We start from the raw sequence: 249,017 nt of genomic DNA, 5'->3' as shown, positions 1-249,017 counted from the left end.
ACCAACCTTGCAAGATCAGAGCCGGTGTCCCAGCTTTCATCTTGGCTGCAACACAATTGCGCCCCGTAACCCTTAATCTCTTGTTTATGACAGACTACACAATTATACACATGGTAAAATCGTATACGTATATGATCCACCGCTCCATGGATGGCTTTCCTGTCGTCTTAGTTGAAAACAAATGCACATGGCCAGGAGGAGGGTTAGCAAAACAGTGGGAAAGCGACTGGACTTGCAGTCCAACATGTACATGTTTTATACACTGTAGACCCTACAGTGTATAAAACATGTACGATATCTTGACTTATACCACCATATTTTAGACCTCAAACATTTAGAAACAGAAATATTTGTATAAGTGCAGTTTAAAAAAAAGTAGGCTATATGTAGGCCAAATGCAGCACAAAAAATATTTCAAAACAGTTCTGGTTTTGGCAGTCAAATGCATTTATTCCCCAGTCCCCTTTTTGTTTTGTTGATTGATAATGTTGGAGGTCTGTCTTTTAAAGAAATACTTGATCATATATTGGATAAGATGGGAAGAAATGAATATCTACATATCAAAGAACACCACTGGAAAGTAGCAACAAGAGTTCGAATGTAATATTGATGAGATTCAAGAATATATGTGCAACAAGATATAGAGTAAACATCAAAATATTGTTGGTACCTATATGCAGTTATTTTGAAGTAGAGAGGCATCAAAGTGATGAAAAGGTAAAATCTAACACATCCACATTATTCCCTCCTTCAAAGGGAGCAGCAGAAAAAGCCATTGGTTTAGCTGAGCTCCTGATCCTATGATACAGTATAGCCTACACCTGTCAGTTTGTGTCAGGCTGCAGTTTGTGTGTTCACTCAGCAGATGGCGCACAAACTAAGAGCCAAACGCTATTACAAAAAGCTCAAACACTGCTGAGTTCAATTATTCACCAAACCATGTAAAGATGTTAACCTTTCAAGAGCAGAGCTGACCTCCAAATCCAGTCATAGATTATTGATCTTGTATCTGGATGTCTGAATCTAAATAGATATCAATAATTGTAGAGATCTAGGCTATGATCATTAGCATGACTACAGTGATTTCATATGAGATATGGAGGAGGAGAACAGTTGTGTGGGTGTTGTGTAGCCTTTCCTGCACTTATAATCAGCAGATCAGTGGGGTGAACTGATTGCAGAAAAATGTGCTTCTTCATTTGATGTGATGATGATGTTGTCTTAATGAGCAACATTTGAAGTTGGTCTTGAGGAGAGCGTGTGCCAAATGTCATAAAGGTAAATGGGAGAAAGGAGACAGTAAGGGCCTGTAAATGTAGGAAATGATTGCCATAAAAATCTTGGCCATCCTTAGTAGACATCAACATGGTTACAAACACTCAGAGCTGCTGCTGCTGCTGCTGCTGCTGGTGGTTTGCAAAGGTGGAGCTTCGCGGCTTACTCATGGCAACCACGACAGCTCTCAATCCAGCCCTGCAGACAAGCATTTTTTAAATGCATGGTAATGACATCAGTTTATGCCCACGTTGGTGCCTGCATGCATAGTAATGACATTTGGTCTTTGCATGTCTGCTTGTATGTGTAAATGGCCATGAATGTATTTGAGAATGAGGATACAATTTTTTCCTTCACAGTTCACTGCACATGTGAATTGCCTGTGGGGAAAAGTGATGAGAGCAAAATGAGCGAATCAAAAAAAACGAAAAAAAAGGAAGCACCTCCACTCAAAGGAAATGTGAGGTCCTCTAAGGTCTTAGGCAGTGAAATAAAAAAAAGTTGCTTAACGCAACTTAGTGTGAAACGCTTCTTCAAATTTTGCATAAAAGCATAACATTTTCTCATTTACAAATTAATTAACTTGCTCTAATAGTTTTAATAAATGCAACAAAAAAGTAGATCATATCAGTGGAGCAATTCTGTTTCACCCACCCCTTGTTACAAGAAATTTCTTCCAATAGCCTAGGCAATTTTTTTTTTTTTTTTTGAAAGAGCAAGCTTCAAAAACTGTGGATATACTGTGTGGGATCATCCCTCGCTTCAAATTGTTTAATTTCTCTTTTAAGAAAAATATGAAAATGAAACTAAATGGCTTTGTGCACATCAGCATGGTCTGTTGTGTTGTCAGTTATGACCAGGGACACATAAATCACAGACGGGGGGTAAGGACATGTGGAAAGGGCATTTGAAAAGCACTGGTGCGATCAGATGGAAGGGAAATCTAAAGACAAATGACAGAGGCACTGGAGGACAAACCAGCCCTGGAGCTGAGGCAGCTGGGTCTGAAATACCGACTGGAGAGGCTGTCGGGGCTGTGTGGGAGCACATTGATTGATTGAGTCTGGCAACTATTGATCAGCTATCAGCTCTATCTGCGAGGGAAAGTGTTAAGATTCAGGCATGGCTTGTTTAATGTATTAGTTCCCCAATGTGAGTGTAAAGGGATTGGCCCCTAAATCAGAGAGGCACTGAAAACCCAGATAGCCTGCCGGGGCCATTGTTTACTTGATGTTATGACAGTTTGATGTGTAATACCTTTTAAAGATGCTGTTTACACAACACAAAGAGAACACACAAGGTTAAAAATCCCACGCTGATACCTTTACCTGTACCTCAGTCAGTGTCATTGTGCTGAGTCATGCAGGTTCGTCATATGTGCAGAGGCTTCACTCCACCATCTGACCCTAATTTTCAAGAGTTGTGCATTCGTGATGGTGATTTTTATACCAGTCCTGCTATCTCTTCCTGTAATTGTTGACTTATTAAATAAGATGAGCATTTTTATTTCATGACAAATTTTTGTTTCCAAAACATTTACAGTGTATACTTGGCATATACTGCATGCTGTTTCCTTCTACAGTGCGACAAAACCAGACTGTAGGGAACAAACAAGAAACACCTGAGCTCAGGTTGATCTGTTTTTAAAAACTGGAGGACGTGAGTATTGTGGACCGCATTTACTAAAAATGAGTTGAATCCATGTCAAGTGATAAAAAAAATTGTTTATTGTTTGGTTTGAGTCCTGCTGTGAAAACTGTGTGAAGAGTTTTGAGCAAGAGAAAAACAAGTGGCTGCTATCAGACAGGAAAAAACTGAAAAATATTATTTGAAAGCAGTGTTCATTTTATTCCTGTTCCATAATGATCCCAATAATGTAAAGTGTCCTCCAGTGGTCCTGGTCTGCAGCTTCACAACTACTGTGTTTTAACCCAACTTCACAGTGGAAATGTACGTCTGTGTTGGTGTTTTGTTGTTGTTACTCTTGTACTTTTGTGTGTGATGACTGAAAATGAAGTAAAATCAAATCCACGGTCATAACCACATCATCTGATTTGGAATGTAATTATACTGTGGATACTGTAACTTTATCAGGACGGTGGCTCTGAAGCAAATCCATCAGGCTTTGCTCTGAATGAAATTGGATTGACTGATTGATTCATGTATGTCAAGTGAAGGGCAAACAGACGGTCACAAAGAAACCACAGAGAGTGAGTGCGGGTCAGGGGAGGGGAGTCGCAGATATATGGATGAAGCATGGCCCCCTGATGGGGGAAGGAGCGTATTGAATCAGACAGAGACAAATGGAGTGTGAGCGACAGAGAGAAAGATATTCAGACATATGCCTGCTGACCTCAACCCTTTCTTTTTTTTCTCCAACTGATCAATACAGGGAAATGGGCGTTATGTGTGTTTGGGTGTGTGTGTGTGCTTGTTTTGGAGGGAGGATCTGTCTGTGTCGCTCCTAATAATGATCAGAAACACACTGACATTACCTCAGCCCTGTCTGACTCCTCCCTGGCTGTCCAACCTTTGCACATGCCTCTATTTAATTCTGGACCCTGTAATCTTATAACAGACTGAGAGGTCGGGAGCACTCAGACTGTCCTCGTCTCTGTATGAGCCGGGTGAGGAAAATGGGATATAAAACATAAAACATAACGGCTGCACAAATGACAGGCCATGCACATAATGCGCATATGAAATGTGTTTGTGCAAATATTTGCTTTGTGTTTCATCTGGCAGACTGGGTTGTATTCTATCACAATATAATTAATAACACAATAAAAATGAACAATTGCTTATCAGGAGATTTTTCTCTAATTGCCAGACTCTCTCTCCCACTTATTCGCTTTGAAAAAACAATACACAGAAAACACTGGCTGACAGAGAAAAGACACCAGTATTTCCTGAAGACAAATGCCTGCTATACCGTGTATTACTCTGAGCAGCACACTGTCACAGTTGAGAATTATAATCAGCTAAAATGTGTTATATTCCACCCAGGTTTCACCCCCTGTCATCCTTATTATTGGTTCCCCCTGCCGCTTAAGACCGACAAAATTTCCATGCACATCTTCAGCCAATTAGGAAGAAGCTTCAACTTGCCATTATTCAAATCCAATGTGTATAATGACTGGATCAACCCATCATTCAATTATCCAGAGTTTTTGACATGAAAGACTGAAAGTGAAGATGCTAGCTCTGCAGGTATACAAAAAAGAGAGAAATGTGTTAGATCAAGACAAGGGACACAACAACAGAAGGCACTGTCAGACAAAGCAGCACCCAGGCTTTTACCGTGGAGATTCGCCTGTGAAGTCAGAAAACATGCAGGCAAGGATTAAATGCTTTGGCTCATAGGGAGTGTGCAGAGGTTGAAGGTACCTCTTCCCATCCCATCTCTCATCCAATCTCTGGCCTGTAATCACTGTAAAAGTCTCAAAAGGCCTCTCCCTGACTGTAACTGATGGCTATAACAATGTAAGAGGTAGAGAAAAAATAATATTTTGATGGAATAGCTGAAGCTGATGAGAATATGAGTCTTGTAGGTATTCACTCTTCAACTAACTGAAATGTTGATAAACAAGATGAAAAGTCAGGGACTAAACACACGCAGCATCAATGTGTGCAACACATTTCTTTGCAATCTATCCAATAATTACTGTCCAATAATTGTCAATCAAAGCCACAAATGTAATTAACATGACAGAGCTGCAGGAAAAGTCAGAGATCACTCAAGTTAGACAGAATCAATGTCCAAGGCCCATGAATATAAACACATCAAATAGTTTTTAGACCCATTTAACTTTGGAGCAGATGTATCATCATTGGGACAGATCCAATTTATTTTATCACTTATACCCTAACGTGTTAAAAACAAAGCCTATTTTCTAGGCCTTTTCTCAAAAACTGCATATCCATAATAAAAGGAGTATATCTCTGCAACCACAAGGTCTATTTAAACATTTAAATTTCTGTATATGTGTTACTGGTGAAGAGTAAATGAAGATGGCACACTGAAAAAATTAAATAAAATTAATATTTGCCCCCCCAAAAATCATGTCCTTCAGAATGATGCTAATAAAGCTCAAAACCTCTATCAAATGATAGTACAATGTATGAACATTATCTCTGCAGTGGTTGAATCTGATAGTGAAGCAGTACAAAATTATTGAGATTTTACTACAAAATATTCAGGCGAGCTTTCCAAAATGTCAGTTTTTGGCACAGCTTGGAACCACCTGCCACCATAAACCATTGTTTAATCTTTATTTTCACACAATTTGCATATACTAAATGAAAAAGAATCAACCGGAACTAAATAACGCTCACAAGGGTTCCGCCGCTCCTAAAACCCGTCCGGACCAATTTAGATGTAACACCGGTCAAAGTTCAAACTGGAAACCAAACTTTTCACGGCAAAACAGCAAAGGTAAGAGGAAATTTACAACCAGGTTTTGGCCAAGCAGTGTCTGTGTTTGCTCGACTTTGCTCGTTGTTGGCTTCCTTTCTGCCGTGCTTCTGTGTAGCTTCTGTGTAAGTTAGCTTCTGTGTAGCTTCTGTGTTAGCCGCGGTTGCTATGTGTTGTTCCAATCTTTGTAGCCAGCTCTTTCATATGAGCTGTAGCTGATGTGTTGTGCATAATTATAGCCTAGGAGCCAGAAATGTGGCGACTGGGTCCACACAGAGCTGCTTCATGAAGTTTGCTGTTTAGTTGTTTATTTGAGTAGTGTTTGGGTCATATAAACATGGTTTTTAGACGTTGTGGGCCAGATTCTGCTGTTTAATTTGACATAGAATATGACGCAGTGGTGGCTCTGTGATTATTCTGCATGTCTTCAAGTCTCCCAAATGGGAACTATTGAGAGATAAGACATTCTCCATTATGCATTACCCCATATCTCATATTTTGTACATTTTCTCTGATACAAATAACAAAGACAAAAAACAAACAAACAAAAAGAAAACAGACAACAGACAAAAAAAATACAATCATGTAATTTAATATGTAATATATATAAGAGAGAGAGAGAGAGACATGCATAGGGTAGGCTATTGAGAGTGAGGAGTCACGTGCCTATGGTCGGCCATGATGGAAGGAGACGCTATCGGTTGCCAGGGGCAACACATCAGAACATCACAGAGACGGACTAAATTCTAGCTCTTTTTTGCGCCAACAGATCAACAAATTACTAGAAAGAATAAGGAGAAAGTAAATCACTGGAGCAGTTTTTAACACAGCTGTGATTTCCGGCATTGTAAAACAGTAAATTACGGAGTAGACGATTTTGTTTTGCCCATAGACTAGTAAGGCTTTTGCCACCGGAATCCTTCCATCATGGCGGAGAAGGGGGGCGGGGCTCTGACATGGATGTATTAGTAGGAGGGTACATATATGAAAAAAAACCACCTAACCCTAAAAAAATTCTAACAAAAGGTTTCTCAGCTGTTTTTTATAGTATTAGATGTCCTTAATAACATACTAAAAGTTTACCAAAATTTGACCACTAGAAAGGTGTTATTTTCAAGATGGCGTCCAAGATGGATAGGAAGCCTGAGGAGACACCACAGGTGAATAGGGTAAAATTTTTAACTAACAGATATCACCATGAAACTTCCCAAGTTTATCACTTACATTAAGACAAATATTTTTTGTATTACAAGTTTTGTCAAATTGTATGTTTAAATATGTAAATTAGGCAATATCTCATTAAATATGCGCTAATTTGCATATCCGAAATCTGAACAATGGGTAAAAGCCACTTTCAAAATTCTTGTTTTATTTTGTTGACATACTAGAGTCAGAAGTTTTTACAGAGGGGATTTTGGATATCTCTCTTTATCACTCTGTAAATGAGAAAATACTAGGCTATAGCCCTAAAAATTCAAATATCGTCGTGTTTTTAGGAGTAAAATGTTGTATAAGAGCCCGAAATCTCCACTTCAGCAGCACTTACAGACACCAAACCTTCCAGTTTGATCCCTTTCTATATTCTGAAGGTTTTTACAGAGGGGATTGTTGATATATCATTCATAGCCTGATTTATACAACATTTTACTCCTAAAAACACGACCAACTTGAATTTTTAGGGCTGGTGACAGTATTTTCTCATTTACAGAGTGATAAAGAGAGATATCCAAAATCCCCTCTGTAAAAACTTCTGACTCTAGTATGTCAACAAAATAAAACAAGAATTTTGAAAGTGGCTTTTATCCATTGTTCAGATTTCGGATATGCAAATTGGCACATATTTAATTAGATATTGCCTAATTTACATATTTAAACATACAATTTGACAAAACTTGTAATACAAAAAATATTTGTCTTAATGTAAGTGATAAACTTGGGAAGTTTCATGGTGATATCTGTTAGTTAAAAATTTTACCCTATTCACCTGTGGTGTCTCCTCAGGCTTCCTATCCATCTTGGACGCCATCTTGAAAATAACACCTTTCTAGTGGTCAAATTTTGGTAAACTTTTAGTATGTTATTAAGGACATCTAATACTATAAAAAACAACTGAGAAACCTTTTGTTAGAATTTTTTTAGGGTCAAGTCATATTTGTACCTGACTATAGGGCTCTGAGCTGTGACGACAACTCCTCACTCTCAATACAGTATAAATATATATATACTTTTTTTTTTTATTCTTTGAGTTGTATTATTTCTCGTAACATTCTTGCCAATAAAGCAAATTTGAATTGCATTCAGAGAGAGAGAGAGAGAGAGATGTTTGTTTGTTCATTTTTATTTATTGTCTGTATTGCATTAGCAACACTGTATTTTAATGGTCATGCTAATAAAGCGCTTTGAATTGAATTGAGAGAGAGAGAGGGTTAGCTGTTGAAAAATGAAAGCTCTTATTGATATCATATAATATTGTTATTGTTGTTTTTCCATTTCTTTATTTTATGAATTAGTATTAGTATTATTATCATCATTTAATATGAACTACATGTTGTTGTTGAGGGGAGCAGCCTTATTTCTTGGTTCTTTTTATGTTTGTTTTTATTTATTGTCTGTATTGCTGTTATTTGCTTTGGCAACACTGTATTTTAACCGTCATGCTAATAAAGCACTTTGAATTGAGAGATAGATAGATAGATAGATAGATAGATAGATAGATAGATAGATAGATAGATAGATAGATAGATAGATAGATAGATAGATAGATAGATGCAGTATCTTCACTGCTTTTTTCAAGTAGCCTACTTGTGGATTTGTGCCATCTTTCAAGTGTTTTATGTAGCCTATGTTATCAAGAACAACAAAATGAACAGAACTTTTTTTTTTTTTTTTTTTTTTTTACTGTAAAACGAAATAGGTGGGAGAAACCAGACTTCCTGGAGAAAACCCAATCGTGACACTGAATCCATTCATTTAGCACGAGAGCATCATGCTAGGAGGAGTTTTTCAGGTGGCAGGGGATGGAGGGTAAAGGGAGGAGGGTAGGGGTTAGAAAGTGTGAGGGGGAGTTGAGGGGAGGGAGAGAGATTTCATAGAGAGAGAGATATTTTGATAGAGAAAGAGAGAGGGAGATTTCATAGAGAGATAGTCGGTGGGATATCTTCTCAGCTTTTTTCCAAATACTTGTGGATTTGTGTCATCATTCATTCAGTTGTTGCTGATTAACATACATAGATTGATTAATTTATGTTTGTTATCAAGAACAACTAAATGAACAGACCAGATGTTTGTTTTTTTTTTAAAGCGAAATAGGTGGGAGAAACCAGACTTCCTGGAGAAAACCCAATCGTGACACTGAATCCATTCATTTAGTACGAGAGCATCATGCTAGGAGGAGTTGTTCAGGGGATGGAGGGTAAAGGGAGGAGGGTAGGGGTTAGAAAGTGGGAGGGGGAGTTGAGGTGAGGGGTTTCTATTCCTCTGACACTGTCATTTCTCTTCCTCTCCTCTGTCTCTCCTCTCTTTCTCTCCTCTCCCTCTTCTCGTTCTGTTTTCTCTCCTCTCTTGCTATTTTCTCTTGTTCTTTTCTTTCTTTCTTTTCCCTCTTCTCAATTTTCTTTCTCTCTTTTCTTTCTTCTATGTCTTGCTCTTCTCTTTCTCTCCTCTCCCTCTTCTCATTTTTCTCTCTCTCCTCCCTTTCTTTCTTCTCCTGCTTCTTCTGCTCCTTCAACTCCTCTTTGAGCCTCTTTTCCTCATCTTTCTTAATTTTTGCTTTCTCCTTATCGGTTTTGCAGGCCAGTTCCTGAAACTCTGTATTTTCAGTAGTCAGGCGCTGCATGTCCTCCTCCATTCGTCTGCTCCGTAACAACCAGTCTCTCTCCTTTTTTAGCCAGCTCTCCTCAATGTCGATTGTCTTTCTGTGCAGCTCCTCTTTCTTCATCGTCTCCTGTCGAAGTGTTTCCTGCAGGTCGTTGACTCTGGCCTCACATTTCTTAAACTTGGTCCTCATGTCCATCAGTTCCAGCCTGCACTTTTGCCTTATTCTCACCAGTTCACAGTTTTCAAGTATTAAACCAGAGATCTCTTTCATGTTGAGTTCAGTATTGTCCTGCAGAGCTCGGAGCTCATCTGCCATGTTCTTTTCCTTTGTAGTCGCCTGCTGCAGGGCGTTGGTTTTGGCCTTGCAGTCAGACTTGCATTTCTGCAACTTGGTCCTCATGTCCAGGAGTTCCAGCCTGCACTCCTCGTTCATCGTCACCAGTGCCATGTTTTCACTTCTAACACTGGAGATCTTTTTGTCTTTGTCCTTCATGATGAGTTCAATCTTCTCGTCGTAACTCTCCTTCAGAGCTTGGAGTTCAGCTGCAGCTTTCTCTTCCTTTGCTCTCATTTGGTCCACCCTCTTGGCAAAGAAGTTCTTCAGCTTTTTAATCGTTTTGTTTTTTTTCTCCAACTGATTGTTGGCCCGATGGATGCCCGCTCGGAAGTTAAGGAAATCGTTCTCGTAGCGGTGGAGTTTCACCATTGTTACATTGCTTACTCGTTTCATTTCCCGTTCATACCAAGTCTGCATCTTATTCTTTTCCTGCTCTTTGCTGAGCAGCTGTTCCTTCAGAGCAGCGTTTTCTTCCTTCAGAGCAGTGTTTTGTTCCTTCAGAGCAGCGTTTTCTTCCTTCAGAGCAGCGTTTTGATCAGACCACTCTTTTACAAAATTTGTGTCGAGAAAGGTTTTTTTGAGGAACAGCATTTGAGGGGCTTTGCCCATTTGCTGGTTCCCATTATTAGGATTTGCTTGTGCGGACATTTTTTCACTTTCTGCCAACTTTGCTTAGCACAGACTGTATAGCACGGTTGGAGAAGGAACACAAGATGTGAGTTATAAATTAATTACTCTATTGTATTACTCGTTATTAATAATCACTCGTAATATCTCGTAATTAACTAATTGCGATTGATCATTTGTAACTTAACAGAGAGGTCAGACTTTGTGCCGTTCACTGTGAATATCAAATGAGAAATGTGTCTCTGGAGTCAAGTGCTAGAGATCAAAGGAACTGTATGACATCACACAGGATGATGGAACATTCTGTATGACATCATGTGTGACATCACACAGGATGATGGAACATTCTGTATGACATCATGTGTGACATCACACAGACACATATGTGTGACATCAGAATGTGATGACATCATTGGAACCCAGTGATGGCTGCATCATGTGACTTTATATTTAAAAAAAAGAAAGAAAAAAAAAGCTCTTATTTTGAAATTTTTTATCTGAAGTTACAGACACATTCAGTTTTGAGATAAATCTATAAATCATAAAAAAAAGAGATACTGGAAACTTGCTAACAATTCAACTGCCTTGCTATGCCATGCTATCAATTCAATTCAATTCAATTCAATTCAAATTCGCTTTATTGGCATGACAGTTAAAAGAACTATGTTGCCAAAGCATTAGTAATCAATTAGCTATCATTCACGCCCACTTTCAGTAATTTGTAATTAATTTATTCTGTCGAAATTAACACAATACCATGTATTTTTCAAACAAGCAATGAAAAACAGTTTTTCCAAATATTTATGTCAATGGAGAAATAATTAAAAAAATCTGTTAATGCGTTCAAATACCTGGGTGTGATATTAGATCCCACTCTCACATTCAGAAGCCAAAAACCTAACATCAGGAATTCATAGTTGACGCCTCTAAAACTTTTTTCAATGCCATGATTTTATCTTATTATAATTATTGTATGTCATGTTGGTCTCAGGCAAGTACATCTGTCTTGAAACCCATCAAGTCACTCCACAAACAAGCCCTGTATCATCACTGTGAAATACTTAAAGGGATAGTTCAACATTTTGGGAAATTGCCATAATCCCTATAGTCATAGCAGTAGGTTCGTTACCTTTAATTGTCGGTGCAAGCTATTTTTAGAACGGCGGAGCAGAGCCACGAGCTGCTCAGAGCTATGCTATGGAGGCTAATGGGATTTCTTGGTTTTCCTCATCAAACTCATCAAATACACAATCCAGCAACCCTAAGACGCTCTGGTGGACAAGTTGTGACCTGCACATTCACCACGCTATGAGATAATAACGGAACGTTACGAGGTGGAGTTGTTTTCGGGGCAAATGCAGAGACTGCTCGCTGAAAACCTGCCCCTGTAGGCAACGCACATCTGCTGTTTGCATGAATTTACCTTGAAAACAACTCTGACTCGTAACATTCCCTTATTACGCTGTAAGTAACAACTGGAAGGTTCATTGTCTCTTTGAAATCATGCTCATACCCGTTTATCCAGTTGATTATATGTTTCCCACAAATGTATTTGTTGTTGCAAATTATTTGTATATAAACACAATTGATGGGTAACAAATTTTGATGCTGAGATGCCTATTGCCTACCACTGGCTGATTGATTTCCTGAGTTTTACTCCAGTTGTTCTCCCATTAAAACCTGCAAAGCTTAAAGGATGTGCTGAAGCCCACCAAACGCTAGAAGAACAGTATGTTACTATTTGCTGCTGTGTTGGTGTTAATTAGGCCAGATGAATCACATTTTGTATATCTTTATCTCGCTGCTGAGCACTGAACTTGAAAGGAGTTTCTTATCTTGCAAGTACACCAGCGTAGAAGCCAATCTTTGCTTCCAAAAGTAGTTTTGTGTGTATCATTAAAACCAGCCAATACATTTAAATTGGCTTCCAAATGTTTTTAGACATCCTTACTTTTCATTTAAACAGGCAGGGGCCAACCTTCAGAGTGAGACTAAATTAGCTTGAGGTCTTATTATGCTGTTGTTCGAAGTGCGCACTGACTCACCCTCTGGAAATCTGTGCGCCTGATAAAATCAGAGCCTCCTATCACCACCCTCGGCCCACTGCTGGATAAGGTTTGATATTCCTTCTCAATAACTCTTTGAGCCTAGTTTTACAAATCACTTCACCACAATTGTTACAGTTGAGCTGACGACAAACAGGAGTAGATCCTATTAGCCGCTTTTATACAGCCTCCTTCTTAATTCAGCCTCACCATTCATTTTTTACAACGTTGTTCAGCCTTTTAAACCAGCAGCACAGGTAATTCACAGAGTCATTTCAACAATGTACCATGCAGGCATTGGTTTCTGTTGTGTTACTTACGCCTCAGCATGCACATACTGGGACCCTCAATATGCCGGCTTTGTTTGGTTCAGCGTAAACAAACAGAGCCGGCGTAACATCTAAAAGGAGAGATCTCTGTTCAAAGGGGCTATTGATAGCTTTGTAGCCGGGCAGAGAAGATTGCAGGGCACATGATCGGTGAAGTCTGTGGTTTGATGATGTCCAGCAGCTGTTTGTGAGTTAGTGAGACATCTGTGACTTGCATCACCCGGTGGCTCTGGTATAGGCCCAGTTTAACCGAGCGTAAATTGCACTTGACCATTCAATGTCAAAGCACAGTTAACCAACAAAGACATCTGTCACGCTGAAACCCCCTATCACTTGTTAAGGTGCTGTACATCCCTCACCCCCTGTGGTCCTTGACAGGAAGCATCTGAGTGAAGGATGGTAGCTCAAACCATTGTTTTTTTGTGTAAATAATGACAATGATTAGATCAGTGTAATGGATATGTTCAGTCAGAAATGAAGTAACTGAACTATTAAAGTGATGTGTCAGGATCACCTGCCTTTGAGGATTTTGATCAGAATGGCTTTGTCAACAATATCAGAGCACTGCTCAAATCTCAATTGATTCGAACTGAACGCTCCACCGGATCTGCCTAGGACAGAAAATAACTCTCGATACAAAGATGAGTAGTCACTGCGAATTTGTCATAACAATTTCTTAGACTCAAAGACTGTTCATCTTAAGTGAGACTTTTGAGTTAAAGCTGGACCGTCATTTTAGATGACATCAAATAAAAAGCTTTTTAAAATGTGAAAGAGGGTAAAGTGTTGTTATTCATTTCTAATTGTAAGCTAATTGCAAAAATCGGTGACCTCTGTCAGACATCCATTAGAGTCTGTCTTTAATGATGAGAGGTGTTGTTTCCTCCACCTGATGTGAAAAGTCCAAAAACAAGAAAACAATTTGCTCTTCATTTAATGAGGCTATTATTCTTTTTGCTGCCTGATAAATGCCGACTGCCACCGTTGTTGTTGCCGCTTCTTTCATTGTTAAGTTTATGTTTGCCCAGTGAGGCTGTTTTGCATAAATGAGAAACCCTGACTTATGTGTTAGCACGAGACGGTGTGGCACACTTTGAATGCAACAAGACAGGTGTATGAGAAGGAACGTGTTTATATTTGAGTGTATAATGAGGAGGTGGAGGGGTTATGGGATGGTGTTAACAGCTGGGCTGACATGTAAATGTCTATCACAGGGAAGACACTGCTCGAAGACTGTGACTATAGAAATCAGCGGCTCTTTTACACTCACCCCATGTTTCCTTTTCCAGAATTAATGTGCAAGGGCGAAGCCAAAAGGAAGCATCCTAAATGGTACAATATATTCCCTGCACCTTAAGATTCAAGATAAGGAAATCATAAATCATGCAGCAATAGGCTACTAACAAAACAACAGGCGGCTACACTGAATACATGCTGCTATATATGATAATAGGCTGAATAATACATCCACCATTAGAGAAGACAAAGATCTACAGTCAGGCTAAGTAGCCTATTGGTAGGTGTATGAATTTTTTTTACCTGATAATGGGGAAAATGGTTGCAAATCTTTGCGAGAGGGACCTGAATGTGGCCAACATCCATTGAGCCATCCAGCTGCTATGACAACAAACTGGCATTTTTGGTGCTGCATATATAAATATATATATATATCTATATATATATATATGTTGGAGTTCATCAGCGAGAAACTGTTAAACTGAATATCAACTAACTTAAGTATAATAAGTACACTCATTTAGAGCCAAACCCATCCTGTCAGGGAGCCAGACTTTGTTTTTTTCAGCTCATAGCACACGTTTAATCACATTGTAGGGAGACATCCTTTCTACAAAATATTTATTTTTCCCCTCAGTGAGTTCAACAAAGGGAGGCATTTACAAAAAACACACATACAAAGGTAGTGGTAAGATAAAAAAGAGACAAAATGATGCTCTACTCTAAGAACTGCTAACCTCTGTCACATGCTAGTTTTGGGTATAAGTCCAAAAAACACTGAGAAAGTTGACATGAGCACTGTTTCCCCAGAAATCTTGACGGACTTCATAGAAGCTGCATGGTCCCTGCTTTGCTTTTTTATTATTATTTCTTTTTCCACACACAAACAGGCAAATGGCCAGATTATGCCATTTGTCCGCGCATGTTAACTGCTGGTTCGGTCCCTGTAACTGTAACAGCAGGAGGTTTTTACAGAAACACAAAGAACTCAAAGTATCCAAATTGCTCATATTCTGCCAGCATGCATTAAAGTGTTCCCTCATTGGTATTAGTTTTAATAAGTGACTCCCGTAGAATGCATTCACCATCCAAAACAACTGTGTCAGTGACACCCCACTGATCTAATTGTATAACAGCTAAGCTAAATTGGTTTACAAAATGTAATTTTATTCCAGTCTGGAGCACCACCTCAGTAATTTGAGCCACATCACGGTGATTACCAGCGCTTCGGAATAAATAGCACACTTCATACAGATGTTAGGTGAGTACCTACAGTGTATTTGTGCTGCAACAAATTCGCCTTTGAAAAATCTCTGCTTCGATCCACTCCTAGAGAAAATCTCTCACACCCACATGCAAAAATTATGCCTCAGTTTCTCTCCTACATTAAGTCATTAAAACAGAATCCAAGCTTAATGGTTGTAAATCAAGAAAAAAAAATCATATGGCCTCGGCTGCAAGTTAAAGCTGAGCACATGTCTGAGAATTACAGACTGTCTCGGAGACCTTGGAAGAGAGGAGAATAAGGAGGAGGAGGAGGCTGGTATAATATTACTGTAGGATCACTGTGCATTAATAAAATGTCTGAAAGCAAGAGACCCTGGTTGAGAACTGTTGGGGTATCACATGAATAAAGCAAAGTCATAAGCAGAAATTGAGAATACTGTAAGACCCTTAGAAATGAAAGCTGAGCTGCTAATAGGTCTCTTTCATCTGGGCAAGCGTGCAGTCTTTCTGATAAACCAACATCACATATAGTAATTAGAGCCCAGTTGATTTCAAGTCGGGGTTCAAGAGCATATACTTAAGAATCTCCAGCTAACAAGCTCAGCCATGTCTCTCGTGGACAGGATAAGATGTCAGGCCTCCGATATTCAGTCGTCTATTTGTTCACACACGTCCAGGCTGTTGCTGAGTGGTCAGACCTTCCAGTTACATTGTCATGATTGGTCCTCCTCTTCTCTGCCTGGTCCATTATAATTAGGTTCCTCCTGAGTACCGAGTGTTCTTCAACTCGTATGTCTCATGTATCTGTTTTAACAATAATTTCCAATGTAGCACAGAGGATATTTCTGAGACCTTGGACTGTTGTCTCTATTTCTACTGCAGAGCAATCTGACCTCTTACAGTCGATTTTATGATTATAAATGAACCAGCAGGAGAGCAGAAGATCTTTATGTGATACAGCTACAGCTACATATTTGATGTCCAGCATCGCTTCAACTTCTCCAAAAGAAAAACTCAGTACATTTGGGTTGACTACGTTGCTCAGAGAGTCACAAGTACATTTTGTTAAGAGGTTATGTTGCGTCCAGTCAATGCAGTCTTCTCCCCAGGACCTTAAGGGCTTGGACAAAGCATTCCTCCCGAAGTCCATGTAGTATCATATTGCATTTACCCAAGATGATCAGATCAGTTTATCAACTCTTCTCTGTAGAAATCCTGGGAAAAAAACATTATTAAACCATCTGCGTTCAAAACTAAGCAAACCCATCTGCTGTGAGACTCCTCAACAACTCCCATAGCCAACATCTCCACGATCTCTTCCGCTGCAATATCCCCCCTCCGCAGCCTCATTTCCAATAACGTATTTCTCCTATTTCATTCCCCTGGCCTTTTTTTTTTTTGCACTACACAGTGAGATTTACAGGGGACAGCTTTAAATTGTGCAGAAGTGTGGTAAGAAATAGATTAGCGCCCAACCTTCAGGCCACATTTATTTGAGTTGTGATCAAGGTGACCACCACAATAAGACACTTTTTCATCTGTGAGTACAAAAGGTGCAGCATAGATGGGGGAGTGTGCCGCCCCAAAGACCAAAAGAGACATACTGGCAGTGAAGCCTTCTTTGGTGGCCATGAGGCCCAGAGATGGGGTTTCTCCTCTAGCTGCACTGACCAAAGAATCACCTGTCTTAAGCCTTTCTTCTTAATGCAATCATGATACATATGTACTTGTTCACCTCTCTACCTCCAATTGTTGATCTTACAGATTTCCAATTGAGCCATCTTCGTCTCCAAGGTAACATCGAAATGAGAAAACCATAATCCTAGCTGAGGTTTCTATGACTCAAATTCAACATGCGCAGACTAAAAAAAGGATCAAAATCAATGCAGCACGAACTCTTCATTCGTCTCCTTTGCTCTTCTTTTTGGTGCTCACATTGGCTACATTGTAATTTGACTGCCGACAGGTCAGAGGGAGATGTGGGCATGTTTTGCTCGAGCAGAGATGAGTATAGCAGGATACAGAAGTCTTGATGATTTTAACGGCCGTTCCCCTTTAAAACCAGGCCAAATTGCTCATAAAGGAGGTGACACATGCTGATTGTAAATGTGTTTGTGCCTTTTATTTATTTAAGTAGGTTTTTATTTCAAACACACCTGGCCTGAGCTGGCACAGTAGAGATACTTTAAGTTGTTTTGCTCCCCCTTGACTTTTCATTCAGAGGTGGACAGAAACAGCAGGCGCAAACCTTATACATTTCAATCATCCGTGAAATTATTTAACTTGCATTGGGTGGACTCACAGCACCAGTATGTTGAGGAGGGGTCTAATTCAATCAATTTCGGTTCCTCTGCATGGAGAATTCAGCTGCCATTGCAAACTGTTCACAATGCTTTGCAACAGCAGTTACAATGTTGATCCGCAGTGATACTCATCAAATCTCTCACAGACTTACCACACTCCCACGGGCTTAGACGGTAAAAAAAAAAACAGGCAGCATATTTCATCAAATGTGTGACAGCAAAGAAATTCACATTTTCCGTGAATTAAAGTAAAACCGAGCACAACAAAACAGTGGCTGTAAAGTAAAACTGGACTTTCAATGTATTGTAACTCAAGTTTACAATTGGTTGAATGTTTTTTTTTAGCACCCACTTATTCCACGATTCAGATGCTGGGAATAAACTCGACTGCAGATACTGAATTCTCCCAATTCTACACAGTCAGTTTGCAATTATGTAGTGTTAACTTCTTGTGATGCACATTCGCAAAGAATAGCCTAATGTTTTTTCAGACACAGTAATTCAGACTGAAATTTCCAATGTCACAGAGACAAATGTGAGGATTTGGATTGAAGTTTTCTCTGAGTAATTCAACATAAGTCCTGCTTTTGTTCATCGGTGGCCTCAGTTCCCAACTAAATGCAGCGATGTAATGGTGTTTCGAGGTTTCAGGACACCATGGTGTCACAGTAGGTTGTGTTCACAAGTGGAACAGGGCACGCTCCATTGTTTTACTTGACGTTAATTTTTAAAGTCAGCCATTTTTCATTCTTTCCTTGCGATATTGACCTGAATACTCAATGACCCTGATTATGTAAAAAACCCTTCTACACTTGTGTTGTTCGGAAAGTTTCCTTGAGATATTATTATTCCAATAAAAAAAATGAGCAAAGAAGCCTTTTCTCTCATATACGTGAAAGATGAAATACAGGAATATGTAAAACATCTCTCATCAGATTGTTGGAAACGGTCAAAATCATTTTCTCTGACGGCATTTTTCAGACGTTTTGAGCCCATTATCTGTGGCAGCCATGATTCTTGGCCATTTGATTTTCTCTGTGCTCCTTCTCTGCAGCAAAGACGTCTGTAGAGGCTGTGAACTATTTTTTTTTCAGTCACAACTGAGTTTGACTGTGGCAACAGAACGCAAGCTTTGAGAAACTCCCGCAGGTTAAACTGACCTAGATGACCAACTCTAAAAGAAACACAGTAAACAGACTTGAAAACACTTATTAGCCTTGAAAAATGGCTAGGCTACAAACAACCCACAATCCAAACAGACCATCGTTTCACTGGTACTCTCTCTTTCTCTCGCATTGAAGAAGAATATCAGATGTTGTAAACGTGCAATTTTCTAGTCTTTGAATGTAAGACAACCAACACTTTTTCAAATCTAAAAATAAGTCTAATATTTGGGAAACCATTAAAGTGAACTGAAAATTCACTCCAGGCAGAGGCTGATTGCTCCATTTCATTTAAAGTGTTTGATGAAGTTGTTCATTTGGAGTTGGGCTCAGTTGGCCTAGTGGAGGCCTGGGCTGCATGTAAACACAAAGTCACAGAGGGAAGCAGCCTGTTGACTCCTCTCAGCTCCATCTTATGAGCTTAGCTGGTTCCAAGTGTCTGGCCTCAGGCTGTGGTCGGCCATGCTCCATCCCTGTGTTGCTAATCAAATGAAAACAACATGCAGGTCTAATTTTTTAGCACACTGACTTCTCAGGATAGAAAATTCCTGCCAATTTATCTCCGTGTGAGGTTATTTTCAGTTCAAGAAGTTCGACTGAGTTAGTAAAAGTCAGCCTCATTAGGTGAAATGACAAGTTGCAGTAATAACAAGATTATAAAACTTTTTATTGATCCCCTCTGAAGATGAATTTATAAAGCAATTCCACACATATCTCAGGTTCACATAATTTTTTTACGCAAAGTTATGGCACCATTACTTTCTATATTTTGACCAGAAAAAATATTCATGTGGCTGTGGCCATGGTTTATTTATACAAATGATCAGGAAGTACGTGTATTGAATAGACCCACTAGAAAATACCAATTACACTATATCAACATTCCCCAAAACAGAATTCGCCAGGCCAGTATGATGTTATTTGTTTAAGCCAGTGATTTTGGGTGCAAGATAAAATATACATTCCACTGACATATCGTCTGAGGCCAGTGTATAACGCTAGCGCACAGCACAGTCATGGAAGCACAATTGGTTTCCCTCAAACAACTGATGGACAATATTAAACCCAAGGGGGGAAGCTGAATATAAAAAAAAAACATATTTATGCATGAGTGAACTCCTCCGTGCCACAGCCATCTACTCTGTATCGTCGTCAGTGCCTGGAGATGTTTCTTTACCCTCCGTCTCCCCGCACCTTGTCATTACATTTATCCCTGTTCTCTGCTAAGTGCTAATACATTTACATTTTTAGTGCTGCTCAGTAATAAAAGAGGTGGAGTGAGTGGAGGCCTTTTACCTCTGCTAAAACAAACATCAATGAACTCCTCACACTGAGGATTCACTCCTCCTCCAAACTCCCCCCACCAGTCCACCCACCCACCCACCCACAGCTTGGCCGCTGCCCCACAGTGCAGGTCAACAGTGTTGCGGTTTGAGTCTCCTCAGTTGCACTCACAGTTCTCGCCCTCATTTCAAGGTTCACTCACAAGAGTCTGCCTCGCGCAGGAGGCTCCACATTAGTGTTGTGTCCAGTCTGGATTCTCTGTGAACACTGCCATCACTTTACAAATGTGGAGGAAAACATTTTTTATAACCATAAGTCATCAAATGAAGTCACAGGTTAAGCTCACAGGCACAAAATGGGAAAAGAGGGACGGTTTCTATCGTCTCAGTGGGCTGACATGCTAGTCTTTGGGTGGGGTCTAATTTTCAGATTACATATTATAAACAGTCTCAATCAAGAATCCACTCTGCTGCATTTAGGAAATCATGAACCTGGAGGCAGCCATCGGGATATCGTCTTCACGTCTTGTATTTTTCAGTTTAGATGAGCCAAATCCACAGTCTTCATCAAAGCTGGATTTCATAAGTAACGACAAACATGAGAAGTGGAAAAAAAAAAAAGCCATTTTAGCTGAGACAAAAAACATCACATAAGGAACAAAATAAATAAATAAAGAGAGCTGTGCAGGATTTGATTACTAAACAAACCACTGATAAAAATAGCAAAGCATTTTTCAAACACAGCCCAGTCGGTATCTAAGTAAATTATCTACACGCTTGTGCTGCATCTAATCTGATGCAACACTACAATACTGATCTCAGGTGAATGATCTTGAGAGGTATAACCAAGGCCAACCAGCCCTGATAAGATCTTCAACCTGACAACTAATGAATAAGGTCATAACAAGCTTACTTTAAGACAAGTGGTTATTGGATCGTTGAAATAGAACAATTCACAGCTTTACAAAGCCCTTTCCTTGGATAGCTGGTAGGGCACATCAATATAGTTGAGGCATTTGTAACAATGAGTTGATAAGACTACATACTGTGAATGATCAGTGAGCAGGAAATGAGTACCAAAAATGTCTGTTTGTCATCATTTCTTAATCTATTTAGATTTGACTGCTGTGCCTCCGGTGTGTGGAAGAGGAACTCTACCTGTACCTACGCTGAGTTTGACCTTTCCACAGTGGATACATTCTTTGTTTACATGTCACAAGGGAAAGAGCAGAAAAGAAAACATACAGAGGCCATTACTAAGGTGGTGAAGAAATGGTCAGCTGTGCATTTTCAACCGGGTAGGGGTGGGGTGGGGGGATACTACTGGCTGCTGCTTCCTGCAGTTAACTGTTCCCACACAGTTTCAGCTCCAGTAAATCACATACAGTACTTTCAGTGCACTGAACAGCCGGTAATTTGGAATGGGTGACCAGAAGAAGAAGGCACAGAGGGGTGCTTCAGAAGTGTCCATGCGAAGGGAAATTGTGCATCTATACAGTTTACCAATAACACTGAACAGGATCTGGCACAGTACATCATGTGTAACAGTAGTCTACATCTGGGATTCCTCCTTCTCTATAGCCACGGTTGGTACCATGTCCTGCGTTAGAAACATGGTTGGCACCTTTGTAGAGGCCGGTACCATTGGAGGGGAATATGGTATGAATGATGTAATCCTCTCGTAGCGGTTTAGGCTGCATTGGCTCGCAGGCCGCCATAGGCGTCATCTGGAACCCCGGCCCACGGATCTCCAAGATGGTATTATCCTTCTTGGTGCCTGACTCAATGTAGTCATCATAGGTTTTGCTCTTTCGAGAACTGTTGCGGGTGTAGTGATCTCGGGAACACAAATGCCCAGTCCTGTGTCCATACCAACAAAAGATGCCAAAAATTAGAGCCAAAGATACAATGGCAGTAGCCCCACCAATAATCCCTGCCAAGGGCAGTGTCGCCATTTGATGTGAATCTTCATTCTCCTCCTCCTCCAGTGGGCTGGGGTCTGATGTTTCAGCTTTTGCACACACCAGAGCATCATCAGACTCAGCGTCTCCAGAGATCGCCCCTTTGCTCTCTGAACTGGCAGGCAGGGGCACCATGCAGATGATGTAACTCGACCGTGGTTGCAGCGCGGTCAGCAGGTACTCTCTGCGGTCTCCGTGGACCAGCGTCTCTGTGATCGACCCCATGGCGTTCCCAGTGCCCAGTCGGAGCCAGCTCAGCCTGAAGGAGGAGCTAGGATGGGACACGCTCCAGGTTACACGGATGCTGTTGTGAGAGAGGGGCTTCACGTTGAGGGCCAGGCTCTTTCCCACACTACTGCTGCTAAGAGTGTAGTCTAATCCAGAGTCTGGAATCCCAAGTCCAGGTCGTTTGGAGCGAAGGGTGAAGAGAGAGCCCTGTGGAGGCGTGTGGGTGGTCGAGCTATCCATCCCACCTCCACCCATTTTGTCCCTGGTCCCTGCTGTCCTCACCAACTCACACTCCTCCATCTCGCTGGTCAGGTCTGTCAAAGCCAAATCTCGCACTCTGTCGGGTCCGTGGCAGGTGAGACCTCTGACAGTGATGGAGTTACCGCGGGCATGCAGCCAATCATACAACCAGCGCAGGTTACAGCCACAGTGCCAAGGATTACCTCGCACCAGCAGCTGTGCCAGGCTATCCAGGTCCTTGAACAATCCTCTTGGGAGAGTGGTCAAGTTGTTTCCCGACAGGTCCAGCCTCAAGAGCCTTCGCATGCCATCCAAGGACCCACGTGGCATGTGAGTGATAGCGTTGTCCTGTAGAGACAGGCGCTGCAGATGGGCACTGGGCAGGTTCACCGGTGGGGTCTGGAGGGAGTTACGGACTAGAGATAGCTCAGTCAAGTTGGACAGACGGGCAAACGTGTCATCGGCAATGCGCTGGTTAGCCAAAAGGTTCCCATCCAGGACGAGACATCTAAGTGAGGTGAGGCCTCGGAAGGCGTGGGTCGGGATGGTGGAGATTCGGTTGTCATCTAGACGGAGTTCTTCCAGCGAGGCAGGAAGTCCTGAGGGGATACTAGACAAGTGGTTGCGTGAAAGGAAGACCAGGCGCAACCGCGGGTTGTCAGCAAAGGCCTGATCCTCGATGCTGACAGTGGAAATAGAATTATCATCCAAGTGGAGCTTCTCTAACAAGGGCATCCGACCCAGCGCACTCCGAGGAATAGTGCGGATGTTGTTGTCCTGCAAATGCAGTTCACGCACAGATGGTGGCAGGTGCATGGGGAATTCATCCAGTTCATTATCATAGAGGTAGACCACACGCACTGCAAGATGGTGCTCCAAGGAGGTGGGCAAGCCCGGGTTGTTTATGTGGTTGTTCTGAAGGTAGAGGACGGATGCAGAAGGAGGCAGTGAAGGGATAGAGTTCAGGCCACGATCATTGCAGTAAATGAAGTCCTCATCGCACCTGCATACAGATGGGCATATCATGTCCCTGTCCCCAATGTACCCTTGTATCGTGGCTGCAGCAAAATGAAGCATGCCAGCGTGTAGTGTGAAGCAAAGAAAAAGGAGGAAGAGCCGAGCCCACAGTTTGGCCACTCTTGCAGGAGCCATTATGACGAACATAAGCACTGTCTCTCTTTTCCAGGTCTACGTTTAATCCTCAAATCCGCGATGTGAGCTGGAATCCTGCGACCTCCACCCTGAGAGAGAGAGAAAGAGAAATTACAGTCAGCACTGATGCACAAACGATTAGTTAATGGTGGCAGGTGTGAGACACCGAAGGTGATTTCAATGGAGTACACCAGGTATCAGCAATATTATAATCTAGGCACATGCTACAATTATCATATGAAGAGAACATAAAGAGGCATTTGGCACTCAATAGCACTGCAGTTTTTTCACAATTAATAATCATATCATCAGGGAGATGTGTGCACATGGATTCTTATCACAGCTTCTGACAACATTCTGCCATCTACTCTAAGCCAAAAAGACACAAAGATTAACGCACAGCCAGCCATAATTATGTTGAATTAACAACGGCAATCCAAGATTACAGACTGTTATAAAGCTAAAGTTTGGTGTGTACTGTTCTGAATGTTCAAAGCAGAGTGAATATTTGGTGTTAGGAAAAGCAAGTATGGAATTGACAAATCCAATCCTACATTAAAATTAAGCCTTGTGCACATGAAGTCTTGAGAATACTCTCCACTTCTAAATTATTTAAGAGATCTTGAGAGGCCCCATAACTCCATTAGGAGTTGCCAGCAGATGGCTGCATTAGCCAGACAGAACCGAAGATACTTTTCATTATCAAGAAGGAACAACATGTTTTAGCTCAGAGCCCATAGTCTTCAAGATCTAAATTCTCATCAGACAATCAGGATGGCACTGAGCACTATAAAACTTCATAAAAACTTCTCCACAAATCATGTCTTCTTCATTTAGTTACATCACAGAAATAAAGAACAATAAATTAGGAGAATAGAATCCGTAGCACAACGCAGATATTGTGACAACTAATTTACAATTTTATGCCACCACAACCGGGCTGTGGGCGTGTACGTGAGCTGTACTCACAGCTTGATTGGCATCATGAGATGCCAAAACAGTATGAATAGTATTGACTATAGGGGTTTGAAAAGTGGCAAATTACGACACTCTGTCAGTGACAACTTGAGCCCATCGTAGTCTTCAATAACCACTGCCATTAGTCAAACCATTAAGGCCCACACAGCAGCAAACATGGTCAGGCTGTAGTATTGATTTCCCCACAAATCCGAAGTGATCTGCCATAGCAAGTTGGCTCTCATGCAGATTACAGGATTCCCAGGAGTGTAAAGTTAGACGGCGCGATAATTAACCGAATGAATGGCAACTCTGCTGGGAGTTGACTTTGCTGAAAATATCATTTGCAAACATTAATCTGCGTGTACTTACTCATTAGCAAAATTCTGAACATTAGGACAACAAACTTCCCTGACATTTCACTTGTTTTTAACTCTAATTTAACACTCCAACAGTTGTTCAGCCACGGCTGGCCAGGAATCATTTGATGAAAAAGTAATTGCAAATAACAATTTGTCAATCCCAATGTTTTGAAAACACAAATGGAGGATAGCATTTATTCTCCACAGATGAGAGGAGGTTAATAATTCACCATAACATTAGGACTAAATGCAGTTTTGACTTTGGGTTGAACTAAACACATTTGTTCAATACGGATAGGATACTAACACTTAACACTTCAAACAATGTGTACATAAGAGCCCTTAAACATAAATATTCAATCCAAAATAAAACAGAGAGGAAGCACTGAAGGAGGTGACAAATGTATAAAACAATGTTTGTGGGGGCAAAATGGTATCACACATAGGAAAATGGATGTCTGTGGTCAAGGTTGGCTGATAGTAATATATATTTTGTCTGCAGAAGAATGTGCCTCATGGAGAAAAATGTAATTTTAAGGCATTGGAAAGTGTGAAAAAAACAAGTTCAGCCGTCCTCAGTGAAGAATAGAAACACATTTATAATAGCGTCACACTTTTTGGTACTTCAAAGCATTTTCTGTTTCACCCTCCTGTTCGACTCTGATGTTGGTCTGCACATTTATAATCCTGACAGTGCAGATTATTAAAGAAATCTATACATCAAATCTCTATCATTCATACTGACCCGACTGGGACTTCAAAGTATTAGCGTAAATTATGAATAAAGCCATGTCAGCAATTGCCATGCCCAGTTTTGTAAGGTAAAGCACTATACTTCACTGTACATTACTTTAGTTAAATATCATGCTCCTTCTTAGATTTCTCCAACTCAAAGCTTGGTTATCATGAAACTCAGCCAGATCAGACAAAGTAACATCTGTACATTGTGTCTGCTGCGCAAAATCTTCACATTCATCCAGTCTTTAGTAACTACAACTCACTATTCTCTTTTTTTCTTCTTCCACGTCAGTCCTGTAGACACACTGAAGTAGTGTCAGTGCACGTCAAGTGGAACCTGGAGAGTAAAATTATTTCTATAATTTAAAGAGCTCATATTGTGTCTTCAAGCAGTTTGATATTGATTCACTTTACGACGAAGGAGACTTACTGGATTCTACTGAAAGGGTTTTGTGTCTACATGTGTGTCTGTGTGTGTGTGTACATGAGTAGTGCTAAAGAATGAATGACTTTTGAATCCCATGAGCTTCAGCAGTGAGTCTCTCGAACACTGGAGTATTTGGGTCAGTCCTTTAAAAACAAGAGAGATGTGGTGTGAGATTGAAATGGTGCAGATAGCCAGAGGGATTAATGGAGCATATTGAGCTGTGATTCTCTGGATTAAGCAGGTGCTACAAAGAATGACAGAAAGACATTTCAGGATTTTTCTTTTTTGCCTCATGGTTGCTCATTTTTCTTGCTCTATTAGAGAATGACATAAAAGCACACGGCTGTTCTTTGTGGTATGTATGTGCGAATGTTTCTGCCTCGAAAGTACAGTGTGTTTGTCTACCCATGCACGATCAAATTGCAAACATTAACCCATATGTGGACAATCTATATGGCTACAGTCTACATTTCACTTATATGTAGAGAGAGGGGAGTAAACCAGGGATGTGGGGTAATGTGTAAGCCAGACAGCCCGCCGCCTCAGGCAGAGTACAGCACACACAACAACCCCCAATCTAATACTGGAACCCAAGACTGGATCGATTTACATAAAAAACTGCGAGGGAGTGAGAGTGAGAGTGACAGAAAGCAGCTTTGAGCAAGACCTTTGAATCCCCTCTCTCCATTAAGACCCCCACAGAGGGATAGGACAGAGAAATCTGGAAAACCGGATTTTGGATGACCGAAGGGGCCGCTGATGTATCAGGAAATCCATTTTACTGATAGCAGGGAAAGATAATAGTGGCCCACAGCTTATCTTACATGCCATGTCCATGGATCATATTTTAGATTTACAGATTGGACTTGTGGAAAGGATGACGCAAAACATGATGGTCATGGTGATGACAGAAGTAAATTGAGGGATCTGAGACAGAAGGCAATACAAGGCCAAGAAAGCAAGGCCTATGGATTTTGGATAATCATAAAGATTGTTGAGCCACAAAGAGGCTAAGTCTATGTCTTTGCAAAAAAATGTACGATAATCTTCAAGCTATTAAAACATAAAGCTATGAAATGGAATTTAATCCCCAAAAAGCATCAAATAAGGATCCAACATCCAATGGGGCATAGAAAAAAATGGCCAAACAAAAACCCAGAACATTTTCATTTTCTACAGTTTTCTTATTTCATAAATCTTTATTGTCACTTTATGTAAAATAAACAGACCCTTCAGTCATCATCATGAGTGATGTTCAAGTGGTCTGAATAAGGCCATCTACATATTTTCAAACCAAATGAGTTCTCACATTTGTAGTGCATAATAAAACATAATTATAATATTTTTTGTGATGTCTCAATACGGTACAGTGCTTGTAAAACACTTATCATGTTCTCTGCTTTGAAAACATGCTACAAAGGCAGAATGAATAACATGTTAACGACTATATAAGTAATGGATTTGGCTCCATACTAATTCCTTTTTTTGAAGAGTGACTGGATTTGCACTCAGCAGCTTCTCATCTCAGCTGTTGACACAAAGACCCCAAAAAATGTTACATGCGAAAACCATCACATACTATTTTATATGACATGATCATTTTATTTGAAACGATATGATTGAACTCCTACGAAAGGATAAATTCATATATTACAAAAAAAAATCAAATGTTACGCATCATACACGTGGAGTTGGATGTGGATCCATGACATTTAACTGAAAGTAGGCCATTTCAATATTCATATTCAGCTGTATGTTTATGACAGTGAACTTTAAGAGACTCAGCATGTGTGCATGCATCCAATATGCCGTATGATTATGAAAGAAATGGGATAATGAGAAGAAACAAAGAATACAATTCAAATACAGTAGAAACAGCAGCCACAGTTTATGATAAATGTTGTAGTAAAGTAATAGACATTGGACTATATGAAGTGTTTAACCTCCATCACAGAGGTTTTTGTTTGCTGGTGCAGCTCTCTGGACCCTGAAGTGATAGGATATATAGCTGATATATACAGGACAGTATAGGTTCTGTGTTGCCACTGGTCTGATTCCCTGTCCTCTCCCAGTGCAGCTGCTGCCGCCACAGAAATCTTTTGACTCTCTTTCTGAAGACAGCCAGATTACAGGTAAATCCTTTCAGCGTTAACAAAAGGGCCACAGCTCCTTGCAGCGCGATGCTTCTGCATTGTGTGCAAAAAGTGAGAACAAAGCTTACATGATGCTCACAGGGTTTTGAGAGGGTTACCTTCAAAATGTGCTCAAAACGCACATGCTAACCCTGATCAATAGTTTCCCAAAGGTATCACAGTGATAGACTGAGTTGTCTTTGCTTTGATATGTTTGCTGCTGAGTGTTTAATTATCATTGCTGATTCGCTGAATAATCTGAACAGTATTTACTTCTTAGCCACATTAGCAGCATGAAATAGGGAAGTTAATGTCATTATGTTATGTAATATGTCAACAACAGTCAGGTCATAATTTCAGTTTGTCCAGTGTATTGGTTGAATTCCCACCACCCGCAGCTGTAATTTGTGCATAATTGACAAAGCATGCTAACAAGCTTTACCTGCTTATCGTGTCACTGCGAACATGTCGGCATGTAGACATTAGTCTTTGTTTCAAGATGCATGTGTTGGCCTGGCTGCTGACTGTCTAACCTCAACAGTTAGATCACAGTGGTTAGAGAGTGACGGGTGATAGCCTGCACCCCTGAGAGTTTTCTGAACATGGTTGACAGTGATGGACATTTCACATTAAAATTAAATGTAACATTTTTTTTCTATTTGTGTGATTCTGTATGCATATACGTATGTCCTGACACCAGTTTCTGGCAGGCAACTATTATAGTGTTGGCATTATGGAAGCTACTGAACAAGCAAAGTTTTTGTTTTGTCTTGTTTCGTTTATTTCTAGGAAGCATATAGGGGAGAGCATTTAACACCATTGCCCTGAAGTAGCTTAAACCTCACAGAGCTGCTAACATTGCTGTGGACCTGTACGACCTGTAGGACCATGCGTTCAAATTCAATTTGTACATTGAAACTGATCTTTAAAAAAGCCATTCTTATATCAAATGACTCTAATAATCTGAGGCAAGCATTATCCGCCCTTTGTTTGCTAATTAATCAAAAACACAACTGAACAACATGCCTCTGGTTTTAAAGCAATTAAAGAAAAGGTCTTGATATTTAATGGGAGATTTGCTGTTCTGCCACAGTGGTGGATGATTCAGTGAGATAGCCCAAGCTTGGCAGACTGGCTGGTAAATAAACTTTAGATGTGTCAGTCTGTGTCAGCGGTCATAATACAGTCTTTGATCAACGCATAACCGGCTTCTGAAATCATGTGCGCTGCCTTTAACGGTGCTGTTTTTTCCAGTAATGTTGGTGTTACATAAAATAGAGGAAACAGTTTATTCCCAACAAGGGTCTAACTCGTGGGCTTTGAGAAAACACACTTGATCATTTTAAACAGGACTTAGAAAGGCAAATTTATCTTCTGCCTTTAAGTCAAGGAGTCAAGCTGTGGTTGTCACGCTTCAGCTAGAACTCTGATTGGATTTTTGTATTTGTGAGAAAAGGAGAGCAGGGGGTTGGTTAGCTTAATTGGTTAAATTTGAATTCAAGTCTGACAAGTTGCGATATAAATACGGGGCTGTGGGAGGCCAAAGCACAGGAGTTACACGACAACACGGTGCTTTCAGGGCAAAAATTAACCTCCACATCAAAGAATAAACAGAGGCAAAAACAAAAAGATAACATCAGAGGAAATCCTCTCTGTATCCCTGACACCTTTACAGGGCTGTCAGGTTATGTAGGGCAGCCATATTGTAGCCCCAACAGCTATAAACAAACCGAACCAGCATTAAAACCCTCGCCACTGCTAAAAAAAAAGTGGAAGAGGAGACACTAGTGCTTTTATGTGTGAGCTGTTCGCTGCTGCTGACCATCCCTGTCATGTAGTAAACACACAGCAATTTCTGCACATCAGCTGCAGCTCCTGTGGCCCTTTTATTTGTTTATTCAAATACATTACCATTTTCTGAAAGACGGTTATCACAGTGTTGACAATATAATCATAATCAACAATAAAGACATTTCCGAGCACCATCATGACGGTTATTTTTCTAGTTAAAGTGTAATATTATAAGGCTTTGCCACATACAGATTTTCAAAGCGAAGCTTGATTATATGTTAGAGAGCTAGACAGATAGAACCGACCACAACTGTGTCTCCTAGAAATTGCATTTATGCAACTGTTTTCCCAATTACACCACGGTGATGAATGTAATCGCTGGATTATGTTCGGAATAAATCTTTTTTTTGGTGGCTGAATGTTGTGCTAAATACATCAGATTTTCCAGGAGGTGATCGGGGCGGTTGGTGGACTGGTCCGGACAAAAACATAAAAAAAAAAAAAAAAAACTGTAACAATGCAAGGTGGATATTGTGCTGCAACATTAGCTATTTAATGATAAGGTTATACCGTCCTACTGACAATATTTTTGCAACTTGAAAAGCCATTTCCTTCAAAATGTATTTGCTATTGCAAATTCAATACATTTATGCATAATTTCAGTGATGTAAAATAGACAGCACCAATACAAGCTATGATTTAGTGACAATGGCATCAATATATACTGTCTTATTGTTGCGAGAGAACTCGAAGTTGATTTTTCATCTGTAACAGATACATTCCTAATATATTCAAGACAGTGGTATCAATATTTTTTTTCTTTTGCTATAATAAATTCAGTTTAAATTCACAGATAATGTTAATGTTTGCTGTAGCTCATATGAATATTCACACTGCCTATAATCTTGGCTGCTGTCCAGTTTGTCCTTGGCCATCACAACATCTCACGACAAAATTCATTATATTCACTAAGTCTACCTAAATAAAATGCGCAGGCAGGAAAATCAACATGTATTTTAATGTTTGTTGACTGTCCCTCGGATGTCGGTGCCATGATGTCAGCCTGACCGACTCTCACTCCTCTGTATCACTCATGTCCCCGTCAGAGACTTTGATCTCCATATTCCCATCTACATCCTCCACAACACAGTTTACACATTAAATCTGATGCTGTACTTTCAGAACATGTTTGTGCACGTCGTCACGCACACAGCCACCAGGACTCAATTTCAATCTGCTTTGATTTAACAAAAGCAGATCAGTGTTGCAGTCAGAGGAAACACATTTTTCTCCTCTCTCTCTCTCTCTGTCACCGTTTCTCCACTCATGCATGTGGCTTATGGGAACAATGAGGCGGCTGACGGAGACCTACTTTTCTTCTGCGTCCTCATCGTGCCTCCCTTTACAATCGTGTCGCCCTTTCACTTTTGCCTGGCCTGTCACCTGTTTGTGTTTCATCTACAAATATCAAATGCGTCTCGGTGTAAATCGTCCGTGTCAACAGGATTTCAAAATGTTTTCATCTTTCTTTTCTTTTTAAGCTATTTAATTTTTTTTCTCTGAATCGTTTTTCTCTTTTGCATTGAGTCTGTAGCAGCTTCTCTCTTTCTCCCTATATCACTGTCTCTTATGCACCCTGTGCTAATCCCATTTTAAACAGCCTTAACATAATCCAACAAGAAATCTTCATCAACACAAAAGAAATACTTTCCTTTCATTTGACTGATTGAGATGATCAGTGGTAGTAAATACCATCCAGTTAAAATCCACATAACATTTTGTCTAAGAGAAAATTACAGCAGCAATGCAATGTCAAAAATTAAATACGGAGCCACTACATGAATTTAGGAAATAGCTTCATTTGTGATTGAATAAGTAGCAGTCGGTTTAAAAGACACTAGTGTATTCATGCAATAATGAAGTATTATCCTGTTTTGGCGTTTATCTTTCACCATAAGAGAAATCGAAGTGGATAAATAGATACAGGCCGCCTCCGAGCCCAGAAAAGATCTTGTGCGGTGTACACTTGACTTTGACTCCTCAGTGTGTGTGGGATTGTGCAGCGTGAGATACCAGCTGTAGGAGTGTTTGCATCTTAAGCAAAAGTTGCTTTGAATCCCGAGACGCCTCACACAGTCATCCAAAACTCTTGGCTCTCTTATGACAACGTGGCCCCGCGCTCACCCCTGAAATCTGGTCAGGCTGGGTTCAAAACACAGGACATATTGTACTTTCCCTGACTTACCCTGAGGATAAATCTATGAAAATTATACACTCCGGTGTTATTTTTTCGAATGTAATCTCTCAGACAGAATCATGCCGTCATTTTTGGAAATGAAAAAAACAAGCCTTAGCAGTCATGTTGTGGTGAGATACAGTCCACCTCGAAGCACTGACCGATAGCAGCGAGTTAGTATATTTGTTAATGGGTGCTGCCTTTTAGAGCAACCTTTACTGATTGCTTTCTTTGGCCTGCTGCCCAATAGGAGAAAATGAGGGGGATAATCGAGCTTTATTGCTCACTGTTTAACCATTGATAAGTGTTAGTTTGTCTAATGGCTTCTTTTATTTCTTATTTAATTACTTCCACCGTTTGAAGAAGAGGTACAGTTAAGGTGGTCCTCTCACTTGGTTTCTATTTGCAGTGGCTTTAGGGCTTTACCTGTCGATGCTGAGGGGAACTAAACTAATACGCACATACACAGTTTTCGGCATTGCGTTTTGTGTATCTGGCTGAATTGAGTCTCTTTTAAATTAATGTGGAGTTAAAGCAGCTCTGGTCCAGGATTCATATTTATTACAATCAGTGTTGCCGGTAACGCTCTACTTAGTAACGCGTTACTGTAGTCGGACTACTTTTTTCAGTAACGAGTAGTCTAACGCAACTACTATTCCAAAACTGGTAGTCAGATTAAAGTTACTTTTCTAAAACACCGTGCGTTACTATTTCTGCATTTCGGGGGAACGTGGGTTAGGTTAGATCTATATTTAGGCCTAGGTCTACTATGCGGTTACACCCCGCCTTTCCGAAGCCCCGTCTTTCCGACAATAGACTTCCATTCATCGTAATAGCGGGGTTTTCTATTTTTTCTAAAGACCCTGCTACTCCGAAAAGGCCAGTGGGGGAAACCCCCAGTGCGCAGTGCGCATTGATCCTTTTTTCCTTTTTGGGGTCAAACGGATCATGTGCATAATTAACTGCAAAACAAGCAAATACTTCATATTAATGACATATAATGTTCATTATGCTTAGCCTGTCTGGCCTCTACCTGGTCTTTTTACTAAACTTAACCAACTCCTTTCTTCATTGCCTAAGCCCAACCAAAGCATCTCCCTCAGTCAGCTGTCAGCGCGAGCGGCGGCTGCAGCAGCCTCGCGCCCGTGTGGGCTCAAGCCGGCTTCAGCCGCGCTCGAGCGGAGCAGAGGGGTGGAGAAAAAGAAAAAAAGTGTATTTCTTTTACTGTGTCGGGGAGAAAGTGGGACAGATCTGCCCAGTCTCTGAGCAGCACGTTTCACAGACAAGCCACAAAGCAGAATGTAAACAACGTCACGCGGTTCAGCACCTTGGACAGCTGCGGGGGGGAGGAGGGGGTGTCGGAGTAGCGGTGTTTCGAAGTGGGGGTATTTCGGAACAGCGGGGTGTCGAAGTGGAGGTGTGTCGGAGTGGAGAGCTGTCCCCCTACTGTGCATTCTTTTTTTGTTGTTGTTGTTTCTACGACTTTACATAGGCCTAAGTGCCATTAGAGTATATTATTTTAATGTTATAAGTATTCATGTTAAATGGAATTCATTTTATTTCTGATTTTTTTTTTCCGGGGGGTGGGGGGGGTGGGGGGTGGGGTGGTATTAGGCCTATGTATTACGTAAGAGTTTTTAAAAAAATGTTTACGTTAAGTCAAGAAAGACTGTCTTCAATTTATTTTTCATTTAAAAAACAAGTAAGCCTATTTCAAGGACATGTTTGCAAATGTTGGTGTCAATAAAGAGAGTATTGGCAGAACTGGTAGTCATTGTCATGTTATAGGGCCGGGCCAGGTCGGCGGGGGATCTGCTGAAAGTAACTAAAAGTAATCTAATTTAGTTACTTTTAAAAGCAAGTAGTCAGTAACTTAACTAAGTTACTTTTTAAAGAAGTAGTCAGTAGTCAGTAGTCGGATTACTGTTTCAAAGTAACTGTGGCAACACTGATTACAATCACAGCGCTATAAGCTCTCATTTCTCAGACAAATAATTACTTACTGATCTTTGAAAAAGCCCAGAACAGCTGAGGATTGTCTGAGGGCCTAGGAAGTCTGAAAACTGTCTTCTGTCCATGTGGATGAAAATATATTTCTTTTAAAAGTTAGAAAAAGATTTCCAAGTTGTATTTCCTAATTACTTCCTTGCTCTTTTTGTAAAACATGAGCTAAATTTTAAAATGTTAATCTGCATGAAAATATGCTTGTATAAAATTTTGGATTTTTGGTCATGCAACAAATTCCTCTTAAATTGGACTGTGAAACAGAGACACAGCCGAAGGGAGAGGTTAACTTTTTTTTTTCCAGTATGCAGTGGGCAGAATAATATTCTTAATGTTTCGAAAATATTTACTTGTTGGATATGTGGATACTGAGATATGTATTGATAAGACATGGATCCATTAGCGCCAGGAGACACGAAGCACAGGTAAGCACCGTCTGCTAGCTATAACCTATCCTTTAAAGGTGGCTGACATTGTCACCAGTTTATCACAGGACTGACATAGAGAAACAAACACCCACTCACATTCACACCTAGAGGCTCCTTAGAGCAAATTAACCTAATGTGCTGTCTTTGGCCTCGGAGGAAGCTGGAGAGAGCCCAAGCAGGCGCAGGGAGAACATGCAAACTCCACACAGAGGTAAATACTTTGATTATACGTACTATAGTTTCATCACATGGTAAAGAATAGAAAAAATGTTTAAAAAAAACAAAAACTTCTCAAATATTTCTTATAAATTGACCAAATCAGGAGCTTACTTCTTGAAGTGGGGCTGACAGGGGAGGATGTCCTGCGGCACCATTGGTGCTACTCCTCCCCACAGTGTCTTTCTTCTTCAGTGTCTGCCGACGCTGTCCTCTCCGGCTCCTGTCGACACGTCGTCTGTAAACTATGAGGCCGTCTGCTGTGTTTTTTATTCTGCACTTGGATGTGGATTAGTTGTCACCTCTGGCTTCAGATTTATTTTCTGTGGAGAAACAAGAGAGAGGGACAAAATCGTGAGGGATCAAAGGCGACTGTCAGTGTCAATAAGATTCACCATTTCTGATGAAAGTGTAATGGTATTATAAGTGTTTCTGTATGACGGCCATGTGTGTAGCTGCTGTCACTGTTGTCATGTACATTTCTTAATCTAGTTTTGGTTAAAGGATTAAGTGATTTATCCCTCGTAGACCAAACTTTAATAACACTTTTTTCCCCCCCAAATAACGATGTCAGATGTGCATTTGCAATAACTTTGGCTTCATTTAGTTAAAAAACGACAGAATGACTGACTGAACTTTCCCTTTAAGTGGTTTTAACGCCAATTATGAAACTATAAAGTCTGTAAGCTTTTGAACCCTGCTACTTTCCTCTTGATTTTCCATCAAATCTAATGCAGTATTCCTTACCACCCAGTTGATGATTGCATCACTACGATTTTCATGAGGTTGTTAAAATCAAAGTGAGTTCAAAGCAAGTGTTCAAAACAAGTTATCAATCTTCACTAAAATGTTCAAACGTTCAAAAGTGAAAGTTTTCCACCAAAGCAACCGTAGTCAGAGTCTTTGCTGCCATCATCCCTTGTCCTCCTCCTCCTCCACCTCCCTCACACCTGCCCTCACAGGGTTTTGTCACATACTTGGAAAAGAAAATGATTAATGACATCTGAAGTTCCCAACCACCAACCACCTCTCTTGTTTCCCCAGATGAGGCTCTGCAGCTCTGCCAGCAGCAGCCCCCTCCGCCCAGATCTCGCTGTCTTTCCTTCCCCATGCATCAATGCTGATCAGGTCTCTTTCACACAGCTAACATCAACCGCTTTGTGACATGAGACAGCACGCCATCTTCCTTCAGTCACTTCAGCTTACTGCTCTTGTCACGAGTCCAAACCTCATCTGATCAGACATCCAAAAACTACAGAGCAGTATTGCTCCTTTAACATTTGTTTTTTCTTAAATTCTTGAGCGTGCCATCCCGAATAAGCTCTGCAAAAATCTTCAATCCAGAACAACCAAAATAGAAAGGTCAAGGTTGTCTTTTTTTTTAAGACCACGTTCCTGACAGCTCGTCTCAAAGTACTTGTCTTAATTATTGCAGGTTCATGCTAAATTAGGACTTAACAGCATTGATCATACACGTTCTGAGTAGAGGCAGAGGCCAAAATTTCTCTGGCTTTTCATATAATTACAAAATTTAAAAAAGAAAAAAATACTAAAGAACATAATATCTGCCATATATAGATTGTCAAAGTCTGGCACTGTGATCTCCCTAAAAATCCAGACGACTGCATCCCCCCCCCCTCCCCCCCATCCCACTGCCTTGCTGCCAAATTGGCGCCATTCAAAGTATGACAAATTAGTTATTAGCAGCTCCTGTTTGCAATGGGTGTATGGAAATCTATGACTGGGGTTCTTTGAGGCAAAACTTAACTATCATTTTTTTCCACAAAATAATGGATATTCACTTGATTCACTTTAAAGACAATTACAACTTCAGGATGTCTAAGATATTCTTATAAGAAATGTGACAATGTGGTGCATAAAGGTGCCTTATTGTATAAAGGTAGATGTGCAGTACATGTCTTCTTTGGTTATAAAGCAGATCTAGGGTCTATATTAATGCTAATACATTAGTATGAAAGTCAAAAGAGAAATACAGGCTGTATTGAGAAACTGAGCATTTACAGTAAATGAACCGTCAGGACTTCTGTGCAACACTAAGCCATTGTCCAAGACCAGTTCACGCACACCCATGTCCAACCTCGCAGGATTTGGTCTTGTTTCATTTAATTCATTGTTTGATTTCACAGGATTTGATTCCAGATTTACCTGATATCTTCTGTATTTTTATTTCGTCAGATAAAATAAACCTGTTTTCATTGGGGCTCCAGAGAGAAGTCTGAGAGAGAGGAAATACAAAACTAAACTGATGGTTTTTGGTTCCTAAAACTATAAATATATCTTGTTATGGATCAACACTTCAAATAAAACACAGGAAAGGTGTAAAATATGTGACCTTAAATGCACCTGGGTTGTTAAGCCAGGCAACTACACAAGCCAACCTGTTGTTTCCAGCACCTGCTCACCTTAAACAGTATCTCTGTGCAACTCCTTCACTGTGGTGAGAGGCATCACAGGCCGCACAGTTTGAAAACTGAAGCCCAGATACACCCAACATAGATGTCTAGCGTGAATAAAATGAAAGTTTGGAGTGAAGAAAATAATCCTCTCATTAAAGTGGAACTGAGACAAATACAACAGTTTTCAATGCTGACATGTCGGACACACAGCGGCTGTATGCCATCGGTTATATGGCTGAGTTATAATTAAACAATTTTCCGTGCCAGGTGTCAGAGCAGCATACTGAGTCAAATCAAAGTGACACAGACAATAAGAAAACCTGGTTAGTACCAGATAGAAGAGAAGGACTTCACAGCTGTTTCTATTTGTGACGGCCAGAAAAAGGGAGCAACAGTTTTATTATCACAATAACTGTCATAATTTGCCCTGGCTATGAGAGGAGCATCTCTAAGTTTATGACCACCAAACAAACACAGTGGCATATTGTTGGAAGACACAGCTACAGTGGTGATTGTGAAGCCAGATATACAAAACAGTCCAGCTAATTATATTGCATTTCCTAAAGTGCTAAAGTGTTTTGTTGAAATTAGAAGAAATCGCACAAAAAAAGGTGTGTTTTATGCTGTTTATTTTCTCTACTCTGTGAATGGGAGACTATTGCTGTTTAAAACGTTGCTGCCATTTAAAGGAGATATCAGTGAAATGTTTTTGTTAATATAAGTCCTAATTAGTCATATTTTCCGTCAGCAATCACTTACATAGAGTGTTTCGACCGGAACACGAGTCTCTCCGTCACTCTGCTCTGCTGTAACCCGAGGAGAAAACATTTCTTCTGGGATACAAGTGTTATCCAATGAGGAGAGAGAACGGCATGAAGGGCTGTGTGTGCAGCCAAGGGATGCGCGTGAATGTGGTGACGTAGCACGAGGACCAATTGATGCCTGACAAGGGCGGGGGCTGCTAACTCATGGTGCGTTCAAAGAAACTCGTACTTTGTGTTTTTCCTTCCTGTGAAGTCATACCAGTTCGATCTGGTACGAGTTCACGGGTCGGAAGTTACGAGTGGCCGTTATAGGGAACTTTCACAGACAACAGGATGGTAAAAACACGAGCTACGGGTTACCTGGAACGCTACCAAGTCGTAGTTGTGACTTGAAGCTGTAACTTACGGTTTCAAAAGCCTGCCTTGAACGCAGCATTAGCCGAAACGGCCGTGAAGCTGATATCTGCTTTAAGTCAAACGTTGTCATATCCAGCCGATGGTCAGTGCTTTTAGAAAATGAAACCTGGTGTTATAGGTTCACATCTTCCTCTCCAAGGACGTCCAACAGGGGCCAAACGGTCTTCCTTCTCTGAAACCGAGACTATTGGCTCTGTCACCACGTCCCATAATTCCTCCCATCATTGCCATGACACTTTTGACCTTTTGACTTCCGACCCTGATACACAGGTTCGGTTGCATATCTCCAATTTTCTAGTTGAAAATCTCCACTTGGGCTCCTGCCAAACACCTCCTGATTGACCTTGACAAGACTGAGCTGCTGTTCTCCTCTCAGAAATCCTGCATTTAACAAGAGCCGTCAATCACAATGACACCGGCGCAGTCGCTCTGGCCCAGACCGACGTTTAGTTTGATCTCTAGACAACCAACTGCTACAGCTGCTATTGCAGATTTGCTCCGTGTAAAATCTGCTGACTCAGACCCAGTTGCCTGTATAAACACTCTTTGTCTCCCATCTGGACTGCTGCAGCTCCGATCTGGCTGAGCGACCTGAAAGTAACTGCAGAGAGACACTCGTCAGACTAATACTTCAACGTTCATACTTTGGCTTGTTTCTCCATTACTTTAATAGGAATTTGGTAATGCACTGGCTGCAGGGTTGATTGTTTGGATGTACTGTCCTGATGTCATCATCAATATCACATCAGGCATCTAGTTAGGGTGCATGTCATGTACAGTAGGTGCAAAGCAATGAGTTCTTGGTTCAGTTCCCTCTTTGCTCCAAACTGTTACCTGTCCTCTATGTCTGTTTTCCTTTCCCTTTTATTCACGAACTCATTGGATAATTTGGATTATAAGGGGTAAAACAACTTAAAAAATAATTCAACATTTTAAATTCTGACTTGGAAATTTTGCACTACTTTTGTGTTTTGATGAAATGAGAAGATTAATAAAAACTCTCTGCCTCACACAGCAGCTGGATATAGTATCTTGACATAAGAGCTGCTAACAGGGGAAAACAACTAACCCGGCTAAATATACATTTAGTATCATCTTTGTAACTTTTAACCATGCTGAAACAAATACATAAATGGTGTATTTGTACTGTAAAGACAGGTGCAGATAATTAAATCACAAAAAAATCACCATGATGGCAGAAAGTGAAATGCAGAAAGAAAAGAAAAAAAGACAGTAGCCTATCTACATACTACTATTCAGTCTGCTGTAGTGGGCTATATGCACCAACCTCCTCCTTTACACATCACACTGTGTAAAAGTTCAAGGGAACGTGCTCAAAAACGACTCCTTTTCCGCCTTTTTCATGTTGAAGTGACTTTTCAAATGATAATTTCCATGAAATGTAAAGAAGAACTCAGTGAGAAATCCATCTTATTACAGTTACACTTCAACATAGAGTCATGATATGTCAATTTCAATTCTCAGGTTACTTTAGGAAAGAGAGCAAATAGGCATAAATATTGGATTATTTGTCTTTCTCTGGAAATCCAACATTTCCGACATCCATGTTGAGGTTCAGGCTCTGTTACATATCTCTGTTGCTTTTCATGAATCCATACGTTGCTGCTTCCGTGTGGGTACAGATAAAAGATTCAAATGAGTGTGTCAGTGTGTTTTAAATAGTTTATACCTTTCTGTGATTTAATAGTGATAGACAGCAGAGGTGCAGAACCTGAGGCTGAAATAATTTGACACACACACACACACACGCATACACGCCACTCTCACACACAGATACCCTGCTATGTGATCAGACTTTCAATGCAGCTGCACATAGTGTCTATTCACTGACAGGGCGGTGGCAGGGAGCAGCGTAGACTTGGATGACAAAGATGACAGATAATTGAGACAAAATGCGCTAAGTGAGATGATTTCACATGAGCGGTTAGCTCGGACCTATCTTTATCATTGTCCCAAAGTTGTTCTCGCTCTCTCCCATTCAGTGCTTTGCTATTTCACTTTTTCCTTTGAGGCCCATCTCAATGACAACTGAAAGAGCATTCTCTCTTCCCTCGTTAACTGAGGAGTGCATCAGTCCTAATAAGAAAGCTTTTACACGCTTAATTAAGAGACACTGTAATGCAGTATGTAATGCTCAATTTACTCTATCTCATTCTCCTCCTCGTCCTCTTTAATTTCATTCAGAATCAATCTGTCCAACTCTCTTTTTTTTCCCCCATTATGTGGACTTTTCTACATCAAAGCCCGCTTCTGTCCTTATAACTGTCCAATTTGCTCGTACCCGCTCCATTTTGAGTCTTTCCAATAGTTTCCTCTTCCGCTGTGCTCTCTAATCGGCCATTTCTTTTAATTCTCAGCCTTGATGTTGCTAATTCTGGGCAGGGGATGGTGAGACAAGGGAGAGGGTAGAAAAAAAGGGATATAGGAAAATAAATGAGCTGTTTGGGAGAGATATTAGGATGATAAAATGCTGGAAATAGAGGGCAGCATTCACCATAACACAAATACTGGCAGGGGCTGAGCTGCAACGACTTGCCAGGGAAACTAATTCAAACATGGAGGGAATATAGAGTGGAGTGGAAAAAGGAAGCTGGGAAAATAGAGTGGGATAGTGTTGAAGCGAAAGTGTATGAGTAAATAGATGACCCTCACTTTACAGACAAGGAAGGTAAAGAAGAGGAAGAGGTGTAACCGTCAGGAGAGAAAACAAACAGAGCGGACACTCAGGAGAGCGAGCGAGCTGAGGTTGCCGTTTTAAAGGTCCGCAGGTTTGAACATTAATTAAAAGTTATCCGTTGATGAATTGCCCTGTGATGAATTGTTTCCCTTACCATAAAAACTGTGTATCCCGGAGGGATAGAGGCAGGGCACTAAATCTGTCATCCATGTTTTTCATGCTCTTTGCTTTTGACAGTAATGAGCGAGGCCAGTATGATTGGCTGTTCAGCGGCTGATTAAAAGTAGTTTCCTCTAATACGAGGATTTACTTTGACATTTCCCACACAGGAAACCAAATGGCTTCATAACACTGATGAAAGTAATACAGTAATTATTTTCATTAGCATTTCATCTATCAGTTGTTGTTTTCATGAAGAAGTAAATCATTTCATCTTTAAAACATTTTCACCAAATGTGAAACTTCACAGGTTCCAGAGCCCAAAGTTAAAGGTCCCATGTTGTACTATTGGAAATGATATTTAGATTTCCATGGTATTTCTGATTATAGAGCAGGTCCAGGTCTTATATATTACTGTAATACTGTGAAAGTACTCAAACTGAACACACACACACACACATTCACACAAAGAGACTGACATTGCAAAATGTTTACTCAATCAAATATGTATTTGCCCATGTATGTGTCTTAAGTTTCATAAAATACAAGAAAATAAATGTCACGTTCAAATCTTTGTTTGTACGCAACGCAAGAACCATTGCTCCACCCTTTCTTTAATTCATGTTTCATTGTAAAGTGTTTAATTTAGCTCCTGAACTTATGGCTTGAACATGTTTCTCACAGCTCATCCAAGAGCTTTTGTGCCTTCTGGATGTTAGGATTGATTACAGATTGTTCTTATTAGCCAATCTCAGCTGTTACTTACAATTGAGTTCTTTTTTAAAAGGCCCTGATTTTATTATTTCACTTTGGGATACATTTTCACCTACAATGACAAAACTGTTAAAAATTAGATGACATTACCACTGAAATTTGAAGATAATATCTGCTAAATATGTCAGATGAAAGTGTTTTTAATGCTCTGACATTTGAAATGTTGTGAAACTGTGAATAGTTTCTGCTTCAGATTTGGCACTGTTATCTGAAGCTCTGCCTCTACCTGATGTTACTGTTATATGCAAAGATTTGCCTCCATTTCAGAGGGAGAACGAATGGTATTCCACTAAATTAATGCAAAAATAGATGGAAGCCAAAAAAAATGAATATATTTTCCATCCATTTTTATGATTCAGATTCAGATGCAGAAGAACATATGACTAACAGAACAGATGTTTATGCTGCACATCTGCTTTTTTGCTCCAGAACCAACAGTTAAGAACGAACATTCATTTCAAAATGAATAACAGATAGAAGCTGGCAGAAGTGATTCACTGCCAATCAAATGTGTGTGTGTGTGTTTTTGTTGTTGTAGTTTCTGTCAACAAATCAATTAATCAACTGTTCTTTGCTGCACTTCATAATGATGTCTTTGCTGGAGGAGACAGATCTCCAGAGAAGTCTATTTTCACAAACAAGCTTTGAACGCAACATGAATTTAAAGCTAAATCATACATTTACTGAAGTAACCAGCAATTTGATTGTATTCACAGCATTATGGCTCCCTCATGTAAAAGGCCTCCTGGTGCAAACATGCAATTTGCGAACACCTCGCCGCCATTCATCGTTTCAGATACACCTCGCCATCTGAGGTATATTTAGAAATGCACAAGGCGAGGCAAACGTGCATACTGAAAACGTGCAGACGCAAGCCGCATAGATGCTGTTATATGACGCAAAGTGGGAGACAAATTGCAGCGTTGCAGGCCGAAATGGTTCATGGCCTTGGCTGAGTCTGATAAATTCTGCCCGCTGAGCTCCACTAATCACTGCAGCCTGTCACAGACACGCCCCTCTTCCCCAGAGAGCCGACGATCACGCTCCTGATCTCAGGGCAGCCACTGGCTGACCCCACAAAACACACACTCACGGACACACCCATGCAGCCTGCACACATGCACACACGCACACACACACACACACACTTCATGCATGAATTCACTGATTGTCAAACGGATCACAATGATAATACAGTATGAGTTGCTCCACTCTTCTCCCTGGTAACAGAACAAAAGGATATCATTTTTTCTGCCCCATGTGTGTTTTTTTTACTCGTGTGAGGCCATAAACTGCCTACTACAGCACAAAAATTTCCATATCTATCAGTCTTAATTGTTTCTCTATTCCACCCCCATCACCCACATACACATAAACACACTCGGTGCACTCGTTTGTAAGCTGTATCAGTGTAATTGATGCAATGACTGGAAATAAACAGGCAATTTAAGTGCTGGACACCTCACTGCTCTCTCTCTTTCTCCTTCTCTCTCCACCCCCCTCTCTTTCCCACCTCTATGGTTCCTCTTTGTCCGCTCACACACACACACACACAGTCACACACACACAGTCAGAGTCACACATACATTGTGGACTATCTCACAATTGAACAAGGTGGAATAAGGGACAAGGTCAACATGCTGTGGAAAAAAAATGTGTGAGACAGAGAGGAAATTAGGCAGGATGAGAATAAAGGGGAACAGAGGGCAGGAAGAAAACAAAGACTCTTCTCCCAGATGAGTCATCTCTGGATAATCTGTTTAATGACAAATTTGCAGCCACATGAGAGAGAGCAAAAGACCATGGTATTGCCAACCACAGCTCCATTTTTAATCATTTTCTGTTTTTACAGCTTTGACCACTGTGTTTGCTCATTCATGTCGTTCAGGGGCCTACAGCTCGGAGGAAGTGCAGTTCATCGAGCAGCTTTCCGCCCTTCCAAAATGTTTCCTCTGAAAAGTCTTCCCCGTTTGCGTGATGGGTCGCCCTGGCTCGGCCACTCAGCCGAGCGGACAGTGTTCCAACCTCTCCTGCCTGCAGCGAGCTCTGAACAGAAAAGACAGAAATAGCGCAAGCTGATCCAGCCGGCCACGTCAATCTGACCAGGCTGCTGCACGCAGCAACAGACTTTAATCTCATGACCCTTCTGAAGATCCCCGACGTGCGAATTCACACTTTTTCCACCATATAAGTACACCGCATCTATATCCTGACCCTTTACAGCACTAATTATTGAGAGGCCACTTGTCAAAATGTCCGCTCACTTGTCTTAGTGTGTGTGACGGCATTAATGTGATCCCTCTTGGTCCTGTTAGCATCAGTTGGGAACAGTCATGCTGCATGAATATTAAAAGGTTGCAGCTAGTTGTGTATGCTACAGAGTTAATAATAAACGAGGTCTAATAATTTAATGGGTCTGCATGTTGACATATCCCATGGGCTGCCATACTGTCTGTACATGAGGTAATAGGAAAAGAGAGTGAGGCATAAAATGATACAGCAGGACTTGACAAATGGAGTGCAGCACAAACCAAGAACATAAAGAGAAGAGGAGGAACTACAAGTTTCCTTTTCTCTCTCTCTCTCTCTTGAGGCTTTGTCTGTCCTCATTAGAAAACGCCTCTCTCTGGAGTATCCTCGAGTGGCTCTGGGGACCCTCATCAACAAGAGACTCAACTAAAGAAAAATGGATAATAACAATATCTGACATCTGTTGTATAGCATATTGTTTTTTTTTGGGGAGGTTTGGTCATTGTTTGCTTCATGAGCACTTGGTTTTTGAGGAGGTCATTCTGCCGACTAGACAACACCAGTCGACAGCAGCGACACTGACTTGGTCTCTAGAGTTTTATATTGTCCCCCTGAGGCCGCCTGGCAGGTCAGCCAGGTTTTTATCCCTGTCATTACACCTGTTGTCCTCCATCACCATCATTAGGTTTCTGAGAGGATAAGAAACATCTCTCTCTTATGACCCTTGACCACTGCGCTGCTCGGCCATATTTTCACAACTGATGACATTTGCTCTCCTGGTGAGGAAAATATAGTTGTCATCCTTCAAACTGTATGTCCTTGACTCAGGACTTGACCTGTATCACACTGTTTTTTTTTTCTACAGAACTAAATACACATTGATACAGATTACTCACACATACATTCAGCAACACCATTTCCAAATTTAGCTTAAAATATAAACTACTGTAATAGTAAATATTATAGTACAGTGCACTGCTACACAGATTTTAAACCACTGTCTTTGTCATGTTTGTCTTGTTTTTACAATTAAAAGTCTAAATAGAAATTACTACAAAGTCACCCTGCTGAGTCCAAGAAAATATTCTTCACACAAAGCGATATCAGTGTTCTGGCAACCACGCCAATTTAAATCCAATATTCATTCTCTTTTTAGTTCTGTTTTTGGTCTGATATTTCCTGAGGGAAATATCTCACTCCTAAGCATTTAAATACCCCACCACCAGCTAGTCCTCTGTCTATCGCTGGGTGCTGAGCAGGTAGTGTGGTGCTCTCAGCTGCCTGCTGAGAACATTGAGGGAAACAACCAAACAAAACAATAAACTAAAAAAAACAATTAGAAAAGTGGGTTGTCAACAGACCACTCACTGTGGGATTGTCATGTTGTGACAGTTTTAAGACAAGAACCTATGTGAACTATTTTTTTTCTCAATAAAATACAGTGCCACAACTTCGGCACTTAAAGCAGATATCAGTGGAATGTTTTTGTTAATATAAGTCCTAAATAGTCCTATTTTCCGTCAGCAATCACTTACATGAAGTATTTCAGCCTAAACACGAGTCTCTCCGTCACTCTGCTCTGCTGTAACCCGAGGAGAAAATTTTCCTTGTGGGATACAAGTGTTATCCAATGAGGAGAGAGAACGGCATGAAGGGCTGTGTGTGCAGCCAAGGGATGCGCGTGAATGTGGTGACGTAGCACGAGGACCAATTGATGCCTGACAAGGGCGGGGGCTGCTAACTCATGGTGCGTTCAAAGAAACTCGTACTTTGTGTTTTTCCTTCCTGTGAAGTCATACCAGTTCGATCTGGTACGAGTTCACGGGTCGGAAGTTACGAGTGGCCGTTATAGGGAACTTTCACAGACAACAGGACGGTAAAAACACGAGCTACGGGTTACCTGGAACGCTACCAAGTCGTAGTTGTGACTTGAAGCTGTAACTTACGGTTTCAAAAGCCTGCCTTGAACGCAGCATTAGCCAAAACGGCCGTGAAGCTGATATCTGCTTTAATGTTTAAATGCTAGAATGCTAACATGCTAAAATAAGACAAAGAACTGGTAAATATTGCAGCTAAGTATCACCAGCATGTTGTCATTGTTAGCATGCCTTTATAATATAACTTTATTAATCCTTTGCAGGAAATGATTGTGTCATAACAGCTCCATAATAAAAATAAAGATAGGATAACTTAGAAGAATAAAATAACTTAGGCTAGCAATAATATGAAGGAAATAATAACAGAATCTGTATAAAATTATAAGGAGACATAAGACATAACTAGTGCAGGATGGACAGTTGTGCAATATGTACAAAGTGCAGGTGTGCAACTCTTTAATAATAATAATTTCTATTTATTTTAATTTTTTTTATTGGCATTCCGTTCAAAGCACTGCTGTGCCTGCCTACAGCTGTTAAAAGGGGCATAGTACTGTACTACTAGTACTACTATGGCTGTATAATTTCGATATTGTAATGCTATATGGGAAATTAATGGAAACCAGCAGCTGCCTCTATTTTCTCTCGTTTAAAAAAAGAAAGCGATATGGTCTTTATACTGGATAATAGAGACTCCTCTCATCTATTGCTTTGTCTCACTGCACTTCTATTCCTAATTTCCCTTCTCTTGATTCTCCCTGTTCCACTGAAATCGCACCTTTCTCTCTCGCCCTCTCTCTGACGTACATGCTCACTCTCCCTTGAAAGACTTCACTTCTTGATGGCAGCATTATCACTGCAACCTCCTGACAAACAAACCCCCACTCACGCAACAAAAGCACACAAGACGTGTGGTGTGCACACACACTGTACAAGCACACAAGACATACACACTGCGTAGGCTCTCTGCAGTACCTCTACCTCATTGACCACAGTATATTACTTCATTAGCTATATGGCAGATTTTACCATTCTAAGTGAGATTAGCTTCCTTTGTCTCCTCTTAGCCCCGGTGACGCTCCCCGCCATAAACCTCTCCAGTCACAAAGCCAATAACTTCAATGTCAAGAAATTTTATGTTTTCCTGGCATTTTTTAATATTTGCAATGCATTCCTTTATTCTCAGGAAGTGTGCACGCTGGAAATAATCCATGGCCATATGAATGATTGTGGCTCTGCCGCTGCAAACTGTGCCACAGTAAAAATACAAATGAAGGACTCGCAGAAGGGTCAAAAAGCTCCTGTTTTATAGTTTCAAAAAATACAGAAACCAGATACTTGTAGAACAAAAGAGCAATGCTGCAATTTTCTAAAAAGCTCATAAATTATAAAATGCATTGAAATGTGTTTGTATATTCAACTACTACTCTCTTCTGTAATATTAAACAAAGTATTAGCAATCAAACTGCTTAAGGCCGTTTCCATAAAGGGCAGTCATTTGTCTTTCTGCACACAGGAAAGTTAAAAAATTCAAGAGGCAGTCCGGGGCCACGGAGCTCCATTTTAAACCTTCCGAGAAATTTTCAGCGCAATTGATCATCACACTTGACTTCACAAACCACAAAGCCTAAAGTGTGGGGGACAGGGCTGCGCGACGGCAGGAGAAGGGGAGGAAATCAGAAACAGTAAACCTGTCCATCTGGGCCTCGTCCGTAGGGGCTGGTGGTTATTGCGCCCTGACAGGGATGTCCACACTGCGAGCGGCTGATGTGTCACTGTAATCTGACCTAGTGTGGGCGTTGCAACAGGCTCTGATTGCTCCGACGCCTTGGTCTTGTGCAGATACAAAGTTTAGAAGAGGCAGATTATTACAGTTTTTCTTCCTTTACCATAGCAATTTTCATAGCTGACTGCACAGAATGGGAGGCATCTATCTATCTATCTATCTATCTATCTATCTATCTATCTATCTATCTATCTATCTATCTATCTATCTATCTATCTATCTATCTATCTATCTATCTATCTATCTATCTATCTATCTATCTATCTATCTATCTATCTATCTATCTATCTATCTATCTATCTATCTATCTATCTTTGAACCAGGTAATGAAGGTCTGCTGGCTGCAGCTCTCCATACAGGATCTCAACCTGAACCTAACCATGATCATTCTTCCCTCTCCCCTTTACTGTAATTTTGGCCTTTTCAGAGTAAATGTCACTGCATATTACTGCCCGAGCGACTGGTTGCCGTCCACAAGAAAAGCACAACAACTGGCAATTCAGCAGGATTTACAGGTACAGCCTGGACTCACATCTCCGTTATTACATTATCCACCTTTTCTACTTTCGGTTGTTTAACTTAAAGCCTCCAAAAGCCTGAGATATTAAGTATCTCTCCATAAAATTAAATATTCACAATGAGTCACTTATCAAGAGTTCAACACTTGAAAACTCCAAAACTAATCTGCTTCAGGGCTCAGGGTCTGATTGTGGGTTTGATTGTGAGTGCCAGATTTAACTGGTATTACAGTTTTTCCTCAGTCGCTTTGGTGCATTTCTCACATCACTATTAACATTTGCACAACAATTAGTGCATTTCTCAAAACAATTAGTACAAACTGCAAAACCGAGTGGATAAGATGCAAAAGCGCGTCACTTGCTCAAAATGGATAGTTCATCCCACAAAAGCAAGTATTCATGTCAATGAAACTGTCAGTGTCATCACAATGAGAAGCCCTGACACCATTGTTTATGAACAAGATGGTCAAATGACATGTTTTCATTATGACAGTTTATTCTCTAAGTGTTTTCCAATGCAAAAAAGTCAGGTCTTGGTGACAACACCCGAAAATGCTCACGACAGCACTATACACTACTAGTACAGCCATGTGAAAACTACAAGTTACACATTACTGTATTTAGTGGAGTAACTGATACTGAATACATAAGTATCACATTTTTACTGCATATGCTCTTTGTAATTCTAATTTGTTCACAGCGTTGTGCAAAAGAAAAATACAGTCATTTATTTACAACAAACATAAGAAACACCCTTTGGGTAGAGCTGTGCACGACTGTAAACAATATTGCAGTAGCTACATATTGTAACTGAACCTACAGAGTACTGTAAATCATTCCTGCACATCCAGACGTTCCTGTCTGTCTGGCCACAAATTTTCATCTACATCACTCTGTCAATTATAACGATTGAAAGGGATCCTCGCCTTGCAACTCTCTAAACCTCATGGCACTGTTTGCAATCACCATTGCACAAATCTTGCCCCACTGTAAGCTTAATGTCTGACACAATGACAGTAGTGCAATGCAGATTGTTTAGTGCCGAATTACTGTCCAATACTATACATACCTGTTCTCCCTATGAAATGTTTGAATAATTGAATTCACAGTGGCTCTCCCAACATTTAAAATTAGTTTGACATAGTTTAACAACTAGTTCAACAATTTTGTATGTAATGACTCAAGCAATGAAATGAGGACTATTAGTTTTATAGGGAACGACTATTCAGCATTCATAAGTATAGTTCATTTTGACTGACATGACATGAACAAATGATAATGTTAAAAAACAGCAGAGAATTGTATGAGAGCAACTGATACCCAAAGATGTCCAAAAGCATTTGCAATTTGTTCAAAGGAGAAATTGTACACAATTGACTAAATGTTGTGGAGGTTGAACTAATGAGAATTTTCATTGTGATCGGAGAAATGCACCAAAGCAACTGAGAAAAACTGCAATAAAACAACACACCAACGTATAAAACAGTAGCTAAACCCTGATTGGTGCAGGGCACACAAGTATTTTTCTTACTGGCCCCTCCCAACTAACCCTACTCCATGCAGTAGGAAGAGAAAAACATCATGAATATAGGCTACTGTATAACAACCAAATCTGCCCTAAGTCGAAGTCAAACACAACATACTATAAACATGTACGTAGGATTCTGTAACAAAACGTATTTCTATTTTATGGCAAATAAAGCAGTGACATCTATTTGTCCTTTGAAACAGAGCTGAAATGAATGAAAGTGAGTGATTGTTCTGCAGGCATTTACTGCTGAAGCTTTAGAAAATGGCGAATGACTATAATCAGCTTCTCATCCATTTTTCATATTGATCATAGTTTGAAATCACACCAGTATGCAAATCACCTTGGCTGCTGACCAGCTGAGGGCTATTCACATTGGCCAAATAAATAGATTTCTGTTTGTGACAGTGATGCACAAATGTTCACTTTCTTTTTATACATCTTTGCCGTGTCTAGTTTTATTTTGGATTGATTCCATTCTGGTCTCCTCGCAGTATCGGGGCAGCGCCTCGCTCGTGAGCCATTTCACTGAGCTTTCTGTGACGGTTCGTGAATTATTCATTTAAACATGATTGACCGCGGGATTGAATTACGGGACTGATTGATCAGTGGGCTCGTAAAAAGGAGTCCCAATGACCACTGAAACCTAAGTGTGAGTTAAATGACTAGAGGGCGGAGCAGCAAACGTGCCACTAAACCAGTGCAGGATTGAAAAGCATCAGTCTTGGTTAAACACTGTTGCAATTTTTATTTTTGTCTGTATAAAGTCACATACTGTATGTGGTGCATTTAGCTCAGGGCTGGACTAATGGGAGATAAGAGCGGACAAATGGAAATGTGAGTGTACACTCTCAGTATTTCTAATACAATTAAATTAAAGCAATAGCACATTGTTTCATTGACGAACACATTAATTGTTGAGTCGGATAAAAATTCCAGCAAATGTGCATCACAGTCTTTAAATGACTTTGTTCGGCAATCGTTCCAAAACTCAAAGATACTCAGCAGACAGCAAAGAAACTAGAACATATTCACATTGAAGCTGGAACCTGTGAATTTCTCTATTTGAAAAATGGCTCAGCGATTTATCAGTCATCAGAATATGTGCATATTAATTTCATGGTGATCACCCAAATGATTAATTGAGAAATCATTGCAGAGGGAGGCCACTGCAAGAGCGGCGCTGTCTCTTTGTCATGTGCCACCAACCACCACCGATCTCTCTCTTTACGTGTCATAAAGCAGTTTATCAGATTTCCAGCAAAAAAAAAAAAAAAAACACAGCGACACGTGATCCTGTAAAAGGCTTCGAGGTGGCTGCCCCGTTTGTTTAGTTAATTAAACAAATGTCTCAGCTAATGGAAGAAATCAGTGTTACCCCGTGAACACAACTGCCGCAAATGGCAGGAACAACATTCACACAAATATACCAGATTTATATAGAAATGTCTGTGAACCTGCCTCGTGTTTCCAGGGGATTTTTGCCTCTCTCTCTCTTTCTCTCTCTTTCTCTCTCTCTGTCCTCCATCAAAGCAAAACAACAAATCTCTGTATCCCTGATTTTTCATTACTGCCTGTCTTGCTTTATCCCTCAAGGTTCAAGTCTGATCCTTGTGTTTTGTCTGTTTCTCTTTTTTTTTTGCTATTTATGCATGAAGTGCTGGACATGCCTTCCTTATGTACTAATCCCTGATTACACATAGATATTCAGTGTGTGTGTAGATATTTCCTCGTTCTTTCACTCTCTATGTATGTTCGATGTAATCTCGGTTCTTGTAATTTCCTCTTTGCAACCACTGACCTCTGCACCCTGTTAAATTGTTGTAAAATTCAGCAATCCAGCCTCAACAAAACACTAATCAGATCTTGGATTTTCAGTGCTGCTGCTCAGTCTGCATCAACGAGAGAACCTGACCCAAATGTCACTTCCCATTTAGGGTGAGGGAAAGAAGAAAAAAAAAGCTTGTCTGCCATTGGGGAATTTTTGAAAATGAAAAAAAAAAAAGGTTGGAATTATGAAAGAATAATCATGGTTACTGCTGCTCCTGTTTCATGCCTGCTCCTCCTGTTTTCAACACCACTTATCAGCCTGAAATTTCTCATATTCAAGACTCAAGGCTCAGCACCGGCTGTGCTGCATGCAGCGTGAAGCTGAATGTTTATATATGTCCGCGAGTCTTTTCTGCACAGGTGAGAGCGGGACACCACACGCTGTTTGTAAAATAAAAGGTGTTGTTTGCATATTGCAGAGTCATTACAGGATGTGTCTTCCTTTTGCTGTGTGCGGCAAAGCTGCTGAATTTAAAGGCAAACCACCCGGCACTTTTTTTTTTTAGGAGAAATAAAAAGGAAGGGGAGAAAAATTCACAAGAGCAACAAAGCAGACCTTAATTATTGCTCCAGCTGAGACAAGAAAGAAAATAACCAAGAAGCTTTAGAAGCAGTGAGTGGAAACATCTTCATAGGAATATGCTAAAATATGATTTCATAATATTTTCTGTTACTTTTTTTTTTTTAATCACCCCCAAATCTTTCTCCAGGTTCTGTCGTTTCAGTGGCTGATTTTAAGGCAGCTGTCTCCCGTCCGTCCCACTGGATTCTGACATACTGACATACTGTTGCATGTTTAGATGACCACAAAGGTCTGTGGGCAGCAGAGAAAGGGGGGTGAGGAGGGGGGGGGGGGGGGGGGGTGTAACATGTGCTGCATGTGTCTGAGCTATCAAAAAAAAAGAGAGAGCAAAAAAAAAAAAAAAAAAAAAAGAGCAGCCATAAGAGGTACAGAGCTACAGCACACATGAGTCAGTCACGTTCAAATGTGTATTCTCTCAAGTCAGTTGGCAAAAATCTGCACTTGGGTTGGCATGCCCAATGTACCCTACTGGCTGCCAGCTGTCACTCAGGAAGACAGAAAGATGGAGGATAGAGAATAAGAGGAGAGGAGGGGGGTAAAGGGAGTGGTGGTGGTGATGATGTGAGGACACGAGCCCCGAGGCTTTCTCTCTCTCTTGTTTCTCATTTGTCTCTCTGATGATAACAAAAAACATGGCAGCCTGAAAGAAGAGAGGTCGAAAAAAAAAACTAAGAGGAAAAGGGAGGAGAAAAGAGGAGAGAGTAGTGCTGAAGGAAAAGAGGGAGACAGTGATATGGGACCATTTTTCTTGCTGATGGAATAATTACCAAATATGCCACAACATAGTGATTCTGAATGCATTACTCCAAATGAGTGCAACCCATGACCCATTAACCATCTATGAAAATGTGGTGTTTTATGCATAGTTTGAATTGCCTTGTTTGCAGAGGAGTACAGGTTTACCCACAGCCTGTTGCAGTATTCATTACAGTACTCCTCAAACTAATTAGGACAGACCAGGGAAAAATAAAGCTTCTCTGTACAAAGACCAGCTCCTCATATGAGAAACAAAAGAGGCACATTTTGGCCTGAACAAAAAAAGAAAAACAACACACATCCTTTGGGCGTAGATTTTTTTTTTCCTCTAATAGGCACAGGTCCAGTTTATTATGCCAGCAATAAAAAAACAGACTCCAGAACATGATGAAAATACAAATTCATCAATATGAGTGAAAATGTGATGTCTAAGGCTTCTTCTCTGTGCCATGTTCGCCATGAAGTGCACCCCAGTGACGAACACAAGCTGTGGTATAGCAGGCTCATGAACAGGTAAATGGACTCATTGAGATTTTTAGAGCTGAGCTGTTCAGTTCCCATTACAAGTAGAATACAATTACTACTAAACAGCAAAAAAAAAAAAAAAAATGAACAGTCCATTTTTCGAGAAAAGCTTGTTTTCCACTCAGGTATGATGAATGGTGCCTGTTGTGAACCCCTAATGGAGCCCGCTGCACTAACAACCCACTGTAAAAAATCTGATGTCATGACTTTTCTCTATGACTTTGGGGCCATCAATCAACAGACTGTACAGTCAATGTGCAGCACAGAGAGAATTTCAGCTTAGTTACTCTTAAAAAAAAATGTGTCAAGAGCACGTGCACAGAGGCTTGGTTTTGAAAATACTGTACAGTATATCAGCACATGCCCTATGTTGGATTTGACGGGAAGTTACTTGATAGTCTTTGCTCATGCTGCAGAGGATTTACAGATTAATAGATTTCTTCAAGCCTTTCATGTTACATGACTGATCATGACACATGGAGATACAACTCGCTCATGTTCCACCTCATGGGAAACATTAATATTTATTCCTTTGGCCCATATATGTGGTTTTTACAGTAACTTCGTGGTGCTCTGAATCTTCTCTGGTTCTGACCATTCATATGTGTGTGTATTTTGTCAGTAAATGTCAGATACAGTTCGGTTCCTAATAAAACAAAACATACCACGAACACTGACTGTAGACTTTTCATAACACACACTGATTTCAGTGATTTACACAGAATACGGGATCAGTAAATCATTACAAGACACATTTAGTGACATCAGCTGGATTTAATCGCTTTACTGTTGCCAAATGTCAATACACTGGTTCCTCAGCAAGCTCCCTTCATTTCTCATTCAGAGCCTCATCATCATAAAGGTAAACCACCATTAACTGTGGCTGTTTTGCATTTTACATCTGAAAGCTCTCAGCTTCTTAAATGCCTCAGTTTTTAAAAGAAAAAGCACAAAATCATTAGTGCAAATAATAATTACCAACATATAAGCCTCACTTTAGGCCTGAAACTGCAGCAGGATCTGTTGGAGCAACAACATGAACAATACTGTACAAATCCACCGAACTTCACAACTAGGTTTAATAAAACAAACTCTAAAGTAGTATTTTAACGTGCAGTGGTTGAGTTACACGTTGTATAAAAAGAAGTTATGGGCTGCATGTTGTATTGGTATACAACTATTTGACCAAACCAGTGTTTTGTTTAGTATAAAAAACGTAAATAAAAAAGAGCGGACAGCAGAAAATCACCGTCACATGTAATAAAAACATATTTCCGGTGGGAAACTGTGTTCTGACAATAATGCTATAATAAAAGTTTGAATTTTTCATTATTGCACTCAAGATTATCAAGTTCAACATTGTATCTGTGTTCCCAGGGCCTCATACCAAAATGAAGGAGGAGCTGAGAACGGATGTAGTTTACTTTCCAGTCTCTCAACATCTCAATATAACATAACATTGCCTCTGGTAGAGTAACAGAGGCTCTTTTGAGACAGATGAATTTTGTGATTTTATTCCAGCTCAGTACGCTCTCACAGGCAGCTTCAAGCTATTGATGTCTGCTCTCGCAACTATTATTATTCAACATTCAATTTAGGGACTCAAGGATACCACTTTTAAAAGTAAAGCCAGATACTGAACAACAGCAAAGCAGATGACCTCCACATCCCCACACTGTTTTTTTTTATCTGCACAGAGCTTTCATGTGGACCAACTGGTCATTCTGCACGCACGTCCTTTGCACAACAGTTGTGGTATTTGCAACATTGAAGCCGCTTTCTGCTTTGTAAAGACTGACGCATCAAGAGGTTTGATTCCTGTCAAAATGGTAGAAACACAAAGTATTAAAAGAGACAAAAACTTAATGGGAGAAGCAGTTTCTTTAGCCTTCAACCACAGTAAAATGGTTATATCAGCATCATAGCTGATGTAATCAGGGAAATATATGCACTGCACACATACAGCAGGACTGAAGCATAGCAGGGGAGGGAGAGCAGCTCCTGCCTGGTCGTTTTCATGATATCATGAAATTGTCAATCTCTCATCTTTGCACCTGCACTGGCTGTGATTCAATTTCATAATGTGGGCTTAACCTGCACTTCTTCTTTTGCATATTTACAAAGGCTCATAACCTGATAGGCTGAGTTCTTATGTGCAGCAGAACTGGCTGTCATAGGCCACAAAACTGGTGGTTAGCACTTCCCAGGCATTTTTCAGATGTAGACCCACAGACTCTCTCACTCCTATCATGGCCCATGTGACTACTTAAAGAAAAAGAAGAAATGAACATTTCATTTTCATTCATCCATTACTTTTCGCTTCCTATTCTGATCAGTTAATCAGTGATCTTATGACAACAATCAACTATCCATATCAGACAATCATTAATAACTATCAACTACTGTAATCCATCACTGTTTCACAGTTTCAAGCCATTGTGACACCTGCAGTAGCCTATTTACATCCATTTAAAACAAATGATAATGTGTTTTTTTTCCCCACACAGCTCACAGCAGATGCAGAAATCCTCATTTTGCTCAGCTGCAGACTGAAAACACCTCCATGGATGCCTAATGTGAGTTATGCCATTCCAGTGCAGCCATCACCATCAGTCTTTGCACAAGACTGAAGAAACAGCCAAACCATCTGACTTCAAACAATCTGATCTCTTAAAACAGCTGGAAAAATCACATCAGCCGACGATTTGAGACAATAAAGAGGAATGAACTCGTGGCACTGAGTTTAGGGTGCTGTCCACTCTCAGATGTCGTACAACCCATCATGCCATTGCTGCGTGAGAATGTGGAGCCATGTATATCATCATTTTATTGCTCGTAATACCTTGACAAGCTTGGAGTTCCTGCTGTTCACGCTGACATCTTAATGAACTAATATCCTGTTTATCCATTCTGCCTTGAGTCAGTCAAATCAAATTAAGATGGACTTGGTGCGTGTGCGAGATACGTGACGAGACAGAATACACTGACGTGAAAGCTTTCGATTCAAAAGCTAAGATACAAAACTGCCTGGATTTACATCAGCGCTGATGAACAAATGAATTGTGTCACAGGTAGACTACGATAATTTATGGTCACAAGTCTTTTTTCATGCTCTGCTTGACTTCATCGCATTGTGATTCCTGGGAGCGACATGTGAAATGCAACATTTGAATGTCCATTTCATGCATAACAGCACCTAAAAGGAGTAATTTTCTTAGGTGGCTGTTAAATTACATGCTAGGTCGCAAAAATAGAGCCATGGAGGGGTGTCTTTAACTGCTGCGCATGATTGTGTTTAAGTAGCTGTTGTACAAAATTCTTTCTTATTTTTACTCAGTCTGCTATTATATGAATTACCTTTCACATAATTGATTCCCACAGTGAAGACCGCATACTGTGAAAAGTATTCATAACATTTTAATTGTTAATATAGATTCATTAGTGCATTATATTTCCCACTCATTTGCAATCAACATTACAACAATCAGCAGCAATTAGGGAACAATTGGAAATGTTTTCATGTCCATTTGTATTTTATTTGCCTTGGAAGGATTTCGGTCTGGAGAGCATGTGCTGATATCGCCACTCCCGCTCTGCCAAATAAATAGCACTCATAAAACTCCGGCGTCTGCTGCAGAGGATGGCAGGAAGTTTACAATAAATGTCTGGATAAATCCATGAAAGTCAGTGTTGCCAACTCCTCTCCATTGAAATACGCTAATAGCTGCTCAGAAAGTCACACAAAGAAGATGATGCAATAGCATAATTAACATGTAAATGAAGACAATAATTTATTTATTAATTTAATGGAGGAAGATGGATGTTGCGAGTGCGGCTTGGACTAAGACCGGCGCTGTGCTGTGGAGATGCAGTTGTTCCGTTCGCTGGAAGTAGAGACACAAATCCTGTCACAAGCTGCCCCTCTCTTGTCTCCCAGCCAGCTGACTAACACTGATCCAATGAACCTCAGTTTTGTCAGCAGTAGTTCAACGTGCTGTTTACCCTGCAAATGTACAACTAATTAATCTGTGGTCATGGCCAAAGATAGAGTCCGTCCAGCTCAGCACAGGCCTGTGGCAAGGGCACCGAGGGCCACACTGGTTCCAGAAAACCCTCCCTTTTCCCCCCCTCACCCTTCCTTCACCTCCTTTCTTCCCCTCCCCACCCTCCTTCCAACTAACGCTTTCGCCAAAGAAGAGAGGGACTGTGTTTCTGTTCCTGCTGCAAATAGCAAGTGGCTCTACTGTGGCCTTCATTAAAACAGTAAGAACATTGGATGTAAAAACGTGTTTTCCGCTATGTCTTCATATAGGATGAAAATATCCAAAAGCACCTATTTTGTATTGCACCAGATAAATGCAACTCTCTCTCCTCTCCTTGATGAAAAACAATCTCCTTTATACTCAACCTCTGAATACCTGCTCATAAATTTTCCATTTTGTTAGAGAGTAGGACTAATTGGTACTCATGCATTTCCTTAATCAGCATTGTTTACCACTATGGCCCTGAAAATAACACTATGGGGTTCTTGAGACGACTTACCTTGCAATTAACATTATGAGTCAATATTGACTGTAGGTGCTTTCCATCAAAATTAACCAGAACTTATTTTTAGGGGCTGATTTAATCCTGTTTCTCAGTCCACCTCCAGTCTGTTCTGACAGGTTTCCACTGCCCACCACAGACCAGGCAAACCATCAATTTTTCAGCTGTAATAGCAACAATGGGAAGGAAGGAAGGCTGTCATTCCTGTAATGACTGTGCTGTCATGAATATAATGGCTATGCTGTTATGTTTTATAGACAAGAAGTTCACATATTCCTCCTCGTGTGAGTTAGGAGTATACTAAAGGCAGCTAAGTTGGCTGCACTGGAACTGCATCATGTGGAAGCTGAGGCGTTACAGATCTGAGCTCTTAGTTTCTCTCCTGCCTGCCGGGTATGATTTCTGCATGAGAAAGTCGTGTTGATGCTATGTGATGTGTTGAAACTATAATCTGTCAAAGATCAGGACAAAATTTTATGAACATCAGTCAAATGTCAATAACATCAATAAGCCAAATGCCAGTGAGTAATATTAGCTCATATTCACAGCCAAGTGAAATGAGCACTAACGATTTGGGACTGCCTTCTCACTGGCAGCACCAGCCCCAGTGCCTGATCCGCTACAGGTTGCCAAGTAAGGCACACTTACAGCAAGCTGGTCATTATTGAATGTATGCCCTGAGGTGGAATTCAACATTGAATGACTCCCTATACATTATCCATCTTATTACATAGCTGCTTAAGAAATGCATTAATCACCTAACACAGTATACCGATTTTAAATGTTTTTTCCTCATTGCACTAAAGTGATTAACCAGGCCGCAAGGCTGCAGCCACAGAAACATTTGCAGCTAGCCTGCGTGGCTACAAGGCGAACGATCACAAACAAGCCCAGTAAGACCTCTGTTCAATCTCTGACAGGCAATAATAACATTTTAGAAAAACAAATTGTGTTCTCCAGATAAATGAAAAATAATCTAGTTTTTGCAGCATTTTCTAATACAGCCCAAAATAAGTAGGCCCCTACAGAACAAGTACACTGTGGTCCTGTCTACAAATGAATGAGTTCAACGGCCACACTATTCAATAACCATGTTAATGACCAGACATCTAATAGTGCTGGGAGAGGCTGAGCTGGTCATCCAATTGCAAATCTGAATTGCTTGCATCTCTATTGATGTATGATGAAACCATGCAAATCAATTCAGCAACACTCTGCGGCATCAGCATCACAGCTACAGAGCTACTGGAAGGATGTTGGGGTGAATTTCTTTATTCATTTATTTTTTGTTAAAGGTGAAGGTAAGTCAGAGGACTGATCCGATGTAATTAGGCCATTCACCATGACTGCCATCATTACCGCCAGAAGCAGGCCTCGGTGCCAGGGAGTCAGAGGGTAGCCCATCCAAGAATACCTCGTCCAACTTTCACAAGATGAATTGCCATCTGTTTGTCTACCGCCTGTGTGCCACGGGCTGCAGGTTAGATCAAGTTATTGCAGCAGGCATGTCTCAAGCCTCTGCAGCCCCTCACTCACCAGTCATCACTTTGCCGTTCTTCAACCTCTCAGGGCTTTTGCCGGAGGTTACTCGAGCCAGATCAACTTTCAGTCTGGCATTCAACACATGGGATTATTCAGTGAGCTGCACTGAGCCGAGTGTGGCTGGGTGAGGTTATGGACTTGGGTTGGTCGACATCATCTCCGAAAATGCCTCCATGATCTGACATAAGTGCTTGAATCGTGGTTTTGACGTTGCTCTGGCCAACACAAAACTGATGACATGATACACAACAAGATGCTGCAGAAGCATTCGCATCTGACTCATTCTGCTTATCGGTTGCATTATTTCCCTTTTTCTTTCTTTTTTTTTTTTTGGTCGAGATCAGATCAGCGAGTGCACAAAGCAGGCTGTGGACACTGGAGCTGCTCCCCTGCTAATGTGATCCTCTGCTTCACAATATATCCATTTTACATGCTTAGACTGTGGCATGTTACGTTCAGCTGTTTTACCAACTTAATGACAATTTAATGAGCATGCATGCTAGGAGTAATGTATGCAGTGATTCTGTCCACAAGTCTTTGTCAGATAAGTCAATAGGCAGCATGCAGTGGGGGAGGGGGTGGGGTTTGAGAGGCTGCAGGTTGTCCACAACTCACCTGACTAACTTGAGCCTACAATTTTCACTCACCCCCCTATACACCCAGCATGTAGGTTGATATTGCATGTATTTAAGCAGATACAGTCTGTTGCTTGAAAGCCTTTCTCTCTCTCAAATCATACTATTCCTCACCTACCTGTAACATAAACGTAGACCTGTCCCTGTTAATAACACAGTGCAAATATGTTGGGGATGTAATTCTGCTGCTTCAACGTGCTGTGTGCTCTTCTGGCATTATTACCTGGGCAAATCATTTCCTAATCCCTCTATCTATCTATCTTTTGTGTTGTGTCTTCTCCTTTGTTTGAATTTATATCCAGACCGGGCCTTCGAACCAGAGTCCACCAGCTTATATAACTGACTGCCAGCTATTCACTGAAACCCGCATCCTCAATCAAGTGGTTTGGCATTTGCACAGAGTCGATTGTATTGTTTCACGCAGACAGACCCAATTGTTTCTTGAACCGTGCCACACACACTAAAATAAATGTGTCAAATACTTGTTGGGCTTTAAAACGCTATTAGAAAAAACACTGATGTGACGATTTTTTTTGTAATTTTTTGCAGAAAAAGCACATTCTCGGGTGATGAAAAGCATATTTGTCAGTCCGTGCACATCAATCAAGGCTCACCTACCGGATGGTGCTTCGGATGCCACACTCTTTCTCTCGGCTGTGTCCCCTCAGATTTTGGCCGCCCTTTTCCCGTACCGGTCCTCCGCTGTCCTCCAGAACCAGGTGTGACCACAATCTCGCCTTGTTGTTATTCCCATATGTTGTCGCCAGTGCAATTACGAATGCTCCAGTAGATCAGTGACTGGATAGCCAGTGTGATCATGTGCTGCCAGCTCCTTTCTCTCTCTCTGTGTGTCTCCTCTCTGTAACTGCTCCCTCCGCCCGATTATCTCCCCGCTGCGGCACTGGCTACATGGTAATACGGAGACATAAAACGTGCCTGACTCGCTGGCGAACTTGTGCGCCTTATTATGGTAATTAGTCGCCGGACTGGTCCGTGCTTGTTCATCCGTGCACCTTTTGCAAAATATGCTGGCTTGGAGCTATATCCGCTATTTGCACTGAATAAATTGGCCCCCGAGACGACGAAACGAAACGAAACGTGTAGGTTTTTTTATTATTATTTTGGAGAAGAAGAAGGAGAAAAAAAAGAAAGAAAAAAAACCTCCAATCTGCCGGTTGAGGCTGAAGTATAGAGGAGCAGAGGAGAGAAAGACTGAGGCGTAAAGGATGGAGAGGATTAAAGCAGGAGGAGGAGAATGAGGAGGAGGCTGGAGCACATTTGTGAGAGCCTTTCCTCTATATGTCCTTTGGATAACAGCGAGCTATAAGGAGCATATTTCCCAAATGTCTCTCGATCCCTCTCTCTCTCTCTCTCTCTCTCTCTCTCTCTCTCTCTCTCTCTCTCTCTCTCTCTCTCCATATCTTTCACACAACTGTTCCCATTTTTTTGTATTCTTTTGTGAACTTGTCAGTCAGACCATCTATCTATCTATCTATCTATCTATCTATCTATCTATCTATCTATCTATCTATCTATCTATCTATCTATCTATCTATCTATCTATCTATCTATCTCCTGCCTTTACCACTGGCTGCCTGTACTGAAGCCCGCAATGAATAATATTACATTACCAAAAGTCTCGGTGCAGTTTCATTCTGAAAAACAAATTTCCCACAGATTTTGTTCTGGCTGGTCACAGTCAGCCCTCCTTCATCAGACTGATGGATGTTTTTTTTTGTTTTTAATTAGAGCGCCACTCAGCTCTGCGCAGCATGTTGGGCAGGTTATGATTCTGTCCCATCATGGCACTGTTAGTCCGAGGGCTGACAGAGAGTGTTTTCAAAGCGCTCCTCAAATTGGTTGGGCATCTGGTCCAGTCCCCAGAGTGATGTGGACCCCGGTTTGCAGTGGGAGGAATGGAGCCGTGTGAGGACTGAGTGTTGTGAATCCCACCGGTGGGGCTGAGATCAGACCAGCTGCTTGCATTTCAGTTGTGCATCAAAAACCAATATTTGCCAGCTTGAGAGTGTGGTATATTTCGATGTCGATGCTGATGAAAAGATGACCACTCTGACACGTCTTCTTTGTAGATGGTAAAAAATGGTTTATTACAAAAAAGATACAGTGTCAAAAAGCCGAATCTTCGAGAAGTCTCCGGGGCCAGATACGAGACCTCTGGGTCTTGGCCAAAAGTCCAGACCTTATATACTCTAAAACTCCACCTTCTCTAAACAGAAGGATGTAGGTGACCAAGATGGTCATAGACTAAAACAATAACTAACCTGTCCAAATTACCCTCTGGTATTTGCCATCCTTACCAAACAGTTAACCTTTAGGCTAACTTAAACATGGGTGAAACAAACCAAATACAGGTGTCCAGAAAAAGTGACCTAGCGTAAACATATAGTGTACAGTCTAAACAAAACCTTGTTTTATATTATAACAGTCATTTACCTTCAGGCAGGTAAAGGACACACCTGGAGATAAAAGACAATACTAAAGATAAGAGTAAAGAATTTGAGGTGGATTATATACTAAACACAAAAGTAACTCTCAGGGTAAATTACTTACAAATTAGGAGGTACAAAATACACTACATATTCCCCCCTTCGAGGCTACAAAGTCTCGACAATAAAAAGCAACTAATAACTTAAAAAATATAAAGATAACAAAATGACTAATGATGGAGTGTAGGAGCGAAAACCTGTCAGGCAGTTAACTCAAACCAAGACAGGAAATTCTCCTACGGCCCCAACTGCTCATGGCGACCACTTTACAGCACTCCAAACAAATTAAAGAATAATTCACAAAACTTTTACATAAAATAACTCAAGCAGATACATATAGATACCTCAGAAAAATAAAATCAAAACAATATCCAATTTCAGGCTGGTCAACCCATTGGACCCTCCATTGGATCTTTCCCTGCCTATCTTCAATATCCCTACATCGAAAAGAAAAGAAAACATCTGAGGTTCCAACATATCCACAAATCATCAAAAACATATCATAGACAGTGACAAATTTGACAACTTGAATACATGAATACATGAAATCACACTGTCCCACTGTCGGTTCACTGCAGCTCCTTCGCAGCGTCAACTCCTACTGTAGACATCTTATCAGTGTCCATGTTCAGGGTCCTTCAGTCCTTTCTCATTGTCCTTAATCAGGTATCTGTATCCCTTCAGCACCTCAGGATCCCTGTAGAACCGCTCTTACAGTAGTCTTCTTCCAATATCATTCTAAGTGGAAAGATGGAAAACACACACCAGTATCTTTTTGTGCCAAACAAATACAAATTAAAACATCAAAAACACATTCAGTTTAAATCAATTTTGCAATTTTATCCTTCCAATTTCATCCTTGCAATTTTGTCCACAAACTCTCATCCATTGTCTAAGAATATTCAATCTGGAAGTCCTCACCTGCATATGACTTCTCTAGACAAAAACTTAGCAAAAACCTTGCAAAAAGTTAACAAAAATTTGGCTAATTTGACTAACTTGGCAAGTGACTGAGCATTCAAATCCAAATCTATATCCATACAAATCCATACTCCTTCATATTATCCCCCCTTGCACATGGGCTAACCCATGTGCCAACCTAAGTACAGTTCCATATACTGTAGTTTAATCAGAAAAATACTAAATGTAACTTGTACATTCCTAAGGAGATGTTAAATTTTTACTCTACCCTTTCTAAATAGTGGACATCTTATTTTAATAATATGAATTGTGTCTGTTCATTCACAGAATTGACATTTCAGAAAATATTTCATATTCAAACAGAAAATACTCATATTTCACTAATGGTGAACTATAATTATTAATTCCATCCAAACACAACTGTTTTTGACTTCTTTTAAAAATTCACCCAGACCTCATACTAAGAACTCAAATAACCTAAAACCATACAACAGCAATGAAGTTTGGTTCCAACTGAAACAAATATTCTACTAAAACATAGGAATATGTGTATTCCAAAACATAAAAGAAAGACGTCATTTAAAAACTGCTATAGAATTATGATAACTAAAACCTCTTCTGCTGAAAATCTTTCCTTGTTCTTTTTCACTTGTCATTATCTTGTAAATGTTGGTCAAGCAAACATAAACAAACGCAACTTACTGAGTGTGAGAAACCGTTTTCACACTCTTGTTACATGCCCATATAATTATTTGGAATTTCAGCTATATTTCGTTTGAGTGGCAATGCTTTCTAGTGTCTGCAGAGATCATCTATACTGCACACACCACACCTCACGCTATCCCCTGATTAATGGGTGCTCGGACTCAAGAGATGCACACCAAAACAATAGACAGTTGAAATGTAAAAGTAGAACCGATTATCTGGTTTAAACACTAGTATGATTATAGAACACAAAATATTTCTTCCCATAAGTGCAATAGGTGTACAGTATGTTCTGATACAAACATAGGTATTTTGGTTTACTGATTTTTATAGCAAGCTCAATTGGTTTGGTCAGGGGAACCAGTTGTCTTATTCCCTCAAACCTGACTGTCCAAATAAATTTACCAGACATAGGGAGGTGTATAGCATCCTCTTGAATTTCCTCTGAAATTCCCTCTCAAATGTCCTCCTCTTCTGTTACATGCATAAGCCAAATGACCAACCAATCCACAGTTATAACACACATCTTGCATCCGCTGAAAATTTGGATTAAAGTTTCCTCTTCCTCTTCCTCTTCCTAAATTACCTCTACCACGTCCTCTCCAGAACTGTGGTGGAGCAGGTGGAAGCATTGGACGAAACTCCTGAAACTGAAACTGACCAGGGGAAAATTGTGTTTGAGGTTGATTCAGCTCAGATTGACTATGTGTAACCACTAGACAGATTTTATCAGATTTGTCCTCCTTCCTTGGTGATTCTTGGGAGGCTTCTTTCGATAACTTGTTCTTTTGCATTTGCAAGTCCTGTAATTGTTCCTGTAGTAATCTCCGGCCTTTTGGTGTGGTGTATTGATCCAAATATTTAAGGCATTGATCTATGCTTTTATCAATCCTACTTAAAGTTTGTCGTCTATCTTCTTCTTCCCTGGAAACAGGTTTTTTCTTGGCAAACCCTCTTGAAAATGGAGAACTCTCACTCACCAAATCTCCATTACTATCTCTATTCTCATTCTCATCTTTGCTTTCCCTTTCACTTTCTTCTCTTAAATCGCTCTTCCATTCTGTTCCACCTCTTCTTCTTTCTGCTCTAGCCAATAACCTTCTAACTACTGGATCATATCCTCCCACAGCTTTTTCCTCATCACTCTGATCTTCCTCCTCCTGACTAATTACTGAGAGCTGAGGACACATTTCCCTAAACTCCTCATCCTTCTCATAAGGTGGGGGTCTCTTTACTGGGACCACATGTGAGGGGAGTATATCAATCTCTGCCATCAACTTTTCTACTTTCTTAACATTCTTTTCTACTTCCTCTACAACTTTCTCTTGCTGCTCCTTATTAGCCTTTACCCATTCTTGACTCTCTTTTTCAAACAGCTGGAGCAGCTGAAGCTCCGTCTGTCTCTTCTGTTTACGCTTCTCTCCCTTTTTCCCTTTCTTCTCACCTGCCTTATATATGGATATAAGCACTTGCATTGTTTTGATTACATCTGGGTTAAAAGTCCCTACCACTGGCCATGGTTGGTCAATGTTAGACCAACGCTTATGCCATTTCTTTGACATTTCAGATATACCTTGAATTAAGGGATTATTCTTTTGGACGACTTCAACAGGAGTAACTACTTTTGGATTGTCTATTTTTGACATTATAATATTTTTCTCTAATTCAATTTAACTTAATTAACTTTATTCTGCTTTATTGTGATTTTTATTATATCTAATTAATTAATACTAATTGTATTTTAATTGTCACAGAGTTAATGAAAGACAGATGAATAAATTTGCCAACTTCAAAAATCAAAAGAGAGTTCTATAGATAAAAATTCAGAATGCCAAGTCCACACACAAAGTTCTTCAACTACAGAATCAATGTCCTAACTCAACACTAACCAATAGACCAAACACTAATATCCCATTAATTAAATGATCAGTCCGTTGCCAAATCTTCCTTCTAATTAATTACAACATACAACTTTGAGTTTTATGTATGTGAGCAAATTAATGCACTCTGTTAATCCAAACTACCAATCAAACTAGATGTGCAACCAAATGTATACACATTCATTTAAATGCAGGTATTCTATTACAAAGAGTTTGTGGAAAAATCAAACTGGCCTTATCACTGGATCCAGATGCATGCGCTGTCGTCTGCAAGCCTCAATCCTTGTGATGCAGACCAACTGTCCTCTGTCCACCTCTAGACACACTTCTTGAGCTCTGGTCTCCTCCTTGAACTCTCGCTCCGTGAAGGGAAGACAGACAAATAGTTCAGTGTTTTATAAAGTCACTAGATGCACAAAACACATTCCTACTGCAAGTCTTTCCTTCAAAAATTGTGTATTATAACTTCAGAACGTTATAATTTCATAAAAACTTTCTCACTTTAAATAAGTGTTTTCCCAAAATCAATCAGGCTTTATCAAAAATTCTCCACCACATAAAAAATTCCTTCTTCTGGGGCTCATAAATTTCTTTACAGATTTATTTTCCCAAAAGTCTCCAAGAAAGCTCATAAATTCTATATGTTATTAAAAGTCCTTTTCTGGCTCATTTAAACAAGATATCTCATCTTATAAATTCATATTAATGTATTTTCATCATTACTATTATTACTACTACTACTATTATTATTATTATTATTATTATTATTAATATTATTATTATAACCTTCTTATTCTCAAAATATTCAAAATTTTCACATATAAACTTAATGCATAAATAGACAAATAACTTTTCATACACTTCTACACACACACACACACACACACAAGGATCCCAATACAGAACATTCACACTTCCTTTTAAGTGCACAAAAATAGTTTCACTATTTCCTCGACGTCGCTCATTCTGAAATAGTTTTACTACTATTCTTTCAACTTTGTTCTCTACTACCTTACAAGTAGTATTTACCGGTATCTCTCTTTATTTTTAATCTAGGCCTAAAAAACTTTGACTACGTCAATCTAATGTCTATCTTACACAGGACTTTCAGAGACTTTTACTCTTCACCTAATCACATTATAGTTAAATTATACTTGGTTTAACCTTAGACATTCCTCATATAGTTTCACTATGTCCCCCCTTTTTGAATGGAACTATTCAAAATACGTCCGTCTTAAACAGGAAGAAGTCCTTACTTCTCCACAACTCATATTATAGTTAAACTATACATACAGACATATCTACTTAAAAAGATAACAAAAAATACCTAAAAGACATTTAGAAATTTAGGAGATGGCCAAATCATCAGCAAAACAAATTAAACCCACAAAGGTTCTTTAACGGTGCAACCTAGTTAACAGACAGCAGCTCCAAAAAGCAAACTAGCACAAGGATTAGTAGAAAACTCACCCTTAACTTGTGTGTAATCGAAGCAGGAGCTGAAGCCGGAAGGTCACAGCACGTCCGAAGTTCGTGACGCCAACTTGTGGTATATTTCGATGTCGATGCTGATGAAAAGATGACCACTCTGACACGTCTTCTTTGTAGATGGTAAAAAATGGTTTATTACAAAAAAGATACAGTGTCAAAAAGCCGAATCTTCGAGAAGTCTCCGGGGCCAGATACGAGACCTCTGGGTCTTGGCCAAAAGTCCAGACCTTATATACTCTAAAACTCCACCTTCTCTAAACAGAAGGATGTAGGTGACCAAGATGGTCATAGACTAAAACAATAACTAACCTGTCCAAATTACCCTCTGGTATTTGCCATCCTTACCAAACAGTTAACCTTTAGGCTAACTTAAACATGGGTGAAACAAACCAAATACAGGTGTCCAGAAAAAGTGACCTAGCGTAAACATATAGTGTACAGTCTAAACAAAACCTTGTTTTATATTATAACAGTCATTTACCTTCAGGCAGGTAAAGGACACACCTGGAGATAAAAGACAATACTAAAGATAAGAGTAAAGAATTTGAGGTGGATTATATACTAAACACAAAAGTAACTCTCAGGGTAAATTACTTACAAATTAGGAGGTACAAAATACACTACAAGAGCTCGTGATTAGGCGTGGCACGGCTCCAGCCTCTTTTCCCCTACCTACATGTGCACATGTCAGCGTACTGAATGTGCTGTTTCTACAGTTTTGATATTGTTTCAAGTCCCTCGATCATATTCTCTGAAAAGCCAGGTTTGAGATTTGCGTGGAAAAGCTACATTTTATACATGTACTGTAAGGCAAAACTGTATAAGCAATGATCAGTGAGTGGCTCCTGTGATTACAATGCAGAGCATCACCATATAGCATTAATGATTCAGCAGGACCTTGAAAAATGAAAAGTGCAGCGACTCATAGTTTTCTATGCCATCATGCACTCCTGTGCTTGCAGTGCATTTGATGTAATTTTGGGCACCTCAAATTTATGTCACTGTTTCTCTGAGCACAGTCATTGACTGTAAGATCAGAGAGTGCTGCAGCATGGCAGGAAGTACAGACGATAACCTTAGCCCAATATGAGGAAAGAGAGTAAGTGTGGCCCTCCTCACTGAGAGGTGATTGACAGAGAGGCAAGGAGGTCCGTTTGATGTGCTGCTTCAGTCTCCACCACTGATCTCGAGTGCATGGGAATGTGCAGCCTCATAACCCTAATCTGAACGAGGATGGCATTTAGAAAGTGCAGACCCCAGCCAAGACCAGTGCTGAACAACATACACCAGACTTCAGAGGAAGAAAATTAAAATTCAGAAATCGTAAATGATCCAGATCGGTCCCTAAAACTGAATGGCTTCCTCTCTGGTCTATGTCCCATCCCTCCATCAAGTTTGGTGCAAATAGGTTCAGTACTTTAGGTGTAATCCTTCTGACAAATGAACAGACACGGGGGTAAACAGAGGTAATGATGTGCTCTGTGGTGTCACCCAACTCCCACATCGTGCATTAACTTCATGACACGATTCCATAAAAATGTTGTGACAGGTGATTTTCAAATATTGGTTGGTGAGAAAAAAGGGGCTTGTTTGTAGATGTCAGTTGCTCATGAAAGGTGGGAGCCTCTGGCAAACTGTGACATTAGTGTTAAGCTGAATATGCACACACCTTAGACACTTCCTTTTATACAGCGCCATCATAGGAGACATCTGACATTACCGTGCGTGTGTGTGCAAGTCACCGATGGCTCCAATCACAGCTGGCCTCGGGCTGGCGGGTCCGGACGTTGACAGTCAGGGGCCTCTGTTGATTTCCTTTACAACAGCTATACGCAATCAAATGATAAGATGAGCTGAGCTTTATGTATTCTGCCCTTCATTTATTTGACTGAATGCTCGAGCTGCAAATTGAAACAGTGAGTGGACTATTACGCCAGATGTGTTGTATTGGCTAATGTCAACAGTCTTGTTTGAGTGCATGTCTCACTGTCAGCAATTGATGTGGGTGTAACAGAAGTGTGCGCATTTTCAAACATGTTAATTAAATTTGCCTGCTTCTCACAACACAAGCGAACTGTGATTTGTTATTTACGCAAAGACGGATGACGTCGCTCTCTCTGACGCCCGTATGTGTATCTGACTCTTGTAACCAGCTGTTAAGATCCTTTTGTGATTAAGTGGCTCTTAAAGCCCATTCGGTGAACTACTGTACTGCTGAATGTGATTCGCCATTAAAATGCCCATGCACTGCAACAACTACACAACAGGGCGACAGAGTGAGAGCTTGACTGTTATGTGATGTTGTTGAACATGTTTTTCTTTCAGTAGGAAATGCACCATGTGAAGAATCCATTAAGACTTTCTCAAGTACTGAGATGCAACTCCGGTGTTTGCCTTGTATCATTAAGGTGTAATGAACAACATAGTGATTGAGCTCATGATGTTCAAAGTCACCTTTCCCCCCCTAATCTGTAGGAGTGCCCAGCCAGCATCCAGGACTCAACGCTGGACTGAATCTAATATCTGACCCCCCCCTCCCCATGACACTTTGTTCATCTTCTCTGTCTCCCACTGCCACTGCTCTCCATCTATGCTGCATTTCCCTCCTTATCCTCCCTCTCCATGGCGTCTCAGTGGGAGTGGGAGTATAATTACGCAGTCAGACGGTGTTTACAGACGCAAAAGCGCCTTAATTTATTCCAACAGTTAGCAGTAATTCCCCACTTTAATTTATAGCTCCTCCACCCAGTGGGAAAAGGAGAGAAGCAAGATAGTGAGAACGAGGGTGGAGGGGAGGGGGAGAGGGAGGGAGCATATGGACTTTATATTACAGAATACAGTCATATACAACTTCTACATGTAAAAGCCATCACCGTTGGTTTTACTGCACATTGAAGTAGTTTCTTTCCAATCAGTGTTGGGTTTCATCTTGGCCTGTGATTGGAGGAATGGAAACAAAGAAATATGTTCGTGGCTGTATTACTTGTAACTGAAAACCTTTTGCAGCGTCACTGTTGAGCAATCATTACTGTATCTTCCTGGTCTGGAGCAGACAGCCAGCACTGACACTCATGTCACGTTAGGCTGTAAAGCACAAGAGTTTTCATTTAATCAACACTGTCATGGGCAGTAATTCAGGAGGAGCAGTGTGTTACACTTGTGAAGTGCTGCCTGTTTTGCGTGTGATATAATCACACAAACAGGGAATCTCTCCAAAAGTGCTTTCATTCCTCTGTTTTCCTAACTTATAAGCATCTTAAGCTGTGGACACTGATGAGAAAAATGGCATTTTACATTCATACTGCTGCCTCACAACAGCTACAGTGGTTCTTATTGACTTCTTTCAAACCATGCGAGGTAAGGTACAAAATCTTAATGACCGCACCAAAAGACTTATATCAAGGTACCTCGTATGAAAAACAGCTACTCACCTGTAGCATCTGGTGCGGAAACACGCCTCTACAGTACATTGCCGGCATGAAAGTGCAGTATTGACACAGCCGTTGACAGTAATTTGAAGCAGGAACTGATCAAAATGGAAAATAAAAGCGTGGTGAAATTTCAAAGACAGAAACGTTACAGAAAATCTTGTTGTGACATTGATTCTGCTTAAGGAAATTCCACATTGATAGAAGCACTAAATGCAGTGTCATCTTCCTGGACTGTATCCTCTGCTGCATGCTTCTCACTAACATCATCATCATCACGCAGGAAATAAATATTGATGAACCCAAACGCTTCTCCATTTTGGACAGTTCTGATTTACAGTTACTCTTTGAGCTTAAGTCCTAATACAGAAGGCAAATTGCATTTAGGGTAAAGCTAGATTGAGCTTTAAGTCCTGGACAGCCAACATTAGAGCTAAGAAAAAATAAGACCATTAGTAGGAGTGCAAGAGTCAAAACCACAGAGCCCTGACAATGAATGTAACAAATCTCTCTGTGTAGCTAGAATCATCATTTATAATGGAGAAACACTAATTAAAGAAACAAGGAATTTTGAGTGCAAGAGGGAGAAAGGAGATTTATTATGTACAGCAGAATGGGAGGAGGAGGAGGAGGAGGAGGGATGCTTCAGCAGAAAGAGGACTGTGGTGGAGGAGAGGACATGAAGATATTAGATTTAAGGTGAGAGTAGAGACTCCACCAATGATCGACCACTAATGAAGAGTTGATGCAGTGCTGGGAGAACAGAGCAAAAAAACCTGCATCAAAATAAACGAGTGCTCTTCAGCAAATATGTCGCATCTGTCAGAGTGAAAGTTGGCAAAGAGTTGACTCATCTGGCAAGTTTCTTTAGTGATTACTGTTGACTAAATGATATCGCTGGGTCGTCCTGATGAGCCAGAAGTCAGTGCTGCGTAGGATACCATGCCATGACTCTGTCCTGGTTTGAGGGTTATGTGTCATCTGTCTCTTCCAGGGACCAGGCAGAGGAGAACAAAATGTGTTCGTTTAACTTTGCAGCAATGAAAGATTTTTATAAAGAGATATAAGATCAATTTTGTGTGTGAAAATTATGTTTATGGACAGAATCCTACAGTCTGTAATAGCAATGTCTGCATCTTTGTGAGAGTTAAATTGCAGGTAAATTTTGTTAAAACATTTTAAATGCAAAACAATAATTAGGAACTGATTTGCAACAACCTCCATCTAACATCTCAAAACGATTTAAATCTACTGATCAAGCATCATCCTCCGCACAAACATGAACAGTGTGTGTGTGTGTGTGTGTGTGTGTGTGTGTGTGTGTGTGTGTGTGTGTCCTTTCCCTATCTTTCCCCTGCACCAGTTATCTTCATACAGTCTCTGAGGTCTGACTTTCATTGCAGCCAACGCTTTGACAACCTCCACATAACCACACGACTTCTGTCACCAAAATCCTTCTGCCCGTTTGAATGAATCATTGCAGATTTCAATTAAAAGTGCTATTTTTCACATGATTTAGAAATGAGACCTAATGGAACAAACACACAGCAGCAGCCATTACTTTCTCATTTCAGTGCAGAGTTTCTACCCCCGTGGTCGATTCAGCTCCAAATCTTCTGTTCATCTGATGAAGAATTACATGACATAAGTCAATGGCTCGACATGACACATTTTCAATTTCAGAGAAGACACAGTGGCGATTAAGCGGGGTCAGTCATGTGTCCGAGATTTAGATTCATGACGGCATAAGGCTAATTTTTGGATTCTGTGTTTCTTAAAACTTTTCGCAGCCTTTCACATAAACCTAGGAATCGGATTAAAAAAACAGGTATAAATCATTGCAGTAAATTTCAAAAGAAAAAAACCCCTCAAGACCCAATGTAAGTAGCTCATAAAACACAATCATGGAATAATTTGTGGATAATAAATTTAGCGTACTCTGTGAAACTTGCAGTAGTAGGCCGATTCAGAGCTGGTTTTACTATAAATGGCTCAAAGCCCTCTTCATCATTTGCATTTTTAGAATTGCTACAGTATAAAGATTAAAGTACTGAAGTTGCAATTTCCTTACCTGTCACATCATCCAATTTTAGAAAGTGTGATAAAAGTGAGGGAAGCATGTAACGTTCAAAGGACTCCTAATAACCGCTGGAAAATTCTCATTCAAGTGAAAGCAAATGGGTTTTGTGAGAACCATAACAATGTCAGCTTTCCATCCGTATCACCTTTCTATGGTGCCTCAGACTATAAACACAATCACACTTTCAGTCTCCCTCATCTGCACAGAACATTTCAGTGTCCCTTCTCCCTCTTACCCATTCATCTGGCTGCATTTGCTCTTAAGAGACACACAAAGTAAGCAATAGATGGGTAAAACCATGTCAATCAGCCATTCAAGTGGGAGGGAGAGAGTTATGTGGGAAAACAGATGCTGAAGGGGAAAAAAGGAGAGGAAGAGTTAAAATGTTCAATTTAGACTTTAATATTGCCTGTTTTCTCTCCATGCAATCAACAAACCATCTAAGCGCACTGCAAAGGGTAGTGATCCATTTCAAGATGATAAGAGCCATTTTGACTAGATGAACTGAGGCAGACCACTCAACTAAACCCAGAGCAGCTGTCAAATTCAAGTAAAGTGACATGAACTGCAACCTAATAAATCCTAACTGATCCGTATATTTTGTCTGTCCTTGTGGGCAATTTAATTATGTTTTTTAAAATTGATGTTGGTCTCATCTACTATGTGTGTCCTTGTTTCTCCCCCCCCCTGCTGCACTAAATACTCCTGGGATCTTCCTTCTTTCTGCTGGTGCTGCCGGGGGGGTTGGGAGGGGGTAGTTACTGTCACGCTGGACTTCAGATTGCGGTGGGAGCCAGCAATTCAGTTATTTTGCCAAACAGACCAGCAATTTCTCTCTCTCCCCCCAGGCACTCACCATGGCACAACCAAATATTTACGGAGGCACAAATTCTTAAATCCACTTTGCAGCCTTCATTTGTAGCTTGCAGAGGCAGATGTGAGGCTCTGAGCAGGTTGGCACAGCAGGCGAGCAGCTTACAAAGAAAATAAAAGGAAGAGTGACACGAGCTAGAAATTCAGTACCTGTTATAAATCTGAAGAATTTTTTTACATGGTTAAATCTCATGAAACGACTCAAATCACAGACATGCAACCGGAAATGATATGATCAAACAACAAGCATTATCTGTATCTCCAAAGACTGATTTGCATTCTTCCTTTGTGTCAGAGCTCCATTGTTTCCCAAAAGCTAATAAAACACATCAGGAGCCACATTATTGCTCTGGCTGACATGTTTCTTCATTAATATGAACATGGGCACTGTATTTGATCTTGATCCCACATACAGTACACTGCCCTATGGCTGTAAAATGTCACTCACAAGAGCTCCAAATGTGTATTAATCCACAGCTGAAAATAGTCCCTAAGGAGGGTTAATAGAATAGGGTTAAAAAGAAAAATAATTAAACCCTCTGTTGGAGTGGATTGGGCTTTGAAGAAAACTCAGAAAATTGATTTTGCTTTGTTTAAATGTGGTTTGACTGGGACAAAAATATAGAAAAGTGCCGGCCTCGTCCTTTAATAGACTGTAGAGGATGAGTAAAGCTCATCCACCACAACTGAAGACTCACTAAATTACTTATCAGAGATACCTTGTTGATGACTCCCAATTAATGATCTAATTTTCCACACCGCTGGACTGACTTACTGTGTCCCACAGCATAAGGGACAGAAATATTGGAGGCAGGGAAGGGAGACAAAATCACTAGATGCATATTGCTGATGGGCGTGGGAGGGGGTGAATTAGTATTATGGGGGAATCCTCTATCCTCACATATCACCAGCACAGCACCTCCCTCACACATATACAGTATAGTATGGCATGTATCATGGCCTGTCACTGCATTAATAGAAGAGACCAGTCGTACAACCACACATAATTATCTTTGCTCACACACATGAAGCCTTCAGACTTTTTGGTTTGTTAACTCACAGTTGCAGCGGAGCTTCTTTCATTTCAGAGGTAAAGTCGCTGCTTCCAGTTCCCACAACTTTATGTATTCATCTATCCAGCAGGAGCACATCTGGTGAGACCATTGATCTATTATTCGATTCAAGAATAAAAATGTATTCATTCAGATTTTATATTTTTTGATGAATATCTAATATTAACCAGTAACACCTGCCTTCATGCAAAGTGTGGGCTGCTTTTCTCTTTTGTATTATTCAAAACTGAATATGTGGAGAGTTATACCTGCAGTGCCAAACCTTTTGCAAAGAGCTTGCAATGAGCATCTGTTTGAGTTTTTGTCATTTCGTACATGCAATGATTAATGGATTTCAGCAGATCATTTAATCAGTAACAAACACAGATAATCTTTTTGAAACTCCTTTTTGGTCTAAAGTCCAGAGTCTGAAAAAAAAGCTTCACTAACCACATGTCACAGGAAAAGAAAAAAGCTCCTTTTTTAACTAAAGAGAATAGATCTAATTAAGGCACACAGGTGGAAACATCTACAATATCATATCCCACATGCCCTACGGGTGAAACAGTAACAGAGATCAGCATAACAGCCATGATTTGAACACATCCATTTATTTAATGAGATGTTATTCTCTGTCTTTTCTTTTGCGCAGCACATGGATTAGCTCATATTTCTAAGTTACAACGTGGCTCTGTTGCACTTTTCATCTTCTCTAAGCCTGTAGTTTACTGTCAATGCTGAACATCTCTCTGCCCTTTGCAGATGAATAAGAGGCAGCAGAGAAACATGCAGGTTATATTGATACAAATTAAGAAATGGTGTTTGACCGAAGTGATAACTGACCAGCAGGAAATAAATAGTGTAGGTGGTTAATGAGTCAACCTGGAAGAAACAGGAGGGAACATGTATGGCATGATGCTTTACTGTAAGTCAACAGGGAAAATTGGCCGGCGAAGATAGAAACGTCTGGCACCTTTGAAACTGCTTTATTTGAAGGAAGAGTTTCAGTGACAGCCCTCGCTCTCCCAGCAGCAGCCACAGGGGAGAGAAGCCGAGGGCAGCTATTGATCCGGTGATCTGCTCTGCATGTGGGCTGAGAGTCACGGGTGCAATACAGTCCTTTAATTCCACTAACCTACATAAAATGGTTTTATGGTAGAAGGAGGGAGAAAAAGCCTCCGAGTCTGCAAGGAGGTCAGAGCTGCATCCAGCTCCCTGGTGCAGTAAATGGCGTCACGCCAAGCTGCGAGATCGGCTCTGGATGTTGCTGCTGTTGATTTTCTGTCACACCTCTCTCATCTGTTCTGCCCAGTGCAACATCTGCCAGAACTTCAACAGGATCAAAGGGGTCAACAGGGACAGATGTTCCCCCCTTTTATACCTGAACGTTTACGGTAAATGACCTCTTGCAAAAATTGGTGACTTTGCTAACTGGACTTTTTTTTTAAATTAAATTGAAAATGACTTAATTTGAATCAGTGACATTGGCAATCATTCCCACAGCGATAAAGGATAAGGTTGTTGGCCAGTGATTTTCATGCTCTCAACAAAAGACCAAAATCACCAATGTCTAAAATTGATTTCTGACTTTTATTTTAAATACATTTATTTTCACTGAAGACACAAATTTTCAGAAACTGCTCATAAACAAATACTTTAATTTAAAAAAGCCAGCAATTTTCTAAAACAGTATTAACAGGCACTATGCAAACACAAGTAAATAGTGTATTCTGGGACGATTCAGCTGTGGATTAAAACACAGTTGACATCTTAAATGTATTTCAGTAGATTGAAAATAAATTGCAGTGCCCTGTTGACTATAATGAAACAGTGACCAGCCCGGCTTATTTGTGCGTTTTTACTCATTTATGGACAATAATTGAACAGGATGGCGCAGGAACAAGCTGTATCGGGTTGGGTTTTAATCTTTACAATAAGAAAAATACATCATCAGATATATTATGAATACATAACATTACTCATTTTACCTTTAACATATACTGAATAGCTACTACATATACACAATGGCCTCAACCCTCAAAGTGGGGAAGTTGACCTCACGTGAGGAGTGTGTGTCGGCTTGTGTGCTGGAACGATACATGAAAATAACTGTGAGGTCGTGCATGAGGAGGAGCGAAATTGATAATAGAGCTACCACAATACAGATTTATTTAGATCTATCCTTCCCTCCATTGTATTCATTATGCCTTACTGCTTGTGCACAAGGACAGGGATGCACTTCATGACTCCTTTAGTAGACTGTGCCAGTTGCAGCACATGCACGGCCCGTGAGTGTGTCGCCACTGCGAGGCTTGAATGATAGCTGTAGGCGCTCTGATAGCTGCTGTAAACTGTACACATCAGCTAAGAGCCATTTAGAGGCTGTTAATCAGAGCAGCACATAGTCCACAATACATTTGATTGTGTTTCCTCTGAAACGGTGGTTCTGTGTGTTGCGCCGGGGTCTTGTGTGTCCCTGTAAAATGCACTCATGCATTACAAGGGCTTGACCCAGATCACAGATAGACGTAATAATGCATGACAGGTTGTCCTTTTGAAAGCTCTGTGTCCTAAAAGGCAGACTGGCCACTTACAGCTTCCGTGTCTGATACCCTGATGGCAAAGGAAATGATCTGATATATATACTGTATATAAAAAACAACAACACTGAGTTTCACTTTATGTTATGTTATGAATAAATCATCATTGTATCAGAGTATCTATATATTCAGAATATATTTTTTATACTTGGGATCCCTGCTAGTTGGGGAGACTGAGAATGGTTGTGAAGTGGGTCAGTTGTAACACTTCCAGGAAAAGTTATCAATCACCTGCTTCATGCTGCACACTGAATTTATTACTTATTCCACGTGTGAGGAAGTAGCACCCTGTGGCAGACACAGACATGTTTAGACAGAAGAAACATTTTTTTTACTTTTTACATTTTCAGACACTGCCTGTTGTGTATTTAAACTCTACAGACCTAAATCATATTTATTGTGCGTCTGTGCAGATACCTTTCATGCAAATTTCATACTTTTTTTCCCACCATGATCTTTATATCATGATGTTATATTAAACTGCAGGATATGGCTGAATATCAACTGTAACATTTCCCCCTTTGTATTTGATATTAAACCATGAATTCTATGTTGTGTGAGATAACACATATACGTACATCATTTAATAGCAGACATGTGTAAGTAGGTTGTATTACATTTTTTATGTATTGGCTTCAAAGAGTTTCAAGATATAGATAATAATAATAAAAAAAATCAATATGAATAAAATAAGGTAAACTTGCATTAAGTTTGGCTGAACATGATGCACGTTTTAGGTGAGATTGGAAAATGTCCTAATATTTAACACTCACATGAAATGTACAAGACATGAGGCTTTGACTTTGAATATGTAAACTTAATATTCACAAAAAGCCCAACCAAGATCTCATTCCACGCACAAGAAGCTCTAAAAATACTCCTGGTACATGTTCACATACCAGGATGTCAACTTAAGAACAGTTTCCATGGCATCTGTGAGCACATCCCGATTATGTTTATTCATTATACATGGGGACGTGCGAGCGTGCCATTAAAGATGCATACAAACAGCTCATACCTTGGACCTTAAAGGCGCTCCTCTACAAACAAACAAAGATAATGATTTATTCAGGCCATCTCATGTTGTGAAACTGTACCACGAAATTCCTCGGCTTTGAGTTAGCCGGAGTTAATGAGGCTGAATTTATCCTCTGAGTGGTGTCATCTGAAGGACACACACTCAACATGTAGAGGAGGGAGGGAGGGGGGTGACAGTTCACCCTGTTTAAACATTTACTTTTTTTATTTCACATAACTCCATGTGACCTGGTGAAGTGTAATCCAGCAATTTGACTGCGCTGATGATCTGTAGTCAAGGATTTGGATTTTAATTTTTCATTTTGTGTAGTTATTACTGTGTCCAGCAGCGACAGCAAAGCCCTGCGGGGCGTTTGACACTGGAGGCTGCTCCCCGGCTTCTCCAGTGGTATTATATGGAGAGTGTGCTCAACAGAGAAAAATATTATTCTCATTTCAAGTCCATCTCTGTGAAAAATTACACCTGCCTATACTGTACATTACAAAGAGGTTTTGTAATTACATTCTGACAGTGCAAAGAGGCTCAGTAACATGAGTGCTTTGAACCGCAGACATATTATTGGGCTGTTCATCTCTGGAAGACTTGGTGCATGTAAACAAACCAAATCTACCCATGTTGGTGTCTAATGCAGCAGCTGGGTGTGCAGCACGTGCTGGTTAGTGTTCATCTCTCTCCATGATTCAGTCTGTTAACGTTTCTGGCTGTCTCCTCGAGCGTTTAACCTTGTCAGAGATAGGCTGGGATCCATTAAGATTTCCTGAAAGGGTTGAGCATTACGGGCTCATTTAGAATGACTTCCATTTTTAATAAACTGCTCACAGCCCTGCAGATCAGATACCGAGGAGGTGCACTTAACAATGCCGGAGAGATAGATATGCCTCATAATTTATCTTATGCAAAAGCTGAAGAAATCACAGCAGTGCACCCTGCATAATTTTTTACCCCTTTCCTTCCTGATCCTTCCTCCTCTTTGTGGAAGCTCTTTTCACGGCGCACGCTCATAGTTGTGTGACATATTCAACATATTTAAAAGCTGCCTCGTCATCTTTTCAGGTTTTCCCTGCTGAAGCTCCGGTGTGGATTTTCTTTTATGGGTGTTTACCTTTTTTTTTTAACAGACTTGGATTATTTGTTTGTACATGGCATCACTGCTGCCAACTGAATCTATAACGGTCTGAACAGCCTTGTTAAAGTGGATCACTGGCAGGGAAACTGTCCTGTGGATATTAACACTGACGATTTTACATTTTTACTGCACACTTAAAATTACAGTGGAATTTGTACCACTGCACAATCATGCCTAAAGACGGACGTGAGCAGAAAGGTAATGACATCAGCTGAGGCAGAAATGATGAGATGAGAATGGGGCGTACAGGGTTAACGGACAGAGAGGGGTGATGGGTGCCCGAGGGGAGGGTGAGGTTAATGGAATTGGAGGAGTAAAAAGTGTAGTGAAGGCTGTTTCAATGGTATGTGAATTGAAAATGCCTTTTTAGCTGCTGAATCAATACGCAGTTTCTTTGTTCTGAGGACCTGTTGGTTAGTGGAGGCTGTTTTACTCCAATGGTGAGAGAGTGTGGATCGGAGACAAATAGAAAGCAAAGACCTTTCCATCTCCAACATGTCTCTATTTACGCTCATAACACAAATCCCATCGTGTTAACATATTCATACGGTGTCTTAAGTTCACCCTTTTTCTATTCAGAAATCAAAATATGTCTGCGCCGTTGCTATCCAACCAGCATATTTCTTCAGCAAAAGAAATATTCTGCTATGCCTTTATCCTGCCTATATTTCTTAGATGACCTACATGATTAAGTGGGAGCAGCTCGGTGTGAGCCGCATGAGTCAGTTCTTTTAGATCTATTCACAGATGTTAGGTGTTGCAAAATTAAAGTTGCTTGTGTAAATGCCACTGAGTCAGAACAGGACGAAGGTACGAGGACAGGAGCAGACATGCAACACAAAGGATCATTCTTACTCATCCACCAGCACAAGGCGTTAGGCCGGTGGTGCACTTGGATGCTCATGGTGCAATTTCATAAAGTGCACCATTGCTTTCACCCACAACACAAAAAGAAAGAAGGATTCACAAATTAATTTACTTACCGCTGTTAATTTGGAAACTGTCATAGTGGCAGGTGGAAACCTTTTAACTGGTTATTCTTAATTTCTAACTCCAATTAAAGCTGTGGACTACGGGAATGTATTGACCCCAAGGTTAATGATGCCTCTTCAAACCAACAACAAGTCCAACTAAAAAAATAATGCAGCTCAAAACACTGTCCCTGACGTTTCCAGATCAACAGACAACAGCGACAGTAAACAAAGACTGCAGTGTTTCACATTTCATGTTTCTCCTTGCTTTGTTGTTAAGTCGTCCATTTCAATAAAAAAAAGAAAGAAAGAAAAGAGGATGGGTTTTTACTGAAAGGCTTATCCCAGCAAGTTGATATTGCACATGCATAAAGTTAGAGCTAAAATAAGAATCATCAGAGCTGGCAGATGCAGTATGCTGACTTTTAGCACAGCATAGATTTTTAAAAAAGCTTCAAAAGGGCTGGATCTACGGTTCCCACAATGCAACTCAATGGCATCTTGTCTAAGATGCTCCCTGCCTGTTAACGCTCTGACCAGGTTTTCTGTCTCAACATCAGGGTTATGTTTCAGGGTTATTCTGATCAGATCTCCCGCCCAAAGCTTCATTATCCAACTGGTCAGTAAACCAAGTAAACTGCACAGCCCCTTTAAACATCTACTTTTCCCGTGAACCTTATATTTTAATTTAATTTTTCTCACTGCACTGTTTGCTTCATATAGCAGGAGTCAGCATATTGTCTTGATACCACTTGTTTCCCCTTGGAGAACCAACTCAAATGCATTCTGCTTCCACTGAAGTGTTACTTAACAGACCTCAGCTCTATGTGGGATCTGCTATGAAAACTCATCAATAAGTGAATCCCTGCAGCGTGATGGTGCTCCCAGTAAATATTTCCCCCTTTTGTCTGCGCATGCTGCTGACTGGTGGAAGAGCACTCTGTTCTTGGGCCACATCCAGCCTTGTACCGATTGTAATTGATGATACTGAGCAAGTGTTCCTTCCAGATCTGTCTTTGTCATGCTCGATATATTACATTTATTCTGCGCAAATCATTCACCCTGGGACTGATTTGATTAATGACTCAATGACACATTATATTCATGTTACCCATCGGTTCTCGATTGCTCATTTTAGCCCTTGTGCTGTGGGTGCCAAGCACCCTACTGACCCCCGGTGGTGTGGGATTTATGGTGCAGCACTCAGGACCACGGACAGCGTCAGAGTTCATGAAGCTCATCGGCGAACTAATAGACCACTGTGGGTTCTTGATAGGCAACATTTTGTGACATACACCACATATTATCATGAGTCACATATTTTAATACTCTGTTAAATATTTCATTAAGCACTCTCATTAGTCAAACACTTAATGCACAGTTTTAACTTAAAGCTGCAGCTGCACAGAAGCTGCTAATCTCCCTGCTTGTTCTTTTAAAGCTGCAAGGTGTCAGACAACGAAGGGAATTAGCCCATTATAAAGAATTGTTGCTCAAAACAGTAAATAGATCACATCTCGAAGGACTTTATTTTTTAAAACATTTTGTTTGCTCGTTACCAGAGAGCTAACAACAGCTTTTATGGCACTTTCATAGGTGTCTGTGGAGCTGTTAATATGCTTGAGATGACATTTTAATCCTACCATCTAATCAATATTTAATTCTTTCCCAATCTAAACATAGTCTCAGTTTACCGGGCCAACGTTTTGTGTGATTTTTATGAGTAAACATTTGCTTCATCCTGCAGAGACAAAAGTCTTGCCCTTCAGAAAGTGCAGCTGTTTCTAAGCGAGGCGGTGCCAATAACGGCGGCCTCTGCTGCGGCACACAGTCTGTAGAATATGTGAAGCGAAGAGTTTGATTAGCCCAGAGGCTCAGCAGGGGATTCATCTGCTGCCAACAATCAATGAACAGCCTGCAAAGCATGCCAATCACTTTTATTGGTCTCGTCTTGCTCTTGTGTTGTCACATGGATCATCACCACCGCTTCAGCGTTACCTTTTGTGGCTGTTTTAGCTTTGGAAATGTCTGTCAATCCACTGTTTTGGTACAGATCAACAGATGTTGCATTGATTGCCATGAAATGTATGCACAGATATCCATGGCACCAGAGGATGAATCTCCCGACCAGGGCAGAAATTTAACCTTTTAAAAAAACACCATCCTACCTTTGCTCACCTTGTGTCAGCTGGGATTGGCTCTAGTTTCCTTATTAGTCAGTATAGAGCCAGTGGGACAGTGTGCCATTAAAGCTGGAGCTGCTTTAGGTGTATTTTTGATGGTGATCATTATCTAATCTTGACAAATTATACACCTTTAAAGAACCAAGTCTGCTGATTCAAAAAGAAGATTATAGCTGCTGCGCAGCAATGGGTCGGGTCCGGGCTACTTTTGGGCAAATTTAGGCAATTCTGAGCAACAAACAGGAGAATAGGAAGACAAGACAGTTGACCTTATAATGTCCATTTTGCATCAGTTGAGGATTGAACCCACAACCTCGGGAACCAAAGACCATTGTCTATCACACTGAGCTAATTGACAAGTGGCAGATCAACAGTGGCTTCACAAATTGAGTAAGCCATTCACTGTCGTGTAGGCAGATTTGAAACCACAGTAAAAAGAAAAATCAGTTTTTGAGGTAAAATAATGATATTTGTCAAACATCTACTATGAGTCTAAGATGTTAGGAGCCTTCGCGCATGGACCAGTCCAAGCTATTTGTTTTTTTTTTTAATTTAGAGGCTTGCTGTGATGCCACCATTAGGACAATTGTCTTGTGTTTCATATTGAGGTCAACTGACATTTTGATCTGTCATCATCACCATCACCCTTGCTGGGTCTCGAACTCACAACCTCTGACACCAAGAACCAGCTCCTAACTCGCTGAGCTAATTGGCTGGTAGTGAGACCTGCTGTGTAGCTTCATTTATCCACTCAGGGAGTCAGTGCCCGGGCAGCTGTTGTCAAGGCAGATTTCAGAAAGTCAGAAATTCTATTATCTAAACAAAAATCTGTTAATACATAAATTGCATTTAGACAGCAAAACAGCTTAAGGACACGTGACATTTTGATCCGTTATCATCATCATCATCACCCTTGCTGGGTCTCGAACTCACAATCTCTGACACCAAGAACCAGCTCCTAACTCACTGAGCTAATTGGCTGGTAGTGAGACCTGCTGTGTAGCTTCATTTATCCACTCAGGTGAGCCAGTGCCCGGGCAGCTGTTGTGATGAAATGGTCAAAATGTCAATAATTCAGTCATCTAAACAAAAATCTGATAATACATAAATTGCATCTTGACAGCATGGAAATGTTGGTGATTTGTTTTTAATGATAAGTGTTTTGCTTCATAAGAGAAAATCTGATGTTTATAAATTCCACTCTCACATTGACTGCAGTTGTTCCCATGAGAGCAGAATTCAAAATGTTCTCAAAAATTCAGTTTTTGAGTTAAAATTCTGATATTTGCCAAACTTCATCAACCATGACTCCAGAATATTGTCATTTTTTTTCACGAAGATTGAAAATGTATTTAGCAAGAATTTGATGGTATATGTTTACAGTAGTGTTTACAGTCAAACGTTTTCATGCACTGTAGGCTCAATTTTTGCTTAATCAAAAATCCGAGAAACAAGTTTTGTGGAGGACGGTCTGGAGATGCTCTGTAGCAAGTTTGGTGTCAATTGAGCAAAAATTGTGGGAGGAGATACATTTTAAAAGTTTTACAGTTATTGAAAAAAACAGAGTGATGGACTTCATAATTTGTAATAAGTTTAAGTGGACAAAAGTTTCAGCAGTATTGAGGCTACATTGTGGTGAAGTTTCAACACTGTAGCATCTACCGTTGGTTTGGTAGGAATTTTTAAAGTTTTTAAATTTAAACGCTTATTGTGCCCCCCCTAGGAGGGGGGGGCACATGTCCTTGGAGTTGAGTGAATCTGGCATGGGACTGAACCTTTGTGCAAAGTTTGGTGAGTTTTCGCCCATGGGAAGTATGACTTCCTTGGAAGAAGAAAGAAAGAAAGAAAGAAAGAAAGAAAGAAAGAAGAAGAAGAAGAATTCCTAGGAATACAATAGTGTCCTGTCAGCTGCGCTGCCCGGACCCTAAAAAGAAAAAAGTACAGTTCTGCTGGTTAAGTAAATCTTATGCTCATCCTGACTTTTAGGGTGTATATTCAAAGGAGATGAGCGCTATGACTGAAATCAAAAGGCTTGAATAACACAAACCTGTGTGTTGTGGTTATGTAAATGTCAGGCTTGTGCACAAAAAGCGGTGGGGGTGTCTGCAAAAGCAAAAGCCTGCATAAAACTGCAGCTAAATACAGCCACACAATGACGTTAGTGTGTTTCTGTTGCTGTACAATAACTTCAATATTCAGTTATTTATTTCATAGTATTTTTTATATTCTATTATGTAAGTATTGAACTAGACCCTCATAACAACAGCAAATCAGAAAACTACAACTATAATGAAAACAATGGTGTTAGTGTTTCATTTATCTTGAAAAACCGCTCACTTTACACTTTACATGAGAGAGGCTGTAATTTAGTGAGAAGGTGTAATTCAGTGTAATGAAGGTCTTGTATCATTAGGTGGACACTGTGTCCTTTTCTGTCCTGCCCTGTGTCGGCTTTGTCCTGTTCATTGTCTCCTGTGTTGATTTATGTCTGAAACATTTGTGACCTCATGATGCTCCTGATTGGAAAACGTAGTGAGTAAGAGTCTGTGGCGCAGTGGCACAGACATGTATCACAGACATGTGTCATGTAACACATCATTTAGCTTAGTACACTTCAAGAATCATTTAGTAATGCAATATTATACATTTTAGAAACAGCATCAATTTGGTTTCTGTTGAGCATGCTGGCATGTTAATATCTTCAACCAATGAGATCAGACAGGGGACGCCTGGCCTGACGCAGGAAAAGATGAAGCGACAGATCAAACAGGACACTAAGGACACTTGGGACAGTGGACAGGACACAGCAGCCACCTATTGGTACAAAAAACTCATTACACATGATGGGTTATTGTAGCTGCCTGGCAGTAATATGGAAACTGGGTTAGAAATAGTCAGCTCAGCTTTACTGTAGGAATAGATGGATGGTTTAACAGAGAAGCCATCAGTGTTCATAGAGGTTTGTCAACCCATCTTCCTGTTCCTACCACTTATCACATCTATAAAACAAGCAAATGTATCACTTTATAAAGGTTTATGGCTTCAAAACCTAATTTGATTACATACTTGGAGTAGGAGTTCTTTATGATCTGTTATGAAAACATACATTTGGAAAAGCTTTCATCAACCGGAATGATTATCAAACCTCCTGTATATTTTATTATGTTTGCATTTGGCACCAATTACTCACCATCAATATTAATGCATCTCAGTGCAGTCAGCACCGACAGTGTTCAAATTAATGAGATTATGGCCATTTCAACTTACAGTGCTCAAAAAGACAAGACAAGCACACATCTATTTAAAAGTAATGTTTATTTTGCACCATCGAAGAAAAATCTCGGTGCAAAAGATAAATTCCCAGTTACAACATCAGTGACAGTGCATCTCAGTAAAATAGTAATGCTCAACAAAAAGAAGAGAAAAAATATCATTTACTACATCAAAAGAATATCAACACCAACAAAAGCACAGTATAAGTAAAAATTCAATGTTCAAACACAAACAACCAGTTTACCTTAAAACAGACAAAGGCGGCAAATAACAAGAAAATAATACAGTCACTTGCAATAATGCTTCATCTGGTACAGAAACATCAGCACGACGTCCCCCACTGCCACTCACGCTCTCACACAACCACACACACACACACATACATACATACATACATACATATGGTGCTGGTACAAAACAGGAGCCAAATGATCATAATCCCATAACCACAGCATTAAAATCAATTACATGTAATAAATATCAGTAAAAGCACCTTTAAAGCTGAAATGTGTTTAATTGATCAACCGACTGTGCAACATGTAAAAAAAAAAAAAATTCAATAAAAACATAATCACATCTGGAGACTGATATACCATTAAAACAACTGTCAAATTTCAAATCAATACATACATTTTTTTTTTTTTTTTTTGCTCAAAATCAAAGATTTAAGGAATATTTACACAACAGACCTCGCAGGAAGTTCTTCAAAGAGCCTTTTTAAAGTCATGATTAAGTGTCTCATTTTGTGATATGATTTGAATTTCAAAGCCATACAATGTTTTAAAACCACTTTTGTAAAAAATAAAATAAAAAGGACCACTAATTGGTGACCTTTGCAGCCCAGGTAAAAAGAAGCTGAGCTTAATCAACAGGGGGAAAAAAATTCACTGTCGGGGTAGCCGCAAATGGCGCTGGTCTGATGGGCCCACAGAAAACTGTAATACCTTTGTAAGATTCTCTTGCCCGAGGCGGTTGTGCACTCAAGCCACCACGATAGATTTTACTCCAGTCTGTGTGCAAACACTCAAGCTGCACTCTGTCGCATAATAAAAAATCCTGGGTGACACTTCCTTAGTAAACCCAAGATACCAAAATATAGAAAAACATTCTTATAGTTCATCATCACAATAGATTAGCATGCTAGACATTTTCAGACCAGCACAATAATGCAAGTAATTTACAGCAAAGTATGACAAGAAGAATCGCGCTAGATGTCATGACCACCACTGTGTCTCCGTCGTATACAGGTGCTACTGTTGGACACTCGGTAAGAGTCCACTGTGACCACTTCAAGTCAAACTCTGATTGTTCATCGAGACATTTAACTCAGAGCCAAGAAACTAAACATGTGCTCTACACACTGGGATCTGTGGAGTTGGTAGTGTAATGGAGGTGCAACTGTTTTACAAAGACGACGCCCTCTGGACCAAAAATCAAATCTTTATCAAAATAAGATAACTTCCACTACATAATTATTCACTCTACACAATCTTTAAGGTTATACAGACCGCAAACCCTCCCCTCTGTGCTCAGTCCTTTCAGAAATTTGCTTTTTCTTTACTATTCGGTCATTTACATTCTCTGCAAATCGTGCAAACTGCTAGATATTTGCCCAACCCAAACAAATGAAAATTAACTCAACAGTTTTCACAAAACTGTTTTTTTTTAAGGGGACCAAGTGCCTTCATGGGGCACAACAGCACTTATGGCCAAACTTATGCAGTTTTATTTTTCTACCAATCATTACATATGTGGCAAAGTCTAAAATAATTAGGTACAATCAAAGAATTACATCTGCAAACTCCTGGAAGGACTGTATATTAACTTTGTGCAAATTTGTGTATAATCACAAAGGCTCATTTCATATATTCACTGCTTTGCTGTATATATGGCTTCTGCTCATTTATGGCTCTTTTTTCCCTTTATCCCTATGTAGCCAGGCACTGCTTTTACCCACAGTGAAAACAGGTAAATGTCTCATTTTTTAACTTTTAGTGTGAGAATACTGAATAAGTATAATTTTGTCTAAAGGCCACGGATTTGAGTAAATCTTAGAGATACCAAATCAGACCTCTACCGTCCTCTCTTCCATCCATTTAAGAAAAATACATGTTTGGTTTTTGGGGGAAATGTTTCACAATAACTGAAGGTGTTTAACTGTTTAAAAAAGGTGTAACTAAATGTTATATTGAATGAAAACTTAACACTAACCCAAAACCAGTCTTTTGGTCATCAGTATGTTATCTGAAGGTGAGTGACTGGAGGACTTCATGTTGCCAGTATTAGCACATACTGCTTCATTCCCCAGCTGCTCTCTCCCCTGCTGTTTAGGCTAGCTCTTCTTTGGGGCCACAGTTTGTTTTGGCTGTGCTTTGGATGCGGTTGCAGAGGCAGAGGCAGAGGAGGAGGTGGAAGAAGAGGAGGAGGAAGAAGATGAACTCCATCGGGTCTCTACTCCTGTGCTCGTCATTTTTAGCTTCCGCCGTTTTGCAAGAGGAGCGTTGTCAACACTTTTCAGAAAGAACCCCTCTCTCTTACCACGGTTGAAAGCCTGACAAGAGAGGAGAATGAGGACAGAAGATGTAAACACTTTAGAGACACGCATTCAATATGGATTTTTAGACATTTTTTTAAAATTCTACAGCGCTATTACCTTGTAGGTAGCATTAACATAGGTGCGAACAGTAGGTCCACTGGACTCCAGCACATCTGGAGTGCACAATGGAGTGGTGGACATGGATGCTCCACCCTGCAGCCAGCTGTTCTCTTTCAGATCAGAGAGTTTGAGACGGTTCTCTGGATCCACCGTCAGCAGGCCTTTTATCATAGACAGAGGACACAAACAAGAACAAAATGAGAGAGACACAGACAAAACAAAGTGACGCATTAGGAGGGGGTGAGGAAAAATATTTATCCAACAGCAAAAAGAAACCCTAAAAACACTATTAAAAACATTCTTTAAGCAGAGATTTTGACAAAGTTATACAGTCAATGAAAACTATATACCTTTAACCAGCTCTTTGGCATCCTCTGATACTCCTTTCCAGGCTTCCCCTTCCAATGAGAAATCACCCTCTTTTATCTTCTGCATGATGTCAGCAGCGTACGATGAGGTCATCCCACGTTGCTCACTCTGAAATGGCACCTGGCCCGACAGCATGGTGTACTAAGGGAGAACACACACAGATCATCTTCAGTTACTTCAGTTCATGTGACTGATGTGACAGAGAACCGACATGTTAAAGATCAAATTACCAGGATGACCCCGAGACTCCAGAGGTCACAGGCTTTGTCGTATCCTGCACTCTCAAAAAGTTCGGGTGCAGCGTACTGCAGGGTGAAGCAGGGAGTCTGCAGGGGGGCGCTGCCTGCAGGACACAGGCGGGCAAATCCAAAGTCTATTACTTTCAGCACCGAGTCCTCCCCCTCATCTGAAAACAGCACGTTCTGTAACGGTAAACAAAAAAAAATTGCTGATGTGTTATTTATAGTTAATAAACAGGGCTCCATTTTCCTGACACAGCACTGTCCATTGAATAACACTAGTAAACAAACTGCTACTACTAAACACTATCGATTGGTATGATTCTCAGCACATGTGGCAAAAAGGTGGGCGTGAAGGGCAAACGGGGTGAAATTAGTTGTTGGTATTTCGGTGACAAATTAGAAGACAAGAGCCGTTTCCATATCACTCATCCATCTTATGTTGATTCTCTCTGAACTTTAACTCAAGACTTGAGAAGAAATGTGCAGGCATTGTGGAATAATGTAGATAAGGAGTTTTTCATTCATATCAAACATTTTCATATATAGCATATCAGCAGTTTGTGGTTAAAACAGGCATCTCAGGAAAACACTGGGCAATTCTTAACACTATCTGTTATTAACAGCTGCTTGGTACAACATGAAAGCCTTCAGTTAATTATATCCCACAGCAATCTGAAGCCAGCAGGGTGTTTGAGTGACAACAGCAGTACAAGAGACATGTTACACTGTGTCTGCCATGTTTACCTCGACTAAAATCAAACTGCTCGATTCTCACTCTGTATTCAGCCACTTTAGGTGAGACGACCTATGACTGCAAATGGGCTGTTTTGACTGTTATTACTTTAATAGCGTCTGCTTCATAATTAAATACAAGGTTGAAATCTCATTTTCTATAATGTGACATTTAAACGTACCTTGGATTTACAAGTTTCGTTTTCAATTACAAAGAGTTATTTTGATTTTCAGTGTGGTGTGACACAGCAGAATTGTGACAGGAAAAATGTTGTTGTCTATTTGAATTGAGAAATTCTGTATTTTTCCGGGGATTATCCCCACCACTAACCTCTGGTTTGAGGTCTCTGTGCACGACCCCAGCCTCGTGCATGAAGCTGACAGCCGAGACCAGGCTCTGTAACAGCTGACTGGCCTCCGCCTCGCCGAAAAGTTTCTTCCTTTTGATCCTTTCGAGCAGCTCCCCGCCTCGTAGAAGCTCCATCACTAAATATGTGTGATACTGACAGAGTGGGAGAAGTGGGGAGACAAGGGTTTATGTGATGGATCTCTTGTTGATGCAGTTCAATATCTGGCCTGTTACTGTAATGTCAGTGCAGGTACGGTACATGTTCCTCCACTGTACCTGATCGGTATAGACTTCATGCAGCTTGACGATGTTGGGATGAGCCTCACACTGCCTTAAAGCAGCGATCTCCCTCTGACTGTTCGCCTCCATCCTAACACAGACAGAAGGAACACCAAAGGTCATTCTGTGACCTTGACCGTCAGATAGCACAGAGATACAGGACAGATATTTATTACCAACATGAGCTATTACCATGAAGCTTCAATCTTCACTCACCTGCGGCTCACAATCTTGACGGCATATTCGTGGCCAGTTTGCTTGTGTTTGCATTTCCTGCACACAGAGAAGCTCCCCTCACCTAGCGGGGGCCCGTGAAGACACAGCTCATAGTGATGGAAAAACTGTGATTCCTGAACAAAGAGGGGATGGAGTGATTCACAGGGAACTGTTAAGGAAGATGTGCTGAGTTCATTTTTGTTTTGGTTTTCTTTTGCGTTTGCCACGGCTAACAGAAACAGAACAGGGATCTGACTACATTCACCAATGTGTCATAAGCCAAAAAGTCAATATTGAAGTACCTGAGAAGTGTTTTCACATCCTTTAGATTTATATACAACATCTGTTTCACAATCTTGTCAAGGGGGCTTTTCAATATATGATATTATCAAAACGCCTTATATATTCATAATTATCTATTGTTGTTAACAATACACAACTACAAAGCCTGATTTCTATTCAACTGAGCTGTGTAAAATTGAAAACAATACTTTAGCTCCACTTTATGTTCAATCAATTTATGTCATTCAGTCTCAAGTGATAAATACCACCTTGAAAAACAGATCCAATCCTTTAATATATTTCTAAACAGATAGTATAATACTGTATATTGGCATAAGTGTGATAAATGCTGTATGTCCTTCTAGCTCTTCATACAACATATGAAAACAATTATGCTGTGAAATAAGATACCCCAAGATTGGTTGATAATCTAGGCTAAATCGACTAGTTTCTCTTCCTCTCTTCCTTCCTGTTGGCTGTGATAAAGAAACACAGCTCAGACATTTTGTGTTACAGTGGTTCTAGTGCAGTTGTTATGCAGCTCTCTGATGAAGTTAAGAACAGCTGATGCTCAAGCGAGGGTTACAAAAACATCATCAGAAGCCAAGATACACTGGTTGGAGAATGGAGACCCTTACCTCTAACATTGCACTGCGCTGGACAGAGGCCGAACCTGGTCGATCAGCACCAATCTGGGTCTCTACAAAATCTCCCATGACCGCGTTCTTGTTGAACAGAATTGAAGGAGCAATAAAAGAGTAACCCTAAAATACCAGAAGGAGAGATAAGATTACATTTTGAGCTTTCACTTTTGAGGGAGAGAGTGAAAAACTGACAATACAATTGTATCAACCTTAAAACTATTGTGTGAGTCATTATTTTTCAAACAAATCTACTTTATACAAATGTTTTTAAAAGGATGCTCACAGGTTATTTAGGAATAACTGTTTAAGGATGAGACAGGACCGACCTGGAACAAGCGATCAGTGCTCGGAGGTGTGCTTGCTGGAGAGTAGACAGGATCCATCCCAGTGAACTCCTCAGCAAAGTTTCCCGTATCCAGTTCACTCTTCAGCTCCGGTTTGAATGGACTTGCCACCTTCTTCTGTGCAAGGTCAGCCCAGTTCAGTCCCTGTTAGGACACAAAGCAGATGGCACTCATGGATGAATTAAAAAGAGATGACAAGGGAAGAGAGATGTCGGGGCAAAGCGCAGCCGAGGTTATGTCAGACCTTGAAGAAGGAATGTGCTTTGATGTCCTCTGCCCCTCTTGGTCCGGAGCCAAGTCTCTTGTGAGGATCTTTGACCAACAATTTCCTCAGCAGGTCCTGAGCAGTTGACCCAATCATTGAGGGGAAAGGTGGATCACAGCGCAAAATCCGTCTAAGTGAAGATTGGTGGAAGAGATGGAGAAGGCTTAAAGCTTTCAATCAGAATCGTCTTATTCATCATGACATGTGTCATTATTAAGTATAATTAAGTAAATGGTAACTACAACACAATTTAAGATTCAAATGTGCATTTTATGGAGATGGAGCCAGCACCACTCACTTTGACACTTCACTCTGGGAGTTCCTCTCTCCTTCCAAGGTAAAAGGAGACGCTCCTGTCAGCAGTTCAAACATTAGGATCCCAAGGCTCCACCAATCCACCGACTGAAGGGAGAGACAGGTTAAAAACATTACATGAAGGAAGGAGAACAAAATATTAATTTTAAAAATGTATACTGTCAGTGCAACTTGCGTTGTCTATTGTGATCCTGACAAATACTTCAAAAGGTCGCAACTTAAATGTTGATCTAATGCACAGTGATAAAAGAACATGTTACTTATTTACCCAAAGTTGAGACTTAAACAACTTTACAAAAGCTACAAGATCAAAAGCACATAATCTGAAGCATGTGTGACAAGTGTACTCAGGGCGTGTCAATGTTGTTTTTTTAATGTTATATGATGAGAACTATGAATGATCCCTTAGTTTGTAATAAAACTGTTTAGTTTCATAGTTTAAATTTAGTTGATGAAGAGAAAACATTTTGTGTTCTAGGTATAAGAAAGACTGGTTTCTCTGCAGGGATTCATACAAAGTCACATCCATGACAAAACATTATATAAACACACATGGCACAAAGAAACTCCAACCTTCTGGGGCCATATTATAATCTTCCACCTGACTGATCCCAACATCTAAGCGCAATTATGTACATAATGTGCATGTGTGCGCTCTGTGACACATATTGCTTTTGACAATACACCTTTAAGTACCAGTGAAATACCACACAACTGAGGTTTTTGTTGTCACTTTACACCGCCTCAAGATAGTAACGTGCCAACAGTGTGCCTGACCACACCTCAGACCAACACGCCCATGAGCACAGAGATAAGAACAAGTGTTGACGCCAGACAGGAAAATAAACACTGCATTGAACTGAAACTGCAAAGACACTTGTGCACTAAGTTTACAGACACTTAAAATCTTTACCAAGTGTTTTAACACCTGCTAAAGCACTGCTTGCTGCTTTACTTTCATATATGTACCTTGCCATGCCCCGACTTCCCCCTGATGATTTCAGGTGCCATGTATTCAATGGTCCCACAGAAAGAGTAGGTCCGTTCCTTCTGTATTCAGAAGAAAGGGGACATCATGTCAATTTGTAAAAAAACAAAAACAAAACTCAAATTAACAAAATATTGAGAGAAAATAACATTACACACATTCTCTGTGTCATTTTCCACATGCAGACACATTTCTATGCGTAGGTTATGGTTTTGTGTTCACATACCTCCTTTTCCAGAAACTCTTTGCTGAGCCCAAAATCTGTCAATACCACATGGCCTTCACTATCGAGAAGGATGTTTTCCAACTTGATGTCTCGGTACACAATCCCAAGCTGTGTGAAAACAAACACAATGAAATCGTACCTGTTACAGTCATGTGGACAGGGATGGACATGCGGCACAAACTAATTTTTTTTTTTCACAAAGAAAGAAGATAGAATTGAACCATTATCAGCTGGATAATACCAGTAATTGAATCGCTTTAGGTCTGTTCAGTTGTTCTAATAGCTAAACTTGTCAGAGAAAACAACGGCCCAGACAGCACAACACAACCTGAAGTACAAGCCTTAATTGCACTAACATCATGAAATGAGAATCTAACTCACAAAAGACAGTATTGCCTTGATGGCTATATTTGACGCCATCCAGAGGAACAACGCGTTAAGAGTCAACTTTATGGTTTTCAGCTTATTGGACAATTTGTGTGAGTGGTGATGTTTCCACAGGCAGCAAGAATCTCCTATTGTAAAGATTTGTTTTCATTACAATGTTGGATTGTCCATCTGTTCACATGCTGAAGGTCATAACTTGGACAGTTAGAGTGCTGCTAGTTAACCTCAGGAGTATATTAAACCAGGACTAACATTCAATAATATATATATAATATGACTCAAATGGGATAATAATGTTGTTCTGTGTTTGCTAAATTTGTGTAACGAGGCAACTGCTTTGAAACACATCAGCTATAACAACTTTCTAAATGTATTGTTCCGGTGCAGCGTCTCTGTAAGCTTCTTTTGTCTTCCTTCTCACCCCCCAGTGTCCAAAAAAAATCGATAAATGCAGCTTTAGGTTATAGAGCTGGAAGGAACAACACCCACCTTGTGTAGGTGCTCCAGAGCCAGGATTGTTTCCCCAATATAAATCCGCACCGCCTCCTCAGGAAAGTGATCCCGCTGGTACAAATGAGTGAACATCTCCCCACCGCTCACATAGTCTGCACTCACACACACACACACACACACAAATACACAGGGAGCTTGAATAGACATAATACAAAAATTACACAAACACACATATTGCACATAAGGCCAACAAACAGACAGAAGACAGTAATAGACAGAAACATAAAGAGAACATCTATTCAGCAATCCAAGACTGAAAAAAGACAGGTCTTCCTCATATTTGGCTCTGCTGCTCCACCACTCACCCAAGATGAGATGCAGTTTGCTCTGCGTCTGAAAGGCATAGTGGAGCGTGACCAGGAAGGGAGACTGGCGGATGTGCTCGAGCACCTGCCTCTCAGTGCGGGTATGTTCTGTTGTCTTTGCCTTTTGAACAATTGCTGCTTTTTTCAACACCTAAGGCAACAGCGGAAATGAATTAAAAACATACTACTTAGTTACAAAATTACTTACATTACAAGATTAAGTGAAATACTAGATTAGAACAGAACAATATGTATAACTGTATTGATAAGAGACAGCACATATTTCTCCTATTAAACTGAACTGTGATTTCCCTCATATGCTGTGCAATTATCAAAATGAGATCAAATTTGGATAAAAGCAAAATCTGTGAATCATTTCAAAGTATTTTCCAACTTGTATTTAAAACATCAGCTAGAGTTTTATATTTGTTAACAAGAAATTATCACATTTAGTTCAATACCTCAACTAACAGTCTCACCTTCATAGCATATAGTTGACCCACATCATGGCCGCTGTTCTTCCGGACCAAAAACACTTTTCCATAAGCTAAAGAAAGAGAAACAAATATATCCTCAAGTCATTCAATTTACTGTTATTTAGAAAGTTAAATAACTACTAACAAACTAAAAAGTAACACAATCAAATTATCCCTTAATTGGGTCCACTGCAAAACATCAGCACAGGGGGAACAGGTGTAAAAAATGATTTAAAGTGTCTGGTAATAAACTATATGCAAAAACATTCCTGTGCACAACTTATAATTAGGTGTTATTTGTTTGTTGATAGAGACATCCTCTTAAGCTCTCCCATAGGTATTTTGTATGGAAGAGATTTAATAAGGGCGAGGTCTACAGCATATGCTTTACCCAGTGAACATACGCATATTACTCACTGCCTCAATGTTTTGCAACTCCCAAATCAGGAAATGAATGTTAAGACATGTTTTACCGCAGCTTTTAGCTCCTCAAGGGAACTTAGTCTTTACAGACTGTAAAATTCAATTACAAACACTGTACCCTCAAGATATCTAACCACGGCAGGGGAATATTTCCTGCCTTTATTCACTGTATCTCATGATAACAGTTCACTCAAGTTTGCTTCAAGTTTAATCACTTAACTTAAGACTTACCTCCAGTGCCCAAGACTTTGAGCAGCTCAAAGTTCTCCATGCCGACCCTCTCAGTGTGACCTGTGAGGTTCGCTAAGGATAGAAAGAAAATCCAGAATCAAAACATAACAGTGTAAAAGCTCAATTTCTGTACCCTGCAAATTTATTTGTTTTAAAAGGTCAGGAAGACTTGTAGCAAAGTGTTTTACCATCTCTGAAAATGTTCTAAAAGAGATGTCTAACTTTAAAGAGACGTGAACTGTGTTTGGCTGTAAGCTTTCTACACAAAGAAAAAAATCTTGTCTGTAATGACAGACAAATAACCCTAATGTGATCAAATATAAATGACAGAGGCGTTCATACATGATAAAGGTAAGCATCATATGTATTCAATCTGAATCGATTTTTTCAAAGCTTCACTATTAGAAAGTGCATTACTTAAAACATAATAAGAGAAAGAATAATGTCCGCTGCCCTTCTTTTTTTTATCGATATAAAGATTTGTGCACTGCAATCAATATCTACACCTCTCCCGCTACATCTCATGAAAAACCAGGGATGACATCAGAGATTGCCATGTGGTCAGGTCTGCAACTATCCTGAACAATTCAGCCAACTGAGGGTGAATAAAGCAGCTGCTCTCTGCTTTATGTGGTTTTAAGGGTATTTTGCTTGTAAAGTCACACTGCAAAGTCTATCTATGATATAAACAGTATCAATTAACAAACTTGAAGTCCAGATTAAAGGTTTTTATTAGGCATTATTACAGCATAACTACATTACATAACTGACTTCTGCACCTTTAATAACCAATGCTCTGAAAGCCTGGCACATAGGTGGTTAAGATCTTTCACATAAATGACTTAAGTGTAGTAAATCCTATGATATCATTAATGTAACTACACTGATCAATCCAAAACACCTGCCTGACTTTAGAGGAGACAACACAACTCAGTCTACACGCTGTGTGACTGAAAGTATTTCTAATAAAGAGCACTGCTTTGTGAGTTTATTTCATTCAATAAATAACATTTCGGGGTTGTGTTATATTGTGCTGCAAATTTGAATCATCATCCTTCTGTCAAAGACTGAACAATTATAAATTATAATTAAATCGATGCTGTGTTAATTAAATAACAGAACCGACACCTGTGCAGTTATGGTTAAAGTGTAAACAATGTGGTTCATTACAATCGATGTACTTGACTTCTTGACTTACCATTGGTGATTTGATGCTTGACAGTACAGTCCATTTCATTTGTTTTTCCATCGGAGTCATCACTGCTACCAGATGTGTCCCCAGGCATAACTTAATGTAGACTATAGCCTTATACAGACTGTTTAAGATAAACTGGGTGGTAAATATATATATAAATATATATAACAGTATGCGAAAAAAGCTACTGTATCAGCATTATGTAGAATATAAGGATTATTCAAATGATCGGACAGATGTGTTTCCTAAACAATACTGCTGCCCTAACGTTAATCCCCAAGCCTCTGACAGACATCCTGTTGTTTCGCATTATTTATCTCATGTGATAGGACGAAATCATTCCGATAACACAGACATACAGCTTTTTCAGATTTTAAAATGATTGTTTTAAGTTATTAGCCCAGAGAAAGATCGTCAACACTGATTGATTTCGATTAAATGCACGTCAGATACAGCTTCAAGTGTGATGTACACACAGTTCAAGTGGCTAACGTTAGCATTAGCTGCCCAACAGTATTCACAAGTTGTGGCTGACGTTACTTGATAATAACGCTAACGCTAGTTATACCAAAAAAATAAAAACATGAAAACAAAATAATAATGCGGTTTGAGTCAGTATGTTAACAGCTACAATGCCAGTTAATTAGCATAACAGGTACAACACCAATACACATTTACAAACTAGCAGCTAGCTGGCTAATTGCTGCTGCTGCCCGTCAAAGTTTCAAACGTTGTGCTAATGATAATGTTTTAGTTCGCTGTGTCAAGTGGCCTCTTCAGATACAGATACCACCTATCACACCATGTTGGCAAGTGTCAGGTTTAGGTAGCTCCTTATCTTCTTTGTCTCCACTTGAGTCAAGTTAATGATTCGCCCATGATGAAATATATTTACATCTCTCTTTGTATTTATATTGTCAGAGAGGCTAGCTGGCTAGCTGCTAACTCCAGGATGCTTTCGACACACACAACCTGGGCGACGGTCAGTCACGTGACCGTCCGGGTGGGCGGAGCGACGTTAAAGTGACCTCGGAAAATCCAGTAGCCTAGTTCCTAAAGTTTACATTGACTTATTTTGTCTGTTTAGTTTTTATTTGTTTATTTAATATAATACTTTTTTATTATAATTATCTCAATTTTATTAAATTTTGATTATGTATATTATTTATATAATTTATATATTGACGTGCCCTGCTGAGAGGTGTTATTATTATGTTAACATTATGTTATTATTGTTGTTAATATGCCTTTATATTCTGTAAATTATTTATTTTAAATAATAATAATTTAAAAAAAAAGTTCCTAAAGTTGGATATAAATTGAGGACAAATTTTTTGTTATTTTTCTCTCAGTTTCTTCTTTGCAAACTTCTCTGGAAGTTATGACATGTGCCTTTTTGATTATAATAAAGAATTGAAGAAGCATTATTTTAAGTGACTTATATTTCTGTATCATTTACATCCTCTTTATTCAATGAATTCTACCCATGACTCATCTGTTACTTGCTGTTCTTTCTGTATACTGTTTGTATTTCAATTTTTTTATTAAGTTGAGTATTGTTCATAACCATTTGAAACTAAACACTAAGCATTTTAACTACTATTATAAAATTTAAAAAAAATAGCTCATTTACTGATCGAATTTTGTGTTGCATTGATAAAATGTACCAGACCTTTGTGATACAGGGCTTACATTCTTGCTGCTTCAACACATGAACCACCATTTTCCATTTACCACAAGTAGCTATTCATTGTGTTTATTGAATACTTTATTAGTGAAGTGTACAACTATCCACAGAAGTTTGTATTGGAGAGTGTCTCCACTGTAGATTTTATTGGTCCGTGTATTGCAAGGTGTTTAAATCACATTAACAAAGACCAACAATAGAACATGGGTCTTCTACTGCATTGATTCAGTGTCAGCGTTGTTGGTCTTACAAGACAAAAAAAAAAGCCACCACCCACCTTCATAATACATTCAGATACTGTATATTTCACAGTACAGCTGACTTCCATTGGTATGTTACACGTCTCAGGAGTTTCTTTTACATTACGTGAAGGCAACACATTTGTTGCATGTAGTTTATGACTTTTATGGTGGTATTGCCCACGCCTATTTTTTGTGTTGATCGCAACAAGTCATTACTCATGACAGAGCAATTCCACTTTAGAAATATTAAACAAAAGGTGGTACAATTTCCAACATATTTCAGATCCTTGTGGAAACCCTAGCACAGAGTTACTATAACAATGTGGTCACTTGAGGTATCTGAAGCCACATGTGGCCTAAAGGTCAATAGCAATATTACACTTATATGTATGGCCTGTCTGGAAACAGAAGCTGAGCGACTGCAGGTGTGGGAGGACAATTTCCACCATCATGTGCAAAGCCAATAAATGATAAATTAGAGAAGGCTAGCACAACTCTCCATAAGAATTCCCTCACTGAGTGAAATACACCTTGGTAGGTAGTGGCTGGCAGCACTGGGATTTCAGTGCTCCGAGACGAGCTGTCAAACATTAAAGATGCATCATGAAGATACATCACGAATTGAAAGACCTGTGCTCCTGGTTACTTGACCAATAGTTAGTAGCTTAGAAGGTAAATCCACCCTTTAACCATCAGGTTATTCCCGTTATCTCTCATGGTAGCCATAAAGGCCAGGCAAGGCAATTTTATTTTATTTTATTTTTTTAACAGGCACCCTCTATTTTCAGATACGGGAAGACAAAATTTGAGGCTGGCTAAAAGTTATGTACTCTATTTACCAAAGTTAAAACACAATCACTGAATCACGACAGTGTGCAAGTATCATTGTGCTAGACAAACTGATTGTGGTCTTGCTCACAGAGCAGTGCGTTATCAACAACATACTTGTAACTTTTATTGATGGTCTTTGTGACATGTCATCTGGCAGAGGAGCCTCCAACTTGTTTATTGTCGACTAACAGAAATGAAAACATGCTTGCTTTAACTGGTATTTGAATTTTATAAACCATTTTAAGGATCAACCTCAAAAATCTTGTAAAGGCCAAATTTCCCTCAACTCTTAAAGGCAAAGTTTTACATTCTCCTGGCATAAGTTACAATTAGTCTGGATTCATCCTCCCTGTACTGCGATCAAGGAAACGCGTAACACTTCCCTGTTAATGAGCTGTACACAAATATTTTCAACCAGACAGTAGACATTTAAAAAGACAGCACTGAAATTAAGAACAATCAGTGTTGACTATTATGGGATCTACACTGAAATTATGATTAAGAGTCCAAATTTTTCTTTATGCGGTTTCATTTCTTGGAAAACACTTTGATGAAGTGAGAGGAATATGTGAACTGCTTAAGGGTGGATTTCCCCTTTAAACATTGAACATACTGGTGCACTGCATTGTGATGTTTATTTTAGGATGTTCTTATGCATCTGTACACATGAATCCAGATTTTTCAGTTCTGACGGTTCCCAGATGACAACAAGATGCTTTCTTATACACAATGTAAAAGTTGTGAATTTTTAAAAAACATAACATACACACAGAGTCTCAGTGAGACTAAGAACAATATCATTTTGAGTTTGAAGGCAAGAAAAGAGGATGTAAAATTTTGGAGGGTTTTGCATGTTGTTCCACTATAGTTTTGGGAGTTCTTCACACATCTGGCTTGTCTCTCATCAGCGAATGGCTATCAGTCCAACATCAATGAGTTTCTGAATCTTCTGAGCAATAACTGGATTCTTTAAGTGGCTGAGGAATAGGAAAGAAAAAAAGCAAAGTAAATTCTTCATGTAGTTATGTGAAGATGTACTTATTTGCAAAAGACTGACTGAAGACAAGTGCACAAAAGTTGGCCAACTTACTCGCTAAGTGCCTGAGGATCCTTCTGCATTTGCTCAAGGATCATGCGCATGGCTGGGTCACTCATAATCTGCTGCACCTCGGGATCAGCCATGGCCCTTTGCTTCACTTCCTCTGGGCTGTCATTCCTCGTGGCCTGATTGACCATACAGCGCTGCATGCCTTCTGTGGCTTCCTGCAGGTGGGGAGGGCAAATGATGAAGCAAAGTTAATTAATCTTTACTCTGCATATACAGCTAAGACCTGGCGTACTATTAACACATCTATTTTCAAGAATTTTGTGGCAAGTTCTCAGTGGTGGTATCATTGTTTTGTTAAGCTGAGGAAGATCATCAAAGAAACATCTGAGTCTTGGCATTGTGAAAATCCATGTTACATATCAATTTATTTTTTAGACAGGTGAGGAATTACTGAACTTTTAAATCATAAAAAGTCAAAACATCACACCCTTTTTTTTTAAACAATACTTTGAAGGAAAGTCAAAAATTGTAGTGATTGTGTAGATGTAAAATCAATCAAGTAAAATCAAATTAACTTATTTCTCTTAAACTTTGAAATGCCTGATTTTCTGGTGAGACTGAAGCAACCTGTTAAATACCTTTGAGGATGAGTCGAGCTCCATAGCCTTCTGGTACGCATCCATGGCTTTAGAAAAATCTTTCATGGCCTCCAGAGCAGCTCCTTTGCGTGTGTAACCTTTAACTGTGGGCAGAGGTGTTAAATTAGTAATACAGAATTTTAAAAATCTGGGTGATTTGCCTCAAATCAAGGTTTTATTAAGCATTTTAATACAATTTCATTTCATACTATATCTTAGAATTAAAATAATTAAAATGTCCAACTCACTGAAGCTGGGTTCAAGTTTGATGCACGCCTCACAGTCCTAACAAAAGAACATCACAAAGGTCATTTTTAAAATGCAATAGAAAAAAAAGATCCAATTTCTAATCAGGTTAGAATCTCATAAACCGATTTACAGAGCTGCTACAATAGGTGAGGAAAAACAGTACCTTCAGGGCAAGTTGAAACTCCAACAGCTTTGTGTAGCAGGCGGCTCTGTTACTGAAGAGTTTGGCATCATTGGGGTTTCTCTTGATGGCCTCAGTGTAATGTTTCATGGCTACGGGGTAGTCTCCTGTGAAAAGGAAAAGATAAGTTCAGTTTCTTATTACGTTAAAACAGAAGAATCAAATGATAATCAACCAATAAGCACTTCAACTATTACACGCACCTTTCTGGAAGGCATCATTGCCCTTGTTCTTCTCTTCCAGAGCTAAGTCAGGGTTGATGTAGGCTAGTTTCTCCTCCTCCTTCAATATTTTCTCTGCCTGTAGAAGCAAATTCAGTGTCAAGCTGAGCAACCAATTCGGTTTTCATTCACCGTTCAATGTCTAGCATACACTTAATAAAACAACCCCTGAAAACTTCAAAGGGAAGGAAATCAAATGGCAACACACCTGCTGACACTTCTTCAGGACGTCAGGGGTACGATGCTCTGTCAAACTCTTGTTGAAATACTGAACTGCTTCTTTGTATTTGTCCTGCTTGAACCATGAGTTGCCAATTCTAGCCAAGGCCCTAAAATAGAGTGGAGGGATAAAGACATCAGAAGGATAACGACATGGAATTGTTTTCATAATTTGTGTCCTTATGCAATGTCAATGCATCAGAGTTGGCCAGTTTCACAGTGAAAAGCAACATATACACACTGCCACCTAGTGGTTCTTACATCTCACAGCTGACCTCTCAGCAAATTCTTGCCAAGGGCCAGTACATATGCTACTTCAGTAGTGCTTGACAGCTCGTAGAAAAGCTTCAGAAAACGCCTGCGCCTACACAGTTGTACACAGATGTGTAGATTCATTTGTGAATAACAATCAGACATTAGGAATTGACAGAAATTATGTAATCATTAAGAACTCACTTTGCAATTTGTCTGTAGTCTTCCCGGTTCTCTCTGCCGACATCAATGGCCTTCTCACACAGCTCTCGACACTTCTCAAACTCTCCCTTTTCAAAGTACACAGCTGAAGGAGTACATATTTAGCATGATAAGTATGAAGTCAAACTGCAATTAATTATATAGTATGTAAAAAAAAAATAAAAAAAAATAAAAAAAAGAATTGTGCGTTCTTAACATATTTATCTCCAACTTGTGAGACTGGCAACTGGTTTCCAGTATATCAGAATATTTACCTGCTTGATTAGAAATGTAGGTCATGTTGGTGGGGTCATGTTTGATTGCTTCTTCATAGTGTTTCAGCGCTGCTTCAAAGTCTTTATTCTTATATGCAGCATTGCCAAGTTCTTTTTCCTTCAAGGCCTGTAAAAAGGAAAGTAGGGGATTAACAAAATCTGAGACAACCGATTCACCCAAAAAAATAGTGGGGTTATTTTTATGCTTTTTCCACATTTTTTTGGGGTGGAAACACTTGTTGACCTTTCTCTTGTTTTCTGGAAGGTCTTCCTCTTTTGGTGGCGGTGGCTGAGTCTCTTTTGGTTTGGGTGGAGGTGGGGGAGTGGGCTCCTCCTCTTCCTCCATCTCAGAGAGGTTCAGTCCCAGGAGCACAGAGAGTGTGGTCATTACTCTGGGATCCTGCAGCTTCCTGCAAAACAGTCAAACATGTGTATTTCAATCTATTTATCTCTTGGCTGCTTCCATATTATGCATGCTGATGATGACTGAGTGACAGCAGAGAGGATGACCAAAAGGTGATGATCAGTTGGCAAACAAATACCATCCTGCACTGATAATATCCAAACTACATGTTTTTCATTTCAGCCTAAGGACACAATGCTATAGTCTTGTATCACATACGTGCCAAGCTCCGAAGGTTTGTTCCTGAGTTGCTCCAGCAATTCTTTGTAGGTAGGATCTGACAATAATTCTCGGGTCCGAGGATCATTCTCCAGCTTCTGATACAAGTTGGGCATGGCGAAGGGATTCATCATGGATTTCTCTGTTGTGACAAGAACAGATGTTATTAGTGTGATTTATGTGGTCACAAGTAAAGTCTGCCCACCAATCCTGTACAGGTCTAGGATTAAATTTACCAGCGCTTTCTCTGCACAGTAACCCCTGGTTGCCATCCACTGAATGAATCACAACACTCAAAACCCAAATGAAATGCCTACTCCTCTTCTGAAAGCTTGAGCACAATGTGAGTTTGCTTTGATCCTATCAGCAGCCACCTCTAGTGGCTCTACCCACGTAGAAAGGAAAAAAAGCCACGCTATTTAGAAATCATAATTCTACTATCTGCAGAATAAAAGACATCACAAATTCTAGTGTACACACCTGCAAGCCGGGCCTCAATGTTCTGTAAACCCTCTTTTAACTGCTGGTTAGTTGGCTCTTGCCGGAGCCCCTCTTGGTACGTAGCTTTAGCATCCTCCAAGCGACCAAGAAACTCCTGAGCTGCTGCTTTGCGGGAGTAGCCCTGGTTGAAAAATATCAAAATATAATAGATTATAACAGATCACCATCTCATTTTTAATTACCACATGTCTTGTCAACAGAATAACTGCAAGAACCATCATCTCACCTTGCCCCAGTCAGGCTTGATCTTGATCGTCTGACAGGCATCCTGAAGTGCATTCTCATAGTTTCCTTTCTTAGCATAGGCAGCTGAGCGGTTACTGAAGAGGACATGGTTTGAAGGGTCCAGAGCCAAGGCTTCAGTGTAGCACCGTACAGCCTCGTCAATATTTCCAGCACTGAGAGCTTTGTTGCCCTGGTCTTTCAATGCCGAAACCTATGAGGCAGGAGGATAAAATCAATAAAGCACAAAGACACAACTTCTCAATACTGCAGCTCTCTTGCCGTAAACTTTGTGAAAATACACATGCATACAATCCCCAAACAGACTTAACAACAGAGAAACATCTTTCACAGCTGTCCATGCATAACGGAAAAAAAAGACAACCACCCAACTGCTCCTATGAAACAGGTGTACCAGTGATGCAGAGACATAATAAGCCATTATTTTGTTACTGCACATTTATGTGAATTTTAACTCTATTAGCTTGCAAATAATATGACCCTCAGAGTCTCACAGCATGAAAGTTTGAATCCACCACTTCATTTTCAGACAATAAATGCTGTCTGGTTTTCAGATAACATTAGCAACGGTGACAATACTAATAAAAAGGGAAGGGGAATGGAAAAGTATTTAGGTGCAGATTACTCCTCGTCACTTATTTGTGGCTTGGCACGGTATGACAAGTCATCATGCGTGTCTCCAGTACATGACAGAGTCAATTATCATTCAGCAGAGAGAAGCACCACCCTGTTCTAAAAGGAGCTTCTCCATCTATTCTAGCTTCATTTGACAACTATGTGATAACACGTAAAAGGGCAGGAAATATCCTGCACAAGGTGTTTTAACTGGCCTGGCGTTCTCTCCACAGTTACCTAGGCTGGAAACTCCACTTCACCTTGAATATTTGAAAACATAAAATGGGATCATCATTGCAACATTAAAACACCCTGTGATGTTGTAGGCTGGGATTATGATAAACAGTGGTTAACAGGGATTTTCAAAAAATCCTTGCAGTTGTCTGACAAGCATTAGTTTGAGAAAAAAAATACTTAATGTTTTTGAACAGTTAAGTATATGCTTTGCTTAATCACCCAAACACCTGCATTTGTGAATAAGATTAATTTAATTAATCACAAAAGCAGGGCTGTATTCAACACTATTACCACTCAATGGGATAAAACATAATTTGAAAAGACCAAAGGCTGCCTAATGGAAATTCTCAGACTTGACCAGACAAGAAATTTAAAGTGAGATGTGGCTGGCAATGAGGATGCTTTCTTTTGGATAATGCCATTGGTTTACAATGAAATGCATAAAAATTGCAGTGGATTGTGGTATCAATATCAGATAAAGCCATTACAGTTACGATGAAAGACAGTTTGAGTGTCTGAGATGGAGACAAAATTAGGTTTTCTTCCACTTTGATTATTTACAATCAAATCCATTATGTAAGCTGAAATTAGTCACATGACCTCTAAAATACATCAAGGCACAACCTACAGAGCTTACTGTTTTGTCCTCTATAAATTATTGAATGAAGTGGCCATGTGAAAATAGAAGTTCCTCTCTGCCTCAGTGTAACTGTAACCAAAAAAATTCCCCCTTTAGACATGAACGGTGCACATTACAAATGTTGATTCCATTTCCATGTATTTCCATATTGTAAACTGTTTTCCTATTCTGAATACATCTACAAACATCTATGTCACATCTGCCTGCATTGGGTGAGGGATCCCTCATCTGTTGCTCAGCCTGAGGTTTGTCCAATATTTTCCCTGTTTGCTTGGGAGTTTTTCCTCAGTCGATGTGAGGGTCTAAGGGCAGAGGATGTTGTTATGCAACCCATTGAGACAAACTGTTTGTAAAAATGGGCTATACAAATAAAATTGCCTTGCTTTGCCTATAATGTTTTAGTGCATTGCCAGATAATTTATAATTTTTCAATCACCAGTTGTCTTCAGGAAAAGACTGAGAGAATGTGTGGTACAGAAAGAGATTTTTTTGTGGACTGCATTCACATTTTAGACGTATTTTTTCCCTATTCTGTTATTAGTTTCCATATGTCTGCTTCATTTGTTTCCTTTTTTTTCTTCTTTTCTTTCAAGTTTAGTTTGGTGTGTCGTTTGTGGTTGTTGTTGCTTTAGTAAGGCATGACTCATTTGGCTTGCTTGGTTCAGGATGATTGTCTTTGTTACATATTTGAACATGTATGTGTATATTTACTTTTTGTATATGTATATTTTGTATATGTATATTCAGATTTAGCAGGCTATGTGAACTTTTTTATAATTTTAATACTGCAACCGAGAAACCCAGGATGAAAAGCGCTGCTGAGACATTGACAAATGGGAATCTCTAATAAACTAAAACTATAATGAGTGGTTAGCTCAGGTATGGTGATGTAAAAGGTAGCCTACACTATCAAAATTGAACGGATCTCCCCCCAAAATACTTGATAATGTGGCCAATCGCACGGCGGAGGACGCGGCAGCTGACGACAGAATGCGGCTGTAGCCATGACAGCGAGCGGAGCCCCGTGCGTCTAGAATGATCCTCCGGTCTGAGTCGATCCAAAAATACTCCTGCAGCAGCAGCAGCAGCAGCATGTGTTTCTGACTGACTTGCTGCCGCAGTTTGCACCGATTGTCCACAGGCAACATTTAATAACAGGATGCAAATTACGGCTCTCAGTTGCCCGTCACCTTGTTAGTTAATGATAGCGTTTACTGTACCGCTGTGAGCTATTGTTAGCCGTTAAACAGTGATTTGCTAACCGGTGGGTTACTTGTGCTTGTCATTGGTGTCTTTCCCGGTGATTTACATGAGGGGTAAGCGAACTGTTCAATTGCACAGAGGAGCAGGGCTTCAGACGCAGAAAAAAAAACCTTCCTGCAACAGCTGTGATATATATATTAAGCCCTACACCACGTTAGCTTAACAGTTAGCTAACCTTGCCGAGTACAGTCGTTAATTAGCCGCCGTGCTTAAATGACAAGCAGCTAGCCTCCCCAAGTTTGCACCACTTTTAAGTATTTCCAGCAACTCAGCAATCTGGCGCTGTCAAAATATTTTATATTAGGTAACATCATCAACCCCAACCATACATCAGATCAGTCATACAACAGCTAACGTTACAACACATTACTACCGGATTGACGGTAAGCTAACGAGCTAGCTAGTCCTCTGATATTAGCAAACACTGAAGTCCCCGTTTTTAAAGAGCTCGCTGAAAACACCACCTTTCGAATTTATACTTTATCAAGACTTAAAATTGAGGTTACTCAGTGAAACACGTATTTTCTATTTAAATACCCATGTAAAGAAAGTAGTTAAAGTGAAGAGTAGCGGGACACTCACTTTCTCCATGGTGCATGCACGAGGTTCCTTCCAGAAACTACTGCGGACTGGCGCCTCCCCCTGAACAACACGGAAGTTGCCAGTTTGGGGAGGATGATATCCGTAATCACGGATCAGATTTACATTTCACCCGTGAGCACATTTTTGAGGGACAATTTAGCTTTCAGGGAAAAAAACATGATAGAAGTTATGCTCTACTGTGCGATAGGGGCAAGGCTAGTATATGGGTTTTTAGCATGAAAGGTGCCATATAAATAAATAAAATTTGAATTTGAATTTAATGACGTCAATGTCAAGTGGTGTAACCGGTATTTTTTCATAATGTGATTATATACCAAAGGAAATAGGAAAATAAATTTGGACTCAAATGTGGAATAAATGTAATTCACTTTTGCAATGCAACACTATGTTTCTTGACAAATTCTGTCACGTTATTTAGAATAATGGAGGTGTTTCTAGGATAAGTCCTGCTAAGTGTTGCCAAAATGCATTAACATTTAAATATACAAGAAGTACGGCAAAAATCTATTTCAAATGAAAATTATTTTTTTTATCAGTGCACTTAATCCACTGTAGGTGGATCAAATATTTTTTGAATATTTATCATTCTTTTGTGGTTACACAATTTGACAGGGGCATTCGGTCTTACTTTTGTTAAAAATGGGTCATTTAAATTGACATAAAACCAACACAAATACAAAATGTACTTTTTAACATGGAAGATATTTTTGAACCTTACCTGCACTGACCCATAGGCCTAGTACAGTGGATCCCAAACGGTGTGCCGCGGCACACTGGTGTGCCGTGAGGCAAGTCCAGGTGTGCCGTTTTGTGACAACCATATTATTATTGCAATATACAACTACACAAAAAATAATTATTTTTAATTTACTATCAGTACTTTGTATGTGCTCATTTCATAATACAGAGGCAAACTATATACCTAAAAACAATTCTTAAAAAAAAATCCTCAAAGAGAACCCCATATTTTGCACAATATGTTTCAATGCTGATCAATTTGTAGGACCATGGACGGTTATTGTGACCTGTCTGGTTTAAATGGTTGTATTGCTGCTTTGATGAAGCCTAATTTGATAAAGTTTCAAATACATTTTTGAAATATTTCGTTGATAAATATGATTTTGTGAGTAATGTAGCCTAGTTGTCTTTGTCACATTTTATTTGGCATTATTAAATAATTATGCACATTTACAGATATTTTACATGATATAAGTGATAACACGTGTTATGAAGGCTATTTTGAACAATAGGTGTGCTATTTGCTAAGATTTTTACTTGTCCTTTGGTGTGCCTTGGCCACAAAAAGTTTGGGAACCACTGGCCTAGTATACTATACTACCATACGGTATGTACACAATAACTTTTATATCTATCTTTATTATCCTCTATTTCATTCTATTGTATATAAATCCTAAATTGTCATTCGTATGTGTATTTTTTGCACTAGAATATTGTAAATTTATTCAATTATATTTTATTTTATCTTACTAACCTTTTACTAATTTTTGTATCTTTTGTGTCTGCACCTGACACCACATCAGGTTCCTAGTGCTGTAAAGTGACCTTCACTGCTCTTGGCAATAAAAACATTTCTGATTCTGATTCTGATATGAAGTAGTAGTAAGAAAGTAAATCTCAACACCTAAACACCCGATAATGTCATCAGTTCATTAGTCACAAGGTCTTTCATGCTTATAATTAAAGTTTAATAACTGAAGCTTGCCATTGTTTGCTGCGACCCGACCTCAAATACCCTCTACAAGCTTTTATGACAAAGTATTAAGTGGTATGGCACCCTCCTAGCCTGTTGTTAATAATTGATATCATTATATTGCATTTATGATATTTTTATTTTACAACTTGGTCGCTTTTACAAAATGAGGTGCAAATGGCCTGTTATGATTACAACCAGGCTTCCCACTGTTCTCACTGCAATAACTGTACATCTTCTGTGGAGTCTGAGAGTTAGAAAATCTGAACCCCATATAGTCATGAGATTTCCTTTCAGCAATACTGAGATACAACAGACCAAGTGTGGTATCTAACTTAATTATGAATTTAAGCAATAAGATCCACATTTTCTCAGAGGCAAAATACCAATAATGTGGCTGCCATAGATTCACAGACCAAGCAAAAGAAGTCATGTGTGTCACAGTTAAAGAGTGGATGCCATATAAAGTGCAGTGTCTACATGACATCGAACTGAAGTTAATTTCTCGATACTGTGTTGATACTCTCTACATGGCAGACACTTGGATAGTTGTGTATTCAAGTTATAATCATTTTCTGTGCCGTCTCCTTGTCGATTTCCTCTGGCAGGTGTCATAAACTCTCCCCTCTACATTAACCAAAAGTCTGACACCATTTTCCCATACATTTGAATAGAATAATATACCGTCTACACGTTTTCTGTCAGTAAGTAACCTTATAAAACAAAACAATAAACATAGTCTCATTGAGCTTGAATTTAGGGTGTTTTTAAGTTGTTGGTTCATGTTTTTTGTGATTATAAAAAAAAACAGGCAAAGGAAGAATAGTCTGAAATTCCTGCTGAACATTGTGCAGGTCTGCTCAGCAGAAGTTAACAGATTCAAAAGATAGCTATATAGGCTACTGCAGTTGTCTATCTGTATTTTGTGACTTAGGTATTATTTTATGGTCAATTTATGCAGAACAAAAACTGGAGATGATAGCCTATATGTTTATCTTCTATAATTACCAAGATCAGTGAAGTTATGATTGTGATGCATGGTCGTCACCAGACCCCTAAATGAGCTGTGCCCCACGATAGATTTAGCCTAATATAAAAGTAAAGTAAGTTCAGACCATAAGTAGCCTAAAGAAAACACGGATCTGATAGGTATACATATACCATCATTACGTTTTCCCTCAATCTACAAGACAAGGTCTCCTCTGTGCTGTGTTTCTTTCCTCCGAGCCTACTACAGGTACCTGAAGGCAACATCCGTTACTTCTGGCGCAAGTCGCTTTCCAAGGTGCTGGACTGGAAAAAAGCTTACGGTAATTTAACTTTAGCTAACTCTGCTGGACACAAAAGCTTTGGTAACTAAAACACAGCGTCTAAAACAAACATATTGCTTCTGTATTGTTTATAAGAAGAAGAAAAAAGAGAGACTGGTAGCTGAATGTAAGGGCAGGAAACTAATTAGTTAGACAAGCAACAACAAAAAACTTTAGCTTTTTAGCTAGCTAACTAACTTAACCGAGCTAATTAGCTTAGTTTTGTTGCTAAACTTACAAGACATGCAACCTGTGTTTTGGTTAGTTTAACTGGTGAAGCCTTTACAGCTGAGTTAACATCATTTTTTTGGAGCCAACTGTATGACCAAACACTAACCAGAGCACCAGGTGACATTTATTTTCCCCTCACAGTGAACTGGGTGAGCTTGTTTTTCTACGCACCACAATGAGGAGACTGGAAACCCAGCCAGCCAGGCCCACAGCAGGTTTGCAACAAAGCCTATTAATTTCCCTAGGTTAATTGGTACTTGCCAGGTTTAATCAATGAGTTGTGGAAAAAGGATGTGCTATGTACAGTACAGTCATGTTTCCTCTGATGTCTCCTTCAGGCTGTATCCCTGTGCCACTCTTTAACCAGAAGAAAAGAAATAGAGTCCCTTTGACATCCGCTCCTTCTGTGAATGAGTTCTTCTCCCACGGTGATTTCATGGCAGGCAACAGCACAGCTTCATCTCTGAGCATACCAGGTGCAACAGTCATCCAGCTTTTTCCACCCTCACTGTTTTTAGACACTAGGTGGCAGTAGATACAAAGAAAAACGTAACTTAAAATAACAAGTGATCGTGAACAAAACCTCACTATGTTTGAGATCTTTGCATGTTTTATATTTTCCTATGACTGTTCTTTCTCCACTGTTTTGTCAGACTAGTGAGGACTAGTCAGACCGTTGCATTACGTACTGATGAAGCCCCTTGGATAAGAGGTCTTCCTAAATACAAGTCCAGTTGCCTTCGATTCAATTGTTGCCCAGAGATAACGATGACCTGGATGAATGAAAATATCCACAGACATCATTTAAATTAGTGTTAAACTGTTTTGTTTTGTTTTTCCATGTATTTTTATTGGGCATTTATAATACAAACATACACATAATGATTACAGAACAAAAACAGAAACAGAAATATCAGAAATAGGATATAATATAACAGGTTGACAAAAAACCACCCCCCACCCCCTGGTGAAGACATACAAATTAGTTTAACTGTTTAAATTTCTGCAAATCTGCTTGTCCTCAGGTACCTATGCAGACCAGGCCCCGGGTCCATCAGGTCAACTGGTGCCTTCACAAAGCCACCAGTCATTATTGGCGTCGCAAAGCCACCAGTGGAGCAGACAGGATGTTCCCCAGTCTACTCAGCCCAGGCAATATGAACACAACAGACCTGCCCCCAGACCCGCCGCCACAGGGAGAGTTTACACACCTGCACCACATCCCTACAAAGCTGCTGGCACAAGGTATGTTTTATTGACCTTTGATATGGCAGTCTGATGTTTTACATATTTTTTTTTTTATAAAGCAGCAGTACACACAAGCTGCTAGCTTTGGGTCATAATTGTAGATCACGAAGTGGTTTATCTTCATTTCAGTTGTAAGACGGGGCAGCCCAGTTACCCAGTCAGAAAACAGGATTCCAGCCCCGTGGTTACCTCCAGACAGAACAAATACCCAACTCCCCCCAGCAGCAGTGAGAGGGCACAAACCAAGCTAACATCCCATGCTGGATTCTCTCAGATGGGTCAGCAGTCATCTTACAGAACCCCCAATCCCACACATCAGTATGTTCAGCAGACTAGACCTCCGTGTCCCCCTGCTCCACCTGCCAGCGTGCCCTCTGCTCGTCCAGTGCAGCCGCGAAACAACTCCTGGAAATTTACCAACAGCTTTGGGCCACAGGCGTCCAGCTTTGAGGGGAAAAAGAGCTCAAATCAACCTCAGAGTCAGACTGCAAGACCAACTCAAACTCAGGTACTGTAGGCATAGATGAGGAAAATATATAAAGATATACAAATATTTTAAACTTTGCTACTAATGTTTCATGATGAGATCGATGTGATGTGTGTTTGCTCAGCCGGAACCATCTAAAATGAAGCCAGCTCCAGAAAACTCACTGAGGATCCTGACGGCAGTTATCGATGGCATGAGACACTGGAGCCAGTTCAAAGACAAAGTCCCGTACTTATTTGAAATATTCGGTCAGTTCATTAGAAGGTGCTGCTGTTTTTGTTATGTACTCTTTCGCATATTTAATGTGACAGGCTGCACTCTTCCCACAGCTACTCTAGACTCTGCAGTTACCCTGGGTCGCCATGGAGCCAAGACCTTCCTCGTGAGGGATGGGAAGGAGGCTTTGCAGTGTGTCTTCTTTGAAAACGTGAGGAAAAAAAAAAGTCCTTTCATACAAAGGCTTTCTTAGTTTCTTAGTGCATCACATTTTCCCATTATCTGTGGCAATGTTGTATGTATTAAAACATTAAAAATAAAATAAATAGTTTATCATGTCAATTTGCTCAATTTAACCTGCTCTGGTTCTCCTCAGTCTCAATCAGACAAAAACTATTAATGTTCATTTCTCTGATGATAGTGATGCACTTTACAACTCTTTACTTTACAAATGCTGTGTAAAACGTAATTAGAAACTGAATGTGACAACTTGCCAAACATTTGAACCCCATATTTAATTAAAATAGCACAATCAAATGTTAAAAGAAAACACCTGATGCAATGTCTTATAGTTAATTAGATTAACTGGCAAAAGGTTGGTGACATGCTTGGGATTGAATCTTTGAGGTTGAATCTTTCTCAAGCAAAGGGAGTTGGAGGGATTGTACTTTATGATTTTAAACACTTGCAATAAACCTGTTAGAAAACACAAAAATAGATAGCACCTCATATCTGCACTAAGATTTCTGCTGCACCCGAGCTTCCTGTTCCTCACTTGTAAGTCACTTTGGATGAAATGAATAAATGAATAAACTTGAAAGCTGGGGGATTTACTGACACTGCAGTTTTAATCTTTTAATATCTGTCTCTTGACCAACAGGAACAGGAACTGCCCCGTCTCATCCGAGGTCAGATTCACCGCTGTGTGGGTAATTATGACCGCAGCAGAGATGTCCTCATGTGTGTTTCCATTAGGCCTGCCCTGCCCTCAGAGCTGAGGAATGCCCACGAGGCTGTCAAAGCATGCGATGCAGAAATGAGGGCACTGGCCAAGTCGTTAAATGAAGACTGAGTATGAGTAGATATCTTCGGCAGTTCAAGATTGATAGGAAGAAATTATTTGATGACGGTTCATGAGAGCTAAGCTTACATTTATATATTCTAGTTTTTGTTATAGATTGACGTCTCATTAAATTGATGAGCACATTTGAGGCATTATTTAGGTTTTTGACCTAGATGGGTGATGTTGTTGTTATGCATGTTATAGCATTGATGTTTTTGTATTAATTTATGAAACAGTTATATAAAGAGTTGTTCCATTTAACCAAACCTTTAATGGAAAGTAAAGCTTCTCCTTTTATGAGTTCTGAAATATTTTTTATTACAAAGAAAATTCACAGAACAGCAAACATTGTTTAGAGGTTAATTCAGGTAAAGCAAACACGATGAGGTAATATCTCAAAATATATCTTTGAAAAACGGGGCAGTTAAGAATAACATGTGATATCAAGTACAGTTAGTTTATTTACAGTCATACATCACAATGGAAAAAACAAGAATCTACTCTACCAAAACAGTTTCACCAGTGCTGAGACTTTACACACAATGGTTCAACAAATAGGGGAACAAGTCCAGTGCAGTCACTTCAGTCATTCCCACAGTCAAGCACAGTATGAGGTCCAATACAATACCAACATTTTTCTCCTGACCTTCTTTCAAATATGGCAACATAATGACAGCAATTTTTCTAAACGTCAGGATATGTCATTATGGGAACCCAAATTTTGGGAATATTTAAAGTTTAACCCATTAGTAGACACCACCCATTATTAAACACTAATACGCACATAAACACCCACTAGAAAAGGGAGTCCAGCTGGATGAAATTGGCAGTGTACAGGGACAGTAAGTGGAGAAGTAGACATTTTGTCCTCAGAACATGACAGGAATGGTGTCAGCGTTTAAAAGGAGAAGTGGTTTGACGAAAAACACACCAACACATTTGCTTATTTGAGAAGCTAATTATTTGAAGCCACGTTTTACACATCTCGTGAGTGAGTAATGTGTCAGCTCAGCACGGATAACAAAGGGCGAAGTTGAATTTGTACAGCTCTTTGCACTACCGCTCATACTCTGAGCCACATAACACAAGGATTCCAGGAATGAATCTGTTAGCTGCATGTCACAACCTTTTAATATAGCGATTCAAGTGATTTAACTCTTCTAGATAATTGGCAAAAATATCTCAGGGCATAATTGAACACAAGTGCTTTTCTATCCTTTTTTTCTTCTTTCTCTCTGCCATTACCTCCAAGGATTAGACAACACCTTTTTTTTCTCCCCTCCAGGACATTTTCTCAAGTTAATGAGATCATACTGCATCAAGTACACGAGAAACACTTTACCGCTGAGAGGAAAAAATACTGGGGAAAAAAAGGAAAATAATAAATCACTTCACACAACAGGATCCACAGTTTTTCAGCAGAAAAAGATGATAACCTGATAATTGTATTAAACACTTGTCTTGGTTATGTTAAAAGGCACAAGTTGGTCAGATCACATTGAAAATCTAGATCAAATGTTCTACCATTAACAAAGCCCATCTTATCATGCATTTTGACAAAATTCCTACATCTCCCTGCCTTTTGCAATGATATTTTTTCCTGAATTAGAGTGTTAAGTATTGTGTGTTGCAGACAGAAATAAAGGGAGACAAGGGAGTTACGTTACACAAATAATAATAGGGAAAAGGTTAACGAATGGATGCAGTATTCCAACATAAAACTTTTGACAACACTGCTCTGAAACCACGACATTTCATTATGATTCACTTCATTGTTAAGAGAAGAGATTTCCGTTTTTCCTCTCGGCAGGTCTGATGCTGTGTTCGTTGTCCTTTTCTCCACAACAGTTACTGAAAGCACTGTTGCTGTAGTAAAAACGTCTTCTGAACTCCCCTTCATTCACTCTATGATCACAAGACTGAGAGGCAGGAAAAGTCTGAGGAGCAAAAGCTACCTCGATGAGTCAAACTTCTCTTTTCTTTGTTATTTTCAAACCTCAAACATCAGCTTTGTTAAATCCAAATCATATGTACAGTCCAAACACCACAAAAGTGTCTCTTTCGTTGAGTCAAATGTTCTTCTGAAACATCACTAGACTGGCCAAGTCGTACTGCCACATAATCTCATGCTTCCATCTTCTTTATGCAGACAACTTCCAGTCTGTTTTGGAATGATTATTATGTATTTTGACTTGTTTCCACAAATGAAAGGAAGGGAAAAAACACATTATTAGCAAATACTTGTTATGTTTGTGGAGATGTTTTTTTTAATTTGCGTGAAATGGGGTTACTACTCGTTGCATCTTCGGACTGATCCCCAGAGCTGACATGAAGAAAACACATAAGTCCAACTGTGGAGAAGTCGTGACAGATTTTAGGGTAAAAATTAAAACCACAGTTCGTCGTAACATAAGACATTCCATTTAAATTAACTGAATTTGAATTAATTACACAATTATGTAGGAAGACGGTGTTTTTTGTTGAGTGTCAGCTTCAGTTTTCACTGAGTGTTTGCTTCCAAACAGCATCACCCTTCAAAATGGGATGCAGGGGTGTCTCCATGACATCAAGCCCAGGTCAGGAGGGAAAAAAACAAGACTTCATTTCAATGCACTATAACAGCGTGGGTAGAGGGGTGGGGGACAGCTGCTCCTTCGGTGCATATTTGGCAAAAAAGGGCAAGAAGACAGTGAGCATGACTCCGACAATAGCCAGCATGTAGCCCCAGCCGATCTGACACTCGCCGGCGTAGTAGATGTCGGAGTCCCCACAGAAGGACCTGACGAGTGAGGAGTTCAGGCCGAAGGGGTAGACCAGCAGTCCGGCAGCCATGATGAACACTGCAGAGAAGACAGAAGACACAGTTCAATAGACGGTTTATACAGTATGTTTATATGAACTGTTGGAGAAACGACACAATACATAAGATGAAAAAGAACTGTGACCTTTTAGAGACCAGAAAAAAATAAAACCGCCTGCAGAGTTAGATGTCCTGGATGTGAGTGAAAGAACGTGAAGTGAAAGATGTAGTAGCCTATGTGTTTCATTTGTTATTTTTTTTGTATTTTGAGATTTAAAGGAGACATATTATTCCCCCTTTCCACGAATTAAAATAGTTCCCAGGTCTCTTAAAGACATATCTGTGGCATGCTTTGGTCAAAATTCCCCAAGGATCAAACATCACAGCTCTCTTTTCATACTCCCTAAACAGCCCAAATTCGGATCCTAGTTACAAAAACTGAGGGAACAGCTAGTAAACCATGTGGAGGGAGCCTGCACATTACAGGTTTTTCTGTCAATCCTCACATTTTGGGGGCCGTAAGTCAAGCCAAACACCCAAATATATGTTAAAGAGCCTTCGAAAAGTGATATTTCCATAATGTCCCCTTTAATGGCTAGATACTGCTCTGATGTGTCAACTAAGAGCCACTGGGTGGCAGTAGAGGTTCTGCAAAAAAGAGAAAACAGCCTGACTCAGAGTCAAGTGTAATTTAGAAGCTTCATCACTATTAACTTTTGATTTGTTGCCTTGCATTATGTATAGAAGATAAATAACACCATAGACAGTTTTATAAGTCCAACAGTGGCAGAACACAGCTTCCAATGTATTGAACAACCAAAGCACCAATGACCTGTAGTTGACAAAGGCTTCCAAAAGAAAATAATTCACGTCTCTTTAAATCAAATTTCCAGCCGTGATTTCAAAACAGCACGGCTTTTGGAAAAAAGAAGCTCACTCTGCACTCATGTGGCATCAGCTTTCTCAGACACTATCCTCAGCGGCCATGCAGCCAGAGAGCAGCTCACTTTTACAAATTGAGTCAAGTCTCCCAGCCCGTGCTGCCAAGCATTTATCGACTGCGCTACAGGCTATCAATGCTGCTCTTATTTATACTGAGTGCTGTCTGGATTTCCATTACAATGCCAGGTGTCATAGTTGTTTTAGCTCTGGAGAGCTTGGGTCACTGGGAAAGCTTGAACTCATTATTATGCTGCACTGATTTCAGGGGATGTTGATTTTCCTACTTTCAAGGGCAGCAGCCTCGTGGTCAGTGAGAAACAGTTCTCACATGAGAGCTACGATGCAACAGCTGTACTAGTGAATCAATGGTTTGTGTGGGTAGTGAAGGATGGTGCTCATAGGACAAGGATGAACAGGTAGGAAGCTTTCTGTAGTGGTCTTGTTGTACACTGGGAGCTTAGGGAACGACTGTTTGGTAGAGAAAAGCAGAATGATGGGGAAGAAACACAAAGAGAGCTGTGTTGTGAATGAGTCAAGGTGAGGTTTCTCCTCCTGAGTGTGGTTTGTTTAGCCTGCTGTAGTGTCTCTGTGGAGTTCACTAAGGGTCAGCTTCTCAGCCTTGCTGCATATCCCAACCCTGTACAGTACTCATCTCTCCAGAGCTCCAGAAGTGGCCCAGTGTTTTATCTGCAGGAGCCCGGTGCCTCAGAGCTCACCGCCTAATGACACTTTAATGACCTTCTTTATCAAACTATCCGTGGCTTTTGTGGAACAAACACAAAGACGCCAGCACGTGCTCCCGACCTAGCGCCACTTCCCTCCTCTGCTGACATGATGGCATTTAAAGTAAAAACTCAGAGACAAACCTAACATGGATAAATGATAAACAACACCGCATAATCCCCAAATAGTCAATACAGGAATGAAATCCAGACAGGACTCTCTATCAAGTGTCAGGTATAAGCAGGGCGAGTCCAGACCAGGAGAGTATGCAGGGCGGTTGTCTGGATCAGATAAAGCTGCATCTCGGGCTGTCTGGATCTCTGCAAGCCTTTAATTAGAGATGAACTGTCGAAAAACTGTAAACCCTATCAGAGGCTAACCCGAATGGATCAATTTTATCTTTTCAGTCTGAGAGATATAAAGCCAAACCAAGGGGAACTCCACAATTTTACACCAACAAGTCTTTTTTTACAGGTGTTAGAGAGTACCCAAGAAAAACTTTGTATGAAGTGTTTTTTTTTTGTGGCTTCAGAAGAAACCATCCATAATCTCCTTTGAGATGGATAAATTGAACAACTGCTAACACACCTGAATCTCTAAGCAGTTGAGTTGAACTCTGGATAATGGAGTTAACAGGAAAAAAAACAGCTGCTGTCTATTTAGATGCTTTTTTTTTACCGCCCATCATGAGTCTGACAATGTTACAGGAATGCAATGTTAAATCGGTGAGTGGTCCTTTGATGACCTAATACCTGCCCACTGTACATGGACCATATACTGCATGAAATAGGATTTCAGTTGCCACAGCAGGCGGGACAAGCTCAATTTCAACAGGCTCTTACACAGCCCAGAGTTTCTAATCCTATGAGGGATGGACAGTGTGATGAAAGAGGCTGACATGACACCAAGGTGCCAGGCGGAGAGACTGAGGCCTGAAAGGATTTGGCACATGTGGAACCAGGAATGCAATGTGCATGTGGACTCCCACTTAACTTGGAAAACCGGATAAACACCTCTGTGTTGTTGACACCACTGGCTAAATTATAAAGAGGTGACCATGCAGAGTTAGTCATCAGGCAAGGGCTGCTGTCATGACATGAAAGCAGAATATCCAGACAATTTCTTACTATCAGTGAGCAGCAATACCCGAGTGAACACAAGCGAAGAGCTCTGGTAAACTGAGATAGACTCAAATTCCTCATTTAAAGGCAGTTACTGAGGTTTTACAGAGCTGTCCACACGGTAGCCACCAGGCAGTAAAAACCTATGAGCGCTTCCATCATTTACTCCCTAATAGACCCAAGTTGCAGTCACTTTACTAACCTCCCAATCAGCAGTCTGCATTTGTTAAGAGCTCTAGACAGCGACGAATGTCCAGCTAAGCCAGACTTTTCTCCACAGAGCTGAAGCGAAGTGAAGAGGTTTGGAGAGAGAGTCGGCCCCAGTCAGATGAGTGCTGCTAAGTACATGGGAAAAACAGTGTCTCAAGTGTCTCATATTGATTCACTTCTGCACTGACTATTGGCTGTCATATCTCACATGAATCTAAACATAAGCCTATAGAGAGTGATGGCGGTTCTGACCAATATTTCATTCATTCATCTCAATAATGAAATTTATTATACGGTTGAAGTTAATCTTTAAAAAATGTGCTTCAGTATCACAATTTGTTTCCTATGCCTGACAACTTGTTTGAATGCACACGTCAGCAGCTTTGAAGTGCCCAGAGAGCTCCGACTGAGGGAAGAAAATATCCATTTTAATAAAACAAGACAGTCCGAGTTTTCATAAGTAGCTGCAAGGCTGCAGAGCCCTTTATGTACACTAATGGATGGCAAATACTTTTATATGCTTGTTTCTCTTTTTTTCTATCCTTTTTGTGTAAGTGTGTGCGTGCAAGCGTGTGTGTGTTCATGATTAGGGTAGTAGAGAAGGAGCAGAATTAAATAAAACAGAGTAGAAAGCATTGTGCTAGCATACAAAGATTCAGTGCAGCTTTTACCAACTAAATTAACCTTGAATCTCTCTCTCTCTCTCTGTGCTGCAGCAAGAAATGGAAAACTGCTGCCAGAGAAACAGGTTCACAGCTCTGACAATGAGAGAGAAAGATTGAATGGGTTTGTGGGGCAGGAAGGTGTGTGATAACCCGCTGTCCAAGCGTGACACTGAATCAATTTCATCAGCGACCTCTTACATAGAAATCACTGACACCAGCCTAGAAACACACAAATCACAGGATTACTCATGTCGTATTTCAGTGTAAATGCCTGACTTCAGCTGTAGAAATCTGCTAAGTCCGAACTCTACTCTTGTCAGAAGATGTCAGAAATCCAATATACTGTAGTCCCAGGCATTCATACACTTTGTATCTAATGTCATATTCCTCAATTTTATTCTTCCCAAGATATTACTAATACAAAATTCAATTCTGTGAGGCTTCAAGGCCCTTTCATTACCAAGACGACTGCTTTGGCTCAATCTCCTTTGCTGCCCAGTGCTGCCTCCCATAACTCTGTTAGTGATGGGAAGGGCTGAATTAAACTCAGGAGGACATGAGTGGCTCTTTAGATCAAGTTTTTCTCTTCGCTCCCTCTGGCAATGAATTACTCAAAACACAAAGAGTTACAAATATATATCAAATAAACCGATTATTGTCACTCCAGCCTGGAGAGAGACACCGCTCTGCAGCTGCTTTTCTCTGAAGCAGAATGAGTCACTGCATAAACAATATACAATTGCAATTACCTTTTCTCAAAGTTCACTTGAACATTTACAGTAGGTTAGTCCACTAACATGCTGTCTCTACGCGCTCTTCTCAAGAAGACAGGAACGTTCAAGTGTTTAATAATGAGCTAGTCAGCAAGAGGAAGACATTGACATTGAAAAATCAGTCAGGACAGGTTATACAATAAACATTCGGAGCTAGGAAGCCGGCAAGAGGAAGCTAGAATATATTAGAATAGACTAGTGCTTATCTCCACTGACCTACAAGCCAGGCAGCCAGTCATGTAGAGACCACCGGCTCCACCGGGATGAGAGCAGTCAGACGTGTAAATACAAAAACATTAAAAGAAGAAGTGCCGAGCCACACTGGACCTTTGGGTGTTTCTCGTATCCTCGGTGGCTCCATGCAGCACCCACTGTTTACTCTCCCTTCCTGAAAGAAACTTCTTATCTGGCTGCCTTCCAAACAGGGACATTATCTGCTGCTACTATTCACTTCAAAGACACATGAAAGCGCACACACATTAGACTGTGGCCTTACATAACCGCAAACCTGTTTGATGTCACACTACCTCGCATGGCAATGACAGCCACACATACAAGCCAGTGGGGGAAAGAAATCACATATTTTTCTTCTCTGCCGTGGCTAATGGTCGCCTTCTTCCAGGTAAAGAGGCGAATACCGAACAACAACAACAAAATACATCTAATAAATCTTGATTTGCCAACACAGCACTCATTTGTTTGAGTTGCTGGCCATGTTTGTCATTGATGAAACGCAGTGACAGGAAACATATGCTGGAAAAAAGCAGAGAAGTATTGCTTAATTACAGATGCAGGCCCACTGCCATACATCAGAACTACTGCCTCCATGGTGTCTTCCTCCGCCACACTCTTCATCATCTTGTCTCCAATTTTCTTTTTCTATAAGTAAGCATTTTCCAGGAATAGAACAGGTGAGCTGGTCTCTGTTTGGTCCCATGTAGGTGATAATAACCCAGATGTGATCAGGCAAACTGATTTAAATGAGGTGCTTATTTACAGTGACAGCCCTGAGGCGGTAAACACTGACTGTGACCCACATACACACATATATACACATACTTTAATGTTGTATACATGTACATAGGCACATAATTACCTATAAACACACACACTTGTAATGGTCCACAGATTAAAGATTATTATATTAACTGCATATTTTATCAGTGTGTGTGTATCCCATAATGTAAGAATAATAATAAGGCTGCATATAAGAAGTATTTCCATTTCCACCTCTATCCACAGGTGAACGGTGGTGGCGCTTGATAATTTCTGCTTCCCTGGCGGCACGGAGAAGGAAGCAGAGGTGTGTCCAAAGCGCAGATGTGACAGTGTATTAAGGAGGAACCACAGATGAAGATGAAGCACCGGCAGAGAAAATGTGTGGGGATCCCTGGGAAAACTATGGATAATGGGCTGCTCTTTCTTTCTTTTGCAGAAAATGAGTTGAAATGGCATACAGCACTGCAGAGAGACAAAAAAAAACTGATTGTCCACCAGAGTCTGCATCATTTCAACCCCTCTGAATCTCAAGGTGAGGAACTGAGAGGCGGAAGAAGAAAGTTTCAGAGTTGTTGGGAGTTGAACTGCGCCAGCAATGAATCTCCTGGTAGTCAGCTGGGACCTGGCGGAGCATGGGCACGAGCAGCAGGGACCCCATCCTAATGTGATGAGCTGTGCTCTAGTCTGCACACAGCCATGTTGATAATTAAGCTCAGTGCGCCTCTGGGAAATTATGCTAATGACGCTTCCTCCGACTACCTACATTTCTCGAAACATTTGGCTGAAGGTGATCACATTCGCAGCAGCAACTAAAACAGGACTGCTTAATAAATGTTTCTGTGGAAGATAAAGGCGGAGAGAAAAGAGGGCAGTGAAAGAGTTCCAGGTGAGTAAATGAAGAGATCTGACAGCTGGTAGTCAGTGATCACTGATACTTTTCAATAAAAATATAATAATACAAAGGAAAAATCTTTTTGTTGGGTCGAGGTTGCTTCTTTGTTGTCACAAAGTGTTGAGACAAAGCAAGAGTGCCTGCGCAGAATGTCTACTGGTTTGAAAACACAGTGGAGATGGTTCACTGTACTGTCGAGGAAGGAAAAACCTGTTGACCTTGAGAGCGGCACAAAAAGAGATCATGGAGCGAGAGAGCAAGGGATAGAGTGAGGAAATAAAATACAGAGCGAGTTGGGAGAGATTAGCAGGGCAATAAAATAACTTCTGCTATCTTTAGAGTGAGCGGGTCTGCCTGTGGACCGGTCAATCAGAGCTCAGTAATAGGTCTGTTTTTCACTGACTCATTCAGACTGTCCTCTCTGCTCATACAGAGGACTGTGCACGCAAGTAACCCCTACCCCCAGTTTAAAATGCGTTTGGACATGTAAACGTTTTGTTTAATTTCATATTCTCTCTTTTTATTAGCTTGTACAAGCGCTTTGCATCGTGGAGATTTTATGAGATGATTAAGTGAAGCTTTTAAGATTCTGTGTGTGGCACTGCAGCAACAAGAGAATCACACAGATAAGAACAAATCAGACACTGAGCATTACAGATAAGACGGAGTAGGAGTATGAGCACATGTTGTGTACTCATACTGTTGTGTGTTTAAAGATAATATGCATGGTGTTGCAAACAGATTACAGATCAAATTAAAGGAATAATTTAGCATTTTTATTTGCTTTCTTGCCTAGATTTAGATGAGAGGATTGATAGCATTACTTTGCCATATCCGTCTGGTTAGCGTAGTTTAGCATAAAGCATAGTTCAAACATCAAAATCTGTATTTTGTGTAGTGTATTTATTTAATGTGTATTAATCTGGGGGTATCTGAGCCAACGGTTTCCCTCTGTTAGCAGTCTTTACACTAATATAGACTAAGTTAAGCCATTCAGCTGTTGGATCTAGCTTAATATTTTCTGTACTACGGATATGAGTGGCATCAGTCTTTTTATAAATCGTATTCTGAGCAGGAAAGCAAGAAAGAAGATTTCTCCAGCTCAAAGCTACAAAATTACAAAAGATCTCATTCACTACTAAAATAATTTTGCTGTGCACAAACTACTTTCTACTCAGCAACAGTCACAGTGACTACAGAGAAGTTGTCTTCTGAAACAAAATATATATTGCTGTAGAGTTTTTCGACAAGAGGATAATGTATACCAATTACTGACTTGGGATAAGAAAAGGAAATCAAAGCAAAACAAAGAAGCAAAAGAATTGAAGTGCGAAAAACGGATGCACAGCAAAGCATGCAGTGAGTTCCAGGCTCCAAACAGGGACCACTTTGATTGTGTGTCTCTCAGGTCCCTGTGCATGCTGAGCCATCTGAACTCCTGCTTATCACTGAGAACCTCCATCCTGGGAGCCTTGCAGCAATGACACATGAATCTCACAAGCTGCATCCAATCTATCATTTTAATTACTTTCATTTTCCTATCACCATCTATTTTTTTATGTTGCAAATTAATTTACACCTCAGACAAATTTCTTGTCCTTGGCCTCCTCATCCCTTATGTGGCAACCCCCAGCACACAATGGGTTGTGGCAGTGTACAACCTAACTAAAGCTAATCTGTTGCTCAATCCATCCATCCCACATCGCAGATTGAATTAGCACAAGAGACAAAGTACCTCATATGCGTGGATGGGAAAATAAATAATAACAATACAGGAAAGAAAGTGGAAATTAGATTGAAGACATCAATCAACTGCGAAAACTTGCACACGCCCTGACAGTGCTGTGCACTGAGGAAAAAGTCTGTGAACAAACAATGGCTTATCTGTAGGTCTTCCTATGCTCTCTGTGGACAGATGCTAAAGGTGATGCTTGTGTGTATATGTGTGTGTATACACAACCGTGTGTCTGGCATTAACCCTGTGATTGTGTTGACAGCCTTTGGCCCCAAGGCTAAGCCCTTAAGCTAGATGTCTCCTGGGTTCAGTAGCTGCCTCCGGTCCAACAAGGAATGTCAGCCGTGAAAGTCAGAACAACCCAGTGACACGGCTAGGTGCATCGTACATCCAGCTGTGCCATGGAACCACAGTTCACATCTGTATGCCATCACCAGTCAGAGGAAAGGTTGAGCAGAACACATCCATATTATTTGTGGTATAATCACTGACTTCATGTTTTGTGCAGTGTGTATTATGCAAAGTAGATAGCAGCTTCTTAATTAGGAGCTATCTCAATTGCATTTGTGTTCACAGGTAGACACATGTTTGTATAAATGCATCATCAGCAACGCACAGACATATGCACATGCATATTGACTCTTATTGTAGCCTGGCTTATGGTAAACAGCGCTGCAACACTAGCAAGCTAAGGTGGACAAAAGAGATGAGAGTACAGTTCAGCAAATCTCTGCCATTAATAACTGTGGGATATTTGTGCTTAAACAGCGGAGAGAGTACTTATGGATATGATTTCCTATGAGAATATTATAAAACAAGAGCCAGGGCTTTAGATTTGAGTCTTAAAAAATTCAACCAATGTGGCCCCTTCTTTAAAAATGTGCTGCCATCTTGCACACCTTCAAAAGATTATAAACCTGCCCCTGCTAAACACATGCATGAGAATAGCACTGAAGTTATACTGAGTCTTGCTGAATAAATTTACATTCATACATAAACACAGTAACTACACCAGGTACTTGATAGAATATACTGTAGAACTCTTGCAGAACACCACAGGTATAATGAAAGTGCAAAATGCATGAATTCATGAGATAGGCTACTTATTTTCCAATTGAATGCCATGTATTTTTCAAATTGCAGAATGTATTTTGAATGGGTTTCCTTGGTTGGGGTTATACAACTCACTCAGCACACAGACAGCCCTGTAACTCAAGTGAGAAAATGTGAAAAGCCCTGCAACAGGAATTCACTTTTGTTGTGAAAATTAATTTTGCATCCAAAGACAGTTTTACCTTGGTTGCACATGTGGTTTATGAGGCAGTGGAAGAGAGAATGTGGATCAGCGTGAACGTGATGTGTGCAAGGCTGCTGTAGACAAAAGAAGATCAGGAGCCCTGCATCTGAGCACAGTAACTATATTTGATCTCCCATTCATCAGTTTATATGCTTGTGCGAGTGTGTGCATGCAGGTGTGTGTGTATGTGTTGCAAATGTGCCTCTTTGTGCTGATTCTGTTGTCTGCACACAGAACACGTGAAAATAACAAATTAATGTCTCTTGTGCATGTGTGTTTCTGTGTGTGTGCTCTAGGGAGAGAACAGGGTGGACAACCTATACATAAAGAGGATCATCCGTAGTGTACAGGGCAACTGATGCACTGTTAAAATGATATGTTTAAGTAAAAAATATACATACCTGAAAGAAAAACTGACCTGATGTATTTACATAATGTTTCAGTCTGATTTCTATTAGCTTTTTAAGAGCTAAAAAAAATCCCATAAAAAATTGTACTATAGAGCCATCTAGGAACAATCATGGAGAAAATCTTTCATTTGCTTTGTCTGTGAGGGTTCAGGAGGTGGTGCGCCTGCTGTGGAACTAAATTGTGGCTGTTTTTACAGTGAAAAGCACAATCAGATATCGGCTCTGGTCTCAGCAGTGTGCAGAGACTTACTGAGTCAAATTTAGGGCACTATCCACTCCTGCAGGTTACAAAAGCTGTAAAATATTATGTGCTCAGTGGGAATGTTAAGTTAGATATTGCTTTTTGTATAAGCAAATGCAGCTTATCTTCATGGAGAAAAAAAGAAAAAGAAAAAGTAAAGATGATGTTGCTGTGCCACTGCCACAGCACCAATGCTACAAACCTTGAGGATCATTATCAGACAATATATAGAAACCTTTATGAGGAGTGCAGGATGTGGCTGGGTGGGGGAATGTGGGGGAGCAGCAACATAATGAATCCCTACAGGAGACACGGGGGCCCTGCTGGGCTGCTGTAATGAAGCTCTGCCCTGCCATTGCTCCCTGACCCACTGGCATTAAGGAAAAATGGAAACCATTACCTTCAGCCTCCACCTCAGTGGCCTGGTGTGTGTGTGCATGTGTGTGTGTGTGTGTGTGTGCGTGTGTGTGTGTGTGTGTGTGTGTGTGTGTGTGTGTGTGTGTGTGTGTGTGTGTGTGTGTGTGTGTGTGTGTGTGTGTGTGTGTGTGTGTGTGTGTGTGTGTGTGTGTGTGTTGGTTAAGGAACAAGAACAGGAAACGGGTTGAGGTAGAGACGAGACACAGCAGGGGATTCACCGCAGACAGGACTCCTACCGTACATGAAGAATGTGTCTGTCACTACCATGACACGCTGTAGTGAGTGTGTGCTACATAAGCTGGTGACCATACAGAGGGAGATATCTTAACAGCCATCTAAACAACTTTAGCCAATGCACTTTATTACACACTAACTCACACACACACACAGGCGAAGTATGGACGCGGTTTTTAAAGGAGATTGGATGTTTCTAGCAAAATCTGACTGCGAGGGAATGACTGCAACTGCGGTGTTAACAGTGTGTCTGTGTGCGTGTGTGTCAGTGTTCCCCTGCTAAGCTCATCCTTGGTTGAATGCATCTTATTAGGAGTAGAGTGTCTTTGTTTGTTGTGGATTTCCAACAGAGTAAACAGACCATGTTTTTCACTGTGCGTGTGCATGTGTGATTCTAACTCCCGTCCGTTTTATCACACTTCTCAGCTGCATCTCGGAGCCATTGTTCAGAAGTGTAGAAATCCACTGCACCCCCAAGGGAATGCGAACAAAAGGGTTTTGTCTTAATTCTCCACAAATGATAGTTTGCGATAGTTCCCCCCCCCACTCCTTTGCGAGGGGGATGTGTCGGTTGTATAGCGCCCGTGTCCTCCACTGTTGGCTGGTTTCTCAAATTGGAGTGCTAGTGGCGAGAGATGATTTGATCAGCGGATCTCTGGGATCAAGTTCATTACAAGAGATGGAGCACCACCGCAGCCGCCACAGATCAACCTCATAGATAAGATGGGCCGCTTTCCCTTTCCTCTGGCTCTGCTTTTCCTTTCTTTATCTCCTCTTCCTCTAACTGTTTTACCAGCTAATTGAAGGAATAGGATGACTATAGATGGTTAACAGGTGACTAGTCTAGCAGTATACAAATTGTTACTAATTTGATTTGGGACTATCACACATCACATTTACTTAGTATGGAAACCATGTCTGCCAAAATTACAGACAAAACATGATTTCTCTGAAACAAGGTCAAAATAATTAAAACTGGCGGCCATAAAATAAACCTTCAGGGTTGTTACATTATCCAGATGGGCTGCTACACAAATTGGGCCAGTGGCTCAATGTGAAAACAAAAAGAGAGAGAGAGAGAGAGAGAGAGAGACGGTGTGAGAGAGGAGAAGAGAGAGAGCGAGCGATAGATAGATTGTGGCTGTGCGATGGTTATTGCCCCAGTGGAGCCGTCTGCCTGGTCCACTGTGGTTCTCTGTGTCTGTCCCCGTCTCCCATATCGCCGTCCTCCATGTTTATTTGTTGGTATCTTTATCATTGTTTTAATGCTGAGGCAGCGGCGGACTGTTGCTGACTGACTTTATGAGAATAATAACCTAAAAACAAAAACCTCAAAGTTCAGCTTAAAAGCTCAGACGTTAAAATCCAAATAGCTTCAAATTATTGCGAAAATTAACAGGAGGTTTGTCTGTGTTTACTCAGCAATGTTGTGTAGCTTCATTTCCTGCCTCAGAAAAATCCAAATATGCTAATTAATGAACTGAATCAACAGAAACATCCGATGAAGGAGGAGAGGCCGCTGCAGTTGCTGCTTGATTTACTGCCGTAATGTTCACTCCAGTGGCTCCAAAGCTTTTCCAACTCGTGGCCCAGTTGAAAACCTCAGCTGAACTCGTAACAACACGGAGGCCAAGCAATTGCCTTCTCAGAGCAACTTTTTATTTTAATGATAATCACTGAGCATTGAAGACTGAACTGAAAGGAGGTGAAGCGTGTAGGAAGCCCCACAGCCTCCACAGCAGCTTATCACAGTGATTGGCTTTTGCAAATGATTTGTCTGCCCACATGCAGAGACTTCACAGCATCATGGACCACAGGATGGGAACCACTGATCTCTCTCTCTATATGTAACCTATACTTATAGTTATAAGAGACTGTATTGTGTTGATGCAGCTGTGGACTGGAATATAAAAAGATCTTTCTGATTTAAAAAGAAAAAATGTATGTGTATAACATTGACAGATAAAATTATAAAATCATATAAATACAAGTTCAATCACAGTTAATTAAACCTCTGTTCACTGCATAATTCTTCTGTCTTCAGATGGGGTTTGGTGGTCAAGGCTGAGTTATTGTTTGGGGAAAAATACTGAAACATTATATAACCAACCTTATAAACAACTTTATATAACCACAGCAATCACGGATGATGAACACAGAATAGTGAAGTGATTCATCAGGATCATGGAGCCGATTTTGGTTTCTGTAAACTAGTCTCCTCCAGACCGAGTGCATCCTTTAAAAAAAAAAAAAAAAAAAAAACCTTTATTCTTTCATCTCTTCCATCTTTAATGAGCATCCTCGTTCCTGTCTCTGCCAGCCATGAGTATGACAAACAGGTGCGTACACACATACAAATACACACACACACTTCTTAATGACATCTTTTGAAGTGCAGCCCATGCAAATGGAAGGATGAGGGACTAACTGTAAGCAGCTCCTCTCAACTTTGCCTCATTGGACTTGAGATTCCCTCTCAAAGCAAGATTCAACTCTTTAATCACTTGCACCTTTTCTTTAATCTAAATAGCAAATCACAAACCTACCTTCAGCTCCCCACAACACAGCATCCATCTCGCCCTCAATCGATCACATGCTTTCAGATCTGTATATGAAGGCTTAGGTAACGAGGATGACCAGAGAGGTAATCAAGAAGACCACCGAGACACGAGGGAGAGGAGCACTAATGTGGTGGGAGCATTTCCTCGGTTACAGAAGCTTTCGTGAAAGCAGTCGGAGCAGAGATGGTTGAGCTCACACACACACACATGCACGCACGCCCACACGCACACTGGCTGCATGACATTTGGTCCATCTTGGGAACAGACTCTTGGTAACAACAATCTGTCTCACTCTCTTTTATTTGATGCTTTGTCCTCTGTCTCCCTTTCTCTCTGTGTCACATAAACACACACAGGGTGTCAGCGGTCAGGGTCAGAGGGTGACCTCTGCTCATTCAGCCATGGCTCTGGGGCTTAATCATACATACTTATTGTTTCACCCCCCTGAGCATCCATCATGACAAAAATGACAGCCTGAAAGACACAAGAGAAAAGTCTCCAGAAATAACGGCAACTTAGGAAATGCTCACTGAGAAGTAAAGGCAAGAATATGTGATGCTGTATGATTATATGTATGCTGTCTTTGTTATTATTATTTATGGGACACATGGTTGAAGTTTGATGCTGCATTTTTTATGAAAATTGAAACACCTTTTACAGATTCAGTATCATCCTGATCTGCAGTTTTGCTGACAGTTTGTTTATTTCTCTCAAGTGTTTCACTGAACCTAATGGCATCATGAATCATTTATAGTGTTGTATGTCAACACACACACACACACACACACACACACACACACACACACACTCACACATACACACATACACACATGTGGGTCCAGTTAAATTGCAAAACAGCAACGTCGTCCTGTGATTGGTTGCGCTCCTCCGGTTTTGCTCTGCGTGTTCCCAAAGCTCAATCTGAACCCTTCCTCTGACAAACACACAGAGACGCATTGATTGTCTTTCAATCACAGCTGTCACCAAACACTGACGGGTGAAGTGGACTCACCGTGAGAGGATGGGAGAGTGTGATGCTGGGTAATCATGACAAAAAAGCACAAGGTGTCAAGAAAAAGTTTTCGGAGTTTAATTAAAGCAGATCAAGTGACTCTAAGAGATACAAAAGAAAATGGCAGATCTGCTGAAACCAGTGCATGTTTACCCATCTTCTCATCTTGTAGTTGTCTGGAGTTTAGTAAAGTGTTTCCACAAGACATGAATAAAAGTCTCCAGAATACCCCTCCATCATTGAGACTTAGTGCACTTGCTGGTGTATCTGCTGCTTTTTCTTTTACACACCTCCTCTTGTCTATAGGACTGCCCTGCTGAGCAATTTATCAAGAGTGAGGGAGGAACTCATCATCATCGCCCGGGGGTCTGAGGTCACAGAGGTGAACTAGGTGGGTGGGTCGGAGGCCATTGGGCTTGACACCAAGGATCAAACACATCAGCCTGGCTGCAGAATATCATGTTCAGCTCTCCACCTTCAACACTGCAGTGCATCCTGGTTATCCTCCCAGCTGGGGTTGGCTTTCAACTGGCCGAAACTGTAGTGCAGTTGGTTTGTATTTTTGTGGTTGAGTGCGTATTTCCACTCGTGTCCACTGGTGCTGGCCACTCAACTGACACAGTGACATGCTCGTTCACTTGTGAGCAACTATTAAGTGTTATCACCACAGAATGGTGAAGCAAGCAGGGCAGCGTAAATAGAGCTGTTATCTTCCCCCAGAAGAGTACACACACACTGCGCAATCAAGTGTCCCCATTTGGTTTTCCACAAGTGACACTGACACACTCATCAATATGGAAATGATAATGAAATTATGCAAAATGTAACAAATCAATTATACAATCCAGGAAGCTGTTGAATGCACGCATCTCAAGATTTCAATGATCTTGTAAACACAAGCATAGGCCACTCTATCTCCACTCAAAGTCTCTTGACTTTCGTGGTGGGTGAAAGAACCCACAATCTAAATCAGAGAGGGTTTTGAACACTCACACGGCTTTATTTTGGAGCTGCAGCTGCACTCAACCAAAGGGAGGAGCAAGGCCACTTGGTTGTTACGCTGCCTGTGGATGGATGAATAGGCAGGAGACAAAGCCAGGTGCAAAAACTGACTGGTCACGCTTAATAACAAGGTGTAGTCCTCTGTGTTTTCACAGCCTGAAATCAGCACTGTTCTCCTCACTGTGTACAAACATTCCCTCACCCCAAAAGCATCTCACGCATGTCTGGAAAAACCCAAGACACAAAGAAAGAATGATGCAGAGTTACTGTTATTACAGGCCCTTGTGAAGCTCCCACCCATACCCCATACCCCCACCACACACACACACATACACACACAAACAGGGTGCTAAGTTCCCTGGAGAGAAATTGTCACGATAACTGGGGCGTTCATCATCACACAGCTCAAAAACTGGTTAACATCTTCACTGGCTACTCTTTATCGCTAAGCAACAGCAGAAAACCTACACACATACACACAAACTGTCCCTTTAAATGTAATGGTGCTGTGTCTAATTTGTAGAGTGTTTGACAGACACCATTTTAATTACCAAGAGCCTGGGTGAGGACTTAAGCTGACAGAAGCATATAGGGCCTCTATCATGTCAGGGAAACAGACTCAGGGCAGTCAGAAGAACATCTTCCGAGAGTGAGATGAGGCGTTGTTGCTATTATCCTCCCATTAAATCCAATGGCTATGAATAACCAGCTAATACAGTGAGTGTTCAGGTCACAGATATGCACAGAATACAAAGAATCTACTGCAAGATAGTGAAAACCAAGGCAGGCATTCTCCCCTTTCTCAGCATATTGCAACAGTTCAGCACTATGGGAGTACTGAGTAGCATGTAATGAGAATAACCATGCAGCTTTAGTCATGAAATGCCTAATTAGCCATTAGCATGCACTAAAAAGCAGCTATGAGACCGTCTCTGTCTCTCCTCCACAATCCCCCACTGAGCTGATACAATATAGCACAGACTCAGAGGATCCTCACTGTGGGGAGAGCAGTCAGCCTATCAGATGTCTGCTCGCACACTTCAGGTCCCAGCAATGAGACCGTGATAAGCTTCCTCTTTCATAGTGCTGGTCCTGCACGCCCACACAAACTGTGGCCTCCTGTTCTCTAATTTTGTGGGTTAATTAAAATGAAGCTGTCTGCTGCTTAAAAGAATTCAGCCATATGTAGTTCAGATTGTACTCATTATGCTCAGCACTTTGTATTCAAAAGAATGAGCTTCAGCTAAACATACACGGATATATAATATAAATATATGCACACAGAGTCACACTCTTGTGCGCTCGTGCTCATGCTCTTCTATTGTGATGTAGATTGCATTCCCTGTCATTAGCAATTTTCTCCTCACTGTGTTTTGGGATAATTAAGCGGCTCAATTTGGTGCCCATCTTGGCTAATGAGAGCTGATGTGCTGAGACCGTGCATGTGCAGAGAAGAATCTGTATAATTAGAAAAGACAACAGAAACTCTGCTACTGAGTCCAAACAATACCAATATCCAAGAAGAGAAGTTCTCATTTATTTCTGAACTCCCACATCCTCGGGGGAGTCAAAGGTCAAGCTGCAGCAGAGCAGCATGGAGCCGGTAGGGAGTCTTTCTCAAGGACAGTGCAACAGTGAGGATGATGGTCGAACTGAATGTGAACCATCTGGTTGTGGGACAAGCACATCTCTCTGCTCACTGTTCCACCTTTCTGCCCTCCAACATCTCAACTGGTGTGTGTAGGTTTACACTGAATACATTTGCATTCATTAGCATTGACATTTTGCGATTCTGGCGCATTGACGTGGCGTTTGGCTTGTACTGGGTGTGTGATTAGTTTATTGATGTCTGAGTTTGGAAACCACTGAGTGTGTGTTTAGTCTGTAATGACGGTGTAATTTTGCAGGAGCAGAAGCAGGCAGAGGTGCTGCAGGACTGATGCATCAGAGGTGAAAGACCCTGTCAGCACCGTCATTGATTGAACAGCATAAACAAACTGAATATGCAGACCTGCACACAGAGATCTGGACAGCAGAGCGTGATGAATGTGTGAACTAAATATCACCATAAAACCATCTGTAAAGCCGGTCACCACAGAAGACCGGCCAATAATTGTCTGGATGGATTCTTCTGAGCGAGTTAAACCAACTGAGCGCAGTCAAGCTGCAGTGTGACATCTTTCAGGACACATAACTTTTGTTAAACAGTAGCCAAGCAGAGTCAGTGCCATTCCCTTAGAGCAATGGTTTCCAACTGTGAAAAATATATAATTATGGGGATGATATGAACCCCAGTTGTGCGTTAAAAGTGGCAAAAACTAGAGTATCAAAATGATCACCTGTTTTAAGCAACAGGAAGAAGAGAATAAAGAGACATATGGTGAATCAACAAGTGACCTCTCTCCCCACACAGAGCGCTCTGAGTGAGAATATATCATTTGGCATCTATATTGTTCTGTGGTTGGATGTGGACCGCCTACATGTTCACAGTTTTCACATGGGCCATCCATCCATTGTCTATACCACTTATCTGTGCAGGGTCGCTGCTGGTGCCATGTGGGCTGTGACTTTGAAAAGGTTAGGTTCCACTGCAGTAGAGACAGGTCTCCTTGCGAGGTTCGGCGTGTTTACTTGTTGTTTTTAACGGATGAGTCATGAAGTCAGCAAACTCACTCAGTCATATCTGCTGTGCTGCAGACATGTCGAGACTTAAGTTTGCTGCTAAGAGCTGCTGGTCATATCAGATCAAGTGAAGCTGTAGCAGCAAAACTTCTAAGTGTATTAAACTGGGAAAGGAGGTGTTTTATTCTATTTTTATCTTTCCATCAATCCACCCATTAGCTATAATGCTGATAAGTGCAGGGTCATGGAGGGGCTTGACAGGTCGTCAGTCTATCACAGGGCCCACATATAAAGACAAACAACTTCACACACTTACAGTATTTTCACTCCTACAAGAGTTTAACCCATGGGGTAATTAACCTGATGTGCATGTCTTTAGACTGTGGGAGGAGGCTGGAGAATCCACACAAGGAGAACAAAAAGATGATGGCACACTACAGATGATGAAGGGACAAATAGTGATGGCCAATGCAAATTTTGGTCTATTTTCATGCCCATATCCCCAGGTTTTTGCAGGAAGTCTGAACAGGCCTCCAATTCCTACATCCCCCTAATGTCCAACCATATAAAGCCACCCAAAATGCACGTCCACGATTCCCACATTACACTCCCTCACTAAGTAAATATGACCAGCGTGCCCAGTGTAAGCCAAAGCATGTCTGTGTGCTTTCATCACCCTCATCACTGCCCATGCACATCTCATGCCCGGCCTGAATCCGCCCAATGTACCATCTGCCTTGGCAGTCAGCTGCACCAGACCAGGCCAGACCATTGCTCCAAAGAGGGGTGTGCTGATGGCGTGTGGGGTGGGTGATCCAGATGTACTTCAATCCAGCTGCAGCCTGTTGGCTATGTCACGGCGTGACGGCGTGCCCCTGGATTAATGACCCCCACCCTCTTTTCTCTGCCTGGTACTTGGGCTGCTGTCCCACTATCTGTATGGCGCCTGCCTAGCCCATTATCCATGCACGGTTTAAGTCAAAATGCCACACGCTCACTAACTGATTGATGGGGTCTTAAACAGTAGGGAGCCATTTAAACAAGGAGTGGGGGTTTGTGCGTCTTTGTATGTGTGTGTGTGTGTGTGTGTGTGTGTGTGTGTGTGTGTGTGAGTGAGACAGTTTTCTTGCAGCCTGTGTTCCCACTGCCATCTCATCTTTCCCAGCCGTCTGTATGGATTTAGATGGCTGGCCTGTGGGCCAGGCTCCATCGATTACCAACAGCCAGCCAATCACGCTGACAGACAGCCTGGTTGAGGGCACACCTTTGCTTTTAATAGTCCTGTCCGCGATGCACATGTTCATGTGGGAAGCAGAGAGCACATAGTAAAACACTGCAACAAACGCACACTGACACCCAGTAGGCAGCCACTGTAACCTTGTGTATAATGAGACAGACAAAGACGTAGACACCTCAAGCAGTCGCAGCACACAGCTCACAGACCAAAACAATGCCTGTTTTTATTTGAACCCAAGCTTCCCTATGTTTCTCTTTGTGTCTCTGCTCTACTGGTGGGTTCAGCATCAGCTTAGCAAAAAAATACTCTGAGCAGAAATGCAAATGACCTTGTCTCGTCTCAAAGCAAACACTGGGAAATTAAATTAAAGCTCCCTGCGACTTGGGGAGTGCTTTTTGCTCAGTGTTGTTGCTTGGTTGTATATATATGTATTTGCATGTGTGTGTGTGTGTGTGTGTGTGTGTGTGTGTGCACATGCAGGCTGTGAAAGACTCTCCTTTAAATCTTGTTAAGAGCCATTTCACCTCTGTATGTCTTACAATTTGGTCAAACAAAATCAAAAATGTGCATGAGCTTTTGTGTGTCTGTGTGTCTCGTTTGATTTTGTGATTTTGAGTAGCTGCGTCTCTGGTTTCTGTTTAGTGTGTGGGTGCTGTCAGTGAGTCTACTTCTTTGTCTGGTCTGCTCCATTGTCACCACCACTAATAGGAATTCACAGCTGTTTAATAATTCACACTGAGGTGGGTGTCTACAGTAAACTGTCAACAACACAAGCTCTTACTGAAATCCCATTAACTGCCAATGAATTATTCCCCTATCTGCCCTCAGCTTTTCTGTACCTACACAAACACACGCGCTGAAAACACATATGTGCATGTATCACTCTTCTTTCCACAATAATCCCAGTGGTACAGTGCTAAGCAGACTAAACCTGCAGGCCTGGTGGGGCTCTGAGGCACTTTCCATTATTAGAGTGGTGAAATGGAGACCCCTGTGACCTCTGGGATGGGGTGCTAAGCCCAAGGACATTACGATAATGGAGGTTCAATGAGGAGTAGATGCCATACTTCCCATGGTTTGCCTCTCCCAATGATTTGTTATTGGAGGTGAGCAAGTGGATGAGCAGAGTGCAGGTGGGCATCTGAGAAGAGACATTAATGTCTGATCCTATTTGCATTGCATATATGAATTTGTCATGCACATACTGAACTGTTGATTCAAGCCAATGAAATTTTGAATAAATGAATAAAATTTGTATTTGACAACTGAAATTGAATGTCATTATCATTCAATTTAATATTTATACATCAGTTCGTTCAGATTTTCTCCTGATGTAAGTGCGCCACAAATACAGAAGATTATAACAAAACCATAAACAGTCAAAAATTAACATGTTAAATAGTGACATTTAATGACAAGGTATTAAATAACAATGCATGCAGTGACAAAACAGAAGATAATTATCATCTGAATCTGTCTAGCTCATCTGTCTGGGCTCACAGATTCAGACCTTTGGTTCACTCTCACTTCAGCAAGAAGCTGGGTTTTTTTTTAGAGAAAAACCTATAAAGACCACCCACCAAACAACAGACACACACATTCAGAAACTGTCCGGTAAACTTAGTGGACCAGTGACTGTGCGATGCTTCATCCACAAAATGTCTGTGAGTGAGTGATGAAGTTACACTGTTGGTCAGCTCAGTATTGGACTTTTCCGATTGACTTTCGATTACTCTCTCAAAAATGATTTGACACACAGTTTCTACACCATCAGCAGGAAGTATGAACAGCTGATCCACAACAGTTTTCACTTACTGCTACAGTATGCCTACTCTATAGTGAGCATGACTTTTATTTACCTCAGGTGTGAAACCTCATAGGACTGCATTTTAGGCTTTCATAGTCTTTATTTTCAATTCCCTTTGTTTGACACATATAATTGGTGATACTGGTATTTTAGTTAAATGTTTTGTTTCGATTAGACTAAAACCTTTTATTATACTTCTTGACAGAGCTTTTGTTTCTGTGCTGGCATGCTGCAGTAAGCTTATTGTTTCATTTCTGTTCACTGTTACTTACAATCTTCTAGTTTCTTTAGCTTAGCAGTTACCAGCGACTTCTCTCCCCTCCCACTCCCCTTCTCAGCGTGTCTAATGTTTAGTTATTCCTCTGCCCCCCTTTTCGCCTTAAAGGTCCATGTAACAAATGTATATTATTTGTCGTAATGGAGGTGAGGTGATGCCCATTACAAGGGGCGTAGCCCTAAACCTACAGTTCACATAACCATTTGGTCATTGGAGTAGAAATAACATGATTATACAGTTGAATTTATTAAATTAAATGCTAAAAATGTACATTACTCTGAACTGACAAGCACATTAGCCTATATGACAGGCACCAAGAGTTTATCCCCCACTGGTCTGCCTCTTCTGAATTACTTTTATTCTCGATGGGAACAAAAATCCTCCAAATCCTCCCCCAACATCAATGATAATGGCACTGGCTACTCAGGTTTCATTGGTGAGGATTGATTAGGGTAGTGGTACTGTAGTAGTGGTTGTAGTGTAGTAGTCATTTTTGTATCAGTATCAGTATTAAAACAGACTGAATGTTTTAGTATTAAAAAACTGTTTTATATAAAAGAAAGAAATAGTTCTCTTGCTGTGTGTGTTAATAAGACATTGCCTGTCGTTCTGGGAGAGATGTAACCATGCTAATTTAGACGAGAAAATTGTGTATCACAGTTCGCAATATTAAAAAAAGTCCCACGACAGGAGATAAACAACAAATGTCTTATATTACACTACATCCCCTGCGCTGTGAAATATCATTATATTATACAGCCTTTTGTCAGTTTTGCAACATGACATGCATCCACACAACAGCCTCCAACGACCAGTAGGGAGTGGCTCTTTGTTTGTCTGCCTGCATTCAGCTTGTTACACATGCACACATACACACACAGTCACACATGCACGCACAGAGAAAGCTCCTCTATCAGACAGAAGACAGTCCCTATTTGTCAGTGACTGAGATTATACCTTTCATCAGCGGCAGCGCAAAGCTGATGTGAAAGCTATATGGATTTCTGTTATCAAACGTGTAACCGTTCGGATACCCCTGGTTACTCAAGCGGAAAACGGAAAATGTTTAGGGATCCCTTCATTCCCCCTTTTGATCTCTTTAAGGTAGATTAAGACACTTTAAAATCCCAGACTAGCAACACTGAACACTTTGGCAAAAACCATTCTCAGTAATTGCAAATAGGAAAGGTGCTATTAAGAGTCTGCAGCTCAGTGCAGAAATTAAATGCTTTTTATAACGTAAGAACCTGCTTCAGGAGCCAAGAAGTGTCACGTTAAGACTGTCCATTTACTGCGACTAACTGCTTCAATTGAGATAATGGAGCAGAGGTGGAGGGGCAAGTTAACAGCCACCATCACAACGTATTGCCTCCCTGCAAAGATGCCAAACTTCTTTTCTTAAGCTGATACTTAACATTTTCGGTCATGGAGGCTTTTAGTTTGTCTCATTTCAGTAGCTCCTCAAGGTCTTTACACAGTCTCTCCATTATTACTGTATTTTATAGCCAGTGCGTGAGATCCTAATTGACCTTGCAGAGCCAGGCTGCTTTAGAAAATATCATTCTACACCCTGTTATAAGGATCAGGCAGCCATGCAGTACATAACTTTACACAGGCACAGGAGCTCAAAAGCAGTCTTGGGGTTTGGAGCATTTGTATGTCCTTAGAAAAATGAACACACACTGCTTATACTATGCTTGAAATTTGGTTATCCTGCCAACCAAAGCTGCTGGAGCTGTCGAGAAGCCCACAGTTAAACTAACACAACTGCTGAACCTGCTGGCTTGCTGGAGGGTTTCAATGACCCGGTCATAGCATAACCTTTTCCTTTCTGTCACAGTTCACAAATCTCTCTGCACTCCACCCTGGGGCTGTTAGGCATTTGTCACCAATGCCGCCGTGTTACAAAAAAGCTCACTTTAGAGAAAACATGTAAAGTGTGAGCTGCTGCCCAGTCTGCAACCTCTGCTCGGTGCAGCAGCAGCAGCAGCAGCAGCAGCAGCAGCAGCAGCAGCAACACAACATTAGCAACCATCTTTATTAGTGCTATTAGTGTGCGAGGCATGTTTTTCATAACCAGGCCGTGTTAATGTGAGGTTAGATTGATGATGATGATGTTCGGCATGGAGATTTTGCATCTGATTTGCAGAGGTTGACAATGAAGTCTTCATTTCCATGATGAAAATGAATCCTTAGTGCCTCTTTGATGAGCTGTTGACAAAAGAGAAAACAACAAGTGCCTCGACTTCCACAGATAAATAATGGAGAGCAGAAAATGAGCCAGTCCAATAAATGACTCCATCAGCACTTTTTTTTTTCTTTCTTTCTTGGTTTTCTACTTTGGCAAATTGTAACAAATCTAACAGAAGTTTCAAGGCTCCCTCTTACAGCCAAAACTATTCAGCCTAAAGCTTTCTGTCAAAGAAGACAAAGCCTCGTCTCTCATCCACACATATCCTTACGCCGCCCTCCTCAGCTCTGAGCAGCCTACCTTCTAGCTTTATTGCCAGAGAGCAACTCTGGCTAGATGAGATCCCCACACAGCTTAACATCTGGGCGCTTTGCTGCTGATGCCCTCATAAATAAAAGATAACTCCTGCCTACCGCGCACAGTCGCACTGGTATAAATCATGTATATGGATTTTCACTTGGCTTTCACTCTCTCTTTCTCTTACAGTCTCTCAACCCCCTTCCTTCATCCTTCCCCCTTTTCCATAATTCTTCCTCTCTTCCCCTCTCCTTCTCTTTGTCTTTACATCCCAGCGTGAAATCCACAACACAAAAGGAAGATGGCAGGTAATTAGAAGCTTCATGACGGTGGGAAGAGAAGCCCCTTTGTCCTGGTCCACCTCTAATTCAAAAATCATCATGGCTCAGTCTGCGTCTGCGGCCAGGACGCCTCAGGACCGCTGTTTGCACCTCAGGTAGTTGTCAAAGCTTGAACATTTTTGCCAGTCCTCCAAAAATAAAGTTTGAAACAACATTAAAACAAATGTGGACAGATGGTCCAACACGTGAACCTATCAGCTTTGAGTGTTTTCACCTTGAAGATTCATCAAGGTGGAAACAATGACAGATCAAATACTCACTTTGTTCATTGCAACAAAAGGCTCAATACTTTTTTCCACTATAGATGACTGATTTTAGATCATTTAACTTTTTACCATCCACTGCTCTACTGGGTAGTAAAACCTTAATGGACTGCTGGTGCATTGAAAGGTTGCATAGGCTACAGTCTACATGTAGCAATATTAGGACTATACTGAAGCATGCAACATGTTGTGTTACTAAATGTAGGCTACTGTTGTCATTTCAATCTGGTGAGGTTACTTTCTGCTTTAAAAGGAAGTTGTTTTTAGAAATTCAAACTTTGATACACCGCTTCTTTTAGCATATGTTCTCAGACACTTAGCAGCTAGCTGATGACACACACACTCATCATTTATTCATCAGATGTTTGCAACTCACTCAAAACAATATTTTCTGCCTACATCTCTCATCTGTTATTTTGCACACTGTAGTTTTTGCTAAACAATATGGATATTTATCTCTTTGTAAGATATGTGTTTGTGTTTGTGTTTGTGTTTGTGTTTTTCTTTCCTTCTTTCCAACCTCTGATGTTGGGGAACTTTCCATAAGAGATCAATAAAGGTTTTATCTATCTATTTCATTCTCTTTGTATCTTTTTTAGCAGAGAAAGGGGAAGACGTTTCCCAGATATATATCAGTACAACTCTAATTTAATGCTAACAGTAGGCCTACTCTCTCTGATTCCTGTGTTGGCTACATAAACTGGCTTTAGCTTTTTGTTAGCAAGTGCACTTGTCCATATCTTGATAAGTTGTGTTAACAGCATGTTTTTAGCACTTTCCTCAGTTCTTTTAGGCTGTAAAAGAAAGTATAGGCACCAATGTGCAGTGGAAGTTGAATTGTGCTTAGTTGTTTAATACTGTAGAACAAACATAATGAAAGTGACAAATGAAAAACGATTTTTTTTCTTTTTCAAAAAGCATTGAATAGCGGCTTTCAATACACTGTGGTTGTACTATGTGATCCACACAATCTCAAAAATGTGAGAAATGAAAGTAAGTGGTAAGTGAGTGTTGAAGCTACAGTACATGCTGTTTTGAACCCTTTTGAGAAAAAAACTAATTTGCACAAGAGAGGAAGATTTCAGGAAGCAATATTTTTCAGGGCTCAGGGTCTAAGAGCAGAAGACGTCACGTCAGGACATATTACTTGTCCGTTTCAAAATGGATTTGTAATATTCAATTACAAAGATGAGCTATTGTGAAAATGAGGTATGAGCAATGTGGCCTTGCCAATAATAACATCGCTTTATTAATGTACAATGCTTTATTGATGCCTGAGGGGAAATTCAACCCAAAGCCCCCCACCCCCGACACACACACACATCATATTCTCGTAGTAATGGAGGCATATACAGTAGGCTATATGTGGTCGCGAAGGCACAAAACATATAAAGGAAAACTATGAATGACAGTAAGATTCAGTTAACGCAAGAGATAAATGGCAGGAGCGGAGGGGTCCTGGCTGATCAGTAGACTGGCTGGAAGACACAACCACGGACAACTTTCTGTCTCAGGGTCTGTTAGACAAGTGAGTGTGCGGCCTGGTTGCTGGTTAACAGTCCAGTGATTGGCTGATATATTTAATCCCCAAGGACAGGAAGCCCAAATCAGCTTCAAACCAAAGAAACCTAATTATGTCAAGTCTCCTCTGGCTGATGATAAAGGATAATTACTTTTTTATTCCCCTCACTAAGGCCGAATACGTTCTCTAAGATGTGGCGACGTAACCTTTAACGAACACAATGTGATTGATGAGGCGACTCATTTCCCCCTTCCAAATGATTACCAATCAGTTTCCCCCCCTCCTTGCATATACACACAAATAATCCAACGCTACCATCAAATGGTTACAAACAAGTTTCAAAAAAGGAAAGCATCTCATTTTAAGACTTTCATTACTCATATCGTCTGATACTTTCATCTCCAGTGTGTGGAGAGACAGAATACAATTAAAGAGGAAAGAGAGGGGGCTCTGCTTTATCTGTTCCAGGAATGAGACACATTCACATCCACAATGACCGTTTCTGACACCAGTGTCAGGCACAGACAGTACGCTGCTATATGATATCTATCTGTCTTGGGTGGAGAGACACTCGGACACTGGGAGCCAGTGATGAATGAGACATCGCCCTGTGTCTGATACATATTTCTCATTTCCACAGCAAACAATACAGACATCTAAAATGAATATTGCCTGCTTAAGGAGCACAGGCAACACAACTCAACTAGCGTCCAGGAGGAAATAGACACTTTGTGCATGAGGAAACTGCTCTAATTCCTCACACATATTGCAAATCATGGGTCAGGGTTTGACCCAGTTTGGGTCAATGCAGCGGACTGTTACACCCATGGGTAGAAAACCTTTGGACACCGATCACTGCTGTGACAATGGGTGGTTTTGACCCAGTTTAAGTGTTTATTTATCATCCAATAATATGTTGCAAATACAGGCTGTGATGATTTGATGAAAATTAAAATTAGTTTTTTCCTGTCTTACTTAGTAAAATTAATATCTTTGATTTCTGAACTATTGTTTAGAATTAACATAAGACATTTGAAGACATTGGACTTGGACTTAAATAAATGTTTTATGATGTATTATGCACCAAACAAAGTGATCAAATTTATAAAGAAAATAATTGGCAGATTAGTGCATAAACGCTCGTCTTAGCTTTTTGACAGGTGACCCACTGGTTTACTACTGGATAACCCAGTTCATCTTGACCCAAACTGAATCAATTTTGACCCAGTAATTTTCAGTTTTCAGTGAACGTTCATGAACTTGTAGCAGCATTCACCCTCGGAGAGATTACCTTCCTGACCTCCTTACATTTCAAATCTTCATTTCGGCTTAAGGAACCCTATTAACTCCGACGTCCAGTTTGACAGTAAATGAAATGAGACAGCTCCCCCTCACCCTAACATCTTGTGCGGATTCCTATGAGACTACAGAGCAAGTGTACAGTACAGTACACTGTAAAGAATTGACTGTAGAATTTACAGTAAATACCTGGCAAAAAAGTTGCCAGCTAATTCTTGTAAAATCGCCGTTTATTACTGTAAAAATATATTACAACACATTACTGTAAATATTTTACAGGTTTTTGCTGTATATAAATTACAGTAACTTACTGTTTTCTTTTTTTTAGAAAACAGCAATTCAATGTAATCTAGTTTACAACTTTTTCTTGTATTCTAATAAATTACAGTAATTACCTGGCAACTAAAGTTGCCAGTAAATACCTGTAAATAAATAATACAATATGTTGTTGTAAAATGTTTTTACAGTTAATATTGGTTTTTACATTAGCTGCTTTGCAAATTACAGTATGCAGATTGTGAATGAAACAAATAATAACACAAGTGTCAGAGCTGCTACAAAATACTTTTATTAAAACTTACAGCATTTTTTTTAACAGATGTGCAAAAGATACATGTACAGTAACATGAAGAACAATGAAAGGGATAATTCAACATTTTGTCAAATTGACCCATTGCCATAATCCGTATAGTTATAGCAGTAGGTTAATTGCCTTTATTCTTCAGTAAAAGCTGTTTTTAGATCAGTGCAGCAGAGACGTGAGCTGCTCATCTACCGTTATGGAGTAATGGAATTTCTTGGTTTCTCTCATCAAACTCATCAAATACACAATTCAACAACTCCACAACGCTCTGGTGGACAAGTTGTGACCTACACATTCACCACGCTATGAGATAATAATGTGATGTTACGAGACAGTTGTTTTCAAGGTAAATTCATGCAAAACTGCTTATGCGCTTCCCTGTCAGGAGCAGTTTTTCAGCGAGCAGTCGCTCTCTTTGCCTCAAAAACAACTCTGTCTCATAACGTCACATTATTATCTCATAGCGTGGTGAATGTGCTGCTCACAACTTGTCCACAAGAGCATTTTGAAGTTGTTGGATTGTGTATTTGATGAGTTTGATGAGGGAAACCAAGAAATCCCATGAGCCTCCATAGCGTAGCTCTGAGCAGCTCACGTCTCTGCTCCTCCGATCTCAAAACACTTTGCACCAACAAATAAAGGCAATTAACCTACTGGTATGACTATTGGGATTATGGCAATGGGCCAATTTGCCAAAATATTGAACTATCCCTTAAACAATAAAAGAACATCATCAAAAAATGGAGTTTACTTGAGGTAACTTGGATACAAACTGAATCCCAAATAAACTTTCACTGCAACAGACTGCATAGTCAAATGAAAAAAATATTTTCACCTGAAAATCCCCTTCACCTCTGTGTTTTACTTCAGGTCTTCAGTGGTGGCACTCACTGCATGTGGCTTCCCTTGGCATCCCTCCACCTGTAGCTAAAAGATGCACAAGTTGCAAAACACAAATGCTGAATTAGCCTCACAGTCATTCACACATTGACTCATGAAGTCCATTAACTCTTTCGCGACCATTGACGAGTTAACTCGTCACAGCCTGCCGAACGTTCACGACCATTGACGAGCAAACTCGTCAAAACCGTTTTTTTACAGATTACGATAATAGACACTCTGAGGTACCCTGTGTGTGAATATGGTAGTCCTCTGATATGTAAAACTGTTTTAAACTAAAATCAAAACACAATGTTTTTTATAAACTGTGTGATCTTGGTTTTGTTTGAGTAATCGTTCTCCTTGAATGCTGCTCTGGGGACAGCGTGCAGCGCTGTGCGGCTGTCGGCTACAGTGTTGCGACTTTCTCGCTGAATCTGGCGACTTTCCAAACCCTCTTTTGACAAAAGCGACCGACGACAAATGTGGCGACTTTTACCGGTGCTGTTACAAACGTTTATGGTTTGGAGACTCGGATCTGAAAGCCCGTTATCACAGCTGTTTTCACGGTGCAGCGGAGCGGGCGCTCTGCAGCGGGGGCTGTGACCGGCCGCCCCCGCCACACAGCACTCATCGCCGGCCAGTCACACAGCAGTGTCCCGGAGCTGCTGCGCTGCAGCCAGAGACCCACACCGCTGCACCGCTGCTCTCCAGGCTGCCACACCCCCCAGATATGCCTACAAATATATTTATTTAGCCGTAGAAATGATTTGGGAGACATGCCACACTGCAGAGTAGCGGTAAAATGAGCAGATTGCCACTTGACACAAAAGTGCGTTTTTCTCTGAAACTAGAGCGGGAGCTCCGTTTTTGGAGAAACCCAGCTCTCTTCTTCTACTTCGTCCTCACGAACGAAACGGCGGAAAAACTCGCCGTTTTTTCGTGGAGCACGTTGTAAAGTCACTCTTCAATCACGTGAAGACCGTTTGTTTCTAGGTGACGTACAGAGTTCGGTTCGACGTGAGATAAAAGGTAAACAAATAGCCAAAAACATGTGGTCCTGAGCGGATGTGCTGAGGAATTAGTGTGGTCGCGAAAGAGTTAAAGCAGGTGACAATGGAGCAAGAAAACCTATGCCAGAGTGTACACTATGTCAGCGTTGTAAATTATCACCTACCAGTGGCTGGTAAAATCTGAGCATTCACTAGCCATTTACAGGTGGACAAAAAAGTTCATTTTGCACTGTGTGTGTGTGTCTGACTGACAGAGAATGTCACTATTTTATCGAAGAGTTAAAATATTTACCCTGTGAAATGACATAGCATACTGCTTGGATATTGTAGATCTAGTGTCACCTTTTTTCACATGATGTTAGAGTACACTGCCATAAACTGTCTGGTAAAACAAATGAGTGGCTGGTAGACAAAGGTCAATTTATTGTTTTTATTTATTTTCTAAATGAGATTACTGGCTGTAACAAACCCAGGGGGACAAACATTATGTGGCAGTACATGAAACACATTGTAACTTGCATCCAAAGAAAAGAAACCTTATGCATTGTGTGTTTTCATGTTGCTTTGTCACAAAAACTGTAAATTGTAGGAAATGTTTTTACCTCAAAATGTCCTTCAATAGTGTTTGGTCACTGAGGGCTTCAGTGGTGGTGCTCACTGTGTGTGGATCCATCCAGCTCTGTAACAATATGATGCACAAACTGCAAAACACAAGACAAAGGATTTTATTTACAAATTGTTTCACTGCAATAAAGAACATGCACATTACTATTACACTTTTCTTACCACTTAGCAATAATAAGAACTTCTGTTCATACAGAAAATAAACATTTGTCTACATTGTCTAAATTAAATTTATTTAGCTTAGCTGCTAGTTAACTTAGCAGCTAGTTAGCTCCTCTGGCTCAGTGTCCAGAGGTGGCAAAAGTACTCTCTTACTTTCTACTTACGTCAAAGTACAGGTACTTGTGTAAAAAAGACTCTGATAAAACTTGAAGTAACGTTACTGAAAGTTAACCGAATACAACTTTCTCTGCCGACATCAACGTTAGCTGTAATGCTACCTTCACTGGCTTGTGTTAGCCTGTTTATCGGAGAAAAAAATACGATGTGAAGACGATGCAGACTGTCCTCGTATTAAATGCTAAATCTGTTTTAGCTATAGTTATTGGAAATTACCGTCACTGAAACAAACATTACTCACCAATCCGCTGACTTCTTAGCCTTGCTCTGGTGACAGGCTCCTCCATTGCTCCTCTCCTCTCTTCTCCTCTCGGAGGCTCTAACTGCCGAAATTCGAATATTAACAGTATTTACCTGTAATACACATAATCTACAGGCCAGAACACACTTGCTGTAAATTTTACAATATGTAACCGCAGAGTTATGCAGCAGGTTACTGTAATTAGTTTTGACCCATGATGCATTGCGGTATACAGTTAAAAATTGTAAAATGACAAAACAAGAAGATACTGTAAAATTTTACTGTAATTTTTACAGCAATTTGTTACAGTGTACATGTCCATATCTGCTGTTTGCGCCTCAGCCGTGACACTTGACAAATGTTGTGCTTCCCTCTAAACCTGGTTACTAGTCGGTTATCCAATGACAGCAGCTATTCGCTGTTTAATACCACCAAAATCCGATTATGTTTTTCGGGGGTGCATTCGGCAGCCGACAGAGATGGATGGATACTATAAAATAAGGCATTGGCCGTGTAGAACATTTTTTAAAAGGTTAGGAAAGACATAAAAATAGCAAGACTCAAGGATATCTGTGGTTAAATATCCCAGCACCCAAGGTCAGACAAGTCAAGGTGGAAGAGATGATACAGGCAGAGTGTCAGTACTTCATCCTGAGACGCCACCAACCATCTTGGGAGACAGAGACTCTTATATGATGGATCTAAATCTTCCTTTTATCAGTGTGTGGTGGTGGTGGTCATTGTAAATTATGACCACCGAGAAGAAAAGGAAAGAGAAAAGGACAAAAAGACAGAGAGGAAGAGGCAGACTGATAGCAGGAGGGACGTTTGTTTACAGTAGAAAAAATATCATCAACTGAATCTGTGTATCTGAGTAGTTTGATCTGTGCAGGACAGATGACAAGGTCATTAACCAAAGTCCCCCAACGGTAAGTCTGGCTCCAGGTGGCTTAGTGAGCTATGAAAACACCGCAGTAAACACAGATTTCTACCAGGAATCAATACAAGGTAATCAAAAGCTAATCGTGACCCAGGACCGAGGGGTGTTAGCACTGAGGTGTGTTCAACAGATTCATTCATTTACCAGTTGTTTAGTGTGAATATTACAGCGCCACACATTCAGCTGAGACGGTATCAGATTCTCAGAGGCACCAGTCAACTCTTTCAACTGTATGTTTGCCAACACAGTTCGCTCTCTGCTGGGAAAAAAAACTCCAATCCAATAATCACATTCCTGCTGTTGTTTATAGTCTTACAGCCGGTCTCGGTTTCTGGAAGGGTCCATTCAGAGAACGGGGACCTTTCTACCTTGTCCTGAAAGGCTTCAAACCAGCGCCTCCGCTTCTCAATGGCTGAGAACAGTCCAACCCAGGCTTTCTCTGAGTAACACAATTAGCCATGGAGCGCCCAGGCCCGTCCTCCCTCACATTCAGCCTCTGTTTGATGGCCAGCCAGCCCCATGACTTTATCCACACACAGTATCAACCTATTGCCATGCAAAACAGCAGCTATACTTCTCCTCCAGTCCTGCGCCACCTCACATGGCACCCTAAAAGAGGTCCCCCTCTTTAGCCCTGCTTTGTCCCACAGCTACTAATGCGTGTAATTTTTGTGCAAATGAGGAACGGGGACTGTGGGCAAACACACCTCTTTCAGTTTGAGCTATTATAGGATTTGGCCCATATGGTGGGAGGAAGATTTGTAATTGTGGCTCACTGGGGAAACAGTGGGAAAGCAGTATGGGAGGGCTGATGGGGTTTGTGGAGCTTAGTTTAAAATAGCAAACCCAAGAAAAACAAGAATTCACGGTGCACAACTCAGGAAAGCGCTGCAAGAGTTTGTTTTCATGGAAATGTTTGTCAAGAATGCAAATGACTCAAAACCCCAGAATAAGGGCATGTGATGGGGAAACACTTCAATCTCTATACATAATATAAATATATAGCCATATAGTTTAAGACTTGGGCCCTCAAGTAGTCTGCAAATTAAAGAAGTATTTCAGATTGTCCTTTGTTCTCATAAAACTTCCACACATGATTCAAAGCGTTATTTCAGGCTCAGCCGCAAAGTGAGAGAGGACCGGAGTACAAAGCCGGCATTCCTTCAGTGAGAGGCTGAGACAGTTTTATATGATTAAAATTGACTGGCACATGGCTCTGGCCTCCACACCCACCCATAACAGATATTGAAGACCCCCTTGGGAGGGCAGTCAGCCAGAGGCCTCCCTCAGTGAACGAGACAGGTTTGTAAAAAAGCATGAGGTTGCCGCCACAATCAATTCACTTCCATTCAGCTCATGCGTGTGTGCGTGTGTGTGTGTTTCTGTCCTCGTACCATGGCACCAGTCAACAACTCCAATTCCAATAGCGCCTTAAAAACCACTCAGGCCCCCCTCGACACACCTCCCACCCCCTCCTCGAGTGGCATGGAGATAAATATTTATCACATCACAAGAACAAGAGGAAGACGGACAGAGGAAGGCAGAGCCATATAGGAAAACAGAGACAGGGAGAGAGGGAAAGACAGAGACACTTGTGGTTCGGAGGACAACAGCTTCCTACTTGGCAAAGGGCAGCAGCTGATGGGAATGGGAAAGGCTATAAAAAAAAACAATAAAGAAAAAGCAAAGGAGTTGTGAGGGACTGGAGGGGAATGGAAATAGTAGCTTCAGCCTCAAAATGAACCCAGGGTGGCATGCACCCATCTGGGCGACATGCCACTCTGGTCAACCTCCCCTCACTGCTTCCCTGGAAAAACAGAGTGTTTTTCTGTGTTTTGCTCACAATGATTTGTGCAATTTCACGACTCACACTCCACTCACCTCCTCCTTCAAATCCAAAAGAGAAATTCAAATAGTTTCTTCCAAGGAGGCAATAATAACACACTAACTGCTGTAGAGGAAGGAGTGGTATGTATGTATATATAAATAGCACACACACACACACACACACACACACACCATAGTAATACTCAAGGTTATTGTAAATGTTGAGGATTTATGGGTGAGAAATCCATTTAGGATTCAATCAGAGAGGAGGGTCCTCTGAAACAGACCATGGAAGCACCACAGGACACACTTACAGTCGCCATAAAAGAGATTTCCCTGGATGGAGCTGAAGAATCGAACGTTGGAGTCTTCTCTCTCCTATCAGCAGGAGCACACATTGCCAACACAGGCCAGCAGTCTTCACCTTTAACCCCAGAGAGGCTGAAAGGTTGTGTGGTAGTGACCTGCTCATGGTAAGCAGGTCGGAGAATAACATTTTATTCAATATAATCAACTTCTCCAAATGAAAACAATATCAATCATCGACCAAGTTTTTAATTTTTAATCAAGTAAATATACCAATGATGTGACGAAATGGTGCTTTTTCTTTCTTTGCTGTCATTTGTTAATTTTTTTTACAAGAAATTCAAATAGTTCTCATATTTTCCAAATATTTATTTCATTTATTTTTCTGGCATTTAATATGGCACAAGCCCTTGTAAACAAAGAAATCGAACTGACCAGACTTATATACTGTTACAGGTATCAGTAAGCCTGTGTGGGTTTTTAAAAATGAATGAGGCAGGCAAGGTCTAATGAGAAGATTTTATTGACTCATGCCAGGATACCTCAGCTTCTACTGCTTAACCAGACACAAACCTGACTCCACAATAAATGTCTCATATCACCATCTGGTTTGATGAATTGCTAACATTGTGTTTCCCTGTCCCTTCAGGATCTAAATGAACTTTTATGTTAATAGACAATCCTCCTTTTCTGTCTTTAATAGGGGTTTTAACAATGCAAGAGTAATCCATACAATTCTGTTAATTTGCATCGTGCGAATCATAGCCCGAGGTTTTTCTTTTGCACACATTTCTTCACACTCTTTCCCCAGTTGTATCTACAAGTCTGTGGTGGCTGTACATAAAACCATTATCTCTTGCATTTGATCCACCTCAATCTTTTCTCAATATTATATTTCCTAATCAGGAAAGGTGCAGGGGAGGGCAGAGCCTTCCCTCGAGTCTTTCTCCTGACTTGATTTCTTCCCTTTGCCATCATCTTTCCTCCATCCACAGCTTCGCAACCTCTCTGTTATGTTCCCTGCACATCTGTCTCACTTTCCTCTCTCCTTTGACTCTCTATTTGTCTGCTTCCTGCTCTTCCTGAACAACAGTCATCCATCTTTTTGTATCTGTCTAGATCGCTTCTCTTTCACACCCACTTCCTGTGTCTCTGTCTCCCTCTCTCTCTCTTTCTTTCAGGCGCAGCCGGCTGCAACACAACAGTAAAGGACGATTTTCCAAGAAGTCATAAATCCCAGAAAAAAAAGCAGCGCAGGAGGTAACACCAGTACCGGGAAAGACAGAGTGATTTGGAGAGAGGGAAAAGCAATGCAGAGGAGAGGGGAAAACCCTAAAGTTCAATTTGCAGTAATTCTGTTATCTGAGGCAGGCAGGGCTGGGTCACAGCTTCAGATTCAATGGGTCCCCTGCAACAGCCATTTAATGTATTTATAGTCAGTTATTACCTCTCTATATAGTTGTTTCCATTGATGGTGTCCACTCGTTTTGCATTAGTTTCACACAAAAGAGGTTCACAACAAACAATAATAATGTAATCCAGCCTGAATGGATCTGATGATCACTTTCTACTCTTCACTCCACCTGATCAATACAAACGCATTTTATTACAATAACAAAAACATCCTACTGCTGCTGCTTCACAATAGGGGGCTTTTATTGTGAAGAAGCCATTGGAAATTTGATATATTTGTCACTGCATTTGCACATAGCTGCAAAAGATTTTTATTTTGGGGCTCTTTTTTTTTTTTTTTTTTTTTACAGTGGAGCAGTTCTGGATATGTAGGGAGTGACAGAGCTGGTGTGAACTGACACAGTGAGCTGTTAGATGAAGATCTGCAGGCAACAGGCTGCTGCACGGCTTGCAACTTCTCAGTGCGGCAACTCCTCACTGCCTCCTCCTGTTGTGTCCCAGCTCCACACAGACTCACTGCTCCACACAATATTGTGCACAATGAAATCAGATGGAAGAATGACTGTTGTTGTCAAGCAGGACAATACTGACTGACAAAACACAGACGGTTCGGCTGCAAATGTACAAACACACACATTTGGTTGCTTTTTTGTCGCAGGTGAAGGTGTGTCCGCTGCTAAAATGCATTCGTTGTGTTGCCGTTACCATGGTAACCACGGATGTTGTCAATCAGGAGTGAAGTGTTGAGGACTGCAGTTTTTAAGGGAGTATTGTAACTAGATAGATTAGGGAGTCTGGGAGGATTAGACCTTATAATAAGCTGCTTCACGGCACAAAGGGCTCCTCGACAGTGTCTTCTATATTCTGTCCTTACTCTATTATGCAAGGTTAAAAAAAATTCTGTCTGAGATAACCCCTAACTGTCATCACTATGACTTTTTCTCTGACTTGACAGAGCTCCTCCAGAGCTTTTAACTGGCTGGAGTACTATTCTTCTGAATGATACATTTATTTTGGCGTGTTAAATTGGTGTCATTCCCCTTTTCACTTGGCAGTGCAGCACCTTTTGTCCTCACACAGGTATGACAATGAATGAAAGCGATGACGGAGAGCAGCTGCGGGTTCTTTGACACACAGATGTCACCGTTGTCTTCAAGGTGCTCACTGAGCGGCTGAAAATGTGTTTCCAACCCGCTTCTGAACTGCACTCGTCCCGGAGACCGTTTCAGCCTTCAACGAGCCAGGCAGCGCAACACAAAGGTGTGACCTTCAATTATTCCCCTCCACATTCAAATTAACCGTCTTTAGCAGGAGAGACAGAGTGTTAGAGACAGAGGCGGGGGAGAGAGAGAGAGAGAGAAAGGATAAATAGAAATACACGAACACAAGTACAAAGTCAAACATAAATAAGCTTAATGTCTTTATACTTACCACACAAGCTTTAATGATCCCAGACTAACACCACTTTACATATGAACCAGCAGGTTGTAATTACAGGAGAGTCAGAGCTGTTAAGTAAACAAATTAATAATTGATGTGTGTACTGTCAGTATTTCAAAATGTATCACTATCAGTGGATGCCATATTTCGAAATTCTTCTTTTAAAAAGTGTGCATCTGCATTTTGAGATACAAAGCCAGCCTCTGCAACCACAAGTAACATCCTCACTTTGTTTTAAGGAGGGAGAGAGGAGGGAGGGGGGAGGGGGAGGGGGGTCATGGGGGTCTTAGGGGAAGCCTGGGGGTAAAGAACAGATATCGTCCATCGGGCTCGACTGGCCGGGGCAATGTGTTGTAAAAACAGCCCACTGTGGAGCATGGATTATTGAAATCTTCTCAGGCAGGGCTGTTTTAAATGGGAAAGGGAGTGGTGGTGGTGCTGATGCTGCGTGTGTGTGCACCGACGAGTGTGTGTTTGAGTGTGTGTCCCTCCCTGTGCTCACGAGTCACGGACAAGCATGAGCGCTGCTGTTGATGACACCTCCATGAATGAGTAAATCTGCTGCTTTCCCCTCCTCACACCATTGCTACTATAGTTTTACTAGGAAGTGGAGGGCTAACAGCTGCTGCACTTCTCTCTCAAACACACACACACACTTACACACACGCAGACAGACACACACACATACACACACACAGTGGCGTGGGGGCTGAAGAAGCTGAAAATGAGGGTGTGCAAGCTGTGACGGTGAACATTAATGGGGACAGCAGCTGTGGAATTAATGTGGCACATCTGGGAGGACGGAGCAGAGAAGAGACAGCAGCTCTGAGAGGGTGTGATGAGGAGGCGATACAAGTAGACAGACAGGAGAGAGAGGGAGAGCTAGAGAGCTAGAGAGAGAGGGAGGGAGGATGTTTGACTTGATTTTCAATAAGCCTCTCCCATCAGTCTCACTCAGTGTCTCAATGGTATCCCAGCATCTGGCTGAAGAAATAGATTTTTAAGACCCTCGTGTCCTTGAGTCACCTGTTACAACATCTTCATCTATGACTAAGGAAAGTGAACTTTACCAACAAGCTCATTCACTTAAACACACCCCCATTATAACTCGCCCTCTCTGACCTCGTGGTTACACAGCATTTTGCTAATGCACTCACTGATTCCTTGCCTGCAGTAATTGAAGCGGTGCAAAAAGCCTTGGCCGTGTTGACTATGACCACGAGGAGATGTAGCAGCAGCAGCAGCAGCAGCATTTCCACAATAAATAGGGCAAGCGCTCATAAGAAAATGCAGAGCCTGTGGATATTTCAAGAGAGCAATTTGACTGAGAGGATATAGGCCTAGGGAGTCAATTTTTCAGCAGGAAGAAGTTGTTCTGCTTGAAGATAACCAGTGGATGGCTGCTGCTTGGACTGCAGATAAAGAAGTTACGGTTTATATGTGATTACATAGGTGAAACAGACTCATAACCAGTTTCTTCTTCCTTCTACAAAAGGAGCAGCTTCAAGGCAAGACCTCTCTCTCTATCCCCCTATTCAAGTGCTATCGTGGGAGCTCCATCAAACAGGCAGCCAGAGGGCATCCTTAAAAGTCTCCTCAGCCTCCCACCTCTCTGCCTCTCCTCTGCGCTGCTTGTGTCTTGGTTTTAACACCTTCATTGAGGGCCCTCAAAAGCAAGAGCATGCAGTCTCTCCACCTGCCTAGAATAGACATCTCTGCAAGGTTTTACTTGGCGCTTAAAGACACGCATCCAACCACACAGACAGGCTTCAACAGCCCACTGTGTGGAAGAACAAGGGAAGAGCTGCCTGGCTGTCGGTCGGACCCCGCATGATTCCTATGAGCCAGCTAAGACAATCCTATGTTATCAGAAGTGCTCTGTAATGAGCCATCATGGTCCTGGAGATCCACTTCACCTTTATAGCTCAGAATATCACTTGGAGAGACGAGAGAGAGAGAGGCAGAGAGAAATGGACAGAGGGGCAGCTGTGGATTTCAGTGAGGAGAGAAAACCCATAAAATAAACTGCCACCACTCTCTGGATACCCTTCAGCACAACACATACGACCTGATGTTGTTCATCAGCACCACGATGGATGAAATAAGCCTCTTTATTGGATGCTCACAAACGCTCAGTATTCATCTCAGCGCCCTCTGTACTCATTATGTTTCCACTCGGAGGATGAACACGGTTGATAAGGAAAAAAAATAACTAGACACACTAGACAGTTTATACGCACAGTAAATGTCTGGCTTTGCTGCTAAACAAGGTCCGTCAGGTTGAAGAATGATGCCCACTGCCATTGTCTGCAGTGCATGGTAATATTTTAGTGTCACACTGAAGTCACCAGCCAGTCTCACATCTCAAGAGCAACATAGAGCATTTAACCCTAAAACGTGAAGGGGCTACAAATGTCCTCACCGTGCAACATTAAGTTGATCAAAGGGCTGAATTTCCAGAACCTCGGGGTATGTCTTTAAGATGAACATGGAGGAGGTGGAGGAGCTGGGGGATTCACTCAGATTAAGACTTTGATGCTCTGACACTTTCCTATTTCCTATTAGAAAGAAATATTAGCACTAACTATCAGCTGAATTAGGACCTCTATCTGCAAGGCACAACTGGGATGAACCTTACTAATATTCTTAGATCTTTTCTTTAATTGGTTGATTAATAGTCTGTCACGCACAGCCCCATGCGACGAGTGACCATGGAGGAACGGGGTGACGTTAGCAGTAAAACATCCCTCACACAGAGCTGAGGATAGAAATGGATGATCTCTCTCTCCTTCTCTCTCCTTCTCTCTCTCTCTCTCTCCCTCCATCTCTCTCTCCATCTCTCACTCTCTTTTTCTCAGATATATTGCACCATCAATTCCCCCGCAGCGGAAGCCACAGTACGAAGATGAATAAATTAATCTGGAATAAATGGCCTCCTGCTTGACACATAATCACAGATTAGACCGGGTCGGCTGGGAGTGATGGGTGACGAGGGATGAGAGAGGAGGAGGGGGTGTGTGTGTGAGGGGGGGTCACCCACATTAACCCCCTGTAAAGCACAGGAGACTACAGGCACGGCTTTAACCAGAGACAGGCAGGAGATGGAGGACAGAGCGGCGGCGAGGTGATTTAAGCAGACCTGTAGGCTCGTCCCTCGAGTGTGATTTAAACTGTGGTAGATGGCAGCTAATGATGTCACTAATGAAGGAGTTCATTACTGGGTCAGCCCCTTGGACCCAGCCTTGCTAACTCGGGGCTCTGTTATTAAGAATCATCACATTGACATAGCTGCATAACTCTTCTTAAATGCTCTAAATACTTCATAATTTATTTTTTCATACATACTTATTTCATTTTTTTTATATATATATATTTACCTTTTATTTTGCCTTTTTTGTTTGAGATGAAAAAAATCCTAATTTAAAGGTCCTATAATGTATGAAGTGACGTCTCCTTGTATGTTTTGATTATAAAGCAGGTCATTTTCTGTTATATATTAATACAATGAAAGTATCAAAGCCTTTGTCCTCAGAGAAATGCACACAGTTGTATATAGAAACGGAGCCTTACAACAGGCTCTCACAGCTTCTGTAACTTTGTGATGTCACAACAAAGCAGTCACCACTTTCAGCAATGCTCCACCCACCTGGACCCACCACCCACACTTACTGAATTTGAGAGGAGATTTAATAAAAAAAAAACATTGAACTGGTGATGGTTTTTAATATATAAAACATGTATTAATACATAACCTCTCATGGATACCAACACTTCAACTTCATCACTGACTTTCACAGCTTTCCATTATGCTAGCTCTTCACCCATTCAATGTCTTCGTAGAAACTACACTGTATTTATTTTCATACTCAAGATAAACTGTTCTTCAGCATGTTTCTGTCAAACCTGGCAGTTTGTCTCAGGTATATTTTTTTGTCTCTTAAAAAAAACATGATGAGCGTCAAATCTGATCAATCATCACCACGCTACATCACCTCTCCAAATGACCAAAAGCATCCACCGACATCCAGCAGCGTCCCTGTCTGATTTTCTGCTGAGCGAAACACAATTAAGGTGAACGGAGAGATTCGTCATGTTGATTTATCCCACAGCTCACCTAATGAAATTTTCCCACATTCCCCTTTGAGCAAATGGTTGAAAGGGGGGTGTGGGGGGGGGGGGAAATGAGAAATTAAAGACAAGACGACCCTCCTCACCCCCACATTCCTCTGTTTAGATGAATGAACCGTACCTCTGTCCCTTTCATTTTTCTCAATTAAGTGTTTGCCATTTGGAATGCTTCCCAGCTTCATGATCATTAAAACCTTTGCATGTCAGAGGGGGTTGAGGAGGAGGAGGAAAGAGGGGTGGAAGGCACGCTTAATTCAATTTCACAGCCGTCAACGCTACCTGCCCTCATCGACAGACAAGAGAGAACGCGAGGGAGGGAGGGAGAGAGAGAGAGAGATAAATAATGGCAATAAACAAACTATCCATCCGGGGGCGGCTGCTGACGTGAAAAACACTTATCGACAGTGCAAATCAGAGCTACTTTGTCTGGTGATGAGTCTGAGAATCTTGGTGAGAAAACTTCATGTAGGTACTCAACTAAGGTTTGCACATTTTTGAATATTTCTTGTGGAGTGAACCAAAGCCAAAGGAAATAACTTCAAACTCAACAAGTAGATATTGTAAAACTCTATACCAGAAGAAATTTAATTGAGAAAAAAAACAACTATGTAATTTTCCAAAGACAGAAAGAGACGTACTGCTTTGAGCTACCAACACTTGTCTTCCTTGTTGGATAATGGAGTCTGTGCAGTTTCTCTATCTTCCCCCTGATGCTGCATTGACAACTGCATAAACCCCCAGACCCGGCACGCTTCAGCAGTTAACATGATATATTCATGTGTAGAAAATCAATGCTTATATAATACACTCACATTAACACGGAACAGAACAGCACGGCCCCAGAGGAGCTGCCTCCTCCTTCCTCATCCCAGGAAAATGTCACGCTTTCTAACATGTATTTAGTATGACAGAGAGGAAACAGTGGAGGTCAAATACGTAGACTGAGTTCTAGTGTTTTTAAAAAAGTTGGATTATTATATCAAACAGAGAGTGGAAACGGAGCGAGAATATCAAAGATGTTGCATTGTATAACTAACTTATATGTGTTTATACCAGAGTAGCAAGTTTACTCTCCAGCAAAGACTTCAAGTGAGACAAGCGACTGAAGCAGTGGCTTGTAAGTCCCCAAAGGTTTCATTTAGAGGGGAATGCTAATTCTTATCGACCCTCCAGTCAAGTCGGGAAATAAGTGATGGGGGTCCGTCGCTGCTGCCTTCCCAATACTATCACAATCAGAGGAGGAGGAGGAGGAGGAGGAGGAAAAGGAGGAGGAAGGGAATGGAAACACCTCTGGCTTAATCACATTCATGGTTTCTCTACCTCAGTGGTTTGCAAACATGGGTCTTGGATAAACCCAAGGGTCCAGAATTATTGAGTAACAACAATTTCGCTTTCTTTGGCTTGAATTTGGCCGTTTAAGGCACAAAATCTTGGCATGCTAATCACACTAACATGCTACGATGCCAATGTTTAGAGTGAAAAACATCTCGGGGGATCACCAAGAGGATTCATCCTCTAAGGGGCCCCCGCAAATGTCTGAACAGACTTTCCTGACAATCCATCCAGCTGAGATTTTACTGGAAAAAAACAACAACAAAATATCAATATCAGTAGTAGTGTAAGGGGGATTGCCGAACATCTGCCATAATTATCCTCTGCGGACCAAAAAACATCTGTCCAAAACTGAAAACCCCCTGTTACTGTCGAGATGTTTCAGCTTGGACCAAAGTGGAAGCAGTGTTGCCATCCCTGCACGAAAAGCTGCATCTTGCTTCAGTTATTCACATTCAAAACCACAGAAAGAGCAAGGCAACATATTTCTATGATGTCAATATACAGTATGTATGTCCACACATCCAAAATACATACGTGACAATCAGTAGTGCCAGTTAGTTAGAGAGGCCACTGGTTGTGAGTGCTATCATCGTGTCTCCAATGGGACTAAAAGAGCTCTGGAAGGCTACAACATAATGTGTCTGCATCTCTTCTCACTGGGACCAACTCCAGTATTGAGCGCAGTCACCCAGCCGACATCGGCCCATTGATTTATACTTTCACTCCTCCTTCCATTCCCCGCCCCCCTCCCTCCGCCGCCCCCCCCACCCCCACCCTCCCAGGACAACTATACGCCGGCACTGTGTTGTCTAGGACGTGGATCAACTCTTAATACACGTCACACACACATCAACGCACTTGACAGTCTCCCCACCAGGTTTGATTAATTTGGCTCGTAACGCGTGTGAGCAGAGCTATCACCGGCATCCAGATGTTCCACAGCCCTTTTGTCTGCAACCCCCCCCCTCTCCCCACTACACATACACACACACTCTCTCTCTCTCATGCACACACACATACAATGCATGCCAGGTACACACCTGCTTTCATCCCCTCCAGTAGTGGAGGATGTGATGCAGTGTGTGCCATGCTGCTGTTTTGATTATTTCTTTTTCTTCTTCTTCTCTGAGCCCTTCTCTGTGAGCCGGGACTATCTGCTCCACATCAGAAGAAAGAAGTGTGTTTTCACAGAAGCTTGCAGAGATTGCATCAATGACTTAAGGGCAGTTATCAAAGGGAAGGAGCTGTTGTGTAAACACACGAACACACTGGAACACAAATGCACACACACACACACCTTTCTCTGTCACTGTAATCGCCACCAGTCGCACACTTAACCCCACCGCAGACTGGCAACAACAACAACACTAACGAGCACCAAGTGAGACGTCTCTCTCTCGCCCTCGGTGTGGCCAAATAAAACAAACGGCCAACCACATCGAGCGCCGACAGGGATCTTAAGTCTGTTCTTCACTTCTGAAACTGCTCTTATCACAGCCAGGGTAGACCGCCCCCTCTGATACCACCTACCAGCTTTTTTTTTTTTTTTTTACCACCCCATAAACCCAGAAGGAGGGGAGTCTGGACACAGCAGCAGCAGGACAGAGAGAGAATGAGAATTAAGGTTTAGGAGAGGATGTGCTACGGAGAGACAGAGGACAGAGAGGGGATGATGGATAGTAGCTATTGAGGATGCAGATCAGAGCTGCGATAACCGCTTTATGGATGGAGAGCAGCAGGAAAGTTAAGCAGCGCTGGATCCTTTTTGGTGATATTTCTTAAGTCTTCGGTCATAATGCTGCACCCACATCATTTTCAAACAGAATACATGAACTAAATTATTTCCTGTTCACTAGCTGCGGTTTTGAAGTTGCATCATGAAGCACGTCTTACTGTAACAATATTTGGACAATTTATGGAACTGCACTGAATGTTAGATATTATCTTGGTTAGGACAATGATCATCCCCTGGTTAAAGTCCAGTTGGCAACAAGTTTTATTGTTCTGTTTTTTTTTTTTTTTACTCATGTTTAATTTACTTTATTTTGACTTGAGGACTAGCCCTCTTTCTAAATCATTCATGCACTTCTTTCTGGGCTCTTGAACATCCTCATTTTTCTTTTCTTATTAATTGAAGATATGGTGGTTAATTTTCATATTAAAGTTTTAGTAGTAAACCACTTTTTTTCTTTCTTTTTTTTTAAACTTTTGATTATGTGTTTATGGCTTTGGGCATTTAATCAAACTGCCACTTGTCAGTAGTTCAGGAGTTGTTTTTTAACTGGCTGTTGAGGTCTCCTTTTCTCCATTTCCAACAGACCAATGGAATGAAACTATAGAAAAACAGAAAAAGCACAATGGGACACCCCAAAGGCTCACCTGGAAAAGCATGTACCATTTATAGACTCAGTCCTAATAGCAGCGGCCTGGGATTGAATCCCTCAGGCTGTTTTTTTTTTTTTTTTGCAAGTCATCTACTTTCTCTCTCCCCTGTTTTTAGTGTCTCTCTCTGCCACGGTCATAATAAAGCCAAAAGGTCACAACTTTATAAAATAAAATATGTGTATCTTGAAATGTGGCTTAAAATAGGTAATCAACGCCAAGGAGGATATGGTGTCATCGACCAAATGAAACAAACCGTTCATGATTAAACCATCAACCATCACGATTAAATTCACATTGACATTTAAGATCACATTTCCCTGGGATTGAAAGTTGCTGGAAACATTTTGGACAATGAAAGTACACAAACATATATAAGAGTTATTACTATTGTCCAAATATTAAAGGATATATAAACATTGGAACATTTGAACAAGAAGCTGGTGGCCCATAACAAAAACAAAAGCATAGAGCTCAGGAGAAAACAACGCAACATGTGAGCGATATGGAAACACAAAAACACACATGCAGAAACCAACAGATGCTAGTTCACCCTTTCACACATGCACACACACACACACACATGCACACACCCTCTGGGTATTTGGATTTCTGAAGCATACGCGTCCCTGTTTTTAACCAGTTGGAGTTAATACGGCTCTGTATCTCAATAAGCAGCTTCAGTCTGTTCTCTGATGATCTGAGGAAAACACACATTATTAATTGTGTGTGTGTGTGTGTGTGTGTGTGTGTGTGTGCGTCTGTGTAATTTTCTTAAATACAGATAAATACCAGGGCACAGACCTTCACTGTCTGTTCAAACACACGGAGGTTAATCAGTGTGTTTGTGCGGAGGCAATCACATGAAGCTGATGACTTGACAGTAACATCTTGCTGCTTTGCGAGCTTTATTGTTGCGCGTTTATTTGCATACTGATGCGGCTGAAGCTTCCTGAGACTCTGCAGCTTTTTACATCCGCAACAAAAACGTTTGAGAATCCCCGAACACATTGTTTATGTCTGGGCTGACTTAGACAAACTTTACGACACAAAGATATGAACAAATGTAGAAATACAGACTTTCTGTCTTTGCAAATACACACACTTAGCCAACAATGGTGTGTGTGCGTGTGTGTGAAGCACAGCTTTAGGTTATTTTGTGTGACATGTGAAAGGAGTCATGCTAAACCACAGTCACACCACCATCTGTCCTCCAGTTGGTGCTGGGTCATGTTGAAACAAAATCAGAGCAGATTTCAGTCACGATGCTGGAATTTATTTTGAGCGAGTGGTGAATGGTTTAAAGCATCATAATAGAAAGTGAATAAATTGACTGAAACAAGGACACAGTTTATTACTCAGCTGCATCAATTAAGCCGAGACCTCTCAGGACCTATTGTCAATGTGCTCAGCATCTTAGCCTGGATATTTTAGGTAATATCCAACAGGGCCTTTAAGGACATTATATTTGAAACTAACCTGTTCCTTGTTGGGAGCAGGTGGTGGTGTTAGAGCTTTGCAGCCATTGTTGCTTTAACAAGACAAGAGGTTATAATTCACCATCACATCTTGAGAAGACAACTGGCAATCTGGGGCCCGTTGTTCGAAAGTAGAATAAAGATATCCAGGATAAGTGGGAAAGCCAGGTTGGACAAAGTCTCCTAAGTCCATCCTGGCTTAATTGGTTGTTCGAACGCCGAGCCAGGCTGAGAAGGGGCGGCTTTGTCAAGCCAGGTGTAACTAATTCTCTCGTCAGTAGACCACAGAGATGGATCACAGATTCACTGATGAGAGGACAGGTGTGGCCACTTTCCTCCAATCAACAGGAACTTAATGCTGACGTCAGGTGACACACCTCTTTCAAAAAAAAAAAAAAAAAAAAAAAAAAAAAAAAAGCACCGTCGCTGTCGTAAAGCTCAGAGAGAGCGCAGCGGACAACTGCGGACAAATTTAATAATCCAAATTCCTTTCACAAATTAACAGTTGGTGCACTTTGCCTTAATGATGAGCAGTGGAGGTTGATTCATTGCACAAATCTAAAGTACAGTTTACAGCACATGGCCAAAAGTGCAAAAGGTGAAAATTAATTAAATAGGCTATTAGAACATTATGCGGTTTGGTGCTTCAATAAATTGCAGATAACAAAGATGAGGTCTATAAATTATTTGGAAGGTGCTTACACTCACTCAATTTCATTCTTATTTTCTTACCTCAACCAATATTTAGACACATCTATTTTGTAACATATTTTATGAAAATAATTTTGAAGGCCTAATTATGAAAAAAGAGCCTAATAAATATTGTAAATGTTTCATGTTTTTTGATTATTGTAAATGTATTTTATAAATTTATAAATCAGGCCAATATGTACATAAGAACATGGAATAACTGTATGAAACACACTGATTTCTGATCAGAGTGACTGCTGACTTGACAGATAAAGACAACAGAATCAACTTAGCCTGGCTGTTAGCCTGGTCAGGAGCAGGCTAGCTGCAGAGAATAAATCACCATAGTAACTTGACCAGGATAAAGGTATCCAGCTTTCGAACAACCGACTTGAGGCTAAATTAGGCCAGGATAACCAACATATCCCGGCTTAATCCCTTATCTAGGTTTCGAACAACAGGCCCCTGGTTAGCTAACTAACTTCAGTGAAGGAATACATGTGATGGAGACCAGGGTTAACACTGGTGTTGCTTTGCACACTGAACACAGTTTCATGTTTGCAACATTTCCTTTTGAACAACCACTGCTTACAGTATGTTGGATATGAACTATGAAGTCTGGGAATCCCATGAACTTCACCTTTTGGTCAGATTCCTCCCAGTTTTTAACACAGCTGCCTCACACTGAACTTGGATTGGACTTAAACGAGTGTCACAGATGAGAAACTGCAAGAAACCATTTGTTTACAGATTGGAAGCTAAAGATTATGTTTCATAGAAACTAGATTTAAAAAAAGAGAGAGTTCAAATCAGTTCACTTTCAGATTCCAAATGAATCTGGCAACTAAAGCCAAGAAACCGTTGGAGTTCAGGAATTTACAGAGGGAAAACATATCTCTGATACGACCCGCTCCTCCAATTTCTATTTACCAGTGAAGGTGCTGTGTTGTCAACAGCTACAACATGTAAGGAAGTAAGAGAGCAGCACTTTTCTCCTGAATAAATTTGGTTTGGTTTGATTTGAAGCCTTTTTCCTCGTCTTGTTAGTGGAAACAAATCCACCTGTATTGTCTGTGTCTCTCTGTGTGTGTGTCAGTGGTGGAGAGATCTGTAATTGGCATGTAGTAAATGGGGTGTTGCTGAAGCCAAGTGTAGGTCATGCTGAGTTGAGGGAAAATAGGGCCATCATTACACAAATGATAACTGAACATAGACAGTTAATGCGCGCACGCATGTGTGTGAGTGTGTGCGTGTGTGAGATTATACTAACAGACTGTGTGCTGGATGGATTGTGTGCAGCCGGTGCTGGGGGCCAAACCAAGGAGGGCTGTTTATCCATTGTCGCTTTATACCCACTTCACTGCTACACAATAGAGCAACAAAGGAAACACACACATATAGTATATATACATACACACACACACACACACACACACACACACACACACACACACACACACACACACACACACACACACACACACACAGGTGTAATGTGGTTCATAGCCTTGGCACTATTTGACAGGGAGCGTGTGTGACTCGCTTCGACTGTACATGACAGAGGGAATCGGCGTCACTGCCTTCACTGGTTGAGGGGGTAGGACATGTGTGTGTGTGTGTGTGTGTGTGTGTGTGTGTGTGTGTGTGTGTGTGTGTGTGTGTGTGTGTGTGTGTGTGTGTGTGTGTGTGTGTGTGTGTGTGTGTGTGTGTGTGTGTGTGTGAGAGAGAGAGAAAAGTGCACATGAACAGCGACAGGTTTTACATGAAGTGGATGTGACACATAGCCATGGGTGAATGTGTCATGTTGTGTATGTGAGGTTGCAGGAGCTGAACGCAGGTGACAGTGTTTACTGTGTGTGTGTGTGTGTGTGTGTGTGTGTGTGTGTGTGTGTGTGTGTGTGTGTGTGTGTGTGTGTGTGTGTGTGTGTGTGTTCAGATGAAAACATAGCTGCTGTAAATTTTTATTTACCTCAGCAACAGAGAGAATCTGAACCATTAACTGCAGGAAAAACAGACACAGGACTTTACTCCTCATTTCCCCTGTCGTACATTTCATCATCTTTCTGCATCACATTTATCTTTTTCTTAGCTAATGCAGCAATTTTACACAACTGAGTCATTACATATTCATTACTCTGCCTCACTGAGTTTCTGTTTAACATAAATACTGGTTTTCCTATCTGATGAATTGATTTCACCCATTTTGATTTCACTTTTTCTTTCTCTTTTTGCTCACACCTGTAGATCACTCATCATGTGAACAAAGGACACACATGAAACACTGGTGCCTTTAGGTTTTCGTTTAAGCTTTTTCCAAACATAACAGGAGCTGCGAACACAGACTGACACTTAACTCATCCTCATCAGAGATATAATAGCTCAAACATGGGAAATCGTATGCGTTATATGTTCTGTGATGAGTTCACAAACAAATAGGTGACCACAGGTTATCAGTTGTCGTTTTGATCGCTTGGCAAACTTCAGGAGCATGACTGTTATTATCTAATGATGGCCTGCCTGAGAGAGCAGAGGACAGAGGGAGGTGAGTGATGTGCTGCTGTTTTGCTGAGATCATAATGGACAATAAGTGATCGCTCTCAGCCCTGTAGTAGTTACTGTGGTGTGTTTTTCTCTCTCTGTCTCGTTGTTTGTTTGTCACAATTACAGTCGGTGACACCCAGTCAGGTTGACAACAAATCATTGAGAATGGATTGGTTATTCATATATGAAATATTGATTTTGTTATAAGATTTTAGTTTCTAATTGTAAATGATTTTAGCAGTTTTTTTCACTATGACTGCACCTCATTAGGTTGCCTAGCAATTCTGTGTCATCCCGTGGGAACATGTTTGTACAGTGATGTACCCTGTGAGGTTGCAGCTGGAGCGACAAAGCATTTGTCCCCTTTTAGGTCCAATCCTGCAGCGTGTTGCCTGCTGCGTGTGCTGTGACACCATTAACAATAAAGACTGAAACTGGCTTGCCTGACTGGCTCATTTGCCATAAATCAAAGCAAATAGGTGGTTTATGTGAAAGCTGCCTGAAAGCCTTCCAGCAGGTGAGAGAGCAGAGTCCTCCACTGTCCTGGTCAGCAGAGTTGATGACGTGTGTTTGGTTACATTACCTGGACTTTATTCAGAAATAAGCTTTACCTGGTCATTTAAAGGGATAGTTCAACATTTTGGCAAATTGGCTCATTGCCATAATCCCTATAGTCATAGCAGTAGGTTTGTTACCTTTAATTGTCGGTGCAAGCTATTTTTAGAATGGCAGAGCAGAGCCGCAAGCTGCTCATAGCTACGCTACGGAGGCTAATGGGATTTCTTGGTTTCCCTCATCAAACTCATCAAATACACAATCCAACAACTCCAAAACGCTCTCATGGACAAGTTGTAATCTGCACATTCACCACACTATGAGATAATAACAGAACATTACGAGACAGAGTTGCTGAAAAACTGTCCCTGACGGGAACATGCATCAGTGGTTTGCATGAATTTACCTCTAAAACGACTCTGTCTCATTCATAATGTTCTGTAACCTACTGCTATGGCAATGGGCCAATTTCCCAAAATGTTGAACTATCCCTTTAAAAGATAGGATGCAGGATGCAGTTACACCACCCAACACACGTACACACACAAACGGATGAAGACTTCCTGCCTCATTACCTCCTTTTGGACGCACACACACACACAAACACACAATGTCACACATGCTGAACCCACAAACCACACATCAGGTCCTATTATTTACACTGAACCACAGCCTGACACTTAACGGAGACCCTCACGGGGAGAAAAGACACTCAGGGAGAAATCTGTCTGGAAACCTGTCGACTAACTAAGAACAGTGTGCAGGTCACATGTGCATGTGTGGGAAAATAAATAAAATGAAGTCAGCTGAAGCCCGCAAAGTATAATAAACAACAGTTAAGCTTTCTAATCAATAAGCTGGAGCGGAGCTGGGTACAGGGAGCGAGTTGACAGGCAGTGAGAGGGTATAAGTTGATTATCTGTGAGCCCAGGGATTATCCTTCATCATTCATCCTCTGTGGTGGTGAACCCTCATCACCTGCTGAGAAACTGCACAAACACAAAAAGAATTCATATCTGAGGTAAACAACAACTTATCTCTCGACACTTTCACCTCCACGTCCTCTCCTCCATGTCTCAATTTCTTTCCTCGTCTATTTTGTATCCACCTATCCCCTCGATTTCTCCCTCCGCGGACTAGAAGGGGCAGCGGGGAGGTTCAAATTTCAGATTGCTGACATGACAATGACATCAAGGCTGTGCAAAGTCCACAGCGCCTCCAATCATCAGAGAGAGAGAGAGAGAGAGGCTTCAGACACACACCGACCGCCTACGTGCAAATGCTCGCAAAAGCAAACACAACTGAGGTACTCACTGTTTGAACTAGCAGTGTGTATTGCATGTGTGTGTGTGTGTGTGTGTTTGTCAGTCATATCACAGGGAGCACACCTGTGCTAAAAACCTGCCAGCTTCACCTGACATCTCCATCAAGGCAGCGTGCCCACATCACCCAACAACACCACCACACAGACCCGAGTCACCTTGATCAGCAGGGAGATCATATATCATGTCCTCATCTCATCTCAGTGCATGTGGACACTGTAACACACACACACACACACACACACACACACACACACACACACACACACACACACACACACACACACACACACACACACACTCAGCAGCTACTTGAGTCAGTAACTTGGGCATGTTTACAATACTGAGAAATTAGAGTTTATTAATTAAGTATTAAAGGGATAGTTCAACATTTTGACAAATTGGCTCATTGCCATAATCCCTATAGTCTTAGCAGTAGGTTTGTTACCTTTAATTGTCGGTGCAAGCTATTTTTAGAATGGCAGAGCAGAGCCGCGAACTGCTCAGAGCTACGCTATACGGAGGCTAATGGGATTTCTTGGTTTCCCTCATCAAACTCATCAAATACACAATCCAACAACTCCAAACCGCTCTAGTGGACAAGTTGTGACCTGCACATTCACCACGCTATGAGATAATAACGGAACATTATGAGACGGAGTTGTTTTAGAGGCAAATTCATGCAAAACCTCTGATGCGCATTCCCGTTGGGGGCCATTTTTTGGCAAGCAGTCTCTGCATTTGCCTCAGTCCAATCGTCCCCAACGTCTCTCTCACAACAGGCGATACATTAGAAAATCGGACCCTGGTTCAGTGTGATGTCTGTATCCTCGCTGCGCCTCACCAGCCTACATGTGGATTAGCATTTAGATGGGCAATGCAACGTTGAATGTCCCTATAAAATGTTCATCTTCATTAAATGTTGTGTATACCTCAGGGTTGTCTGTGTGAAACTTTCCTTCCAGAGCAACGTGGTTGCAAGAACCGGTGGAAACCTTGACACTGGATCACTGTGTGTTAAAATGAACTCAGTGTTGGTCAACAGTTCAGCTTTCTCCATCCCTTAAATACCAAGGAGGTTGTGTATGGTACTGAATAAAAACCTGCAGGAGGAGAAGAGCAGGAGGATCATTATTATTTATCAGCACCTTATGACTTCTCTCACACACCTGGGTGCATGTAGAAGAGAGCTGCAGGCAGCGTGTGGTGCACCGAAATAAAGAGCAAACACCTTCCTGCACAGAAACAACAACACAGTTACAAAAGTTGATGTTTGCAAACTTTGCTTGCTCACAGTTCAGTTATTAATCACTGCTCAGCTGCCTGTTGAGCGCTGCTGCCTGTGAAACTGCTGAAACAAGTTGGGCCTACGTAGCAATACAGTCGGATTCCCACTCTAGAGCAGACGTTAATTACAGTGGATCCTTCTAATAGAGTCACGCTGCACCAATTAAAGACAACAGAGACACAGCGCAGACATACAGAGCTCATTACTCACATAAACAACACAGTTCTCACGGGACAAAGAGATTAATGGCACTCTTCTTATACAGCAGCACATACATAGGGGTTCGTATGACGCAAACCCACAACACAGGGACGACAGGGAAAACAGAAGCCGGGGACGCCTGTGCAGAGAAAACAACAAAAGGAGCGAGAATCTTTTTTTTTTCTTTTAGTCACGGGAGAGGACACCACATATTTCAATTTCTGTGAATTTCAAAGATTCAAAGAAGAGGGGGTGGGGGGGATGAAGAGGCAATGGAGGGTGAGGAGGGAACAAAAGGACGAGTTGGAAGAAAGAGCGAAAGCACAGAGGATGACAAGGAGATGTATACTTGAGAAAAAATGTATTCATGTATCATTTTCTTGTTATGTCTCCTTTTAAACACAATGTCGTAATAATTGCATCCATCCTCTGCCTTTTAAGGTTGAATTTCAGCCTCTTTGCCATTTCTCTTCTTGTCCGTCCTCCCTTTTGAAATAGCGGTGGACATGTGGTCATTGAGTAGGAGGCCTGCTGTTCTGAAACCAGAGCAGAAATCGCAATCTGGTCCCCAAAACAGGGAAAACATCTCTCCCCTCTCAGTGTTAGCCTTTCATAGGACCGAGGCTGTTTGTGGCTCTCACAGCGTCTGACAGGCTGTAATTCTGTTTTAGGACAGAGGAACCTGACATTGCAGCTCTGTGCTCAGCAGTAAAGTTTTTTTTTCTCTCCTCCTTCTTATTTCAGATAGTATTTCTCTGAGGATCAGATGAATCTTTCCAGTCATTCAAAGCGCTGTTTGTCCGTGTGACCTCGCATCAGGGTCACTGACTTCCTCTGGCCTCTGCGTGTGCAGGCTGCATTCAACAGCCTGGCTATAAAAGGCAAAGCAGAGACGATAGAAGGATTAGGACCTCAGCGTCATTCCTGTTTCCCATTAAAAGTCTTATCTGCACCACAGAGACCCCTGTGTGTCCGACCAGCCGTAAATAATTCTACATCAAACCTGTAAATCTGTCAAAAACCATCATGGTGCCAATTTTCTTTCGGTCATTGTGGGGCTATATTTTCTAAGAATAATGTTGATGCCCTAGTTTTAATCCATTTTATTTTTGCATTATATCCTTTATTACTGTTTTATTCATGTGCTTTATTAATAAAACATCAACTGATATAACTATTCTTTTCTTCTTCCCTTCAGGGACCAGTGAAGCTTTCCTTCACTGCAAGCTGCCATCATTCTGTGAAAAAGATTATTTTTGTTTAATTATATTTAAAGTTTTTAACAATAAAGAATCATAAAAGAATCATATAATATGAATAAATTATGAACAGAATGGAAAGGAAATGAAACAGGATTAGCAAATAAGTGAGACATTTCACTATGTAAAAATGAATAAAAATAGAATATTTCATTTGCATAATAATAAGACTAAGTGCTCTATTGTCAGGTGTTAGGGGGGTAAATATGGTTTCACATAAAAATCACCTCTCTGTAGAAGATACTGTGCGTTATAATAAGAAATGTAGAACTGTCTTATTCAACGACTTATTATAGTCACATCCTCTGTAATGCCGTTGCAAATAGCGCTGCAGTTTTTGTCAGCGTGGGATGGTTGGTGACATGGTGTCATATGAGCACAGAGAGCATTTGTGCAGGAGAAATGTAACTCCAAGTGTTTTGTTTCCTCATAACTACAGCTGATGTTGGTGTCAGTGTACTTATGGCCACAGTATATATCTTCAAACCTTACAGATAGGGCTGTCACAATCATGACGTCTTGCCATACAAATATTTGCATTTAACGATTTAATTGTATTTTTCTGATCATTTATGCCACTATTATAGAGCCAAAAGATAGTTTAATACATACACAATATGAAGAAGAAGAGCCATTTATTGTCTTTGCAACTAAATCCATTATGTCAATGTCAATAATTACTCCTCAACCAAATGCAGGCGTCAAATATTAGAAATGAAGTGCCTCGAGATAAACAGTTTGTGATTGGCTATTCTGATTGGCTCACTGACCTGGCGTAACCAGAGCTCTAGAGAGGGGAGATGTAAAACTACACTGAGATGGGTTTTTGTACTTGAACCATATATAAATGTCCTATTATGGTTCAACACTTCAAATAGATCCTGAGGGAAACATTAATACCTGAAGGAGATTTCTTGGTAAGCAAGAAACCTTGCTTCATCCTGATGCAGGTGCAGTGTAGAAAAGTCAGGGTGGCACCAAAGCCAGAGGGATTTAACCTCTGGAGAACAAGAATCCCATTAGTACAACTATAAAATATCTCCAGATGCATAAAACTATGCATAGAAACAAAAAAAATCCATGCATATACCATTTATCACACATAACTGGTATTTCTAAACACATGAAAATGTGCACACCCCACACATTCCCTTGACCATGTATGTGCATAATATACTTCATTTAATACCCTTATGTATAGTGAGTCATTCTGTAAACATGAATACTTCTCAATAGTCACTAATCACAGTAATAGATGCCTGTCTGGTAGCATCATTAACACGTCTCCAGTCCTAATCATTTTCTGTTTGGATTAAAACTGGACTTTACCTTCAAAATGATCGCACTAAAATAACATGATGCATGTTTTGCCTCCGTTTTTAAGTGATTCAGTTTCACAATCAATTAAACTTTCTCATGTTTCTTCTGGTAACTTGTGGGGGAGACAGTGTTTTTATGCAAACTGATTGATTAACGGAGGGTTTTCATCCATTTATGGGTAATTGTAGGAGTCCAAATAAAGCTTGTATACATGCAACCAATTTCTCCATGAGTAAGATTTATAAAGCAGAACCATGCGCACACAGCTTCATAATTCTGAGGGAAATAATACGTATGCATATATTTCTGGTTTTCACCATGAATCTACACTGAGTTTTATTCATCTGGCCCCAAATGTATTATTTTCTAGTTGCTACTATATGCAGGATTAATGTTTGTTGACGGCAGTTGGGGAAAATTGTTGTTACATCACCACAGAACACAAACATTACCAAAAAGAAATAATATATCTTTTAGAGAAAAAGATTTGAAATAAATAATCTCCTCTCAGTGTGGGTTTTCTGTGCTATGGCTGTGTTGAATACTGTGTGTGTTTGTGCAGATGTGTGTTCGCTCTGTGTGTGAGTGCTTTTCCCCTGTGTGCGTGAATGTGTGGTGACAGATTGAGGGTGCTGGGACACTCAGGAGACTGATGACGTCTCATGCGCCTGTTGCTCCTGCTGAATGTCCATTGCACTCTCAGACACAGGCTTCGCTCTGCCACAAGCAACAGTGGGGAGAAAAAAAAGTGGGGGTTTGCAAAATGTTACACTCCAGCTCTTTTCTCTCTGTCTGTCTGGTTTAGTTTCCCTCGTTTGTCTCTCTCGTTTGCCTTCTCACAAGAGACAACTTGTATCACAAAGATGTCTCCTGTCTGAGAAGCTTTGCTCCCCAGCATTAAATTGCTTCTTTGTGACAGAGAGAGAGAGAGGAGCAATTTGTAGCCACTTTCCACACCTCATACCCCATCGAAAGAGGTGCTAAAAATAAAATGAAATAAAAGGAACACTTGCAAGAAACTGATTTTTTTCCACAAAACACACAAAAGCTCCAGTACAGGACTAAAGTAATAATCTTGGATTTTGATGCAAAGACTCACACAATCCTGAAAGCTCGTATGCTCAAATCTAGATGATGAGTTTTGTTTCCATTCATCAGAAATTCCACAGAAGTGATCCTAAGGAAAGTCTGAAGATGAGCACTATTCAGCTCCATTAGTCTGACGGGTAAACAATGACAGCCCGGGTATCTCAAACTCTGCCAAAAATATACTTTTCTCCTCATACTTCCCATCTTCCTGACATGCTTTGGTTAGAAGTTGAGAGCCGGGGGAATTCCAGCCATGATGAAAGAGTGCAGCTAACTCCAGAGTAAACAGGGTTAGACCGAAACCAAGAGACCCCACGAGACAAGAGAAATCATTAATGCATCAAAGGCTGTCAAAAGAGTACAGTCTGAAAGTCTGAAAGTGTAAACATAGCAGATGGCGAGCATCTCATCCTTGGATGGGCGATTCAGCCCCGCTGACACCGTATTAGCCCCAACTGAGGTTGTTTGTATCTGCCTGTCAGCGAGAGGGGATAATGGAGAAAATAGCTGCACGGATTATGAGATTAGGTCGTGAAGTCTCGACAACAAAAAACGTGATTAACAGACACCCAACACCTGATCACAAAAGACAAATCATTATCACTGTCGCCAGGACTCATCCTCCTGGGAGAAAAACTCTGCTTTATCACAACTTGGGTCTTTTTTTTTGTAGTTTTTGACCATTATGTACAGATAAGATATTGATGAAATTGCGCTCACTGACTGCTGAGATCTGCAAACACAGAAACATGTCTGTGGTGGAAGAGTGTGTTTTAATTGTGGGGAACTGCTCAGCAAATATCCACACACAAAAAAGCACACAGATTGAATTGGATTGTTTGAAAGGCACTATAATAAAAACACAGAGAATGTTTAAAGCAGCTGCAGATATTTTAAACTACAAGCTCAGCAACCATAATAAACCATGTCTTTACTGAATATCTTGTTACTGATGTGTCATGTTGAACATATTGTTAGACCCTGTCAGTCTCATTAGTCTACCCTCACACTCAGCACCTCTGTGCTTTGAGGAGCATTTGTATGGAGACGCTGTGTGAGGTGGAGAGGACAGGTGCCATCCACTTTGCTGAGGAGACTATTACTATTACTGTCATTAGGTCTGCAGCTCAGAGGATACACTTCAAAATCCTTCATATAATTTGTGTCTTCACACACCACATGCTCTGTGTTACAGCTCCCAGGATATTATTATCTCCACTGTTAATGTGCAACGTATTCTATAAATATACTTAAAATCACACAGAGAATATAGTAGATGGATTTTATGTTTCCAGAAGTTTCCTGGAAATTATCATGTTTTTTAGATTCTCTTCAGAGTGATCCAGTGATACCTGTCATGGGAGCTGCTAATCAGCAAACTCTTAATAGTGGCAGTTTGCCAAAAAACTGTAGGGGTCAAATTAGGGTCGACAGTCCTTAATCAAAAGCTAAGAAATGTGACGATTTTCTGCAACATTACTTTGCTTTGGGGTATGTTTGTTCTTGTTTGATAGCTCTTCAGTCACACCAGGATACTAAGCTGTTCACCAATCAGATTGTATTTAAACCAATTATCAGCTGCAACAATGTTTCTAATAACAGGAATGAGCAGTGTTTTTAATACCAACAGGAAATATGTGGAAAATTACAAAAACAAGACCCAGGTTATAAATCCAAAAACATGATTTAAGACTGAAACACAGGGAATATCTACAAAGTGGTGTTCAGTGAACCCTCTGGTGTCTCAGTGACAGAGTCCAGTACAAAAACTAGACCATTAAAAAAGAAAACAAATACAAGATGGGCATTTCCATCTTATTCATGCTTCACTTCCTGTCCGCAGCCTTGTTCTGACCCCACAGTGACACGGTGAGAGGAGTGAAATGAACACGAGGGGCTCGTGGAGGAGACCAGGCTCTAATCTGTTTGGTTCCAGACCGGCTGCTCGGCCCATCAGTCTTCCTCCGCTGTCTGTCCGCGCCTGTGAGATGCCTCCTTTAAACTGTAATCAGAAAGAGCCGAGCGAGGTGAGGGATGTGCCGGGACAAAGAGAGCGAGAGAGAGAAGGAGAGAAGCAGATCTCTCTCTCTCTCTCTCTCTCTCTCGTCCCCACTACCTTAAGTGTGTGTAGCTACTTCTTTGCTGTTACAGATTAGTTCACAAGCTTGAAAGCATCCATTGCAACAGCAGATCAATCAAGACGAGTCCTGTGAGCATGTACACAGGACATGTCAATTAGGGAGGAGTGTGTGTCTGTGTGTGTGTGTGTGTGTGTGTGTGTGCATGTGTGTGTGTACATGATTGCACAGGCATGATTTCATTTCACAGGCGGCTGCAGTGATGGAAAGCAAGAAAGGCTGCATACAATTATTATTTCCATTCTACACTATTTTATTGCATTGATCATTTCATAGGCTGAGATCAAAACACTGTGAAGTACAATCACCTCCTCTCAGCTGTTTGCCTCCACCAAACAGGTTTCAGGAAATATAGTTTGAGCTATGAGTTATAGCACTGAATAATGGCCAAAAAGCATTTTGATGTGACAGCGAAGCTGGGCTTTGGCTATTCGGTGGATGTACATTTTTTTCCTATTAGACATGTGTGTGTTAAGTTGTGGAATAATTTGCACATTCATTTTTAGTTATGGCCAAAAAATGTATTTTGAGAGCTCACTGCAGCCTTGACCTTTAACCACCAAAACCACACTTGAAGGTTTTTCCTTTGAGGAGCTCCTGAGACGTTGTGTTCACAAGGCTAAATGAGTGTTTTTTTAGAGGTCACTGTGAGGTGAAGCTGAGATATCATGTTGACAAGAACGGGACAGTCACATGGACGCACCAAAAACACATAACGCCTACGTCTGGATCCATACTGTAGGTCACATGTCACTTCTACAGTAAAACATCTTCACACACCTACAGCTTCAGATCAATAACGTGGGACAAGTGGATCAGCAGGAAAAAACATGAGGACAGATTTCATTACAAAAATGGCTGATGAAATCAATAGTGGAGTGTGCGCTTGTGTGTGTGTTTGTATGTTTGTGTGTGTATTGGACATGAGGAAAGGTCCAGAATAATATCTCTAGTCCAGGGTCCTCATGTGAGAAGAAGGAAACCATCTACTGAGTGCTTTTACACCAGTGTGTGTGTGTGTGTGTGTAAGTGCTTGTGGTCTCTTCCTGAATACTGATTCGAGTTCTGCCTTCATGTTACGATATGAGACATGCACATACTGTATCATATCATCTTCCCCCGCAGAGCCACAGACATGCATCTTCAGGACCAACAACAAAGACGTGTGTGTGTGTCTGTGTTCATACGCCTGTGCGATATATAAGCCAGACAGAGAGCAAACATCATATCTGTGTGATTCAGCCATATGTCCACCTGTCTGTTTGTGTGAAAGAGTGTGTGTGTGTGTGATTTAAGGAAGCTCTGATTGTACAGTATGTGAGGCCCTGAGGGGTCAAGACGGGAATGTGAAGCCCTTTACCTGTAACTTCAATATGTGCGTGTCCTGTGTGTGTCAAAGGCATGCACAACGTTGAGGTATAAGAAATGTTAGAAACGTATTCACAGCTCATCAAATATTCAGACTCACACGGACACACACAAACACACACACCCTTGAAGTCAATCTCAAGTATCAGACACATTTCACTAGCGTAGTGTGTTGCCTGGGGCTTTGTGATCAGAGCTGAGAGTTGTGTGGTGTGGTGTTAATCAATTGAATTCAAGGGACTACGAGGACTTCTGGAAAGCAAAGTGTTTTCACACTACATTTCCCATGAGCCTCCACGCGCACGGTGAAATTCTTGGACCCACGCAAGACGGACGAAAGCGAAAACATTTGCCAAGAATGTTTTCATTAATCAAGAACGAAAGTCGGAGGTTTGAAGACGATCAGATACTGTCGTAGTTCCGACCATAAACAGCGATTCGGCAGCGTTATTCCCATGACCGGCCGGGCAGCGTCCGGGAAACCGAAAGTAGGAAATGCTGGGCGAGTCGATCACTAAATAATAATAATAATATCAAAATAACTATAAAGAAAAAACGATATATTTATCGAAAATGGACCCATTAACAAGTGTGGGTAACGTAGATTCATCCACGTTAATATGAGACTCTTTTATAACCAAAAGCAAACTCCTCTGGGTCTCTTTAACTATGTGATGTGTTAATGGGAGGAACATTAAGTTAACAGCGTGAGATTTAAACTAAGTATGTATAAAGATAGGCTATATACAACAGTACATAAATAACAAAACGGAATCAAGATCTCATTTAAAACTTTGTCATAATTTCCATTCAAACACTTGTTCTCTAAAGCAGCTCTGGTCTGGTTTTGCTTCACTCCCTCAGCGAGAGCTCGATAAACTTTGTCCTGCTTTAGCTGCTGATCTGATACTGACCACTCACTGTGCCCATTGCTCTTCAGTAAGTGGACCCACCGCTGAATCTACCTGATACCTGCTCTTATCCTACTGACTCTGAATGCATCATCTGTCCCTGGCTGCTGCAGCTGCTCTTGCCACTGATGTAGGCTACATGTGAGAAAAGCTTCTCAGCGCTGCTCCCTCTGCCACTGCCTCAGACCCTTGAAAGCTCAGACATGTGTTGGATGCACCACTGTTCTTTTCCTTTTCATTTCTGCAGACCTGCAGGATCAGCAACTTGACTCACAGAGAAAATAGTCCCCGCTGGTTCAAAACAGTATATTTTTTCTGTCCTCTTTTGTGTACGTTTTATCAGCGTCGTGCACAGAACTACTAGAAATTGCCGCATTTAAATATGATTGCTTACCCTTTAGCAGCACAGCTTCAGTCTCTAAGTACTGCCACTCAGCATGGCATTTAAGGAAATTATTTTTTACCTTTAGACACAGTGAGGGGTGTTTCCTGGTTTTCCTTTTTCCTTTTGCTAAGTTAAGCTAACCAGTCGCTAACCTTATGTTTAATGGAGAGAAAGAAGTAAGAGGCTAAACGAGGCTGTTTCCCCAAATCCCTTCTTCTTAGACAATAATTTATCTTTTTGTTTCCTCCCTGCCTGACTGTGGAGGTGGTAAATAAGTAGACTCTGCTGAAACCTCAAGCTGAAATCTCTTTTACCACATTGTTTCACGCCATACAGTATGTGTGCAATGGGGTTTGTCAGCATACATGCATGTACACACCTACACAACCCTCAGATGCAGCATTTTTAATTCACTTAGCAGAGCAAACACATTCATTTACGTCATGCAAATGAGAAAGTCATAAACACAAGCAAAGCAAAAGCAATTGAGCAGCATGGCCTAATCAATCATTGTGTGTGTGTGTGTGTGTGTGTGTGTGTGTGTGTGTGTGTGTGTGTGTGTGTGTGTGTGTGTGTGTGTGTGTGTATGTGTGTGACAGTTAGTGGCGGTCTCAACCCTTCATATCACCTACAAAAACGGATCCCCAACAAACACAGATGGCACAGACAGAAACACGACAGCGAGGGACAAGCTTTCACTCATCACCACACACTCAGGAGAAGCCTCTGAGCAGAGGATCAATCACTGCGAGAGAGAGGGGAGAGGATAAAACGACAAAAGAGAAATGAAACTGAAAGGAAAAGTGTGCATAAACACACACATACAGTACACGCACAACACACACTCATACGGACCCACAAACACTCAACCAATACAAGTGTGTGTGAGCGTGTGTGTCTACAGCTGAGGGCCCAGCGTGGGGGACTGAAACAGCTGCAATCCAATAGACAGAGACACAACAATGAGTCATCCTGGCTGTTGTCATCATTGTCAACCAGTGGGAATTCCTGGAAGACAAACACACACACACACACACAAACACACACACACACACGGCCACTCACAAACATTTAATTTGTATCACTGTAACCATAACTGCATCACTCTGCTGGTGTGACTGTAATAACCATTGACATCTAATGATCTTCAGTAAAAACAAGTTGAACAGCCTGAGCGTTGGCATTCAGTTAACATTTCATTCAGTATAGGACTCTCTCGACTTAGAACAGCAAAGTTTCCACACAAGCAGTGAGTATATTCACTGACAGCGCTAAAATATTGTGAATTGTTCATGTCAGATTCAACTTTGGTGAACACTAGTCTTTAATTTTGTACCTCTAAACAGTAGCAAGCCATAATGGAAAAAAATACATGAACAACAAAATTAAGAAAGAAAGAAAACAATTAAATCTTCCCTGTATTTTAAACTGTCAGAATAAATATAATAAAAATTACCAGAATAAGCTGCCTCGTGTCAAATAACAAAGAAAACCTTCAATTTTACAGCATTTTCCCATTTTCTAACTGACATTTTCTGGCATTTTCCTTTTTGTTTCAGTTTATTCACAGCGCTGATCTTCAAGGAGAACCAGAGAACAGAAGACCAAACATTTATTTTGATTTGTTCAAACAAATGACAGTTAAGAGAGAGCGGGGATGAGTCTGAAGTTCTTCGTTTACTTCTTTATTTTGAACAAAATGGTGCTGAATATTAAAAAGACAAATGCGCAGAAGCTATTGTGACAGACAGGCACCAGACAATTAGCTGACCGTGTGAGGAGTCCATTAACAAGATCATCATTCTCGTTTGATCTCTGTTTGGAATATCTCTTATTTCATGAATCAAAGTAAAACCTCAGATATTGTTTTGTCAGATTAATTTAAAATACAAATAAGGAAGCACTTGTTGTTGAAGAAATCCTCTCCAACATGCAGACAGAGCAGCCTCTCTGAAGCTGAGATGAAGACACACAGAGTCAAGTGTGTGGAGACAAGAAGAAAGCAGAGGAATGCCAGCACATTAATATGCAGCGGGTTTCATTAATTTCCCGGTCTGGCTTTCAGAATTATGACACAAATAGGTATTTACAAATTACACCGTCAGCTTTTAAGTGCAGCACACAACATCTCACACACCGGTCACAGGTTTGCCAATAAACAGCAGGTTCTCATATCTCCAGTAAAGGAAGGAAACAGCCCTTAAGTGCTGGATCTGGCTTCCACCTCATCATCCCTGCTGTAAGTTGCAATATGAAAAAAGCAGAGAAGCCTTCACAGGACTCATGTAATATGCATAGCCACTGCTTCTTTGAGTGTGTGAGTGTGTGAGTGTGTGTGTGTGTGTGTGTGTGTCTGTCTGTGTGTGTGTGTGCCAGGGTTTTCATGCCAGGATGATGGAGGAGCAGGACGAGACAGGAGAGGAATAAGAAGCAGTCGAACATGTTTTGGACCCTGAACTGGTTCCTCCCTGTCAGACAGAAGTGAGAGGACAGAGTCGGTCCAGCAGAACAAATACGAAAAACTAAGAAAAATAAAGTGCCTCAATTCCCACTCCTCTCCTCTCAACCTGCTTCCCCTCATCTTTCCTCCATCCTCCGTCCGTCCGTCAACATGTCATTTGTTGCCTGCAAAGGCGAAACCACACTCTAGGGCAGTTTCTGCATATTGTGTGTGTGTGTGTGTGTGTGAGTGGTTGTGCGTGTGAGGGTACAAATGAGTAAGTAGAAGTCGAGATAATCAAAAGCTTTCCAGCATATAGAGAAGATAAGGAAGGTTAATTAATATTGTAAAGAACGGGAATATCAGAGGAAAGATCTCTGCTATTCTTGCCTCTTCACATTTGATGAGGAGGAAAATATCAAAGCACAGATGGACTTTCAAAAGGCAACATTAAAGAGGGATTTTATTAAAAAAAAAAAAAAAAACTGTTGATCTCAGGCGTCTATATGAGAGCTCTCCAGTGGATTAAAAGAAAATGGATGAATTGGACAGCATGAAAGTTGGGTCTTAATTACAGCCCAGCTCTAACTGACTGGTGGACCAATTACTGTGGTTTTTGTGGGTAATGTATCAGTGAGTGCACAGAGCCAAGTGCTGCCGGGCTCATAATTACAGTGAGACATCAGATTTGACCAATGACCAAGCTTAGCATAAACAAACACACAAACACACACACAAGCTTTGATTCATAAGTAGACATTAGGCCCGGTTTACCCATTTGTGCGCATTTGCACAGATGAAAGATGCTGTAATACGGCAGCAAAACATGTTAATGAATGAATCAAACTAGTTGTATGTTTGTAAACGCTTTGTCAAGTCTGCAGATGAAGTAACTGGGGGGTGTTTCTCCAGTAAATATTAATCATTTCTGTGTAAATCTGCTCCCGCCCTATTTAATTAATGAGATTTGTACAAGGGAGCACAAACCCAAAGAAAATGTTGAGATTACCGTGCATGAGTGAGCGTGTGAGATGGTGAGATGTGAATCACAATCACCAATCACATTACTGTCAAGAGCAAGAACAAAATGCAGCTCTGATTGTACAAAGAAAATGAAAATGACACATATATACACACATATCAAACACAACGTCACACCTCTGATTGACACGATGTGTATCTATGATGAATAACTATTGTCAGCACGCTGTGAGTCGCAGGTGAAGAGGTTACAATGTCGGCATCACACTGCATCTAAACTGGGTCATGCTCTGTTAACACACACACACATACACTGTACACGCACACACACACACACAAAACACAGCAGGCGCTGGTGTGTAGAATCGACTTTTCTGTCTCTGATTTCTTAGGGAGATCAGTGTGATTTGGTGGTTTTTCTGCAAAAAACGCACTTTGGAGGTGCACGAGAGCCTGGAGCCGGCCGACTCATGATGAAACAGAATGAAATATCAGTGATCGACAAAAAAAAAAAAAAAAAAAAACAAGCAAAAAGAGGTTTGCAGCTCTGATTGCGATAAAGATGTGCTTATGGGGAATGCTCTGCGAGGCGATGGGGAGTTAAGAGAAAAGGATGAAAGAAAGAAATTTGATGCAAGATGGAGGAGTGACGGGTCAGAGAGAGGAGCATTGATTCACAGAAAAGTGGGAAAACTGGACAGGAACGGCTACATTGTGCGCCTGAGGGCAGCTGGAAGGAGTTCAAAGATGGCAGAGATAATCAAACAATGTTGGGGTGATGTTTGCTCTCTAAGAAAAGTTCTCCCACTCAGTCTCAGACTTTATTTTATGGAAGAACACTCAGAATACTAATGGCGAGATGAATAATGGTCCAATCATCCCTTCTGATGAAAGAAAGACTCTCCAAGTGTAATTTAATTGTTGGAGCCTGATAAGGAAAATGTATCCGTCTGTATCGGAGAGATGACTGACAGCTGGCACAGGTACCAGATAGGCTGAGGCGGCGACAGCAGCGCTGAAGAAACACAGCAGGTGCTTTGATCAAAGCAGCTTCCTATTTTCATCACCATGCTTCGGAGGACATGTGCATAGCAGCTTTGCCCAAGGGAACGCTGACACAGCAGGCCGGGCTTCCTCGGCATCAGCACTATGAGACTGGATGCGAGAGTGTATATGTGGGCGAAGGGAACACACATTCACGGCAGCCAGGATTTAAAAAATAAAAAATGAAAAATACGCTGAAGGACTCTGTGATGAGGATGCCGATAAGAGGGCACAGTTTCAGAAGGTTGCACAGGAGGGAATCTACAAAGGGAAATATTCACTGGGTGCACGGGGTTGGATGGAGTTCAGCGCCAAATCAGATTCCTTCTTAAGCCAGAAGTTTACGTTCCTATGCTGGATCCTTTCATTCATCCTGCTACGGCTGTAAAATTGGTTCATTCAGCGCCACGAGCGGCCAAAGTGTCACGGCTCTGATTTAAATACAGTCCTGAGGCTGAAACTAAATATCTGCAGATACCAGAGGAACAAGACTAGTTGTTACAAGAGGTTAGTTTGTGCCCTCTAGCAGCCTGCATGCCCTGCCTCTCAACACTCAAAACCAAATATTTCTCTAATATGTGGGTCAGGAGGGTCACAGAAAACAGAGGAAACAGTTAGATATTATTGTTTTTTTGGACAATTCTCTTTGAAATAATGAAATGTTTTATCTCTAACTTAACATGACCAAGAGTCAACAGCAATGAAGCTCTCCAAGGCTGCAAAGCAGTGCTCTGGGCTAAATGTTAAATTCAAAATGTTAATGTGCTGATAATGACAATGCTGAAATGCTTGTGCAATTCTAATACATTCATGATATTCACCATATCTTTTCAAATTAACAAATGATAACATGCTAATATCTTCAACCTGAGGGCTGCATAAATGTCCCTCTCAAGTTTCATCTATAGACACTGACAGGCAGCATAGCAAACATTTAGAAAGTCCAGTCTGAAAAGATATATCTGTGCACAGTCTAGAGAAGAAGAAAAAAGAGAATGGTTTGAAGGTTGAAAAAGCCCCCAAAAAAATTGGGAGCTACAGTGAATCATTTCAAATATAACCACTGGCAACTTTCTGTATCCATTCATAAGGTTTTATTCAAACCACTGCTCCATTTATGGTGAAATTACTGAAGAGGATATTCATGAAGGAACATCTACATTTAAACAGTTAGCTATTACTTCAGGCCTTAGCTATCAAACATCAGTTAAAGAAGGTTTTTCTTTCAGCTTCAGAAACTGTTGCTCTCTTTGCTGAATGTGTGATGTCTTGATGTGTACTGTAGGCATTTCAATAGGACACAAGAAAATGTTGATTCTGCAGCACGAGATGTTTCTTCAGTTGTTCTTAGACAAATTCACCACCGAACCATGAGGGGTAACATAGTTATTATTTGTTAACAGTTCAGCCAAATTCAGCGCTCGAAGAAAAAGAAAGATTTCACGCGTGGTTCTCCTTTTATTGCCGAGTGCCATTCCTCTGCTTTTATCTCTCCATGTAACAATGAAAAACCACAGGCTGCTGCTGCTTCAGACGGAGCAACACAAAAATCTCTGACTGTACAGGTAAAGAAAAAAAAAACTCTCAGGTTCATATTTCTTTCAAGAGCAGAAAAACAGACCTTCAGGCGTATCCCTTTCAAGTCTTCAACCCATGAATCTCCCGCAGAACCACTTTTAAACATTTTTTTGAACTGGAATACCACTCACTTGCAGTGAAATCAATAAAGAAAAGAGAAAACAACAGGCAATCAATGCAGCAAATAAAAACTTCAGGGTAATTTTATGTAAGCACACGCAATGTAAATGATCTGTGTATGTTAATATGGCTATAACCCTGCAGGAAAACAGCTGAGATTAAGCTTGTATGTGCAGTGGGTGCTTGTACGCTCAGCGGAGTGTGACATGTTTTCAGCCCTGAACAGATAACTGCACTGTGAGAATCTGCCTGAGCGTCGTTGCACAATGAAACCCCAAGGTGGTCTTCAGCTGCCTCTGACAGCGGCTGAGTCTGAGTGAAACGAACTGAAATCATCGACACAAATAAAGGTAAAGTCACTGCTACTCTAAACGGGGCAGGTTAGACATAAACTACACAGAAAACTAAATATGTGCAGCCTGTGTGTACGTCTTCATCTTTACACACATACACCACACACAACGCCTGACCAAAGAGCCGTCCAATCCAATAGATCCTGACCACTAAGAAGCGCAGGCCAATGAAATATGCATGACGGAGGAAAAAGCTCGCCGCCTTAGCACACAGAAATGTTCAGCCTCCCTCTCTCTCTCAGCGTAAAACATTGATGGCGGCGGCGCAGCAGCAGCAAACCGGCGGGATGGAGTGCCAGGCTGAGCCGGAGGAGGCTCTGCAAGTTCACATCTAATTCTGGACTTCACCCATGGGACTACTGGGCTGAGAAAGGAAAGAGCGGAGCAGGTTTATCTCGGGGAAAGAAAGAAAAAAAAGGCTTTTTCCTGGTTTGACCCAAAGCTTGGCTGTGTGTGAGTGCCTGTGTTTATAGAGCAAGGCATGACAGGAGTGTTAATACGTAAGGTCATAAGGCTGCGCACTTCTTCTAGCTACTGAGAGTATGCATAGCTTCTCCTGCGATCGAGACGTGTAACAGTGATACAGCAGATGTCGTCGTAAATGAAAGCAGCAAGTGTGTGTCCTGGAGGAGAGAGAGAGAGAGAGGGAGCTGCCCATGACACAGTTTACAGGATTGATTAAAATTCAGCCTCCGGTCGCTGCTGTCACGAGTGTAGATCCTTTGTCTGAATTATGTCCAAACACTGGCAGTAAGGGCTCCGCAGATGTTTGGAGAAGGAAGTGACAGCTCTTAATTAACTTTACACGGTGGTGGTGGAAGTATGACATAAAACCCCAGCATGCATCACACAGAGGGTGGATGAGGTAGCTAAATTTGCGACATATACACTGTTGCACATACAGTTGGAATAATTTTGTTTTCAGACACATTTGTCTCTTTATTCCTATTTATACACATCACTAATCACCTTTAACCAGGTGCAAGTAACACATACTGAGCCCCAGTTACCCAGGTGAAACAAATAAATCACATTGTCACAATCAGTTCATGAGAAGAGGTTAAAAAAAATATTTTATCCCAACTTTATGGGCAACAGTGTACTGTGCATGTACACACTTGCATTACTGCACTTGTGAGAACCTTAACTGACCACTGATCTTTAAAGCTCCATCTGGTGATTTTACTTTAAACTGCCTCAACTCTCATAACAACACAATTTTGTGCCTTCACAACTTATGAACTATTCAAACAAACAAACAACATTACATATTCATAGATTCTTTGTGTTCGCAATGTAACTTTAAGCGTTTCAAACTATTTAATTCAAGTTTTTTCAGGCGTAAATAATTACTCAAAGGACCGTATCTTTACAGATCTGAACATGTCTGGAGACTGACGTTACACTACTAACTAGCTGAATCCTACAGGATGTAATGTAACATATTCTTGTTCATCATTATCCAGTGTTATAACGACAAACTCAGTGAATTCTTCCTTTTTTTTTAACACACAAAGCTTCGGCCGACTACCTTTACCATAAACCACGAACCCACAACAGACCTAAAATAAAAAATTGGATCTTTTCATAAATTGCTTTTCCGGCCCACAAACGTAAATAAACTCTTCACACTATGAGCACAGTGACAAGCACCCAAGCCCTGTCAAATAAACTTGCCCTTCTTTTCATATCTGACATTTCAGTGGTTGTGTGTTGCTTCAGTCGTCAGAAGAAACTCTCAGAACATTTAAACCCTGAGCTTTTCCCTTAGTCTGACTTTATTCTGATCTATAACTTAATCCAAAACCTTGTCGTGATGATCAGCAAAACTATAACCTCTGTTTTATCATTTTTGTCTTCCAAATGACTTTCAACCTTTATAACACAACATCACACACATGCATACATACAGAGAGAGGAAGAGAGAGAGAGAGCGAGGGGGAGAGACGTCTCTTTTGCCTGTCAGATACTGTAGAAAACATGTGGATCAAAACAGGCATCACTTCTATCTGCAGAGGGAAAGTTGACAAGTAGCGTCTCGTCAGCAGTTCATTTCTCCCAATCTGCTAGAAAACACAAATCTTCAAAAACAACACTGATAGTATGCACACCACAAAGAAAACCATTGTTCTTAAGATGCTTGTTTCAGTTTATCAGCTCACTTTGATATCACCCTCTCAACACGCACACACACACATACACACACACAGAGACAGATGCACTTACAATGCTGGGAAAACAAACACTCTTCTGATCTACCCTCCTCAGGGCTTTGTGGGCTCTCTGTGAAACCTCTGTCTATCTAGACGAGAGTCGACCTGGAAACGGAACAAAGGCCCGGTTCCTCACTTCACATTGTTATTTAGCAAAGTCTGTCGCAATGAAAGACACAATGAGCGGGATTACACACATGGACGACGCGTCCACACACACTCACAAACTCACAAAAGAGGTTCTGCTTTGCCACAAACTCCTTCTCATCTTCCCAAAGCAACATTGATCTGATTGTGGAGTCAGACACAGAAGTATGAGCATCTGCCTGTAAGCAATAAGTACCACTTCAAACACAACATTAACCATGCCCTGTGAAAGTTTCTGCTTTGCCAATAAAGATTTAACCTGCTCAATGCATTCAGCCTCTAATTACGCTTGGTTAAATGCCACATGCAGGGATTTAAATTAGCTACTCAATATTCTCAAGGATACGGCCACATAATTGCTGCTGATACTAAATGAAGGAGAGAGGGTGGAAAAAAATAACAATTAAGGGTTTGCGGATCAGTTGATGTGAGGAATGGAGAATCCAGATGAAGAGGTTTGAGACTTGCTACATCAAAATGATTCGCTTGAAGGTGAGTGCTAGAGGAGTTTTAGAAAACGCCTCAAGAGCTAAAGCCAAAATAGCAGTTTGACAGATGTGGACAAAATTGTTGGTACCTTTCCATTAAAGATAGGTAATAATGAATCGATAAAAAATTGTGAAAATTAATGAAAATCGGACATTGGTTTTGTGGTTTTAACAGAATCAATTTAAAATACAAACTAATGAAACTGGCCTGGACAAAAATGATGGTATCCTTAACTTAATCTTAACGCAATATTTTGTTGCACAACGTTTTGAGGCAGTCACTGCAGTCCCTGTCAGGAGATTTCTGTGACTCTCAAAGAGACTTCTGCACCTGTCGACAGGTTTCAGTTTCAGCTCCTTCCACTGATGTTCAATAGGATTTAGATCAGAGCTCAGAAGGCCACTTCAGAAAAGTCCAGTGTTTTGTTCTCAGCCAGTCTTGGGTGTTTTTCGCTACTATGTGTTTTGGGTCATTACCCTGCTGGAGGACCCCTGACCTGGGACTTAGACCAGGCTTTCTGACACTGGGATGGGCAGCACATTTCACTCCAGAATGCCTTGGTAGTCTTGAGATTGCATTGTACCCTGCACATATTCAAGACGCCCTGCACCAGGTGCAGCAAGCAGAACAGAACAGAACCTGATCCATGTTTCACAGTAGGTACAGTGATCTTTTCTGGGTATGCTTCATTTTTGCATCTCGGTGAGCTGATGTGACTCGCCAAAAAGCTTCAGTTTTGGATCAAAAAGCTCCAGTTTTGGATCAAAAAGCTCCAGTTTTGTCTCTTCTGTTTTCTTTAACAGAAGGGTACCAACAGTTTTGTCTACGTCTGTATGAGACTGTGCTGGTTTAAGCTCAGTGCTAATACCAGCATGCTAATATCCTGACTGTTCTAACACACTGATGTTTAGCAGGTATAATGATAATTATAATGATTGCCAAGCTCACCAATTTAGTTTGGTGTGTGAGCATGCTAATATGTGCTAATTAGCATTTAACACACTTCAGCTACACATGAGGCTGATGGCAATATTGCTAATTTTGCAGGAATTTATTCCATATTTTGACTGATTTGCTAAAGAGGCTTGTTGCTCATTTATAATTTAAGAAAAGACATAATCTGTGTGTGACATTATGCCTCATTAAACAGTCCTAATATTCAGTAAAAGCCCAGTGCGCCAGTGGTAAATGCGGAAGTGCAAGGTGTACAGTATGTTGCTGCACACATCAACAACGTGCTCTCACATAACAACTGTGAAATGCTTCACATTTGTACCAACTGCCATTAAAATGGTCCAATGCACAAAAGCGAGAGTGTCAAGGCCAGTAGTGAACAGTGACATGAGCTGTGCTGTATTATGGGGTTTTTAAAGCCTAACCACTGACAAGACCGCACTTTGTTTACGAGACTTCTTCTCTGTTGGAGTGAAAGCGACGGCCTGATAAGCCACATGTAGCCCTGAACCAATGACCTGTGTTAAGGAGGCGTAATTGTCTTTTTACAGCAGGCTCTAAATCTATCCTCGCCTTCCCTTCACCATTTCACCCCTACAAGTGCCATGCAGGCTCCGGTTGCCTAGCAGCAACAGTATTTGAGCTGTTTCTTTTGTTTCTTTTTTTTTTTTTTTTTTGACTGATGGGTAACAAAGTCGGCTCCTCTTTTACAGCTCTGGTAATAGGCATCGCTATCAGTGTTTGCTGCACAGTGGCCGTGATGGTGGAAGATAGCAAAGGATGTTTTGATACCGACATGATGAGTTTTAACCTCATACGGGACAAAAAAAACATGTTTTTTTATTATTTGCTGTGTCCTTGTGTGTGTGTGTATTCACTTCACATCTGTACCGACCTGCAGCCATCTGCATGTATCCAGCCAGGGTGCAGATCCTCCTCTCACATCCTCCGCTGGGCAGGAAGATGGTGATGATGGCCAACAGGGAGCTGACAGCCAGCAGAGCACAGCCGCCAGAACACAGCACTGCACTGGTCTGAGGGAGAAACAGACACACACACACACACACACACACACACACACACACAGAACAATTTAATTTCAGCTCCATGTCAAGGAATTGACAACAGCTTCACATCTACAAAAATGGCAGAGATGGAGAGCTGCTTTGTGCCGTTATGTAGCCACAGACAAATGTACATATCTGCCTTCTTTTCTCAAAAGCAGAAGTGTGTGTTTGGGTCAGTTCAGGTTGTATAATCTCCGCCAGTCCTGCTAACAGGTTAATGGCTATCTCAGCTGGAAAACAGCGCTCCATGGCCAAACAACAGGGCACTGTCCCTTTTCATTACATCTTCGCTTAATCACACACCCTCACATGCTGAGAGCAAGAGGAGCGAAACACAGGCAGAGGAAGGATTTTACGCAAAATTACGAGATTCATTCACACTTTTTTTTTTCTCCTCTCTTTAACTTCATCCATACAAGTGAATGTGTACAAGCAGGCATCGCATTCAGTTCACAAGCTGCGAGGAAGCTTGGTTCTTTGTACAATGTCCTGTCAGAGCTTTGACTGGATTTTCACTCTCATCACTGCTAAGCCGCACTGTTGCTCTGCTCTTGCAAAGACTCCTGGGAAAGTGTGCATTCCTGGACAAGTGGCAGCTGAGTTTGAAAGTATGTTCGGCCCGAGAGAGAGAGAGAGAGAGAGAGAGAGAGAGAGAGAGAGAGAGAGAAAGTGTGGGTGTGTGAGTGTGTTTCCCACAACCTGTGTGACTTTGTGGTGCTGTTTGATCTGCACAGCCTCTCAAACCGACTCTCCAGCTTCAATAAAGCCGCCACACATCCTCCTCGACGCATTTTAAAACGTGTCTGTCCGGGATGAGAGCAGCACCACAGTCAGAAAACGGCACCACATTAGTGATTAGCATGCAGGCGGGGGCGATCAGAGAGAAATGTCTAACATGCGCAAGGGAATTACAGCTCTAAAACACGTGTCATTATGCATGTCCCTGACGTGACGGACGTGAATGGAGGGAGGATGAACGCCCAGCGATTTCTGTTCCTGACAGGGAGATTTAATTAGCCTGTTCGGGGTGTTTGGCAAAGAGTTGGAGACAGGAAATATTGAAGTGTCGTGATGTTGGTGGAAATGACAATGATTATTCTTTTGACCTTTATTTGTCCAGATTTGTTGAACGTGTGTGTTCTACACTTCGCCCCGTGTCTACATAACAGTTGACACACACACACACTCAGATCTCGGCTTTGTTGAGAGCTGCTGCCTGGAGCGAGATGCCTTGCACAAGGGCACCTTAAACATAATGATTAAGCAAGGAAAGAAGACGTGCAGGGTAGGAACAACTCCTTGAGGTGTCATTTGATTTCATTTACACTTCAAACGTGATCAGTATTCAGCACAGAGATCATTTCTCAGCCCTCAGCAGTGCAGAGTCTGGTCACATTTAGTTCCTTTGAGGAAGGCATCAGTGGGAGTCAGGAGAGAGCACGCTGAAAACCTCAACGGTGGGAGCTCTCTGGAAACAATCTTTCTGATTGCACAAAATAAATGTAGTCTTTAGAATTAATATTCATTCATAATTCTGCACAGTGTCAACCTCGTTTTATAGTGCAATAGGGTTTTTAGCTGAGACGAGAGTGTGGGTTTATCACTGTGGCCCAGTATGAAATATCTCTATGGGATTAAAGTTTGTTGTTATATTTTCTCAATAGTGTAATTACACCGTTGTTCTTTCTGCCTACTCTCTGTATACGACACCTATTATTAGGCATCAGCGACGGACACGTGGGTATGAATGGTGTCAACTGGACAAAAAATTTACAGTTTGATATTTGCAGCAAGAAAAAATGTTGAAACAATCCTTGACATCCACACAGAACATCTTTGACTGTGTTGCTTCAGCAGCGAGGGCTTATTCCTGAATGTATTTTTCAGATACTAACCATACAGTACAGATAACGATACGTGCTTCGCCCCGTGTTTTGAACGTGGAGAAGACCAACCGACACACTTGAAGATAGAGAAAAGCCATTAACTTCTGTGGTCTTTGTTCTTGTGTCTCTCCTGCTGGAATGATATTCATGTATGCACAGGAATGTCTCCTTTCTCTCCGCAGCTTGATCTTGGCGTGCCTCGTGGGCTCCCAGTGTGCAGCCTGCCTCCCACCCTGCTGTTCTCATTTCTGTGTGACACATTAAAGGTACATCATATCTCCTATAGGGGAGTGGAAGTGGAAAGGTGTGGGGGGCTATATACGGTACACTTTCACTAAACAGTAAAATAAATGTTGTAATACTGTAGTGTGTTGATGATTAGCATAAAAATTACCAGTGCTATAATTGATTTAAATCTAAATATGTCCATCTAAGCTGTAAATCCATGTGCTGCTTGTGTATTCTGCCTATATTTTTTCAGCCACTTAATTATCTGCAAGCAGTAATAGATTTATACACATGACATTTTCTGTGTGCCATTTAGACACAGCCCGAGAGACTAATAAAGGCTATCAGAGTCCTACACAGCTATTTTTATAGAAAACAACCAGCATTTCAATTCATGGGGTCTCAATTAATCAGCTCCCAGCAGCGTGTCTGTGTGCAAGTGCGTCTACATGAGAGAAACTCGTAATCATGACAAGTTTTTACTCGCATACATACCGAAAAGATTTCCAAGGCCTTTTCCTTAACTGTGCTTGTAATGCTCTGAGTGCAAGTTAATTTAGAAAACCAAGACTAGTCGTTTTTCCTTGTTCTTCCTCCGAAATAGATTGCACTTAAGTGTGAATAGCTGGTTGAGCAAATAGGGGACAGAATGAGCCAGGCCCTTCACTGTAGTGTCTCAGTTTGAATACTTGATTTGGATTTTAATCCTCTCAGGATGCTATGACTTAAGGCTCTGAGGCACAACGACACAACTTTTTACAACACAGCCATAATTAATACAGGGAACTGGCAGGCTTGACCCGCAACAACGATTTAATCCCACAATAGTAGTAAGTGGCCTGGAGCCGCCATTAATATGACCATACAAGTGTTACAATGCTGATAAAACTAAAGGCTACAGGCACCTCTACACATGTTCGGCTGCCCAGCTTGGCCATAAAAAGAAAACTTTATTGGTGTCTCATAATAAATGGTCCACAACCTGAGCCTGATGGAGACCAATATCCGTACCAATATGGGAAAAAAAAAAAAAAAAACTGCATCCAGCTGCTTTGAGTAATAATGAGCCAGCCTGAAGTGGACTCTTTGATTTCCAATTACATTAAGGAAGTCGGGGATTACACTGTACGGGCCAATGAAATTTCATTGTCTCCTCAATTTGGGAGTTACAAGATGGAGATGGCAAGGCATGTCTCATTAAACGCACTTCCCCTTTCCAAGCCCAGACAGTGGGGGTAAATGTTTCAGTGCCGGGCGGGCTGTGGAAAATGGAGGGTTTCTGCTCTTCACAAGTGCCAGGAAGAGGAGACAGTTAATGTGCAGCACCGGCCCTTGACAGAAATAACCCCACCACTTTACAATCCAATGGCTCGCTTTTATGGAGGACAAGAGGTGAGGCAAGAGCACTGCAGATCCGCGGATAAGCAGACATGACGCGTTTGCCTTATTGCTCGATGTCGCTCTCTGTGTGTGTATGTGTGTGCGTGTGTGTGTGCTTTGGTGTTCACTGTTAATGTAAAAAGGTATGCCATTTGCACGCAACTGCTGTCTCATCCTCTCTGCGCGCTCAGATCTGCCCTCCCATCACTGATCAGCATTCAGCAGAGCGAGAGGCCGGTGGTCACACTAAAGCGTCAGCCTTGACATGTTCTGCCTCTAGAAGCCCATTAGCACCGTAGCACAGCTTCCCAGAATATCTCTGAGCCACCAGAGGTGTTTCTGCTCCATCCACCCCGCACACACAAGGAATCAGCTGAGATTTCATCAGTCCACTAAGCTGCCTTACATTCCTTCTGCACTCTTCGTGTCCGCCTTCAACATCTTCCAGAGGAATCCCGTTGATCCCAACAAACACGGCACTAACACAGACGAATCTGCTGAGTAACGTCTTCCTACATCGATCTTCACTGGGAGGAGAGACCGGGAGAGGTGTCGGAAGGACAAGTATGTGTATGTACGTCTGATGGTCCTCTGAATGGCTGACGAAGCTGTGTGTACAGAGTGAATACGAGATGGAGAGGAGATAAGGGAGAGAGGGGAGCGGAGATTAATCACCTGACAAGTGGATGGAGTGTCCATTTGTGCCTCAGGGACAGGCTGCAGATAGGATGTGACATTCAGGAGCACTTGGGAGAACATGGGAGTGCTCGTTGTTCCCACACCGACACACACACACACATGCACACAGTTGATACGGATACAGGTACAGGTACACACCGCTGGGTCACTTAAGTTCAGCATACATACACATACATACACAACACGTGTAAACCTTCAAATTCATGGAAACTGGACTCCCTGCACCGACACACCCTCTCCAACTCAGCTCGTCCTGCTGGTTGAACATGAAGCTTGATGGCCAATTTGTTGAGTGTTAACATGCCAACATTTGCAATTTTAATATTAGATGAATTTAAATTTTAACCCGATTATAAAACCCCTAGAGAATCACCAAAGTCCTTAGGCTCCATCCTCTGCACATCATGAATATCAGCACTTAATTTCGTAGCAATCCAACCAATAGTTGTTATGTATTACAGTTTGGATCAGTTTGGTGGAGGACGACCACCGGGCCAAAATTAACATGCCTTCAGCGACGCCACTAGCATGAATGAGAACTATTTTTCAAATTGCTTAGACTATAATGAATGCAGATCTGGGAGGAAGAAACTTTACCACCTAGTGTAGCTACATACTACATAACCACACAATCCTTTGTAAGTGTCCTATAGGTTTTCAACTCAGAGAAAAGCAATTATGCCCTCTATCATTCAAGAAAAACATTTTAAAATGTCTTTGTGCCTCGCTAGTACATGTGTTTTCTCAGTGTGTTCTTTCTGATATAGCTGTAAGACACAATCTTGTGTCATTTTCCGCCTTTAAACTGTAATTTGTTCTTCAGAAACAGAAGAGAATCCATCCTCTGAGAGTGTGTGTGTGTGTTTCCGAACAGAAAAAGACATTTTAGCGTCATTACAAGACAAATTTACCGTGCTTTGACAATCTTTCATTTTGTTGTGTATCTTTGCAAGAACGAAGCACCTCACGCACACTTTGTCCTTGGCAAAGTTGCGAAGAATGACAAACAGCAACACATCTTTTCTGATGTATTCATTACATGTGCATTCGGTATGTGGGAATCCAACCATCGATTTAAACACTGGGATTTTCTTCATATTTGTCAAGTTTCTTCACACACCGCATACATGAATCCCAGCAGACCTCTGAACTGAAATTCATGTTTACTAGATTCTTCTTAGCTCCAGTATCTTCTAGCAACTTTGAAAACTTTGAGCGAGATAAGAAGAAAACTCTTGTGACTTTCTGAGACTCTGCGCTGAGTTCAAGTGCCGGCTTTAATGTCATTATGTGATGGGAGATGTGAAGAATTTTTATCAAAGTAATGACATTAAAATTAATAATTAAAAAATGTAATACTTGAATAATTTAGAACCTGTGCTCTAAGGAGCTGCTTTTTGCTTTTCAGCACATTTTTGAACCGATGCCTAAAAAACCAAACTGTACGTTTACTGCGGCATATGGGCCGACATACTGAGGCTGCTTTGGCTTCAAGTTAACGTTATTGGTCTGCCAAATGCAACATAAAGGACACATCTTATAGAGCCTACAGTATAGAATAGTTTCAGTATTTTTTCTGGATTGTGAAATGCATCCGTTTATGTAGTAACACAGAGTATTTATTTATTTAATGTATCAGCTTTCATTCCTATAATCTAAGCCCAAAAAGTCGCAGTCACACTAAAAGGCTCCTCATTGTCATCAGAGCTGCAGTGTTTCCTCCCTGGGACCCACACAGGACGCCCCCCCCCCCCCCCCCCCCCCACTGCCGAGCAATGCTTTAATGTGGAGTTAAGTCTTCAGTGTCATGTGAAATGAAAACACGGGGAATCTCATACGTTTTCATAGTTGAACGATCTGGGAGGAATGTCATATATGGGAGAGGAGGAAACACACACACACACCTTTTTTCTTCACTTCACTTCACTTCACAGGGATGTGCTGCATGAAATGTGCAGGGAGGTTTGGTTTGGATCACAGGCAGGAAGTTGGTTCAGAGTTACCAGAAGCTGCAGGAACGCCTCCACAACCTGTCGTTTCAGCTCCCACTCCAGCTTCTGTCTGGTGGACTGTATTTACCAACTAAACACTGATGTGTGTTTCTGGTTTAAGAGTAAATCACACATCTGAGAAGGCAGAGGTATCGTCCTACCAGCAATCAGATACTGCAGGTAGTGACACAAAGAAATACAGCAATAATGAAATAGTTGAGGAATAGCACAGCCATTGTTAAGAATTATTCTTTCAACCAAACATTTCTGACCCGAATGTTTGTGCAACAGTTCATTAAGTTTAAGTGAAATAGTTGCCAAGTCAAATAAATAAAGCTTGTTTCATGGCCTCGCTGGATTACACAGTGAAATTGCCACTATACGTAGAATTATCCCATCAAGGCGTGAGCATTTGTTCTGTCAGCTGGAAGAGAAATATGTCTACATGCAAATGCCGTTTAGTGCAAGATACAGCTCGCTGGCAGAGTCTGTATTTTACTGTTTAATAAAATCTGCCACAGAGTGAATGTAAGATCCAAAGTGTCTATTTTGATATAAAGTCATTTGATTCAGTGTTATTTAATGTAATGTCAGTTTGTGCCTTGTCTTCCTTTGTATTGTTGAAAATATCCTCTCACTAACACACACCTGTCACTGTACACATATGGCCTTGTGCCAGAATTAAATCAAGGTTTATGAGAATATTTCGTGCTCACATGATCCACATATCCAAATAAAGGTGTTTTTAATCAGATTACTGCAAAGTAATTGACAGAGAAAACCCGGGAACAGGTAATATTAATCTGAAACTGCCACAAACAGGAGTCAATAATAAAGTTTTACCCCTGTGTGTTAATCCTAACAGGTTAATCTGTGCTGTGCCAGCAGCAGCGCCACAGTGGAGCTGGCCTGCTTCCAGTTTGACCCGAGCTGCAGGCAGCTGCCTCCCTGCCAGGCCGCTAACCGCCACCTGCACCACCTGGACCTCGGGAGCCTTCACTTCTGGACTCCGGGGCGATGAATAAACCCAAATAATTATTGACCAATCAGCCAAAGATGCAATATAACACATTGCTACAGTATGAACCTGCTGCCCAGCAACTGTGTTCAGTCTGACGGCAGCCGATGCAATGTCTCCTATACACATTGTCATAAATCAATCAAAATGTGAGTCTGGCCGATGACAGCTGGGGACTCAGTCAGGGATGTATGTGCAGACTGTGTCACCATAAATATCTATATATGTTATCTCACAGCAGTAATAGAAATTTTACTCGCCATCATTCTCCCATTATTCGGCACAATTTCCATCTTTATGTCTTCAGTCCAGTCTTCGGGATATATTCAGCTTTTGCTACACTGAAATTTCCCCATAGGACTGATTAAAGCTTATTTATTTGAACTTCTCAGCTTTTAACATAATGAGATGCGCAGCCAACAGCATTAATGGTATAATATATAGGACATGCAGAAACTTTAATGTGATGGGCTGCTCATCATTGATGTTCAAAGGTAAAATATTGCAGACTAAATGTTTCCATACTAACAAAAGAGAAAATGAGACCAAAGATTACCCCTGAGAGGAATAACTGGAGCTTTCTGCACAGTCAAAGCCATTATGTTCCACCATGTTCTCCATTTACAAAAAAGGACGATTAGAAGAAGATTTATTTCAATCTATGACTAGACGTTGTATGATTATAAACTGCCTGAGGTGCCAGCCAACCTGCCAAGAAAAAAAAAAACTTCAGTGAAGCCCCAAGAACTGCTGGAGAAAGATATATAAACCACAGCTCTAGTTTCACATCAGATGCCGCACAGGAAGAGGAAATAGATGCATGCTGGTTTTCATCCCAAAGGAGAATCATCTTTATGAAACCCTCAGGTAAGAGCAGTGCAGACAGTGACTCATATGGAAGAGACAGTTACAGAGGGCTACAGGACGCAGAGGAAAGCTTCTATTTCAGGCAGGTTGTGCTAAGAAAAATGGCTCCCTTATAAAACCACACACAGCGAGCAGCGCACCGCAAGTCTCAGTTAAGTGTATTCCTGTCAAAAGAAACACCGGCAGTTAAAAGCAGCTGAAGAAAGTTGAGGTGACTTCGATCGCCTTCTTAATTCACTGATGATCGTGATGAGGAGGATGATGACAATGGATCCTCTTTATGGTTGCATGGAGAACTGTGTGACAAGTGATCAAGTGTCCATCTGGCATTGCTGAGCGCCACCTGCCACACACACACACACACACACACACACACACACACACACACACACACACACACACACACACACACACATACACACACACGCAAACACTACATGCAGCACTACATGGCTGATTCCCTCTGTTTCCCCACAGTGCAGCATGGCTCAGATACACACTTCACAAAGCTGCCCCAATGCGCGGAGTTTAACTGAAGATACGATCTCCCTGATCATTACACCTCCTCCTCCTGCTGCTCCATGTGCCTCAACACCTCACAACAGAGTCATCGTATATAGTACGCGCAGGGAGCAACGCATCCAAATAGCAAGCGGCAGCACAAAAGCCTTTTTTTCTGCTTATTTTTTCTCTGCTCTCAATTAAATAGTAACTGATGCCCTGGGGAGGAGGAGGAGGAGGAGGAGGGGGAGGGGGGGAGATCAGGGAGGTGTAGGTGGGCTGAGGTGATAAAAACTGCATCTTTTCAGAAACTTCTTAATACCGCCTCGCTTCTGTCCGTCCATCCATCTATCGCTCTCTCGCTCTCACTCTCGCTCTCGCTCGTTCATAATAGATCACAAAAGCGGATCAGATCAGATGGGAGGATCAAATAGCTGGTTTGAAATGTATGGGATCCCTCACAGCCTGGTTTAATGATGACATCCTCACAGCCGGGCCAGAGGTTTTTATTCAGCTCTTCATAATAGGTTGCTGCTGCATGGTGGTGGGGGCTGATGGGTAGTCAAAAGAGAGGAACCCCAGGCAAAGTTTCACCTCTCTCTCTCTCCTCTCCCAATAGATGCTGTAATTGAATTATAGTGCAACTGATACTTTTGTGTCCATCCTCCCTCCTCCTCCTCTTCCCTCCTCCCTCCTCCCTCACCCCCTGGAGGCCCTTCAAAAGACAGCAGCCATGGAATTTGTCTTGTTGTGTCTCTTGGCTTTGAAAGCAGATGCTGATAAGAAATGGATGAAAAGAACGCTGTTAAAATTTGGAGTGAAGTGTTGAATAAATTTGAGTGGTGGGGGTGTTGGGGGGAGAAAAGCGATGAGAGGAACTGTTAATCAGCACATTTGCTCATTAGGACGAACGTATGTTTGGCATCCGAACAAACAGCAGAGCGTAACTCGTGCACAAAGAGGCCCGATCCAGAATTACAGTTGATCATTTTACATCAAAACGAACGGCACTGCAGGAGACAGAGGGAGAGTAAGAGAGAGAGAGAGCAGAGGGGAGAGTTTGAGATGAGAGGACGGGGGTGTGCAAGAGAAATGGAAAGAAGATGTGGGGGGAGAGGGAGAGAGAGAGTAACACTTTTCCTTTTCATGTGAGTGAAGAAATACTGTACTATCTCACACTGATGTAACACCACAGCCCACATACAGTAAGGCTTAACGCCTTGACCGTCTATTCTGTGTACAAGAGGAAGAATGGCTCAGGTCATCATTATATTCAGAGTGCTGAGTGAAAAATCATCGTTTATATTCGATGAATACAGTGCAGCATTTGCACACAGACCTGGGATTTCTCTCATTATTGTGCATCTCATTTTCCTACAAAAACTACAGAATATTTTATAACAAACCCCACATGAGATAATTTGCGGATACAAATCACTCATTTATAATGATTCAAGATGGAAAATGCAGGTTATTGAAAAATACATTAGGATCTGTTTGTGTATATATCCCTGTTAGATTTGTGTTGCCTTGATTTCTACAGGCGGTCAGTGAGTCAGAATAAATCCATAAAGGATTAACAGATAAATCTTTAAAGAACCAAATCAGCCGTGTGAGAGTTAACAGGATCATGTTAGCCTGGATACGTTAAGACACATTTAAACAGCCCCGCAGTTCTCTGTTTACTGGGAAAAACCTTCATTACATTACTGTATTATCACATGTGGAAGTGGTTTAAAAGGCAGAGATGAGTCAAGGAGCTTGAAAATAAATTAGTCTGAAAAGCATATGAAAGTGATTTAATCAGTGATCTGTGGAGGAGATAATCTTCTGCAGAGTGAGCAGCTTTCGACAATCCAGTCTGAACTGGATGACTGTCCCCAGATGACTTCTGAGTTGCAGAAAAGACACAATTTACTCAAGATTTTTTTTTTTCTTTTTAAGAACTAGGATGTAATATTCATGGATTTTTGCAGATTTGCAGTGCAGACCCTCTCCCAGTTTAAAAATAATTGAACGTATGCGGTTGAATTTTAACATATTGAGGATTTTCCATATTGAATCATGGCCGTGTGGCCCGGCCCCCTCCACCTGTAATAGAGAAGTTTAAGAGACCATGAGAGCTTCAGTGGAGGCCGAGCTTCTGCAAACCTCTCACTCTACACTCACACCATCAAAAAACTCACACAGCCCAGCTTGCTCCTGCATTTATGCATGATCTGCACTACCGCTGGTCCCAAGTGCACATTTCATAATTCATGCATACTGTACTGTAGCAACTGGAAATGCTACTATATCTGCCTCCACCACTCTGCTTCATTTCATCAGTGAGTCAGACTGGTCCATGTTACACTCGCATTACAGTAAACTCCCTGACCCCGAAAGCGAACACCTACCCACATTATACATGCATAATATTTGGGAAAGTTTTTAAAAAAACAACACACAACAAATGAATAAATTTAGTTTGAGTCAAACCAAAAGCAACTGAACAACAAGAAAGTCTCTTGAAGTCAGGAATATATTTCTCACAAATCAAAAAGAAAGTAGATTTCAACGGGAATAATAAATAATGTGTGTTACTGGGTTCTGGATCTCAGTTGCATCAGTCTGATTAAATATCGTTCTCGTGGCAGAAAGAGCATCTGTTGCATGTCAAGGAGCCTGGAGTCTGGCCTATTGAGGATCGGGGTAAGAATGATGTAACTGGACAACAACACGCTGCTGAGCTGCTTCATCTTACACGATGACAGCTTATCATTACACAGTGGGTCACTAATGAAGCTCCGTTTTGTAAATGGCTACGGCTTGCTGGGTGAACACTGATAAATGATAAGCCGGTTCAGCTTGTGTTTAACCCTTTAGTGTGCCGTCTTTAATAAGAACTCAACATTGGACTTTAAGCAAACAACTAGAAAAACAGATTTCTGCTCCACAATAGCTTAAAAAAGCTGCACCATTCCTCTTCTTGTGGCCTTCATTAACACAACACAGATTAAATAAACCTTTAACCTGAGATGGTACACTGATGTATAAACTGACTTGCATTCAAATTACTGTGTTATACTTGTGCCGTCCCGCTGGGTGCCTCTATAATCGTCTTTTCATTCAGTTAGCTCTGTGGAGCTGCACATCAGCACAGCGGCAGCAAACTCATCTGTGTTGCAGAGGAGGAAATTAACTTTTTATTGGAGAATATTTTCCCCCTTCAGGAGGTTTCGCTGGGCAAGAAACGACTGCTCCTATCAGCTAAACCAACTGAATTAGGATAGAATAATATCTTGTCCGTTGTGCGGGGGTGATGAAACTGATATGTGATACAAATCAGTTCACTTCAAGGTGTACAGGGGGAATACATCTTAAATGCTAAAATGCATTCTTTTAAACAGAAACACATGAACTCCAGTGTGTCTAAATGAGTTGCAAGGCTGCTTCTATCAGCATAGTTTCCCTGAGGGAGGAGGAAAATATTTGCCTCCACTAGGAAGACAGTCAACGCCCTACAGAAACATCTGATTAGATGCTGCAAATTCCCCCCTGACCCTGAAACTAAACAGGAAGACTGGCAATTCATGTCCCACTCCCCACCAACGGCTAATTTTCTAAAGTCTGACATGTCTAAACTGTCAAAGAGCTTGTAAGAGTGAGATATTCAGTGACGTTTCTCTTTATATAACACTTAATAAGTCGATACGCATGGGACTTGTGGATTTTCTTCTCTGAAGCTGCACATCTCGCTGTGGGATTCAACAGAGAAGTTATGTTTGGAAGCTCGGCTTGATCCCAGGAGATTTATGTTTTGATGTTGCTGGATTTATGAGAATTACTGAAAAAGTGGAGCAGTAAAACTATATGGCAAAACCCTGCAGAAAATCACAAAAATATACAAAAATATGGTTGATTCCTTCAAATTAGCATCTTCTCCTCTTAAAGGAGCTCTGACTTGCATCTGTAGAGTCACTGTATATTCGTACCTGCGACGCTTGTGCTTTCTCTACGGATGGAGGCGACTCCTGGCTACAACCGGCCCCTGTGCACCGAGCCAAGTGAGCCATCATTTATGTTAAAAAATGGAGAAAGGCTCCCTGTTAAATCAATACATAAACTACCCGCAGGATCCACAGGGCAGGCAGTGGAAGTGACAGGCCGCTTAACAAATGGATGGTGGCCTCCCGGAGCCCGCTGACTCAGCACGTTGCCCCCGCCGAAGAAACCAATGCTCTGCTATGCTGCCCCATCTCTCCCCCTCTACTCTCTTATCAGTCAGACAGCTCTCTGTGTCTACCTGGGAAGTGCTGATCAGAGACTCTTAAATATCGCCAAAGCAAAGAGTATAATTCATAAGAGAGATAAACGCTCGCTGTGTCGATGCGTTTTCTGCTGCTGGGAGTTCGGCCAGTATTTGAATAAACATCCGCTGCCTGCTGCTGGAGTATATCACATTTTTGACCATCAGTGGCTTTGGAGACGCACATCATCGCTGCAAGTGTTTTGCGGCACCGACTGCTTTGAGAATATCAAATATCGGATATAAAAAGCAGCAGAAAAATATCACACTGTGCAGGTAACGTCCATCCATCAAGCCTGATGAGATCATAAATCCTTCTCCTTCTCAGCCAGATTGATTTCCTCTCTATTTCACCTAGATGGGTATAAAATGCAGATCAACATGTTCCCCCTCTCTCCTCCTCCACCTCCTCCTCATCTCTCTCTCAGGCACCTGTTCTATCCATCATCTGGACAGCTGTTCCTCTGCACTTTCAATTCCTCACCCAAATGCAGCACTGACCTCTTGCCCTGCTCCGCCTATCGACACACTCCCCCAAAGCCACCAGACACACACTCACCCCCAAAATCATATGCACATCCAGGACTTTGAGACAAAATCTACAGACACAGGACTTTAAAGGGCCCATGTTTACACATGAATCAATAGTCTTAAATGTTTTACACTGTCTGTGTTGATCCATAAGGAGATATATTTGTGGTTTTAAGACTCAGACACCTTCTCTCTCAGGCTTCTCTCTGGAGTTTTAGTAACAACAGGTCGGTGTCAGCCAATCACAGGAGAGGAGGCTCTTAGTTTCTCCTCTAATTTGATACAATAAAATAAAATAATAAAAACAGTGGATTTCAGGTAAACATTCAGAGAAACCAAATCCTGCAAGGTTGGATAATGGTGGGTCCAGGTGGGCGGGGCTTGGCGGATGGCTGAGAGCAGTGACTGCTTTGTTGTGACATCACAAAGTTACAGAAGTCCTGACGGCTTATATTATGTATTATATACTGTGTGTATTTCTCTGTGGACTCAACTGAGCCTTTGATATTCTCACAGGACAAAATATCACCTAGATCTGTTTTGTTGTGTCTGTTTATAACCTTGAAGGCAAAGAAACATTAACTTTTTAAAATACTCTACTACTACTTCAGTTTATATCTGTAGCTACAGATGGTACAGCTGTTTGTTCGGCCATGACAATTCAGTCACAACCTCGACATCGTCAAAGTGTCCTTGAAGAAGATACTGACCTGCTGTATACAATCTGTACCAACTCCAGAAGCGCTGCTTGGCTGTTCATTAAAGTCAATTCAACTGAGTGAACTACAATTCAGGTATTGTCAACATTACTGCCAAACAGTTTCTAAAGCTTTTTAAATTGATTTCCTCCAAAAAAGCCGTTGCTTTATGCTCTTCCCAGAACAGCATGAAAACAAACTCGCACAGAGTTGAAACACTGTGAAATGACAAAGACTGTTCAAGGACCCAGTAGTCCAACCTGAAGCTGACAGGTGGGTTTTGTTGCATAAAGTTTCAGACTTTCAAATGTAACTTCTCTCTCTCACTCACTCTCCACACACTAAAGAGTGTGGTGTGTTGGAATGCACGGTGAGAGAGTGAAAAGGAAATTATAGTGATAATTAATGATGTTATCTGGTTATAATTATAGGACAAATGTGATAATAGAACAATAAGATGACAAGATAAGAATAAAACAAATGTGATAATACTTTATATATTTATCATTTTGTATGATATCCTGTTAAAATTATAGTGACACATCTTTAAACAAAAATATGACCATAAATGATATGGTTTGTATCTATCTGACCGTGTGTATCATACTTTGCAAGTTGAAACACATTGTATACTATGAAGCAGGAAGAGAGACAGAGCGCTGGTGACCTAGTGCTCAGGAAAGGATGAGATATAGAAAAATAACTGCAAAATCCCAAATCCCTAAGGAAGGTCATTTCATTGTGAAAACATCGCGACCTTGCTGTGACGTGACAACAGATAACAAACTCAACAACAACACCGAGTGTAGAGATTGCAGTGTTATTCTGACATATGAGAGCAAGTTAAATGGCACGTGTGCTGTCCACGGAGACAAACTGGATGTAGAAGCTGGTGACCACACACACAAACTTGCTGTGAAGCTTTACAAGCCACCACCACCAACACACCTGTACCCGTAGCTCTTTTCTGAATGGCTCCACTGGGGATGATAATGGTTGAGGCTGAGTTGATATACCAACCAGTGAAGGAGATAATTTAATGGTTTGAGATGCTATTGTGTTACATACTGGGAGTCGACTGGAGTGTGTCCATCTCCATAGTTCATGTTGGCCTGTTTTTTTCAGAAAGCCTTCAGAGCAAACACACTTTGAGATATCTAATACATGGCCTCTGAGGTTAGGTTCAGGTCTCAAAGGTGGGTTCAGTGTGATGAAAGGCGTGCGTCATATGGCTTCACATGTATGAGCTGCTGTGTGTGTCATAAAGTGTACAGATGGATTGTGTATTTTTTTTGGTGTTGTTTTCTTGGATTAAAAGGCTTCTGATCAGCAGCCAACTCAAGTCCCAGATGTCAGCGCATCCTTGAAGGCACCAGCATGCGAGCTTTGATAACAGCTCCTACTTCTAACTGTACGTCCAAATAATAGCGTGATTCAATCAAAAATAATTCACACAAATAAAAAAACACTGGTGTGGATTTCATTTCTCAAGCAGGTCTCAAGTGTTGATATCGCACAGACAAAGGCTGGAACCAGTTGCCTGCATGGATAAAAGAAAATCAGCATGAGACGCATGGTGTGCAGTTATATAAAGTATGCATGATTTGTAGTTAATTGCATAATAAATGCAGAGCAACTAGAATGATCCACTAAGTGCTTTCCATAGACGACCGCCAGTGTATTGACAGACTCGACAAACTGCTCCCATCATAGGCAGACAGCACTGCCTGGCTCAATTTCAAATAAAAGACGAACACCACCATGACGTATAAGCATCATTATATACTTCTAACCCAATCCGGCAGACATTGTCGTCAAATTGCACATTTGAAATGATTTTTTACTTCAGAAAAAAGCAAATTGTATAGCTTGTGACGGAGAAAAGAGAAGAACCTCGATGCTTTCCAAGAGGCCCATTCTTCTTCAAATCTATCACTGTAAAAACCCTGCTGTGTACACACACTGCCTACCATTAATTTTGTCACCAGTCAGACGACGGCCTTGAAGTAAACATGCGCTGTATGAAAATAAGTCAGCACACCACATTTCACGCAAGACTTGCTGTCAAAGGACTAAACATCTATCTCTCTTTCCAGTTCCTGCGCCTTCTCCCGCTCCACACTCTGGTTGTTATAATGAGTATATTTATGTACCTGGAATAAGTCAAGTTGAACAGACAACCAAATACAAAACACCACTAATTTATATTTGGCCGAGCCCGGGGGCCGAGGATGTGTTTGTCTCATAAAGCAGCAGCGGCGGGCGTGTGCTGTGTGCGTGTTTCCAGGCAGCACGGAGATGATGTAAACCAGCCACCTGAAAAACAACTCTGCAGAGGAGGTGGTAGTAAAACACCGACTGTTGGCCTCCCCACACTTTCTCTGCGTTCACAGGTAAAGAGCACAGAGAGCAAGAGGCTGGAGCTGAAGGTCAGGGTGTGTGGGGAGGAGGAGAGGGGAGGGGAGGGGTGGGGGACAGAGAGAAAGGAGGAAATGGACTGTACAGCAATAACATTACAGGTGGATTTCCTTTTATGATAGCGGCTGAAAGGAAACACAGTTCAGTTTATTACTGAGTGTGAAAATGGATGATGGTTCCTTTGTGCTGTGGATGGGGGGGCGGTTTGCAGAGATACAGACCTGCTCCGGCTTCAACGATCGGTTACAGGCGGAGGAAGGTAACAAGGGGAGGATTTTTTTTACTGAAATAACTCACTGAACCTACCCCCCCCCCCCCTCCCTTTTTTTCTCTTCTCCTTCCCTCCGCTCCTTAATGCCCCTCAGTCATCTCTCCCTGAACCTTTAATTACGCCATCAGTGCTGACATGGACAGCCACTGTACATCACATCAATGTCTCTTTTGATCACGCTCAGATGCATGAGAGAGAATTTTTTGTGTGCGTGCGTGTGTGTGTGTGTGCATCCGTGTCACTCACTCATCACTTGTGTGTGTGTGTGTGTGCATCACATCACTTTGAGCTGTCTCATCGTACTTGTGTGTGGTAGATGTAGTGAATGTGCCTCTGGACATGAAGCGCTGAACAGAATGAGGCCGGCAGGAGAAGAAGAAGAAGCAGCAGCCAGACAGACAGACAGGTCCACCTTTTGTTTCTCATGCAAAACCAGGCGAAGGAAGGAAGGAGTTCCCCCCGTGGGGAAAAAGCAGGACTACGGCATGTGCATTAGGCCCCATAACGTCATTTATAGCGGGCAGACACACTTCCACACAAATGGCTTTCACCACAGAGGTTCCCCATTAGCATTAAAGGAGAGAGGCTGTAAGAGAGTATAGGGAGGGCAGAGAGAAGCCTAACTGCTCCTCCAGTGAATCTGAGGAGCAAGTAACTCTGGCCTGGATGGAGGATGACCAGATGACGGCTCTCTCTGTTCTGTGGAGATTTCACAGCCCTCTGCTTGTCTGTTGAGCTGGTGTATTTGTCAGATCGTGGCAGGGAAAACACCGAAACCCTCGGGGAATCGGTGTGTGTGTGTGTATGTGTGTGTAGCTAGTATGTGTGTGACTGGACCTTCTGGCCCTGCGGTGGAGGCCGACTCAGAGCGAAGACCCTTCATTTCTCTCTCATGTTGTTCAGACAGATAAAGGCCAGACCTTGTCCATCATTCTGTTATTAGAAAGCCAGAGTGGTGAATCCCCGCCTGAACCTGCTCCGCTCCAGCAGCAAAGCATCACGCTCCGCTTCGGGGAGGAGGGGGGGGCGCGTCACGTCGACAAATATTTAAGTAAAGTGCATTCACTCTGCTCTGCTCTAACTGTTTTTCGCGGGGTTGGAGTTATGCTATAAAAACGTGTTATGAAAGATATGGTAAGAATTGATCATCCTAATGGCAACGATCTGAAGTCAGAGAATGTAATAAAACTGTCATTGGGTGAGAGCATAGTTTGAGTTGATGAATGTCTCTTAAAGCTGAATCATTTTCAATAAAGTGTGAACAAAATGTGTTGGTTTTCATCGTTTTGCTGAAAAATATATGAAGAGGCTCTGAGTAAGTGTTATTTAGCTACTTGTATATTGATTAATATGATCTATGTGACTTTAAACAGCAAAGACTTTACTGTTTTTAGGGATGGTACAAAAATGACTGGGGTGGTGGCCAGAGGCTGAACTTTATCTTTCTGTTTGTAAAGAAAAGTCTCCTCCACACACACACACACACACACACACACAAACCCACTCATACAGGAATATTAATCTTTTCTTTGAACCTCACTCTGCAACACCCTATGTCAAAATAATAGTGTTAAATTACAGTAACACATGTACTCAGGAGTAAACCCCTGATACAGAGCCAGAGCTGTTGTGCCCTGAATACAAATTAAGTCTCGGGCAGAAGAGAGTGTTGTCTGCTTGATATGACTAAATTGGCAAGAAAGGTTGAAATGAAAATAAATTTAAGACATGAAAAAAAATAAAAGACCCTCACCTAATCACATAAAAAAGTCAGACTACCTTCACCCAAAAGAAAAATACTCTCCCTCCCTCTTCTTATCCTCCCTCTCGCCCTTCTAATGATGTTCAAACAGTACCTTAGCTGGAGGAAAAAGCAAACTATAATTTTTTTGGCTATTTTGGGTTTTATTATAACAGGGACCCTGAGTGTGGGGAGGAAAGAAGGGGGGGTGACAATCTTCAAACACCTTCTGTAATAAAAATCAAAAATCTTATCAAATGCAGGTCAGGAGTCTAATTTGGGTCGTGGATTATAAAAAGCAAACCACTGATTTACTGAACTGAACTTCAGTAAAAAATCTACTGAAGTAGAGGCGAAATTATAGACTTTCCTTCAAAAAGCATCAAGCAGGAGTCCACAAAAGAATATCACATTAATGTGAGGTTATGACTTTCATGTTGATTTTTATATTTCTCTGTCTGATGTATTTGTAATTTCTATTTTTCTGCTTACACATGATTTGTTTGTAGTTATGCTGTGAAAATGCTCGGGCAGATGTTATTTATGTAAAATTACATCCTCGCACAAACAATAAGCAGGAAAATAATATGACAGTAACATTTCCTGTTCGGCTTTTTTCCTTGTCTAGATAGCAACATTAATCAAGGAGGGCGAAGAAAAAAGGTTGACCCACTGCCAGACGGAGGAATCATCAGTGAATTTCATTAAATGAGTTATCTGTCTCCTTAAAACTAGTTCTGGCTCAGTGAGTGGTGAAATGACATTTAGAGCATCTTGCAGGGTTCATGCACCAGTGAGTGTTCTTCATAGGTAGCTGGTAATTAGGCATGGTGAAACATCTCCAGCAACGTCTACAATTCATCTTCCTGGCACGTGCCACAGTCAACATGGGCCGAATGTTTTGTCTCGTGTGTCTGAGGATTTCGGTGCAAGCCAATCACGTTTTTTTTTTTTTTTTTTTTTCCCCTCCACAGCCCAGAATCTGCGCCTTGACTCGCTGCCATTTCCTGCACACACAGACAAAAGATGAGGACCAACTCAGACATTTTTTCCAATCACTGTTCCTGGAGCTCGGCCACGACTCATTTAGGCAACAAGACGACCTTGACATTCTGTGGGCATGTAGTGCATGAGAAGCCCAAACACACAAACACAACCCACCACCAACACCACCAACACCACGGGGGACGTCAAAAACACACACTGTACAGTCCAAGTGATGCACCGCGCCTTCACAGCTGTATGTGTCTGAGCTGCTGTGCTGGTTACTACGGAGGCCAAGCTAATCCAGCTCCAGTGTTTAGTGCTGTGAAGCAGCTGGAAGCACATAAGCTGTTAACAAGTTAAGGTGAAAATGTTTTCTGGCAGGCAACCCTCCTCCTCCTTCACACTTTACCTAGCAGCAGCTCACTGAACACCTCCTCCACTGACACGTCCAACCTGGCAACCTCCACCGCGGCACATACATACACACGCATTCGCACTTCCGCCGACTTCTGCACACAGGCGTACCACCTTTCATGTGAACACAAACATGATCACACACTACAGCTACTCTGCAAGTACTCTGATGGAGGAGGAGGAGGGGAGGGGAGGGGAGGGGGGGGGGGATTGCATCGCATAGCCCAGCAGAAACCGGCAGTAGGAACACAAGGAATAATTTATGTGGAAAAACTGCGATGCAGAAAAGGTTGTTTCCAGTGGCTTCCCCTGTTAAAATGAGCTTCAGTGCGAGCCGGTGTGGTGCTGTGGCCCATTGATCAACTGAAAAACACTTTCATGGATCAGCGCTAAAGCTCAGTTATAGAGACAGTAACTTGCAAATAGAAGTTTCTGTCAACATCCAAGTCATGACTGTGATTGTTTTTTTGTTTTTTTTTCAGAAAGTTCAAATACGTCTGACTCAGCCCCTGAAAAGTCAAGGAAAATACTGATGCATAACATCAACCAGCGTCTATTGTTCAACTTCGCGAGTGGATGTGGTGGTGGTGAATTATCAAAACACTGTGTAGGTTTATGCTGTTTTTCCTTTTGGACATTGATCATATCCAGAGGCCCAACAGTATGTTCCTTATGCGGAGTGGGCTAGTCCAGAATAATATGGATATTGATGATATGAATCAATGTGTGGGCATCATTTTCAATGTTGGTGAAGCTACTTCATGTGGGTGGGTGGGCATATGTTTAACTCTAGGACGACCAACTCTGTAGAACATACAGCCACCATCAACCAGCTTGAGCTGTCGGAGGAAGTAAATGCTGAATGGCCATGTGTGTGTGTGTGTGTGTGTGTGTGTGTTCATGTGTGTGTGTCTAAACAGAGGCCCTGCCAGCCTGGTGATGGCCGGCTGCAGCACAGGGCTCCAGAGCGCCAGCAGCCCTGGAAAGCAGTGTGGTCTACGCAAAAGCTTTTGACAACATGGAGCGACAACAGAAAAGCCCAAAGAGACTACAACACAAGTAGGCCAGCCTCTCTGGGACCTTCCTCCTCCTCCTCCTCCTCCTCCTCCTCCTCCTCGCCTGTCCTCGTCCCCCTCTGGTTCACTCGCAGCAGCAGCAGCAGCCGGGCTCTGTTTGAGCCAACAGAGTACCCTCTCTTCCACTCTGATGGAGACGACAGAGCTCGATGTACAGTGATAGCTCCTCTACCACAAACACAGAGGGGGGACTTAATGGCTGCCGAGGCACGACGGACCCCCTTTCCAAGTGCAATATTGTTGCCTATAAGCATGGACTGATTGTACTTGTATACTTGTGTGTGCAGGTTGTTGACAAAAACAAAAAGAACAGGAGGCATCAGCAAAACAGTGCACACACATCAGTGATGGTGGGGGTTAATAAAGTGGCTCTGATGAAAACTTAATGGCCCCTTCACCTTTATTCATGGCTGTGGGAGCAGGATCGTGCGCTTGGGTTCACCGCTGTAATAACACATGTAGCTCTGCGCAGAGGAGCAGCTCCATCACCCTCCTCCCTCCCTCCCTCCCTCCCTCCCTCCCTCCCTCACTAACACACTGGAAGACCCACTAATTAACTCAATGACAACTGGCTAACTGGTTAAAACGACTCCCGATTTTAGCCAAATGAGCCTTAAATGCAGCGCGACCACACTGATGAAGTAAAGAACATGTAGCTGCTAATGGGCGAGTATAAATCTAGTGTGTGTGTGTGTGTGTGTGTGTGTGTGTGTGTGTGTGTGTGTGTGTGTGTGTGTGTGTGTGTGTGTGTGTGTGTGTGTGTGTGTGTGTGTGTGTGTGTGTGTGTGTGTGTGTGTGTGTGTGTGTGTGTGTGTTGACTCATTGCTTGCTGTGTCTCTGCAGTCTCAACACCTGTGAGTCGGTGTTAAAACAAACCCGGGCGATGCATTCTCCTCTCCACAGCACTACAAACACACAACCAAGCAGCCACTTATTAATATCTCCCTTTCAAATGCTAATTCCCCTTCATACATAAATCATAACTCCAGAGGTGGCTGCTGCATTGTAGCTTTTTTTTTTTCTTCTTTTTTTTTTTTTACAGTGGGGTGCAAAGCTGGGGGGGTCCAAACAGCCTGCCTGGAGTCAGGAATTAAATTATCCCAGAACTCACATGAATAGTAAAGCGTCCCAGATACAAGACTTCTAACAAGGCCAATTGTTTTTGCTCTAACAAGCTCACACACTCTATTCAAGTGTCTCCCAGTGCACGTCGGTGACAACGATTTGATAACAGAGAAGTAATTTCAAAACTTTTAGTTAAACTTAAGACCCTAAGAACAGATCAATGGGATGTTTGGCTCACCAGCCACTTATGTGATTATATCGCCTCCCCACCTCCCCACATATGAGAGATGTTTGTTGTTTGATATAATTGCACAGCTGTTTCCTCCACGGGTGGGATGGGGGGGGGGGGATGAAGAGTGGTCCGAAACAGCCACTTGAACATTTTGCTAAGCGTTTTCAATTTGACAAAATTGGAAATCCTGCTAAGAGGGACCCCTGATCAGTGAGCGGCCCCTTGCCAACCTGGTGCCACTTTCGCAGCTTTGATGTGTGACTGTCGTGCTGTGCTGCAGATGCTGCACTGTATGACACCATCACCAACCCCCCCTCCCCACCCCCCCATCCATCCCTCCACCCAACAGATCAATGAATCATCTCCTCTGACTGAAACGCTCTGCATCAGCCCAACTGTGTGTGTGTTTTCTTTTTTTCTTCACGGAAATTGACTGAAGGTAATGATTGTGTACTATTGTTCAGTCGGCTGTGACACATGGTGGTGTGTATGTGTATGTGTATGTGTATGTTTGTGTGAGCTGAAGTGAAACTGAGTCACTGCAGCTTTTGTCATCTAGATCAGAGGAGTTGATGTGGATGCTGAACATGGAATAACAGCTGGATACTGTGACATTTTAACTATTTTAAGTTAAAAATGAAAAGATGAATGACTTTTTATAACATGAATCAACTTATTTGATTGATGTCTTAAATCTTTCTTGAATTAGGTGTTTCCTTCATTTAAGTCAGTAATTACTGAGATAATTTTATGATGATGATTATTAATCTCCCTACTGAAAGATTGCTCCCCTGCCATCCATTCAACCCTGCATGGATCCAGTGATAGTAGGCTATACGCTGTGCCCTGCCCACTTGATGGGCCACAAGCTCTCATTCATCCACAAGTGACAGACATGGGTGTGTGTGTGAGGTGAACTACAGTACCTGCCAGGAGCTGGAGGGGATCTCTGCAAATTTTCCCAGTCCCCCGAAGGTGTAGCATCGGTACATGTGATCCAGAGACTCGGAGCAGTGCCACAGCAGACCGAAGCTCACAGAGTCCTTGTTGTGGTGGTGGTGTTGGTGATGTTGGTGCTGCTGCTGCTGCTGCTGGTGGTTGTTGTTCCTCAGCTGGTCCTTAACAATCCAGGCAGGAGATATGAAGCTGAAACTGCAGACGGCGACCAGAGCGGAAGAGAGGAGCACCCAGAAGCAGCCCACACAGCTGAACATGGTGGCAGCTTGGGGCAAAAAGCCCGGAGACAGACCCAGATCGATCCCAAACCCGGCTTCTTCTTCTTTCTTTTCCCGGCCCAGGAACGAATGCATTTGGAGCTCACGCCTTCAAGAGCAAGACTTTTAACTTCAGCCCCTGACCAGCGCTACATCAGCACACAATACCATTCACTGGGCATCCGCATAGGCAGCAGTGTGTGTGTGTCCCCAGAACATCTGCTCCAGAGAAACAAACCAGTGAGAAAAAAAAGAGAAAAACATCCAAAACACATCAGCAAGAGGAGGGATTGTCGATACTAAAGTCAATTCATCCGCTGCGTCCACTCACACTTGGAAAAAAAAAAGACACAAAATGTTTGTCACACCCAAAGCTGAGTGCGCAGTGGTGAGCGCAGCTGGAGAAGCAGTTTTTTTTTTTTTTAGTGTGGACACACACAAACAGACACACAAACACACGTCCTGGATCCGCTCTGCCCCTCTGCTTCCTTCACGGCACTCACACCGCCTCAACACACAGCAGCGCCCAGTGCGTCTCAAAGTGCGTCTGGACAACATCAAGCTGCCAGAGGTTAAAAGGAGCACTTCCGGGTGTGGTTTTCAAAGTAAAACCCCAAAGATGCTGCTCAGCAAGATTTGACTGATCGAAATTCTCATCACTCTTCTATTATATAAAAGAAACACACACAATTAAAGTAGGCTACAAATTTCAAAGTGATGCACACACCACCAGATAACATGGATGAAAAAGAAAGTGATAAGAAAGTTGGAGATAGGCTATTTGTCACTGTAGGGTTTATTCGGCAGTTCTTCGAACAAGTGTACCACATCATAAATAACCTGACTCCAAGCATTCCCACTTTATGGTATGGATAAATTATATTGCCTGGTGAATGTAAGTTACAAACATGTAGATTTTATGAATGAGTGGATGTAACATAGGCCTATAGCTTTGCCACAAACATAGGTTTGTGTTACAACCAGCTTGGAGGTTTGAGTATTTGGGGGGCTTCAACTGTACTGTGAAAATGAATGAATAGGTTAAACCGTGTCATTAAATTAACTGATAAAAAAATAAAATAGAGGATGCACTTGAGTGTGTCAACATCACTTTTACTCTGAAGGGACAAACAGGCCTATTTCCGGTGTTTTGCACAATGTCTGTCTTTGACTTGACGAACAGGCGTGTGGCCGCACCTGTTCAAGTGCACCTCGCACTTTTAATGTTCATCATGAGCTCTTGTTTTCAAAACGACAACGAGACACAACACCGTAATAAAAACAAGTAGAAGTATATAATTATGAGTTTAACGTTTTAATGTCAAAGAAATTGATTTTTCCCCCCACACAAAATACTTCTGAGCATTGAAATGTACAATGTATGAACATTTGTGTATTAATTGTTTCTCACAAATAGGAGCCAGCAGCCAATCAGAGTTCAGAATAGCAGCAGGTTTGTTGCGAGGTGGGCGTTGCCCCTGCACGTGGAGGTACTGTAGCCTCAGTCCGGAAAGCACAATGAACCCGCGGGACTTCACACAGCCTGTGATAGGCATGACGGTGTTAAACTAATTAATGCGTCAAATATTTAACACCAGTTAGGCTCATCACTGGGTTAATTGTGCCCGACTGAAGCAAATTCACCACCATTTAAACCCAGCTATTATGCAATGGTCCTCTACCTCTGAAAATGAATCACTTTCTGAATAAATGAAACACTTTAAATGCTTTACAGAGTCCCATTGGACCCAAGGTGACTTTGAGCCCTTTGAAATGAGTTGGATTTTACAATTTGTGGATTTTTCTGGATGTGCAGACCTGGTATGAGAGAAATGAGTAGACAAATTCAGCCGTGTATGTCTGAAATGATATAAGGTGTAGTCGGTGTTTTCTCCGGTTTACTATAACATAGCAATACAGCCAACAGCGCCCCCACATGGCCAGAAGTGATAATAGTCCCCCCTGAAACTGCTGACACTTCGCCCACATGTGAATTACAATACTGATTTGGATTTTTTCTTTCTTTCTTTAAAAGAAAACCAATCCCTCTGTAAACATGACACATCTCCTGTATCAACATAACCACAGCCTGCAGTGGCACCAAACCACGATAATATATCAACACTTTAAGATGAGATGTCAACAAAAAAAAGAGGGCAGACAAAACATTTCATAATATATGTATTTAAATCAAACACAATTTAAATATATTATAGATTAAGTACACGTACATGTCAGAAAACATTAGTGGTACATAGTACCAAGAGTCTTTTCTGGTTCTTTTCCACATCATGGTAAGGCTCAAAAGAAATTAAAAAATAAAGTTTATTTCACTGAGCACACTTTCCAGTTGAACAGTCCGGTTTGTTTCAGTGATGCATTTAAAAAAAAACAGCAATCACCATAAAAAAGGACTAACATTATATATGGGGTAAACCAGAAGTCTACATCTTATATATATATATATATTTATATATATAAACAAACATTTAGGACATAGAGTTTGGAGTTTTCCAACACAAATGGAGCACTTAAGTTCATTAGGGAGTATTTCTTCTTCTTCTTCTTCGTCTACACTCTGAAGGTGCCAGGATGTTCACACAGGGAGGCGGCCGGTCCAACAAGCGGACCAGATCCTCTTCTGTTTCATTGTCACGTTCTACAGTACACACAGTTAACAGCCAAGGGAGGTGGGACAGCTCACAGGAGGGAGCAGCAGACGAAGCTGCTCCAGGCGGGCTGAAGGAAGCATGTGCAGAAAGTTCACACCGTCCCAAACTGATGATTTTCATCTGTTGCATCCTCACGTACTATAGCCGACCCATAAAAGGAGCATTTCATCTAAAAACAAGGAATGGTTATAAAAGGAGTGGGGACGCGTGTCACTAGGGAGTGAAGGTAATTCAGTCTTTGTCTATGTCCTCCGTACTGTAGGTCCGAGATAAGACATTGTACAAACATTATGGCTACAGCAACACAGTGATAGTCCTGACTGAGCTGCTGCTGCTGCTTTCTTCTTTTTCTACCATCAAAATGTACGTTTGCCTCCTCGGGAGTCGCTTTCCTCCAGTCTGATGCGAGTTCTTTGCTTTGCTTTCGGCGACAACACGTGTACCTTTATAGTGTTATGCAGTTGGAAGATTGGAGCAATGATGTACTTCAAGTTTCCCCCCATTAGCCCATGCGTGAACAGTCACTCACCAAGCTCTCAGCCACACACACATTCTCTCACTCACAAACACATGGTGGTTGGGGAGGTGATAAAAAAAGAAAAAAAAGCTTTGTTCGCTCTCAGGGTAATGCAGTTCATAGCAGGGTGGTGAACCCTGTGTATGTTTTGTCACCGGCTCGGCCAGCGTCTGCGGGGAGTGGCGGTCCTTCGGTCCCTCGGTGGGGTCATAACTGCAGACAGACAAAAAAAAAACACTTAGTAGTCATTCCCACACGTCGCCGCACAGGAGCGAGATGATACCGACTCGAGCGAGGTTTCTGTACCTTGGTGGCCTTGCCGGGGCTGTCGTGGTTTGACTGGTGGACGACGTCGTTGACAATCATCTTGGCAATCTGCCACGCCATCTCCTCCTGGGCCTTGAATCACGACACAATCAATAACTTTAATTGGCCGCACACATTATTTACATCCTTTAATAAATCATAAGTCATGGGGTGACATCACAAAGCGAATTTGAATACATGCCGTTAAGAGCCTTGTTACGCATCTCAGACCACTAAATCATTCATGGTTATTTAACGTTTTGCTTCCTCACCTCATCGGAGTTGCCTTGGACCCATTTCTTCATGGCTTGAGAAAACATCGAACCTAAATGAGAGAGAGAGAGCAAGGGGTGAGGGGGGGGCAGAGCCAGACACATATCAGTAAACAGAAATCATAAATTAAGTGTAATTTGTTGTGTTAAGTGAACAAATGAACTGCTTTCAGCTAATGTGACTCTCAAAATCAAATCAAGTGGAGTTAATCCTGACATATTAAGGTAGTTAGTGCTTTGTTACACTCTGCTGTTGAGATGTGCATTATACTTTATCAGTAGGCAATTTGATTAGTTATTCCATAGCCAAAATGTCAGAGACTCTACTCTAGAGTAAAGAATAGCGGAGGCTGTGCTTTTTTCCAAGAGGAATGTCTTTAAATATTTCAAGAGACTATCAGCTGTAAGGAGAATGGAAGCAGCCACTAGAGGAGGTTTATATTCGTGGGCAAAGAGTAGACGTTTTTCACTGCAAGGAGGGAAGAGATAAAATATGACAGAGTGAGGGCAAAGCTACAAAGAGAATAATAAGACAGATGGAGGTAGAGGAGAGAGAGAGAGACGAGTGTGAGTGTGCGAGGGTATCGTGCCTTTGGATTTCTTCACATCCGGTTCTGGCTCTGCCTCCCTGATAAACTGGCCCATCTCGTTCACCTTCCCAAACGTCATCCTCCTGAGAAGACAGAGGAAAGGAGACGGATGAAGACAGCAGACGGAGCAAATGGGACCAAGCTGAGCCTCAGGCAGGCACAACAGCATTCAAACACAGCTGTGTGTGTTTGTGTGTGTGTGTACACTGTATATCCATTCAATAAGAGCCGTTTCAACACAGAGGCTACAGCTTTGTCTTTCAATAAGATCGTTCTGTTGAATTATTTTTGCACAGGATTCTTCAAAGCAGACTCATAAAACACTTTGCAAGTGTTAGAGTCAATAAAAACAAAACGGATACAAGCAATGAATCCAGACAGTGAAGTGTGCAATTAAATGAACATGAAAACAGACATGAAAGTAGAAGACAACAAGGAAACTTCAAATTTAAAAGATAAATAACAGCAAATATGTCAAAGCCTTTATTTTAGTGGCGATTTAAATAACAGATTCAGTGACTTCAAAATCAAACTGTCTCTGTCCTGAGTGTCTTAACCAGTTGCAAACCACTTAATGTAACATGAGCCTGTATCTATGCAAAGGAACATCAAATACAGGAAACTCACCCAGCGTACGGCCGTTGGTACAAAGACTCCGGGTCCAGGCTGGCGACGTCCACTGTGATCGCTTCGTCAAAGTTTTTCAGGATCTTGATCGCTGCCTTCCTGGCGCCCTGCTGCGGCAAAGACAGCATGAACTGAGTGTTTAGCAACAGGACAGGTAACTTACTTATTTTTCTGTGAAGACAACTAAACGACAGGAATAATCATGAACCTTTGGCATTAGCAAACTTGTCTTCATTATTCATCTAATGAGGCGCAACGGGTCTAAATGTCAGCGGACAGAGGAACATCCCCACAGGGACTGAGGACGGGGGTTAAAACTGGGGGTCACCTGAGTCTGAGAGCTCTCGCTGGCATTTGAACTGGAGCGGTCGTTGTCCGCGGGCCCGCTCTGACCTGGGTTGCTGACATTCACAAATTCATCCGCCCGCACCGAGTTGATGAGGTCGCTCAGGTATTTGTAGTAAAGGTTGCTAGACAGGAAGCCTGGCATGTAGACCTGAACAAATGCAAAACAGCTCCGTTAGAAAATAATGAGCTGCCTGATATATTTCTGGGCACAAGTTACAAAGGTTTCTTAGTGACCTTTACGCACTAACAACGGCGTTGAGCTTTTATTTCATTAATGTGAGGCAGGTGCATTTGTCCATGGTGTAAAAAGACAATTTGTCTGTGACTTGCAACACAAAACCTTTAGGAGGATCCTATTAAATGGAAGAAAACAGTCCAAGCACACCATTTCAAAAACATAATTAATTTTTTAAAAGGCAATTTTGATGCTTCATATTCCTATGTGTAATATCTTGCATAGCTGGACTTGTGCACAAAAGAAGTCCCATAGTAACGACTAAAGAGCCTTGAGTGGGTGGCTATCGGAGAATCTGACCTTCTCCATGGTTGTCCAGGCCTGTCTGAGTGGAGTGGTGAAACAGTCGGGGAGAGGCCCTCCCTCCCGGCAGATATTCGACTCTATCTCCATCCGCACAGAGTCGCCGAAGCCCAGGGGGTTGGTGGCTTGGAGTGAGAAATACCTGGGAAAGAAACGGCACAATGAATGACAAAATTCAGATGAGGGCACCTACAGCATATTAAGATTTTATGATTAAGATCACTGCCAATTCAAAAAGAGAAATAGAGGATGATTTGTGGTGCAGAAAATAAAAAAAAGGAGGTTGGGGAGGCTCAGTAGACAAAATTCTATGGGGGAAAAAACAAAGTGGTCAATAAAACAAAATCAAAGATTAAAAAGAAGGAAAGAAAACTTGAAATGTGAGGAAAAAAGAAACAAGCCAATGTGTGCAGTGCTGCCACCTCACCTAACTGAAACCTTCCACCTGCTCTCAGACCAACAAAGGACGAGCCAGACTGAGACTTTCAATGAATACATAATAACTGACTCAGTTAAATTGGATTTCTTAATGGCTGCAAACAATAGAAGATGACTGGACTGCAATCGGCAATAAACTGTATCGACAAAACTGACCTTAATGTTCCGATTATGATATGATCAATATGTACAATGCTAGAAGGAAAGGACTACATACTGTTTCTGTTCCTATAGCATTAACCCATTACATAAATCATCGCCATTTTATTTTTGCCCAGGTCAACCGGTTATTTTTGTCCCAACAAATGAATAAAATAAGTTACACATAATTTATCCGAGTCATCTCAGTCAGTTTGCAACTCCAGTTAGAAGCATGTTATGTGAATTAGATGTTAATTAAAAGATATATAATCAAGCCCAAGAACACAGATGATAAGATATTAGATGAAATAATGACACCCATGGGACTATTCATCCATAACAACAGAGGAACTCAGAAATACCTCTCAAAAGGAAGAGTTTTACAAATACTAAAAGTAAAGACAGTAAAAGAAAATGTCTATGGCACCTAATCAGGCAGCTAATTACCAGCGTATCAATTGCTTTTCAGATAAAAGATAACAGCGGACAGTTTCCATTTCCAGCTATCTGACTTGCTAGGTTGCAACTGAAGATCTTGTTACAATTAATATGCAGCCGTAATCATCATTATATGTTTATTTTTATAGATCTACTGGTCTATAAAACATCTTTAAATCACACTGGTTTAACCTTTTTATTCTATTGCCTCCAGTAATTCCAAGAAAATTACATTTGAGACAGGGGAAGTAGTATGACACTTGTTGATATCCATCTTTCCAAATATAGCAGCTATTTCCAAATATCAGATCAAAACCACTCTAATAACAAACATAACTGAGTGTTTTGAAGCATGGCAGGACTGGGAAGCAGCAGACACAACACCTACTTGTCGTAGAGGATCATGGCGTCGTTCTGAGCCTCCTGGCCGTCATACTGGCCCTTTTTAGCTGCTAACTGGTTCTGGAAGTTGTCTGCCGCCAGCCAGAACTGCAGTACATTCATTGCCTCCTCCTTTTCCATGTACTGAGGGGAATGAGAACAGAGGACAGAGAAATTGAAAGTCCACATGTGTTTCGTCCTTGTTTCAGGTGAATGTGTTGTGTATATGATGGCAGAAATTCTGCTGATAAGCGTTTACTCTGACTCTCTCTTTGTGTATGGCGTCAATTATCACTTCTGCATTAAATCAATGGCTTGGGAGTCTGTAAAGCGAGCATTTGCGTTTCCATCTATTGGCTATGCCCTCAGTTAATTACTGCTGTGACAACAGGATTTCCCTACAGAATAGATAAACAGAGCCTGTTTTATGATAAGCAGTAAAGAGACAGTAACAGCAACAGTCTGCGTAGAGACCTATTTGTGATGCACCATAACAAATAAATAATATTCTGAGAACCAGTGAGCCCACTCACCTCTGAGAAGTAGAAGAGAGCTGACTCACAGAACAAAATGTCAGCCAGGAATACGGAGCCACTAGTCAACACTTCAATCTGGTATTTACAGAAATGATGGCTCCGCAGGAATTCAGTAAAGTGCCTGGAAATGAAAGGGCAAGTGGAAGATGAATACAGCAGCTGCTGAGGATGTCAGGGTGGTGAGATGACACAAAGAACAGCAGTTACACTTTCATCTACATGACGATGGGGGACACCTTGCCAGGTGAGGATTAACACCCTTTGAAAATGAAAAGACAGAAACTCACTGCTGCTCCAGGATGGCGAAGACTACAGACTGTGCAATGACAAAGCAGTTTGGGTCCACCATGCCGTCCTCTCCACATATCTTAGCTGCAAAGAGGAGGGACAATATCAATGCACATCAGGGCAACAATAAAGGTGAATGACCAAGTGTTTGATTTTTTTTCCCCCTCTGTATCTTACCAACTATGTCATTTCTGATCTGTTCTGTGATGGGGATGGGCCTCAAAGCATCCGGAGAGATGTACTTGGTGAAGATGGTAACTGCATCTTTCTCTATACCTGGAATGCACAGAGACAAGAAAATGATCATCAAGCGAAGTTACAAGAGAAATATTTTTAACTGTGTACGTGAATAAAAAGATATTCAAAACGCTAGGTTCACATTTTTGGTGCAAAGGAAGTGGGAAACAGAAACACACAAAAATGTTCTCTCCACCATCCCCATTAACCACATGTCATATTGAGAAAGCCACATCTCCATTCTGGTGCCATTTAACCATTAATGGGTGAAACAAGTTTACAGAATTTCTTTCACTGGTCAAGAAACATGTTTTAAAACATGACTGAAATGTGAATATATCTTTATTTCATGAATTCATCTGAAAATGTCGTTCCCACCACTCGACACAGATCTGATGTTTCCATCTGCCGTTGTTTTCCTCCCTCTCGAATCTTGAGTAACACGTTGTTTATATACACTGTAATCTAATCAATAAGTCTGTTCCAGTGCACTTTCTGTTTTCAGTTCAGCAGTTAAGATTTCCAGCAATCTGCCCTCAGGTCTAGATGTACAAACTGAATATACGCAAAGCAACAGGTGGATATTTTTGTCTCTGCATAAAGCCACTGAAACCTTTTCTTATTTTGGCTTTTACAGAAAGTTAATAATGGTGAATGAATTTGGGTAAAACATATAAACAATTCTGCCCTACAAATGCAAAGTGCAGTATCTGTAAAAATGCCAAACTGAGAAAAACAGCTTTTTGTGTTTTTCATTGTCAGGTTTAATCAAATTATGAATAACTACTAAGTCTATAATTGATTAGATAAAGGTGGACTAAATTAAATGTATTTCGTAGTTTGTCTTTCTGACTAATTTCGACAGTTTTATGGCATATTTTGTGACCACTTTTGACAGTTTTATGGCAGATACTGCACTTTGGCTTGGTATTAGCTACAGATACTGCACTTTGCCTTGGTTTTGAAATTATAGAGTAAATTATACTCTTTGCAGATACTGCACTTTGCCTTGGTTTCACAGTGTTTTTTTTGGATGGACAGCAAAATAAAAATCCCAATAACTCTGGAAATTTTAGCAGTACCCATATCAAATTCTACCAGATTGCAGAGAATATGCCACACTTTTGATTGGTCAAAAAAAATTGTAGGGCAGAATTGGTCAAATAGTTTTTTACAATTTGTAAAAAAAAAAAAAAGTTTAACTTACATTTCATGAGTTTGTCAGATTCTCGCAGAGTGCTGTTTGATTGCATCTTGTTGGGCGTCCCTGTCCTGGAGGGGGCCTGCCTTCTGGGGGTTTCTGCCCGAGGAGTGCCGGGTCTCAGTCCTGCTTCTGTGCTGTAGGAGCCCCGCCGTGCTGATGGCACCGCGGGACCTTCGATGCTACTGTCCCGGGAGAGGGCGTCGGGCGTGTGTGGGGCTGTCTCGGGCAACTCCGAGCCATCTGTGGAGGCAGGGACGGGCTCGGCCAAGGAGCTGTGTTTGACAGAATTTAGACTGTGCGCTCTGACTCGCGACCAGCTGGTGGAGCGGAAACTCTCGGCCTCCAACCAGAACCGAACCAGATGGTCAGCACCCTGCAGTTCCATGAAACGCATGTAGTGGGGCATCGCCACATTGTCCCGAAGAACCTGGTCCACCGTCTTGGATAGCCGAGAGCGGGTCTCCTGGGGCTGATAGTTCACACTGGAACGACCTGAAACATACAAACACACGCACAATTTAGAAATATGCAAAGTATGTTTCTCTTTGCTACCTATGATTTGAATTCTGGGACGACTCCTCAGTCAAAACCAGTGTGGAAAGTGTATTTTGTCACATTGGGCTAAAATGATTCACTGTAAACCACTAGAATATTGTATCAACCTGTAAGTAACAAATGAAATTTCTTATAACTTGTTTCAACTCATTAATCAAAAAGGAAGCTGTGAAACTTAAAACTTTAAAAACGCTTGTTTTCTAAAAGACCATGACATCCAATCCATCATAATGAGAAAAATCTGCACAAGATGTCCTGTTGTTGACATGACAGCTAGAAGTGCAAGATAGACACTAAAATATAACTTCATATCACTGAGCAGCACTGTATTTGCTTTTATTCACAGCTTTCAAACTAAGAAGATAAAAATGTGATGAGAGCTGGAACAAGAAATGAAAGATAAAAAGTGTTTTTCTGAGCACACATTCCACCTGAAAATGTGGCCCAGCTTGAAGGCTGATGTGAGCTGAATTCAAACTCCTGGATATTTTGAAATCTTAAGAATTTCAAGCTCTCCATCTCTCTTAAGATGGCCTTGGCCTATGCAGTTCAACATGTGTTTTTAACTCAGGCATATCCTTTTAAAATCACACATGAGCGGCATCAGCGTGCCCTGGCCTTCATTCCTCTCATGCATGCATGAAGTGTCAACCTCCAAACTCCAGCTACATCTGAACAGAGAGGTGAAACAAATAATATTCCTGTAGGCATGCCATAGTATTTGAATTTATGATGCCTCAAACATAGACTCTGTTTGAATAACATCCACCATCCTGAGAGCACATACACACTCACACACACACACACACACTGCAAGAAAACAAAATAAGCGAGGGAGCATGCTCACCGACTACAAACCCAACACTTGTTAGATTATGAATCAGAGCACATCAGACTGAGGCGTGGGTTGCGGCTTTGTGGTGTTGTGTTTGCTCTTTGAAAACAAGATAGAGCTTCAAAAAGTGTCGCCCATGCTGAGGTGCGTATCAATCAGCCTCTTCACATATCTTAAGATGATACAGTCAAGGCCACCTTCACGGTGAAAAGACGTTTGAATCAAGACAACCAGTGTCGCATTACCTGCTGTCAGTCTCCCTCTTTGAATCTTCCTCCTACACTTCCTTCCCTTTGTTGTCTTTAACTTACAACCACAGCCGAGAAATCACTGGCACTAGGTGTGTTCCTGTCTACGTCTACGTTTACGTTTGCTGCCCATGCTGCAGCACAGGTTCTTCCACCTCTGCCTGACTCAGGGCAACTCGTTTGTACAGTACTTCCTGTCACCGCATTTCAACAATGCATATGATGGCATCCAGCTTTCCTACGAAGGATCTAATTATAGAGCCCGTCTGATAAAAAGAAAGAAAGGGGGTAACCATTTCTTCACTGTAGGACTTCAACAGACTGGGAGGTTTAAGATTCTTCCTGACAGGCGTTAGAAAGTTCAGCTGCTCATCAACACTGTTGCATGATTTCACATGTGGGCCTCACACTCACTGCCACTTGCACAAGACGTGTGGCTGTTTGAGCCATTTTAGTGACGCAACAGTCACACTCAGACACAACGTAGCCAGCCACACAAACATTATAAAGATAAATCTAATTATCCCAGTAAGGTGAAACAGATGCCAACTTTTGGCAACAACCAAATCTAAATAAACTAACTATAAATTAAAGGTAATCCTAAATGTAAAAGTAACAGCATGACACTCACTGAACAACACAAGAATGTAATCTGCTACCTCTCCTGAACCTATTGACAAATACCATCAAACAAATTAACCAAAGTAGCTGTAACCACAAAAATGATAACAAAATCAAACCCATAATTTGAACTACATTTCAGACACAGAGAATGATGAAACTCTTCAGCTCATATCTAGATTCTCAATTGATTAGTTGTCACTTCATACGTTATCACTAAAAACAAACACATGAAAGCAGTCTCTGTACCAAGGTCGCCAAAGTGTGCAGCCTCCATGTGACTCGGCTGTTTCTTGAGAATGGCGGTTCGACCGCGGGCGAAGGAGTCCATGTTGGCAGAGATGGCGTTGATGGCCACATGGCTGGGCCCCGCAGCTTCCTGGATGGCATTGTGGTTCCTCAGTGCTAGTGATGGAGAGTGAGGGCTGACTGGAGCTGGAGGACAGGAAAAAAGAGGAAGAAAAACAAAAAAAAGAGTACAATTATATTTAAGCTCTGAGAGGCCTGGATGTATGAGGTCAGTGTGACTTCATGAAAAGGTCTTTTTAAGGACGACTTGTGAAAGAGCTCACAGTAAATGTACAGAGGCCTCGGGGTGTGTTTGAGAAGACAGACTGCTTAGTGTTTGTTTGACTGTGAGGTTCATGTGCTTCACTTCATAGCTAGAGGTCAGTATTTTGGTCTGTGTGATAGTAAAACCAGCGGTGATTAAACACAGCAGTTGTTTTAAGCAAACAGCTATTTGAATCACTTCCTTAATCTGAGTTAATCCACTCACACACAGATGCAAACAGATCCATAACAAATCTCAATATGGCAGGGCTCAAGAAGTCATACCATCAGCCCGTGAAAAAAAAAAAAAAATTCAACAGTGTATAACTTTCATAACCTCACAAAAGCAATAAGGAGCTCACCTCTGTTGACTTTAGCATCGGCCACTCTCTCAGGTTCTTTGCTTTTAGCTGTGTGAAGAAAGATGAGAGCAGGGTTGTAATTAGAGAAGCATGCTGCATTTTGATTGACAATGTAGGGCGAGACGTGCACGCCAGAAAAAAAAAAAAAAAAAGAAGTTCAGGGGGTTGGTGTGGTGTCACTGGAAAAACTAGAACAAAACATCTAGTTACACGGTGACGTAGTGAGGAAACTGATACAGAGGAGAAGCAACAGTGAAGATAAATAGGGAAGCTGTGCTCTGATATGTAAAAGCCCACTCAGCCCTGTGCTCGTTATAGGAAGCAGGATTGTTCGTACTGAACATCTGCACGAGTCCTTCCTGACTGAAGTGACCTTTGTCTGTAAAAGCTCTGGTGGATAGCGGCATTTTACGTATTTTTTTTTACAGGTTTGTCAGTATGTCAGCCAGCTTACACCTGAAGCTGCCTTAAGATTATTTATAAACAAATACTTGGTATCACATTACAGTGGCAGAGCTAAAATTATGTGGCCTGAGGCAAAACTACACAACACTAGAAATATCTGATATCATGCGACTCCTAAGTACTGGGACTGGTTGTAGGCAAGCATCAGAGTAATTCACAATCCATATCTTTAGATTTGGATCAGGCCAACTATCAATGCCAAACACTGGCACCAGAAAATGGACTGAGAGGCCTGGACAAAATGCTACAGACTGAGGAAGGTCTTTCAGTGAGACATTTTGGACAGAGCTGTTGGTGAGTAGCCTACATGTGTCAGCCAAGGGTGAGAGACAACTGGAGATGGAAAGCTGTCTGTCACAGATAAAAGCTGTGACTTTGAGATAGTCTACGCTTCAACAAAATGTGCTGTTCCAAACAAAAACTTGTTTTAAATAACACTATGTCTTTGTCCTAAATGAATATTCATCAAGTGGTTGGTCGCATGGAAACAAACCATATTTAAAAAAAAAAAAAAAAAAAAGTAAATCCCTTGGGGCATCCGTGCACAGATACTATAATACAAAAGGAGCACTCTCTCTAATATTTCCTCATTTTGGAGCGCTGCTGCGTCAGCCGCTTTTACCGCTGCAGCCAAGGAAGCAGAACCACTTAAGTCACTGTTGAAAGTGTACACATGCAGTCTGATTTCCTGGAGAAACAGGAGCTGATTTTAGCTGAAATCCATTTCACAATCACTGCCATTTCCATTCCCTCCATTCATACTTGTTGTCCACTGCCTATCAAAGCTATGCAACATACAGTACTAGTCCAGTCAGGATTATATTGTATAAAAATGTGATCTTTATTTAATTTAAAAGACACTCCACTGCCAGTTCAGTTACTTAACCTTGTACAGTGTGTAATACAACAACCCTGCAATAAGACATCCTTTTTATGAAGGATGTAATGTTCATTCTTAGGTGTTGATATTTTATTTCAGGGCTGACATTACATTCACTCTTCTATAGTTAGGTGTTGCTGATTTCTGTTACACAGGGGTATCATTAGTATGTATTCAGTACCACCTACTGTACCCACTTGTTTTTAAACAGTTCAGTACAAGCACATTAGGCTTGTAGACAGTCAGATTATCTTTTCTATAACACACTGCCTTTAATCATGTAGTTGTCATTATGAAATTTTGTAGCCTAAACTATTAAGAGTTGGCCTGAAACAATAACTGGTCATATTGTCATTTGTAACTAACACTGTTTAAATTCAGACTGACAGATGCTCCGTGTCAAATGATGCTGACCAACCTTACTAACGTTAGCTTACCGGTATTATATATTATCCCCTGTGAGCTAACGCCTACAAACATTTTATTTACTGTTTCCTTCTCTCTTTTATCGACTCTAATTCACATATTGTGGACAATTATGACAGGTTTTCACGAGTTTTGCTCATTATTTCTGTTAGAAAATGTCCCTGATGGAGCTAGCTTAGCTCAGCTCAATGCAGCACCTTTGCGACACTGGTGGTGTTAGCTTTCATACACAGACACCGAAGGCTTCAAATTACATTATTTTATCACCAAGCACAAACCAGTGTGATCTGTACAATTTAATTTCAATAAAGGTTTCCCATTGGTGTATTTCCAACAGGTTGTATTAGTGCAGATATTATATCAGGGAGGCCACCAGCGCTAAGCTAAGCTAACCACATCACAGCCGACAGCAGCGGCACCAGAGCGGACACCTCCACACGCAAACCACCGCTGTGTCCCTCCGCTGCTGGTCCTTGTGTGGCCGCCGCAGTCTCGACCACCTTGGCTACTAAATGTTAACAGGTGATTCACAGCCGGATACTGTGTGGTGGTGGTGGTGGTGATGCTAAGCTAACGTTGACGTTGCAGCCTTGCAGAGGGGAAAAGAGCTACTACTGCTGTTGCTGCTGCTACTGCTTCTTCTTCTTCCTCACCTTTCCTCTTGAAAAACGACATGACGGGTTTCACTCTCTGGACGTTTCCTCGGCTCACTGACACCGCCCGGGGCACTCGCGGCTCCCTTCATTCAAATGCATCTGTTGCTTTCACACTCCCGAGTTTGAAAAACGGGGGTCGTTATCGCAGCATCCCCGGCGGTGAGTGCTGTCAAATTACAATTTTCTCCAAATCCAAGCCCAGCTCAACGGCCATATTGTCAATAAACGCCTTACTTCCGGGCTGGTGCGGCAGCAGCATTGTGGGAAATGTTGTGTTACCTGATCTGGACGGAGGAGCGCGCTGTTTCTGAACGGACAGCAAGGGTAAGTCATTAATAACACTTCACAATGTGGTTTCTGTAATTTCATCAAAAACATACCACAAATATATCTAATAATGACAAGTATTAAGGTAAAAAAAAAGAAAAAAAAGAAGAAAAAAAAAGGAATTTCGAGAATAAAATCATATAGCCTAATAAAACAAAAGTTATGATTTGGAAGAGAAAAAAAGACAAAAATAATATTAATAGGCTATATAATGTTTTAAGAAAAAAAACATATCACGGAAAAGAAGTTGTTTCAAACAGTTAAGTTTAAGGTTTACAGTAACAATTGTATCAATCAATAAAGCTTATTTGTAGAGCACTTTTCATACAGCAAGCAGCTCAAAGTGCTTAAAAAACAAAAACAGAGACATAGACATAGCCTACACATAATTACACACGCACATTCACATACACACGTGCATTCACACACCCAAAAATTAAAACACTGAGGAGTTAAAAAAATACTGAGGAAACACTATCTTACACCCGACAATTTGTACTTTGCAGTGAGGAAAACACTAGTGGATAAAAACTAAGACAAAACAGGTAAATGGAATAAAATAAAATAAAATCTCCTCTATTCTGTTCCTTTACCTTGTGACTATTGAAGTACCAACACAGGTGTTCGCACCTCTGGCTGTTTAGACCTCTCCTGGGAGCAAGAGGAAATGCATGTGTATGGTAACTAAAGGTGTGCAAAATGTAAGATAGCAGGCACCTGCTTCCCGTGTGTTTTACTGTACCAGTATTTATTTACATGTACTATGTATTGCCATTTATAAATTCTGTCAAGACAAAAGACAAAGCAAACACTTGAGAGAATTTTTGAACATTTTGATGTTGATTTTTATTTCATGAAATGCAGTGATTTTGTTTATAAGAAGAGTATAACATTTTAGAGATGTGACTTTAAGGCAAATATTCACAGATGATCATTTGTGATGAATTATACTTCATAGAACCTAATCAGTACAGTTTGATGCATTTATTCAAGGGATGCTGTGTTTAAAACATGTTTTTCAATCTCGTCCCACTCCATGGGTCTCCTTCGGTCTGTCGATGCGATATACAAACTCTGCAGGCATGAAGTAGCCCAAGTACTCCACACTGTCAGGTGTGGTGTCTATGTAGTAGTGGCCACCCTCCCCATGGTGGCTGAAGCAGTGGGTGTGCTCCACCCGCAGATCCAAACCCTGAAGACACAGCAAACAAATGAAGAAAACCAAGTCTGCTTTGCAAATGCACTTCTGATATGTGTTGTGCTCTACTTACAGGATCTCTGGATACGAGCACTGACTGGCAGATGAGTGGAGCACTGACTTCAAAGTGTTTGAGCCAGTTGTTGACCTCATCGTTGGTGTTGAGCGGGCAGACTGAGAACTCTCTTGGCTAAAGATAAGACAACACAAGGAAATAAAGCAACACATGAACCGTAAATGTCAGTAACTATTACTACTACACATTATTATTATTTACCATGATGTGGATTTTTGCTTTCCCTTTCTGGATGATGAAGGTGCCTCCAAGAGCCAGGCTTTTATCAGGGTAGCGGCCTTCAAGAGTCTTCCTCAAGGCCGTCACAAGACTGTGGTCTCCTGTCCTCTTCTTAGCCCGCACCTCTATGACCTGAAGAGGTGCATGGGTAAAGAGCAGCACAACAAGTCAGTTTGTATAGTCACTGTAATTTTGTTAATATGTATTCATTCAGATAGGAGCTTGCATGGTCATGGGTCAGTTCATGCACAACAATTCTGTTATTAACTTGCAGATAATTGTGTTTGAGTTCATATATAACCAAAGAAGTTCATTATTGGCCAGAAACCAAAGTCAGTAATGACAATGCATTTTTGAAGGAGCTCCAGTGCATTATACACTCTCTGAGGTAAAAGAGCTACAGAGTCAGATTAAGACAAATGAGATTACCTTCCCAGACTTCCCTTCACAGGCATACAGATTGCCCAGAAGGCCAAAGTTGCAGTCAGAAAATTTGTCGCTGTATTTCTCTAGCAGACACTGGCCATCAGCTGGATTGATGGAGGAGAAGTAACTGCTGTTCACCGCAGACTTTCCCTCTGCTTCTGTCAGAACCAGAGGCATCAGCTGAGGATGAGATGAAAGTATTTATTCAATCAGCTTCTGCATCACAACCCCTGGTTTCAAAGCAGACAATAACAGCAGCACAAACTATACTGAAGGAGGATCTCCTGATTTATTAATGCCAACATGTTGCTTTCGGCTGCATAAAGTATTAGTCGTAAAAATGAAGTAACCTCTGCATTCATCCCGACAATCCTGGAGGCAGCACCAGCTGCACCTAGGATGAAAGCTCCTGGTAGCTCCACCTCTTTAGATATATTGTTCATGTCGTATTCCTGGATGAACGAAGATGAAGACTGATATAATAATCTCATTTAACACATTATATGCATTATTTTTAGACAATGCACAGTGTGTGACAGGAAATGCTACCTTGTGCTTTTGAACCAAGGGGACCAGGTATGGTACGCCACCAACATCAGTGATACGAGGGCTTCCACAAAGGCCTGCAGAATGAGGGCAGTGGTGACATTAACAAGAAAATATTACGTAACACAAATCTGGAAGGGCTCCAATGTCCTACATGCAACAATTGCTAAATCAGTGCTTCACTATAATCTGTAATGTAAGTTCAAGAGTGCATGAATGGACTAAATCCATGTAACATACACAAGATAGATGGATTTTACTCTGTTAAACAGTTTCTGATTATTGTGAATGGATTTAGAGAAGTGTGCAGACTGTGGAGTATGTGTGACATCACGTGTGCACAGTGGGCTCTTCCTACCTTTGACAGGGAACTGGAATGGCTCTTTGGTTAAATCTGGACAATCCACGACACTCACTTTAACTTCTGCAAAGTTGTCTTCCAGTCCTGTTTGTAAAACTGCAACAAGCCATCATGTTTACATTAATCAGCCTTCATGAATATGCTCTTTGGCACTTTGTCTGTTTATCATAGCTGAGCTTCTTACCACCACGCAGCTCCTCCAGATCGGGGGCGTGCAGCTCAACCCTCTCAGTTTTGCTGATATCTGCCATGGCTCCTGGTTCCCTCTGGCCCGGGCAGACTGGACCAGCAGACTGTTAGCGATGCAGGGGAAGCCGATGGTTGAAGCGAGTTCACTACTGTTTGGTTAAAGTGCAACCAAAGAGTAAAGACACTATTGAGATAATTCCCAACCCGGATAGCGTTTCATCGTCTATGCATTTCTGGTAAAACTATCAACATCTAAATTCATACAGGTGTTTTGTTCATGAGTAGTAATATTATAATAAGTTGTGTGGATGTATGTTTTATATGCAATATTTATATTGATTTGTATGGATAATCCAAAAAATGTTTATTTATTTAAACAAATTGTTTCAAGTTTCACAATATTGACCCCTAACCAGTTGCATCTTTAATAATATTGGTTTTGGGTTAATATTGAAAATATTTTTTCCATAGTTTTTTAATAGAATAAAACAAATCAAACAAATATAGATCTACTTGATTCTCATGTGTAGCCTATAACATTCACAGTTTTATTTTATTTGTTCATTCTATTTAGTTAGTTAGTTAGTTAGTTAGTTAGTTAGTTAGTTAGTTAGTTAGTTAGAGAGGGGAAAAAAGATTAAGAACATCTTGACTTCAATGTGGGAAGCCGCGTAGTCAAAAACGGAAGTGGGCAGGAGTGAAGCCTCTTGTTTCCGTCTCTCTTCTTTGATTGTCGGTCAGGTGACGTTTCTTCGGCGCGCTCGTGACGTACGTTCACTTCCTGGTTCTGCTGAAAACACGTGTAGTGTCTTGTTTTCATGTGTTTGTCGTGGTCTCCTGCGAGGAATAGCAGCGGCACAACTTTAAGGAAAATACCGATAAATGTCACCGCCGGGTCCGCACAGCAGAGGTTCATGCAGCCGCTTCGTTTGTGGCGCCAAGAGGATTCAGTCTCCTGTCATTTTCTAGCAATAACAGACCATCACTACTATCTCCCGCGGTGCCACGATGACAGGGGTGCGTAGATCACTAAGATATACAAAGCCAATTGCCGCTGTTGAAGGTTTATCAACCGGGAGCCAAAGTGTCCGAGTCCCTCCAGATAATGTAGAGAAAACATCCTCGGTGGGAGAGACAAGGGAGGATGAAGAAGCAGAAAGGTAAGGATGCCTAACACATGGCACTACACTGACCCAGCCCCTCTGGTAGCAGGAGGAGGAAGCTGCCTTCAAAGCTTTTATTTTGTTTATTTAGATCCCCATTAGCTTTTGCCACGCCTGGGATCTTTTCATCGTAATAAATGACAAATACAAACCATTAACACACAACACATTAATACATAAAAACAAAAATACATACAGAAAACACATACCTACTTAATACATACACATACAAAACAAAACATCCAAGACAAACACTTTTGTACATTGAATCACTACACAACAAGGATGCCAGGACCCAATTTACAAATATAGGCTACTAATGGTCAAAACTGCGATCAAAATAATAATCTCTTAGTTTCATTTTAAAACTAACCATGTTTCTTTGTTGTATAACATAATTCGGAAGGGCATTCCACTCCTTCATAGCTCAAGTGAAGTCTGACTTCTCTCATGTGTAATTGTGTGTCTTTGCAGTGATTCAGGGGACAGCCTGTTCATAACTCAGAAACCAGTACCTGAGGCTGTGAGGTCAGCAGGACGGCGTCGCTACAACATACTGAGGTCAGACCCATCATCATCACCAAGAGATCTGGATCTGGATCTGGATGAAAGTGCAGATGAGTTTTCATCCTCCGACTCCGCTGAAGAAGCCAAACCCAAGAGAAGGAGTGGAAAGAGAGAACAGTTGCCTAGGTTCAATTTCTCCTTCCTCAGAGCGACAGAGAAAAGAACGAAGACCAGGAGAGGTTTATTAACTGTAGATCGTAATACATCGCTTCATGTAAGGACAACCAGTACTTCAATATGCATTTATTTGGCTGTATATTTTTTATAAACCTTTAACTAGTGTTAATGTTATCTGGCACTAAAGTCTTCCTTTTTTCTACAGACTCATATAATGGGAGGCTTCTTTCTAAATGTCAAAGAGCTGTCTGAGGGCCGTCAGCAAGGGGATGATTCTCACTGGTCATTACCAACAGTCGACAAGGACGGAGAAGACATATCTCCACTGTCAGAGTGAGTAATCAGGCTCATTTGAAGTCACATGTGCAGTATAATTGTATTTTGAAAGAGCAGCCCAGGTCCATCACCACCACCTCCACCCCCAACTATGGATAAGTGTCTTATCTTCCATGTGTTTAGCATGATGTTAAACATAATTTAAAGAGGAACTATGCAAGATTTACACCTTAATTAAGTAGTTTTAGAGTAATTGTGATGGTTAAATGACGTCTCTTGGCCGAAAACCAACCTTGCAAGATCAGTACCTCCGACCCGGTCTCCGAAATCTCATCTTGCATGAAACATGAACTGCTTTACAGCACTACGACAAAAACACGCCCTGTAATCCGCAATCTCTTGTTAACGTCACCCACCCATGGATGATCTTATAATAGATCCATGCACCCACCTCGGTAGACATCGCTCCATGGATTGCCTTCTCGCTGGCTTTGTTGAAAACAATTGCACATGGCTCATAGCTGTGAGTTTTTATGACAATGAAAATATGCACGCCGAAAGTGTAGGCGGAGCTCCGCAGAGGAAAAACAGCGAAAAAGACCGGCATAGTTCCCCTTTAATAGTTTTCTTAACTATCACAATGCTCCAACAGCCTGCCTGAACATCTGATAATGACCAAGTGTTGTTGTCTTTCAATGCTGTTTGTTTATTTTTATAGCTATCTTTTAACAATTCCCTTCATTATATATCTTTTGTCTTTCTTTCTTTTTAATTTTGAGCTGTTTTTGAGAGAGTATGTGAGTCACTTGCAGGTCACTTTTTATACAGGATGCTATAAAAGACTGGTTGAATGGTAATAAAACGCATCTATTTCATTACAGTGGAGAAGACAGTGGGTCAGAAAGTGAAGACATGAAAGTGGTGGTAAGTGCTCAGTTAAAACAAACAAGAATGAATGGATCTCAGTACAGTACTCATTAGTGTTAACTCATTCTCTGCATGTGTGTGTCATCTCCCAGGAAAGGTCGCGTTTTGTCGGACCTTCAAAGTGTTCACAACCCTGGTGCATGAAATCAAGTAGTGGCAGCCAAGAGAGACAAAAGAAAACAACGGATCAAGCACCAGCTAAGGCATCCACTGCGACAAGGGACAGAAACACTGCGGCCCGAACCGAGACATCAAGGACTAATAGACGATTTACCAGAGGAAATTTAAACATTGTTTTACAGGAAAGACAAAATGAGAAAAAGCAGTGTGATGATAGTGATGCTACTGTTTGTGAGGCGCTCGAACAGGGACCTCCACAGGCACGGGAACGTCCAGGGGAACACACGCTCGATGGCAGAGATGCTTCCCCACTTAGAACAGAGCCTCAAGCTGATGTTTTCCACACGGACGATCTGTTGCACACAGGGCAGCAGGAGGAGGAGGAAGAGGACGTACCTGACAGCCAAGGTCTTCTCCACAGTCTCCCAGACCTCATAATTGACATTAATTATAAGAGGCTACAATATGAACCCAGGGTGAAGAGGAAGAAGAAAAAGGCAAAAGGAGTTCATGGAGGTGTAGAGGGAGAAAAGGGCCAGAGTCAGGAAGAGCCAGAGGGTCGGACTCGGCACGCCGCAGCGTCTGTGAGTTTGGAGACAGAAGAGATTCCCAGTCTGTCTGAGGATAATCCAGCAGAGCCCCCGGCACCACAGACCAGTGACGAGCCCGAGCCTAATGAAGGAAATTCGTCACATGATGATGACATCCCACTGAGAGAGGGGGAGAGCCACAGTCCTGATTCAAAACTACTGAAAAAGAAGTCGGCAGCAGACAACGGTGGAGAGGAGCGGGACGGAAACGTAGAATCTGATGTTGGATTGGAGAGCGATTCTCTGCTTCCAGTGATGTGTGATGTGGTGAATGACAACAAAGAGGAGAAAAAGAAAAAGAGGGAAAGAAATGATAAGGGTGAAGAGGGGATTGAGCTGTTACCGTTGAGCACCGTTTCAGAACCAGCTAGTGATGTTGTTGAGACACAGGGGAAAAAGAAAAAGAGGAAAAAAGAAAAGATGGTTGTAAATGTGGAGGAACCGGAGGAAGCTGTGAATGTGACCTCGGATCAGTTAGAAGCTTCTGGAGAAAGATTAGAAAATGACAAGAAAAGAAAAAAGAAAAAGAAGCAGATGTCAGCTTCTCATGACGATGTTCAAGTTGGAGGTGAGGACGGTGCAGATGTGGGCTCGCCTCATGATGTAGCCTTGGAGGAAAGTACAGAACAGTCAATGAAGAGGAAGAAAAAGAAAAAAAAGAGGGAAAGAAATGGAGAGGGTGAAGAGGTCATTGAGCAGTTGCAGTTGAGCACCGTTTCAGAACCAGCTAGTGATGATGTTGAGACACGGGGGAAAAAGAAAAAGAGGAAAAAAGAAAAGATGGTTGTAAATGTGGAGGAAGCGGAGGAAGCTGTGAATGTGACCTCGGATCGACCTCCGACATCAGAAGGAGCGTTAGAAGCTTCTGGAGAAAGATTAGAAAATCACAAGAAAAGAAAAAAGAAAAGGAAGCAGTTGTCAGCTTCTCACAATGATGTTCAAGTTGGGGGTGAGGACGGTGCAGATGTGGGCTCGCCTCATGATGTAACCTTGGAGGAAAGTACAGAACAGTCAATGAAGAGGAAGAAAAAGAGGGAAAGAAATGATGAGGGTGAAGAGGTCATTGAGCAGTTGCAGTTGAGCACAGTTTCAGAACCAGCTAGTGATGATGTTGAGACACGGGGGAAAAAGAAAAAGAGGAAAAAAGAAAAGATGGTTGTAAATGTGGAGGAAGCTGTGAATGTGACCTCAGATCAGTTAGAAGCTTCTGGAGAAAGTGACAAGAAAAGAAAAAAGAAAAAGAAGCAGATGTCAGTTTCTCATGATGGTGTCCAAGTTGGAGGTGAGGACGGTGCAGATGTGGGCTCGCCTCATGATGTAGCCTTGGAGGAAAGTACAGAACAGTCAATAAAGAAGAAGAAAAAGAAGAAGAAAAAGGAAAGTATCCCTGAAGAGGAGGATATTTCTAGCACTCCTGACAGAAGCAAAAAGGTTAACGGAGCTGGAGATTCCCAGACTACAGAGGAGGGCCCCAACGACCAAGATGCTGAAGTGGTGTCTAAGGAAAAGAAGAACAAGAAGAAGGAGAAAAAGAGTGAGATATTTCGCGAAAAAGTCTCGGAAGATGCTTTGACACAAACCGATGATTCAGTGTCTGTGCGGAAAAAGGAAAAAAAGAAGAGGACCTCTTCCTTCCTCGTTGCTGATGCCGAGGAAAAAGACGCTCAAACGCAAGACAAACAAAGCTCGACGTCTGTAGCTGCTCGTGTCTGGGATGCACAAAAGCTCGTTGTCAGCGGCGGCGATGTCGAGGCAGAATCAGCAGAAATCGCTGGAAATGTGGAGGCCTCTAACGACGACGGGTCCAGGAAGAAGAAAAGGAAGAGGGAGAAGTCTGTAGTGCAGGAGAGCGTGGAGCAAGATCACGAGCTGGATTTCAGAAAAACAAAGGAAATAAGTCTGAGCTCTTTGCCTGAAACCAACGACGCAGCGGTGAAGAAGAAAAAGAAGAAACGGAAGCGAAGCAATAGCGAGTCGGTGACCTCCATAGAAACATGTATAAGTTCATCTGAAGCAGCGTGTCGAACCGACGAGGCTGTGGAGTTAAAGAAAAAGAAGAAGAAGAAAAAAGAGTAGTCCAGCTGCTACTGATGATGCTGAATCAGAGGAAGCTGTGCAAAGAAGCTGTAGCTCACAAACAGTCGACTTTCTCTTCACCGTCTCCGGTAGCAGTTGATGTGAAAGAAAAGAAAAAGAAGAAAAAGGTCAAATCCACTGATGATGTGTTGCTTCAGACAGACTGAACGTGCCAAAATAAAAACACACAAAACCAAATACAAGGAAACTAATAAGCTAACAAGTGCTCCCAGCGTCAGGTCCAGCAGCACAAAGGACATTTCAGCGTGCCAGTAAGAACAAGTCCAAAAAGACCAAAGGGAAACCTCATAACCAAAATGTGCACTTCCTCAGTGATGGTTAGGCTGAACCTGCTGTTGAGAGAAGTTCTCCACAAACACAACCTACCTGTTTTTACCTGTTACAGCAAAAAAAATTATATGAGGCTGTTGATGTTTTTAAAAGACCTTCAAAGTGCCTTCAAAGTGAAAATGTGACTATGAGGTCGTGCAGCTTTCACACTGGATTTGTTTTGTATCAAAACATTTTATTTTATTTTATTGATGTTTTGAATTCAACTTAGTCAGATCATCTGACTCATATACAATGTGAACACCTAGCCTGCCACCTAATGGGCATTTGAGAAGAATTGAGATCTTCAGATTTTTCTGTTCTGTCAATAACTGCCAATAATGTCCTTCAACCTCTACGAACAGATGTAGTGTAGACCGTTTGTTATTTATACCTTAGAGAACATTTGTTTTAGTACTAAAAAGGGGCTGATGCAATATACTGGGATTCATACAGTAAGTGTAATAATTGCCATGATAGTATTGTGATGCAGATATTCAGTGCTGCACTTCATATTTTCATACTTTTTCACTGTAATGGTCACAGACTTTTCTTATTTGAGAGTAATTTGTTTGCCAGGCAAACCACGCAATAAAGTTTTAATTTTACTGATGGCACTGTTTGTTGTCTTCTGTAGTTATCATGGCATTGTCATTGTGGTTTCTTTTAGCTAAAATAATAGGTTTAAAGCTTTATATGATGTGAAATTCTATTTAAAAAACAAGGAAGGCACCGCTCAAACTTAACAGTTTTATTTTGAAGGTACTAACCGGAAGTTGTGCATCCCGTCATTTCTAGCTTCAACAGCCCGGCCGTAAATACAATAAAGCGTGGATGTTGTTTCAATGCAGTTTATTTTGGAAGTTTTTAACCGGAAATCAGTGGTTAACGTAGCGTGTGTGTGTTTGACGGCGATAGGTAAACAATGGGAGGAACCTTGTTATCCAGAGTTTGGGTTGCAACTCGAGATGTCGTGCACAACTCAGCGCATTTTACGCACAGTGACTGACCACAACAAGCCAGCGGGCACGTTACGTAAGCGCGCAGCCACAGCAGGCATTTAAACCGTGAGTGTGTGTGAAGCTCCAGCTAGAAAGTTTTCCCCCCCGTGCTGCCGAAAGCCCGTGTATGTGTTGTCGTGTGCGTGTGTGTGACAACGCGTCTCCTTCCGCTCTCCGCACACCTGTTTACTTCATCCAGACATGTCCTCGTACAACAACAGCGCGTGCTTTAGCGAAGCCACCAGAGTCGCTATTTTCGGGGGGACGCACGGGAACGAGATGTCAGGCGTGACGCTGGTGAACCTGTGGATGAAGAACAGCGCCGAGATCCAGAGGAAGAGGGTCGAGACCAAACCCTTCATCACCAACCCGAAGGCTGTGGAGAAGTGCACCAGATACGTGGACACGGACCTGAACCGAGCCTTCACCCCGGAGAACCTCAGGTAAATAAACACACCGACACAGATGATGCTGCTGCTGTTGTTGTTGTTGTTGTTGCTCCTACCTGTGGGACAAAGATGGAGTGGAAACTTTTTCATGCCACACATACATAACCATTGTGACATTGTCTCAACGTGGTGTCATTTATTTACATCGTGTTATTATTATGGCTGGTGTTTTTTTTTCTTTCTTTCACTGCTCTGTGTCCACTGTGGAAATGTGTTGGAAATATAATGACAGCGCAAATTATGTAACATTATTGACACATTTATTAACCTGTGTGTGCTCTGTCAGACAAATGAAGAAAAATATATCATTAGTGGGAAAAACGTGGAGGTGAAAACACCCCAGATAGATAGCAGCCTATAGCTATGTAATGAAAGGAAAGGTCATAAAGAGAAACAGGCGATATCTTGTAAATGAGCACTTTAATCTAGATTTCCCCACATTTAACAGGCTCGTGGACATTTCCATCACGCTGTCATTATCACAGGTAGGGGAGTGCATGTTTACCATCAGCCGTGCCCCCTCCACCACCACCAACACTAGCCCACCTCCCCTTTGCCAATACAGCAGAGCAGTTTGTCCCCTCCTCCCCCGGACTTCAGCTGACTGTCAGCCAGCAGGAAAAACGTGAGCGGAACGTGACCGAGCTGCAAATGCTTTAAGACGAAGAGATTTCTCTTCTTTTTTTTTATTCCTTCTATTTGGTGTGCACTATGGTGGAAATGAGGGTCTTACGCAAACGCTGGCTCATACATTCAGTGCGCATGAACACACACAACAGCCTATTTACTAATGTGGTTGGATAACAACAGCGTCTCCCACTATTCATAAATCATCACCAGAGAGCTGTAATAACATCCTCAAGGTTATTATACATGTGTGAGAGCTACTTAATGGGGAAATGGTTTATTGTCTTCTTACCATAATATTTATGAGATTTAAATTTGACCTTTTTCACTATATGTTGTAATTGATAATCCTGTTATGCATAATACTGTGTATAGGCTACTCACTCTGGTATACTTTAGTACAGTTTTGAGGTTCTTACTTGTACTCTACATGAGTACCTCACTTTACTACTAATCTACCTTTTCTTCCACCACATGTATCTGACAGGTTGCTTTGGTTAATTATCAGTTTGTGTTATTAAATAATAGAAATATGACCCATCTTCACACTATGATGTTTGTTAAAGATTCAAATATCAAACTGTACTGTGACTCTACAGTAATTAGCACCGCCTTGACCAATTACATCATTCAGTTCTTAATACATCAATAGTAATGATCTAGTTATGTAATAATATAATCCCGACATGGCCAATCTACATAATGAGTAATACATAAAGTACATTCTGTTGCTCTAATCTAAGTTATGAAAGAATTGGAATGCTTTTACTTGTGATGGGTTAGTCTCATTGTGTGGTGCTGCTGCTTTTCACTCAAGTGAATAAATTGAATATTTCTGACACTACTGGTGAGTATACACACAAGTGGCAGGGACTGTACGTAATAGTATTATAAGATTTAAATGCTGTATTTCATTGAGGTGGTAGGAGCTCAGTCGGCGTGGCTGAAGTTACAGTTTCTGCCACATCACGCAAATGTTTAATGATCCTTAGAAATCTTCTCAGCACTTGAGGCTTACAAACTGCTTGGCAACATATAAGAAGATTAACCACTTTGGAGACTCTTTCTAAAAACAGCCCGTGGTGTCCTTTTCTTGAGCTGAAATAGACAGACAGCCCCGCTATTTCTCATATTTACTATGTGTGTCTCTGTGTGTGTGTGTGCCCTCATAGTTGAAGTCAGTATTTTGGACTCCACTTTATCAGCTGTAGCTCACAACTGTGCTTGTGTACTGATGGTCAGACAATGGTAGATTGTTGCTGAAAATGGGGTCTAAAGAGCAGATGTGAGGGGAGGCGAGACAATATGTGCAGTAGAGGTACTATTCTACAGTAGCTTGGAGAATGTCCTAGACTAGTGGTTATTTTGAAATGCTTTGAAAGAGCTAAGAGAAAAAAAGGGACAGCTCCCATTCTCTGCTCATAGTGTGCAGAATGTCTGTCTGGGGGAGGAAAAAAAAAAAAAAAAAAAAGCAAGTTTAGCCTGGGGACAAAACAAAGTTCTCAAGGATCCCTTGTGCAGGCATGCATGGCTGAAAGAAAGTGGATTAAATTTCTTCTTCTTAACGCTCACAAAAGGAGGCCACTGTCCCTGTATCCCCGCACAGAGTTAATGGCTACTATGACTTTGAACCGTAGGAAATGAGGTCGTATCATGGTGATCATGGAGAGGTCATTAGCTGTTAGTAATGTTTCACTGGCGGTGCCGACACGTGAGGAGCGGTAAATGGAAACTATACATTCACCACAGTTAATCTGTTGAGTTGATTTATAGGTTGTATAGGTCAAAGAGAGCTTTTTTCTCCCCGTGGTCAGTGGTTCAGTGAAAGTGTTACAGGGCATGTAGGGCAGAGAGACACCCTGGTGTAAATCATTAACATGCTTCATCATTGTTCCTTCAGCTGAATTGTCTGATAAGATCTGAATGTGCCGGTGTCTGATTGCTTTCTCATATGTGCGGGTGTGTGTGTGTGTCTGTGTATGTGTGTGTCCGTGTGTGTGTGTGTGTGTCTGTGTGTGTGTGTGTCCTGCAGTGCCCCAGGAGGAGATGACTTGCCCTATGAGGTCCAGAGAGCCCAGGAGATCAACAGGATATTTGGACCCAAAGGGAGCCCAGAGGCCTATGATGTCATCTTTGACCTCCACAACACGACATCCAACATGGGCTGCACTCTGATTCTGGAAAGCTCCAAAGACCACTTTAATCTGCAGATGATGAACTACATCAAGGTGACAGCCTGGAGGATGTGGGAGGTTTTGAAAGTTATGGCGCAAACACACTTCCAGCAGTCAATCTGCAACATTAGCTGCCCTGCTGACCTGCTGTCACACTTGCAGATAGCCAAAATAAAATTTAAGGTGGATTTTTATCACTAAACATCAGTGGAAATACATGGAATATATGTTTTTTTCTGCAAATATGTTATACACAGCACAGTTTGGGGTACATGCAGACACTTATCTTTACAAAAGGAATGACACTTCCCCGTGTCTCCAGTTTCCCCTCACTTCTAGTGAGTCAATGTTTTCCTAAGATGAGGTCCGTCTGGAGAAACTCAGTTAACCTATGTAAACAGTTGAATCATCAGTTTACCTTTAGGTGTCGGACCAGGTCATTTAAAGGATCAACCATCCAAATACACAAGGAGGATTCCTGCTTCCCTCCATTCTCTTCATAACATATGCTATTAGTGCAGTTATCCTCTTATCACCTCTTTCCCTTTGACATGAAACAAATGAGAGCAGAGCAGCACCAGGTAACAGAAGAGGAACCAAAAGTAACACACTCAGACGTTACTGTGAGCAACAGGTCAAAAGAACTGTGTTCACAGCTTTTAGAAACACAAAGTTCTGCACAGAGACACACCACAGACAACAGACAGACTTCAGGAATCAGCCCAGTGTACTATTACCAGACCTCAGTTGTTCAGTGACTAATGTCTCGGCCTTGTGTTCGATAACGAAGAGAACTTTTAGTTTTCTGCCCAACTTTCCAGCATGAGCAGACAATCATTCTTTGGTTCGGAAACTCTCTGTAATGATTTTTGGACTTGTTTCTTGAACAAACCTGTCTTTGTGTAAAGGGAAGATCCAGTGGGAAATCATCCTTCAAATCTACCCTGATAAATCACAGTCTCAGGCTCAGAAAATCACTTGTGTGAATAAAGATGTATTTTTCCATTGGCAGCTCTGAGAGCCGACCAACCTGCTCTTGATTCATGCACATTGTCACTGTGTTCGTCATTGTGTGTCTGTGTGAGTGTGTGTCACATTTGTTCTGAAGTGAGCTGTTGCAGATTTAATTTTCCGTTCTATCAAGCAGAGCCTTGAAGCAGTCACTCACAGTTTGGTGTGTTTGAGACAGTTGGCAGGTGGCAGCATGTGACTGTGTTAAGGTGCCGCTGAGATCTTCCTCTCAGATCTTGTTCTTGTTGTGTTTTTGCGTTACAGAAAGCCATCGCTCCAGCCAGTTGTCTTGTTCTGCTGAATGAACATCCTCTTCTGAAATATTCCACTTCACGGTCTGTGGCCAAGCACCCTGTGGGTGAGTCTCTCATGTCCAGCCAAATGTGTCCGAAGACATCAGCGGGGGCAGGGTTAGGGTTTAATGGGGGTGCGGGTAGGAATTCGGTGTGGGGTCAACGGGGACACAGTTTGAATGAGGGGCAGGGGTTGTATTTTTACAAAATACATGCAGACTTAAGAACTACTACACTGGTAGACTAGTTACATGGTCATTCACTGTAAAGAAGGGATGACAGACAAACTCCTTTAAATATTTAAAAAGAATATGAAAATGCAAATAGCTGCTATTTATAGACATGGACAGAATATATCAAAATTATCACCAGTAGTCTGTTTTCTCTTTGTGATGATTTCCATTTGTGTGATGGTGGCACAGTGGTAAAGTTGTTAGCACTGTCACCTCAAGAAGGTTCTTGGTGGTGACTCTAAATTCCCTGTAGGTGTGAATGTGAGTGTGTATGCTCTGTTTGTCTCTGTATGTTGATCTTGTGATAGACTATTGACCTGTCCAGGGTGTACCCCGCCCACGCCCTATGTTAGCTGAGATTTACTCCAGCAACCCTGCATTAATAAGCAGAAGGCTATAAACAATGGATTTGTTTGACTGACTTTCCAATAATAAATGTGAAAACACTTAAAGGGATACTTCACCCAAAATCAATAATTCACCAATTTTCTACTCACCGTCATGCCAAGGAAGGGTTTGGAGAACTTTCTGACTTATCGAAGCGCTTTTGGAGTTCCAGGGGGGGTCCGGCTGGCAACGGATTTTCATATAATGGCGGCGGATAGAGCTCACTTTTGAATTGTCCAAAACACACAAATGCGCATGCACGACATTTGCTGTGAGATGTTCATTCATCGTTGTAAACCATTGGATGTATGATGTAATCACGGAAGAACATCTCGCAGCAAAGAGATCTAATTATTTTTTTCCGAGCAACTTTTTCATGTTGCGGCTTCAGGACACTTGGGTCAGTACGGACGAGCAGTATGGAGGTATTTGGATATTTGGATGTTTCATAGTGTGTGTTTTGGATGATTCAAAAGTGAGTCTATATATATATAGTTCTATATTATATGAAAATCCGTTGCCAGTCGGACCCCCCCTGGAACTCCATAAGCGTTTTGATAACTCCAAAAGTTCTCCAAATCCTTCCTTGGCATGACGGTGAATAGAAAATTGATGAATTATCGATTTTGGGTGAAGTATCCCTTTAACACAGATGCCTCTTCTCCTGGAGCCCTGAGCCTGTATCCACTTATACCCATTCAATACTGTATCAACAGTAATCAGCCACCTACCACTCATCACCCTCTGGCTGTGAATGGGGGCATATCAATCAGTTTCAGGGGCTCACGCCACTCATCTAACCTAAACCCCTGAACAACTGACATATTGTGTTATGTAATATTTAAGATTATGCGTGTTAATTTGTCATGTGATTGGTTGTTTGACTGCAGGTCTGGAAGTGGGTCCTCAGCCTCAAGGTGTACTGAGGAGTAATATCTTCGAAGCTATGAGGGTGATACTGAAACATGCTCTGGATTTCATTGAACTGTTTAATGAAGGTAAGACAGAGATCCCAGATCAGCTTAAAACTGAAGCTGTAACATACCACATGCACAGTATGTGGCCGCATTGTAAGATTGTAAAGGAGTATGCAAAAGCAGTTGAAACTGAAGCCCATTATTCTAAAAGTTTTGTATAAAATGTTCTCTAGACTTATATTATGATTCATAATGTGTTATGCAATGGAAAAGTAAGTTGTTTACAGTCTGTCTTCCTGCTTATCAGCATCATTGTGACAGGAAACATTTTGTGACAAAGTGTCCAAGGGTGTTTGTCTGATTCATGCAGATGTACATCCACTCAGATCTCTAAATTTATCTGCATCTGGCTCATCACGCCTCCGCTCTCTTCCCTAAGGCACAGCACCGTGTTCGCAGTGATGAGGTGCTAGGCAGCTCTTCCTTCCCCCTTTTTTTACGTAAACAAGCCGTGTGTGCCAAGTGTGAGTTGCAGTCTGTTGGTTTTCCCTGACTGGCCTGCTGCTGAATGGCCTGCTTGTTGGAAGTTGGTCAGCGTCCATGTCGTTAGAGTCTGGCTGCCAATGCTGTTGTAATCTTCTGTCGTGGGGCCACACTGGTGCCGATGAATGCTCTGGCACGGTGATGAATCGGTTCCTGCGTTTTGAAGCTGAGGCGCATGAAGAAATGACTCATTTAGCAATAACAGACATTGTTACAGTTCAATATGTGTCTGTCTGAAGAGCAACGGACAGATATAGAGTCAGTGGAAAAACCATGGTGACTTATCACAACATTTGTTCTTTGTAGCCTGCGCTGCTTCTTGCATATCAATGCGGCTCAGCGGTTTAACTTTGACAAGCTCATTTAAGCATCTACTTAGTTAATCTCTGAGCTCTGCCAACAGCCACTACACTTCCTGCTCAATTCAGGGGACTGCATCTAAGGTCACGTTGACACAGAACAGTAACATCCAGCTACCGTACTATAATTTAGTTAAATTAAATTTAGTTAATTAAAGTTATCAGTTTAATTAAAGTTATCAGTTTAATTAACAGCTGATTAGACTTAAAAGCACATACAGTAGAAGTATGAGTTAGAAGAGTGAGACACAACAGCAGTTTTCCTTTGTATCTATGTTAAACTGTACATAAAGAATATTATTATTATCATTATTATTATTTTTAAATCCATTACAACTTTTAATTATTGTGAATGAAACAAGGTACACCCTTACATAGGTGACAGCACATCACGTTGTCTTTACTCATTGCACATTACTCTTAAGGAATACTGCATGAGTTTTGCATATAGAGAAAATGACATTACACATTTTAACATTAGGTTGACCTCCTCAACACGCATAGAAGAGATTTACATAATCATAAGTTGCTGATTAGTGCTCTCCCAATCTGTTTCTGCTGAGCAGGAAGTGTATCGGAGCTACAGCTGATCACAATTCAGTGCTGCCGAAAAATTGACCATGCAATATCCTTTCAATGCTTGGATAATGTCTCTTTCACATATTACATGATAAGCTGGATATTCTAGCATAATTACAATACTGGAGATGTTCTTATCTGTGTGTTTTTCAGGCATGGAGTTCCCTCCCTGTACAGTGGAGGTTTTCCGGGTCTTAGAGAGGATCGACTATCCCAGAGATGCCAATGGAAACATCATCGCCATGGTGCACCCCAATCTGCAGGTAAATATTAGACCACCCCGGTTCGCACATGCTTTCACTCACTCAGTCATATTAGACCTTTTCACTCTGTAAATTTGAGTTATTATGAAAGAGGAAATGAGAAGTCTTTGGTGTCTTTATGAGAATATATTGTTTTAGTTTTAGCAACACGCTCAAGTTACTCTTCCTGTGGTTATTGCTCGTTGTTTCAGGACGGCGACTGGGAGCCGCTGAACCCTGGTGACCCTATGTTCCAAACGTTTGACGGAAAGACCATCCACTACCAAGGCTCCGGCGCTGTCTATCCCACTTTTATTAATGAGGCAGCCTATTATGAAAAACAACAGGCATTTGTAACCACTAGGCGAGAAACCTTGGTAGGAAGTGGCATCAGAAAAGCATGAAAACTGCTTTGTGAGGCTAACGGACGGTCGTTGATGTATGTTAGCCACTGCAACAATCTGTGTGTAGATTTTTGCACTTTGTTCTGTTAGAAACTGAACAGACTCTCCTCACATAATGACTAGATACCATCTTTTACACACTGATTAAATTTTTTTATGCTTTTACTATCAGAAAATCACTTAACTATGCAAAGAATATTTGTGGAGACTTTGTGAAAGTCTTTGATCTGAAGACTGGTATATTGTGGTAAGCATTTACGATACTGCTCTTATTTAAAATATATATATTTACATTACATCAACTAAGTTTTTTATAATATTAAAGGCCAGGCCTAATCATTGGTGGCTTCTGAATCATGATACAACACTCCTTTAAGTTTGCTACTGCTGCTCAGGAAGGCCATTGAGGATCATAACCTGCAACCTTTGACCCAAAACTGTAGTTGTTTGTCTTCCTCTGAAAATATATTTGTAACATCTATAGCAGGGTGTTCGTGGCCTTTGATACTACCTACCTGTAACTCTAGTGGTTGCATCTGTGGTGCTGTCCTGTTGTTGCCTTAATGGGAATTTCTGACAAAAGTGCACAGCAAACATTGAGAGGAATTTGTAGATTATATGTGTTGAATAACAAGATATTATTTTGATAAGAAATGGTATATGTCCGAACGGGATGCAGTTTGAAACGTGTTTTATAATAATATATTTGTGTCTCTATTTTGATATACTTGTACTGTATGTGTGGTTTTAAGTAATGTATAGGACTTGTTGAATCATGGGAAAGCATATGTACTTTCTAATGTTTTTACGTTGTTGTTGTCTCCACGTGTGTCACTGTGGTCTTACAGTAATTCATTTTTCATTCAGCAATATTTTTGGTAGCACCATTTATATGATTAGTGAAGCTCACTGTCATTGAGGTCCTGTGGAAATGATCCAATCAATAAATATAGTACTATGCTACACTGTGCTATTTCATTACATGCAGACGGGGAGCCCTCCTGTGTTTCTGTGGCTCTTCGTGCTCGTTCTGTTACATGTAGTGTAGCGGCTGCAGCCACAAGAGGGCGTCACACAAACACTAATCCACATCCTCCACTTGTGACTCATGCTGCTGTAGCAGACAGTACAGTGGACTGGCCAGATGCAAACCGTCAGTTATTTTGCTCATCATCAGCCTGTCACTGGTGCAGTGCATGTCAGTGCACTGTGGCCAGTAATGCAGTCATTTCAAGGAATTTAACTATTTC

General features: G+C 41.2%; 9 protein-coding genes and 1 long non-coding RNA gene across 13 annotated transcripts; 3 read left to right on the top strand and 7 right to left on the bottom strand.

Moving 5' to 3' along the window:
* Positions 1-21,590: 21,590 nt before the first annotated feature.
* On the bottom strand, positions 21,591-23,648 carry flrt1a (fibronectin leucine rich transmembrane protein 1a; the record flags this gene model as incomplete). Its single annotated transcript, XM_083986586.1, has 1 exon — positions 21,591-23,648. The coding sequence occupies one exon, from the start codon at positions 23,646-23,648 to the stop codon at positions 21,591-21,593; it is 2,058 nt and encodes a 685-aa protein (XP_083842712.1).
* A 47,734-nt stretch (positions 23,649-71,382) lies between these two features.
* Positions 71,383-75,586, bottom strand: LOC310996964. The gene is made up of 3 exons (XR_014595922.1): positions 75,477-75,586; positions 73,025-73,087; positions 71,383-71,561 (listed from the first exon to the last, which is right to left on the bottom strand). It is a non-coding gene; the product is annotated as an uncharacterized lncRNA (long non-coding RNA).
* Positions 75,587-86,693: 11,107 nt separating this feature from the next.
* On the bottom strand, positions 86,694-99,063 carry rps6ka4 (ribosomal protein S6 kinase, polypeptide 4). The gene is made up of 18 exons (XM_083986135.1): positions 98,101-99,063; positions 96,903-96,974; positions 96,252-96,319; positions 95,773-95,923; positions 95,444-95,559; positions 94,568-94,675; positions 94,323-94,403; positions 93,337-93,440; positions 93,018-93,168; positions 92,756-92,917; positions 92,424-92,549; positions 91,504-91,637; positions 91,285-91,378; positions 90,991-91,161; positions 89,916-90,107; positions 89,667-89,826; positions 89,314-89,477; positions 86,694-89,211 (listed from the first exon to the last, which is right to left on the bottom strand). The coding sequence occupies exons 1-18, from the start codon at positions 98,186-98,188 to the stop codon at positions 88,993-88,995; spliced, it is 2,361 nt and encodes a 786-aa protein (XP_083842261.1). The 5' UTR covers positions 98,189-99,063; the 3' UTR covers positions 86,694-88,992.
* Positions 99,064-101,202: 2,139 nt separating this feature from the next.
* On the bottom strand, positions 101,203-108,899 carry stip1 (stress-induced phosphoprotein 1). Its single transcript, XM_083987129.1, has 14 exons — positions 108,845-108,899; positions 105,491-105,700; positions 105,244-105,385; positions 104,764-104,905; positions 104,386-104,551; positions 104,142-104,268; positions 103,870-103,972; positions 103,403-103,523; positions 103,177-103,273; positions 102,956-103,080; positions 102,792-102,828; positions 102,544-102,647; positions 101,948-102,120; positions 101,203-101,834 (listed from the first exon to the last, which is right to left on the bottom strand). Exons 1-14 carry the CDS (start codon positions 108,851-108,853, stop codon positions 101,762-101,764), a joined length of 1,629 nt encoding a protein of 542 aa, XP_083843255.1. The 5' UTR covers positions 108,854-108,899; the 3' UTR covers positions 101,203-101,761.
* A 3,393-nt stretch (positions 108,900-112,292) lies between these two features.
* On the top strand, positions 112,293-115,140 carry spata22 (spermatogenesis associated 22; the record flags this gene model as incomplete). Its single annotated transcript, XM_083987021.1, has 7 exons — positions 112,293-112,332; positions 112,456-112,593; positions 113,143-113,362; positions 113,495-113,873; positions 113,980-114,100; positions 114,182-114,279; positions 114,949-115,140. 7 exons carry the CDS (start codon positions 112,293-112,295, stop codon positions 115,138-115,140), a joined length of 1,188 nt encoding a protein of 395 aa, XP_083843147.1.
* A 2,604-nt stretch (positions 115,141-117,744) lies between these two features.
* Positions 117,745-214,003, bottom strand: lhfpl7 (LHFPL tetraspan subfamily member 7; the record flags this gene model as incomplete). The annotated part of the gene is made up of 3 exons (XM_083986085.1): positions 117,745-117,971; positions 190,231-190,369; positions 213,620-214,003. 3 exons carry the CDS (start codon positions 214,001-214,003, stop codon positions 117,745-117,747), a joined length of 750 nt encoding a protein of 249 aa, XP_083842211.1.
* A 2,085-nt stretch (positions 214,004-216,088) lies between these two features.
* On the bottom strand, positions 216,089-229,268 carry akap10 (A kinase (PRKA) anchor protein 10). Of its 2 annotated transcripts, none has more exons than XM_083986205.1 (15): positions 229,038-229,268; positions 226,614-226,661; positions 225,949-226,134; positions 223,444-223,932; positions 222,177-222,275; positions 221,999-222,083; positions 221,709-221,832; positions 221,183-221,319; positions 219,775-219,919; positions 219,220-219,387; positions 218,892-219,001; positions 218,265-218,347; positions 217,675-217,727; positions 217,403-217,495; positions 216,089-217,309 (listed from the first exon to the last, which is right to left on the bottom strand). In XM_083986205.1, exons 1-15 carry the CDS (start codon positions 229,057-229,059, stop codon positions 217,304-217,306), a joined length of 1,848 nt encoding a protein of 615 aa, XP_083842331.1. In that variant the 5' UTR covers positions 229,060-229,268; the 3' UTR covers positions 216,089-217,303. The 2 variants fall into 2 exon arrangements, with proteins under 2 accessions (XP_083842331.1, XP_083842332.1); XM_083986206.1 differs by having other exon boundaries at positions 218,892-218,998.
* A 917-nt stretch (positions 229,269-230,185) lies between these two features.
* Positions 230,186-232,549, bottom strand: cUnh11orf54 (chromosome Un C11orf54 homolog). Of its 2 annotated transcripts, none has more exons than XM_083987407.1 (8): positions 232,378-232,549; positions 232,191-232,289; positions 231,836-231,909; positions 231,637-231,738; positions 231,290-231,466; positions 230,843-230,992; positions 230,639-230,755; positions 230,186-230,559 (listed from the first exon to the last, which is right to left on the bottom strand). In XM_083987407.1, the coding sequence occupies exons 1-8, from the start codon at positions 232,442-232,444 to the stop codon at positions 230,386-230,388; spliced, it is 960 nt and encodes a 319-aa protein (XP_083843533.1). In that variant the 5' UTR covers positions 232,445-232,549; the 3' UTR covers positions 230,186-230,385. The 2 variants fall into 2 exon arrangements, with proteins under 2 accessions (XP_083843533.1, XP_083843534.1); XM_083987408.1 differs by having other exon boundaries at positions 232,191-232,277; positions 232,378-232,536.
* A 563-nt stretch (positions 232,550-233,112) lies between these two features.
* pho (phoenix) lies at positions 233,113-238,968 on the top strand. Of its 2 annotated transcripts, XM_083985935.1 has the most exons (6): positions 233,113-233,542; positions 234,020-234,326; positions 234,435-234,562; positions 235,387-235,429; positions 235,525-236,710; positions 237,425-238,968. In XM_083985935.1, exons 1-6 carry the CDS (start codon positions 233,391-233,393, stop codon positions 238,216-238,218), a joined length of 2,610 nt encoding a protein of 869 aa, XP_083842061.1. In that variant the 5' UTR covers positions 233,113-233,390; the 3' UTR covers positions 238,219-238,968. The 2 variants fall into 2 exon arrangements, with proteins under 2 accessions (XP_083842061.1, XP_083842060.1); XM_083985934.1 differs by having other exon boundaries at positions 235,525-238,968.
* Positions 238,969-239,365: 397 nt separating this feature from the next.
* On the top strand, positions 239,366-248,700 carry aspa (aspartoacylase). Its single transcript, XM_083986558.1, has 6 exons — positions 239,366-239,992; positions 242,658-242,853; positions 244,075-244,168; positions 245,614-245,721; positions 247,275-247,384; positions 247,576-248,700. Exons 1-6 carry the CDS (start codon positions 239,751-239,753, stop codon positions 247,765-247,767), a joined length of 942 nt encoding a protein of 313 aa, XP_083842684.1. The 5' UTR covers positions 239,366-239,750; the 3' UTR covers positions 247,768-248,700.
* The last annotated feature ends 317 nt before the right edge of the window (positions 248,701-249,017 follow it).

Source organism: Trachurus trachurus (assembly GCF_905171665.1).
Source record: "Trachurus trachurus genome assembly, chromosome: 14".
Classification (NCBI taxonomy): domain Eukaryota; kingdom Metazoa; phylum Chordata; class Actinopteri; order Carangiformes; family Carangidae; genus Trachurus; species Trachurus trachurus.
This window is presented reverse-complemented; position numbering and strand designations above follow the sequence as displayed.

Excerpts from the sequence above, each read along its gene's own strand:
- rps6ka4 (XM_083986135.1), bottom strand. The coding sequence starts at position 98,188 with ATGCCTGGGGACACATCTGGTAGCAGTGATGACTCCGATGGAAAAACA. Across the intron at positions 95,924-96,251 it reads GTCAACTATATGCTATGAAG|GTGTTGAAAAAAGCAGCAAT; the intron begins GTGAGACTGTTA and ends CTGTTGCCTTAG. Across the intron at positions 91,638-92,423 it reads AGCGCAGTGCAATGTTAGAG|GAATCACAGTTTTTCCATCA; the intron begins GTAAGGGTCTCC and ends CTCTTTGTTCAG.
- stip1 (XM_083987129.1), bottom strand. Across the intron at positions 104,269-104,385 it reads TTCCAGAAAACAAGAGAAAG|GCCTTGAAGGAAAAAGAACT; the intron begins GTCAACAAGTGT and ends TCCTTTTTACAG. Across the intron at positions 103,274-103,402 it reads TCCTGAAGAAGTGTCAGCAG|GCAGAGAAAATATTGAAGGA; the intron begins GTGTGTTGCCAT and ends TTGCTTCTACAG.
- akap10 (XM_083986205.1), bottom strand. The coding sequence starts at position 229,059 with ATGTCGTTTTTCAAGAGGAAAG. Across the intron at positions 221,833-221,998 it reads TTCGCCATCCTGGAGCAGCA|GCACTTTACTGAATTCCTGC; the intron begins GTGAGTTTCTGT and ends TTTCATTTCCAG. Across the intron at positions 218,348-218,891 it reads TACCAACGGCCGTACGCTGG|GAGGATGACGTTTGGGAAGG; the intron begins GTGAGTTTCCTG and ends CTGTCTTCTCAG.
- cUnh11orf54 (XM_083987407.1), bottom strand. The coding sequence starts at position 232,444 with ATGGCAGATATCAGCAAAACTGAGAGGGTTGAGCTGCACGCCCCCGAT. Across the intron at positions 232,290-232,377 it reads TCTGGAGGAGCTGCGTGGTG|TTTTACAAACAGGACTGGAA; the intron begins GTAAGAAGCTCA and ends GGCTTGTTGCAG. Across the intron at positions 231,467-231,636 it reads TTGTCGGGATGAATGCAGAG|CTGATGCCTCTGGTTCTGAC; the intron begins GTTACTTCATTT and ends TCTCATCCTCAG.
- pho (XM_083985934.1), top strand. The coding sequence starts at position 233,391 with ATGACAGGGGTGCGTAGATCACTAAGATATACAAAGCCAATTGCCGCT. Across the intron at positions 234,563-235,386 it reads GACATATCTCCACTGTCAGA|TGGAGAAGACAGTGGGTCAG; the intron begins GTGAGTAATCAG and ends ATTTCATTACAG. Across the intron at positions 235,430-235,524 it reads GTGAAGACATGAAAGTGGTG|GAAAGGTCGCGTTTTGTCGG; the intron begins GTAAGTGCTCAG and ends GTCATCTCCCAG.
- aspa (XM_083986558.1), top strand. The coding sequence starts at position 239,751 with ATGTCCTCGTACAACAACAGCGCGTGCTTTAGCGAAGCCACCAGAGTC. Across the intron at positions 239,993-242,657 it reads TTCACCCCGGAGAACCTCAG|TGCCCCAGGAGGAGATGACT; the intron begins GTAAATAAACAC and ends TGTGTCCTGCAG. Across the intron at positions 244,169-245,613 it reads TGTGGCCAAGCACCCTGTGG|GTCTGGAAGTGGGTCCTCAG; the intron begins GTGAGTCTCTCA and ends GTTTGACTGCAG.